This window comes from Pelobates fuscus, chromosome 4, assembly GCF_036172605.1.
Source record: "Pelobates fuscus isolate aPelFus1 chromosome 4, aPelFus1.pri, whole genome shotgun sequence".
Lineage (NCBI taxonomy): Eukaryota > Metazoa > Chordata > Amphibia > Anura > Pelobatidae > Pelobates > Pelobates fuscus.
This window is the reverse complement of record NC_086320.1, coordinates 332,394,138-332,682,495: the sequence shown is the minus strand read 5'-3', so window position 1 is coordinate 332,682,495 and position 288,358 is coordinate 332,394,138. Positions and strand designations below refer to the sequence as shown.

Here is a 288,358-nt window from a genome sequence, read left to right as displayed (position 1 = left end):
ATCACCATCACGTTCAAAGTGCCTTACCCCACGAAAGGTCGAGGAAAATGGAGACTAAACTAATCCTTATTAGACGACCCCATAAACTTGCAGAAAATAACTTCCACACTATCCCAATACTTCTCACTCAATACCACCGATGATACATCCGTTGAAACCCAATGGTTAGCCCATAAGGCAGTGATTAGAGGTGAATTTATTAAATTAGGCTTCGCCACCAAAAAGCGACGTCAGGACATGGACACGGCGCTACGGCAGGAACTCGACAATTTAGAACAATCTAATAAACGAGCCCCTTCTAAAGCTGTATCGACTCAAATCACCAAAATACAAAACAACATTCAGAAAATTCAAACTCAAATGTATACTAAACAGGTGATGAAAACCAAGCAAAAATTCTACCATATGGGCAATAAGGCAGGTAAACTACTAGCCAACCAACTAAAATCCAATTATTTACAAACCAAAATACCTTATATCACCTCCAAAAACAGCGTTAAAATATACAATCCCCACAATATAGTAGACGAACTGGCTCTCTTCTATGAAGAGCTGTATAATCTTAAAGATGACCATACAACTCACATCCCCAACAAATCGTAGATATCTGAATATCTCTCGCACATCAAACTACCGCAAACCACACAGGAACAAAATGAAATCTTAGACGCCCCGTTCACAGAAGATGAAATAACTCAGGCCATAAAATCTATCCCCAAACACAAAGCTCCGGGTCCGGATGGACTCTCTAATTACTATTATATAAAACTGGTGTCCCAAATTGCTCCTCACATAACTAAGTTGTTTAATACGATCAAACAATCTGGCATATTCCCTCGGGAAATGCTGGAAGCCTACATTATAACGTTGCCGAAACCGAACAAGTCCCCAACAATCTGCAGCAATCTAAGACCCATTTCTCTGCTCAATGCAGATGTGAAACTATATGCAAAGTTAATTGCAAACAGGCTCAAACCCCTTTTGCCCAACCTAGTCTCAGAGGAACAAGCGGGCTTTGTACAAGGAAAACAGGTGGGTGACAACACCAGATATTGTATGGATCTGGTGGATTGGGCAAATGATAGCAAACAGAGTGGTGTTCTCATGGCCTTGGATGCCGAAAAGGCATTTGATCGCCTAAATTGGGATTATATGGCGGCAACATTAACAGCCTTTGGATTCTCAATGGCTTTCATAAAGATTATCTTGGCCTTTATTCCTCACCCTCCGCTAAAGTTTTCAATACCGGGTTCACATCCAGAGGTTTTTGCATAACTAACGGTACGAGGCAAGGGTGTCCCCTGTCGCCCCTGATCTTCATTCTATGTTTGGAACCTCTGGTGAAACATATAAAAATGGACCCTTCACTTCCCGGCTTGCACACTCCTGCAGGGGAAAAGAAAATCGCATTGTTTGCAGATGATATTATAGTTTTTCTGGCCAACCCTAATGCCACTATCCCACGGTTAATCCAGGCCCTGTCTTCCTTCGGATCTATATCCTATTACAAGAACAATATTAGTAAGACCCAAATACTTCCTATTAATCTACCCTCACAACTAGTAGGCACCTTGAAAAACAACTACCCGTTCGACTGGAAATCCACGTCAATATCCTATCTCGGCGTTAAAATTACCCTCTCCAACTCACTTATTATCAAAGAAAACCATGAAACGGTATTATCCGCGCTGACTAAACAGATGAGTTCTTGGGATAAACTTCATATGTCATGGCTTGGGAAAATCAATTCTGTGAAAATGATGATCCTACCCCATATTTTATATCTCTTCAGAACACTTCCAATTGCTCTCCCTAATAAACTTATAAAACGTTTCCAATCTGCTATCAATGCCCATATTTGGAAAAAAAAGCCCCCAAGGGTATCCTTGCAATCAATGTGGCGCCCATTAACTAAGGGAGGCCTTAGTATACCAAATATCCAACACTATTATAGAGCAACGATACTGGCACAATGCATAGATATATTGACAGGCAGAACGAACCCTCTATGGCTCAACCTTGAGTCAGCGTGCAGCCAAACCCCTTCCCTGGCTAATATGTTATGGATATCATCCACCCCCCCCACGGTCTGCTACGTTACCAGCTACAAACTTCCTTCTAAACTCTTGGCAGACCTGGAATAAAGCAGTATGGCCTCCTGAGGAACTTTTATACCTTGCACCTTTCTCCGCCCTCTCGCTGCTCTCTCCTGATCTGCCCACACAAAGGTGGACTGATCTGGGTATCACACACGTCCATTATATGTTCAATAAAAATGGCATTCGTTCCTTTCCAGAGTTGCAGACTTCGTTCCAATTACCCTCTCGTGATCTATTCTTATATCTAAGAGTCAAACATATTTTGATCTCCAAATCGATATCTTTCATACACCCCCTATCATTCAGCAAGCTAGGCCAAAAATGGTACACAGCAAAGAAATTCCACACATCGTGGAAATTTCTTTCACCCTGCTACACAGCACAGGCAGGCCCTAAGGCTACAAACAAATTGCCATATATGCTTAAATGGGAAATCAATTTAGGAATGGAATATACTTTGGAGGAGTGGGAAATGGCTATTAAGTACACTAAACAATCTTCGAACTGTGTTACACTATGGGAAGCCTATTTTAAGATTCTCATGCGCTGGTACATGGTCCCGTCAAGACTACACAAAATATATACTAATTTATCCCCACTATGTTGGAGATGCAATAAGGACTCAGGATCTCTAGAACACATCTTTTGGGAGTGTACATACTTACAAGCATTTTGGCATTCTGTACAGAGTTCGATATTTTCGCTATGTAAGCTCTCACTCCCTCTTACACCGGGAAACTATATCCTACACATCATACCCAACCTGAATGATATTCCAGCTAGGGATGCGGTACTCAATATTTTGGTGGTTGCTAAGACCCGCATCGCAGCACACTGGAAAAGCACCCATTGTCCCGATATATTAGAAGTGCTTTCTAAAGTTGATTCCACATACAACCACGAAAAGGAATGGGCAAAAAAGGGTAGCGTACCTAAATTCCTCACTAACTGGCACAACTGGGAATCTTTTTATGAATCCTACTCTAAATGAGCAAACAGAGAGGTTGCATATCCCATAGGTCTAATGAGAAGATGTAGTAGTATACCCATACGTCCACATACATTAATGGTCTGGACCAATCACCTCTACGGTTTCCTTCATTGCCCCCCCCCCCCCTCCCTACCAGGTTTCCCCCTTTTTTTTCTTCATACGAATCATGGATAGAGGCTACAAACCAATACAATAAGTGTACATCCAATAGTTTGTAATCATTCATAGTATTCAGGTAAACTGTTTCCTCGCAAATCTGTACAACTACAGCGTAGTTTTTCCTTTTGAGCCTTATGCTGAATCGATCATATTTACTACTAGGTACACGATTAGAGCAAGCTCGCTCACTTACACGCAACCTGTAACATGGGAGGTCAGAGGGTGATTTGTATGTTGCATTGTTGATATATTAATATATACACTGTGGCTTGTTAAAGCCAATGTAAATGGCATGTTACATACTGTGAATGTTTGTGCTTTATGCTGACTTACGCAATGATGTTTAATTCATGTCGCAACTTCATGTATCTAAAAAAATCTGGATGTACTCCTATGTTTTATCCTTTTTTCTTTTTTCTGTTATTTCCTGTTTTTTTACTTAACAAAATCAATAAAAAAGTATACATTGAAAAAAAAAAAGTAGTACTATTCCTATCAGTTTAATCCCTGTTATGTGCCTTTTTTTTGGTTTGTTTTTAGAAGCCACAGTGCAGCACCAGAGGCCCGAAAAATTAGGCATGTACACATGCCTAAAAAATTAGGTATTGTTGCAGCCGCTGCAGAAAGTGCCCTAAAACATTGCGGCTTGAACCCTAGTTGGTGGCGGTTAAGTCACGCAAGTCAACTGGCATTCAGAGCTAAAATACAGCAGCGTGTGGACCATTTTTAGCCCAAGGCAGCTCATCTCATCAGCTTTTTTTTAGTCGAATGTATCGACTACTGTCAGTCCCTTCGGGATCCATCCCTCATTCATCTTAATAAAGGTGAGGTAATCTAGACTTTTTTGACCTAGGCGACTTCTCTTCTCAGTGACAATACCTGATGCTGCACTGAAGGTCCTTTCTGACAGGACACTTGAAGCGGGGCAGGCCAGAAGTTCTATCGCAAATTGGGATAGCTCAGGCCACAGGTCAAGCCTGCACACCCAGTAGTCAAGGGGTTCATCACTCCTCAGAGTGTCGATATCTGCAGTTAAGACGAGGTAGTCTGCTACCTGTCGGTCGAGTCGCTCTCTGAGGGTGGATCCCGAAGGGCTGTGGCGATGCGTAGGACTTAAAAAGCTCTGCATGTCCTCCATCAACAACACGTCTGTAAAGCGTCCTGTCCTTGCCGGCGTGGTCGTGGGAGGAGGAGGATTACTTTCACCTCTTCCCCTGTTAGATTCCCGTTGTGCTGTAACATCACCCTTATATGCTGTATAAAGCATACTTTTTAATTTATTTTGCAAATGCTGCATCCTTTCCGACTTGTTGTAATTTGGTAACATTTCAGCCACTTTCTGCTTATACCGGGGGTCTAGTAGCGTAGACACCCAGTACAGGTCGTTCTCCTTCAGCCTTTTTATACGAGGGTCCCTCAACAGGCACGACAGCATGAAAGACCCCATTTGCACAAGGTTGGATGCCGAGCTACTCATTTCCCATTCCTCTTCCTCAGTGATCTCAATGAAGGTATGTTCTTCCCCCCAGCCACGTACAACACCACGGGTACCAGATAGGTGACAATGAGCACCCTGGGATACCTGTTGTGGTTGGTCTTCCTCCTCCTCCTCAAAGCCACATTCCTCCTCTGACTCCTCTTCCTCACAATCCTCTTCCAGCGTTGCCGCAGGTCCAGCAAGCAATGCTTATAAGGCTGTTTCTGGTGGTGATGGTGACCTCTTCCTCTTCACGCTCATCTACGGCCTGATCGAGCACTCTTCGCAGGGCGCGCTCCAGGAAGAAAACAAATGGTATAATGTCGCTGATGGTGCCTTCGGTGCGACTGACTAGGTTTGTCAGCTCCTCAAAAGGACGCATGAGCCTACAGGCATTGCGCATGAGCGTCCAGTAACGTGGCAAAATAATTCCCAGCTCCCCAGAGGCTGTCCTAGCACCCCGGTCATACAAATATTCATAACGTCTTTTTCTTGTTGGAGCAGGCTGTCGAACATTAGTAGTGTTGAATTCCAACGTGTCAGGCTGTCGCAAATCAAGCGCCTCACTGGCATGTTGTTTCGCCGCTGGATATCTGCAAAGTGTGCCATGGCCATGTAGGAACGCCTGAAATGGCCACACACCTTCCTGGCCTGCTTCAGGACGTCCTGTAAGCCTGTGTACTTATGCACAAAGCGTTGTACGATCAGATTACACACATGTGCCATGCGCGGCACATGTGTCAACTTGCCCAACTTCAATGCCGCTAACAAATTTGTTCCATTGTCACAAACCACTTTGCCGATCTCCAGTTGCTGCAGAGTCAGCCACTTTTCCACCTGTGCGTTCAGGGCGGACAGGAGTGCTGGTCTAGTGTGACTCTCTGCTTTCAAGCAAGTCAAACCCAAGACGGCGTGACCCTGCCGTTTCCGGGATGTGGATTAGTACCTGGGGAGCTGGGGGGGGTGCCGTTGATGTGGAGCAAGACACAGCAGCAGAAGAGGACTCAGCCGAGGAGGTTATGGAAGAGGATGGAGTAGGAGGAGTAGAGGAGGTGGCAGCAGGCCTGCCTGCAAGTCGTAGCGGTGTCACCAACTCCTCTGCAGTGCCACGCATTCCATGCTTGGCAGCTGTCAGCAGGTTTACCCAATGTGCAGTGTAGGTGATATACCTGCCCTGACCATGCTTTGCAGACCAGGTATCAGTGGTCAGATGGACCCTTGCCCCAACACTGTGAGACAGACATGCCATTACTTCCTTTTGCACAATCGAGTACAGGTTGTGGATTGCCTTTTGTGAAAAGAAATTTCGTCCGGGTACCTTCCACTGCGGTGTCCCAATAGCTACAAGTTTTTTGAACACCTCAGACTCCACCAGCTTATATGGTAAAAGCTGGTGGGCTAATAGTTCAGACAAGCCAGCTGTCAGACGCCAGGCAACGGGGTGACTTTCTGACATTGGCTTCTTGCGCTCAAACATGTCCTTGACAGACACCTGACTGTGGGCAGATGAGCGGGAACTGCTCAAGGCGAGAGACGGAGTGGCGGATGGTTGAGAGGGGGCAAGGAGGACAGCAGTGGTTGATGTGGCTGAAGATGCTGGACCAGGAGAAGGATGGCGGCTTTGAGTTTGTGTGCTGCTTGTACTCATGTGTTGATCCCATAGGCGTGTGTGATGTGCGATCATGTGCCTACGCAAAGCAGTTGTACCTAGGTGGGTGTTGGACTTCCCACGACTAAGTTTCTTTTGGCACAGGTTGCAAATGGCATCACTGTTGTCAGAGGCAGACACACAAAAAAAATTCCACACTGTTGAGCTCTGCATTGACGGCATTCTGGTGGTGGACACCGCATGCGTTGATTGGCGTGCTGTCGGGCTGACAACTCAGCAAAGGAAGCAGCAGCGGGTACAACATCATCATCATCACACCGTACGTCCATGTGTGTAATGCTGCCTGACTGAGACATATCCCTGTTATCTACATCCTCTGGCAATAATGGTTGCGCATCACTCATTTCTTCAAACGGATGTGTAAATAACTCCTCTGACAGATAAAGTGAAGCGGCTGTGGTGCTACTGTTGGTGGTGGCGGCAGGCGGGTGAGTGGTATCTTGAGAGGTGCCCGAAGCTAAGATGGAGGAGGATGGTGCGTCAAGGTTCCGAGCGGAAGCTGTAGAAGATTGGGTGTCTTGTGTTAGCCAGTCAACTATGTCCTCAGAACTTTTCAAGTTCAGGGTACGTGGCCTCTGAAAACTGAGCATTATTCTAGGGCAAAAGGGAATCACAGCACCATGACCACGAGGGCCCCTGCGTGGTGGACTGCCTCTGCCTGTAAATTTTTTTTGGATTAGTGGTACTATGCGTGCAAGCTACTGTGACACCAGATATGAGTGGCACTGTGCAGTGGCAGAGGTTGGCAGAGTACACGCTGTAGGCCTGACACATACGCTTGAAGTCAACTAACTGCTATTCAATCTATAACAGTGTCAAACATTTTTGGGGTTTTAAATGCATGCTATTGTGACACCAGATATGAGTGGCAATGTGAACTAGCAGAGGTTGGCAGAGTACACGCTGTAGGCCTGACACACCCGCTTGAAGACAACTAACTGCTATTCGATCTATAACAGTGAAAAAAGTTTTTTGGTTTTTAAATGCATGCTATTGTGACACCAGATAAGAGTGGCAATGTGCACTGGCAGAGGTTGGCAGAGTAGACACTGTAGGCCTGACACACCCGCTTGAAGACAACTAACTGCTATTCAATCTATAACAGTGAAAAAAGTTTTTTGGTTTTTAAATGCATGCTATTGTGACACCAGATATGAGTGGCACTGTGCACTGGCAGAGGTTGGCAGAGTACACGCTGTAGGCCTGACACACACTTATGAAGGACACTGACTGCTATTATATTACAGTCAAAAACTTTTTTGATTTTAAATGCAAGCTATTGTGACACCAGATATGAGTGGCACTGTGAACTGGCAGAGGTTGGCAGAGTACACGCTGTAGGCCTGACACACATTTATGAAGGACACTGACTGCTATTAGATTACATTCAAAAACTTTTTTTGTTTTTAAATGCAAGCTATTGTGACACCAGATATGAGTGGCACTGTGCACTGGCAGAGGTTGGCAGAGTACACGCTGTAGGCCTGACACACACTTATGAAGGACACTGACTGCTATTATATTACAGTCAAAAACTTTTTTGTTTTTAAATGCAAGCTATTGTGACACCATATATGAGTGGCACTGTGCACTGGCAGAGGTTGGCAGAGTACACGCTGTAGGCCTGACACCCGCTTGAAGGACACTGACTGCTATTAGATTACAGTCAAAAAGTTTTTTGTTTTAAATGCAAGCTATTGTGACACCAGATATGAGTGGCACTGTGCACTGGCAGAGGTTGGCAGGGTACACGCTGTAGGCCTGACACAAACTTATGAAGGACACTGACTGCTATTAGAGTACAGTCAAGCTATCCATTTCCCTATCAAATCAGCAGCAGCTACACTTTCCCTCCTCTCACTAAGAATGCAGCTTCAGAATGAATCTAAAATGGATGCTGTACAGGAGGTTGGAGGGTCTGGAAGGGAGGGTCTGCTGCTGATTGGCTGGAATGTGTCTGCTGACTGTGAGGCACAGGGTCAACGTTTACTCAATGATGACGAATAGGGGGCGGATCGAACCGCGCATATGTTCGCCCGCCATGGCGAACGCGAACACGCTATGTTCGCCAGGAACAGTTCGCCAGCGAACCGTTCGGTACATCACTATTTCTAACATCTTTAGCTGTGAGATACGCATCAAATAAGTGACATTTCTTTGTGTCTGTCTGTGTGTTCAATTGAACAGCAGCAGGAAAGCCAGAGAATGAACACGCAATATCAGTACTTGCTGTTGTGAAAGAAACAGTTCAATAAAAATATAAATAAACAAAAACAATTCTAGGAAAATGCAAGAATCCCAACATAGAAGTGTGTGAAAAAAGGGAAAAAATAACATCTCAGCATTCTGTAGGCATCCACACACCATACAAATTTGAATTATGTATGCTTTATTAATTATAATATTGGTTGTGTTATATATACTATGGATATAGATAACCTAAGGCCAGGTTTCATTACTTGAACATTTTGGTGATGTTGAAAGCTTACATTTATGGAGTTGGTTTGTCACTTTAAAAGGCACACTCACCCTGATGATATGACCTCACTTTGATGATGTGTGATATGTAGCTATTTTAAGTTTATAGGTCTATTAAATCAATAGGAAACACATTTTTACTTTTTAACCCCTTAAGGACCAAACTTCTGGAATAAAAGGGAATCATGACATGTCACACATTTCTCCCAGAATATAATTGTTATACATAATAAAATGTATTTACTTAAAGGAACACTATAGGGTCAGGTACACAAACATGTATTCCTGACGATATAGTGTTAAACTAACTTTTTAGCCCCCCTGTCCCCTCTTACAGATCGTGAAATCTTACCTTATTTCAAGCGCCGCATGGGTCCACTGGCACTGGCTCCACCTCCGATTCACCTCCATGACTGACATAATCAGAAATGATTATCTCAGCCAATCACAATTCTTTCCCATAGATAACATTAGATTGGCTGAGATTGTCAATTCTGATTATCTCACCCAAGGAGGCAGGCTGGGGGCAAAGCAAAATTCTTCCCTGGGCAATCAGCATCTCCTCATAGGGATGCATTGAATGAATGCATCTCAATGGGGGAAGTTCAGTGTCTCTATGCAGGGCATCCCCAAGGTACCATTCCACCTGAGGAGTGGCCACTAGAGGTGTTCCTAGGCTGCAATGTAAACACTGCCTTTTCTCTGAAAAGACAGTGTTTACTGCAAAAAAGCCTGCACGAACTGACTATACTCACCAGAACAGATGGTGACTACAGTGTCGATGTAATTTTAATTTATATGAAAAAATAATATTACAGTAAAAGATACAAAGCATAACTGTATTATGTACAAAAAAGATTTACACTACAGGCCATTTTAGAAAAAATTATACTACATACGGCCTGACAACTCATAAAGAAAAACTATGGCTGACAAGAGAAGGGATGGCAACCTTTGACATGGAGACAATATCAACTAAATGGACAAATTTCCAATTGCTCTTGAACACCACAACATTTTCTGTCATGTTTTGCTTTCTAGATGAGGATTTGCATGTCAAAAATGATTAAATAATTAATATCTGAAATGGCCACCTAGCAAACATGTATATAAGTATGGAACATTTTGAAAAAGCCTGTGTGAAGATGAAACCCGTTAGTGTTTTATTGGTGTTTTATACTATACTTTTGGTTTTATTCTTTTGGTTATAAATAAAACTAGTTTTTATCTTATGTGGACCTTCCTTTTCTTATCTCTGAATATTTTCACCTGGATGATTTATACTTTGGTTTCCTAGGTGAGAAAGATACCACCTATGCTATATGGGATGGAGCATAACTTTACGGTGCCCTCCGTTTGTGAGTATACTTCATATTATTATTTTATAAAAAAATTTAGCTACACAAAGAGCATTATCTTCTCTTTTTTTCTTTTCATTTTATATGCTGGTGAACTCTCACTGCAATGATATGGCATATTGAAAGAGACCATTTCCATGAAGATGACCACCACTCGCTGCTGACCAGCCTAAGGATACCTTTCCACATAAGATCAAGACCGAGGCCAAGATCTGCACATCCACAGACGGGAATTGGGCGCACATATCTGGAGCTGATTTAAAGCTCCAGAAGATTGTAAGTGCATTGCCTTTCTTTTATTTATAATCACCAGCATCAAAAATACTACACCACTAACAATGATATTGCTCGATGTACGTAATGTGATCCCCCATTACCCCTATCTTTATTTCTGTACCCCGTTTACCCTATGAAAAAATTGTCAAATGAAAAAAAAAAAAATACTACACCACTATATATGGCTCTATCTCTATTTGAGTTGAGGACACTTGTGAAGGCGCTGCTTCCCTGCATTCCCTTTCTATGTATTTAAGTATACTGATCTCATTATTGATGATGATCTACGTAAGATAACATAACAGGTAAGGGTCACAAACAGAAATGTATGTACATAACTAGAATACAGTGGCTGAGATAATGAACTAGGAGTTATTAAGTTAAAAGAGTTAATGTCATAGTGGCGAATAGAAAACGTATAACACTGATAGAATAATAATAATAAACTCAGGGATAAAATAAACACCAAAAACAGTGGGAGAGGGGGGTCATCAATTAGTCTTAGTGCCACAAAACAGTAAAAGGGAAATACTACTGAATGGAAAATATAGGAAAGGTCGACACAGGCATGAATGAAAATAGGCTCATCAAGTTAGTACTGGAGGTAATAATGCCACTCTCCTACCATATACAACTACAGCCTATAGCTATTATTGATATATAATAAGACTGTGTCCAAACCTATGGTACTCATACCATATATGTGTATTTTCATGATGTCTTAAAGGAACACTGTATATATCTGAATTCCTAACGCTACAGTCTCGGTGCCCCTTATCATTTATCCCCTCCCACCGCCCATCTGTACAAAAAGTAAAATGAAAAAATAAATAAATAAACAAATTTACCTTGGCACTGCCGCAACCTCTTGGGCCATCCTGGAGGTGTACCTCCAGGATGACTGGCCAATCCAATGCTACTCAAAGAGAATGCAGCAATGAATGAATAAAATGATTTTCTATGGCCGACTGCGGTCACAGTATGTTACAGTATGACAGCCGGGCTGGAGGGCTTGGTGGTGTGGCTAGATGCCACGTTTTCAAATTAGTTTAATATTCGGTTTTGGGTGGTAGGACAGGAGAGGCAGGACTGCAGGCACAAAAACATATTCAATAAGATGAAGTTGTTAAAGTGTCTACAATGTCTCTTTAATGTAAAGCAAAATTACGGGGCAATGAGTTATAAAGGTTTTTTTTAGATAGGATATGGAAATTGTTACGAGAGCATGATCACAGCATCATAATTTTGAAACTGTAGAACTGAAAGGTTTGATAATTTCAAAGAGGCTATTGCAATCGTAGTTGGCATATCTTTCTGTCCCTGCACTTTTAATCAAGGTATTATTTCTTAATTCCAGTTCCAGGTTGAGTCTTAATGTTTTGTCAGTGGGTCCCCAATGGAACAGCAAATATATATTGAAAAATCTGGTCTTATTCTTATTCTTATTCTCAGATCAGATCCAGCTCTTAAAAATATTATAGGGGAAAAAATAACTATAGTGTATAGAGGTGCAACAAATCTAAAGCAACACTTAACCACCATCTTTATTAGAGATAAAATGAATAAGACCAGATTTTTCAATAAAGAACAGGGTTTTTATCTCTGTAAATCATGTGTTGCCTGTAAAAAAACTCTTTTTAAAAAACAAAAAAACTCCTCTTTCACTTCTTACCATAATCACCGTACTTTCTCCATTCGCCAAGTTTTGACTTGCCAATCTACAAATGTCATATACCTCCTCTGGTGCCCATGTGGTCTGCATTATATTGGAATGACCACAAGAGCTTTAAAGACCAGGGTTGCGGAACACATGGGTAATATCCAGAGGGGCTATATGAAACATAGTGTTTCGGCACATTTTGCCGATAAACATAGGAGTGATCCATATGTATTATCTTTTATGGCTGTTTTTAAAAAAGAAAAAAATTGGAGAGGTGAAAACAATGTTAAAGAGCTTTTTTGAAAAAATTAAATTTGAATATATACTGGTTTTGTAGTTTTTTTTATTTTTATATTTATGTATTTATGTGTATATATTTTTTATTATTTCTATTGCTCTTTCTAACTTTGCCAGCTCTTACCTCCCCCTTTTTTCCTTGCATATATATTTAACATATATATGTGAAATAAAGCATACTGCATATGCAAGAAAAAAAGGGGGAGGTAAGTGCTGGCAAAGTTAGAAAGAGCAATAGAAATATAGTATGCTTTATTTCACATATATATGTTAAATATATGCGTTATATACCGTATTTATCGGCGTATAACACGCACTTTTTCTCCCTGAAAATAGGGGGAAAATGATGGGTGCGTGTTATACACCGATATCCCATATTTACTTACCTGTCTTGAAGCGTGTGCACACTTCCTTTCAGTCCCGCCATAAACCGGAACCTGAAATTGAAGTTCCAGTACTGCGGTGCACGCTGTGAAGCCGGCCCACGCTTCAAGACAGGTAAGTAATTATGGGACAAGAGGGAAAGTGCACTAGGGGACACTATGGGAAGGGGGGGGGCACTATGGGAAGGGGGGGGGCACTATGGGAGGAGGGGGAAGAATACTTTGGAAAGGGGGGGGACACTATGGGATGAGGGGGGAACACAATGGGAGGGGGTGGAGAATACTATGGGAGGGGGGGGGAAATACTATGGAAAGGGGGGGAACACTATGGGAGGGGGTGGAGAATACTATGGGGGGGAAGAATACTATGGAAAGGGGAGGGAACACTATGGGATGAGGGGGGGAACACTATGGGAGGGGGAGAGAACACTATGGGAGGGGGAGAGAACACTATGGGAGGGGGGGAGAACACTATGGGAGGGGGGAGAATACTATGGGAGGGGGGGAGAATACTATGGAAAGGGGAGGGAACACTATGGGATGAGGGGGGAACACTATGGGAGGGGGGGAGAATACTATGGGAGGGGGGGAGAATACTATGGGAGGGGGGGAGAATACTATGGGAGGGGGTGGAGAATACTATGGAAAGGGGGGGCACTATGGGATGAGGGGGGGGAATACTATGTGAGAGGGGGAAATTTCCTGGAATTTCCTTCTGAAAATGAGGTGCGTGTTATATGCCGGTGCATGTTATACGCCGATAAATACGGTATATGAATTTTTGGGTTATCCATTGTGTATAAAAACTTATTGTGTACTTTTACATATTCATTTTTGCTCATATTTACTATACTGTTCTCTCCCATTCTATTGAGCATCATCACTTATATATATAAGAACTTTTCTCCGGCCACCTAATATGGTAGAACGCTGTTTGCGTTCCATTGTGCGTTCCAATTGACGAAGATCGGAAGTGAAATCACTTAATAACACTGGAAGTGATGCATATGGACGGAAACTACACACAGGTGAATTGAGATGCCTTTCGAGCCAAAACGCGTTTGCTGCTATCACTTGCTTGTTATTATATTGTATTTTTATATTACTCTCTCGGTTACTTTGTTTAGGGTAAGTGGAAATCCCTTTTTTCTATGTTCTGCTATAGGGTTCCACTCCCATAGTACCTTGAGTTTGTGAATTACTTTATCCTCAATAAAATCATTTTTTACAAACTGCGAAAGCTTCTCCATCTACTCTCTGGAAATTCGCTAGCCTGTATTGGCACCCTTGAGCCTGCTATATAGAGCCTGGTACAGCTCTGTTAAATGTGAGTGTTAGTCTTTTTTGCATTATATTTATTTTTTTGTGTTACAGTTTACACTATGTTGTCTTACGTATTTATTTTTTAGATTGTATCTTGCTACCCCTCAATTTTCAGGTTGTATTTTTATTTTATGTTTGTTTGTACTACCACTTCACTTTTGGGGTTTTCTCCTAAAATGTGGTTTTGATATATACTCTCAATTTACTTTCATTCCAGTTTACTAGACCGGCTTGTTCCAGCATTCATGGTTCCAGCATTCATATGCACCAGTCTCGACTTGTACCTTATGCTGATCTTGCACTGTGCTAATTTTCATTTGTACCAATGTTTATTGTTCCTGCTCTCAGTGATAGTCATCATTACTTGTACCTTGGCCTGAAATTATGGTTAATATTAGTGCTGATCCTGTTAGATCCTGACATTAAATCTGGCCATTCTAAGGTCCAGTAAGATGCCAATCTATAATTTCCTACTTTGCTCTTAGGTTAAGTTGCTAACTTATACCTTGCTGAGGATCAACTAGCAGCCTGACACTACCTTCTCTAGTGTGTTGAAAACTCTCTTTCATAATTTAGAAAACAATTTGTAAGGAGTTAGACTCGTTGATTTGAATTTAGGTTGATCAAGTGATTGGTCGGATTTCTGAAATCTGACCTGAAATGCACCAGAGTCCCAAACCAAACGAGTAGACATGTGCAATTTGTTTCGTTCAGAATGTCCGAATTACCGAATTTCTGAAGTGCCGAACAGAATCAAATTGTCGAAGTGCCGAATTTCAGAAGTGCCGGAGTGCTTCAGATTTCTGAAAAGTGGCAAAACAAGAGAAGGAGGGAAAATTACAGGATGACAGGCATCTGTCATGGTACCTGCTACTCAGACCTCATTCTCCTCCAGCGATTTCGGCACTTTGGACGCCGGCCGTGATAGCCCCTCCCCCTTTTATGATGCAGCGCTATGCCGCCGACATCATGACGTCAATGACGTCACGACCCGCCGAAAATCTCAAACTAGGACACTGCATGTTGGATCCCTGTCTTGATCCTGACATTACGACAGGGCCAATGGATCCTGCAGGTACTAGTTCCCAGGTCTCCTCTTAGGACTCTAGATTTGAAGTTTTGGGGGCGTGGTCATCAATTAAAGAAGCAGGGTATAAAAGGTATTCACTTACAGTGAGTCATTGCCCTGTCGTGGTTTCAGCTTGTCTGTTCTCTCAGTGCGTTTATGTTGAGTGTTTCTTCAGTTATTCACTTGGCTTGTATCCTGACTTTGCTTACCTCTCCTATCCTTGATCTCGGCTTGGCTTTCACTTACCTGTCTTCTCGTTCCCTCGACCTCGTCTCGCCCCTGCCCGTTCTCTGTTTGCTTGACGTTAGTCCGGCCACTCTTAGGTCTGGTACACGTCTTTATAGTTTTTAGTACACTGCATGTTGGATCCCTGTCTTGATCCTGACATTACGACAGGGCCAATGGATCCTGCAGGTACTAGTTCCCAGGTCTCCTCTCAGGACTCTAGATTTGAAGCCATGGATCATAGAATGGACCAAATGGCTATGGCCTTACAGTTACTATTATCTCGGCCGAATCTGCAGCCTGAGGAGGTTCGTACTCCCTTTATTGCGCCTGTAAACACAGGACTAGAGGTAGCTACGGTAGGGGCCTCCTCCCGGGTTATTTCACCACTACGCTATGGAGGTTCACCAGACACTTGTCGAGGTTTTCTGAACCAGATTAGTATCCACTTTGAACTACAACCCCGGGCCTATCCTACTGATAGAGCCAAGGTCGGATTTATCAACACTTTGCTGATAGACAAGGCACTTAGATGGGCTAATCCTTTATGGGAAAATGATAACCCGCTAGTGTATAATTATAACGCTTTTGTGGAAGCATTTAGGAGAACATTCGATCCTCCAGGAAGAAAAGCCAACGCCGCTAAGGCATTACTACGTCTCAGGCAAGGAAATAGTACTCTGGTAAATTATGCTTTAGAATTCAGATCTCTGGCTTCAGAGGTAAAATGGAACGAACAAGCCTTCACAGATGTTTTTCTAAATGGCTTATCTGAGGAAATTCTAGATGAGGTAGCCACTAGAGAACTTCCTGAAAGTTTGGAAGATCTGATCTCGTTTATTTCTCGCATAGACGAACGTATGAGACAAAGGCAAAACACTAGAGATAGAATCCGTAGACCGTCTATCAGATTGGCTCCCTCATAACTGAATCCCGATTCTATGGCTCTAGCACTACCTGAGCCAATGCAATTAGGGACTACTCGTCTAACTGAGCAGGAGAGACAATACAGGAGAAGGGAAGGTCTTTGTTTATATTGTGGACAAAGGGGTCACCTACGCCTTACCTGCCCCACTAGGCCGGGAAACGCTCGCACCTAAGTACCTCTAGAGGACAGGCCTTGGGTGATGCAATCTCGTCCTCTATAAATAAACAAAAAGACCATAGGCTTCTAATTCCTATCTCTTTGATCTGGGAGAAGAGTTATGTTAATACCTTTGCCTTAATAGATTCTGGAGCAGCAGAAAGCTTTATGGATCTAACTTTTGCGAAAAAAAAACTCCTTCCTTCTCAACTAAGAGAGACACCCTTGGCCGTTGAGGCCATAGATGGTAGACCATTATCAGAGCCCGTTATTTCTCATGAGACCATACCAATCAAAGCTACTATTGGCGTGTTACACAAGGAAATTATTTCTCTATTGTTAATTTCTTCTCCTTCATTTCCTGTAGTTCTGGGGTATCCATGGTTAAGAAAACATAATCCTGTCATAGACTGGGAATTAGGAGAAATAGTGTCATGGGGTTTGGGCTGTACTGGCAGATGCTTGCAACGGATCACACCAGCTCCCTTAGCAGACATACCTACCCACTGTTCCCAGGTTTCTGACTTACTGATACCTCCACAATACCAGGATCTTAAGACAGTCTTTGATAAAGGGAGAGCCGACACCTTACCTCCTCATAGGTCATTTGACTGTACCATTAAGCTTCTGCCTGGCACAATGCCTCCCAGGGGTACTATGTACCCATTATCTACTAAGGAGAATCTAGTACTAGAAGCATATATAAAGAAAAATTTGGACAAGGGCTTTATCAGAAGGTCTACATCTCCAGCGGGGGCTGGATTTTTCTTTGTCACTAAGAAGGATGGCACTCTCAGGCCATGCATAGATTACCGGGGTTTTAATAAAATAACCATTAAAAATGTGTATCCTATTCCTCTGATCACCGAGTTGTTCGATAGACTCAAGGGTTCCAAAATTTTTACCAAGTTAGACTTACGAGGAGCTTATAACTTGGTTAGAATCCGACAAGGTGATGAGTGAAAAACCGCATTCAATACCCATTACGGTCACTATGAATATACAGTAATGCCATTCAGACTATGTAATGCCCCAGCTGTCTTTCAGGAACTAATCAATGAGGTCTTGAGAGAATTTCAAGAGGAATGCGTAATAGTATACCTGGACGATATACTAATACATTCCAGAGACAAGGAAATTCACCACAGACAAGTGAGAAGTGTGTTACGTAGGTTTGTACTGCAAATTGGAGAAATGTAGTTTTTTTTTTTTTTTAATTCTTTATTTTTGGTGCAAATAGAATTAACAAACATTCCTGTGGTGCCACGACAGCAGGCACAGGTGGAATAATGCATACAAAGTCATGACGGTAGACAGTTGCACATTTTTTGTTATGAAATAGTTGGTATACATACCAGTGGGCGTTGCGAGTGGAATAGTTACATCGGCAATTTTAGTAAAGAGTGATTAAAATATAGATTGTATTTTTTGCCGTGAAAATAATAACATGCTTGGGAACCTATGCTAAAAATATTTCGAACAAATATATCTCAAAACTTTCCTAGGAACAATCTGATTGAACAATATAACTGAGGTTCAGGAGGTCAACAACATTCAGCTGCTAATGATCTGTCTAGCACTGTAGTGTACAAACAGTTAGGGTCATTCTGTGTGACATATTTCTCAACAATACATTCTAGGTTGCAGAGGATAAAATTGCTCACGTTGGAGCTAAAAAACATTGCGCTCTCGTTTTAAACTGTTTAGGACGGGCCCTAGAGCCCTTTAAACTGCAGCCTATCACTTGCAGTACCATATTATGTGGTAGGGGTAGTCTATTACATCAAAAGTAAAAACAAAACATAATATAATAATAACAATAACAGGTGCTGGCATGGGAGCCTAAACTGTGGGTTATGGATTAGATCCCTGTATCTGGGCGTCTAGGAGGTGTGAGAGTTCAGGATAGTCCAGGTTGAAAATAGCCTTATGAAGCGATGTGGCTGGTGGTTCGGCCTATACCTGACGCTTGTGAGTCCCGTGTGCCAGTGCTGATAGCTGAAAATAAAAATGAAGTGCAGTGCAGTCCCGACCTTGTATATCAGGTTGAGATGAGATCGGCGAGGGCCCATGAGGGTGCCCTCCGGCAGATCGGGTCGACTCCTTTCCTCAGCCGATGCCCTGTCTCTGGGGCGGTCGTTGGTCCTGTGGGGGCCAGCAGGCTTCTAGCCGCGATCTACCGCGTGTGGGAGTGCAAGGCTGTTCTGCCGCTGGGTGCCGGTCGTTGGATGTTAGGACCGCAGAGTGGTAGGGAGGTCGGGTCCTGTTCTGTGGCTGGAGGTCTTGTGCTTCGTCGTAGGAGGGGCCCGGTACCGTTTCCCGCCTTTTTGGATGTCGACTCTGTTCCAGACTGGATGCTACTCTGGATTTGCGAGGTGGATTCAGCTGCAGGTTGCGCCGGATAGCTGGATGGATCCAGGCTGCCACCTCTCTCATCTGCAGCCTGTAAAGCTGTCTCTGGGCCTGGAGCTTTGCCCATAGGTAGGTGCGCAGCTGGTCAATGTACTCCAGTGCGTGCTTTGGTGGTTCAGTGAGTGTTTGTCTGTCCCTAAGCTGTTTCTGAGTCGCCATCTTGGCTGGGCCCTGTAGGTCTCGCCTGGTTGAGGGTCCTGTCGCCGTCCCTGCCGCCATTTTGGCTGGGACTTGTACTTCACGTGTGGTTGACAGCTTATTCGTCCCCATGTGGGGTCTGCTAGTGTGCTTGTCGCTTGGTCGGTCGCTTGTTTGTGCCGGGATATCCCTCACCGGCAGGGGGGGGGAGTGATCAGGGTCTCAAGCTTTGCAGTCAATTCCCGCTGGTCCGTCGGCGGGGAGGTCGGCCGCCTCTCCCACGCCAGTGCGCATATGTAGGCCGCAAATCAGCGTCTGCATCAGAGTGCCTCCCTAAGTCCGGAGGTCCGGCCAGGTAAGTCCCCGGGTGACTCCGCTGCTCTGCCGTGCCTAGTTAGAGGGCTCGGTGTGAGTTAGAGATTCAAAGTCGCTTGTTAGCAGGGTTTTCTCCCGGAGCTCCTGTTCAGTGCGGCCATTCCGCTCAGCGGTCAGGCCCCGCCCCCCGGAGAAATGTAGTTTTGACCAAACCCAGATAGATTTCCTGGGTTATGTCATTTCCGATGAGGGTTTCAAGATGGACCCTATTAAACTCATCTATAATAGCACCCATTACTAACATGACTAAGTAGGGTGCTAATACCAAAGTTTGGACTAAGGAGGCTTTGACTGCCTTCAAGACCCTCAAGGAGACTTTTGCCTCTGCCCCGATTTTGGTTCACCCTGACACTTCTTTACCTTTCCTACTGGAAGTTGATGCTTCTGAGACTGGTATAGGGGCTGTACTTTCTCAAAGACAGGGGTTGGATAAACCGCTGCATCCGTGTGGTTTCTTCTCTAAAAAATTGAATGACACAGAGAGAAGGTATGACATTGGAGACAGAGAACTGTTGGCTGTGATATTGGCTTTAAAGGAATGGCGGCATCTATTAGAAGGGACTTTACAACCAGTTACTATTTTGACTGACCAAAAGAATTTATCTTTCATTGGAGAGGTCAAAAGATTGTCTGCTAGGCAACCTCGCTGGTCCCTGTTCCTTGCCCATTTTAATTACATACTTAACTACAGACCGGGCTCCAAGAATACTAAGGCAGACGCTCTCTCACGCCAACATGAACCTGCCACTTTCGCAGAGGTCCCTATGTCTTCTATAATCCCCAAACAGTATATTGTAGCCAATACCAGCCTTAAAGTACACTCTCCTCTACTGCTTGATATTGAAAAGGTTCAAAGCAGGGCGCCTGTACTTAATCCTGAAGGAAAATATTTCGTTCCTCCCAACCTTCAGGATGAATTACTCACATGCTTCCATGACAGTAAAATTGCCGGACATCCTGGCGTTCATAAGACTCACTCTCTGATTTCCCAAAATTTTTGGTGGCCTACCTTACATAAGGATGTTAGAGAATATGTCATGGCATGTGTTGTTTGTGCTAAGAATAAACAGCCTCACACCCTTCCATGTGGTTTACTTCAACCTTTAGAAATTCCTAAGACACCATGGTCCAGTAAAGCTATGGATTTTATTGTTGATTTACCGGTTTCTAACAACCAAACAGTGATTCTCATGGTTGTTGACAGATTTACTAAAATGTCTCATTTTATCCCCTTACCTAAGCTACCTACTGCACCCGAATTGGCTGAAATTTTTGCGAGGGAAGTCTTTCGCTTGCATGGAATTCCTATGGATATTGTCTCGGATATAGGTCCCCAGTTTGTTTCTCGTTTCTGGAGATCCTTCTGTTCCCAGTTGGGTATCAAATTAAATTTCTCCTCGGCCTACCATCCCCAGTCTAATGGGGCTGCCGAATGTACCAACCAAAAGATCGAACAATATCTGCGTTTTGTATCTGAATATCAAGATAATTGGGTCGATTTGATTCCTTGGGTGGAGTTTGCGCACAACAATTTGGTTTGCGAGTCTACTCATAATAGCCCCTTCTTCATGAATTATGGCTTTCATCCTACCATTCTGCCGTTGGTGTCCTCCTCTCAGGGTATGGTTGATGATCATGTCGCCAGTCTGAGGAAGTTGTGGGATCAGATTCACCGTGTTCTTGTTCACACTTTTCACACTTTGGCTTTATTTAAACAGCAAGCGGATAAACGCAGAGGGCCTGCTCTTATTTTTCACCCGGGGGATAAGGTGTGGCTAAGTACCAGACACATTCGTTTGAAAGCTCCTTCCATGAAATTCGCACCTCGTTACATTGGACCTTACAAAGTCTTACGGAAAATCAACCCAGTTGCTTATCAGCTTGTTCTTCCCCCTGGTCTGCGCATTCCTGATTCTTTTCATGTTTCACTCCTGAAACCTCTCGTTTGTAATAGGTAAACCTCGGCTTCGGCTCCTCCCTCTTCTGTTCAGGTTGAGGGTTCATTCTTGATTCCCGCATCTTTCGGAGGAAATTGCAGTATCTTGTTGACTGGAAGGGATATGGTCCTGAGGAAAGATCCTGGGTGTCTCATGCAGATGTTCATGCTCCTCGCCTTCTTCGGGCATTTCATGCCCGCTTTCCCTGGCTCTTTTCAACCTAGGGGCGTTCCTAAGAGGGGGGGTACTGTCATGGTACCTGCTACTCAGACCTCATTCTCCTCCAGCAATTCTGGCACTTTGGACGCCGGCCGCGATAGCCCCGCCCCCTTTTATGACGCGGCGCTATGCCGCCGACGTCATGACGTCAATGACGTCATGACCCGCCGAAAATCTCAAACTAGGACGTTTTGGGGGCGTGGTCATCAATTAAAGAAGCAGGGTATAAAAGGTACTCACTTACAGTGAGTCATTGCCCTGTCGTGGTTTCAGCTTGTCTGTTCTCTCAGTGCGTTTATATTGATTGTTTCTTCGGTTATTGACTTGGCTTGTATCCTGACTTTGCTTACCTCTTCTATCATTGATCTCGGCTTGGTTTTCGCTTACCTGTCTTCTTGTTCCCTTGACCTCGGCTCGCCCCTGCCCGTTCTCTGTTTGCTTGACGTTAGTCCGGCCACTCTAAGGTCTGGTACATGTCTTTATTGTTTTTAGTACACTGCGTGTTGGATCCCTGTCTTGATCCTGACAGCATCAAACCCTAACCCTGCCTCTACCTGTACCCCATACCCCTATCCCTATCCCTACCCCTAATCCTACCCCTACACCTAACCTCTAACCCCTAACCTTTCCCCTAACCCTGCCCCTAGCCCTACTTCTACCCCTACCCTAACCCTACCCCTAACCCTAGATGTGTAAGTGGTTGTGGTGATTAGGGTTAAGGGTAGGGGTAGGGTTAGGGTTGGGGGTAGAGTTAGAGGTAGGGTTAGGGAATTGCCGAAATCCTGAATTACTGAAGTCCCGAAGTGCTGAATTGCCGAAGTTCCGAATTGCTGAAGTCCCGAATTGCCGAAGTCCCAAATTTCGCAAGTGCTGAACCGAAGTGCCGAAGTGCCGAATTGTGGTGGGAAAATGCTTCTATCAGTGTACTTCAAAATATATACATAATATTATATGCGCAGGCTTCAAAGTGACCATAGCAAAACGTTATACTTTTTAAAGTGCATTTAATGCTTTAATACATTTAAGAAATGAAAATGCCAGTCCTATATTTACTTTTTCTTATTTATTTTTTGAAAAATATCCCTCTCCTGATGCTCAAGTAAGAAAGGTAAATAGTCAGTGTAGGACCCACCTATGAGGTTTGCCTTGACGTGGCTGGTGGGCGTCCATCTAATGGCCCTTGAAGTTACTTAATGATCTCCATTTATTTAAATATGCATAGGGATTTGGGAGGAGCCCATGTACTTTTTTTCTTTGGTTTTTACTGTACGTATTGGGGCTGATGTATACTATAATATTTTTCTAAAATAGTATTTTATGTTACTTTCCTTTTACACATTTTTTACGAAATAGCTTTTCTTGTACCTAAACATTACTTTACATATTTAGTATTCCAAATTTGGCTTTTTTTTTTCTTCCAATATAATAGGTTTATAGTAAACATTAGGTGCTCTAGTTGTCAATACAAAAGCTTCTCTGAATTTTTTATTAAGATTTTATTGGCAGCTTATCATCACATTAACTAATCCAAAATTGTAGGATCCGATGCTTGACTGTTTTTATTTCCAGTGTTTTAATGGTTTAGAGGAAACAATGGGTAACCTAGTCTTTCACACAAAAGCTTCCTTGACACAATGTATTAACTTTTTCAGTTTCCCTTCCTAACAATACATGCCACTTGCAGAGCATACAAAACTGCTTTTTATCTTTTTCGAGTTTGTACTCTCAGGAGCTCTGCAGCCATAATTAGAATAATTACTCTTCATTTGTTCATATCTGTTCAATTGTAAAACGCATGAAATATCAACTTAGGAATTGGAAGCCACTGAGAAGAATAGTTCACACGAAAGAGCAATTTATCCTTTGCTAATCCTCACTGTAAGTACAGTCGTATAAGCTCCTGCTTTTGCATAATTTCATGTTGTGAAGAAGAGATAAATTAGCATGGTTCAGGGAACTTGGAACATCACTCCATCACGTTAGCAAAGTCACTAAGACCTTGAATGACCTGCTGTGTAAATGCCAATCATCACCCTAATGCCTGGTGCTTAAACTGCAATTTTCCATGGCTCTGAATTCTGCTTTATATAGAGTTTGAAATTTGCATTGCTCGAAAAAAAAGAATGGAATGGAACATTGTTAATGTTATTTACCCAGCCAGGTGTAAGAATAGAGAGACGAGAAGAACCAAAAGCTTGGAAAGACAATGAGCTTTGGAACTGCTTTTCTAATGGCCTTTTAGAAACATCGGCTGGATGTTTTCATTTTACTGTACCTTGCCTCATATTTAGATATTGCTATCAGAATGATATAACAATAAGCAGAATTTTGAAGACTCACTGAGAGTGGTATAAACTATGACTCTTAAACCACAGCATGAAGAAATTCACAAACACCTGAATCCTTTATTGCCCAAGAATAAACTGTGGAAAGAGTGTATACAAAGAGAATTTTCTAAAATGCTGTATACTTTGACAGCATATAGAACCCTAGTCTGTCACCAATTATTCTCGTTGTTTTGGATGTTTGCAATGTCTGTTTAATTACTCCAATGGTCAGAATTGTCTTTTATTTTTTTTTTGAAGAATCTTTTATTTGGTGAGAAATTCAGTATGCGTTCACGAATATAACAATATTGTGGACTCGCAGGTCCTAGAGCATTTATGAACATCAAGTATGATTACAAAATCACAGGCATGCATTGGTGTGGTATTTCAATCTTTGCACCAATCGATCTGACACGTGTTTGTGGCACAATTAGTAAAGCGGTGGGGTGATGCTATTATATATGATCACAGGTCCTAGTGGCATTAGTTTGTGTTCTGGACATGCATGCTACCTCCGGGGAACCTGTACCCTGTCCGTCAAAGGTTTCGGTTGAATCTGTCTCATTGGGGTTGGGGTTTATCATCTGATGCCTCACCCCAGTTGTCCGTCCGGGTTTCACCACTACCCACCCCGGGTTGGGGTGTAGAGGCTTGGTGCGTCTGCGGCATTAATGGACTTCAGTGCTGTAGAGGTAGCGTCGTCGGTCAGCACGATTATGGGGGTTTACCATCTTTGTGCCTCATGTTCCAGAGCAGGGTTAAGTGTGTTATGATGTTTGAGGTTGTCGGATAGGGCCATGTGTGTGTTCCCCGTCTGGGTGTGTCATCCCCTTGAGTCTGTAAATATAAGCTAGTGGTGTAGGAACACGTCGTTGGTGGTTTTCGGTTATGTGATCCCACTGAGGTGGGCCATTTTGGGTTCCTGTGGCTTAGTGGGTGTCAGTCGGTACGTCCTGGGCTGTAGTGAGGTGAGTTGCCGGTCCCGGCGTGGTTCACCAGTGTTAGAATTGTCTTTTATTATCCTGATCATCATCATCAAGGTTAGGGACCAGTGACAGCTTGGGGGCTACTTCATCCTATTTCACAGGATGTCCTACAGCATAGATATGGCCTCACTTCCTATGATGGTTAGATAATGATACATTAGTAGAGCATCTATGTATTCTGTACCTGGTGTGTACGGCTTAGCACTGGTAAGAGCTTGGAGCCTGGTAAGTAGAGTTGGCGTATCTTCAAGCTCAGTAGTGTGCAGTAGTGTAATTCTGTTTGTAGCTGTAAAACTCTACAGCTGCTCCTTGCACATTAAATAAAATTAAATTCTTATTCGCATACATGACTAGCAAAATGTATTCTCTGAAATTAGTTAAACTGAGAATACCATCATTGTCAAAGTTATTTGTACCTAGAGATAACATATCCCTTGGTACACTGACTCATTTATTTAATAATAAAAGCAAAATAATTGGCCAATTTTAATTTCACTCTCTGTGATGTCTTCTCACTGTGACTGCAGTAGGTGCAGCACGTTCTCATTCACGTTCAATAAAGAATACCGTTAGCAAAAGCTTTGGTTTGACAGAGTTCTGGAACTGAAACATTATGGGAGTTACGTATAAAACATTGTTGCATTCGCCTGTTCTGTGAGCATGTGCCATTTTCTTATATATAAAACTGTTACTCCACCTTCTTACATTAATAATATTTTTTCTTCCTTTTCCATAATGGGCAAAAATAATAAATTTTTCTAATGCTTTTTATTCCTCTTTTTTCTCCTTTTTTTCTTCTGATGATTTTAGAATTGAATACGGTACATAAACAAAATAAGACAGATGCATATATAACTAAGAAAAAAAGTTATTCACAGTTTGAAGGAGTTTTACGCCCTAAACTGAATGGAAAACCCTTTTTTTTTCCAGAAAATGTTGTTGGAATAAAGGTGTACTCTAACACCTCTTTGTTATACATTGGATGTGATGCATTGGTGAACTGAAAAAAGAACCAAAATGGAAAAGGAAAGGAAAGAGTTGCAGAAAGAAGCATTTTTGGTGCAAATGAGGTAATAAATAGGTGTAATAGGAAAATGCCAGAAAACTGGCTAAAATTGACACTTTTTATACATAACTATATTTTATATATGTTTCATATATATTTTCATTCTCCAATAAATCTGCCTTAAAAGTTTACCAAACCAAAATAAAAACATTTTAAAAACATGACCAAGTTTACTTTTAAGGGATTACTTCAACCAAAAACAGTTTTTTTAAAAAAAACACTGTATTCAGATGGAGTAACCATTGCATGAACCTTCCTCATGTCAAAATAAAGAAATTAAGCCCATGTTATGATATACTTGCATTGCGTTTGCTGATGGGTTGGTAGAGAGTGGTAGATATGCTGCCTAGGTGGAGAGGAGGCCTGTAGTGGTGAATGTTTTTGGAGTTTGCTTCTGGGATTGCTTACATGTAGAGAGAGCTGTTTGTTGTGTACTTTGTATGGCTGGGGGATGTAGTGTGTGTGCATATGTGCTGTAGAAATGTGTATATGGCTAGCGGTTGTAGAATACGCATGTGTGTGTGTATAGGGAATGTAGAGTGTGTGCTTTATCAAGGGGCTGCAGTATGGGTGTATATGTTTATGTGGGTTGCATTGTGTGTGTATTAGGAGCTCTAGTGTGTGTGTGTGTGTGTGTATAGGAACTATAGTGTGCATGTGCATGTATAGGGGTTGTAGTTTTTTGTGTAATGGGGTACAGTGTGCATGTATAGCAAGTGTAGTGTGCGTGCATGGGGGTATTGTGTGTGTGTTTAGTGGTTTTAGTGTGTGTGGTGAGTGTAGGAAATACAGGGGTGCATTGTGTACATGTAACAGGTATGTTTGAGTATACGGAATTAGATGAGAATACATATAGGTGTGCACTCTGTGTATAGAGGTGTACTGTATATTTAGAAGGTATAGTGGGTGTATAGGGGGTATAGTATGTGTATGGTGGGGTGGTTGTGTTGGTAAATGGTTGGGATAGGGGCTTCATTAAATTAATCATTATAATTGTAATAATTATAAATATACAATATATATATATTCCCTTCTCCCTCATTGGATCCCTGGTGGTCTAGTGGCTAACATATTCAGTCTGCATTAATAACTTTCTTGTGAGCATCGGCACTTACAGTGTCAGATCATTTTCATGGTAACCCGCAGCAACGTTCTGATTGGAAGGTGCACACCACAGGCTGCTGGATCATCATGCGATCAGTTAAAAACAATTCTATGCCTTACATTAAGCACTAGTGTTGTCGCGAACCCGAAATTTTCGGTTTGCGAACGGCGAACGCGAACTTCCGCCATTGACTTCAATGGGCAGGCGAATTTTAAAAACAACAGGGACTCTTTCTGGCCAAAATAGTGATGGAAAAGTTGTTTCAAGGGGACTAACACCTGGACTGTGGCATGCCAGAGGGGGATCCATGGCAAAGCTCCCATGGAAAATTGCACAGTTGATGCAGAGTCTGCTTTTAATCCATAAAGGGCAGAAATCACCTAACATTGACACCTGTCCTCAAAGCCCAGCCCTGATACACACTGACACAGAGCAGAATAGAGACTGTTCCCCCTACATAGGGTCACTTGGCAGATATGGATTGACACCTGTCCTCAAAACCCCTGATACACACTGACACAGAGCAGAATAGGGACTGTTCCCCTTACATAGGGTCACTTGGCAGATATGGATTGACACCTGTCCTCAAAACCCCTGATACACACTGACACAGAGCAGAATAGAGACTGTTCCCTGTCCACAGAGACCATGATACACACTGACACAGAGCAGAATAGGGACTGTTACCCCTACATAGGGTCACTTGGCAGATATGGATTGACACCTGTCCTCAAAACCCCTGATACACACTGACACAGAGCAGAATAGGGACTGTTCCCTGTCCACAGAGACCATGATACACACTGACACAGAGCATAATAGGGACTGTTCCCTGTCCACAGAGACCATGATACACACTGACACAGAGCAGAATAGAGACTGTTCCCCGTCCACAGAGACCATGATACACACTGACACAGAGCAGAATAGAGACTGTCGCAAATCAAGCGCCTCACTGGCATGTTGTTTCGCCGCTGGATATCGGCAAAGTGAGCCATGGCCGTGTAGGAACGCCTGAAATGGCCACACACCTTCCTGGCCTGCTTCAGGACGTCCTGTAAGCCTGTGTACTTATGCACAAAGCATTGTACGATCAGATTACACACATGTGCCATGCACGGCACATGTGTCAACTTGCCCAACTTCAATGCCGCTATCAAATTTTTTCCGTTGTCACACACCACTTTGCCGATATCCAGTTGCTGCGGAGTCAGCCACTTTTCCACCTGTGCGTTCAGGGCGGACAGGAGTGCTTGTCCGGTGTGACTCTCTGCTTTCAAGCAAGTCAAACCCAAGACGGCGTGACACTGCCGTATCCGGGATGTGGAATAGTACCTGGGGAGCTGGGGGGGTGCCGTTGATGTGGGGCAAGAAGCAGCGGCACAAGAGGACTCAGCCGAGGAGGTTATGGAAGAGGATGGAGTAGGAGGAGTAGAGGAGGTGGCAGCAGGACTGCCTGCAATTCGTGGCGGTGTCACCAACTCCTCTGCAATGCCACGCATTCCTTGCTTGTCAGCCGTCAGCAGGTTTACCCAATGCGCAGTGTAGGTGATATACCTGCCCTGACCATGCTTTGCAGACCAGGTATCAGTGGTCAGATGGACCCTTGCCCCAACACTGTGTGCCAGACATGCCATGACTTCCTTTTGCACAATCGAGTACAAGTTGGGGATTGCCTTTTGTGAAAAGAAATTCCGGCCGGGTACCTTCCACTGCGGTGTCCCAATAGCTACAAATTTTTTGAACGCCTCAGACTCAACCAGATTGTATGGTAAAAGCTGGCGGGCTAATAGTTTGGACAAGCCAGCTGTCAGACGCTGGGCAAGGGGGTGACTTGGTGACATTGGCTTCTTACGCTCAAACATGTCCTTGACAGACACATGACTGTGGGCAGATGAGCGGGAACTGCTCAAGGCGGGAGACGGAGTGGCGGATGGTTGAGAGGGGGCAAGAAGGACAGCAGTGGTTGACGTGGCTGAAGATGCTGGACCAGGAGGAGGATGGCGGCTTAGAGTAGGTGTGCTGCTTGTACTCATGTGTTGATCCCATAGGCGTTTGTGATGTGAGATCATGTGCCTACGCAAAGCAGTTGTACCTAGGTGGGTGTTGGACCTCCCACGACTCAGTTTCCTTTGGCACAGGTTGCAAATGGCATCGCTGTTGTCAGAGGCAGACACACAAAAAAAATGCCACACTGCTGAGCACTGCAATGACGGCATTCTGGTGGTGGACACAGCATGCGTTGATTGGCGTTATCCCTGTTATCTACATCCTCTAGCAATAATGGTTGCGCATCACTCATTTCTTCAAACGGGTGTGTGAATAACTCCTCTGACATACCAAGTAAAGCGGCTGTGGTGCTAGTTTTGGTGGTGGCGGCAGGCGGGTGAGTGCTATCTTGAGAGGTGCCTGAAGCTAAGCTGGAGGAGGATGGTGCGTCAAGGTTCCGAGCGGAGGCTGTACAAGATTGGGTGTCCTGTGTTAGCCAGTCAACTAAGTCCTCAGAACTTTTCAAGTTCAGGGTACGTGGCTTCTGAAAACTGGGCATTATTCTAGGGCAAAAGGGAATCACAGCACCACGACCACGACGGCCCCTGCGGGGTGGCCTGCCTCTGCCTTTCATTTTTGGGGGGATTAGTGGTACTATGCGTGCAAGCTACTGTGAGACCAGATATGATTGGCAATGTGAACTGTAACAGTTCTGCAGAGCACACACTGTAGGCCTGAGACACCCGCTTGAAGACAAGTAACTGCTATTCAATCTATAACAGTGAAAAATAAATTTTGGTTTTAAAAGCACGCTATAGAGACACCAGATATGATTGGCAATGTGCACTGGAACAGTTCTGCAGAGCACACGCTGAAGGAAGGACTGACAGAGCCGCTTGAAGACAAGTAACTGCTATTCAATCTATAACAGTGAAAAACAAATTTTGGTTTTAAACGCACGCTATAGAGACACCAGATATGATTGGCAATGTGCACTGGAACAGTTCTGCAGAGCACACGCTGAAGGAAGGACTGACAGAGCCGCTTGAAGACAAGTAACTGCTATTCAATCTATAACAGTGAAAAACAAATTTTGGTTTTAAAAGCACGCTATAGAGACACCAAATATGATTGGCAACTGTCAAAGCACGCTGGAACAGGTCTACAGAGCACACGCTGAAGTAGGCCTGACACCCAGACGCTTGCAGACAACTAACTGATCTTCTATTACAGTGAAAAAAAATGATTTCTTTAAAATCTAAAGCTTAAGCTATTGTTAAAACAGATATGAGTGGTGGCACTGACTGTGCAAATGGGCAAGGCATCCAACCTGACACAGAAGCTGGCAGGGAGGCAACTGCTCTTCTATTACAGTGAAAAAAAAATATTTATTTTAAATGTAAAGCTTAACCAATTGTTAAAACAGATATGAGTGGTGGCACTGGGCAAGTAGGCACAGTATCCAATGTGAACCTCACACAGAAGCTGGCAGGCAGGCAACTGCTCTTCTATTACAGTGGAAACAAAATTTTGGTTGTAAAAGCACGCTATAGAGACACCAGATATGAGTGGCAACTGTCAAAGTACGCTGGCAGGGTTGTGCAGGGCACACGCTGAAGGAAGGCCTGACAGAGCCGCTTGAAGGACACTGACTATCTGCTATTAGCTTACACTGGAAACCTTTTTTCTTTGTAAAAGCACACTAAAGAGACACCAGATATGATTGGCAACTGTCAAAGCACGCTGGCACAGGTCTGCAGAGCACACGCTGAAGTAGGCCTGACACCCAGACGCTTGCAGACAACTAACTGATCTTCTATTACAGTGAAAAAAAATGATTTCTTTAAAATCTAAAGCTTAAGCTATTGTTAAAACAGATATGAGTGGTGGCACTGGGCAAGTGGGCACAGTATCCAATGTGAACCTCACACAGAAGCTGGCAGGCAGGCAACTGCTCTTCTGTTACAGTGAAAAAAAAATATTTATTTTAAATGTAAAGCTTAACCAATTGTTAAAACAGATATGAGTGGTGGCACTGGGCAAGTAGGCACAGTATCCAATGTGAACCTCACACAGAAGCTGGCAGGCAGGCAACTGCTCTTCTATTACAGTGGAAACAAAATTTTGGTTGTAAAAGCACGCTATAGAGACACCAGATATGAGTGGCAACTGTCAAAGTACGCTGGCAGGGTTGTGCAGGGCACACGCTGAAGGAAGGCCTGACAGAGCCGCTTGAAGGACACTGACTATCTGCTATTAGCTTACACTGGAAACCTTTTTTCTTTGTAAAAGCACACTAAAGAGACACCAGATATGATTGGCAACTGTCAAAGCACGCTGGCACAGGTCTGCAGAGCACACGCTGAAGTAGGCCTGACACCCAGACGCTTGCAGACAACTAACTGATCTTCTATTACAGTGAAAAAAAATGATTTCTTTAAAATCTAAAGCTTAAGCTATTGTTAAAACAGATATGAGTGGTGGCACTGGGCAAGTGGGCACAGTATCCAATGTGAACCTCACACAGAAGCTGGCAGGCAGGCAACTGCTCTTCTGTTACAGTGAAAAAAAAATATTTATTTTAAATGTAAAGCTTAACCAATTGTTAAAACAGATATGAGTGGTGGCACTGGGCAAGTAGGCACAGTATCCAATGTGAACCTCACACAGAAGCTGGCAGGCAGGCAACTGCTCTTCTATTACAGTGGAAACAAAATTTTGGTTGTAAAAGCACGCTATAGAGACACCAGATATGAGTGGCAACTGTCAAAGTACGCTGGCAGGGGTGTGCAGGCCACACGCTGAAGGAAGGCCTGACAGAGCCGCTTGAAGGACACTGACTGGCTGCTATTAGCTTACACTGGAAACCTTTTTTCTTTGTAAAAGCACGCTAAAGAGACACCAGATATGATTGGCAACTGTCAAAGCACGCTGGCACAGGTCTGCAGAGCACACGCTGAAGTAGGCCTGACACCCAGACGCTTGCAGACAACTAACTGATCTTCTATTACAGTGAAAAAAAAATGATTTCTTTAAAATCTAAAGCTTAAGCTATTGTTAAAACAGATATGAGTGGTGGCACTGGGCAAGTGGGCACAGTATCCAATGTGAACCTCACACAGAAGCTGGCAGGCAGGCAACTGCTCTTCTATTACAGTGAAAAAAAATTATTTATTTTAAATGTAAAGCTTAACCAATTGTTAAAACAGATATGAGTGGTGGCACTGGGCAAGTAGGCACAGTATCCAATGTGAACCTCACACAGAAGCTGGCAGGCAGGCAACTGCTCTTCTATTACAGTGGAAACAAAATTTTGGTTGTAAAAGCACGCTATAGAGACACCAGATATGAGTGGCAACTGTCAAAGTACGCTGGCAGGGTTGTGCAGGGCACACGCTGAAGGAAGGCCTGACAGAGCCGCTTGAAGGACACTGACTGTCTGCTATTAGCTTACACTGGAAACCTTTTTTCTTTGTAAAAGCACGCTAAAGAGACACCAGATATGACTGGCAACTGTTAAAGCACGCTGGCACAGGTCTGCAGAGCACACGCTGAAGTAGGCCTGACACCCAGACGCTTGCAGACAACTAACTGATCTTCTATTACAGTGAAAAAAATGATTTCTTTAAAATCTAAAGCTTAAAGGGCCACTCTAGTGCCAGGAAAACATACTTGTTTTCCTGGCACTAGAGTGCCCTGAGGGTGCCCCCACCCTCAGGGTCCCCCTCCCGCCCGGCTCTGGAAAGGGGAAAGGGGTAAAAACTTACCTTTTTCCAGCGCTGGGCGGGGAGCTCTCTGCCTCCGATCCTCCTCTTCTCCTCCCCGTCGGCTGAATGCGCACGCGCGGCACAAGCTGCGCGCGCATTCAGCCGGTCACATAGGAAAGCATTCATAATGCTTTCCTATGGACGCTTGCGTGCTCTCACTGTGATTTTCACAGTGAGAATCACGCAAGCGCCTCTAGCGGCTGTCAGTGAGACAGCCACTAGAGGAAATAGGGGAAGGCTTAACCCATTCACAAACATAGCAGTTTCTCTGAAACTGCTATGTTTATGAAAAAATGGGTTAACCCTAGCTGGACCTGGCACCCAGACCACTTCATTAAGCTGAAGTGGTCTGGGTGCCTAGAGTGGTCCTTTAAGCTATTGTTAAAACAGATATGAGTGGTGGCACTGACTGTGCAAATGGGCAAGGCATCCAACCTGACACAGAAGCTGGCAGGCAGGCAACTGCTCTTCTATTACAGTGAAAAAAAAATATTTATTTTAAATGTAAAGCTTAACCAATTGTTAAAACAGATATGAGTGGTGGCACTGGGCAAATGGGCACAGTATCCAATGTGAACCTCACACAGAAGCTGGCAGGCAGGCAACTGCTCTTCTATTACAGTGAAAAAAATTATTTATTTAAAATCTAAAGCTTAACCAATTGTTAAAACAGATATGAGTGGTGGCACTGACTGTGCAAATGGGCAAGGCATCCAACCTGACACAGAAGCTGGCAGGCAGGCAACTGCTCTTCTATTACAGTGAAAACAAATTATTTATTTTAAATCTAAAGCTTAACCAAGTGTTAAAACAGATATGAGTGGTGGCACTGGGCAAGTGGGCACAGTATCCAATGTGAACCTCACACAGAAGCTGGCAGGCAGGCAACTGCTCTTCTATTACAGTGAAAAAAAAATATTTATTTTAAATGTAAAGCTTAACCAATTGTTAAAACAGATATGAGTGGTGGCACTGGGCAAGTAGGCACAGTATCCAATGTGAACCTCACACAGAAGCTGGCAGGCAGGCAACTGCTCTTCTATTACAGTGGAAACAAAATTTTGGTTGTAAAAGCACGCTATAGAGACACCAGATATGAGTGGCAACTGTCAAAGTACGCTGGCAGGGTTGTGCAGGGCACACGCTGAAGGAAGGCCTGACAGAGCCGCTTGAAGGACACTGACTGTCTGCTATTAGCTTACACTGGAAACCTTTTTTCTTTGTAAAAGCACGCTAAAGAGACACCAGATATGATTGGCAACTGTCAAAGCACGCTGGCACAGGTCTGCAGAGCACACGCTGAAGTAGGCCTGACACCCAGACGCTTGCAGACAACTAACTGATCTTCTATTACAGTGAAAAAAAAATGATTTCTTTAAAATCTAAAGCTTAAGCTATTGTTAAAACAGATATGAGTGGTGGCACTGGGCAAGTGGGCACAGTATCCAATGTGAACCTCACACAGAAGCTGGCAGGCAGGCAACTGCTCTTCTATTACAGTGAAAAAAAAATATTTATTTTAAATGTAAAGCTTAACCAATTGTTAAAACAGATATGAGTGGTGGCACTGGGCAAGTAGGCACAGTATCCAATGTGAACCTCACACAGAAGCTGGCAGGCAGGCAACTGCTCTTCTATTACAGTGGAAACAAAATTTTGGTTGTAAAAGCACGCTATAGAGACACCAGATATGAGTGGCAACTGTCAAAGTACGCTGGCAGGGTTGTGCAGGGCACACGCTGAAGGAAGGCCTGACAGAGCCGCTTGAAGGACACTGACTGTCTGCTATTAGCTTACACTGGAAACCTTTTTTCTTTGTAAAAGCACGCTAAAGAGACACCAGATATGATTGGCAACTGTCAAAGCACGCTGGCACAGATCTGCAGAGCACACGCTGAAGTAGGCCTGACACCCAGACGCTTGCAGACAACTAACTGATCTTCTATTACAGTGAAAAAAAATGATTTCTTTAAAATCTAAAGCTTAAGCTATTGTTAAAACAGATATGAGTGGTGGCACTGGGCAAGTGGGCACAGTATCCAATGTGAACCTCACACAGAAGCTGGCAGGCAGGCAACTGCTCTTCTATTACAGTGAAAAAAAATTATTTATTTTAAATGTAAAGCTTAACCAATTGTTAAAACAGATATGAGTGGTGGCACTGGGCAAGTAGGCACAGTATCCAATGTGAACCTCACACAGAAGCTGGCAGGCAGGCAACTGCTCTTCTATTACAGTGGAAACAAAATTTTGGTTGTAAAAGCACGCTATAGAGACACCAGATATGAGTGGCAACTGTCAAAGTACGCTGGCAGGGTTGTGCAGGGCACACGCTGAAGGAAGGCCTGACAGAGCCGCTTGAAGGACACTGACTGGCTGCTATTAGCTTACACTGGAAACCTTTTTTCTTTGTAAAAGCACGCTAAAGAGACACCAGATATGATTGGCAACTGTCAAAGCACGCTGGCACAGGTCTGCAGAGCACACGCTGAAGTAGGCCTGACACCCAGACGCTTGCAGACAACTAACTGATCTTCTATTACAGTGAAAAAAAAATGATTTCTTTAAAATCTAAAGCTTAAGCTATTGTTAAAACAGATATGAGTGGTGGCACTGGGCAAGTGGGCACAGTATCCAATGTGAACCTCACACAGAAGCTGGCAGGCAGGCAACTGCTCTTCTATTACAGTGGAAACAAAATTTTGGTTGTAAAAGCACGCTATAGAGACACCAGATATGAGTGGCAACTGTCAAAGTACGCTGGCAGGGTTGTGCAGGGCACACGCTGAAGGAAGGCCTGACAGAGCCGCTTGAAGGACACTGACTGTCTGCTATTAGCTTACACTGGAAACCTTTTTTCTTTGTAAAAGCACGCTAAAGAGACACCAGATATGATTGGCAACTGTCAAAGCACGCTGGCACAGATCTGCAGAGCACACGCTGAAGTAGGCCTGACACCCAGACGCTTGCAGACAACTAACTGATCTTCTATTACAGTGAAAAAAAATGATTTCTTTAAAATCTAAAGCTTAAGCTATTGTTAAAACAGATATGAGTGGTGGCACTGGGCAAGTGGGCACAGTATCCAATGTGAACCTCACACAGAAGCTGGCAGGCAGGCAACTGCTCTTCTATTACAGTGAAATGTTTTTATTTATTTTAAATGTAAAGCTTAACCAATTGTTAAAACAGATATGAGTGGTGGCACTGGGCAAGTAGGCACAGTATCCAATGTGAACCTCACACAGAAGCTGGCAGGCAGGCAACTGCTCTTCTATTACAGTGGAAACAAAATTTTGGTTGTAAAAGCACGCTATAGAGACACCAGATATGAGTGGCAACTGTCAAAGTACGCTGGCAGGGTTGTGCAGGGCACACGCTGAAGGAAGGCCTGACAGAGCCGCTTGAAGGACACTGACTGGCTGCTATTAGCTTACACTGGAAACCTTTTTTCTTTGTAAAAGCACGCTAAAGAGACACCAGATATGACTGGCAACTGTCAAAGCACGCTGGCACAGGTCTGCAGAGCACACGCTGAAGTAGGCCTGACACCCAGACGCTTGCAGACAACTAACTGATCTTCTATTACAGTGATAAAAAATGATTTCTTTAAAATCTAAAGCTTAAAGGACCACTCTAGTGCCAGGAAAACATACTTGTTTTCCTGGCACTAGAGTGCCCTGAGGGTGCCCCCACCCTCAGGGTCCCCCTCCCGCCCGGCTCTGGAAAGGGGAAAGGGGTAAAAACTTACCTTTTTCCAGCGCTGGGCGGGGAGCTCTCTGCCTCCGATCCTCCTCTTCTCCTCCCCGTCGGCTGAATGCGCACGCGCGGCACAAGCTGCGCGCGCATTCAGCCGGTCACATAGGAAAGCATTCATAATGCTTTCCTATGGACGCTTGCGTGCTCTCACTGTGATTTTCACAGTGAGAATCACGCAAGCGCCTCTAGCGGCTGTCAGTGAGACAGCCACTAGAGGAAATAGGGGAAGGCTTAACCCATTCACAAACATAGCAGTTTCTCTGAAACTGCTATGTTTATGAAAAAATGGGTTAACCCTAGCTGGACCTGGCACCCAGACCACTTCATTAAGCTGAAGTGGTCTGGGTGCCTAGAGTGGTCCTTTAAGCTATTGTTAAAACAGATATGAGTGGTGGCACTGACTGTGCAAATGGGCAAGGCATCCAACCTGACACAGAAGCTGGCAGGCAGGCAACTGCTCTTCTATTACAGTGAAAACAAATTATTTATTTTAAATCTAAAGCTTAACCAATTGTTAAAACAGATATGAGTGGTGGCACTGGGCAAGTGGGCACAGTATCCAATGTGAACCTCACACAGAAGCTGGCAGGCAGGCAACTGCTCTTCTATTACAGTGAAAAAAATTATTTATTTAAAATCTAAAGCTTAACCAATTGTTAAAACAGATATGAGTGGTGGCACTGACTGTGCAAATGGGCAAGGCATCCAACCTGACACAGAAGCTGGCAGGCAGGCAACTGCTCTTCTATTACAGTGAAAACAAATTATTTACTTTAAATCTAAAGCTTAACCAAGTGTTAAAACAGATATGAGTGGTGGCACTGGGCAAGTGGGCACAGTATCCAATGTGAACCTCACACAGAAGCTGGCAGGCAGGCAACTGCTCTTCTATTACAGTGAAAAAAAAATATTTATTTTAAATGTAAAGCTTAACCTATTGTTAAAACAGATATGAGTGGTGGCACTGGGCAAGTAGGCACAGTATCCAATGTGAACCTCACACAGAAGCTGGCAGGCAGGCACCTGCAATTACATTACACAGGGAAAAAAAAAAAAAGCAGCCTGATGTTATAGCCCTAAAAAGGGCTTTTTGGGGTGCTGTCCTTACAGCAGAGATCAGATGAGTCCTTCAGGATTGTAGTGGACACTGAATACCCTAGCCTAGCTATCAATTTCCCTATCTAATCAGCAGCAGCTAAACTTTCCCTCCTCTCACTAAGCATGCATCTTCCGAATGAATCGAAAATGGATGCTGGGAGGGAGGTTGGAGGGTGTGGAAGGGAGGGAGTGCTGCTGATTGGCTGGAATGTGTCTGCTGACCGAGAGGCACAGGGTCAAAGTTTGCCCAATGATGACGAATAGGGGGCGGATCGAACTGCGCATGTGTCCGCCCGCCGTGGCGAACGCGAACACGAACACGCTAAGTTCACCGGGAACTGTTCGCCGGCGGACAGTTCGGTACATCACTATTAAGCACTCAAATGTCAGTGATCATAATCCTACTGAAGAGAGGTTATTGGCATTTTAACTGGACCCTTGGAACTTTTTCAACACCTAAAAAGACTTGAAAGCACTTTACCTCCAAATATTGTAACTTTTTGAGCATAACGAAGACATACAACCCAAGCATTAACCATGGCTTGTACAGCACAATGGTAAAATACCAACTGGTGAAACTGCCCAATGTCAGGGGAAGCATTGATTGCACCCAGGTGGCTTTCAGAAACCGGAGAACAGCATTTATATAGAAATAGCAAACAATGCCACACTAGTTGTTTAAGATTATCAAATGTGCATGCAGCATGTCAATGCATGCTAGCATAAATATCATATAGTGTTATCACATGTTAAAGAAATGTATTCTGCTAACAGTAAAGAAGACAACAAACAAATTGTTGGTTCCCAAAAATATATTAAAGTTGAAAACTTTTGCAATTTCACTCAAATGAAAACTTGACACATTTATTAAAGAAAATGCTTCATATAAACAATATTATCATAAAATGAATCTTTCTTACATGAGAACAAATTACTAGCACAAACGTACATTCATTAATTATTGTACACTCCATTGTGGATTCCAAAAGAAAGCAGTTACGATGATCTGCCATAAACAATTTTGTAGTGATAATTTACACCTTTAATTAAATATTTACAGAAGTATGCCATCATTAATATTTGTATTTTAAATGGAAATATTTAGGTATCATCCATATTAACTTTGTGCCAGAAGCATTTTATTTTGAGGAGTACTGACTCTACAAACTGTTCAGACTGTGAGTAGTTTCACTGTACACACTGCCATACATTAATCCATTGAATCTGAGGTTCTGACAAACTCCTCTAGGGAGCCAAATGACAGGATAGAAAATTAGTCTCTGCAGGGTTTGTGTGTGGAGAGGCTCAGAAAAATGTCTGTTCAGATTGTTTGATAAATTGGCTATCCTGCTTTGCGATGCAGCCTGTGTAAGCTCTTATTCTTGTTAAATAGTTGTTGTAGTCTTCCATTGTACTTCTGTAGATTATTTATGATGTCCTCAAAATATGACCTTCTGCTTGAATTCTTGTTTTCTTACATTACCTGATTCCATACCCTTATTGCCTTTGTAGGGTCAGAGTCCTCAGGTGCTCGTATATACCAATTATTGTAGAGGTTTAAACTAAGGTTGCTCAGGAAACAGCACTGAAAGATGGTGGAACCTTAGTTTCTACAAACCAGAAGAAAAAAAAAAAGAATCCACCAACAACAATAAAAATATCAATACAGTGGCTGACCAGAATCCCAGTGAAAAAAAAATATGTTAAAAAAAAAAAAAAGTATGTTTTTGGGTTCTATCACTTTTTTAGCGGTGAGATTTTAATTTTTGTATTGTGTCAAGAAGAAGCTATTGCTGTCCAGTTGTACAAATATCTATTTCTTTTATGAAAAAAAAATGCAAATGTGTACAAGCCTCTGTTTTACCAATCTACCACAAGAAAACAAAACAAAAAAAAGCCACTTAACTGCATATACAATATACCCAGCATAATAAATGGACCTTTCATTCAGTTTCTGCAGATAAAACAGAAGCAAACAGAAAACATTTATCTTACATTAAAAAGGAATTACCGGTATATTTAATTACGTAAGTAGATAAATACAAGTGAGATTGTAAATCAAATTCACAGTTGCTTAAAAAGCTTTCAAATGAAATTTGAATTGGATTGCAATAAAGGCTTTATATCTGTCAGAACCCACTTGACCTCACTTCAGCACCTTTTTGAAGAGGACCTGTTTGAATATTTATAGGTGGCCTTTTTTGGGATGACTGGCCGTACGCCGGATTAGAGTGGAACTGTACAATCCTTCATTCAGTAAACACCATTAAAGCCTAAGAAGTTAAATATGAAGCAAATTTACCTCTACAGGCCTTGCATTTGCATAATTGCCACATAATTCTTTGGTCATTCTCTTACTCGTACTCGGGAGTCTACTGAGATATTTCATAGAAGTGCATGGATGTCACTTTGGATTCTTCCAAAGTGGCATAAGCATCCATGTGCCAACATAGTATTCACATGGCACCTTGGGATATAATTCTGTAACATAAAATGATCTGGAAGCCAGGTATACAATGTAAATTCTTAAAGAAAAGCTAGAAAAAAAATATTTATTCTTGAAGAAGTCAAACACCATTGATGAAACGTGTTGGGAGGAAACGGGAAGAAACCTTATAATGGCTGCGGTGAGTACCTGTCAAAGACTCATGAAGGACTGTTGATACTATCATGCTGTTTTTTCTGTTTAGTTAACACTTTATAAGCTTAAGTACCTTCTAAAAAGTGTGAGTGCATTTTAATAATAGCACACAATAGTAATAGCACACAATTTACCTGTTCTTTGCTTTGTTATATGCCCACTGGTAAACTATAAAGACTTTGCTGTATAAAGTCTGTGGTCATTACCTGGTTGTTTAACCCCTTAAGGACCAAACTTCTGGAATAAAATGGAATCATGACGTGTCACACACGTCATGTGTCCTTAAGGGGTTAAAATGGAACTTCCCATAAGTGTGCCTCCATTTTGACTGCTGTCTCCGGGTGCACATTGAAGAGAGATTTTTTTTAAATTCTGTAAAAGTCAAATATATGTGTTTTGTGTTTGTTTGGTGTCACTAGTTTTTGTAATATAATTATTTTTATAGTTGTTTAATAGATTGCATTAAAAACCCCACAAATATCAATCCTTCCTTAAAACGTGTCTTAAAATAAAACATACATTCATATACTTCTGATGCCTTACCATCTGCTATGCTGATACCTTACCATCTGTACTTTTTTTCCAACAAAAGAAAAGGACCACCAACCAAACAGAGTTATCATATCTAACATATCACATACAGGGCCGTTTGAAGGAATTTGGGGGCCCCAAGCAAAATGGACAAGGAGGCCCCCCTAATCCCCCTCCCCGCACGCACGCAAAGCCTACAGGAACCACAGCATAGCCATACAGTTTAAGTTCACCCACACTTTATATAAATAAAAAGGTTTTACAGTGCAAATACTGCTGTTGCATATACTGTGCATAAATAAAAAATGTTTACAGTGCAAATACTGCTGTTGCATATAATGTGCATAAAATTTGAACATTTTCAACAATTGAATATTTGCAAAAAAACACCACTGTACCATAAAATCAAATATACATTAAAAAAGTGCACAATAACTAAATCCAACATATTTAAAACACACACACAGTGGTGTATCCTGGTTTTGTGCTGCCCTAGCAGACATAACAGATACACACCCACTAACAGACGCACACACTAACAGACACACACTAACAGACGCACAAAGACACACACTCACATTAACAAACTCACTTTTTTTTTTTAATTTCTCCCTCTCCCTGGGGTCTAGTGGGGCTGCTGGGCGGTCGGTCGGGCTGCGCTGGCGAGGGAGCACTTTCCCCTGAGCGCTCTGCTCAGCTCCCTTGCGCGCCGCATATCACACATTACAGCCTTATCTCAGAGACAGGCAATTCCATCCTGCAACCCATCACAGCTTTCTCTGTCAAAAACTGACAGTATTCAATGCTACTCCTGGAGATCATGTCAAATGTGGACTAATTTACCTGTTTCATATGAGGTCCATATAATGCTGTGTATCTACTTCACTAATAGCCTTTGCTTTTGCTAATTGGCAATAAATCTAATATGAATTATCTTTGGAAATGTCAACGTTCAATTGTGGGGGAGGAGGGAGGGTTCACATGACCCTTGCAAAACTTACTATTAGTAAACATTAGGTTCTCTAATTTCTTCTTATTTTCTTATTTTCTCCATATCTCCATAATCCATATCCACCCCTCCTATGAATCATACCTCCTCAACAACTATCATATTCCATTATTTCAGCCTTTTTATATTATGCAATTTCATTACAAGTGCATTAAAGAGAAAAAAAAACCATTGTAATCATATTAAATCAATCTAGAACAGGGGTAGGTAACCTTCAACAATCCAGATGGTGTTGACCACCCCCCCCCCCCCCCCCTCTAATGCTCTTAGAGCCATAATGCTGGAAAAGCATCAGATGAGATGTAGACCACAACATCTGGATTTTTTATGGTTGCCTACCCCTGATCTAGAAGAAAGATTGTCATCTGCTGGAATGAGATGTAAATTACACTGATAGAGACCAGAGCAATCTTTAGAAAATGGTGATAAAATAAAAACACAAAGATAACACTCCGCTAGAATATCTTGACAAATAGGTTAGTGTAACAAAAGTAAAAATAACAAACATGAAGGATTGAAGCACAAGGGGACATTTCACACGGGAAGGGGGAAAACCCAGATTCAAAACCCTAATGAACACTAAAAAATTATTTGGACACGATAATAGTATCCAATAAGTAAGAACACAATCCTAATACTATGTTATACTGATCATCAATGTGTTTACATCATATGATTTGTGTTTGGAAAATAGATACATAAGTCAATATATTATTTCAAACATATTAATATGAAATTCAGCATATTGATACTAGCAATATATATATTTGTTGCAGAATTACGGTTAATAAAGTTAACATAACACATTAATTAACACATTAATTTAGCACATTGTGCAAATTGTAGTTGATATACAAGTTTTTTTTTTTCTTTAAATGTAACCTAGTATTAAAGCATGTTTGACACAGTTCTACATTAAAGTAATTTTTATGGTGGTAAGTCTTACTCTGGAGTCCTAAACATAATTCACTTTATCATTACAATGACCACTTTCAATAGTCCGGCTGAGGTACAATTTATTCTTCGTAATAATGAGTAGCAAGATACCAAACCAGGTTGACAAGATATTCAATAAATTGGTCATGTGGATACGTATGATTGATGATGTCTAGAAAATGTGCAGCCACAAAAGATTCAACTCCTTGACAATAGATGGCATGTCCAATTTATTTGACAAGCAGTGCCGTCTCATCTGTGCAAAACCTACATACTGCTCAGATTTGTATATACTTACTACAATAATGTGTTTTAACGGCTATTCATAGACCTTTTTTGAAAAGCTGTTGAGGGGAATGTTCTAAAGAGATTGATATGTCTAAAGTGGAGATCCGTTGTTATCTCTATTTTGGAATAATTATATTTTTATACTTCTGGAAAAGCTTCTCCACTAAAGCTCAATTGTAAATCTGGGGCTTTAGAATTTAGTTTTTTTTTTTTTTACTTTAATCCCAAGAGTGATGTATTAGTCAAGACATGCAATTAGTCACTGTCATTGTGCTTTAGTTTAAATTGAAATCTGTATGTGTTGCTGACTCGTAAATAAACTGGACTAGATTTCTGACAATCACATTTGTCCTCAAATGTCAGAAATAATAACCTTTGACCTGGTCTCTCTATTGATAACCCCATAGATCATTCTAGTGGCAAATTACTGAAGTGTGGTGAAAGGTATCAGATTGTTGACAAAAAAAAAAACAAAGGACGTCAAGCACATTATGTGGACACCAATGCTAGGTCTTGCTGTCTAGAGCTGTTGTACATGTTTATTGTTAACATTATACTACAATACACTAAAGCCATGATGTGTTGGTGGTAATGCTATATCTCCTCCTAGTGGCTCTTTTTATTTCTGCGTTATGTAATTCAGTTCATTATTTCCAAGGTACCAATGACTTGATAAGTGACAAGTAAAATTCAGTGAACATTTTTTTTATACTATTAGACCAAGGATGGTGAGATAAGATTGACAGAAACTCAGTTATCCTACTTTTATTATTTATATTTAGTATATTTATGGTTTTCTGCTAAAAATTCTAGCATAACTTTTTTTTTTTTTTTTTTTTCCTGTTAAACTTTCACAGAGACAGAAAATGACCCAATATGCATAAGTACATATGGCTTATTTGTTTACACATGGTATTAAATTGTGTTAATGAGACACAATGTACCACTCATAAATATCATATTTCCCTAAATGTTAATGATAATGATTACTTTTTATCTGAGGTCTTTCTTTGAATGAAATCTTGACTGATCAGATTTCCATTTCTCTTATAACAACCAATTTACTATATATTTTATTTCCATACGTCACGGTAAATGATGTGCATTATAAACCATGCATGGTAGAGAAAACTAAACCAACACCGTTCCACACATGATTAATTGGAATGATGCTCTAGGGCAGTAGGTGCTACGTGCAGCTGCCTCCATTAATTCAGCTTCTCTACCGATAACGATATGCTGCCAGAGGAGCTGAGGAGAGCTCCTCTCTAGGGATGTATTATCATATAGAGGGATGAATTAAGGACAGAAGAAGTGCGATCTACATTGACCTTGGATTCTTGAATTTGGATGTGTTGGTTTGAGCACCTCAGAAACTGCTGATCGTCATTTTTTTCTATCATGATCTCTAGAGTTCATGGAGAATAATCTATAAAAAAAAGAAAATATTCAGTAAACTGGCTGTGAGGATACGTATCCTTACGCTGCGCCACTCACCTGGTGCCCCTATCTCCACAAGTAGGCACTACATAATTTTCGCACCCTCAGACATCTTCTCCAGTGTATCTGATGCCTATTTGGATAATTAAAAGCCAGATATTATAGTTATGACATAATTAAGCCACACCCACTTCACAATACCATCTCGTCATTGCTGGCGCCCACTCACATTTTGGGGGTGTGGCTATCAAGGAAAAACTCCAGGACATACATACTTTTTTTCAGGTTCCTGTTGTGGTTTCCCTTCTGGTTATCCAAAAGCACGTTTTTTATGTATTACTGATTACTGGTTTATTGATCTTGTCTTGTTTCAACTATTTTCAATTCTGTATCCTGGACCTTGGCTAGTTTATTGATTCTATGAGGGGGTGTGAGTTAGGTAATCTCGACCTGCATATGGAATATGCTTTCTCCTTGTTCACTTTTGGTCAAACTGTTGGTCTGTGACTGGCCCTCTTTGAACCCAACCGGATTTCTTGGGAAGATTCATGAGAAAGATACAGCAAGTTGTTCTGCTATAAAGAAAGAGGGAAAAGTATGTTGTATCGGTAACAAAGGGTTGTGATCTTAAGCATGCGAGACAAAGAAATTTGTGAGGTGATAGGAGATTAATCAGAAAAGTTTTAGAGGCAGAGGTAGAGAATTTGATCAAAGGGTCTAACTTTTGTAGAGGTGGCAACTTCAGCACTGTTTTAATTGTGGATAGCAGGGGTTCACCCCAAGGTGTTGTAGTGAACCCCGGTTCTCCCGGTCAAGCTGACCCCACTGGTACTCCTGGTATTGCTGGTGCCCCTGGCTTCCCTGGTGCCTGTGGTGCTCCTGGACCTCAAGGCCCAGGAGGTTCCCCTGGACCTAAGGGTAACAATGGTGAACCTGGTGCTCAGGGAAACAAAGGAGAACCTGGTGCTAAGGGAGAACCTGGCCCAGCTGGCGTTCAAGGACCCACCCTGGCAGGTTCCTCAATACCAACCACAGCTTCCAACCTATACCCACACCCAACAACCTCAGCCTAATACACAGATGGTTCATGTTCTAAATATTTTATATATAGATAAAACAATATTAATGCTGGCTCTTAGAGGATGTACAAACTGAAGTTGAGATGTAGACATTGTTTCCATAGGCTGCGCATTGTGAAATAACTAAAATAAAATAGGATAATAATAAGTATGCTTAGTCAATTTGTAACGTGGTATCATAGAGGCATCTGCAATAAAATAAGTGAGTTTCCAAGACCTGACAAGTGAGGGCAACTTAATATAACATATGTCTACAGTTTGCTGCCCCTTCCTTATCAGAGGCCACTTGCAACCTTAGCAAAGCAAGACAACTCTGTATTAAACAAAGCACTTTGGAACAACAGTAATTCATTTTGTTTCTCCTATTTCATTCCTAGTTGTTCTGGAAAAAAATATTGTTTAAGTGGGATAACTGTATGGAGGTTCCACCATATATTAAACATGATCACACACATACAGAACTGGTGGCTTTTTGGACATCGGGATCTATAAAAGGTTTCGGTTTCAATAAAATGTTATCGGGGTCCACAATATTTTTGACAGAATTCAGCATTCCAATTCTATTAAAGTAATTAATCGGGATTATCAAATTAAGGTTCAAAGTTTAAGAACAGTTTTTTATTGGGAATTATTCCAATACGTATATGTTAGTGTTTTAGTACTCAACAAGCATTTATATAGAATGAGTGCTTCTCTCATCCATGCAAAGACATTCTAAAGGGAAATTATGTATTAAAATTGTATAAAGGACAATGCAATGAAATATAAGCAACACTGAGAGAAGTACATGTTACACAAGTTAAGGATTTAACTTTAGTCTCTAATTTGAGTTTAGCCTAGATAATGAATTTATTGATGTCGTACTGATCCTTGTGTTTGTATGATTATAGAGACCATACTGGAGTATTTGTGCCGCCTGATATTTGGGACTACACACCAATCTCTCTGGCTCACCTACCTGCCTACCTACCTTTTTTTGCAATTTAATCTGTTTTGGTCAAAATCCATGCTGGCCGAAGAAACTGAGATGCTTACTACATAAACTAACTTGGAAAGTCCTGAAGGTGCAGAGCTGTCTAATGCCGCTATTTCTGTATTACCCTTTCAACAATTGGGGTGTTGCACAGAGCATTGTGGTGAACATCCAGCAAACAGAAGAATTAAGAACTATGTGGAAGCTGACATTGTCTTGTTGTCAGCCATATTGCTACCCTTAGCTATGTTATGGTGTCTAAGATTATGGAACAAAGTTTATGGTGTCTAACATTCTTTATTCTCCTTGAAAGACTTATTAAATTTTTCTGGACTATGCTGGACTATTGAACTATTTTGTTATTTTTATTTTTGTAGAGTTAGCCGGAGAGAGAAGTGTTAGCTTACTCAGGCATGGATGTACTATGTGTGTCATTGAAGTATGTTGAGTGTACCAAGGATGGATTCGCATTTACATGGGCGTAGGAACCCCCAAAAATCTGGGGGGGATAGCATTTTTACTCGCCGGGTATATTCTTATTCAGTAAACTAGGAGTTGTTTATCCCATTGTACAGCGCTACGGAATTTGCAGTCGCTATATAAATGATTAAATAATAACATTAAAGGGTCACTACAGGGAAGGGGTTTTACTTACCCGGATACAGCGCCGGGATCCTCCTGATTAGAACCACCACCCTTCCCATGAATATTAGAACCACCCCTACCCCTTCCATGCACAAAAGAACCCCACCTACCCCTTCCACGCATATTAACCCCCTATCCCTTCCATGCATATTAGTACCCCCCTAACCCCTTCCATGCATATTAGTACCCCCTAACCCCTTCCATGCATATTAGAACCCACCCTACCCCTTCCATTCATATTAGTACTCCCCTAACCCCTTCCAATAATTTTTCTACCTCCCCCCTCCTCCCATCCATATTAGTAGCCCCCCTAAACCCTTTCAATTATTTTTCTACCTACCCCTCTCCCCCTATCCTTATTAGTAGCCCCCCTAACCCTTTCCAATTATTTGTCTGCCATGTTAACTAACGCCAGTGCTGGAGTGCCGCCGTGTTTACATTAAAAGGCCTGCAGGGACAGGCTATAGACACCAGAACCACTACATTAAGCTGCAGTGGTTCTGGGGACTATAGTGTTTATTTAATGTGAGGTAAATTAGAGATTAGTGCCACAAATAATATGCTAGATTGCCTACTTACAACCAGATGAGGATGATGATGGGCTCTAGCTGCAGTCTGGCTCCACTGGTCTGGTGTAGAACAGGCTCTCTGGAGGCTGTTTGTAACTGTGGTCACAAAAATCAATGTTCTAGGAGAACGGGAAGCAGCTCAATTTTTTGGGGCCCTTTACACAGCTCAAGGTCTGCGTCCCAGGTTCCACCTTCATGTTCCACCAATGAGTTTGTTCACAGGGGGTGGAGTGTGTAGGGGATGTCCTGATATGTGTGTAAGGAATGCATTGTGTGAATCTTTGTTTGTATGTGTAAGGGCTGCAAGGTGTGTTTCTGTGTATGTACAGGATGCAGTGTGTGCGTCTGTAAGGGGTGCATTGAGTGTGTGTAAGGAATGCATTGTGTGTATCTGTGTGTGTAAGGGTTGTGTGATTGTGTGTGTGTGATGGATGTCGATCTCTCTCCCTCCCTTGTCACTCTCTTTCTCCCCCTCCCTCCCTTGTCACTCTCTTTCTCCCTCCCTTGTCACTCTCTTTCTCCCTCCCTTGTCACTCTCTTTCTCCCCCTCCCTCCCTTGTCACTCTCTTTCTCCCCCTCCCTCCCTTGTCACTCTCTTTCTCCCCCTCCCTCCCTCCCTCCCCACTCTCTCCCCCTCCCTCCCTCCCTTGTCACTCTCTTTCTCCCCCTCCCTCCCTCCCTCCCAGGTCCCTTTCTTTCTCCCCCTCCCTCCCTCCCTTGTCACTTTCTTTCTCCCCCTCCCTCCCTTGTCACTTTCTTTCTCCCCCTCCCTCCCTTGTCACTTTCTTTCTCCCCCTCCCTCCCTTGTCACTTTCTTTCTCCCCATCCCTCCCTGGTCACTCTCTTTCTCCCCTTCCCTCCCTTGTCACTCTTTCTCCCCCTCCCTCCCTCCCTTGTCACTCTTTCTCCCCCTCCCTCCCTCCCTTGTCACTCTTTCTCCCCCTCCCTTGTCACTCTCTCCCCCTCCCTCCCTTGTCACTTTCTTTCTCCCCCTCCCTCCCTTTTCACTCTCTTTCTCCCCCTCCGTCCCTCCCTTGTCACTCTCTTTCTCCCCCTCCGTCCCCCTTGTCACTCTCTTTCTCCCTCCCTTGTCACTCTCTTTCTCCCTCCCTTGTCATTCTCTTTCTTCCTCCCTTGTCACTCTCTTTCTCCCTCCCTTGTCACTCTCTTTCTCCCCCTCCCTCCCTTGTCACTCTTTCTCCCCCTCCCTCCCTTGTCCCTTTCTTTCTCCCCCTCCCTCCCTCCCTTGTCACTTTCTTTCTCCCCCTCCCTCCCTCCCTTGTCACTTTCTTTCTCCCCCTCCCTCCCTCCCTCCCTCCCTTGTCACTTTCTTTCTCCCCCTCCCTCCCTCCCTCCCTCCCTTGTCACTTTCTTTCTCCCCCTCCCTCCCTCCCTCCCTCTCTCCCTTTTCACTTTCTTTCTCCCCCTCCCTCCCTCCCTCCCTCTCTCCCTTTTCACTTTCTTTCTCCCCCTCCCTCCCTTGTCACTCTCTTTCTCCCCCTCTCTCCCTTGTCACTCGCTTTCTCCCCCTCCCTCCCTTGTCACTCTTTCTCCCCCTCCCTCATCACTCTTTCTCCCCCTCCCTCATCACTCTTTCTCCCCCTCCCTCCCTCCCTTGTCACTCTTTCTCCCCCTCCCTCCCTCCCTTGTCACTCTTTCTCCCCCTCCCTTGTCACTCTCTCCTCCTCCCTCCCTTGTCACTCTCTTTCTCCCCCTCCGTCCCCCCGTCACTCTCTTTCTCCCTCCCTTGTAACTCTCTTTCTCCCCATCCCTCCCCACTCTTTCTCCCCCTCCCTCCCTCCCCACTCTCTTTCTCCCCCTCCCTCCCTCCCCACTCTCTTTCTCCCCCTCCCTCCCCACTCTCTTTCTTCCCCTCCCTCCCTCCCCACTCTCTTTCTCCCCCTCCCTCCCTTGTCACTCTCTTTCTCCCCCTCCCTCCCTTGTCACTCTTTCTCCCCCTCCCTCCCTTGTCACTCTTTCTCCCCCTCCCTCCCTTGTCACTCTTTCTCCCCCTCCCTCCATTGTCACTCTTTCTCCCCTTCCCTTGTCACTCTTTCTCCCCTTCCCTTGTCACTCTCTCCCCCTCCCTCCCTCCCTTGTCACTCTCTTTCTCCCCCTCCCTCCCTTGTCACTCTTTCTCCCCCTCCCTCATCACTCTTTCTCCCCCTCCCTCCCTTGTCACTATTTCTCCCCCTTACCTCCCTCCCTTGTCACTCTTTCTCCCCCTCCCTTGTCACTCTCTCCCCCTCCCTCCCTTTTCACTTTCTTTCTCCCCCTCCCTCCCTTTTCACTCTCTTTCTCCTCCTCCCTCCCTTGTCACTCTCTTTCTCCCCATCCGTCCCCCCGTCACTCTCTGTCTCCCTCCCTTGTCACTCTCTTTCTCCCCATCCCTCCCCACTCTTTCTCCCCCTCCCTCCCCACTTTCTTTCTCCCCCCCCCTCCCTCCCTCCCCACTCTCTTTCTCCCCCCCTCCCTCCCCACTCTCTTTCTTCCCCTCCCTCCCTCCCCACTCTCTTTCTCCCCCTCCCTCCCTTGTCACTCTCTTTCTCCCCCTCCCTCGTCACTCTTTCTCTCCCTCCCTCCCTCCCTCCCTTGTCACTCTTTCTCCCCCTCCCTCCCTTGTCACTCTTTCTCCCCCTCCCTCCCTTGTCACTCTTTCTCCCCCTCCCTCCATTGTCACTCTTTCTCCCCTTCCCTTGTCACTCTTTCTCCCCTTCCCTTGTCACTCTCTCCCCCTCCCTCCCTCCCTTGTCACTCTCTTTCTCCCCCTCCCTCCCTCGTCACTTTCTTTCTCCCCCTCCCTCCCTCCCTTGTCACTTTCTTTCTCCCCCTCCCTCCCTCCCTTGTCACTTTCTCTCCCTCCCTCCCTCCCTCCCTCCCTTGTCACTTTCTTTCTCTCCCTCCCTCCCTCCCTTGTCACTTTCTTTCTCTCCCTCCCTCCCTTGTCACTTTCTTTCTCCCCCTCCCTCCCTTGTCACTTTCTTTCTCCCCCTCCCTCCCTTGTCACTCTCTTTCTCCCCCTCCTTCCCTCCCTCCCTTGTCACTCTCCTTCTCCCCCTCCCTCCCTTCCTCGTCACTCTTTCTCCCCCTCCCTCCCTCCCATGTCACTTTTTCTCCCCCTCCCTCCCTCCCTTGTCACTCTTTCTCCCCTCCCTCCCTTGTCACTCTTTCTCCCCCTCCCTTGTCACTCTCTCCCCCTCCCTCCCTTGTCACTTTCTTTCTCCCCCTCTGTAACGGACCGTTTCACTTACAAGAGGATAAAACCCAGTTTAGGCGATAATCCCCTTTCCAGATGCACAGACAGCTACTGCAAACACCATTCTCCCGACTGGAACCACACGAACACTGGAGCAGCTGAACAAGAAAAGCAGACATCGGCTTACACTCTTGGCAGTCAGCATACAATCCCATTCCCCCAAAGACCGAGACGACACATCGCTTTGAGGGTTAAGCAAGAACTCTAGACTGGGACACCCAGTCTGGCTTTTATTTCCAACTCACACATACAGGCCACACCCAGGGGGAGGCATAAAATAACCAATGACATAGATGTTACCTCCCACACATCCCCTCCCCTTAGTGTGACACATAATCCCATTATGCATACAGTTTAAAATATACTTTTACACAACTTCCATAACTTTAAAACCATACATCACATTCACATAAAAATACATATCCACAATCAATCCATTCAGGGGAACAACATATTAAAAAATGGCATGAATCCGACCAGGGGTTTAAAAGTTACTAAAAGTATCTTTTGGGCCTGGGCTTGCAGCATGGCACAATCTGGCTCAAACAGAAGTAAAACATCCCCCACAATGCATCCCGGCTTCCTCCCTTCTGCCCTGGAGATAATTGGAGAAGTAATTCAATTATCTAGGACTAGAGTCAGACTCCATTAACCACATGGTTGCAAAAGACAGTAAAAGACATAAAATTACCTACTGATACATTTAACACATAAAACACACATTTCTACATATCCCCAGTTTAACTGAACACATAAATACCTACATAATATTTAAGACAGTATTACTGTGATATGTTACAAAGTCTTAAAGGGACATTAGTCCCAAAAGTCCCAATATGTCCATCGCTGATTTTAAAGGGCCAGTAGCAGCAATATAAATTATTACATGCCCAAATATAGTGTTTATAGAGCAATATGTCCATGGGCCGTAGTCGCAGGGCAGGAGGCTAGCAGCCAGGCCTCTCCAGTTCACAGTGGCGAAGCTGGTTTCGCCACATTTCTCCCCTTTGCCAATTAGACTAACAGGGTACCTGACTTTCTGCCGGTCAGTGCCCTGGTTAGTCCAGCAACCCACCCACGAAACAGAAATAACAGAGCAGCCCACCCACACTAACCGGTTACTACATCTGGGTGAGGAAGGATTTTGTCCAAGTTCTGGTGTTTCACCACTGCTGGGTGGGAGACGGGTAGGCTGCCTTGGTGGGTTGCTGAGGGGGCAGAGACCAGCGGTACCCTGTCCTGTTGCCAGCACTACCACGGGAGTAGTCTGGTGGGCGCCTGGTTGCTGGAGACTGGCTGTCTCCCCTTTAGGTGCACAGCTCGACTGCCGGAGGGGGAGACCGACTGTCTCCCCTTTGGATCCATCACACTGAGGCTGGGGAACAGGACCGACCGTCCCTATCCCTTGTGCTGTAAGTGCAGAGACTACGGTCCCATCTGCACAGTTGTGGGGCTTAACATCTCCCCTTGGTGGGTTAGGTTGCCGTGGGAGAGAGGGTGTAACAAGTTCCTCTCTCTGGATGGCAAACTGCCGCTGGGGAGAAAGGATGGCACCTTCTGCTCCCTGGGGTACACACTGCTGCTGGGGAGGAAGGATTGCACCTTCTGCTCCCTGAGGTACACACTGCCGCTGGGGAGGGAGGACGCTGCTCTCCTCTCCCTTCACCTCACACTGCCTTCCTGGCACATCACTTTGTTGCTGGGGGGCAGGAACAACAACCTCTGCCCCCTGTAACTCAGCCTGCCGCTGGGGAGGATGGACGACACCATCAGCTCCCGGAGACACACACTGCCGCTGGGGAGGAAGGACTGCACCTTCTGCTCCCTGGGGCACACACTGCCGCTGGGGAGGGAGGACGCTGCTCTCCTCTCCCTTCCCTTCACACTGCCTTCTTGGCATATCACTTTGCTGCTGGGGGGCAGGAACAACAACCTCTGCCCCCTGTAACTCAGCCTGCCGCTGGGGAGGAAGGACAACACCTTCATCTCCCTGGGACACACACTGCCGCTGGGGAGGAAGGACGGCACCTTCAACTCCCTGAGATACAATCTGCCGCTGGGGAGGAAGGACGACACCTTTAGCTCCCTGGGACTTACTCTGCCGCTGGGGAGGATGGACGACACCATCAGCTCCCTGGGTTACACACTGCTGCTGGGGATCTGGGCCGACTGCCCAGCATCCCTGTAGGGCCGGTAGAGAGACCTCGGTCCCATCTCCACCTGCCTGTTGTGGTTCCTCACAGGACCAATCTATGAGGACCCCTACTTTGGGTTCTTCCTGCCGCCTCGGGGGGGGGCGGCTAACCTCCTCGGATGCAGCCTCTACTCTGCTGCTGTACCACTCTTCCTGCTCATCATACTCTTCGTCCATCTTTGAGTTTTGCTCAGCCATGACCTGGTTCCAGATCCCCTGGAATGTGTCCATGGATATATAACCCCCATACTGGGCCACTTGCTGCCTCACCTTGGCCATAAAATCATCTTCAGCGTCAGAGCCTTCCATACTTGTCTGCTCCAAGTCGCTGGATACCTCTGCTGCCAGGGGCGCTGCACGAATGCTAACGTTGCCCTCAATTTGTAACTCCAAGGAATTGGTGTTCTGTAGCTGTCCTTCTGGCTGTAGGAACGATCCCGCAGCTTGTTGGTTTCTCTGCGTCGTTCGCAGCATGAGGTAAGCCTGTACATCGTTGTAGACCCGGTCTGCCATCTGCTCCGCTCGGGCTGGTGAGAATAGAGCCATCCTGCTCCTATATTCCCTGGCAAACTCGGATTCCTCCTCCTCCCTCGGAGGTGCTGCAGCAGCTGCGACTCTGTCTCCTTCCATTTTCCTGATTTCCTTTGTAGATAGGGTCGCTGTACGGATACTAGCGTTGCCCTCAATTTGTAATCCAGAAATGGTGTTGTCTGTAGCTGTCCCTCTGGTTGTAGGAACGATCCCGCCGCTTGCCACCAATTGTAACGGACCGTTTCACTTACAAGAGGATAAAACCCAGTTTAGGCGATAATCCCCTTTCCAGATGCACAGACAGCTACTGCAAACACCATTCTCCCGACTGGAACCACACGAACACTGGAGCAGCTGAACAAGAAAAGCAGACATCGGCTTACACTCTTGGCAGTCAGCATACAATCCCATTCCCCCAAAGACCGAGACGACACATCGCTTTGAGGGTTAAGCAAGAACTCTAGACTGGGACACCCAGTCTGGCTTTTATTTCCAACTCACACATACAGGCCACACCCAGGGGGAGGCATAAAATAACCAATGACATAGATGTTACCTCCCACACATCCCCTCCCCTTAGTGTGACACATAATCCCATTATGCATACAGTTTAAAATATACTTTTACACAACTTCCATAACTTTAAAACCATACATCACATTCACATAAAAATACATATCCACAATCAATCCATTCAGGGGAACAACATATTAAAAAATGGCATGAATCCGACCAGGGGTTTAAAAGTTACTAAAAGTATATTTTGGGCCTGGGCTTGCAGCATGGCACAATCTGGCTCAAACAGAAGTAAAACATCCCCCACAATGCATCCCGGCTTCCTCCCTTCTGCCCTGGAGATAATTGGAGAAGTAATTCAATTATCTAGGACTAGAGTCAGACTCCATTAACCACATGGTTGCAAAAGACAGTAAAAGACATAAAATTACCTACTGATACATTTAACACATAAAACACACATTTCTACATATCCCCAGTTTAACTGAACACATAAATACCTACATAATATTTAAGACAGTATTACTGTGATATGTTACAAAGTCTTAAAGGGACATTAGTCCCAAAAGTCCCAATATGTCCATCGCTGATTTTAAAGGGCCAGTAGCAGCAATATAAATTATTACATGCCCAAATATAGTGTTTATAGAGCAATATGTCCATGGGCCGTAGTCGCAGGGCAGGAGGCTAGCAGCCAGGCCTCTCCAGTTCACAGTGGCGAAGCTGGTTTCGCCACACCCTCCCTCCCTTGTCACTCTCTTTCTCCCCCTCCCTCCCTTGTCACTCTCTTTCTCCCCCTCCGTCCCCCCTTGTCACTCTCTTTCTCCCTCCCTTGTCACTCTCTTTCTCCCTCCCTTGTCACTCTCTTTCTCCCCTTCCCTCCCTTGTCACTCTTTCTCCCCCTCCGTCCCCATCACTCTCTTTCTCCCTCCCTTGTCACTCTCTTTCTCCCCATCCCTCCCCACTCTCTTTCTCCCGCTCCCTCCCTCCCCACTCTCTTTCTCCCCCTCCCTCCCTCCCACTCTCTTTCTCCCCCTCCCTCCCTCCCTCCCTTGTCACTCTCTTTCTCCCCCTCCCTCCCTCGTCACTCTTTCTCCCCCTCCCTTGTCACTCTCTCCCCCTCCCTCCCTTTTCACTCTTTCTCCCCCTCCCTCCCTCGTCACTCTTTCTCCCCCTCCCTCCCTTGTCACTCTTTCTCCCCCTCCCTCCATTGTCACTCTTTCTCCCCTTCCCTTGTCACTCTCTCTCCCTCCCTCCCTTGTCACTTTCTTTCTCCCCCTCCCTCCCTTGTCACTTTCTTTCTCCCCCTCCATCCCTCCCTTGTCACTCTCTTTCTCCCCCTCCCTCCCTCCCCACTTTCTTTCTCCCCCTCCCTCCCTCCCTCCCTCCCCACTCTCTTTCTCCCCCTCCCTCCCTCTCTCCCTACTCTCTTTCTCCCCCTCCCTCCCTTGACTCTCTTTCTCCCCCTCCCTCCCTTGTCACTCTATTTCTCCCCCTCCCTCCCTCCCTCCCCACTCTCTTTCTCCCCCTCCCTCCCTCCCCACTCTCTTTCTCCCCCTCCCTCCCTCCCTTGTCACTCTCTTTCTCCCCCTCCCTCCCTCCCTTGTCACTCTCTTTCTCCCCCTCCCTCCCTCCCTCCCTTGTCACTCTCTTTTTTTCTCCCCCTCCCTCCCTTGTCACTCTCTTTTTTTATCCCCCTCCCTCCCTCCCTTGTCACTCTCTCCCCCTCCCTCCCTCCCTCCCTTGTCACTCTTTTTTTATCCCCCTCCCTCCCTCCCTTGTCACTCTCTCCCCCTCCCTCCCTCCCTTGTCACTCTCTTTTTTTCTACCCACTCCCTCCCTCCCTCCCTACTCTCTTCCTCCCCCCCCTCCCCTACCTCTGTTGTAGCATGGCCGAGCCCTGTATGGTCCGCGGGTACAGGGAGCTTTTGTTTCCTGTACCCGGCTGGACTAAAAGGAAGTGCACACTCAGTGTGCACTTCCTGTTAGTCCGGCTGGGTACAGGAGACAGATGCTCCCTGTACCCGCGGACCATACAGGGCTCGGCCACGCTACAGTGAGGGAGTGACAGGAGGGAGCGCTGAGCGCTTACCTCCTGTCAGCCCCTCTCCTCATGCTTCGCCCGGGCGGTGCACCCTCATGGACACACCAGCCCGGGCAAAGCTGCAGCCGCCTGAGGATCTCTACAGAGCATTCGGGCGGCTGCAGCATGAGGGGGGCCGGCGGAGCTGGGGGGGATTTCTCCATAACCTGTCCCCCCCGCATGATTTGCTGGGGGGGATGCGTCCCCCCCATCCCCCCACCCCCCCTGGTTCCTACGCCCATGCCCGTTTATTAAGTTTGAATATGACTGGACCATTGAAATAGGGATGTGATTAGGAGGCATAGGACGCAAGGTCATGATTTTGATTATTGTTAGAATTACAAACTGATTATAAGTTATCTCATGATTTAATATGTAAATGGACCTTTTTAAACTAATCAAGAAGTGTTTCCCAATACCGATACCCAAGCTATTTACTTACAAGTGCGGGTTTTATAAGTCACTAATGCTGTCAACGTGAGGGGATGACATGTCTACACAGTCATGGCCCTCACTCAGAGTTTTACCAGATGTGCTTTTTTTCCTCAAATATGAGTTCTTGCCACTGGGTTTTTTGACCTGGCCCCAGATCACCGTCTGGACCCTGGTCCAAAGAGGGGGATAGATATTATTCCCGTTTTGACTATATGAGCTTACATTATGAATTATAATAATATTCCCATTGTTGGGAATAATACACTTTGCCTGTATTGACCCAAGGCTCAAGCTTCCAATAACATGATGTTCAGTCTGTTTAAAAATGGTTAACATGTCAGCTGTTTCAAATATTTAACTTGTACACTTAAAATATGTATTCAACAGATAATTTAAAAAGCAGAAATCAACAGCTCGAACTCCTCTTAAAGGGAAAACCTACGGCACAGAGCAAATGGGGAAATCGAGGTGAAGAAATAACAAAAGTCCCGCAGACGTGATTAGCACGTCTGAATATACCTTTTTTCGTTTCTCTGCCGCAGGCCTCCCATGGATTTTTTCCGTAAGGTAGATCATGATATGATCTAAGAGTGGAATTGTAGATGCAAATATCCACTTTGCTATCTATTCTAGCTGTTCATATAAGGGTTCATTTGAACCAAGAATAAATTTGGCATTTTATCTCCTATTCTCGGAAATAGGATTTATATAAAGTCCTAGTTACGGGAAAAGTACTGATTTCGAAATAACTTGTTAATTGTCCAAGATATCGGTATTTGTAAATATCTGGTTTTAATCAAATGTGTAATGCGTTATATAACGAAAGATTATAACTAGAAACAGCTGTTTATAACTTGTGAAAAACAAATTACGTAATTAATGCTCATGACCCCCACCGACATGAAAATGGGGTATAAATGCAACTGACGTATAATTCAAATTTGAATTGGTTATTGAACACGTCTCTGCTATTCATTTCCAATTTCCAGAGCTCTGAATGAGTTGGCAAATATCCATCATCCACAAAGGGCCCGGGCTGATTTTATTCCCTACATGTATCCCTGACCTTGGCAAGTTTATCGATTCTATGTACAATGATAGTCCTTGACCTCGGCTTGTTTTGTGACATTCATATTTCTTGCCCGTTCAGCACGGCCATTCTAAGATCCGGCAATACATATCTCCTACCTAATGTTCTCCTTGTCCTGTGTGGTTTTATTCTGTGTGTTGGTTTATACCTACCTGACAATGGTGAAAATACCTTGTTATTGAGAGCAGTCGGGGAGAATGGCCAGATTTACTCAACCTTAGAGGAAGGAAGCACTAACTGAAATAATTATTACTTTTTGAATAAAAAGATGCGTTTAACCCCTTAAGGACACATGACATGTGTGACATGTCATGATTCCCTTTTATTCCAGAAGTTTGGTCCTTAACGGGTTAAAGATTGAACTTGATTGACTTCCTTCAATCCTATATTACTGTGTAACTATCTGTTATGAAAGTACTATGTAGCACATCTCTGAATGCAGAAGACATCAAACTTGGAACTGAAGGAGGTACAGCAGAAGAAAACCACACAAGTTCCAAACTGCATAGCTGAGAACAGGAAGCTTTGGCGATACTGTCCACATGTACAACAAAAGAGGATATAAGAAGATTGAATGTTTGCCTGGTCTGACAAATCTCGATGTCTCCTGTGACATGCAGTTGAGTCTGAATTTGGCTTAAGCAACATGTTCCTATGTATCTCTTAGACTTGTGCATCGTGGAAAAATTTGGATCGGCTAAACCGTTTAAACTGAAAAAATATTTTGATTGGTCGATACCTTGATGAAGGCTCAGAGAGACATGGAAACGTTGTCTCCACTTCCTTGCTTCAAATAAAAAATACTGTTATGTATCTGCTTTGCTATGTATCTATGATTACCATGCTATTGCTGTCGTGGCATAGCTGGAAAGCTTGTTATTATGTGCACACAATACTAAAGAAAGTATGAAAAAAAATTATCGAAAACTTGCTTCTTAAGGAAATCATACCAATTAAATTGTTAAGAACTTTCCCTCCCTGCACCCTGATTCCTACTTTTATTCTCTAGCCTTACCTTTTGTGTCACTATACCCCACTCCCATTAGTATGTAAGATCACTGAGCAGAGCCCTCAATCCCTCTGTTCCTGTGCGTGCAACTCGCCTGGTTACAAATACATGTATGTTCATCGTCCCATTGCAGAATTTGTTTGCGCTTTATAAATAATAATAATCAGTTGTCCACTGACATTTTCCTTTAATTTTTGAAAAATCCCATTATTTTCTTGAATGTTTTCTTTGGGAGTATATGACGAAATAGCTTGCAAAAGCTGTAGACCTGCTGTCTGCAGACTTTGCAAGACCTTTCCTTTATCCCAGGCCCATACTTTCAAACTCCGATGGAATTGAGCAGCCAGAAGCTTCATGCCTGCACTTGATCTTGACTTTCCAATACATCTTAATGTTGTACAGCTCATTGAGAAAAGGCAAAGGCAAGTGCACAGTGTATTGTTTAGGTTTAGGGTGGCTGGGCATGGTGGGTATAGTAAGAGACATGCATGTGTAACAGAGTGGTTTGTTGCTGTTTGTAGGTAGCTGTGACTGATGTGTGCTACTGTGTGGGTATCTATGAGTGTAGTCTATGGGCAGGTGTTTCTGTATGCAGGTAGCTGTGACTGATGTGTGCTACTGTGTGGGTATCTATTAGTGAAGTCTGTGGGCAGCTGTTTCTTTATGTGGGTAGCTGTGATTGATGTGTGTGGGTAGCTGGTGCTGATGTGTATTGCTATCTGTGAATACCTGTGAGTGATGTCTGCTTTTATGTGTGGGTAGCTAGTGCTGATATGTGGGTAGTTGTGAGTGATGCATGTCTAATGTGTGTGTAGATGTGAATGCTTTGTAGCTGTGATTGTGTGGCTGTGTGTGGTTAGATCGTTGTGTGCATGTGGACGGGTGTGTTTGTTCCAGCCTCACCCTAATTTACAGTTTATGTAAAATAATAAAATCTCCTTCCCGTGCTTACCTTTTCCCTGGTAACCCAGTGGATCGGTGCCTGGTCCCTGGTGGTCCAGTGGGAGAAACTTGTGGTCTGCACCTTTGGTGGAGGCAGATCACTCTAAATGCTACATTTGATCTGCCACCTATGGTGATCTGCAGCTGCCCAAGGTGCAGACCACAAGCTCCCTAATAGCAATGAGGGAGCACAGAGCTGATCAAAGAGATCTTTTGATTTCCCTGCCAGCTTGTGCCGCAGCTGAGATGCCCTCTAAGAGCCAGTGCCCCAGCTTCATTAGGGTGTATGTGTAAACTATTTTAATGCATTGCAAATGCTGTCAGAGGAGTTCTTTACAGGAGCATGCCAAGTCTGCTGTAGTGGTTATGGTGTCAGGATTGCCATCCCTGAGTAATTTATCAAATTGTTCTAGAAACTGTGTTTCAGATTCTTGCTGCAGTATAATTTTGCAGCTCCACTGAGTCAGCGCTAGTGAGTTTTCTCTGTCAATAAGCGCTGTTTTGCATTAGACCTGTTCCTGCTCAATAAAGATGCAGGTGCCCAGATAACCCAGGTATGTTGTTGGAGCAAGGGTAAATTATGTGGTGGCTGGCCGGCTGTTGCTTGCTAGCTATATCATTAATTTAATTACAAAATTTTAAAAACTATGGGACGCTGGATAAAAGAGAGTGGACCAGTGAAGCAAATGTCATCACTGGTGCCACCCAAAGAGGGCGCACAAATGCACAACAAGGATGACTGCCAATATTCCATGCTAGCGCACTACGGTGCGCCATGCAGAGAGCACTGCATGACCTAGTTCCTTAAAGGCCACTAGAGGCACCAAAACAGCTTTAGCTTAATGAAGCAGTTTTGGTGTATAGATCATGCCCCCACAGTCTCACTGTTCAATTCTCAGCCATCTAGCAGTTAAATTACTTTGTTTGTACATCCCTAGTCACACTTCTCGCTTGTGACTTGCACAGCCTTCCTAATCACCACCTGTAAAGAGACATCTAATCAGGAAAACAGGACAGTTGGAAGGCCTGAGTGGGGGATATTTATCAAAGTGTTCTGTTCTAAAAATAATTCTAGAGTGCAAGCATGGCAAAGGTAAGTAACTTTCTGCCTGACGTACAGGTAACGATTTTTTTATGTGTCTTATGGACTCAGGGAGGTGAGGTTAGGGTGGAGCGCAGGCAGCCATACAATAGCATTCCAGCTGCCTGACGGACAACTATAGACTGCTATCTTAAAGGTCCAGTGATTTATGCAAATTGATGCAGTTGCTCTCAGAGCTGATAGCAGTGCAGATACCTCTCTAAGTTTTGCAATGGGCAGTCACTCTTTATAAACACACATATAGAAATCCAAATTCTATGTAGTTAGTGAGAGCGCACAATAGAGATATAATGTATATTACCATTTTCAAAGTCTTGATTATAGTATACTGCTGGGCCTATATGTAGCAGGCTCAGTCATTCAGTATTCCTCTGTGTTGCCTTTAAGATGCTCTGGATTCTAATCCCAATCAGCTCAGTTCCAAGGTCTACCAAGGTTCACAGCAACCAAGATCCAGGAAAGACTAGTAGTACCAAGAATGGCTTTATTAATATGGATAAAAGTAAAATACAAAAAAAAAAAAAAAAATAACATTAAAAAGGCAATATAAAAAGCAATTTAAAAACATATCCATCACACTGACGCGTTTCGACCATTAAACGGTCTTCATCAAAATGCATAATCATATTCTTCATGCACTTTGATAAAGATTGCTAGACGATCAAAATGCATCAGTGTGGTGAAGGTGTTTTTACATTGCCTTTTATATTGCCTATTTATGTAATTTTGATGTTTTTTGGATTCTAATGTTTCCCATATAAATAAAACCATTCTTGGTAATACTATTCTCCTTTGCAATGATGCATAGCCATTATGGTGCATATGGTGCTTAGAGTGACCCTTTATCCTTTATCAAGAAAATATGTTATAAAATTATTAGGGCTCAGGTGCAAATTCAAAGTGTAGCTACTATCAAAATACTTAAATGTGCAATCACAGAATAAAGTGCAATTCCAAGTGCAACAATAGGCCAATTTAGCATGTGCAGCAATCAACAAAGTATGTGACACAAATTAACCCAACAGAAAATGTGCACTGTGGTCCACAAAAACCTGTTAAAAATACTTATGCTATCAATAAATATATATATATATAGTGCTGATCAACAAAATTGAGCAAAAATAATAATATAAATGACACCCTAGAGGAATGTCACTCATTGTCACATTACCTTATGTTGCCCAGGCTGTAACACAGCCTGGGGAGATCCAGGAAGAGGAGAGAGACCCTTTCCATGGTCCCTCTCATGACTCCAGTGGCTCTGACGTCGGCCTCTATAACTCTGCCCCTTTTAATGAAGTGCCACATGTGCGCCGACGTCATGACACTGATGACGTCACGGCCCGTCAAAGCGTTCAAAATTGAGCGTTTTAGGGGCGTGGCTATAAATTAAAGGCATAGGGTATAAAAAAAACACTCAGGGAATTGATCATTGCCCCATTGTGGTTTCTGTTTACAGTTCCCAAGAGTGCGTTATATTCTGTGTCTTTTCTGGTATTTTGATCTCGGCTTCCTTCTTACTATTCTCCGTAATGTTCTCCTGTGACTCCGCTATCGTTTTTTTCACTTCACTGATTTCTGGCTTCCCTGACTCAGCTTGTCCCTGACCATTCTTTTTCTAACAAAGTATAACCCCGACCTAAGAACCGGTAGACGTTGCCTAAACTATTATAATATATACACTGCGTGTTGGTTCACTGGGTATCGTGACACTCATAGGGAGAGAGTGGTATTTAGTCAACACTCTAGAAACCTGGGAGGATCAGATCTATAGTGTACAACATTCATCCACACAGAAGGATAGTCACTGGTCTATTTAGGCAGGTAAGACTATTTATCAAGGCATATATGCTGGAACAATTAAAAACAGAAATAGAAATAGTGTAAAATTAGCCATAACAGTCAAAACCTTGGGTCCTGGTTGCAATGCTCAAGTGCCACTTGCTTCAACGTTCCTGCCCTTCTGGCTTTATAACGTCACAAACAATGCGTTTCTCTCCAATTCCTGGGGCTTTCTCAAGCATCTAAATCACTTCTTCACTTTCCAATTCTTTTAGACACTGTCTTTTCTACATGCATTGGTGCTAAAAGTAATAATGTTCATTTATGTTGTCCTGTATTCACACATAACTTGATACACTATTCAGTGAGTAACTAAGTGGTGCTATTAAAAAGGATACAAAATATACAATAAGAAATATAATACAAATGTCACAACACTGTATCATATCTCAGAATATTTAGTACATAAAGCAAATGGAATCAAACATTGAAGAAAAAAACAAGATAGTCAAATGCATATCATGCACCTGAATGTTCATTTAGATTTATGTAGGCAAACTCCTAAATGGCAAAGAATTGAGCAGTGAGACTGCTGGGGCATGATTGATACAGAAAAACTGCTTCATAAAACTAGGGATGTTTTGATGCCCATAGTGTCCCTTTAAGACTAAACAGGGAAAAGAAATGTTTGTATTAAACAGAGAATCATTGAGAACTAACAATAATTCCAATTTTAGAATACAGTTCAAGTGTAGAATGTGTGGAATCCTGTTACTTTTCATCTTGGTTATTTTGACTTAATACTTGCAAATCTTTTTAGGTTTCTAGTACCCCCTATTAACTGAATAAAGCAGAGTGTGTTTAATTGAATTTTGTTTGCAGCCTTCTATTAGTGGTTTAAACATTCCTGGGCAAACCCTACAAATTAAGGGTGCCTATTATTCCTGAAAGACACACACACTCATTCTAGCTTTCAGTAACAATGTATCCCCTTTGCATACAAATAATTTGTGAAGTTGACAAACATATACAGCAGTGCAGATTTGTTTTAAAAATGTATAGGGGTTATACAAACTACACAGTAAGGTAATAAACAAATTCCAAATTTTAAAGAAATACTCCATCTCCAGCTTGTATACAGACCTCTTATCAGGACATAAAAATGTACATTGATGTTATAGTGCTTCGCATGCCCTTGTGTAAAATACTGTCAACATGTATGCATAAGATATCAGGGCCTGCTGGACCCATGTGATGTTATTATTATGATGTACACAAAAATAAAGAATAATAAAAAATAAAAAAAATTCACATAAAATACGAGTGACTCATGATAATATTAAATGTATGCTTACTAATACAATTAATGAGGAAAATGTGGAAGCTTTGTGGGAAGATATTATATCGGAGCCCTAGTCCTAACAGGGACTTTCCTCCACTGGATAAACAAGAATAGAATCAGGAACAAGAAAATGCCAAGTAAATACACAGAGTTCTGGAAGTACAACTGACTTTATTCTGCCACACATGGCTTTTATGCATTGCCCCTAGCATGCATAGCCTTTGTGTTTGAGAGATAATTGAGCTAAATTTAAGATAATTCAATTATCTCTCAAATACAGAAACTTTCATACAATTTTAACATACCCCAAAAATACATGAAAGGAATACAGGAACTCCACAAAAATATTCCCGAATAGCCCCGATCTGAGTGCACAGCATATCCAAAAAGCACTCAGATCAGTTTGGTAGAACAAAAGTTATGGTCGAATAAGGTTTTGACTGGCCGGCCACGAGGGGATAGCCCAAAACATTTCCAGAGGATTGGGCAATATGGCCGGTCGGCTTTTTGAGGTTCCTGTGTGAACACCGACGAATGCTCCCCTTGGCTGCTGTGGAGCAAATGCTCCCCCTGTTCGGTAGATCATATCTCCCGAATGTCGTTTGTTTAGATGGTCGGGAAGTTGAACGGGCATCGGTACGAACTCAGCCCGAGTTTCCGAAGACGCAAGGCTGAAAATAGTTCCAGGCATTCGACGACCAAGTACCGCTGCCTGCGTTCGGGAGACAAAATGCACTGGACAGGGGGGCGGGGCCTGACCTCGAAGCAGAAAGGACACAAATCCTAGCAGCTCCTGCTAAATACAGCAATTATAGCGAATTTTAAGGGCCACAACAGCTAATAAGCGAGACAGAAAGGCTACCCAGAGTGTGGGGACATCGAAGTGCACAGGTAGACACCAAACAAGCGACGAACAAAACCCTGTACACCCAGCACAATGGTGAGGCCTACAAGCATGGCGGGCGCAGGAGGGACGGCCGCTTTCCTGCAGCCATGGCCGGCCAAGAATCAGACCTTGGGCCCTCATTCCCCCCCTCTGGACCGGCGGGGGTCATCCCGGTCTACCCCCTCATGATACCCCTACAAAGCCGTGAACAAACGACCACGATACAGAGACCCGCACCTACCATCGCAAGGGCCTCCAAAATGGCGGATGCCGTCCATACAGCCTACCCACAAGATGTGTGGCTGACAACAGAGCTCCGGCTAAACCTCATCTTTTCCTCCTTCTGGAAACAATTGAAGGCTCGCATGCGAACTCCGAAACACAAGCCACTGACGGCATGCACTGCACCACGAGGTACCCGACGGAGTGAAGCAGAAGCTCCCCCTAACCCTGTACCCGCAACAGTCCATATCGGCCAAGGGACCACCTCGGGACCACACCTGAGCACCAGGGTGGGCAGCAACAAAACGGGGCCCGGAGCCCTGGGGATACCCAAGAGAGGACCCCCACGGCACCCTCATCGAAGACCTGCACCGAGACTCAAGCCTCAATGGGGCAAGACCGGCCCGACACAGCGAATGAAACGGAGGGGCAAAAAACTCAGGGAGGAGAACGCGCTGAGAACGTACACAGGGAGCTGTCACAGCCCAAGACAAGTGAACCCAGCCCGGCACACAGATTGGAAGGCACTATACTCACCAGCCAACACACCCCCACATGGCTCAGGGGCTCTAAGCTGCCTCGCACAGGGGGGACTACACAAGCTGCAACTATCAACACTGGGGGCATGCATCCAGCCCCGACTAGGCATCGGCTGACCCCAACGGGACTTGGAATCCAAGTCAGGCAAAATGCCCATCGTCACTCAGTTTCCTATGCCCCAACTGAATTTCCACGTATGTCGGCTGGCATCTCTATTTTATGTATGACTTTGTTTTTTGGACTGCTCGCACAGGGGATCACAGGGGGGTATTATCCGTAGTCCATCGATTAAACGCTAAGTATACCTATGCTTAGACTAGCCCATGTTCAAGCAAGTATTATACTCTTATGTTATATCATTTTTATTTTAGTGCAATCTTATCAATATGCTCTTTAGCAGTTAGGTTTCCAGTGTTATAATTAATCTCTTCCCCACAAGCACTGCTAGAGCACTGTTACAGTCTTGATCATAGAATGATTGCATTTGTCATGTTTCACCACTGTCACTATGTCACTCCTCTGAATAATCTTCTCTAACATGACCATACGTTTTACCAGCATGAATACTCTAATGTTAAATGGAAATCTTTAAAAAAAAAAAAGAAAAAAAGTGCTGTGAAGCTGACATATTATGTACGCTATTAGATAATCTTTTGTGATGCCCAGCGCAATGTCTCAGTGTGTATATCCTGCAAAGCACTACAAAAATGAAGAATTAAAAAAAAAAAATGCACTGGACAAAATACACTGGACCATGTGCATTCGGTTACACGAATGGCGGCCACCCAGGGAAAGCACTCAAGCAAAGGTGTCAAGCTGTTAATTTGTGGTTAACAGCCAGAGGAGGTCGGTGTTCACTGGGGCATAACAAGGGGACCACACACCAGTCATTCGGGAGATGAACAAGGGGGTATGGACAACCGAACATAAGGGAATGGGGTCTGCTACAGATATCTGCTTAGTTCAAAAGAAGGGAAATCAATTATTGGTTGGGATATGTTATAAACCACCTAATGTTAATATTGATGAGGAAGAACAGCTGTTTGAGTAAATTAGGAAAGCTGCAAATCTGGGTAACACATATATTATTGGAGATTTTAATTACACGGACATAAATTGGGACAGAGGGACTAGTAGTTCAGCAAGGGGAATTAGATTTTTTAACTTGTTAAATGACACCTTCATGTCACAACTTGTCTGGTCCTGGTTCTAACAAACAATGTTGATCTTTTGACCAACATTCAAGTAGGTAAGCACTTGGGAAATAGTGAACACAGTGTAGTGTCCTTTGAAATAAACTCAAAAAAACAAAAGCACATGTAATATACTAAAACATATAATTAAAAAAAAACAATTTAAATAAGATAAGGGAAGCTTTACAATATATTGACTGGCATAAACTCTTTAGTGAAACAAAACACTGAGGTTAAATGGAATATATTCAAACAAATATTGCAATAAATGTAAAAGAAACAAATTTTAACCAATGTGGGAAAGTGAATCAAGAAATTAAAAATAAGAAAAGGGCATTTAAAGCATTTAAATTGGACAAATCAGAGACATCCTATAAAAGGTATACGGAAGCCAATGATGCTTGCAGAAAGGCGATTAAATTTGCTACACTAAAAAATGAGGAAGTGATGGCCAAAGAGAGCAAAACCAACCCCAAAGCATTTTTTAAGTACACACATTCTAAAAAAAACTAAAAATGAAAGTGTAGGTACACTGGAAACCGGGATGGGGATGCAAATGAAGACCAGGAAAAGGCAGACATTTTAAATAACTATTTCTTCTCAGTATATATTAAGGAACAGCCTATGAATATAGATATGCAAATGATTGCTGCAAAAAACTTGCAGAAAAATTGTAATTGGATGATTAAAGACAAGATGCTGCAGCAACTAAAGAAAGTTAATATAAACAAAGCTCCAGGGCCTGACTGTATTTATCCACGAGTACTTAAGGAACTAAGTGTGGAAATAAGTGAACCTCTGTTTTTAATATTTCAAGATTCTTCTCTTTTAGGAATTGTACCGGAAGATTGGAGGAAGGCAGATGTGGTTCCTTTGACGCCGAGAAGGCCTTTGATCGTGTTATCTGGAAATATCTGGAAGAGGTTCTGAGGGCCTTTGGCAAAGATGGCGTTTTTAAGGAGTGTACAATGGCATTATATAAGGATCCCCAAGCCAGGGTCTCCGGATTTATGTTTCAATCAAAATGGTTTCCAATTAGAAATGGGACGTGACAGGGTTGCGGTTTGGCACCCCTTCTATACATCCTTTCTATAGAGCCTTTGGTAGCCGCTATTAGACAGAGTGAGGATATTAGTGGGCTAAAGGTGAATACTCTGGAGAATAAAATAACACTTTATGCAGATGATGTTCTCCTGTCTCTTACGGACCCTATCAGATCTATTCCAGCAGTATTTTGTCTTATTAAGGAATATGGTAAATTTTCAGGCAATAAAGTAAATATAAAGAAAACACAAATTCTGACAAAGGGCCTAAATGGGCCTAGGGAAAAAAATGCTTAAAGAGGAATTTAAGTGTGATTGGGAGGCTTGGAATATAAAATATCTAGGGGTAATCCTATCTTTGGAATATAGGGAAATCGGAGTACTTAATTATTTAGATATAGCCACCCAATTTAGGAGAACTCTTAAAACTTGGAGGGGTGTAGAACTGTCATGGATGGGAAGAATTGAGGCAGTTAATTCCTATTTACTTCCCAAATTGAAATTTTTATTCAGGAATCTCCCACTGATGGTGGACTCCCAGACGATACGCGGTCTTCAAAAACAGATTTCAGACTATATTTGGCAGGACAGGCGACCCAGAGTGTCATTGGAAATTCTACAGAGAGATTGGAGGGAGGAGGGAGGGGGGAGTTTCCTTTGCGGATGAGCTGATGGAGGGCTTCTTTATGATGCCCATCAGCATATTCAATGCCCAGAATCTTTTAAATTCTGGCACATCGATGGGGGCCCATTGCTGCTTTGCCAAAAAAGAGTCTGGATTTGTAGCTCGGAATTGATGGGCATATAAATTAGTTTGGGCGACAATGTTCCCCAATACATCATCGCCCAGAAACACCTCCATAAACTGCTGAGGGCTAAATCCTGTGACATCCAAATTAATGCCAGGATTTGCAGTAAAGGAGTACTCCTCAGCAGTTCTGCCAGCTGGAGCAGCATGTCTCCTTCTGGCAGGGGGACTAGCAGGCACAGATACAACATCACCAGATACATCACTAGCAGTAGACACTGTATCTAGTGATGATGTATCTGAGCACCTGGCAGGGTAAAAAAAAACATAGACGCGTCAGACTCTAGCGCAAGGGTGGCATATGACTGCTCAGCGCGGGTTGACTTCCGTGACCCATGTGACATGATCACAATCACTTTACTTAGTGACCTGTCACAAAAAAAAAAAATAACCCCTGAAAAAATGAACAGACAGCAAAATAAGTGATGCTGTGCAAGAGCCTGTGATCTGTATAGTGATCACTGGCAGGACAGGGGTTAATCGTTCTGAAAAGAGCTTTTGGGTCTCAAAAAAGAAAAAAAGATCACAAAAAAATGAACCCCTAAAAAAAAAGGCACAAACAGCAGAAAAGTGCTGCTGTGCAAGAGCCAGTGATTATAGTGATCACTGGCAAGACAGGGGTTATAATGGCTCTGAAAAGAGCCTTTGGGTCTCAAGATTTTACAAATCCCTACCTATAAATACCTAAATCTCTCTAGCTAAACCACAGATCTCTCTCCCTCTCTCACTAAAACACAAGTGAAGAGAGGGAGGCAGATCCACACTAATCAGAGAAATGGGGAACACACTTGGGATGAAATTTCTAATGGGGCAAGCTGTGATTGTATGACCCCAATACAACTTTAGAAAAAATAGGATATACCTAAACCTATAAAACAAAAGAAAATGCGCTCATAGGGGATTAACGTCAAAACATAAATTGCCCCTTGTTAATATGTTTCACTCACAAGATTGAAGTGGTTTTCAGGCACATCAGATAAGTAAATCTTCACGGCTTTCTCACAGTTGGAATGATGAGTGTGTCATGAAAAAGATAAAAAATTGCATAGTATAGCACTGTATTTAAATATAAACTGGCTTTTAATGTTTGCACTTACAATATAAAAGGTATAAAAAGGCCCATCAGTACAAATCTGTTTGTCCCATCGCTGTGGAGTATGGTAACCCTCAAGGAAATATCCAGCAGGAGAAAAACAGGTATATAGTAAAATAAAATAAATAAAATACAGTGACAAATAAACAGCTCACTCTACGCGTTTCGTCTGTCTTCCAGACTTCCTCAGGAGTGAGTGAAACATATTAACAAGGGGCAATTTATGTTTTGACGTTAATCCCCTATGAGCGCATTTTCTTTTGTTTTATAGGTTTAGGTATATCCTATTTTTTCTAAAGTTGTATTGAGGATTAAGAGGAATCCTTTGCTATACCTTCACCTAACAAAAAGGAAGTAATTGTTTTATTTACTTTGTATACTGCACCTGGGTGGTCTAAACTTGTATTTTCGTATTGTATGACCCCAGCCTGCCCCTTATGATGCGGCATGCTAGGGACGCCCCCAGAAGCCCCATGATTCACTGCCTTTAGAAAAAAGGGGGGAGGGGAGTTAATATTGATCATTTTATTTATTTTATATTTATTTTTTTATATATATTATTATATATGCACTGAGTGCCAGGACCCCTCAAGGCACTCATCACATGCAGAGTATCACTGCTATACTATCAGAGCTTTTTAGAGCTCAAAATAGATGCAGACGTACCAGGTACGTCCAAGGTCATTATGGACTGTTTTCTGCCAGATGTACCTGATACGTCCGCGGTCGGGAAGGGGTTAAGTGTATCTGCATGCACTGGAGGCACACCGTGGTCGCAGCCCTGCAACCAGGTGCCTGCCGCCATGTGTAGCGGCACCGGCCCAGCAGAGTAAGTGCACGCGGTGGGGAGGGAGGAGCCCAAGGATCAATCTTCTCACCGGGATCCCATGGATCTTGTGTACGCCACTGGTGAGCACTTCTCTTTTGCCGAGAAAATCCATCCACCTCACAGGTGTGGCATATCAAGATGCTGCTTAGACAGGATGCGTATTGCAAAGGTGTGCCTTAGGCTGGCCACAATAAAAGGCTACTCTAAAATGTGCAATTTTACTGTATTGGGGGGGTCCAAAAACCAGTCAGTATCTGGTGTGACCACCATTTGCCTCACACAGTGCAACACATCTCCTTCGCATAGAGTTTATCAGGTTGTTGATTGTGGCCTGTGGAATGTTGGTCCACTCCTCTTCAATGGCTGTGCAATGGTGAATCCTGTCTTGAAAGCAGTGGCGTACTAAGCAGGGAGCTTGGGGCGGTCCACCCTGGGTGCTAGTCATCATGGGGGTGCCTGATGATCCGGTGACTGGCAGGAGGGGAGCGCACTCTATGAAGCGTAGCAGGCGGACTGTGGTAGAGGAGCCTCTGTTCCCCTAACTGGTCCGTCAGGAAGTGTCACACAAACCACATCTGCAGTGTGACTGTGTCAGATTTTAATGCAGTTCCAATCATCCTATTAACATTGGAACTGCTGTTGTGGGATAAACCACATATCCCATATATGCCCACTAGGCAGCTATGTTTTAGGCTAAGCTCAGTCTCCATAGACCAGAACGAGAGCTTCACACACAAAGGGACTAAATAACTTTTTTTTATTTATATTTTAATATGTTTAAAAAGTTATCTACAGAATGCATTAAAAATAAATATGGGATCAGTTATTACTTTATGCTTTTAATTGCTTTATCACCGAGTATAAACATCAAGTCTATGCTATGAATGCTCTCACAGCTCTTTTTTTGGCTGACCTCCTACACTTGTTTTTGTTCTAATTAATCACCGGATACACAGTAAGCAAGTGGAGCGCTCGCGCAATGCGATTAAGTTTGCCCCTAGACAGCTTCCCGTAGGGGGGGTCGTGACGTCACGCGCACGTGACCGGACCCTAGCCGAATCATTGGCTGCTCTTTAGCCTTGCCCGTAAACAGACAGCAAGGAGGCTCACACAGAACACCCACCGTGATAGCGAGCAGGAGCTTAGTGTCAGCTGACTGCACCTGGCCGGGTAACGTGAGAGCGGGCCGACTGCCAGAGACAGGTATGGCGGACACTCCAAATGCCCCATTCACTAGCTCGCCCTGTTATGAGTCTGTCACACCCAGGTTACCAGCAGCTCAGTGTTTGGGTATTTATTTAACACCTTTATTGCTGTAAAATAGCTTGTAGAATTACAACTTCCTGGCAAAGCATCATAGGAGTTGTAGTTCTGCACCAGCTGGTTATCTGCCATTTGGCTGTGTCTTTGTATGTGTGATAAGCTGTGTCTGTGTGATAAGCTGTGTCTTTGTATGTGTGATAAGCTGTGTCTGTGTGATAAGCCTTGTCTTTGTATGTGTGATAAGCTGTGTCTGTGTGATAAGCTGTGACTTTGTATGTGTGATGAGCTGTGTGTGTGTGATGAGCTGTGTCTGTGTGTGTGTGTGATGAGCTGTGTCTGTGTGTGTGTGTGATGAGCTGTGTCTGTGTGTGTGTGTGATGAGCTGTGTCTGTGTGTGTGTGTGATGAGCTGTGTCTGTGTGTGTGTGTGATGAGCTGTGTCTGTGTGTGTGTGATGAGCTGTGTCTGTGTGTGTGTGTGATGAGCTGTGTCTGTGTGTGTGTGTGATGAGCTGTGTCTGTGTGTGTGTGTGTGTGTGTGATGAGCTGTGTCTGTGTGTGTGTGTGTGTGTGTGATGAGCTGTGTCTGTGTGTGTGTGTGTGTGTGATGAGCTGTGTCTGTGTGTGTGTGTGTGTGTGATGAGCTGTGTCTGTGTGTGTGTGTGTGTGTGATGAGCTGTGTCTGTGTGTGTGTGTGTGTGTGATGAGCTGTGTCTGTGTGTGTGTGTGTGTGTGATGAGCTGTGTCTGTGTGTGTGTGATGAGCTGTGTCTGTGTGTGTGTGTGATGAGCTGTGTCTGTGTGTGTGTGTGATGAGCTGTGTCTGTGTGTGTGTGTGTGTGTGATGAGCTGTGTCTGTGTGTGTGTGTGTGTGTGATGAGCTGTGTCTGTGTGTGTGTGTGTGTGTGATGAGCTGTGTCTGTGTGTGTGTGTGATGAGCTGTGTCTGTGTGTGTGTGATGAGCTGTGTCTGTGTGTGTGTGATGAGCTGTGTCTGTGTGTGTGTGTGTGTGTGATGAGCTGTGTCTGTGTGTGTGTGATGAGCTGTGTCTGTGTGTGTGTGTGTGTGTGATGAGCTGTGTCTGTGTGTGTGTGATGAGCTGTGTCTGTGTGTGTGTGATGAGCTGTGTCTGTGTGTGTGTGATGAGCTGTGTCTGTGTGTGTGTGATGAGCTGTGTCTGTGTGTGTGTGATGAGCTGTGTCTGTGTGTGTGTGATGAGCTGTGTCTGTGTGTGTGTGATGAGCTGTGTCTGTGTGTGTGTGATGAGCTGTGTCTGTGTGTGTGTGATGAGCTGTGTGTGTGTGTGTGTGATGAGCTGTGTCTGTGTGTGTGTGTGTGTGTGATGAGCTGTGTCTGTGTGTGTGTGTGTGTGTGATGAGCTGTGTCTGTGTGTGTGTGTGTGTGTGTGTGTGATGAGCTGTGTCTGTGTGTGTGTGTGTGTGTGTGATGAGCTGTGTCTGTGTGTGTGTGATGAGCTGTGTCTGTGTGTGTGTGTGTGATGAGCTGTGTGTGTGTATGAATATTGCACTGGAATGAATGTCTTACAGTATGTATTCCTATTCTTTTATTGTGTTTGTTGTTAATATAGCAATAGAGATGTAATATTCTACCACTCATGTGGCAGACTGTGATACCAGGCCTCCAGTAATGTTTGTTGCAATTAAATTCAATATTCTGCTACAAATAAGTTGTCATGGTGCCAGGAGTGCCCTGGCGCTTACTCACCTTGTAGGGGTTAAACCGCTCTCAAACGGTTTAACGCCAAAGTCTGTCAATGATTCGTGAAAATAGATTTGCTTTTACCTTCCGTTTAAAGGGACACTTTAGTCACCATAACAATGGCAGCTTGATATAGTTGTTCTGGTGTGTATAGTATGTTCCTGCAGGCTTTTTAATGTAAAAAAAAATCGGAAAACACCTCTGGTAGCAGTCACTCAGGTGGCCAGTAGGGGTGCTTCCTGGATCAGTGCTGCATAATGTGTAGCACTGACGTTAGTGTCTACACGCTCTCAAAAAGGTGCTTAACATTCCTTGGAGATGCATTGATTCAATGCATCTCTATGAGGAGATGTTGATTGGCACGGCACGGCACAGCATTGTGCCACACATGCACAATGGCGTCCTAATGTTTTGTATTGACTGAGATCACTAAGTTTGATCTTTGCCAAGGAGGCGGAACCAGCTGCGAGGAGACCCACGCAATGCTGGAAAAGGTTGAGTTAAAACACCATTTACTTTCCTGACACTGGAGCTGGGGACCAATACATTGCTTTTCTCAGCTATAGTGACGGGAATACATATTTGTACTCTTGTCACTATAGTGTTCCTTTAAGACGCAACGCTATTTGTAGTTCTATTGCATATTGAAAAAAACTGATGGATTTTTCACCAAACTGGAAAGGATAGTGGAGAATGGACAAGGACTTTGTATGTTTTAGCTTACATAGCTGAGCTAATAAAAAAAAAAAAAGTGTTTTTTTGAGTCTGCACTTTTTGCCTAAAAGTTACAACCCTGTCATCATTTCTTCCCTGTTAAAGATTAGAAACTAACCTTATGAGAAAAGTTCGTGAGAAATTAGTCATTTCAAACAAGGCAAAGTGCAACAAAACAAACACATTGGAAGAGCTGTGTATGACTTTTTAATGAAATGGCTTTGTGAGTTCTTCGTGAGATTTTATATGGTTATATTTCACAGTGTGACATGCTAATTCACTGTGTTCCTTTTCTTTATGACCCTCCCATGGTTAAATTAGAATAGTATAAATGTGGATTGCGTAAAGAGGAAACCACAAATTAAAGGGACACTGTGCCTTGCGCTGCATTCTGCAAATCATTTATTGTATGCAAAAAACTATAAAGATTTAAGCATGCTAAAATATAGCATACTGACCATGCCAAAACCTATTAAATGCATTAAAGTATTATTGGGACCCAGAGTGTCCTTTTAACTTAATTTTAGCACTGTTACTGGTTCATAGATTAACAACTTGCTGTTGTTTGTATCAAGATGCCAACTCATCATTACCAGCACTGAAAATCGTGATTGTCTCCATGTCATTACCTCCATTTCAGTTTTGTTATAAAGGGATATTCTAAGCACCAAAGCCACTACCTCTTATTGTAATCATTTTGGTTTGTAGACCCAGTCTCTGTAGTCTTGACAGATGTAAACTTTTTACTGGTTTTGAGAAATTTCAGTGTTATATTTCTCAGACAAAGGTTGGGCACTCTTTTAGCATTAAAGGGACACTATAGTCACCAGTGCAACTACATGTATTCCTGACCCTATAGTGTTAACACGCCCATCTAGCCCCCCTGGGCCCCTCATGCCTCCATAAATACAGTAAAAATCTTACTGCATTCAAGCCAGAAGCTGTAAATCTGCATGCTGTTTGACTCAGGAAAACAAGCAGTCTGCTGACATGTGATAGCCTGATCCAATCACAGTGCTTCCCCATAGGATTGGCTGAGACTGACAAGGAGGTAAATCAGGGGCAGAGCCAGCATGATTCAAACACAGCCCTGGCCAATCAGCATCTCCTCATAGAGATGAATTGAATCAATGAATCTCTATGAGGAAAGTTCAGTGTTTGCATGCAGAGGGTGGGGACACTGAATCACAGGATGCTCCTGCACAGCAGATCTGGGTGGATGGAGGCATATTATGCCTCCATCAACTCAGAAGTCCCTCTGGTTCACTCTGAGTGACTGCAACTGGAGGTGTTCCTAGCTTTCAAAGTAAACACTGTATTTTCTCAGAAAATACAGTGTTTACATGAGAGGCTGCAGGGAGCTATAGTTCTCACCTGAACAACCTAATTAAGCTGAAGTTGTTCAGATGACTATAGTGTCCCTTTAATACATGTTTATCACTGAAAGGATGGACTCTAGAAATTATAAATATTTAATTGAGATAAAACTGTTGCAGTGCTTACATTGTCCCTTTAAGCTTAAAAGTGGCAAATATTTTTTTATTCTCTTTTGCTAAAGACACCTATAGGAAAACATATACACTGATCAGCCACCGCAATTAAACCACCTGCCTAATATCATGTAGGTCCCCTTCGTGCTGCCAAAACAGGCTTCTGCCATTGAGGCCTATGAACATGCCCTGTGGTATGTAGCACAAAGACATTAGCAGCAGATCCTTTAAGTTCAAGTTGCTGATACCGGAGAAACTGACGGAAGCCGATCACAGAGAGATGGACACAGGTTTCTTCAGGAAGGAAGAGATCTTTATTCGATTCACCGACCGGGACTCAGAGGGACTAATGTCACCAAAAAACAGCAAAATCTGAGCCCCGAACATACAGTGTAGGTCCCTTTATATAGGCATATAACTCCTCCCATAATCAGCTCCACCCACACGTACTCTTACCCAATCAACAGAACAAAGACTAACTTCCTGTTTGACCACATGGCTTGCCCAGCACAATGGAGGAGGGGAATTCTATATCCTGTATTCCTGCACATGCTCCGTACACTACTGATTGTATCTTTTCCACGTGCAACCAACCGACCGATACATCAGTATATGCACGTGCACATACCACGTGGCAATCTCGGCCTACTAAATTTATTTTTACCGAGATTCCACCACATTGCGAGGTGCATCATATTTGCTGTTCCATTTGTTTCCACAGATGCTCAATCAGATTGAGTTCTGTGAAATTTGGAGGCCAAAGCAACACCTTGAACTCTTCGTCATGTGCCTCAAACCATTCCTGAATAATGTTTGCAGTGTGGCACAATGCATTATCCTACTGAAAGAGGCCACTGCCATCAGGGAAGACCATTGCTATGAATGGGTGTATGTGGTCTGCGACAATCTCTAGGAAAGGTGGTATATGTTAAAGTAAAATTAATATGAATTCTCTCAATGAGTCTTATACACCCTAGACTCTCACGCCAGTTCACTGGTTGTCCTTCCATCCCACAAGATGGCATTTTTAGAGATTCTGTGACCCAGCTGTCTAGCCATCATTATTAAGCCCTTGTCAAAGTCATTCAGATCTTTTCGCTTGCCCATTTTTCCTGTTCCCAACACATGAAATTCAAGAACTGACTGTTCATTTGCTGTCTAATCTATCCCACCCATTGACAAGTGTCAGTGTAAGGATTTAGTCAATGTTATTCACTTCACCTGTTGTGGCTGATCAGTGTACATATCTAAGAGATTGTAGCATCAGTGGCTAATGTTCTTAGACATTGTATGATATTCAGAGTTGCACAACATTGATCTTACTTATGCTGTAATATGAACTTCAACTTTTGCATATCAATACAGACCGAAAGGACTCCTGGCTCCTATCAGAACCAAGTGTTGACAAACTGTTTGTAAACGGTTTGACAGCTTATCTGTCACTGTAAAGATATTGCAGTGGTTATAGTGCTTAGAATGCCCTTTTAAGTGTTCAGATGGCCTCTATGTTCACAGAAAGTCATGTTTGTTGTGTTCAGCATTTGATAATTACTTCCAGGTTGATTATATACAATTATATGCTAATTGGCCAAAAAAGGAATTATTTACTCCAGTGCATGAATCTTCCAGATTAACTTCATAAAACATATCATTGGTTTAAATTTCTATAAATTACTGATTTCTTTAACATCAAAATAGAATTCATTATTAAATTGCCATCATTGAAAGGACACATATGACTGAAGCTGACGTCACCTTTTTAAATTTTTGTTTTACATTATAGAGGTGGGATAATTGTTTGTACTTATTTATCTTTGTATTCCGTTAGTGTCTATCATGGGGAAGTCTTTTTCTCGCACGCCACCTCAAAATTTAAAGGAGGAGCATTGTGACATCAATTCACAATCGGATGATCGAAATAGGTTGATGAGCCCAGAAAACCAAGAGGAAAACAAGAATGGTGATGTGTCTCATTTCCCTTATGTGGAGTTTACTGGAAAAGACAGTGTAACTTGTGCCACATGCCAAGGAACAGGTCGCATTCCAAGAGGTGAGAATACTTACTATATCTCTTTGTAACAGTATCTACATTTCTTTTTTATTTATTCTGTTTGGTTGTTTTTTTTGTTTTTTGTTTTTTGTATGTAATTACAACCATTAGTATTTTCATAAAATTTATAAGGTTTGGGGGTAACCACTGCCAGAGCCAATAACAATGTCAAAACACTAACAATCTCACCATTCTGCCACCATATTTATCATTCTAGATGGCAGAAAATGTTATGGTTTGGTCCTTGAAGATGGTTTGTAATAAGCAGTCCATAATATCCCCATTTTACAATGCCTTTCACCTCTGCTCTCTTATACTTTTCCTTTCTAACGAACATCACTGGTAATGATCTTCTTTGTCTTAAATACATTCCTTAGTACCCACTGCTCCCAACTTTGACCTTATTTGACTCTGTCTTCCCCTTTTGAGAAGAAAAATGTATTCAATAAGTCCAATGGTCTATTGTTAATTTTTATTTTTTGTCTTTCGTACAAAACTTTATACAATATTTCTCCACCCTACCCACCTCTTACATTTCCCTGTGCTTCTTCATCCTGGTTTCTGATTGTACTTGCCCCAGTTGTACAACCACCCAGCCTGATTTACACGGTTTTATAGTTCATTTAGTGTGTGTGTCTAACAGATGCAATTTTGAGTGCTAAATGTTAAGTGGCATTCTTTTGGTTTCTGTGGTGATTAGTCTCTCAGGCATAGCACCTGTTTGTGCCTTGATAAATTTCCCTGTTTTTATGTTAATTTGAGCGTGTCGTAACAGGTTAACTTCAGCTACCAGAAAGTGTTTTGGTGTGCCGTTAAATAGCAAATCTAATGGGGTACCCTGGCTAGATCTACTTTGTAGTTTGACATATAATTTTTTTATTTTGCGACTGATACAAGCTTGCTTTTACTGTGTGCTTGTGATACTACAAGTCCACTAACTTCTAGATGATTGTAATGAGATCTCCCAATTATTGTAGGTAGCTGAAATGTTATCTAAGTGCACTGCTTTCATCTAGCATGGTAATTTCCACTGTGCATTTATTCTTTTATATGGAAATGTTCTGGGAATGCAGATTACATAAGGCCGCCTTAGGGCGCCAGAGCAGGCCGGGCGCAAAAATCAGAATCCCCTGCTTCTAGCTGGGGACTCGGATTTTTAAACTCGCCTCGCAGCCAGCACACAGGAGCAGGTCAGTGAAGTCAGACAGCCTCTTCTGATGATTTCAGAATGGGGTGGGACTTCAACTGCGCTCAGACTCCCCAGTGGTCCTGACTCCCCTCCCTGGCCCAAGGTAAGCCTTCGGGAGGTGGAAGACCTTTTTAGTATGTTTGTTTTTGTATTTTTTTTTTATTAAAAAGTGTTTTTTTTGTGTTTTTAGCAGCCCCTCTCTACTGCCCCTTCTACAGCCCCTGCCCCACCATACTGCCCCTGTCCCCACCATACTGCCACTGCCGCCCCCCTACTGCCACTGCCGCCCCCCTACTTCCCCTGTGCCCCCTCTACAGCCCCTTCCCCCACCATACCCTGCGGAAAATGTAATCTTGCCTGTGTAGCCAAAAATCCTTGCACCGCCCCTGAAATTACTTCTTTTTTTTTTCCATTCCCAGAATCCTTAGGTTTGCTGTGACCTTTCCCTGTTGAATTGTCTGTTTTCAGACCTTCATTTGGAAACCGTGTTCTTTCAGTGCCTATTTGAGTTCTGTGTAGTTTAGTTTAATCACTCTAGTGGGAAAGGACATTCATTGTTTTGTCACCTCCCCCCCCCCCCCCCCCCCCCACTACAGTGACATTGTTTTTGTCCAAATGTGCAGAGGTTAAGCCCCAGCCTAATAGAGGAATGTACAGTGTTTAATATTGTTGCAGATTGATGCTGATATGTGGATTTGAACCAGTGTTCATTTTGTAAACTAACCATTAGTCAAAAGACTGACTAAAACTAAATTGACATTTGCTGCCAATATTAACACTGATTTGAACACATTTCTTTTATTAATGCATTATAAGAGCAGTCTATTTGAAAAAGGAAAAAAAAAAAGTATGTTATTACATGCATTAGAATGCAGTACTCTTCCATTTTTATAAAGTCTATGAAGTTTATTTAGGAACAACCAGAACAAAAATGAACAGCGAATTGTCCTAGTTTTGAATTTTTTTAAAGACAAAAGGATGGTTCTGCTCACCTTGACTTCTGGCCATGTATAATAACAACACAACTATAACACCCCTGTGTTTAAGCATATACAAAGGTCATAGATATGACCTGAGAAATGTTTAGCAGATTATAAATCACTAAAGATATGGAAGTACCACTGACCGGTCACATGTAGTTATTTACACCATTTGCATAAGAAATGCCAGTATGAACACACAACTTACGGTAATTTATGGTGTCATATTTGTCTTTCCATACATCTACCCTATATTAAATAAAAAAAAAAAAAGCAATTTAACAAATCATAAAGTTTTAAATGTTTCTAGTTTATATCATGCAACTCAGCACAAGCAAAACCCTATTTTGAGTAATTTGGTATATCATAACTGGAAAGAGTTAAATATGCATGGCTGGGTTGTGAAAAAGATATTAATAAAGTAATTCTAACCTGATATGTTACTACCTTAAAATAAACATTCTTGGCACAATCACAACTTGAAGGGACATGCATCAGTTTGAGACAACTGTCTCATTTAAAAGCTGAATGGGACAGTTGGTTCACTCTGCAGGCTGAAAAAGGCACCGATATCACATTTTGGGCAGCCTTAATGTGATTCTCTTCTGTCAGACATATTAAGCCAGACCGGTTCCAACGTTGTTAGATGCTTGTATAATGTTCAGAGCCATGAGTGCTATTTCTGCCCTCAGCATTTTGGATATGGCTAACAACAAAAAGTAAAATAATGCATATTAATTATAGTGTATTTTTTTTTTTAACTTTTTGTTGTTCGCCATAATTAGTCAGAAATGGGGTTTAAAGGGACACTCTACTGCGCAAAAAAATAAAAATATATATATAATATAATATAATGTGTATGTATGTGTTTGCCTTTTAGTAGATCTATCTCAAATTAAAACAAGCATCCATTTAATAATGCATCTTTCCATTGGGGATATATCTAAAGCTGCTTTTTTCTTGTTACCATGAAGTAACAGGACCGGCTGTCTACTTGGCTAATTTATAAATGGTCTACTAGGCTGATTTATAAAAGTGGTCATTTTTAGAAAATCTGTACCTTTTGTCAAATGAAAAGAGGGTACACACTCTTTTTTATAAATTTCGCAATTTCTGTTTCATTTTCAACTACTCACCTCATACCACTAACATGAATCCAAATATAACCATACTGTTATTCTTAATAACCCTTTTCTCAATCCAATTTTGTTCACACCACTACCAGCATAAGCACACACCTCAAACTGGAACACAAATTATCATACACCATGGCATGCTCTGTTCCTGTAACTTATCTGCTGAGTGCTGGTGGAGAGTTATAAAAAATAGCCCTCCTACCCCCACCTCGCAAAATTATAAAGTATCCCATTCACTATATGCCCAAACAAAAATGATGTCCAAATTCCTATTCCTTATGTTACTTGCCCTTGCAAATGATGTGGAGTCTAACCCTGGTCCCCCAGCTAATTCTAGTCCTAATCTCCCCACTAAAAAAGGCCTCTCTTTTGTGCACAGCAACATCCGTAGCTTACTCCCTAAACTGGATGCACTGCAAGCCTGGTGTTCCCATTCCAAACCAAAAATCATTGTGCTCTCAGAATCTTGGTTAACGACTAAAATACCAGACACCGCCATTGCAATACAGGGGTATTCATGTCTTAGAAATGACAGAGCAAAGAGAGGAGGAGGCATTGTTATTTATGTTGACAATTCCATAAAGTTTACCCCTTTACAAAACCTTAGTCCTCCTGCCACCTTTGATTTCCTTTCTGGCACAATTGAGATCCCGTGCAGTAAATCAATCATTGTTGCAGGAATCTACCGCCCACCTAGATCCCCTGTGCATTCAGTTTTTGACATAACCCATCTCCTTAGTGAAATCATAGCTCAAAACCCAAAAAGTGAACTGTTGGTCTTTGGGGATTTTAATATTGATTGTCTGTCTGAATCTTAAAAATAATAGTTCTTGCACGCTGTTTAAGACTTTGCAGATAACGCAATTATTCTCCTCCCCCAACTCGCATAAACATTAAAAGCCATAACCATACCCTGCTAGATTGGATTCTCTCCACTTCTCCTGATAGAATCCAGGAGGCTGGTGTTCTCCCAAACACTTTCAGTGATCACTGTTTAGTGTACTGTGTGCGCAAAATAAAGGCTATTAAATCCTCTCCCAAGGTTAAAATAACTAGGTCCTTCAAAAAAATGTAATCTTGAATCCTTTCTAAAGGACATCAAGAACCTCCCATGGCACAGATTAACCCCTTACGGACCAAACTTCTGTAATAAAAGGGAATCATGACATGTCACACATGTCTTGTGTCCTAAAGGGGTTAAACATTATCCCAGATCTAGACTGTGCTGTTGAATTCTTTCAATCTGAACTCCTACAAATTTGGAATTTGCATGCCGCGCTGCGTAAGGTGAGGGTAAAAGGAGCACATATGAACTGGATCACAGCTGACCTCATCCAAATGTACCAGTTTCGGTATTCTTTGTGGTCAAAGTTTAAGCGTACTGGCTCTATGAATCAATGTGCATATAGACAATGGCGAAATATATGCACAAAATTGGCCAAGGCCCAATATTTCTATGAAAATCTGAACAATAACATCTTAAACCCTAGTAACTTTTGGAAAGTCATACATAAACTACAAACTCCCCCAATCCACTCCCAACCCTCCACTGTCAAAGTGGATAACCAAAACCTGCAACTTCCCTTAGATGTAGCAAATGCTTTTAACAATTATTTTGTCGGATGCTCTACTGCCCTGATTGCCAAGCTAATAAATGTCATGCATCCTGAAACTACAAATGTGGATCAGGTCCCACTAAATTTGCAAAAGCCCAATATAGACAAGTTCATATTTAGACCTACAAAATGAGATAGTGATGGCTCTGATTCAGAGGTCAGAAAAGTGACCAATGAATAAGTGCCAAGAGCCCTAGAGATTACTCTCCCAGAATAGGGAATAACCCTCAAATATTATAAAAATCTTATCTCATATTTAGACCTGTACCTGTTAGTGTCCTTAAAAAACATCTTAATAATCTAAAAATGAAAAACCAGTCTGGACCTGATCAAATCCCAGCAATGCTGTTGAAGCTCAGTGTAGCGGCAATTGCTAAACCCATCGCAACTCTAATTAATGAATCCTTAGTGTCTGGATACATACCCAAACTTTGGAAGGCTGCGAGAGTAGTGCCTATCCATAAAAGTGGTGACACTACTTTGGTTTCTAACTATCGCCCAATATTATTGCTCCCGGTATTGTCAAAAATCTTAGAAAAATGTGTCCATACGCAACTGAGTACTACCAACCATCAAACTATCATCTTACCCCTGATCAATCGGGCTTTCGCCAGAATCACTCCACTACAACTGCCCTCTTAAAAGTTTGCAATGACATCCAAACTGGCATGGAACAAGGAGACCTAACTGGAGCTATTTTCCTTGATTTTCCTAAGGCCTTTGACGCAGTAGCCCACGACATTCTATTGCACAAACTCAAACTCCGGTATTGGTGATCATTCGCTAACCTGGTTTCGATCGTGTGTATTGGGTCGCTCGCAATATGTGTCCATTTCTGACAGCGACTCCCTCTCTCCCAGTCCCCAAGGTTCCATTCTCGGCCCCCTACTATTTACATTATTTATAAATGATCTGCCTAATGTCTGCAAATCCTCAAATGTACACATGTACGCAGATGACACAGTAATCTATGTGAGCAATTCCGATCTACCGCAGCTTGAGGCTGTGCTCCAAGACCAGTTTACAGAGGTAGAAAAGTGGATCGCAAAAAAACACTCTTCCTGAACATTGACAAAACTGTCACAATGATCTTTGGAACAGTACCCAAATTACACAATTCCCACCTATCCATCAAAACAAATTAAAATGGCACACTGACCGCAGTCCACTCTTTCAAATACTTGGGTACGATGTTAGACCCCAATCTATCTTTTGGCCTGCACATAGAAAAGCTTGCATCTAAACTTTATCCAAAACTAGGTGCCCTGTACAGAAACAAATCCTGCCTAAGCCCTACAGTAAAGGAAAAGATTGTACAGCAAATGCTGATGCCAATCATTGATTATGGGGATGTAGTATATGCATCTGCATCGCAATCCCACATTAACAAACTCAACACATTGTATAACTCGTTCTGCCGATTTGTGTTACAATGTAATTACAGGACTCACCATTGTGACATGCTAAAAGAACTAAACTGGCTGTCGCTGGAATCCAGACACACCCTTCATCTTTCCAGCCTTGTGTTTAAAAGCTTTTCTGGGAAACTCCCACCCTACCTGAACAAAATGCTTTCCCCAGCTGTTCCCACTTCCTATAACCTCCGATCCAGTACCAACACTTTACTTAATCTACCTCAATACAAAAAGAAAGCAGCCCGATCCTCCTTCTCCTACAGAGCACCTCAATTTTAGAACCACCTTCCGCACAATTTAAAATCTTCCCTAAGCCTAAAGTCCTTTAAGAGATCCCTCTCTACATACCTCAAAACATAATGCACATGTCGTGGTTGATTATATATTTCCTACCTGTTCTATGTTAAATTTTGTATTTATTGTGTATTAATATTGTTTTTGTATTTTATTGTACCCTAATGTAACAATGCAATGATTTGTGGACCCAGGACATACTTGAAAACGAGAGAAATCTCAATATATCTTTCCTGGTAAATAATTTTATAAATAAATAAAGCATTTCAGCAAGCTAAAGTGATGTACGCGTCCAGAGTGTCCCTTTAACTTTACCAAGTTAACTATATAATTCAAAGTAAAATATTTATTTAAGTGGGGAATAGTTATTTTGCATATGGTGCTTTAGTGCACCATCTCAAATAGACCAAATAATTGTAATTATCTAAATACATTTGCTCGTGAATCTTGCCACAATGTACAGATGTATTTAATATCCTGAATATATATGCATTTAGTATTACTTGCTGATTCAAAGTGTGTAATCTCTTAATAATGAAATCCACTTCTGACATCTTTACCACGTGAACTTGTGTTGCATTTAAGAAAGCGACATGCTGTGAAGATTGTTTTTAATGAAAATAAAATGATTAGAAATGGCTAACTTGATTTCAGCAGTTTCATGCAGCGTAAAAACATACTGGTCAAGCTGCTAATCTGATATGATTTGTGGTTAGAGAGGCATGCTTTCAGATTTCATGGCCGTATCCAAGTCATGCTGAGATTTCATATCTTAAATCGCAAATTGAATAATTGTTGGACATTCCGGCAGTTGACATTTTTATATCTTCCTGTTTTTGTTATACACGAGTAACCTCTGATTTGAAACGTCAACCATAATTCATTGGTTGACATCCCAAACCAGACCAATCGTGTAGGTTAAAATGCTAGCAAGAACTAGTATTGTGGTCTTTAATGAAATTGCACAGCACACAAAGAAGGCTCCATATGTAGCATTCATAGAATGCTGTAATATCTAAAGGCATTTTGGGGGGGGAAAAAGTGTGTTTTTTTTTGTTTTTTGTTTTTTTTTGTTCTCTCTCTCTTTATGTAGTTAATTGAGCTATTATATTATATTATGGAGGATCCTTAAGTCTTGGTCCAATCATTTTGGAAGTGGTCCCTAGCAGACAGCCTCCTTCTACTGCTGTCTATTGGTTACCCTTGCCTTTTGCATAGCACTAATCTGGCACAGTGAGTTAAAACATAGTGAGTTTATAATTATTATGGACGTACACTAGGTGGAGTTCTCACTTCAATTCTTATGGAAATGCATTCAATAGGTACATAGAGTATATGCTCAAAGGTAGAGCCAGTATGTACTAGGCTGAATGTATAAGCAGAAATAGAAAACAAAAAATCACAGACTCCTAAGGTGAATGGGTGGTGTCTACCAGATATCCAAAATAGGGGGTAACCCTGGTAAACTTGAAAAAAGAAAAAAAGATGTACTAGGGTTCTAACAAGTAGACCCTAGAACATAACTTGGATATCTGTAAAGATTGGTCTAAATACGATCTAATGAAAATAAAAAATGGCTTTATTGAATAAACAGACTCCCAACTACCAATTCAAACACAAAAAGGTGAATCTCAGAGGGGAACTATAAAAAGCTCAAATTGCCAAAATAAACATATTGAGCACAAGGTGTTTGAGAGCTACTAAGAAGCCACTCAGAGGTCGTGTATGGCCTGGAGAGGTGAATTCCTCACTCTTCAGCAGGGGTCGACTGGGCGGCCGGGCCCTCTTATGTGACGCCTGACCGGGTGAGTGTTCTTGAGGAATAGGGGACCAGGGAGCACCTATTTAATTTTTAACATTCTGTGTATAGGACGACCCCCCAAACTTAAACTTTAAAAACTTGGAGGAAAATATAATCTTATACACGGAAAAATACGGTAACTTAGAAAAAGTGAGTGACCGCTTATGCATGCTGCAATATAGCTGCATGATAATTATGCAGGCCATTGTTCGGTGTATTTATTTGTTTGGAGGCTTTTCTCTGTTTATTTCTTATTCTAGAAAGGTGACATTGGGTTCCATCTTTTCCGTACTTGGTGGACATTTTTTTTTTCTTCAAGTTGCACATCTTCTCTCTGCCCTCAGATTAATTTCTCAATGAGGCATGGCCTGCTTAAGATTTTCCTGCTGACCTTTTGATACTGGTGCCAATCTCACTTTGTATTTAGTGGCACTGTTCAAGCCTTGCAGGTGCTGTAGGATTGTAAGAGTTTTGTGACTTTCCTGCTCCTATTATACTGCAGTGTATGTGTGTTTTGATTTAAATATTTCTAAATGTCCTTCATTGATATATTGGTCCTTAGTTGCCAATATATTTGATGCTACCTGGTAGACCGCCACTAAAGGGGGGTTTAACCCTAGCAGGTAATTATTGCAGTTTCTCAGAAACTGCAATAATACCACTGTAGGGTTAAAGGGACACTCCAGGCACCCAGACCACTTCTGCTCATTGGAGTGGTCTGGGTGCCAACTCCCACTACCCTTAACCCTGCAAGTGTAATTATTGCAGTTTTTTATAAACTGCAATAATTACCTTGCAGGGTTAAGTCCTCCCCTAGTGGCTGTCTACTAGAGGCAACTTCCTGGTCCCTAGCACAGATTATCTGTGCTAGAGCGTCGCTGGACGTCCTCACGCGGTGTGAGGACCTCCAGCGTCGCTCTATTCCCCATAGGGAAGCATTGAAATTCATTTTCAATGCTTTTCCTATGGGGTGCGCCAATGCGCATGCGCATTAGGTCTCCTCGGCTGGTGGGCGGGATCAGTCTCGCCCACTGGCCGACGGAGGAAGAAGGTGGAGCGGCGGGGGAGGAGCAGGCAGCGACGTGGGACATGTCGCTGCCTGAGGTAAGTGACTGAAGGGGTTTTCACCCCTTCAGCAACTGGGGATTGGGGGGTGGGAGGGAGAGGTAACCTCCAGTGCCAGGAAAACTGATTGTTTTCCTGGCACTGGAGTTTCCCTTTAAGGGACATGGGACAGTGCACCCAGACCACTTCAATGAGCTGAAGTGGTCTGGGTCCCTAGAGTGTCCCTTTAAGTTTAAATATCCACTCTCTGCTGTAGAAAACCTTAGAGCTGAACTGAACCAGATTTATTTTTTTTCTCTGTTAAAATATTAAGGATCATTTCTATATATTGTATTGTGTTGTATGCAGTTGAATCATAAATATATTTGATTATTGTGCTACATTTTTGTAGGTCGAGAAAACCAGCTTGTAGCATTGATTCCATACAGTGATCAGAGATTGCGCCCCAGACGAACGTAAGTAATAGAATATTTGAATAAACAAATTTTGTTTTAAACAGAAGATTTTTACAAATATATTATCTAAAAAGGGAATTGCCTGATATGCAATTTAATACAGTAAAGTTAAAAAAAAAAAAATCCTCTCTGTTGAGTTGAATCTTTTACTTGTTTAAATGGACCAGGGGTAATATTGAGCATGCTTTTTCTTGATGCATATTCTGTATGAACATTTAAAAAAAGAGTGCATTTAATAGAAGTTGCAAACATTTATTGTATATTACTCCCTGACCACACTTTTTGTTTTTTGTTTTTCCTTTTATCAAGTTGGCGTGGTAGATATCTAAAAAAAAAAAAAAAAACTTTGTTTACATGTATCCAAATGAGATCTGAATTGGAACCATTAGAAAATGCTCTTCTTCCAAATAAAAAAAAAAAAAAAAGGTTGTTCCACGGCATGAAATTATTAAGTAATTACAAATTGCATTTAAGTGTCATTGGATATTGCTGTACACAAAATACTGTAATAATAAAGTTATTTAGCTTTTTTGGGGGGGTTCATTAAAAATAAAATAGAGGAGCAGTGCTTGGGCGATACAAGTCAATTGGCCACATTACAAGGAATTTAACTTATTTCAAGCCCGGTAGGACGCTTGCTTATAAACAAAAAACAGGTATTTCATGTGCCGCAGCATCTTATGTGGGACAGCCTGCTTGATATGTGACACCAATCTCTGTAGTCTCGTAGGCCATCTGGATATGGCCTAGAATTATAGTAAAAAGAGCATCACTTACGACAGGAATTGTTACCATTGTTTTGGTTGGGGTTTGATTTAATAAAAAAAAAATAAGTTTAATACATTGTTTGTGTTTTTTTTTTCTCACAGAAAACTGTATGTCATGGTATCTATTGTGGTTTGTTTACTTCTTTGCGGCCTGGGTGTCTTTTTTCTGTTTCCTCGTTCTGTTGATATACAGTATGTTGGAGTGAAATCCGTCTATGTTGGTTACGACGAAGGTGGCTCCGTGGTATATTTGAACATCACTGTAAGTATTTTCAAATTCTGACAAGTAAAGTTAATGGTGAAAATGGAATGCTTAAATTGTTTTGGAAAATATTTTTCAATGGGAGATTGCACGTACTTTGTTTTAATTTATAAGTGGAGTGTTATTTTATCGGGTGTGTGTATATATGTCTATTATAATATGTTTATGTATTATCAGCGAGGATGAAAGCAAAGGAGTAAAGATTTTAATTGTCTTTTGCATCATGAAAATTCTAAAAGCAAATTATTACATCCTCACAAATCTCAATTCTCTAACAAAAGCACAAGAAGCGTTCTAATGTAGTGGCTCATGTCTCTTTAACTTTTCTAATTCTGCTCTTTGAGTTGATGATGATTTTTTAGTAGACCAGGCTAAACAGCTGGAGTACCAGTGGTTGAGAAACTTTGCCATGTACGTAGTAAAGATATTCTATGTTTATAATAGTTCAGTGCCGAAAAAAAAAATATAAGCTTATCATAATCTATTTTATATTCATGTTCCTATTTTTTCAAAGCTCTTCTATCTTTCATTTTTCAGAACACCCTGAATATAACAAACAACAACTATTACCCTATTGGTGTGGATAGTATTACTGGACAAGTTCAGTATTTCAAAACTGTCATTGGGAAAGCAAAAGTAACTAACATTACCAGCATTGGCCCTCTCGATAGGAAACAGGTAAATAATGCCATTTGTCGAAGAAATTTGCTGCCGGTGAGCATTATGTTGGCTGTAAAATAGGTCTGACCATTACGTGAGTTCTCCAGAGGTGAATGAGGCAAGTGTGCATTGTGAGCAGAAAGAATAATTAAGTGTTTGAAGGGGTACAATCTTAAATATATGGTCAGCAAACAGAAATCACAAGAATATTAACCGACGATGCACATATTTTATTTATAATTTTGTTGGCTTCACAAAGTTGGATTTATGATAGAGCTGATCTTCAGACAAACCACAATATGTATGGATTTAAATTACCTGATGTATGAAGGTCAATACTTTGATCTGATCAGTCAACTTTCACCCTATATTCTGCACCCGTGTGCATATGCAGAACAAAGCCACACATTGTGTTTTGGCCACTGTGGAGAATCCATTGTGCGTAAGTGCAAGACACTAGTTTAGATGAGGGCACTACATGGTGTTAAATTGGCCCAGGTATATTAGGTAATTTAAAAAGTATTTGGCTGTCCTCCTTTATGAAATGGTTTCAAACCCTTTGCCAAATTAGCTCACGGTTAGTTTCATGAACACTACAAATCATTTCTGTGCCACCACATCTAAACATTATTGAAGGTTTTATGAAAAGTTCTGATGTGCAAAATTGACTTCCAACTTTCTTCCCTCGAATAATTGAATAATGTTCTTCGTTTAACCCCTTAAGGACACATGACATGTGTGACATGTCATAATTCCCTTTTATTCCAGAAGTTTGGTCCTTAAGGGGTTAAAGAATAGTGCATATTGATAAACCATTGTAGGCAGTCCAGTTCTTTTATGGCTGCTTTTCAAAAAGGATCAAAGCTGTTCTAAACGCAAAGTGTGTTACTACTCCTTAATAGGTCTTTGACATTAATACATTGTTTGATGTCTTCATTATTTTGTGACCCATGTGTGAGATGCTATATTTATATATTTCATGTGCGTGTGTATTTTTATTATTATTAGGTTTGTTTTTCACCTTTTTTGATATTTAATATATGTTCTTTCTTCTTCACAGATTGACTATACCGTGCCTGCTAAAATAGGGAAAGAGTTCGACTATATGTAGTAAGTAATTTAATATAACTGTATTGCAAAATTTCATAACGGGTTAATACAGTAATTGTGTGAATAATTTTCTAAAAATGTTTTATTATATTTTGGTCTGTGTTTCCCCATAATTTTAGAATGAGAAAACAAATGCAGTTTTATATAACGCATGCATCTAAATATTTGTGCATATATGCAATGTGTGAATATTCTTCATATTATTATGACTACTATATGAAGTTGTGAAATCGACACGTATTTCACAGCATTACATTAACCTACATTTTTAATTAAAACTCTGTGTAAATACAAAAAATAACTCTTACGAAAGTTAATATGATTTTCACTCTTCTGTGCCATTTTCAACATTTATTGTCCATGGAAGTTTGGGGGTTTACATTTGTGTATTCTCTTCTGTGGAATTAATTGTCTATGACATCTTGAATTTTAGCTGAGGTGCAGCTTTGATTTCGAATCTGTGAGCTATGTTTAGTGTTTTTCTCTTATTTCTTTGAATATTTTCTCTGGAACGCAGGGCGAAAACCCCACAGAAAAATTTATATTTAGGTTATCTGAATATGCTTTAATGTAAAAATCACTTGTATTAAACATTTAATTATATAATTCATGCTAATTATACAATTCTATATTTTTTTCTTTATTTACAGCACTTACTGTACTCTTCCCAGTATAAAGGTGCATAACATAGTGGTGAACATGCAGTAAGTATTCGCATTAATGTCTACTGATTGTCTACACAAGTACGCAAAAATGAACTTTCTCAACATATATGTATTAGAGATGTCAGTAGTCTGGCAAATGGATACCAACGTAGCCTCGACCAAAAATATCAATGTTTCTAGCTCCTAACTGAATCGAATTCATGAAGAATTCAGACTATGATAGAAAAATGAACTCCTGATAAAGGGGTTTCTGGTTAAGTAACATAGGAGGAAGGAAGGTGTGCTTTTGTTTGTAATCTATTGACCAATGACCAGATGTGAACCATGGACTCTACAGTTTTGAACGTTTGATGTTTTTCTGTCATCATGCTCTAAAACAGGGGTTCTCAACCCAGTCCTCAAGGACCCCCTACCAGTCCAGGGTTTAGGGATTACTTGGGTGTGTCTAAGGTGTTTAGAAAAAGAAAAAAAAACACCTCAGACACACCCAGGTAATCCCTAAATCCTGGACTGGTAGGGGGTCCTTGAGGACTGGGTTGAGAACCCCTGCTCTAAAATTATAAATGAGTTGTTCGTTTAGAATTGCTAATCACCCCCTAGCAATCGGCATTCAGCAGTAAAAAGCTGAGTTAAAAGCAGGCCTGCTGAACTAGCAATGCTCTTAAGTCTGGCTGTGTTGTGGCTCCATGTGCTGCCGGTACAATGCCGCAATGTGAGGTTCCTAGCGCTTGTTAGATCTGGCTATGGCTGCTGGTACTTCTCTTCTGTCTCTTCTGTCTGGCAGTAACTAGGTATAGGTCAGGAAAGGGTACAGGGAAGCAGCGCCTTCTGGGTGTCCTCAAACTCGTATGGTGGTACGTATGGAAAATATGAGGACAAAAAAACTAAATATAGTGTAGTATATTCTATATGTGGTGAGGTAAAATAAGAGAAATGCCACTTACAGTTTTCTAGAGCTTATGTTCAGCTCCAGATATACGCGCCTAGGCGGTATGATCCCCACCTGTGGATATGTCGCTCAGCTTGTTTCTTTGTATATGGTAGGTCAGGATCAAGCGTCAGTGTCTAGCGTTCATGGGTATTTCCCTCTAAATTGCAGTGTCACAGATATGCACCGGTCTCTGCATTAGTTAAATGTTAAATTGGTGTTTAGTAATTTTTTTATTTTATTTTTTTTGCAGAGTCACTGTGTCAATTTCCTATTTGGGACATCCAGAGCAGTTATCTCAAGAAGATTACGAATATGTAGACTGTGGAGCAAATGTAACACGAGCTCTTGGCAAGTCAGGTCTCCTGGTGAAATGGTGATTTGCACTTTTCCAAGCCAACATTTGCATTTTGCTTAGTTGTGAAAAAACATGTACTTTGAAAGCTGACACTCTCTTTTAATCAAAGGTATTGATACGACCAGACTATGTTCTAATTCTGTGTTCTAGAGATCAAAAAATTCAAGGCACAAAAGCAAATTTATGGGGCTTGTCACACATCCTTAATTAGAGAATCTGTAAATACGCCTGTAAATATGTCTCTCTATATGCTTGGATATGCCGTTGATATATTCTGAGTAACATATTTTATGAAGGATAGGTATTTTCCTTTGTTTTTAACAAGTTATTAAAGACACAACTAGTGTACTTTTATGTTTAACCTTTTTTTTACTGTGTTGCTTTGGTTTGTTTTCTTTACCCATAATTGTGCTAATAATTATTTACCAATTACTAATTATTGTTCTGGCATTTTCCTTGTGTACAGTAAAAAAGTTTAAACATGATTCACGTTTATGTAATGTAAAATTAATTTAGTTTGGCGGTGGGAAAACCATTTAATTCAGTTTGTTTAGTGGGGGTGCATTTAAGAGAGAGAGTTGAGGGGGAGGTCGGATCATGAAAGGCACATACTACTAATAGACATACGTTTCTGAACTTGTGAGGAAATTAGATATTGGTCAGGTCAAATCAAGGGCATTGTTGGTGTCAATTAATACTGTTTTTAGCATCTGATGTTGTCTTTTCAGCAATTGGGTAATTATGGAGAGAGTTGTTATCCCCTAATCAGTGATAAGCTCCCCTTTACAAATGTTCAAATCCAAGACACGTCTGAGGCCAACTTGGCTCATTTCTTCATTAATCAATGTGTTATTTAATGCAAAAAAAAAAGATAAAGTTCAAAAGCATATCCAATATTTTTGTCATTAAATATATTTGCTATCCAAAAATAGCATTAATACATGTCTGCAATTAATTTGACATCTTGTTAAATTGTGTACTATCGGTTTTACTTAATCATCTAAAAACAATGCTGCCCATTAAGGGGCTCACCAATAGCTTTTAATTAATTCTAAGTTACTATTATGGTCACTTAAGTTAGAAGGAAAATCTTTATAATTTGAAAAGAATGTTAATGTTTTTTTTAAAAATGTGAAATTTTAATTTCTTTGCTTTATCTTTAAACGTAGTTGTATGCTTTTGTCCAACATAAAGCTGTTCATTAAGTCAAAGCACGGTCATTAAATAATATGGATTACCCTGTGTAATAAACTACCTAGCAGTCCCTATATTGTCTCTAGAACTAAAATGCAGCCTCACCCTGCTTTTCAGTATTGAGTACAAATATCTGGATTTGTTTATATTGTAATAGATGTATCTGGATCTGGATGCTACAGACCACAATATCCAGCATTATCAGCAATCCATTGAATGGTGTAGAATAGATTCTGCACATACCTCTGTGTACATGCGTAGATTGACAATTCCTGGTACTCAAAGCGTCTGATGATTTACCTTCTTAACTCGCAAGGAAGCATAGGCCAAGATGTTCTGTAGTTCTTCACATTCATCAGTAATGCGCAACTTTGCAAACCCAAGTCCTGTGTACTATAACCTCTATAGGCTCAAAGGTTACGGTCATACATGTGTAATGTGGTTTGTGCAGTGCAGAACATGGTTCTATTGAAGGGGCAACCTCTTGCTACAGTTGAAGAGCAGATACTAATTCAGTTGAAATAATTTATTCACAATGCTCCATAGTTGATATCTGGGCTGCACAGAGCCAGAATGATTGAATAACAGGGCAGCGCCCGCAGATGGTAAGCAGGCTTCCATCATCCACTCTACAGCGCCAATGGATAGCTGGGAGTGTTGGAAATCGTTTATGCAGAGTAATAGGAGTATAATACCAATGTGTCAACGCTTGCATCTTGGCATTAGGGAAGAGCATCTGTTTGTCCTAGCCTCTGTCCGTGAATGAGACATGCTAGTGTTTACTCCCATTTTGCCATAAGTGGACGGGGGAAGTGGATAATTTTTTAAATTGTATTTATACCCAGCATATTATACAACAGTGATTCTCCTGTGCTTGGGTACTTATCGCCACAGCAGAGTTCTTCTAAGCTTCTCAGCACTCACTTTAGACAAGACTTCTAGGGATTAACCCCTTAAGGACACATGACATGTGTGACATGTCATGATTCCCTTTTATTCCAGAAGTTTGGTCCTTAAGGGGTTAAAAGATCTGTACTCTGAGGTTTGGTATCAGGCTGAAATAATATATGCAACTCCTCTGGTAGTAATCTCTTGAAAATGTCACATTATTCTTTTACTCATCACAAATCTTGACTTTTTTTTTACTCAGATCATGAGGAAACCAATCATCCCGTGATTTCCATGTATTTATATGTGTCTTTTTGTATAGGTCATCATTTATGTTGTTGCTGATCTTTAAATGGATCATTCCAGGCTGGAATTGACTCTTTTTGTGTGTGTGTGTGTGTGTGTGTGTGTGCATTAAAAATATGTCCTAGAAGGAGTATTACCTATACAAGAATATGATCAACCATTGAGGATTAAGAAATAACTTTTCTATTCGGCTTTCAAAATTAATGGAATCCTTGTATAGCAGTGCTTTATGGTCTGATGACTGGTTTCTTGAAGTTCCTGTTGCGATATTGGCCTTTTACTTTATGAAAGCTGTTAAAGGGACACTCCGGGCATCGATAAATGTTTTTCAGAATGCTGCACCATAGTCCTGCCTCTTTACCCACACCCATCACTCCAGAAAAAGACCTCCCTATCAAATGTGTGTACATACCTCAACCACTGATGGTACTGAATGATTTGAACAACAAAATAACCTGCATTAGAAGGACAGGACACCCACGGAGACACATAATAATGATATTACTACCTGTTTGTAGTTTCTCTTACTTTCTGCAGCCAGGTTGGCAATTAAAAGCAGTTTGGGCTGAAATTGTGTGCACGTACAGATAAGGAAGTCTTTCTGGCATTAAGGGGCGTGGTAAGCTTTTGTTGCTGAATGAATTCTGCAAAACATTTATTGGTATACAAACAAAAACAACAATATATGTGAAACACAACCCCAGTGAGAAATGTATAAATTTGGAGCAAACCGGGACTTCCCCTGAATTTTGGGTGAAGTGTCCTGGATGAATCCCCGAAGACTTCCTCTTGTCTTCAATAGATATATGCAAATAGGATAGGGGAAAATCTGCTAAACACAAGCAAAATAAAGAAACATAGCGTATAACTGTGTGGGGACTGGTATTAATGTGTAATCACAATTGGACACTCACAAGTTATTGGAGTTTTAAGTTATTGGAGTTTGCTTGTGTTTAGCAGATTTTCCCCTTTCCTATTTGCAAACATTTATTGGTGCCAGGAGTGTCCCTTTAAGTGAATTACAACTCCTACAAACGTTGTGTGTTTCCCGGTTAGATGACTAACTATGTTATTAGAAGGAGAGCACATTAGAAAAGCGGGTCAGAGTGTTGGTGGGATTGTAGAGCTCTGACATCACATACGGAGGTACAGTACCCAGAATGAAGGAAATATTAGTTTATGTGCACTGAATTTTTATTTTTATATAACAATTGTAATGGCACTTTAAATTTGTATCCTCCTTTTTGTCAGTCTCAGGGCATGGTGACACACTTGTGTTCTGATGAAAGGTGAACAGCAGTTAGTGCCACACTCTAGAAGGGGGTTTCATTCATGGGGGGGGGGGGGGGGGGGGGTAATGCAATTTAATTGAAGTAACTATGCTTAAAGCACTACCAATAAAAGGTGAGGACTAGGTAGAGCTTAACCATTCCTTGTTAAGGAATTTTATACAGTATGAGTGCTCATAATTTTTGCTGCAAATTAGATCTAAATAATATATCTAGCATTAAAGTATATCAACCCTTGAATGCAACTTGTTATTGAATTTTGTATACTTGAATTTGTCCAATTGAAGTTTATATTCTTTGGTAAAGGGAGTTGTTTAGCCCTGCCCAGCAGATTTTGCATCTATGGAAAGATATTTTTATTTTTTTATTTTGCCTTTGGTTTTATTTTGACACATCCTGTTCTGCATTAGCAACCTGCTTACACCTCTGCTATACACTCCTTAACACAGGTTTTACATGCTCATGTGTCTCTTGTACTCTGAATCATTTTCATGCTCTGTAAACATTCTTAACTGCACACCTGATAATACTGCTAAGGGTGGATTAAAAATCTAAACCTGAGTGCCAATGAGAAAAGGGACACTCCACTGCCCAATTACAAAATAAATAATCCTATTTAATAATGCATTTTCTCATTCGAGATATATCTAAAAAAAACGCTTGCAGCAGAAACTGTAGTTATCTTGTCTGCTGCCTTTGCAAGCCCTACTCTTTTAACCCTGCCCAGACTTGACTGCACAATCACAAACGTGCTCTGGGCAATTGCTGCCTCTTGAGTTCAGTACAAATAAGGTAACCAAACCAGGACGTAACATGACCTGTTTTCTGCTTAAATGGTCAGGGGGAGGATCCAGTATTATTTACAAAAGTGTAAATTTCTATTGAAATCAGCACATTCTCCAAAATGAAAAAATAGGACACACTCTTCACACACAAAGCTTTTCAGAAAGCTTAACTGCTTTAGGGGTCTGGAGTGTCTCTTTAAGAATTGCACACACAAGTTTTTAGCGTTCATTACTCACTTTCCATGGACTAGGCCTGCTCCCATGCTGTGTCCTCTATTATTGGTGTAAGCTAAAGTTTTAAACAAAAGAGGCACAGTTCAATGCGTTGTCTCACACTCCACTAAATACCAAGAGGGAAGCTATGCCCATTTGCAAAGCTGGTTAAATAGGTTTTGGCCTTATGATTGTTTTTGCAACGGGGGTGAGGGTAAATTGAGCAGGGGGTAGGGGTAAAATACATAATGCATTAACAAACTATGGAACTCCACAGTAAAGTCACAGATATCTATGTTTATGCATGTACTGACATTCAATAATACATTACATTGTAAGCCAAGAATATAATAGTGCATGTGCGCATGTAAGGTGGTGAAACACTTTTAGGCCTAGCTAGTTTCAGAGAACTTTAAATCGTGAACTCTGTCAGGGCATAACATTTGTTACTTGCAAGGCTTTAAAAGTTACTCCCCACTAAAAAGCCATAGCATACTCACCAGAGGTGAATTTCTACAGGCCCAGGCTATATTCTCACTCGACCGCTCGCCTCTGGCGGGTGAAAATTTGTAACTTTGCAGTGATATTATAACTGTTAGACATTATAATTTATACCAATGCTTTTCTGTTGCAAAGGCTACATTTTATTTTAATTAAAATCTTTTATATTTAAATCTTTGCATTAATATGTCCTTTACATAATTGCGGTAAGAAAATGAATTGCCATGAGTTAAGATTTGTTATGCATTTTCCATTTTAGAATATTAAATCTTGAAGTTATATCCACCACTTCAATCTATATTTTATTGCAGATGTAATATTTCATAGGCTGCGTTTATGTATAGACTTAAAAATTTTCCAGTGGAATCCCTAATATGAAATTATGAGCAACTAGAATTGGCTTTTGAGATGTTGGCACAATTTTCATAACCACATTATGCTATTTCCAACCAGCATCACAAGTCTATGGAATCTTGTTGGGAGTGTGCATAGTCGGCTATGGAGTATCCAAGGGCCATTCCATAGACCCTACTATTTTGTGTTTTTGTTTTTAAATCAACCATTAAAAACCATTACAAGGCGTGCAGTAGAAGCCTTCATGCTCTGTTTTATGCTTTATATTTTTACAACCTTTTTGAAAAGCTTAAATATTTTCGGCATTCAATCCAACATAGGGTGGGAAAACAATAATAGATCATATTTTATAGAGCTTCTGCATAGTAACACAAGGAACAGATCCTTCATTGTAATATGTACATGGCTAGCATTAACCTCTGATGATTAGGATGGTTGTCCAGGACTCTAGGATCTGTAAACCAGTATATCCACAACAAAAGTGATCATAGGAGTGCTAGACCATTTATTTGTGTTCAGACAAAGATGCTCATCACCTTTAGGTTATCAGACGCAAACATATTATTGTATGGGAGAGTGTTTTGACATACTTGTACTTCACCAACTTATTTGTTTGAAAACATGAAAGTATTTCTTTTTCATTATCGTATCAAAGGGAATCTAATTACAGTATGCTTAGTATTTATATGAACTTCTTGTGATTTGTAAGCCTGATTATTTATACTTACAAATAAACCACTCACTTTTTACCTAAAATAGAAAATTGGTAGAAAATGTAGCTGCTATTAATGACCTGTACACTGTATAGAGAGTTTAGAATATGATTCAAAGATGTATAGTTATGCTAAAATGTTATACTTATTTTCATGTTTCAATTATTTTTATAATGAATTAATTCAATTGATCTTACCTGTGATCTTATTAAAACATTGTACAATCTGTAGTGTGCAAAAACTGGTTATTGATATTTGTCCTTAAGTAACATTTTGTGTTTAATCACATTTAACGCACGTATGTATTTTTGTGTGGTTTGTTTAAAGGTTAATCTTTACATCACTTATAAGCTTATGTATTTCTGCATTTGTGGTATAAGTTTATATGCAGTTAACCACATTAAAGTTTGTTTCAAACTACAGTAATCTTGTCTACTTTATGTGTTTTAAACATTAACTGGTTTTGTTCTGTAAAATATGTTTGATATTGTTTGAACATAATGTGTTTGTCTGCAGACCTGCTTTCCAATAGATTTCCTTGACACATATTGTTTTTCCTGCATCTAAGGATTCTGGATAGACTCACCTTTTGGCCAATGTTGGTATTGGAGATCTCAGTGGAGTCAGAAGCAATTTTGGATTACTGGAGTGAGTTGGTGTAAAAAAAAAAAAAAGTGTACTGACTCCAACTAAATGTACAATATTTGGCCTCAGATAAGCGGCAATCTCTATTGCACATTTTCAAAATATCTCCTTTGGTTAGATTTTCTAAAAAGTGTAGCCTTGTTCTCACCCTTATTTTACATCGCTTTAAGTTACACTGCTTACCTAGTTATCCAGGAATAGAAAAATCTTTGACCAACAAATCCGTGAACAACAAAAACGCAATTGGCCAACTTGATAACATTCACATATGTCCTTTTAATGTGCTCTGAAATATGTAAATTAGTGCTTCCTAAAACTAACATCTTATTGGTTCAATGATGTGTCTGGCTCTCAGAACAATCAGTCTTATTTGTCAATTTTGAGTTAAGGAAATCTGCTTCATGTTAGATAAAAGACAAACTACCACAACAAGAGGACATAGTCTTAAATTAGAAGGGCAAAGGTTTAAAAATATCAGGAAGTATTACTTTACTGAGAGGGTAGTGGATGCATGGAATAGTCTTCCAGCTGAAGTGGTAGAGGTTAACACCGTAAAGGAGTTTAAGCATGCGTGGGATAGGCATACGGCTATCCTAACTATAAGATAAGGCCAGGGACTAATGAAAGTATTTAGAAAATTGGGCAGACTAGATGGGCTGAATGGTTCTTATCTGCCATCACATTCTAGGTTTCTAAGCCAGTTATGTAATTTTCTGGTAATTGTTTCTGATCTCTGCCTATAACGTTTGATAGAATAAAAATAATTCAACACATTTGTTGAGTTACATTTCACTTTATTGGTACTTACTGCATTGTTCTGGGGCTACTAAATGTACACGAAGGCTCAATTTTCACATGTTTACTAGCTGTTGGTGAGTAGAAATTCACTCCTGGTGAGTGTGTCATGGACCCTCTGAGTGTGGCGAGTAACTGGCATGCCTTGTCTAGTAGTGTAGGAATTTACATTTTGAGCAGTGTGTGTGTGTGTTATATCACCAACCAAATCTAACCCCCTTCCCTCCCCTCAACTGATACAAGTGTCACTTGATCTTATAGTTAATAATTATGATAATGACTGTATAGGTACTATATTTAACTTGGATGCCATCTGAGTATTATACGTGACACCTGGTAACATGAAGCATGAGTCAGACTCCTGCTGCCAGACCAATTATGTCAAACCATGAACTTGTAACTTTTACCCTCTTCAATAGAAACTCTCCCTCCCCCATCATAGCAGATGCACAGTGATATTTTAACAGAATATGAATGCATGACTTTTTATTGTGCCGATACATTTCCGATGTATAAAGGATAAGCTTACAAAAAACGCTGTCTTCTGTTCAATATTAAAACCTATAACCACAATAAAATCACCAAATAACACCTATCCACACAATACACTCACAGTAAACAAAAACAAATAAAAAGGTGCTGGTGCAAGATAAAACAGTCTCTTGAAATTAAAGGGACCGTATAATCACCAGAACAACTACAGCTTATTGTATATGTTCTGGTGAGTATAATCATTCTCTTCAGACTTTTTGCAGTAGTCAGTTTTTTTTCCTCTTTCTTTCAGAGAAAAGGCAATGTTTGCATTACAGCCTAGGGATACATCCACTGGTCACTCCTCATATGGCTATTAGAGGTGCCATTCAGTGTCTCCACCCTCTGCGTGCAGACACTGAACTTTCCTCATAGAGTTGCATTGATTCAATGCATCTCCATGAGAAGATGCTGATTGGCCAGGGTTCTGTTTGACTTGTGCTGGCTCTGACCCTGATCTGCCTCCTTGACAGTCCAGCCAATCCTATAGGGAAGCATTGTGATTGGCTCAGGCCACCATTTCTGATGCTGTTAGCAGGCAGATTAGAGGCAGACGAGCAGAGCCAGCAGCTGTAGACTTGAATACAAGTAATATTTAAGTATATTTAGGGAGGCAAGTGGGAGGTGGAGAGTCAGGGGGGCTATATGGTGGTTTTAACATTATAGAGTCATGAATAAATATTTGTGTTCCTGACCCTATAGTGTTCTTTTAAAGTTATGTGCTGGAACTCAATGTATGTCATGGACTGAGGGAGAAACTGGACAGAACAACACAGGGAAAATCTGCTAAATCAAGAATAACTAATCTGAGGTCTAAATAAGACCTATTTGTGCATTGTTTGGAATAGAGAGCAAACTTTTTATATCACAAGTAAGATCCATGAGTGACCATGTTTTCTCTTATGTGATATAGATATTTATTATATGACATTGCCCTTTTTTCCAGGCAGAAAAGGTTCATAAACGTATATGGAAAACAAATACCACGTGTTTGTAGAGGAAAGTTGAGGGTTGAATTAAGAACACTTCCCTGTGTCTACTGTTTATTTTCAGTGATTACTACTGTTGAGTATTGGTGGTGCCCAGCAGTTAAGACACCTGCAAAAAGGACTGGGGTCCACCCCCTTTGCATGTCTGGATCTCCGACCAACATCACCACTCTTCCTCTACCTTGTGTCACATAGGAAGGCATAATGACATGCGTGGGATGAGCCTCCAAATACCGTACACGTTGACAGATGGGCCTAGCAGTTGGAACATTGCCTGACCTGCTGATCACTTGTGCCATGAGTAGGAGGAGGGAGTGTGCATGGTAGGTAAACTGCACCAGGGGAACACTGTGACAATAACTTGAGAACTTTGCATATTGCAAATTCTGCAGACAGGTGAGATGTTTTGTGTTTATTATTGTCTTCCACACCCCTCATACATTTTTGGTTATAAGTTTCTGTATGTTTTCTGATATGCTTGGGGCATTTTATTGAGTTTATCACAGCAAGGTTGATGTAACAAACATATGGGCTAGTCCCAAGTAAATTTAAAACATTGCATGTAAGTTCTTTTTGGAACAGTGTCCTGTGTGGATTTTGACCTGTTGGCTGGCTGCATGATGATCCCTCTAGCCCTGGGATAAATCAAGAGAGCTAGGCCAGAGAGCCACAAGTGCCTTTGTAAAGGCAATAGCAAACCCTGTAAGCAGGGCTGCAGTGAAATAGACAGAGAGGATGATACCTGCCTGGAAGCAGGGCTGCAGTGCAATAGGCAGAGAGGACGATACCTGCCTAGGAGAGCTGCAGCCTAGTCGGATGGAAAAGCTGCAGAAGGACCCCAGTCCAGCGGCGGCAACTGGGGGAAAAAGCGATTTCAGATTTCCCAGTTCCAGCTAGGAAGTGAGCTTGGTGAAGGTACCCAGCCTGGGGTACAGGGAGCTCCGTCAAAGGTCTCTAAACTAATTACATGTAAAGCATGGGATACAGTCTGTATCGACAGGAGTCCGGCTGTGTCCCAATTGGCCACCTGACTTCTTCCTGCAGATATGGCGTATTGCACTGATGGCAACTCATAGCACCAAAGAGTAACATAAGATTGCAAATGTAAAAAAAAGTAATATATGATTATAGCGCAATAACAAAACCATATTTTCTTTTATGTCATAACAAAAGAAAACATGGTCACTCACTGGTCTTATTTACGATATAAAGGTTTACTCTTTATTCCAAACAATGTGCATGAATGTTTATTTTAGACCACCTCTGGTCCTTTTGTCAACACATTTATTGTAGTTTCTCAAGGACTGGAGGACTTGTACATTGTTTGGAATAAAGAGTACACTTTTGATATCACAAATTTATGACCAGTGAGTTCCTGTTTTTGCTTTTGTTTTGTTTTATAACTGGAACACCAGGTGACAAGACTGGAAATTTTACAAATCTCTAAGCATGTGACATTGCACCCTGAGTTTGTTTTATATTATATACATACACACTACTGTTATGCATCATGTGCACTTCTCAGGTTGGACCCAAGAAGGACTCAACAGTCTAACTTGAGATATATGCAAGTGATGCATAACTTTTTTTTTTTTTTTTTTCTGTATTTGCACTGTGGGGAGTTGTAATGCGTTTGTCCTCACCACAATCCTCTTGGTACCAGCTATGGTTTATATATATATATATATTTGTATTCAGGGCCATCTCAGTATAGTATGAAATAGCTAGTTAATATACTTATTATAATAATTAAAAGTCGGTAGAGGTGTGCCAGGCCTGTAAATAAGAGGGCCCACCTTAAATAGTATTTGAATAGAGGAAGTGGAGGGTAGGCCAAATGAGCATCTGGACCAGACAGTAATGAGGTAGGAGGGGGAGTCCCTTTTAAGGGGATATAGCCCCTCCCACAACTTCAGGCCCCGCCTTCCAATATATTATTATTATTTTTATAGCTGCTCTCGGTCCTTAGAGGTTTAGAGGTCATTTTTATCAGCTTCCTTCATGTGAGCATTACTTTTCAAACTTTTTTATTGAACAGTATTTATAAAAAAAACCAAAAAAAAACATTTCACATTAATTTGATATATAAAGAAATCAATATCTAATAATAGAAACGAGTAGAAATAAGAAGGGAAGGGGAAAAAATAATAACCAAAAAGAAACACAAAAAGGGAAGGGACGGGTACTATCCAAATGTATAATAATAAAATAGTGCATTTGTTCCTGTCAAAATATAATACAGAGAGTAATGTAACCAATTGTATATTGATATGTAACGGTGTGTGGAATTGTCTACAGGAGAAACTCTTTAATTACATCATTTTCCCAGGCGTCCCAATGAAACTGCAAACTCACTTTTTGAGTTGAGGGTTGTCGCAACGCCAGTTCATACCTTTTGTTATTGAGCACTAAAATCAGTGCTTCGTTAATTGATGTTAAAGTAGTAGACTTCCAATAACAAGGTATGATCGAAGTGGCCTACCATGAGACTTTCTAATTTACTTGATGTCTTAGGGAGTTTTTTTTTTTTTTTAATAAACCCACCTCTGGAGAGAATGTTATAATTGACGGATTTATCTTTTTAATCAGTGAATGTATTCCCTGCCAGAACGGTTGCAATTTTGCACAGTGCCACCGTATATGTGAAAGAGTCCCAAGGCCTCCACAACCCCTCCAACACCTATCTGAATATTTTATGTTCTCCCACAATAAATACAGGCCTATAAGGTCATGTGACCTTACACCAGCAAAGCCATAAGACTTGGGGGGGGGGGCAGAGCCATGACTATTGTGTACAGTGTATACCAGTTGCTAGGATACTGGGCCCGAATGGAAGCTCTGATGATCAAAGCAAAAGATCCAAATGGGAAGCGAGGGCTAGCCTGCATCAAATGACACTCACTGAAAATGTGCTGAATTACTGCAGAGAGAATATAGCCGTGTGGAGTGCAGGATGGCTGCCAGGCGATGAAGACACCACACCAATACAGTATGGACATATACAGTGAATAAAAAAAATGAACATGAGCATTAATGGCTCAAATATAGAGTGCTTTATGAAATATGCAGTGTATGCGAAATCTGTTATCCTGTTTTAAAAAAAAAACATGGGTTCTTAAGCTTTGTGAGCTTTATTTGGAATGTAGTTTATTAGCATAAGTGATGACCAAAAGGCTTTCATTAACTTCCCTAGTAGTTGCATTCATGCATTTTTTTCCTAAACCATGCCTGGTGAGTGGTGACTATGAAAGTAATTTATGTGCCCATTGTTTTTACAGCTAAAGCACAAGGTTGCAAACACATATTTTATTTAAATTATATCATACTTATTTACATTTGAAATGGGCAAAGAAGGACACCTTGAAAATTTAGGTGGGTTGGGTCTACTGGGTTGGGTCTACTCTGCCAAGTTTTAGGTGACTTACTAATTACAATTTATACAACTAAAATTAAATTTAGAACAAGAACAATGTCTATTATTTACACAGACTGAGATATATATATATATTTGTGTACGGGATTATGGAAGGGGCGCACATTAAAGTGTGTGTAGTTTTATATAAATAAGAGTCGGTTGAGGTGTGCCGAAACCGACGCGAGGTTAGGCCTGCAAAAGAGGGCCCACCCAGATATAATGATATATAAAGAGGGTGTGGTGGGAGGGAATTTCCGAATTCGTCGAAGACAGGTAAGTAAGGGGTTTGCTGGGTTTAAATAGGCTTAAAATCCCTCCCACAACTTCAGGCATACGCCTTCTATTTGTGTACGGGATTATGGAAGGGGTGCACATTAAAGTGTGTGTAGTTTTATATAAATAAGAGTCGGTTGAGGTGTGCCGAAACCGACGCGAGGTTAGGCCTGCAAAAGAGGGCCAAAAAGTATGTAACATTTATTTATAATAACAACATCATTTAGACATATTATAGAAAGCGAGCCTGATTTCCTTCTCTGGATTTGGAATGTACCGGTTGCATGCTGAGGATTTCCAGCGTCCCATCCTCTGCATCACATGAGTTGGAACTTGACATCTTGAGGCTGCAGTGGCAGCCCCAATACGGAATGAATGTCCCGAGAAGGAAATTGGATTGAGGCCAAGACTACTTAACAAGGAGCGAATGTATAGCATGAATAGTTTGAGAGATGTGGCAAAAATTGTACAAGCAACCATTTACATTGGAACGCACATATTAACTTGAACCATATACAATACTTACCCGTATCGTAAGCTGTAGAGTACGTTTGCTTAGTATTAGTAGACAAATCTTACCTGCGGAAAACACCTACTCAAGGCATGATTTAGACCTTTTTTGACCTGTAGAGGATTTCAGGACTGCGTGTTCCTTTGGCTTAACCGTTACGAGTAAGCAAGGTCCGACTTCAGGACTCCGGAAGTGGCTAAGGTGGGGGGTACTGCAGGAGACTTGAGATGACAGGGTTAGTGTTAAATAAAGATAGTACGTTACCTGGAGCTATTTCTTGTAGCATGCTGTGAGGAGGGAGGAAACGTAATATGTTTTAATTATGCAAACTCATATGCCCATTGAATATCTCGTGTGGTAGAGCTGCTAGCCAACGGGAACTAATAAGCGAAGATAAGGACTATCCCATAAGTGTTGAGGCCGTGCCATTAGCCCTGTGTTTGAGAGAGGCCATACCTATGATTTGGGCCATGTGGACCTGTACTAACTACGCGCAGCAGGGTGTTAACCTCTCGTGGATGAGTGTTAACCCTACACTTGTGATTAACTGCAATGAGCCACAGCGAAAAAGGACTGTAACAGGCACCAAATGAAACTAACTGTTGTGATGCGAACCAAATAATAGAATGCAAAGCCGTGAGTCACTGTAGGGAAATGAGGGCACAAGAGAGGAACCTGAAAGGAGCTTTGATTGGAGTTTGAATTTAAAGATGATATGTGTTTGAATAGTAAGTACCCCATAATAGTTACTTGGTAGGCTTGGAATCGTAAATGTTTGTATTATATGACGCTTATGGTGTTACTTCGTAAACCGAAACATGTAGCATGACCGAAAGTAAGTCCTGATGGACTTCTTGAACTTAAATAAAGTGAAACGAGTGCAACGTCAAATGCGTGATAAATGAATTGAATGCGTATGGAGGACCCTGTGAACGTCAAGCGTGCAGACAAGTCCCTATTAGTTGTTTAAGGATTTGAATGGTATTCGTTTGGTCGTAATGAAGGCAGAGTGATGCCTCGATGTTTGATATGAAACCAGTGGGAATTCTGTTTACCCGGACTTATTAGATTGCTAATGCTTATCCTGCATTGTTTGTATAACTGACGTCGACGTGATAATAAGTGATAGTATGAGTCAACATGGTAATTTAGAACTCCACGTACTAAATGCCCCCCAATGGGTTGCAATGTAACAAATAGTATATCTGTAATGCATGAATCTGGAAGCAGTCACTGTATGTATGTAAGTGTCTTGCGGACCTGACGATGGTCCAAAACAAGGCCTAACCTGTACAACACGAAACGTAAAAAAGGTAACGTGAGACCCAACATACGTATTTAACTGAATATATGTAAGACAAAATGCCTGAAACAAATTGTTGGAGGAACCACTGGCCTCGGTTTCTACTAGCTTGAACTGGGCACGTAGTATATGTGGTATGATAGGATCACCAGCGAGTGACAAGTTGGGGTAATATATATTTGGGTATCTTGTACTGCTATATCTAAGTATCTAGCAGACCCTAAGCCCGTAAATGATGACGTATTGAAAGCTTAGGATTAGCCCTGTATGATAGGTCTGCCATACTGTTTGTATAACTGTAAGAGTATTTAACTCACAATCGAAACTAAAGCGGGAAATAAAGCGCTAGGATACCTGATTTGGTTATTGGATCTAAAACATAGTGATTGTAGCGGCACCCCGGTGTAGTAGGGGTTTACGCCGCTGAGAAGGTGTCCTTTCCCCCAAGAATGAAGTCAGCTAAAGCATAACAGGTTCCCAATAATTACGAATCCAAGTAATAGCCATCCCCTCCAAGCACGAGACGAGACTCTGTGTTGAGGGTCAAAATAGGAATAATGTTTATTCTGCAACTCGGGCTTTTATGCCGTACAACAACTCCTCCCCGTATCCGGAGGAGATAATACATTTACAGTGGGAGTCACTCCCACTGTACCGGGCAGAATATTTCACAAATATTACAGGTTTAATAACACACACAATATATAACGAAAATGCAATGTGCTACGTGTATTAGGGAACGGAGATCTAAGGGAACAATATACGTGAAAATCCCCTAGATCGGTTGGGCCGTTCGCTAGATACACGTTTGCACCATTTGCTCAGGAACCATGTAACATAAACAAAAACTCTCTCTTGGATCCCGTGTCTCTATTTCGGTACTTTGGATCCGTCGGGCGTACGTTACCGGTAAGGTTGAAATTCGTCGTGTGGAAAGTTCGTGAGTGTTCGGTCATTAGTCCATGCGGTCAAAATGGCCGCGACCCATTGTTCTTTCCACGTGGCGGTGTGTACCGTACGGATCCACAAGTACCCGAAATCCACAATAATCCAAATACAACGGCAATTCTCCGAGATGGTATCTGTCACTCCAAAAGGGGTCTGTCACAGTGATTATGCGTGATGGGTCTGTAGTATGCCGCCCCTCCCCCAGCTTACTAGGAGTGCGAGTGTGAGTGTGTGTGTGTGTGTGTGCTGGCTGACTAGCTAGTGCCGCAATGCAGCGAAACGATTACTCTAGGTTGGTGACAGGTGAGGCCCTGCTATTTGCCAAGCGGCTTGAGAGGCTCTATCTATGCGTTGGCGCGAGGGGGTAGCGTGGCCACTGAACGTTGTGGCGGTGTGTCGGCCTCTCGGTGAAAGTTAAACATAAGATAGAATGGGAGTGACAGATGAGGCCCTGTCTATGCCACAATGCGAGGCGGCTAGCTATGATTTGGCCCGAGGGGCGTAGTACCTCCAAGTATGAGGGTGGGTGTTGGCCTCGCGGGACCACTAACCTATGGCAAAGAAGCCAGGGGTAATAATAACTAGTGGACACATAGGAACCTGACAGCCAGCTGTTGCTAACTAAGAGGGAAGGTCAGTTAGTGAAAGAGGACATACCACGGAACGAAACGTGGGTGGTAATGAGTTAGGATCATACAGCTTGACCGAAACTGGAGTGCCCTGTGAGCATGTCGGGGTCCAGATGGTCGGGACGTATGAACTAGAATGTGTGTATGGCCCTCGGGGCTCGTGGTGCCATATCGTGGCCGTGTTTTGTAACGTAAAACGAGTTTTTTTTTTTTTGTTTTTTTTTGCGAATAGTAATGACCTGATGTTTCTGTGATACAGCTTAGGAAGAGGAGACGCACAACTAATATAAAACGCCGTACATTCGGATGAAGTGAAACATTGTTATAACGAGAGAGAGAGAGAGAGAGAGAGAGAGAGAGAGAGAGAGAGAGAGAGAGAGAGAAACGGATACACGGATCGAGTGAAATCCCTGGCCATGTAGCCATTATTTATCATGCAGTATACCTATATACTGGCCGTTTTAATTATATTGGACGGAACATTGTAAACAGCATACAATGAAATAGAATGAACATTAACTGGTTAATGAAGCTTTAAGAAATAATAAAAAGCGTACTTGACAAATAACCATGTACGAGTGCTAGTTGTACCTATCATGTAATGCATAAAACCTGGTACTTGAACAGCGGTAAAGAATGAGACCTAGCCTGAAATATCTATACTCACGTCCTTTGTAGAAAGAAATTTACTAACCAGATTGAAACGGGAACACAACGTAATTGTAGCAATGTATGTCGATGACCATTTATCTCCTTATGTCTGACAATTTAAAAAACGAAATAGACTGACTAACACTAAAATAGTTATGTAGCTTTAAGAAACACAATGACCGTACACTTGACGAATTCCTCTGCCATCAAGAAAAAGGGGAAAAGAAAATTGTAAAGTATAAACATGTGGAACAAAATAAACGCCCTTCAGGATATAAGATGTGAGCAATGAGCAGAATTTAAATAAAACAGTCTTGATTTCCATGTTCTGCGTGACACATTGTTTTATTACGTAGGTAAGAGAGAAAAAAAAGCCACTTCATTATTGTAAACTGTAGCAGTTCTGGATCATTGAGTTATTTTGTTTGGATGCAGTCATTCCGGTGTGAATGAGATGAGATAGCCACGCTCAAAGTCTATTCTGTTACAACACTGTGCGCATATAACAGCAAGGAAAACTGAATTTGAAATAAAAGTACGGTATGTTCTACTTATCAGAAAAACGTTTACTGCTCTAAACAGCTGCTTTACAACAGAGGTCCGGTGTGAACATGGGCAGGAGTAAGTATAAGTCACACAAAAGTAATGAAGTTAAAAGAAGCACTTAGAATAATCAAGCTAACGCTTTACTAAAGAATTCAACAACCCCAACTGACAGCTGTGAAAGGATTCCAAGACTTTGGGGGACTGGAATTGGCTCAGAGAAAACAAACAATAGGAAAGTGATGGGAACGGAAACTGCAAAATGCATTATATAAGCCAAACCAGCCTGCGGGCTTCATAGCAATGCATGAAATATTCTTCAATTGTTTCTACAAATAAAAAAGAAGCGAGTACTGATAGGCTTTGCTGCGGAAAATACGGAGGTGTGGGTTTGTATGTGTTGACAGCTATGAAGGGGAGAACAAAGTCTCGGTGATACCCTAACTTCAGCTCAAACCAGAAATGTATATGTAAAAGGAATGTAAATGGGTAAGATACAACATATGGCACCATTTTCCACCGTAGTAGTATGTACCAGGTTACAGCTGAACTCTTCTAAATCACTTTCCCCGAAGCGTGAAAGTAAACGTCTATGCGAAAACCGAACTGCGTTTGCCGAAAGTACTCACGATTGGAAACTTGCTGAACGCTGGCGAACGAGTAACTCGTGTCGAGGCGGAAATGACGTCAGAGGTCTGCGCTACCCGGAAGAGGAATTTCCGAAATCGTCGAAGACAGGTAAGTAAGGGGTTTGCTGGGTTTAAATAGGCTTAAAATCCCTCCCACAACTTCAGGCATACGCCTTCTATATATATATATATATATATATATATATATATATATATATATATATAATCTTTATTTAAGATGAGCAGTCATATAAGATTACAGTGGACAAGATAATTGTCAATTTGAAATATTACATTAAATATAATAGATAAATAGTACACCATGGACAATGGAAAAATTAAGATTAATGTTAACAATTAAATATGTATAATATATTTTGCATTTGAGTTAAGAGTATCTAAGATATAAAGTAAACTCCCTCTTTTTATTGTGTCTTCTGAAATAATACATGTTATATTATCAATATCTGTTCTGCTCTTATTTAAAAGAAAATAACAGAAATAGTGAAAAGAAAAAGAATGGGACGAAGAAGATGGGGAGGAGGATATTCCACTAATCTTATCCCATTAAATATGTCAGTCATAAAAAATTTAAATTCTCTCCAGGAATTCCAGACTTTTGAAAATGTATCCTGTGAATGTTTAACTTTAGAGGTCAATTCGTCCATAACCGCATTATCTTCAATTTTTGTGATAACATCCTGTATTCTTGGGGGATCCATTTTGAGCCAGCCTGCTGCAATGATTCTACGAGCTGTTAATGGGATTAAATTGAAACGTTTTTGATTATGTTTGGGATTTGGGAAGTTCCTCAATCATGCGATATAAAAGGAAGGTCCAAGGAGACAAATCAATTGGTCTCTGTAAAAAACCTGCTTAATATGTCCATTATGCTTATCCAAAAGTTATGTAGTTTTGGGGCATTCCCACCACATGTGTAGGTATGTACTTGTATGACCACATTGTCGCCAACATAGGTCAATCAGATTTTTTACCTATTTTATGAAATCAGACTTGGGTTACATGCGATCTGAATAAACTTGTATACAGTTGCTCCTGAGTCAGGACGCACACCCAAATGTTTGCAGTTGCCTCCAAAATTCCCTCCCATTCTCCTCCCTCAGGAGAAACAGACTGATTTCTAAACACATTTATTGCAATTTAAAGGCACAATACTGAGAGTATTATTACTGTGAAGCTCTGTTATACACTCACACATCAACAATATGGACCTCCTAGAAAAGAGGGACATTAGGATAGAACAGATGAACAGAGTGATTTGGGCCCAAAGCAGAGATTGTCCCTCCTAAATAGGGACACTCGGGAGGTATGGTGATATAATTTGTATTTTTTAACATCATGATCCTGCTGCCTACTTCTCAATAATTTGTTTGCATCCACGTAACTTACACTTGACTACTGAACTTTATTTGTAGCGATTACTGATTTTCCCTCCATAAATCTCATCCATAATTATAACTGCCCTGCAATTGCCATTATTCCCATTCCAAATGAGAAAGATAACTACAAACGTATCTTTAAAACTAGACAATTTATATCGGTTAATTTTATTTTTGTCCAAGACATTACAAAAACCTTCCATCAACCAGTAAGGTAAATCTTTGATATTTCATTACCCATCCTGTTAGAATGTAAAATTGAATTCTGATGTCGGTCAAAAGCAAAATATCCTGTTAAGCAAAGAAAAAACACAGCTGCAGGAAATGAAACCTTCATAGCCTACTTTAATATGACTGCCAAAAATAATTTGCATGTTTATGCTTCTGTGTGATTATTTAGCCAGGCCATTTGTTTGTATATATGATTTACTAACAGCATATGCAGATAATTCTTATTGTGTATCAGATTTATAATCTATGGTAATTGAGAGCCGCTGGAAAACAGACTCCCTTTAAATAGATGAATGAAGTATAGACTCCTAATATTCTGAAGAGAGACCTCCGGAAATCCAATATTATCAGCATAACTAATGTTGTTATAAATCCGCATTTCATCTTTGATACTTCATTACCATAGCTAGACTGAGCTCCTCTGGAAACATATTTGCTCCAGGTGCAAGCTAAATGAAACCCGGAGAAAGGATATTGCTCTGTGCATTACTGATGTTGTTTTTCAAAGAACTGAGCCATTGACAATGTTATTTCAATCCTATCAGGCTCATTCACTAAATTCAGAATTTTGTAAACTTAAATCTGAATAGCAAAACTAAGACTAAAATGACAAAAAAATCCCCCCCCCCAACTCAGTTTTAGACAAAATGACACAAGATCTCGAGAATACATTGCAGATGAGTTGTTTCCATACCCAAGATGCATTGAGAGACAAGGGGGGAGGGTGCTTGGGATTTCCATTGCCAGGCAAGGGCACAGTTCTCTTAGGGCCCTAAAGTTATAGAACTGCAATATTTAATGTAGGACTGACGTTTTTTTTTTTTTTTTTTAATCTCTCTCTTTGTAGTATTGAAGACTTTTGTCTATCGGAAACATTGGGGTATATCACCTAAATGGCAATTTGTAATTATTAATATTATTAGTGGCATTTATATAGCCCCAACTTATTCCGCAGCACTTACAATATTATAAAGGGAGAAATTTAACAATTAATTACACATATGTCTAAATGTTACAAGAACAATAGATTGATGAGGACCATGCTTAAATAAAATTACAATCTTTTCATTTTGTGCCCAGGATCCACTTAATGCTAATGCGATAGTAATCTGATGACAACTCTGCTACACTAGTTAAGTGATCCTCATTAACTGGCTTTGTGAACTAAAGTCTTCTTTGTTTTGGTTGGTTATTCTGACCCATTTATGTGACAATTTCCAAAAGTCAGACAGCTTATTTTAGTAGTCTGTTCTGCCTAGATAGAGATATAGCTGTTGAACATGATAAGAAAACTACTTGTACACTAATCCATGACTTTGAATTAGACCCCATACAATGTTTCACATACAAGTTTAAGAAGTCTGCATTAGAAATCTTTAACCCCTTAAGGACCAAACTTCTGGAATAAAAGGGAATCATGACATGTCACACATGTCATGTGTCCTCAAGGGGTTAAAGTACTACGAAAACAGATGTTGAAAAATGTTTTTGGACAAAGCAAACTGTAATAACTAACTATATAAAATCAATCATTTTTGTAGAGTAAAAATCATTATGGACATATGGTTTGCAGATTATCCACACAAGAGACAGTCCTGTCTGTGCAGCAGAATAATTGTAAACAGTCACTAAATATAAAATAGATTAACATCTAAACATTGCACTTCTTACACATTTCCTGTTTCCATTCCCTGTAGCTAGAACGGCCCAATTAGACATTGTGTCATTGTGTTATTACAAGTCATCTGGTAACACTGGTAGCTAACAAAATAGTTTACAATGCGTCTTTCAAGCAGTTATATAAGCGAGTGAACAAAACAATTATCTTTAATTTTGAGTGTGCCATTAACATTACAATAAACATCATAAATTAACATATTTGGATATAATTACAAAAATGTAAAAAATTAACAAAAATACAATGGTCTAACTAATGCATATAGAACATATATTGCGTTGTCACTTGCATTCTTCTACTTTCTATTTGTTTCTATCTTTCTCCATAGTTTCTAAGGCCTGAAATGTTCTATGTCCTATAACTGACTATAAGCACTTTATGAAGCAGTCAAATCTAGGAGTGAAATGTTTTACTTCAATTTTTATTGTTTTAAATCATAAACTGTGTATTATTTGTATTATTTCTTAAATATCATGTTACTAATTCAAAATTCTCAATTGATGGATTTAGTTTTATTAGCACGAATCACTGGTATATTAATTATATCATATTCATCTTACGTCCATCATGCCTATTGATGAACTTTCAGGTTCCTAAAGCAAAGCTAGACTGGTATGTAAGGTATGTCAACCAACCATGGCTGGGCTCAGTGACTAAGCCCCTCGTCCATAGATCTGACAAAGAAGTCTAAGTCGACCAGTAGGTCATCTATCATTACCCGAGTGCCTGCCACTGCAGAAGCGCGCTAATTTATAGCGCCGCCCCTGAAAACATCATTCATGATGTAAACATGAGTGCGTTGTCACGTTTTTGACGCACACGCATATTCTGTGGTCATAGGACATATTTGAACCAATAAGCAGAGTTTAAGGGTTATTTAAACCCAAATCCGTTTGTATTCAGAGCCCTATTATGGTTTCCACTAGCTGGTTATCCGATAGCGCCTACTGTTAGTTTATCTGTTTTTTTGATCTTAGTTTGTTCCTGACTATCTGTATTTCTGATATCCTTGACCTTCTGGCCTAGTTTATTCGTTTATGCTTCTGTCTGTGTCCCTGGCCTCGGTTTGCTACTGACTGTTCTTTCTATGTTAAATCTGGCCATTCTAATGCCCAGTAATACATCTATTTTAGTCTATAATTCGTGTTTAACTTGGTTCTGCCTGTTGGGTCACAGCCTCATCCTGACACTTTATTGTCAACCATCCTACTACACAAATCTTATGTATGCATCTGGGAACAAGATTTGGGGTCTGCAGAGGAACCAAATAACAGACCCAGTATTCAGGATGCGGCTACATAACTTACCATCTGTGATCCATAAACAACATAAGACCCCTAAGGCTATTCAAAATGTTTAAAAAAAAGTCACATTTGTGTTGTAAATTCAGCAGCAAAAGGAGCACATGTATTGCTGATGGGGATACCTTGTGTTTAAACCATTATGGTTAGCTACCCTAGCTCTGATTTCCTGCCTACTACTGCCTTGCCGCTAGATTGTTTGGCTCTATTACTAGTGAAACCACTTAAGCTATTGACAACGTTGGTAGCTTAATTAGCCCTCGCAATGTACAAGACCACTGCTATAGCCACGTCCCCAATTTGGACACAGTTATCCATAAGTCTGCAGAGTCTATGGAGTTAGATGTAATCAGGGCAGGACTCGAAAATAAATTCGGCCCAGGCATTTTTTAATCACAGCGGCCCACTGAGAGGGGGAGGGGGCTATATAGGTTTGTTTTGTCATCACCAATGACAAGCACTCCCCATCTTAAAGTGAACATGTTGGTTCAATGCTGGTTGGCAATATAACCCTCCCTCCCATTTTGCCTGGGAGGGAGGACTGTGCAATCATCCCTGGTGATCCTTGTGGTGAGTGAACTCTAGCCTTCACTCTTGCCAGATCCTGAGCATTGTTATGGCAAAATTCCGAATCTCGCGAGAGGAACCCGGCAGAGCTAAAAAATTAGAGCTCCTCTGAGTCCTCTCCTGGCTTCCTCCTCAGCCGGCGGCCGCTTGCTAGTGCTAGTGGGCCGTGAGGAAGATCTTTGATCTCCCCACCTGCCCATGAAGGCACACAGCAGGGCCGGCGCGCGGATAGCGCTGCCCCTGCATGGACCGGAGAGGGAGATCTTGTGACCTCCCCTGCTGGCCTCGGCCCATGGCCATTGCGGCCCACGGGGCATTTGTCCGGTGTGCACGATAGCCAGTCCGGGCCTGGATGTAATGATCATTACTTTACTAAAACTGTGGTGGACAAACTCTGACTGTTAGATTGGGCACACACAAGGTCTCACAATGAAACTGTATTGATAGAAACCCATGCACTTACAAAGACAATGCACAAAATTATAGTGGGAAAAAATATTTTTATTTTCATAAATACAACTACTGGACTCTAAACAGATACAACATTCATCAAGAAAAAGAAACCTCAGAAAAAATACAAATACAGTATATTTCAGAATTTTTCACCTAAATGGAAACTTGAGTTCCATCCAAAGAACGTGATATGCTAAGAATTCCTAAAGGACTGAATGGTTCTCACAGACGTCAAAGGATATGGAAGAACTGAACAAAAGCTAAAATCCCAGAAACATATTATATTTTTTTTATAAACATCACACTGAATTGGTTTCTTATTTACTGCACAATTGAATTACAATTGGAATCCAGATGGAGGAGGCTTTATATATTCTAAATATAACTTGAATGCAATTAACAGTGAAATATGAAAACAACGAAGATAACACGTTTCCGCTTTTTTGTTTTATCTGTTGTAAATGTAGCTTTAATGTGACAGAAAATGTCCTTCAATTTAACGGATCATTGGGTATAGATAAATTTTGTCTGGTTTTGTTATTATTTTTAAATTACACGTTTTATATTTGTGAAGACAGTAACAATGAAAATAACAAATGAAAAGAATTTGCCTAAGCCCAAATATAAAGTAAAAAAAACAAAATACCAATATATAGATCCTCCCAAAAAGACAAACTAATTTAAATCCAAAGTAATAATATTCATATTACAATAAAAATGTGTTCCACAAAGCAATACACAAATTATTTTCAGTAAACTGTAAATTGGCAGAAAGTGAATTCTTCTGGCTGAATAATAAAGCAGCAAATTAAGTCATGTTCAAAAAAATATGTATGCCAATTGCAGTCATTAAAGGGACACTACAGTCTCCAAAACAACGTTAGCTTAATGAAGCAGTTTTTTGTTTATAGATCATGCCCCTGCTCAATCCACTGCCATTTAGGAGTTAAATTACTTTTGTTTCTGTGTATGTAGCCCTAGCTACACCTCCCCTGGCTGTGACAGACACGGCCTGCATGAAAACAAAATGGTTTCATTTTCAATCAGATGTTAACTTACTTTAAAAGTTATCTCCTGCTCTGTAAATTGAACTTTATTCACGCACAGGAGGCTACTGCAGTGTCTAGCAAGCTATTAACAGAGCAGGAGATATGAATTTCTAAATTAAACAGAATTTGCAATACAGGAAGTGTAAACATTACATAACTCTTTACAGGAAATGTTTATAAAGGCAGTGTAATTCACATGCATGGAGGTGTGACTAGGGCTGCATCACCAAAGTAATTTAACTTCTAAAAGGCAGGAAATGTAAAAGCGAGAATGCAAGGGCATCATCTATACACCACAACTACTTAATTAAGCTAAAGTTGTTTTGGTGACTATAGTGTTGATTTAAATAAGGTTTTCTGTGGAATGAAGTGCACTCTGCCTATCTTGTTTGGTCCTATTTTATGCTATGTATATATATATATATATATATATATATATATATATATATATATAATTAAAATTAAAAAGGTGTGTTTTTAATTGTAAAAATAAAATTCACACTAGTTATGTATAAGTGTATAAGATACTCAAAATGGTTGACGTTTCCGTCCCTGATCAGGACTTTTCTCAGTCCCTGCTCAGGACTTATCCCGAGGACAATCCCAATCGGGGACTAAAATGTTGACCATTCTGAGCATTTTATGTACTTTAACTAATGTGAATGTTATTGTTATGAGGAAATAAACGCTATGTTTTAAAGAAGTGCGTGAGTGCAGACTATCCCTTTTTGGTTTTTACATATTTGTGGCTACAGTCTACCACCCAGTATTATTACAAAGACTACTTGTGAGCAAGAGTTCAAGGAATGTATGTGGTATATATATAATGAGTACCTTGTAACACCTGAAATTTGTTTTTACGACTATACAACTATTACATTTTCCTTTCTCTTTCTTTATTTTGAATATCCAATATCTCTATGAAATCGTGAAATCCTGTACGTAGCTCCTATAATTGAGAACATTATCCTGCATCATCTTCCAAGTAAAACTAATTTTGACAGGGAATTCTGCCTGACCCACTCAGCATTAGGAAAAGCAATCGAAACACTTTTTAGTGACACGTATATATCTACTTTCCTACTACATTATTAATTAAAGAAAAAAAAACCTACATATATACAGAATTAGTATCAATAGTAAATGCACTGTTAATCAATACAGCCCCAGTAAGAGCTACATATAATCCTACAATTCAATGAGAAAAACAATGTCATTTTACACATGAAATATGTGTACCAATCTATACATATGTGGCATGCTATTTGTTTTGGGGGGGGGGGGGGGTTAGGTATTTTTTTTTTCTTCTAGTTTATAAAACAATTTTATCTCAGCATCCAAAGCATCTGCCAAAATAATGTATGTTTTAAATAGAATATCTAGAAAAAATATAGATACCTATATTTTATAAAATATAATAACACTTTGGATATTTTTCTTTTTCGTTAATATGTATTTATTTCTACTGGCACTTTTGTCATCTCAACTGTTAATTAGTACGAACCAAAATATAGAAGAACAGCAGTTTATTTACTGTAATTGAGGGTCTTTAATTCTTTGTTTAATTGATAAATTGTTTACCCCGTTATTGAAATGTTTACCAGAAGCTCATGTACATCTTTGTTATCATTTAATATAGTTTGCAAGTCGTATTTATATTATTGCATAGACTACATTGGGGTTAAGACCCTTGAGACCCCTGGAGTCTCGATTTGGTACTCTAGATAGCTGGACACACCTGGACGCTGTCCCTCTGTTATAGCGGTACAGGTGTTACCTGCTACCTTCTTTCTTGTTTGTCTTCATTTTATTTATATTATTGAATATCACTAACTGTAGGAGAGAATTATTGTAACAAGTGGATGGGGACAGATATTTTCATTATTTCTTTCATGGTTTGCATCATTCAATTTATTTTTATTTTTGGTAAAATGGAATTTAATATTAATTATATATATATATATATATATATATAATTTTTTTTTTTTTTTTTTTTTACTAGAATCCGTTAATAAGCCTGTTAAAATAGTTCTTGGGAAATTAGAAGCCACTGATGGAATTAATGATGTAACTTGGGTAAAATTAGGGGAAAATTATATAAATAATAAAATAAAATCCTGAGTCCTCGTCACACAGCAATGTGACAGAAATGATTTTAAAAATAAATCAAAACCTGGATGTATTATGTAAATGAAGAGGTGATCCACGTATAAATGAACAGTTTCCTGTGTGTGAATAAATCCTACGGAACTGGCCTTTTTTCTTTACTGAAAAAAAAATTGGCCAATATTGACTTTGTTTTGCTCCAGTACTCCTAATGCTCAAAGAACGTGCTTGTAAATTTGATGTTATTTTTCTTTATGCATTTGTTTAGCAAAATTATTGAAAAGTCCATACGTTCATTTTTACCCATGGAGTCCCTGTAAAAAAATAAACACAAATTAAAATATTACACAATATTACTATGCAAAATTCCAGTACCTAATAGTTATTTTTATTTTAGAGGGGCAATACAAGATACAACCTAACTATCTTTTGTTTCGTGATATAAATATATAATGCGTTACAAAGTGAAAAAATTAAATACATTTGTTAAAAAAACAAAACATTCAATACTAACATTTACAGTTCTCTGTAAACCATGTAGTGCTCTCATAGCTTTCTTTTGCCTCAATTTAGTATTATATATTAGGGATCTGCATGGGCAAAAAATGTAGGAACTCCTGGTAATTAAAAAAAATTGTCTGCTTCAGCAATTCGGACCAATGGCATTCGATTCGGTTTGGCACTTCCAAAATTCAACACTTTGGCAATTAGGAACTTCTGCAATTTGGACCCTAACCCCTAAACCTAACCCCTAACCCCTTGTTTTGCCACTTTTCTGAAATCCAAAGCAGTTCGGAACTTCAGCAATTCGGCACATTGGACATTCGTAAGCATCCAAATTTCCAATTTGCATGAAATTCGTCCAAATGTTCATTCAGAACGAAACTAATTGCACATGTCTATTATATATAAGCTTTTCGAATTATTTAATATTTTTTTAATACATCTTTAAAGTGATTTTTGTCAACTTATTATAATATAAAAAATCTATCATATATAAAAAAACATATTGCTATATCAAAAATTTGTACAATTGTAAAAGTTTATCTATTATTATTATTGGATTTATATAGCGCCGACAGATTCTGTAGAACTTCACACTATATTATAAGAGGGGGGATTTAACTATAAACATAGGCGTGCGCAGCCTATTGCATTAGGGTGTGCACCCTAAAGCACAAACACACGCCGCATGTGTATATATATATATATATATATATATATACATATACACATACACGGCTGTGTGTGTGTGTGCTGCTAGTGTGCTGTGTGAGGGTGGCGTGAGGGTGCTGTTAGTGTGTGTGTGAGGGTGCTGTTATTGTGATGTGTGTGAGGGTGCTGGTAGTGTGCTATGTGGGTGAGGGTGTTTGTGTGGGTGCTGTTTGTGTGTGAGGGTGCTGGTAGTGTGCTGTGTGTGAGGGTGTTTGTGTGTTTGTTAGGGTCCTGTTACTGTGCTGTGTGAGGGTGCTGTGTGTGTGAGGGTGCTGTTTGTGTGATGTGTGTGGGTGTCGTGTATTTGTGAGGGTGCTGTTTGTGTGTGTGTGTGTTTCTGAGGGTGCTGTTAGTGTGCTGTGTGTGAGGGTGTTGTGTGTTTGTAAAGGTGCTGTGTGTGTTTGTGAGGGTGCGGTTAGTGTACTGTGTGTGTGAGCGTGCTGTATGTGTCTAGGTGCTGTGTGTGTGTGGGCTGTATGTTTGGAGGGATTGTGGAGGTGGGGGCAGATTAGTAAATATCCCCCCTCCCTACCTTATGTAGGGAGGGGGGATCCTTGCTGCCATGCGCCATCCCTTGTGGTCCAGTGGAGAGTGAACTCTAGCCTGCGGAGCTAGAGTTAACTCTCGCAAGATCTGAGTGTTGCCGTGGCAATGCTCAGATCTTGTGAGAGGAACCTGGCAGAGCTGCTGTCTAGAGCTCCCCGGGTCCTCTCCTGACTCCCTCCATGTTGCTGTGGGTTAGTGAGGTAGATCTCCCCGCCAGCCCATGGAGGCTAAGAGCAGAGCCCGCACTCAGATAGTGCCGTCTCTGCGTGAGCCGACAGGGGAGATCCGGAGATCTCCGGAGAAGTCCTGGGGAATAAAGTGTGGGAACTCTTTTCCCACCCCCCAAAAAATAATATACACGTGTGTGTGTATATATATATATATATATATATATATATATATACACTGACACACATACACAGACACACACATATATGTACACGCGTGCACACACATACTCCCACACACTCACAGACACACACATACAGACACACACACATTCACAGACACACACACACTCAGACAGGCAGACACACTTACAGACACACACACATACACTCACAGACACACACACTCAGACAGACAGACACACTTACAGACACACACACATACATTCACAGACACATACACACTCAGACAGACAGACACACTTACAGACACACACACATACATTCACAGACACATACACACTCAGACAGACAGACACACTTACAGACACACACACATACATTCACAGACACATACACACTCAGACAGACAGACACACTTACAGACACACACACACACACACTCAGACAGACAGACACTTACAGACACACACACTCAGACAGACACACTTACAATCACACACACATACATTCACAGACACACACACACTCAGACAGACAGACACACTTACAGACACAAACACATACATTCACAGGCACACTTACAGACACACACATACAAATTATTTTTCTTTTAATAAAAAAATGTCCACCCAGCCTCCCTACCTGGAGTGCTGGCGTGGACTTGTCCCTGGGGTCCAGTGGGTCGGGTGCCTGTCTTCATCTCAGCCGCGGCGAGGGAGCGGTGTGTGCTGTCTGCTTCCTCTCACCGCACGGGCTGTCTGCTGTAGCTGGGAGCCGGAATATGACGTCATATTCCGGCTCCGGCATCAGCAAACGGCGCGCGGCGAGAGGAAGCAGACAGAACACACAGCTCCCTCGCCGCGGCTGAGATGAAGACAGGCACCCGACGGGGGGGGGGTCGATCACCTCTTGCCCCCCCCCCCCCTTGACAGGGGGAACATGGGTCCGGAAGGGGGCATTTGGGGGGCACTAAGTGCCTGCAGGAACAGCGTTCCTGCTCAAATAAAAGTGCAGGAACGCTGTTCCTGCAGGACTCAATACATAGTGCGTGCCATGGGGATTAGGGTGTGCCCAGGCACACCCGGCACACCCCGTGCGCACGCCTATGACTATAAATAGGACAGTTACAAGTAAACTTACAGGAGCAATAGGTAGAAGAGGACCTTGCTCAAACAAGCTTACAGTCTGTAGGTATAGTCTATATCTAACAATATGAAATCATTTGTAAACCTTATCTAACAATATTAAATCAAGGCGTTATGCATATCTCATGTTCAGCTTTAATTGACGTTATTCATGAAAACCATGAATTAAACTATATGAGTAAGGTAATAGAAGTTATATTGCTTTTCTAGCTTGTGTATAGTTTCATTCACACTGTTTATAATTTAAACTTCTTTCATGCATGCATGTTCTCTACAAGCTTTCTCAATCAAAACTACAATGATAGTACAGTTATAATTAATAATGTCATGTACAACTACAATAATGCGGTAGAATGCATCACAAGGCAATTAAAGAGGGAGAGAGGGATGGACAAAAAAAGGTATAAAAATTATGTATTTTGTATTTATACATAAACTATTTTACCAGGAAGGATACAACTCAAGCCTTTTTAATTGAAGGTAGATTAAAGTATGTACTACTAATAAGTATGTACTATAAATATTAGCATTAGTATATTTATTAAAATAGAATATGTAGAAGGTGATATAGCACTACGTTAGCTTATAACTAAAAACATATTTGCTAATTTTACCTTTATTCTGTGACTACACGTCAGCCCATTGTATCCAGAACGACAGGAGCATAAATTAGGAGATGTGCATCGCCCTCCATATAAACATTTGAAATTGCAAACAGCTGAAAGAAACAAGATCTGAATAGTTAAAAGGGACAGCTTATTCTTTAATAAGTGTAAATAAAAAGACCAAGGATTGGGAAAACTAGTGAGACAAAGCATTTAACTTACGTGTTTGGCATTGACTTCCCTCCCACTCTGGAGGGCAATGACACGTGTCAGGACCTATACATTCACCACCGTTCTTGCACGTCTGAAAACATATTGCTGTTGAATTGAAATAAATACATACATAAATAAAATAGACCACCAAATTGTCATCAGCACTGAAGCGCAAAAAAATATATATTTTTGTGCTATTAGAATTTGTTTTTGTTTTCTTATGTTACCAGTGCGTATTATGTTATTTTTGTATGTCTACAATACAATGACTTTCAAGGATATCTCTATAGCAGGGAAATTCTCTATTTTATTGTGTATACATGTATTTTTTACTTTCAGTGCTCTTCCAGAAAGATGAACAAGCTTGCTTCCATTTTGTTTAAAAATGGCCAATGGCAAGGTCTCGTACAGCGCTACGGGATTTTGCTGGCGCTATATAAAAATAATAAAATAATAATAAATAATAATAATTAAATAGTCTCAATGGCATTTATTTAAACTTCTAAAACATTCACTAAAAATTAACTCTTGCTCTCCAGTTATAACATTGATAATCATTTATAGTGTATATGGATATATGTGTATTTTAATAAAATGTTGATATGTCATTTTCATTATGATCCCTTCTTTCTAAATACATGTGTGATCTATCAATGTAAAATGAATGTGTTTAATGTGACTCTAATCATACTCTGCATATTAGTATATAACCAAATTCTGGTGCTGAAATATCACCCTTGGGTAAGTCAACTCTCTAATACTGAAAAACTACTACGGGCAGTTGTGGCTTTTGAAATGGGTTTACTGATTAATTCTCACAATGCCTCCATTGTATATATATATATATATATATATATATATGCTATATTATGTTGTTTGTCCTTAGATACTTATAGAGAATTTTCAGTAAGAAATGTACTAATCTCAGTACCATTTTACCACATGGACACTATGTATATATAATTTTATTTGTGGCGATGAAGGTATCAGTGTGATCATATCCAAGTATTCTTCAACTTTCCAAGGTTATTTTCACTATAAGTTGTAGGGCAGGTGTAGACATCTTACATCATTCTGTTACAGCCAAAATGATGGCAAAGCATAAGAGGAGATGTAGTCAACAACATCTGAAGTGCCAAAGGTTGCCTACCCCTATTTTTAGGCAAACTCTACCATTGTTGGATGGAATGTGTCCACTATATGTAGCAGATCATGCAGTTAGTTTTCCCTCTAAGGTAATTAATATACACAAATATTCACGCACGTAGCAAGATATTAAATACTTCCAAACAGCAAAGACTTGTTGATTCCTGTTTAACACATGGCTATGGTTCAAAGATATGCCCCTTACGTGTATTGCATCGTTTTCCTTTCCATCCTGATGGACAAGAACAAATGTTGGGTCCCACGCATTTCCCTCCATTCATGCACATTGGATCACAAACACCTACAGAATGTAAAAACAAAAAGTATACTTTGAGTGAAAAATTTAAATTAAATTCATGGGAATTTTAGATCTGCTCTCTGACTTGGTTTGTAATTTGACAACCAATGTATTGCTTCTGCATTAAACATTTCTAAGCAATAAAAACAAAATGTGCAAAACCAGTGCTAAAAAGTGAAGAAAGTGCAGCTATATTCACTGTGAAATTAATCACTACAATTTCACCATATCAATACAAACAAAAAATGGATAAAGTTATCAGAGCAAATATAAAAACCACAACAAACACTTAAAATCCTTAACGTGCACAGTAAATAAAGTGATTATATATAAAGCATGTACACCATGTGTATAAAAGTGGTACAAAATGGGATATATAAATATATACCCTTATAGGAGGTAATGAGTCTCTGGATAGAAAGAGAAAACAAAAGAGAACTCTCGTAGGGTAATATAGCATCCATTGAAATAGTAAATATGAATAGTGATGTCCCGAACTGTTCTCTGGCGAATAGTTCCTGGCGAACATCGCTTGTTCGCGTTCGCCACGGATGGCGAACACATGCGCTGTTCGGTCTGCCCCCTATTCGTCATCATTGAGTAAACTGTGACCCTGTACCTCACAGTCAGCAGACACATTCCAGTCAATCAGCAGCAGACCCTCCCCCCCAGACCCTCCCACCTCCTGGACAGCATCCATTTTACATTCATTGTGAAGCTGCATTCTTAGTGAGAGGAGGGACAGTGTAGCTGCTGCTGATTTGATAGGGAAATTGATAGCTAGGCTAGTGTATTCAGTGTCCACTACAGTCCTGAAGGACTCATCTGATCTCTGCTGTAAGGAGAGCACCCCAAAAAGCCCTTTTTAGGGCTAGAACGTCAGTCTGCTTTTTTTTGTGTAATGTAATTGCAGTTGCCTGCCTGCCAGCCTGTGTGTCAGGCTCACAGCATATACTGTGCCCACTTGCCCAGTGCCACCACTCACTCACTGGTGTCACAATAGCTTGCATTAAAAAAAAAAAAAAACTTTTTTGACTGTAATATAATAGCAGTCAGTTTCCTTCACTAGTGTGCGTTTCAGGGCCTGCCCAGTGCCACCACTCACTCACTGGTGTTGTCACAATAGCTTGCATTTAAAAAAAAACAAAACTTTTTTGACTGTAACATAATAGCAGTCAGTTTCATTCACTAGTGTGCGTTTCAGGGCCTGCCCAGTGCCACCACTCACTCATATCTGGTGTCACAATAGCTTGCATTTAAAAAAAACTAAACTTTTTTGACTGTAATATAATAGCAGTCAGTTTCCTTCACGCGTGTGTGTTTCAGGGCCTGCCAGGGCACAGTGTCACACCAGTGCAACTCATATCTGGTGTAACAGTAGTGTACATTAAAAAAAAAATTGACTGTAATAGATTGAATAGCAGTTAGTTGTCTGCCAGCGTGTGTGTCAGGCTCACAGCGTATACTGTGCCCACTTGCCCAGTGCCACCACTCATATCTGGTGTCACAATAGCTTGCATTTAACAAAAAAAAAAACTTTTTGGACTGTAATATAATAGCAGTCAGTTTCCTTCACAAGTGTGCGTTTCAGAGCCTGCCCAGTGCCACCACTCACTCACTGGTGTCCCAATAGCTTGCATTTAAAAAAAAAAAACTTTTTGGACTCTAATATAATAGCAGTCAGTTTCCTTCACGAGTGTGCATTTCAGGGCCTGCCCAGTGTCACCACTCACTCATATCTGGTGTCCCAATAGCTTGCATTTAAAAAAAACTAAACGTTTTTGACTGTAATATAATAGCAGTCAGTTTCCTTCACGAGTGTGCATTTCAGGGCCTGCCAGGGCACAGTGTCACACCAGTGCCACTCATATCTGTTGTCACAGTAGCTTGCACGCATAGTACCACTAATCGAAAAAAAAATGACAGGCAGAGGCAGACCACCCCGCAGGGGCCATCGTGGTCGTGGTGCTGTGATTCCCTTGATTCCCTTGTGATTCCATTCTGACAACTCAGCAAAGGAAGCAGCAGCGGGTACAACATCATCATCATCACACCGTACATGTGTAATGCTGCCTAACTGAGACATATCCCTGTTATCTACATCCTCTGGCAATAATGGTTGCGCATCACTCATTTCTTCCAACTGATGTGTAAATAACTCCTCTGACAGATCAAGTGAAGCGGCTGTGGTGCTAGTGTTGGTGGTAGCGGCAGGCAGGCGAGTGGTAACTTGAGAGGTGCCCGAAGCTAAGCTGGAGGAGGATGGTGCGTCAAGGTTCCGAGCGGAAGCTGTAGAAGATTGGGTATCCTGTGTTAGCCAGTCAACTATGTCCTCAGAACTTTTCAAGTTCAGGGTACGTGGCCTGCTGCCACCTCCTCTACTCCTCCTACTCCATCCTCTTCCATAACCTCCTCGGTTGAGTCCTCTTCTGCTGCTGCGTCTTGCTACACATCAACGGCACCCCCCCAGCTCCCCAGGTATTGTTCCACATCCCGGATACGGCAGTGTCACGCCGTCTTGGGGTTGACTTGCCTGAAAGCAGAGAGTCACACCGGACCAGCACTCCTGTCCGCCCTGAACGCACAGGTGGATCAGTGGCTGACTCCGCACCAAATGGAGATCGGCAAAGTGGTTTGTGACAACGGAAGAAATTTGTTGGCGGCATTGCATTTGGGCAAGTTGACACATGTGCCGTGCATGGCACATGTGTGTAATCTGATCGTACAACGCTTTGTGCATCAGTACCCAGGCTTACAGGATGTCCTTAAGCAAGCCAGGAAGGTTTGTGGCCATTTCAGGCGTTCCTACACTGCCATGGCGCACTTTTCCGATATCCAGCAGCGAAACAACATGCCAGTGAGGCGCTTGATTTGCGACAGCCCGACATGTTGGAATTCAACACTCCTAATGTTCGACCGCCTGCTCCAACAAGAAAAAGCCATTAACGAGTATTTGTATGACCGGGGTGCTAGGACAGCCTCTGCGGAGCTGGGAATTTTTTTGCCACGTTACTGGACGCTCATGCGCAATGCCTGTAGGCTCATGCGTCCTTTTGAGGAGGTGACAAACCTAGTCAGTCGCACCGAAGGCACCATCAGCGACATCATACCATTTGTTTTCTTCCTGGAGAGTGCCCTGCGTAGAGTGCTGGATCAGGGTGTAGATGAGCATGAAGAGGAAGAGTTGTGGTCACCATCACCACCAGAAACAGCCTTATCAGCATCGCTAGCTTGACCTGCGGCAACGCTGGAAGAGGATTGTTAGGAAGAGGAGTCAGAGGAGGAATGTGGCTTTGAGGAGGAGGAGGAAGACCAACCACAACAGGCATCCCAGGGTGCTCGTTGTCACCTATCTGGTACCCGTGGTGTTGTACGTGGCTGGGGGGAAGAACATACCTTCAGAGAGATCACTGAGGACGAGGAACAGGACATGAGTAGCTCGGCATCCAACCTTGTGCAAATGGGGTCTTTCATGCTCTCGTGCCTGTTGAGGGACCCTCGTATAAAAAGGCTGAAGGAGAACGACCTGTACTGGGTGTCCACGCTACTAGACCCCCGGTATAAGCAGAAAGTGCCTGAAATGTTACCGAATTACGGCAAGTCGGAAAGGATGCAGCAGTTCCAAAATAAATTAAAAAGTATGCTTTACACAGCGTATAAGGGTGATGTCAACGGGAATCTAAAAGGGGAAGAGGTAAAAGTAATCCTCCTCCTCCCACGACCACGCCGGCAAGGACAGGACGCTTTACAGATGTGTTGTTGATGGAGGACATGCAGAGGTTTTTAAGTCCTACGCATCGCCACAGCCCTTCGGGGTCCACCTTCAGAGAATGACTCGACCGACAGGTGGCAGACTACCTCGCCTTAACTGCAGATATCGACACTCTGAGGAGAGATGAACCCCTTGACTACTGGGTGTGCAGGCTTGACCTGTGGCCTGAGCTATCCCAATTTGGGATAGAACTTCTGGCCTGCCCCGCTTCAAGTGTCCTGTTAGAAAGGACCTTCAGTGCAGCAGGAGGTATTGTCACTGAGAAGAGAAGTCGCCTAGGTCAAAAAAGTCTAGATTACCTCACCTTTATTAAGATGAATGAGGGATGGATCCTGAAGGGACTGACAGTGGGCGATACATTCGACTAAAAAAGGCCTCATGAGGGGGACGTAATAGAGTGTCGCGGCTGCCGGCCCGCCGCGTGATATTTAAATCCCTAGCTCACCCCAGTACCTTGCCCTGTCGTGGTTTCCTGTTCCTGGTTTCCTGAGAGTGCTTTATCATTGTGAATCTGATTTCCTGGTATCCTGATCTTGGCTTTTCCCTGGTTATTCTGAATTCTGGTTTCCCTGACTTGGCTTGTGTAAACGGTATTGTGTATTTTCTGGCTTCCTTGACCTCGGCTTTCCCTTTGACCATTCTCTGTCTCTAGCGTATTAGTCCGGCCATTCTAAGGTCCGGTTTACGCTCTGTCCTTTTATTTTCCTTTTCTTGCCTATGTATATGTGTACATAGTTTCTGCGTGCTGGACCACACTAGTAGTTGTGACATTGGGATTAAACTGATAAGAATAGTACTACTTAACACACCACTCCTATCTGGTGGCACATTAGATTGCTCGCGCAGTGCCCCAAATTTGAAGTAGGAGGACCGACCAAGCATGTTTTTCCATCTCCCGGTTCCTAAAATCGATGCCTTATATACACGTCCCCTGATAGGGGACGTAACAGGGATTAAACTGATAGGAATAGTACTACTTAACACACCACTCCTATCTGGTGGCACATTACATGGCACACGCATTGCCCCAAATTTGAAGTAGGAGGACCGACCAAGCATCTTCTTCCATCTCCCGGTTCCTAAAATCGATGCCTTATATACACGTCCCCTGATAGGGGACGTAACAGGGATTAAACTGATAAGAATAGTACTACTTAATACACCACTCCTATCTGGTGGCACATTAGATTGCACGCGCAGTGCCCCAAATTTGAAGTAGGAGGACCGACCAAGCATCTTTTTCCATCTCCCGGTTCGTAAAATCGATGCCTTATATACACGTCCCCTGATAGGGGACGTAACAGGGAATAAACTGATAACAATAGTACTACTTAACACACCACTCCTATCTGGTGGCACATTAGATTGCACGCGCAGTGCCCCAAATTTGAAGTAGGAGGACCGACCAAGCATCTTTTTCCATCTCCCGGTTCCTAAAATTAATGCCTTATATACACATCCCCTGATAGGGGACGTAACAGGGATTAAACTGATAAGAATAGTACTACTTAACACACCACTCCTATCTGGTGGCACATTAGATTGCACGCGCAGTGCCCACATTTGAAGTAGGAGGACCGACCAAGCATCTTTTTCCATCTCCCGGTTCCTAAAATTAATGCCTTATATACACATCCCCTGATAGGGGACGTAACAGGGATTAAACTGATAAGAATAGTACTACTTAACACACCACTCCTATCTGGTGCCACATTAGATTGCACGCGCAGTGCCCCAAATTTGAAGTAGGAGGACCGACCAAGCATCTTTTTCCATCTACCGGTTCATAAAATCGATGCCTTATATACACGTCCCCTGATAGGGGACATAACAGGGATTAAACTGATAGGAATAGTACTACTTAACACACCTTATAATAATGCAGAGAGAGGCAACGCAGAGAGAGGAGTCTGAAGAAGAGGAGTCAGAGGCAGTGGCGTCTCTAGGATTCATTTTTAGTGGGGGCACATGGTGGGCCAGGGACAAAAGTAGGGGGGCACATTTAACCCCGCCCTCACTGCAGTTTGACCCCGCCCCCACCGCATGTTAAGCCCCACCCCCGACACAATGTGTTGTTGTTGTGTTTTTTTTTTTAATAATCCCTGGTGGAGAATTCATTATTTTCCACCAAGGATTATTAAAAACCAAACACATTTCCCTTGATACAGTCCATACACACACACACACACAGACTGCTGAGTCCTTAAACACACAGAGAGACAGACTGCTGACCATACTCACACACAGACTGCCAAGTCCATAAACACACACAGACTGCTGAGTCCATACACACATACAGACTGCTGAGTCCATACACACATACAGACTGCCGAGTCCATACACACATACAGACTGCTGAGTCCATACACACACACAGACTGCCGAGTCCATACACACCCACACAGACTGTCGAGTCCATACACACCCACACAGACTGCTGAGTCCATACACACTGCTGAGTCCATACACACACACAGACTGTCGAGTCCATACACACACACAGACTGTCGAGTCCATACACACATACACACTGCTGAGTCCATACACACTGCTGAGTTCATACACACATACAGTCTGCTGAGTCCATACACACACAGACTGCTGAGTCCATACACACAGACTTCTGAGTCCATACACACTGCTGAGTCCATACACACTGCCGAGTCCAAAAACACTGCTGAGTCCATACACACATACAGACTGCCAAGTCCATACACGCATACAGACTGCTGAATCCATACACACTGCTGAGTCCATACACACATACAGACTTCTGAGTTCATACACACATACAGACTGCTGAGTTCATACACACATACAGTCTGCTGAGTCCATACACACATACAGATTGCCGAGTCCATACACACACAGACTGCAGAGTCCCTACACACATACAGACTGCCTAGTCCATACACACATACAGACTGCCTAGTCCATACACACATACAGACTGCTGAATCCATACACACATACAGACTGCCGAATCCATACACACATACAGACTGCCAAGTCCATACACACATACAGACTGCTGAGCCATACACACTGCTGAGTCCATACACACATACAGACTGCTGAGTCCATACACACAGTCTGCTGAGTCCATACACACACACACTGCTGAGTCCATATACACACACTGCTGAGTCCATACACACACACAGACTGTCGAGTCCATACACACACACAGACTGTCGAGTCCATACACACATACACACTGCTGAGTCCATACACACTGCTGAGTCCATACACACATACAGACTGCTGAGTCCATACACACTGCTGAGTCCATACACACATACAGACTGCTGAGTCCATACACACATACAGACTGCTGAGTTCATACACACATACAGTCTGCTGAGTCCATACACACACAGACTGCTGAGTCCATACACACTGCTGAGTCCATACACACTGCTGAGTCCATACACACACACAGACTGCTGAGTCCATACACACACACAGACTGCTGAATCCAAACACACACACAGACTGCCGAGTCCAAACACACACACAGACTGTCGAGTCCAAACACACACACAGACTGCCGAGTCCATATACACACAGACTGCCGAGTCCATACACACATACAGACTGCTGAGTCCATACACACATACAGACTGCTGAGTCCATACACACATACAGACTGCCGAGTCCATACACACATACAGACTGCCGAGTCCATACACACATACAGACTGCCGAGTCCATACACACATACAGACTGCCGAGTCCATACACACATACAGACTGCCGAGTCCATACACACATACAGACTGCCGAGTCCATACACACATACAGACTGCTGAGTCCATACACACATACAGACTGCCGAGTCCAGACACACACAGACTGCTGAGTCCATACACACACAGACTGCTGAGTCCATACACACTGCCGAGTCCATACACACATACAGACTGCAGAGTCCATACACACACAGACTGCCGAGTCCATACACACATACAGACTGCCGAGTCCATACACACATACAGACTGCCGAGTCCATACACACACAGACTGCTGAGTCCATACACACACAGACTGCTGAGTCCATACACACACAGACTGCTGAGTCCATACACACACAGACTGCTGAGTCCATACACACACAGACTGCTGAGTCCATACACACTGCCGAGTCCATACACACACACAGACTGCCGAGTCCATACACACACACAGACTGCCGAGTCCATACACACATACAGACTGCCGAGTCCATACACACACACAGACTGCCGAGTCCAGACACACACAGACTGCTGAGTCCATACACACACAGACTGCTGAGTCCATACACACACAGACTGCTGAGTCCATACACACACAGACTGCTGAGTCCATACACACTGCCGAGTCCATACACACATACAGACTGCCGAGTCCATACACACACAGACTGCCGAGTCCATACACACACACAGACTGCTGAGTCCATACACACTGCTGAGTTCATACACACATACAGTCTGCTGAGTCCATACACACACAGACTGCTGAGTCCATACACACAGACTTCTGAGTCCATACACACTGCTGAGTCCATACACACTGCCGAGTCCAAAAACACTGCTGAGTCCATACACACATACAGACTGCCAAGTCCATACACGCATACAGACTGCTGAATCCATACACACTGCTGAGTCCATACACACATACAGACTTCTGAGTTCATACACACATACAGACTGCTGAGTTCATACACACATACAGTCTGCTGAGTCCATACACACATACAGATTGCCGAGTCCATACACACACAGACTGCAGAGTCCCTACACACATACAAACTGCCTAGTCCATACACACATACAGACTGCCTAGTCCATACACACATACAGACTGCTGAATCCATACACACATACAGACTGCCGAATCCATACACACATACAGACTGCCAAGTCCATACACACATACAGACTGCTGAGTCCATACACACTGCTGAGTCCATACACACATACAGACTGCTGAGTCCATACACACAGTCTGCTGAGTCCATACACACACACACTGCTGAGTCCATATACACACACTGCTGAGTCCATACACACACACAGACTGTCGAGTCCATACACACACACAGACTGTCGAGTCCATACACACATACACACTGCTGAGTCCATACACACTGCTGAGTCCATACACACATACAGACTGCTGAGTCCATACACACTGCTGAGTCCATACACACATACAGACTGCTGAGTCCATACACACTGCTGAGTCCATACACACATACAGACTGCTGAGTCCATACACACATACAGACTGCTGAGTTCATACACACATACAGTCTGCTGAGTCCATACACACACAGACTGCTGAGTCCATACACACTGCTGAGTCCATACACACTGCTGAGTCCATACACACACACAGACTGCTGAGTCCATACACACACACAGACTGCTGAATCCAAACACACACACAGACTGCCGAGTCCAAACACACACACAGACTGTCGAGTCCAAACACACACACAGACTGCCGAGTCCGTATACACACAGACTGCCGAGTCCATACACACATACAGACTGCTGAGTCCATACACACATACAGACTGCTGAGTCCATACACACATACAGACTGCCGAGTCCATACACACATACAGACTGCCGAGTCCATACACACATACAGACTGCCGAGTCCATACACACATACAGACTGCCGAGTCCATACACACATACAGACTGCCGAGTCCATACACACATACAGACTGCCGAGTCCATACACACATACAGACTGCTGAGTCCATACACACATACAGACTGCCGAGTCCAGACACACACAGACTGCTGAGTCCATACACACACAGACTGCTGAGTCCATACACACTGCCGAGTCCATACACACATACAGACTGCAGAGTCCATACACACACAGACTGCCGAGTCCATACACACATACAGACTGCCGAGTCCATACACACATACAGACTGCCGAGTCCATACACACACAGACTGCTGAGTCCATACACACACAGACTGCTGAGTCCATACACACACAGACTGCTGAGTCCATACACACACAGACTGCTGAGTCCATACACACACAGACTGCTGAGTCCATACACACTGCCGAGTCCATACACACACACAGACTGCCGAGTCCATACACACACACAGACTGCCGAGTCCATACACACATACAGACTGCCGAGTCCATACACACACACAGACTGCCGAGTCCAGACACACACAGACTGCTGAGTCCATACACACACAGACTGCTGAGTCCATACACACACAGACTGCTGAGTCCATACACACACAGACTGCTGAGTCCATACACACTGCCGAGTCCATACACACATACAGACTGCCGAGTCCATACACACACAGACTGCCGAGTCCATACACACACACAGACTGCCGAGTCCATACACACATACAGACTGCCGAGTCCATACACACATACAGACTGCCGAGTTCATACACACACACAGACTGCCGAGTCCATACACACATACAGACTGCTGAGTCCATACACACATACAGAGTCCATACACACACACACACACACACAAGCTTCCTCACTAGCAGACAGACAGACAGACAGACAAACAAACACACACAAGCACATTAAGCCTACCTGTCACTGGAGCCTGATGCTGGGAGTCAGGCAGCCATCTTCTATCCTTTCCAGCAGCAGCATGGGCTGCTGCTTAACCGCGGGGGCGGGGCTTATGTGCGGGAGGCGGGGCTTTATTTATGGGGCGGGGCCTGTGCCGGGGAAGCTGCTGGGTGCTGAAAACACCCAGCACAGTTCCAGCTGCTCTGCCTTGCATTCCCTCGGCTGTCACACACTGTTACAGCCCGAGGGAATAGAATGTAAGGACATGGCCAGCAAGTTGCTGGCATTTGGGGGGGCACAAGGGGGGGGCACAGCATGATGTAGGGGGGGCATGGCCCCCTCTGCCCCTCCCCCCTAGCGACGCCACTGGTCAGAGGAGGAAGGTGGCTTTGAGGAGGTGAAAGACCAAACACAGCAGGCGGCACCTTGTCACCTTTCGTGGACCCTTGGTGTTGTACGTGGCTGGGTGGAGGAAGAGAGACCTTCAATGACATCAGTGAGGACAAGGAACGGGACATGGCTAGCTTGGTATCCAACCTTCTGCAAATGGGGAGTTTGCAGTTGTGCAAATGGACTGTTTGCGGTTGTTTGCGGTGCGTTAAACGGGGAGTTTGGTCTGTCACTGTGAAGCGGGCGTAACCCTTACACTACCTGATCGATACAACATTATACCTGATGTTTTAAAGCACGTTATTCCAAACAATTTAGGAATGTTAGGTGATTTATGCCCTTTATGGATTAAAACCAGACTCTGCATAATAATAAAATAGGTCTGGGCAGCGAGAGAACAGGTATGCTTCCACTGTACCATCAACAAAAGTGGAGAGGTATTTTGAGATTATGGGCACTTTTTTATGCCTCTGACTTATTTGCCTCTGACTTATTTGCAGCTGGTGTCTGCCAGGGGATTTAGCACAAACGGAAGGACACAGACAAGGGCAGCAAAATCACACCGCTTTGATGTGCCACCTCCATCCAATGGACTCTCTTCTACCCCAATCAGGCTAGAAGTGTCAGAAGTTAAACTACATTTCACAATAACTCAAAGAAAATGATGGAAATATAGCCCAGCCATTAATGTAGTCAATAGCGGAATGTGTAATGCTGCTAAACAACTGTAATAAACATTAAAAAAGGGGAAGGTGTAAAAAATAAACAATCAGAGAAAAATATATTTTATTTGTTTTAGAGTAAACTATAAAAAGATAAATAATCACTTACTTTTTTGGCATATTTTTCCGGTGTAGCCCTCTGGGCAGGTACATACATTATTTCGTATGCATTGACCACCATTCTTGCAAGGAGGACTGCAAACAGCTAAAACATGAATAAAACATAAATATATAAATCTGATAAAATACTTGTTGCAACTGATGTTGATAAGGCTAATAGAATATAGGTTGCCACTACAGAAAAAGTTGGTTGCCCTCCTAACCGTAACGGCAACCAATCAAGTTTCCTTTTGTTAGTAATTAATAGAGCTAAAATCTGTTTCACCCTTTATACAAACAATGTGCTCTGTACAGTGTGTGCACTAGACCCAAATAACTCAATTAGAACATTTAAAAAAAAAATCTTTATTAAAGAAATTAATCTTACCATTTTGGCACTGTGCACCAAAGAATCCATTTGGGCAAAGGCATGTATTGGACTTCATACAAGTACCACCATTGAGACACACTGGGTGACAGACAGCTAGTAAAAAAAAAACACATTAAACACCATACTGAATCTTAAAAATACAAATACATTATATAGTGTAGAGAAATTCAACACAGTTTAAATAAGAAGATTAATTAATCGTATAAAATCACTCTAAAATATATGTTAGAACACCAATGCTCATATAATAAATTATATACTGTTTGATGCCTGGCACCAAATATAAAAATCCTAAAAAAAGCCTCAATTTAATTATTTTGGATAACCATTTCTTTAATGCTCCCAATCTGTTAGAAAAAACTTTTTTAATCTGCAAAAATCCCAAATAGAATTTATTGGTGACTTCTGTAGATACATAATCTGAAAAGTTTTTCAAACAGATTGTGATAATTTAAAAAGCTTACCAAAATGAATTCAATTATGGCCTTAAATAGAGGCATGTGGACATTTATAAAATACTGAAATGGCCCAAATATGAGTTGAATTTAGAGGAGGTCATTAGAATATTAAAAGGTGATTCACTAAACCTTTATTAAACAGGACAGTCACTGCAATATACCTCCTCCCCCATCATCTCAACCCATAGGCTGCAGTTTGAGGGTTAATATTCCCATGCTGTGAGATGTGAGCTCATAAAATAAATGTTGAGGTCCACCACATGTAAAAAAAATGAGACAGTTTCCCACAAGGCTGCACAATTTACAGCCTTGGGGCAGCAGGCAAGAGAGAGAGTGTATCCCTCATGTACCAGTCCATTTGGCTACTGTGAGGGGCCCATGGATTATGGTCTGCACCCCAAGAGGAGCTCACCAGAAAATTTTCCAGTAAGCCTTTTGGTAACTTATGCCACAGAATGGTTGGTAACTTATGCCACAGAATGTTCCTGCAAAAGGTAATCAGTAATGGGGACTTTGGAGTGTATAAAGAGTAGCAGCAGGCCAATCTGCTCCGCACAATACATCCACATATGAAGTGGGCTGGTTGACTTTACGGGTCCTTTAACTTATTAACCAGGAAGAGTTATCTATGGCAGGAAATTAATCTTGAGAGTTACTTAAAGGACCACTCTAGGCACCCAGACCACTTCAGCTTAATGAAGTGGTCTGGGTGCCAGGTCCTGCTAGGGTTAACCCATTTTTTTTATAAAACCCATTTTTTTTTTCAGAGAAACTGCTATGTTTTGGCTGTCTCATTGACAGCCGCTAGAGGCGCTTGCGTGATTCTCACTGTGAAAATCACAGTTAGAGCACGCAAGCGTCCATAGGAAAGCATTGATAATGCTTTCCTATGAGACCGGCTGAATGCGCGCGCAGCTCTTGCCGCGCGTGCGCATTCAGCCGAATGGGAGGAGAGGAGGAGGATCGGAGGAGAAGAGCTCCCCGCCCGGCGCTGGAGAAAGGTAAGTTTTAACCCCTTTCCTCTCCCCAGAGCCCGGCGGGAGGGGGTCCCTGAGGGTGGGGGCACCCTCAGGGCACTATAGTGCCAGGAAAACAAGTATGTTTTCCTGGCACTATAGTGGTCCTTTAACTATGATATCTCACTTGCTGGTAACGTATTTTTTGTTCATTAAATCTACAGTTTCAGTTTGTCGAATAATGTTTGATACATTTTTAAAATGATCAATGCTAAATAAATCTCTTGTGTAATGGCTCAATTGGATGCACACATAAAATCTGGGAGCCAAAGTCTGCCGTACACTTTCCCCATAGTATTCAGAAAAAGTTTGGTGACAAGAGCCATCTGTGTCTGATCTCACACTCAGAGTAGAACACCCTGGAATTACTCAAGCTATCCCACTCCGTTACAAGCGGAATGCAAAATAACAATTTGTAGTACCACAATAAGGCAGTAGGGGTCCCCATACTTTAACAAATGTGGTTATTTCTGACTGTTAAAAGTCCACTTCTCATAGTTTTGTGATTAGTGTGGCAAAGGTAGATCATAGTATAGTGGGAGAGCATGGAGATCAATGTATGGGTGCCACAGATCCCGCACTGTTGCTTCATTTATTCTTCCTATTTATTGTATGTTCATAGGCATATCATGCATTTGTAATTTGTAGTTCAGGCTGAAAATGGAGTAGTAGAACTAAGAAATCTGATCACCATACATCTGAAATAGTTATCCATGACCATGATAAGTCACTTAGGAGTCTGTTGTGTCTCCTGCAGTCAGTACAATCATACTAATAATTATTTGAAGTTGCACAGAAGTAGCCATTAAATATTATTTAAATAAATTGCTCATTCGTAGAATTATCCAGTAAGCTTGAACAGGTAAAAAAACAAAACATTAAATACCTGTGTTACATGTGGGCCCCTGCCAACCAGGCTTGCACTTGCAAACATCTGGAGAAACGCATTCTCCACCATTTTCACAATGTCGGTTACAAACCACTGTACCAAGGATAGAAGACAAAGTAAATAAATAACTAATTGCCATAACAACACAGCATAAAGTACACTGCTACATCACATGTGCACTTGGTATATAATAATGTCCTAGACAATAAAAAAAAAAACTATTCTACTGCCCTTGGTTTTTCTACATTGCCATTAGTTACTTCCATGTATTTTGCATGACATTTAGACCATAAAGCTTCACTCACCCTCCTTTATCCTCTAGGAATGATTACAAGCTGGTAGAGGAATACATTTCTCTGCCAGAGGCCACTGGTCACAGATTTAATTCCTGCATTAAGTGTGCTGAAAATGTTTGCTCACCAAAAAGCTCTAGCGTAATAGGCGTACAGCGGTATAATCCCCATTTATCGAATATGCAGCAAATGTCCACCTCAGGAGCGATATCCAAAACTCAGGAAAGGGATAGAAAGACAACTAATAGTGCTCTCAATATAAAAATATAAATAGATACAATGAATAAAAATGTACTTACAAGGATAGAGCAGGCTAACTGCTCTATGGTATCAGCATTGGTGGTATGATCCCCACCTATGGTTGCTTGGAGTACAGGATAAGTGAAATGCAGGATGTAAAATCAGTGTAAAAGAAAAGAGATAATTGGCACAGGGTAGTGAAAAAAAAAAAAAAAAGATTCTATATTGCCATTAGTTTAGTACACTTGAAGAAGCCCTAGGCGAAACGCATTTGGATATAATATTGTGCATCAATTAAAGGTTTTTTGGTCACTAGCCTGTGCAAATTATCTATTTTCTTTTACACTTATTTTGCATCCTGGCATTTTACGTTTCCTGCACTCCAAGCAATCCTAGGTGGGGATGATACCACCAATGATGACACCATAGAGCAGTTAGCCTGCTCTGTCCTTGAAAGTACATTTTTATTTATTTTATCTATTTAAATTTTTATATTCAGAGCACTATTCGTTGTCTTTCTATCCCTTTCCTGAGTTTTAGATAATGTTCCTGAGGTGGACACTTGCTGCATATCCTATAAGAGGGGATTATACCACTGTACGCCTATTACGCTAGAGCTGGCTATACCTCGCATAAATGTGAGTATACTACCATTATTAAACAAAACATTTATGACCTTAAAAGAAAGCGACAAATAGTATATGTGGGAGCACTTAAGGATAAACCCTTTCTTTATGATGGAACAAACACGTTCTAGTTTTGTAACTGGGGATTGCAATATTACAAATATTATCACCTTTATGCCCATTGTATTGTATATATAGTCATTATATTGTTTTTGTAGTATATTTGTTCTTATATATTGTAATTGGCCATTACAATTTTAGATCTTATACTTAATAAATATTTTTTGAAGTCATTTGGGCTATTGGTTCCTGCTCTAGAGGAGTGTAGTCCTTAACTACACATCGTGCTGAAATTGAGCCTAATAAGTGGCTCCTTATTTGTGAGTATAATACCTATACTTCTTTTTTATGGAATATTGGTAACAGACTATACTGTACTATATACTTTTTGCTTGAGCTCTAGCTACATCGTGAGAAAAGATTGAAGAAGGGGAAAAGGTTGCCTTTACGGACCTGAAAGCGTGTACTCCTGAGCTTGGCTATAAGCTCAACAATATGTGAGTGGTTCTATACACAAATTTCACATTTATATATTGAATCACAGAGTTACACTATGAAGATTTAATTTCTTTTTCAGAACACTTTAAATAATATCATCCACCCTGTGACCAGTTGGGAAGTGAACACTTCTAAGAGTGTGGACTCATTTGATTATTGTATGTAGCACTACACCTTCCTTTTTTGACGTTCTAGTTTTTGTTTAGTTTCAGAAGTTGGATAATAGCCTTTGCCCTTAAAGTGCTAAACCATGTCCTATATTAATAGCAGTAATAAAGACAGGTGGCACTTAGATTAGTGGAAGAAGGCACCGACAAGTACATTCCATGTTTCAATCCTTTCCTTATGTTTCCAAGCACTGTAAATATCTGTAAACGATCAAATATTGTTTCATTTTTACTGCAATCTAATGATTTGTTGTTATATATCTTTATATTTTCTATATTACACAATTATTAAAAAATAAATCAAATAAAAGGCATGCTTACTTGTTTCACATCGTGGCCCGACATAACCAAATGGACATGTGCAGATATTTCTCGCCTGGCAAACACCTCCATGTTCACACGGTGGATCACAATAAGCTGCAAATAAGGACTCATATTACAGAAAGACACAACTGTCATGGTGGTGGTCCCTGGGTGTTTAACTGCCATCTGTGAGAGCTTTGCCTCGTTAAACTTATCTTACAACATTTTAAGTAGATTGTGTCTTCACTTTCCCAAAAACTAAAATGTTTTGGAGACGTTATACTTATTATTTGGGCCTACTTTACATCTGCAAAACCTATTCCTTCTGCTATTGTGTCCCTTTGAATTATTATGGCTATTTATTGTCACCGTGCAGAAGTCTACGAATTGTTCATTCACCCACTGATGGCCAGTCTTCCTTTCTACTCATGTCTGAAGTTGAATAAAGTATTGTTTTTGGAAAATTACACAAGTCATATCAAGAGGTTTACGTTCAATGATCTGAGCGTTAGGGATGGTGACAGGACCAGGTTAAACTGTTATATGTATTTAGTACAAAGGAAACATGTCTTGAAAATACGTTACTGTATCTTGTTGTGGAATTATAGAGTCTTGTCATTTAAGAAAGCATACTGCCCTGCGCTCCTCTAGTACAAAATTAGTTTTTATTCCCTTGAAAGAGTGGTCAATTATCAATCAGTCTGATTGTCAACTACTGGAGTGACAAAATGTGCAATCTCTCTATTATACTGATCTGTAACCCCTGCATTTGTAACCATTATGTTTCTACAGGAGCCCGCCATACATCTTTTTCTTGTGAAATGACCGCAGTCAGGTGCTTTCTGACAGTATTTATGGTGACGTTGATGATATAAGTTGTTTGCAGCAGTTAGACAGGGGTCAGAATATGTTTTAGCAGTTATACCTTCTTTATATTTTCTACTTTATACAACGTACCACACTTCATGTAACTGATTTTAAAGATAACAAATACTGTAAATAAAGCTTGAGCTCAAAACGTTAACCCGGTAGTCTTGTTTTTTAAATAAGTTACCACGGAGTGGACCCAAATAGACTTTTAATAGTGTCCTCTACATAACTGTTTTTATTTGTCCTGTTCTACATATATCCTAAATTTACTTCAGAAAAGACCAAAGAATACATTATTGCTGTTTGAACTACTGAAGTTAATGGCATGCAACATTGACTGTTGGTTTTGTGTTTAGTGTTAGGTTAGAATATTTAAGGTGCTTGGCTGAAATCACATTTTACTAATAAGTGTCATGTAGTAAAGCTGGTTGATATTTTCTTGATCCCAAAGTAAAACAATTCTTTTTGCATCTAAAATCTTTTAATAATGACCAAATTTGACATTATCACTCTGAATCCACTGGATTGCCAAAAAATAATATAAACAGTCAATCGGTGAATTTATAAGGCACTCTCTCTAGGCAGAGAATTCCATAAATTTATTGTTTAAATAATAAAAAAGCTTTTCTACTCTTATAATAAAATATACTCTAAATGAGGCAAAAAAGAGGTGGTTTACGTGGCATATACTCTAGATACAGTGGCTGTACAATCCACAAGTGAACTGCCAAGAGCAAGAGCCCATTCACAAATATATACAGTTTTGGTGACAGAAATTAATTAACTGAACACAAGATCAAGAACTGTGTTTATGTGTAGCTTAATTAAAACAGCTCATAATATAAATGGCATTGTCATTATCAAACTCTTATCACCTTCATCACAGTTGGTACCACCATAACCTGGAGCACATTCACAGACATTGGGTTTAACACACTTCCCACGATTCCTGCAATCCGGACGACACACAGCTGTGAAAGATCAAGTCTAATTATTAGGAGGAAAATTATTTCCAGCTGTAAACATTGAGGCAGACAAATTATTACTGTGTAGGAGTGCTTACCAGTCTGACAGTTATATCCAGAAAAGCCAGTCTTGCATTTGCAAACATTTGGTGCTGCACATTCCATATTTTGTCTGCATGGGTGCCGGCAAATTGCTACATCAAAGGAGGACAATTATTGTAAATTTTAAAGGTACATTGACAGAAAAAAATAAAGAAATATCTGACGAGAACACAGACATTCTGTATCTACACAACCATTTTCTAGGTCTCTGTAAATCACATATAAATTCCAAAAGCCATCAGGTGGTGCATGAAAAATATGCCAGGCATTAATTAATTAATCATGCAATAGTTCCCATAGCAACCATTAATATTTGCCAGTTAGTTTCCCTTAACCAGGATATTAGTGCTACAGAGTATCAAATAGCACTTTTAATGTGGTGCCCTGCACTAATACCTATATGCAGTGCTGGAAAATGGGCAGTTTGTCAATTGACAGTTTTCGACCCTATCCAATTCATACACTATTATACGTGAAAATAAAATGCCAAGTGTTATGTAATAATTTCTAATGGATAATCATCTGAATTTAGTCAAAGAAAATAAATTTTCAAATCAAACTAATTTTACACCAAATACCCTTCACCTGGTCTCTAATTCACAAAGCAGCAATCTTGTGCACGTTGATCATATATTCCCACTTTAGCGAGGAAGAATATTTGGAAACTAATCCTGGCGCATTTAATAAACAAAAGTTCACCTTCACCTTCCCCCAAGAATATGGAAAACTGGCCACCCCAAGGCATAGTTTAACACATTGGTTACAAAGAGGGTATCTACTCTGTAACTCTAACTGGTAAAAATACTTTTCCTAAATGAGTACGTAGAAAGAATACATTTTTTTACTAAATGTCACAAATTTAATCCATTAATATATTAGACTAATTAATATTGGCTTTTGTGAGTACTACCAAGCCAACAACTGTAAGCGATACATCTCTCTAAGGGATTTATTGAGGCATGCTTACCATAAAGTTCCGACTGCTGAGTTACATTTTTACCATGATGAAGTGACAGAGACAAGGAGGTATTATAAAGACCACAACAGCTGGTGTGCCAAAAGATATTAATCAACGAGTAACGTGACCGGACATTGTACTCAAATGCGAAGCAATTACAGTTGCAAGAAAAAGTAGGTGAACCCTTTGGAATGATATGGATTTCTGCACAAATTGGTCATAAAATGTGATCTGATCATCATCTAAGTCACAACAATAGACAATCACAGTCTGCTTAAACTAATAACACACAAAGAATGAAATGTTGCCATGTTTTTATTGAACACACCATGTAAACATCCACAGTGCAGGTGGAAAAAGTATGTGAACCCCTAGACTAATGACATCTCCAAGAGCTAATTGGAGTGAGATGTCAGCCACCTGGAGTCCAATCAATGAGATGAAATTGGAGGTGTTGGTTACAGCTGCCCTGCCCTATAAAAAACACACACCAGTTCTGGGTTTGCTTTTCACAAGAAGCATTGCCTGATGTGAATGATGCCTCGCACAAAAGAGCTCTCAGAAGACCTACGATTAAGAATTGTTGACTTGCATAAAGCTGGAAAGGGTTATAAAAGTATCTCCAAAAGCATTGCTGTTCATCAGTCCACGGTAAGACAAATTGTCTCTAAGTGGAGAAAGTTCAGCACTGCTGCTACTCTCCCTAGGAGTGGCCGTCCTGTAAAGATGTCTGCAAGAGCACAGCGCAGACTGCTCAATGAGGTGAAGAAGAATCCTAGAGTGTCAGCTAAAAACTTACAAAAGTCACTGGCAAATGCTAACATCCCTGTTAGCGAATCTACAATACGTAAAACACTAAACAAGAATGGATTTCATGGGAGGATACCACAGAGGAAGCCACTTCTGTCCAAACAAAACATTGCTGCACGTTTACAGTTTGCACAAGAGCACCTGGATGTTCCACAGCAGTACTGGCAAAATGTTCTGTGGACAGATGAAACCAAAGTTGAGTTGTTTGGAAGAAACACACAACACTATGTGTGGCAAAAAAGAGGCACAGCACACCAACATCTAAACCTCATCCCAACTGTGAAGTATGGTGGTGGGGGCAGCATGGTTTGGGGCTGCTTTGCTGCATCAGGGCCTGGACGGATTGCTATCATCGAAGGAAAAATTAATTCCCAAGTTTATCAAGACATTTTGCAGGAGAACTTAAGGCCATCTGTCTACCAGCTGAAGCTCAACAGAAGATGGGTGTTGCAACAGGACAATGACCCAACAACAGAAGATGGGTGTTGCAACAGGACAATGACTCAACAACAGAATGGCTTAAACAGAAGAAAATACGCCTTCTGAAGTGGCCCAGTCAGAGTCCTGACCTCAACCCGATTGAGATGCTGTGGCATGACCTCAAGAAAGCGATGCACACCAGACATCCCAAGAATATTGCTGAACTGAAACAGTTCTGTAAAGAGGAATGGTCAAGAATTACTCCTGACCGTTGTGCACGTCTGATCTGCAACTACGGGAAACATTTGGTTGATGTTATTGCTGCCAAAGGAGGTTCAACCAGTTATTAAATCCAAGGGTTCACATACTTTTTCCACCTGCACTGTGAATGTTTACATGGTGTGTTCAAAAAAAACATGGCAACATTTCATTCTTTGTGTGTTATTAGTTTAAGCAGACTGTGATTGTCTATTGTTGTGACTTAGATGATGATCAGATCACATTTTATGACCAATTTGTGCAGAAATCCATATCATTCCAAAGGGTTCACATATTTTTTCTTGCAACTGTATATGAATGCATGTCTTATTATATTGTATTATCTTATTGTGTATATTTCTCCTTTTACACATTTTTTTATATTGGCTTCAAGGTAAACTTTGCATGTCATATAAATCTCTACCATGAAAATTAGACCGTGTTTTTTATCTATACATTTGCAATCTACTCAAAGTATTACATTTTGATCACACTATACCTTTGCAGGTAACTCCATCTCCATAGTAGCCATAAGGACATCTTCCGCACTTAAAGCCTCCATCTTGACTCGGTTCACAAGTAACTCCAAGGAAACAGGGAGAATCAGCACAAGTTAACCTTGCAGGAGCCACTGTATATGCACTTTTCAACTCGCCTTTGTGGTTTGTTCTGTTTAAGGTGTTGTAAAAATCTTCCTTAAGTGCTGTAAAAGGTGATTTGGAATTGGTAACTATATTCTGATCAATGAGTTCTTCGCTTTTCTTACTTAAAGCATCCTTTGCTGTCCTTCCTGTCAGTGTGGATATGTGTTTGGAGTTGCTGGTCCTAATCGGTGGAGAAGGGTATATGTTTGAGTTGCTTCCTCTGTGAGTTGATCTTAGTAGATGATTTGTAAGCCAGGCCGTATGAGCTTGTTTTGAAGTTGTTCGGCGACCATTCAGTAATGTTGACAAAGTTCTTTTGGAGGCATTAACTGTTAGAACTGATGGACCATTCCAAGTTGTTTTTACGGTGATGCTTTCTGTCCTAACAGCGACAGTTGGAATAGAATCACCAAAAGTGATCATTGGCTGGTTAGTAGGCTTTGTTGAAGATCCTGAGTTGTGTACAAACAAAAATTGGAAAACTTTATTGGTACAACCAATTACTGGTAATTACTGCCAATTAAGAAAGTACGGAGACAGTTGAACATACTTTATATTACTTTGGTGACTGCAGATGCAAATTATGCAAATTTTTTGTCAATTTACTCATTTAGATCTTTTTGTTCAATCAAAACATATAAATGATAGAAAGCAGAGAGAGTATGTTCATAGTTGTTACTATTAATCAACATGTCATTAGTTGACCAGCATGAATACTGGGATGGCACAATAATATATTGCCTTTTTCAGCCTGCCCTGCTAGACTACTTTTGCCTACTTGTTCTTTTGGATCTCATTATGCACATTCCAAGCATTTTTTTTAAATCTTCATAAGAATATATCATGTAGGGTACACACTTGAGTAGGAAGTGTATACAAATTACTGCAAATTACTGCATTGTATATATCCTTCAGAAAACCAAACAAAAGTTCTGCCTGTGTGTATATTTTTCAGAAAGGGTATAAAGGCATAGGTGACAAGGACACTTATTACAAATAAGAGACAAGATCACTTTGCACATGGCTTTTAAAGACTCTCTAGGAAGATTTAGAAGTCAGGGTGAGAATTAGAAAGAAATCTCCAGGGGATTTCTTTTGAATACTTGTTTGGGTAGATTTTGCAGACATTCACTGTTTAAACTACATCCCCGCAATGTGTATTTTTCACTAACTATTATGAGCGCCCCTCATGAAACCTGCATATGGCAAACATTGCTATTTTTCTAATTTGCTCTGCTCTAAACTGATAGTATGGAACTGTTTTCATTGACTTCAAAGAGATCACTAAAATATTCTTCTGTCCTAATACTGTGATAATCCTCTTTGAAGATTAGCCATACCTTTGATCAAAACAGGATCACAACCCATGATATCATCTGAACTGCTTACAATTTATTAAAGGGACACTAGGGCTACTAAAACTATTTTAATGCAGTTGAGGTTTTTGCCTCATCAATATGCTGTATTGTTTGTGCTTACTCAAACAGGGATAGTATTTTGGGTTGGTTTTTTTGCAAAAAAATAACCAAAAAATGTTTTTCAGTTTGCTGTGCAGCCTGTCAGAAAAAAATGGAAAGACAAATAAATGTATAATTTCATTTTATCCTGATGTCTTCCTTTTAAACATAGCGAGAAACCTAAGTAAGGTTTGCATTAGAGTTTTACAGGATACACAACAGCTAAAAATGACATTAACTTACAAGGCACGTAAAATAGGGTTTCATCAGATTCATTATTGTTGACTCTTGTCAATGGCGATGATGTACAAAGAAGTGATGTTGTAGCATAATAGACATGAGGCCGATAGAATACATTGCTGTGTTCTATTTGTGGTGGAACATGTAGTGAAACGTATAATTCCATATAAACAGATGTAGCCAGCATTAAATCAAATATAGTACAATATATGTCAAATATGTTGTAAAATTATCAGTACTCTATGCACAAACAAGAATAACCCGAACAGCTGTTTTCATTATATAATATTAGACATGTGTTGCTCAGGAACATCAATGTTCCATATAATGTCAAATTGAGCTTTCATAACTCCACACATGGAGCTCTGTTGTGCTTGAGCAAGCTTGGCAGAGAGCATACAGTCTGGAGAAATATAATACATATTTGAATGTAAACATAAAGGAAAACTATAGGGTCAGGAACACAAACATGTATTCCTGACCCTATATTGTTAAAAACACCATCTAGTCGTCCCCTCTCCCCTCCCCCCTCCCCTTTTGCCCCTGTTATTATAGTAAGATCATAGTTTTTTCCACTCTGCTGCTGGTTCTGCCCTGATCTACCTATTTGGCTGAAATGATCAGAAATGGAGAGCTGAGGCAATCACAATCATTTTATATAGGCCTGTCAAGGAGGCAGATCATGGGCAGATCCAGCACAGGTCAAACACAGCCCTGGCAAATCAGCATCTCCTCATAGAGATGAATTGAATCAATACATCTCTATGAGGAATATTCAGTGTCTCCATGCAGAGGGTGGAGATACTGAATGGCAGTGCTGTAGAGTGTGCAGCACTGCCCCAGGAAGCACCTCTAGTACCCACTGGAGGTATCCCTATGGAGCAATGTAAACACTGCATTTTCTCTGAAAAAGTCTGAAGGGACTGATTATACTCACCAGAACAAATTCAATAAACTGTAGTTGTTCTGGTGACTACAGTGTCCCTTTAACTGGACTTGTAGCTTCACAAAAAGCATCCACAACAATGTGGACTTTCCAGTAGGAGACATCATTTTGTGGAGTCCACATACCCACAGATTTGACACATAAGCCAAAGTGAAACAGAGCAAAGTAAGATGAAGCACCATGGAATCCAATACTTCCAATTCTGACAGTACTGACACAATCGACAAGCTGCACATGTGCAAAATATGCAAAACAAAAACCCACTACTGCTGCATCAGTGTAAAAGTAAAAAAAAAAATAAGCTAACGAGGTCCAATTATTATCTATTTGGACAGTATTACTCTTATGCTGCAATTAAGTATTTTTTCATCCTTTAAATGTTTGCTGACTGACACCTGTATGAGGTCATTGAGCAATGTAATTACACTTCCTGCAATTTACCCAGCACTCACACATTGAAGATGTGGTTAATACTATATTCATACTAATTAGGTAATTTTCCATATACAAAGGTTTTAGTTTGTTTTCTTTAGAATAAAAAACATGGTATCATTAAGTTTTCTTTAAACTTTGGAATGTTGGAGGACATAAAAAAAACCCTAGAGAATTATCATTATGATGTTCATTATTGTGCTTTAAATAATACTCACCTGATAAAGTTTTAAAAACATCCTTATTATATTTGTCATGCCCTCCAAACCTTCTGGCATTGTCTTCATAATCCTCTGTAAAGGCCTCAGGAAGTAAAGCTGGTGGCATCTGAGTGGTCAAAAATATTTGGACTGCATAAAATAAAAGTAAAATAATTAAAATAGTTTGGGAATTATATACTAAAATCAGGTTTACATAATGACATTTCTTAATTCTAAAAGCAACACTCCAATAAAAAAAAATATATATTTTTTTTAATTGGAGGGTTTCTACCTGTATTTATAATAAAAGCATTGAAAGGGTTTAATATCAAGTAAGTTCGCTCTAACACTGGGATAGTCTTCTCAATGCAGCTCTTATCTGCCTGTGAAGTCATCATTGCGAATTTGCGTCCACACAGAGAAGCTTTGGGACCCATAGCGCAAATTGTCATAATTCGTCAACCATGTTTTTCAAAGTAAAACACTGAAACCACTGAGAAGCATTTACTTGGAATTTGAACACCTAGAGAACTTCAGCAAGTTGATGGGCTTTAGAGGACTGCAATGTCCCTTTAGGTACTCTCTTCATGGTTTTTTTTCTCTGTAACTGTGCCCTTTCTGTTATACATAACAACAACAGGACCATGAAGAAAATCATAAAGAATCCCTCCTCTATGTGCTCTGTGTTACGTCATTGGATAAAACAATGAATGACTCTCCACTACCTGGTGTACAGAAGGCTACTACATGTGTCCCAAGCAGTCAGACAGGTCAACTGCTGTCTGTGGAAAAAAATTAACTTATACTGGAAAGAGGAGGATTGACAAGAACCAAAAAACAGATATATGACGACTGGAATGGCAATGACCACAACAACTTTTACAGGTAACTTATATTCCTCATGCTGAAGATATTTCTACATTCCCAAAAATTAACAACACTGCAAAACACGTTGCACATAATGACAGTTTTATGTTATGTATTCTAAGTGTACTTTATTTTGTATTTTAGAGGGACCGTAAAATCTGTCCCTGCAGGCTGAGCATTGTCTTTTCTGAGAAAGGCAGTGTTTACACTACTGCCTATGGCCTCTTCTAGGGCTTAGCTCAGACAGAAAGAAGTGGCTAAACTGTTTAAAGTGTAAAAAAAAAAGAATCTTGCAAGATAATTAAAATACACAGTTAGAGTGCAGCTTAGACTGTAGTTTCAGATAGAACCTCTCTCTCACCAGGAAGAAACTCAACCAATCAGTAACATCTCATTCCATTTGATGGGATCTGATCTCATCCAATAAATGACCATCCATAAGGACTTTATTAATAAGTAGTTTATTCACCAGCAGTAGTTGTATTTATCACACCGGATGGTAAGGTGGAGTCACTCTATAAACTGGTAGCAGCCATACTACTGTAGTATTCATATACAGCCCTGTCAGATTTGTCTTGTGTGTTATTTCCTAAAATTCTATGACTCAGTAGTAGTATTACGATAACAAGCTTATATGCAGTTATGCAGATTTTAAATAGTTGTTCTACTACATTTAGATAATATAGTTACCACATGTGATCCCATCTCCTTCATAGCCTTTTGGACACTGGCTGCATGTATATGAACCAAAGGTATTAGTACAAGTTACTCCTGGAAAACAAGGACTGGTCGAGCACTCATTAACATCTTCTTGACATGTTACTCCTAAAAGGCAAATATTGGTATACTAATGAATGAAAGAAAAAAAAAAACCTCAATACTCTTATTACCATCATGGAATACAACTATACACGAGCTTGTTATTTCAATGGCCAGATCATTCTTTTAGAATTCCGTACATCAACACTAACCTTTCAAATCCAATCTAAATCCTATATTAATATTATCCTAGGCTAATATTATCATGTAACATGAAAGATACAAAATGCAAAGCATGTTTTGGGGCAAAATAATGGCATTTCAGGATTAAGAATTTATTCACGAATCACTCAATCTTCAATTTTGATGTCTCTAGACACTGTTTTCTCATAAAACAGGGTTCTTTATTATGAATCCTGGATCACTATGTTTTATACTAAAAGTGAATCAGTGACAATCAATGACAACACAAAAGAGAAGTGTCTATGTCAGAACACCTGTTCTAATCGTGGTTTTGTTTGTGATTGTTATTCATTTAATATACTGTTTGTTTAAACTATTGCAACTTCAAGCTAGAAGTGGTTTAACATTTGCATAAATACAATTTTCATGTTTTTTTATTCAGTAAATGCTATATGCTATAGTTCTATGTAATATTAATTTACTACAGTGGGATGGGGTTTCCATATACAGGTGATACTCAAAAAATTAGAATATCGTGCAAAAGTTCATTTATTTCAGTAATGCAACGTAAAAGGAGAAACTAATATATGAGTTAGGCGCATTACATGCAAAGCAAGATAGTTCAAGCCGTGATTTGTCATAAGTGCGATGATTATGGCTTACAGCTCATGAAAACCCCAAATCCACAATCTCAGTAAATTAGAATATTACATGCAATCAATAAAACAAGGAGTGTACATAGAACAATATCGGACCTCTGAAAAGTATAAGCATGCATATGGACTCAGTACTTGGTTTGGGCCCCTTTTGCAGCAATTACTGCCTCAATGCGGCGTGGCATGGAAGCTATCAGCCTGTGGCACTACTGAGGTGTTATGGAAGACCAGGATGCTTCAATAGCAGCCTTCAGCTCTTCTGCATTGTTCGGTCTCATGTCTCTCATCTTTCTCTTGACAATGCCCCTTAGATTCTCTATAGGTTCAGGTCAGGCGAGTTTGCTGACCAATTAAGCACAGTAATCCCACGGTCAGGGCCGGACTGGGAAAAAAATTCGGCCCAGGCATTTTTTTACCACAGAGGCCCACTAAGAAGGGGGCGGGACAGAGAGGGTGTGTTTTGTCATCACTAATGACAAACACGTGGTTCAATGCTCTTCCAGGGCAGACCATGCGCAGAACTCTGCTAAAGAGCTCTAGCATGAGAAAAAAGCCCTGTATTTGTTCTGCACAGCGCAAGCAAATTTAGAGACAAGTTTCCTTGCAACTTGTCTCTGGTGTCTCTATAATTGGATACCAGGAGACAAAAATGCCAGGAAAGAGTATTGTGCATGTGTTTGGAGCCTGCTTGTGGTATTGTGTGTGTGCAGATTGAGCTGATTGTGGTGTGGTATTGTGTTATAAGGTTGGTTTTAGGCGTGTTGTGTTTGTGGTGTAATGTAATGCATATGTGGCTAGGGGCTGTAGAGAATGTGTGTATAGGGGATGTAGCAAGAGTGTGCATGCAGGCTATAGTGTGTGTGTATAAGTGATGTAGTGTTTGTAGAGATTGTGTGTTTAGGAGTGTAGTATGTGTTTGCTTACAAGGAATCTAGTGTGTGTGTATATATATATATATATATATATATATGTTTGGAAGTATTGTGTATGTGTGTGGTGCAGTGTGTCGGGGGGATTCTGTGTGTATGTGAGGGGTGCAGTATGTGTGTGTGAGGTGTGATGTGTGTGAGGGTGCTGTGTGTGATTGATTTGTGTGAGGGTGCTGTGTGATGTGTGTGTGGGTGCTGTGGGTGATTTGTGTGTGTGGGTGCTGTGGATGATGTGTGTGTGAGAGTGATGTGTGTGATGTGTGTGTGAGAGGGTGCTGTGTGTGATGTGTGTGTGAGAGTGCTGTGTGTGAGAGTGCTGAGTGTGAGAGTGCTGTGTGTGAGAGTGCTGAGTGTGATGTGTGTGAGAGTGCTGAGTGTGATAGTGCTGTGGATGATGTGTGTGAGAGTGCTCTGTATACATGTTAGAAGGGATTGTGTGTGTTTGGGGGGGTAAATAAAAACAAAAAAAAATAAGTAATGTATGTCCCCCCCTCCCTTCTTACCTTTTAGCCTGGGAGGGGGGGTCCGGCACGCTGGTGAGTGGGAGGGGGGTTCAAGCACTCTGCCATCCATCCCTGGTGGTCCAGCGGTAAGTGACCTCTAGCCTGCGGGCTAGGGTTCACTCTCGCGAGATCCGGTCATTGCCATGGCAAGGCTCCGGATCTCACGAGAGGAACCCAGCGGAGCTGCAAGATAGAGCTCCGCCGGGTTCCTCTGCTGGCAGGCTGGCTCCCTCCCTCTCTCCCTGCCGGCGTCCGCCTTTGACAGCATGTGGGCCGGTGAGGGAGATCTTTGATCTCCCCACCGGCCCTCCATGGAATACAGCGGGGCCAGTGCTAGGATAGTGCCGGCCCTGCAGGGGCCGGCCGGGGAGATCCTGTGATCTCCCTGCCGGCCTCGGCCCACGGCCACCGCGGCCCACCGGGCATTTGCCCGGTGTGCCCAATGGCCAGTCCGGGCCTGCCTACGGTCATTGAACCAGGCTTTGGTGCTTTTGGCAGTGTTGGCAGGTGCCAAGTCCTGCTGGAAAATTAAGTCTTATCCCCATAAAGCTCGTCTGCGGAAGGAAGCAGGAAGTGCTCCAAAATCTCCTGGTAGACGGCTGCGTTGACCCTGGACTTAATGAAGCACAGTGGACCAACACCAGATTACATGGCTCCCCAAATCAATACAGACTGTGGAAACTTCACACTGGACTTCAAGCAACTTGCAGTGTGTGCCTCTCCATACTTCCTCCAGACTCTGGGTCCTTGGTTTCCAAATGAGAAGCAAACTTTGTTCTCATCAGAAAAGAGGACTTTGGACCACTGAGCAACAGACCAGGTCTGTTTTTCTTTAGCCCAGGTAAGACGCTTCTGACGTTGTTTTTTGTTCAGGAGCGGCTTGTCAAGAGGAATACGACATCTGAAGCCCATGTCCAGGATTCGTCTGTGTGTGGTGGCTCTTGATGCACTGACTCCAGCCTCAGTCCACTCCTTGTGAAAGTCCACAACACTTTTGAATAGCCTTTTCCTGACAATCCTCTCCAGGCTGCGGTCATCCCTGCTGCTTGTGCACCTTTTTCTTCCACACTTTTCCCTTCCACATAACTTTCTATTAACCCCTTAACGCCGTTACGGCGTTCTATGCCGTCGCGGCTTTAAAGGGCTTTAAAGCCGTTGCGGCGGCATAGAACGCCGTAACGGCTTGCAGCCCCTGGAGGTCTGGCGTACTCACCTCTGCCGCGATCCTCTTCTGGGGGGCTGCCTGAGAGCCCAGGCAGCCCCCCTCCGGCAAATGAGGCCCCCGGGGGCCATGTGATCGCTCTCAAAGAGCGATCACATGGCCCCCTATAGCTGGCTATGGATCTGCCAGCAGGGGGGTGTTTAAAATATTAGACAGTCCCTCTGCTGGTAGGTAGTGTAAAAAAATAAATAATTAACATGTTATAAAATAAATTAAATACCTTTTTATATATATAATATATGTATATATATTATATATATAATATATATACATATTATATATATGTAACGTCATACGTAATGTATTTTAATATTAATATTAGTATATATATTAGTATTAAAATACACTTAGAATGACGTTACATATATTTAATATGTATATATAGTATATATATAATAGATCTACATATATATATATTATATATATATACACGTATAATTACAATAATAAATACATAAAATAATTAAATAAATAAATAAAATATTGAAACAAAATTTAAAATAAATTATATATTCATATGTAATTTCATTCTAACTGTATTTTGTTATTAATATATATATATTGGAAATTGAATACACTTAGAATGACATTCTATATATATCTATCTATATATAAAATACAAATAACCGCAAATATATATATAGAGATAAATACATATAATTACATAAAAGATTACATTAGTATACACGTAGAATTTAAATACCTATAAATGCATATATATTAAAATTCTACGTGTATATTTAAGTAATTTTTAAACATAATTATGTCATTTGATTAATTAAAATTTGATTGACATGCCTGACAACACAGGGAGAAAGTGCAGAGAATTTAATTCGCAAGCATTATATTTGACCCTGTAACTCTCCAAGACACCATAAAACCTGTATATAGGGGGTACTGTTTTACTTGGGAGACTTTGCTGAACTCAAATATTAGTGTTTAAAACTGGTAAATTGTATTACAACGATGATATTTTAAGTAAAAGTTATGTTTTTTGCATTTTTTTACAAACAAACGGCACTTTTATGGACTATATTATTGTTGTAATATGTTTTACTGTTTTAAAACACTAATATTTGTGTTTAGTGAAATCTCCCGAGAATAACAGTACCCCCCATGTACAGGTTTTATGGTGTTTTGGAAAGTTAGAGAGTCACATATAAGGCTTGCATTTCATTTTTTTGACATTGAAATTTGCCAGATTAGTTGCCTTTGAGACCGTATGGTAGCCCAGGAATAAGAATTACCCCCATGATGGCATACCATTTGCAAAAATAGACAACCCAAGGTATTGCAAATGTGGTATGTCCAGTCATTTTTAGTAGCCACTTAGTCACAAACACTGGCCAAATATTAGTTTTTTGCTTTTTTCACACAAACACAAATATGAACGCTAACTTTGGCCAGTGTTTGTGACTAAGTGGCTACTAAAAAGACTAAACATACCCCACGTTCAATACCTTGGGTTGTCTACTTTTTCAAATGGTATGCCATTATGGGGGTAATTCTCATTCCTGGGCTACCACACCGTCTCAAAGGTAACATTACTAATCTGGCAAATTTCAATTTGAAAATGGAACGTTCTATATTTGACCCTGTAACTTTCCAAAACACCATAAAACCTGTTAATGGGGGGTACTGTTGTACTCGTGAGACATCGCTGATTACAAATATGTGCATTTTGTTGCAGTAAAACCTAACAGTATTATGACATTTACAGCTAAAATATGAGGCGGAACTACAAATTAAAAAAAAAAAAAAAATTCTCCGTTTTTTTTCATTTTATTCATAATAAATTGTTTCATATATAAATATTTTATATGAAATGAAAGCCCTGTTTCTCCTGAACAAAATGATATATAATAAGTGTGGGTGCATTTAATATGAAAGAGGTGAATTACGGTTGAACAGACATATAGCGCAAATTCCAGTTTTTGTTTACGTTTTGTTTTGATCAGAACGTGTACAATTGACTCCGTCCTGAAGGGGTTAATGTGCTTTGATACAGCACTTTGGAACATCCAACTTCCTTCGCAATTACCTTTTGAGGCTTTCCCTCCTTATGGAGGGTGTCAATAATGATTTTCTGCACAACTGTCAGGTCAGTTCCCCATGATTGTGATTCCTACTGAACCAGACTGAGAGACCATTTAAAGGCTCAGAAACCGTTTGAAGGTGTTATGGCCAGTGGCGGATCCAGAAGCTAATCTCGGGAGGGGCACTGGCAGATTATTTTAAGAAACAATCCAGGCACAATAACCACTACAGCTCTCTGTAGTGGTTTTGGTGCCAGGAGTTGCTGTGGCGCCCTCCCAGAGTAAGTAGTCAAACTGTTTAAAAAAATGTTTGATAACTTACCCATGTCTGCCGGGATAGGGGTTGTAGTGTGTATGTGTGTGAGGGGTGCAGTGTGTGTGAGGGTCGCAGTATGTGTATGAAGGGGTAGTGCGTGTGTGAGAGGGGTGCAGTGTATGTATGGGGTAGCAATATGTATATTGGGAGCAGTGTGTTTGTGTGTAAATGGTGCAGTGTGTGTATTGGGAGCAGTGTGTTTGTGCGTGAGTGGCGCAGTGTGTTTTTGTGTGAGGGGTGCTGTGTGTGTGTATGGGGGGCAGTGAGTGTATTGGGGGCTATGTGTAAGGGGGGCTGTGTGTGTGTGTGTAAGGGGGGCTATGTATGTAAGGGGGGGCTGTGTGTGTAAGAGGGGGGCTGTGTGTGTAAGGGGGGGCTGTGTGTGTAAGGGGGGGCTGTGTGTGTAAGGGGGGGCTGTGTGTGTAAGGGGGGGCTGTGTGTGTAAGGGGGAGCTGTGTGTGTAAGGGGGGGCTGTGTGTGTAAGGGGGGGCTGTGTGTGTAAGGGGGGGCTGTGTGTGTAAGGGGGGCTGTGTGTGTAAGGGGGGCTGTGTGTGTAAGAGGGGGCTGTGTATGTAAGGGGGGTGTGGGTAAGGGGGGGGGGACTGTTTATGTAAGGGGGGACTGTTTATGTAAGGGGGGGCTGTGTATGTAAGAGGGGGGCTGTGTAGGTAAGAGGGGGGGGCTGTGTAGGTAAGGGGGGGCTGTGTAGGTAAGGGGGGGGCTGTGTAGGTAAGGGGGGGGCTGTGTAGGTAAGGGGAGGGCTGTGTAGGTAAGGGGGGGCTGTGTAGGTAAGGGGGGCTGTGTATGTAAGAGGGGGGCTGTGTATGTAAGAGGGGGGCTGTGTAGGTAAGGGGGGGCTGTGTAGGTAAGGGGGGGCTGTGTATGTAAGAGGGGGCTGTGTAGGTAAGGGGGGCTGTGTAGGTAAGGGGGGGCTGTGTAGGTAAGGGGGGGGGCTGTGTAGGTAAGGGGGGGCTGTGTATGTAAGGGGGGGGCTGTGTATGTAAGAGGGGGGCTGTGTAGGTAAGGGGGGGCTGTGTAGGTAAGGGGGGGCTGTGTAGGTAAGGGGGGGCTGTGTATGTAAGGGGGGGGCTGTGTAGGTAAGGGGGGGCTGTGTAGGTAAGGGGGGCTGTGTAGGTAAGGGGGGGCTGTGTAGGTAAGGGGGGGCTGTGTAGGTAAGGGGGGGCTGTGTAGGTAAGAGGGGGGGTTGTGTAGGTAAGGGGGGGCTGTGTAGGTAAGGGGGGGGCTGTGTATGTAAGGGGGGCTGTGCAGGTAAGGGGGGCTGTGTGGTGCAGTGTGTGAGGGGATAGGGGGGCAGATAAAATATATATTTTTTTGTTTTCATTATTAAATAATAATTAAATAAATAAAGCTAATGTCCCCCCTCCCTTCTTACCTGTGCTGAGGGAGGGGGAGACATTGCTTTCTCTTCCATTCCCTGGTGGTTCTAGTGGGGGAGTGAACTCTAACCTGCAGCTCAGGCTAGAGTTCACTCTCGCGAGAACGGAGCGTTGCCATGGTAACGCTCCGTGCTCGCGAGAGGAGAACCCGGCGGAGCTGCAGGTAAGAGCTCCCCCGGGTTCTCTCTCTCACTCCCTCCCCTGCCGGCCGCCCAGCAATCTGCCTGTGTGGGCCGGGGAGGGAGATCACTGATCTCCGGTCGGTCCGTGCAGGCAATCAGCAGGACTGGTGCTTGGATAGCACCAGCCCTACGTGGGCCGGCAGGGGAGAGCCTCAGGCAGCAATATTTTCTCGGGGGGGGCAATTGCCCCGTTGCCCCCCCCCCTGGATCCGCCAATGGTTATGGCTTACTTAGCTGATTAGAGTGGGACACTGTGAGCCTAGAATATTGCACCTTTTCACAATATTCTAATTTACTGAGATTGTGGATTTGGGGTTTTCATGAGCTGTAAGCCATAATCATCGCACTTATGACAAATCACAGCTTGAACTATCTTGCTTTGCATGTAATGAGTCTCTCATATATTAGTTTCCCCTTTTACGTTGCATTACTGAAATAAATGAACTTTTGCACGATATTCTAATTTTTCAAGTATCACCTGTATGGTAACAAACACAGAAAAAGAATACACACATTTACATGAAATAGAATACAAAGTATTTAAGCTATGAGTTCTCACCTTTTAGACCAAGAGGACATTCACAATGGTAACTATTTATTTCATCCACACATATCCCGCGACCACAAGGATTCGACTGGCAATCATCAATATCAACTTGGCAATATTCACCCTCGTAGCCAGGTGGGCATACGCAAAGATATTCCCCCTTTCCAGGAGGGAAGTTAATATTGGCTACACATGATCCACCATTCAAGCACCCGCAGGGCTTAACAATAACCTAAAGACAAACAAACCAAAGAATTGACATTTAATTGAAACATTAATATATATAATAAGTAATGTACAAAATTTACATATGATCATGTAAATAAAATGATTATAATGTCTATATACAGTAGTATGCGAGTTGTACTGGGTGACCAGTTGGAAGTACGTTTCATTACGTACGTAGCATATTAAGGTACAGGTGAAGTGCAACGTGAACTTTTCATTCCTCCTTTTGTTTTCCTTTTATGGTTTTGTAGTATATTGGAGAGCCATGGGAATGAACTGACACTGACCGCCTTTCAGAGCCAGTCTGCTTGGTATTACTTTCATGTTTATACTGCTTTGGAGGTGTCAGTTGCTTACAGTCAGTAAATATTCTGAACATCTTCTCTCTATACCAGCAAACCTATATAATCCAACCCATACCTCAGTTTTTCCTTCAGGGTCCATTATATCATCTATCTTTATCTCAGTTTATGATTCTTATATGTTGCTCACAAACACTCCTTGTTCCCTACTATAGACTGCTCTTTGTTCCTGTTTTCCTCTCGAAATTATCTTATGAATTTAGCCTAAGCTTGTCCTTATTTTGGTGCCCAGTTTCCCATGTAATAAATCATTAACTAGCATCCCAGTTCCTACTTGCCTGTTAATTTTCCAGTTCTTGTGTTCCTCTGTCTGTGACCTTGACCGATGCATATAGAATGGTATTGGCAGATTGGAAACCCTTAGTAATTATAGACACCAGATGTGATCATCCAAGGGCATTGCCCTAACCCCACAAGGATAATTATTTTACCTGATCTTTAATAGGACCTATACCCTTTTAGAAAACAATTATCCTCAAATATCAGAGTTTGCAAAAAGCATGTACATACTTAGAGCTTTTATTTATACTTTACAAAACAAATTCTAACTACTAAATTAGCTTGGATGAAAAAAATGTTAGACCCACTTTGTAAAACTCTGTAAAACTAGTCATCGCCAAATATATTTTTTTACTCTTTGTTATCCTTCTGTTAATAAAGTATGTGTCTGTATCCAGGAAAAAAACTTCAGTATATGCAGTTCAGCATACTCCATGAACTTAAAATAATCAATCGAATTATAAACAGCATAATCCACCTAATGAGAAGAGAGCTTAAATTACCTTTCTACTTCTGACCCTCTGGGATCACACTGATTGGCTACACACACACACACATGCTAAGGCACCTGCAGAAATATGGGTTGGAATCTAAAAACAGACTCGTCTGTGCTCATTTGCATTTTTTGACACATCATGTGCAAATCATCTGTAACATTTGTGTAAAATGTGTTTTTTCAAAGCTGGCGAGTTTAAGGCAGGGCTTATTATATTTAAGTGTTGTGCAAAATTTGATTTTTGAATACATATATTTTAAATAAAGGATTTGTATTTGTGGACCAAAATTGTACTTATACTTATACGTATAATTGATATCATAAAGAGATGCTTGGTTGCACCTAAAAACTTAGTGTGGGAATTTGTTCATTAAATCTCAGTTTATCTTCTACACCTTACCTGAACTAATGAAAAATATTTTGGCCTGTTTCCATTACTAAAAACTGCCTCTTCTGATTACGAGTTTTGCTTCAAGACTTTTTCTACATTTCCTTTCCGACAAAGATAAGTCTCTTAAGGGCAATTTTGTGTAATAAATATTGCTTTTTTTCATCTTTTTCTCCCATCTTTTAAAGGATGCATTAAAATTTATAACTACCATTGCCAATTGCCAAGCACTTATCTTAAGTGTCTGGCCTTTGATGTGCAGGAAATGTCACAAGAAATAGCTTGTACAGTAGATGACTCATGTAAAATACCACCTTCAAACATCTTCCTCTTCTTGTGGAGTGTTCACAGCTGAGGTCAAAAATAACATGCCACAGGATGAATTTAAGCCCCGAAGCTTTTATGTATTTGGCAAGCTAATGAAAGGTCCTTCAGACAATTAAGTGAATGAGGAACAAAAAAATGACTCTAAATGTGCTGATTTATTACATTGCACATGGAAAACATACCTCCACTGTTACGTTGGTCTTGGCATTGCAATCATCGGCTACAAAAAATAAAACTTTCTGTGTACTCTGCAGCATAACTTTCCATATCAACAGCCCTGCCGGTGATAAGCTGGCACCTTCTGGACCAGATTCCAGTGTAAAAAGAATGGCAGAGCCTTCTGGATCAGACCCCATAAACTGGTAGACAAAGTTTTCACTGTAAAAAGTCAGCAATCTGTTGGGCAAGGAATGAATCACCGGAGCCTGGTTGTCTGAAACAAGAAACAGGGACATAAGTATAAAGAGTTGCACAGTGATAAAGTGTTAGTAAGTAACCATTCATTTCCAACATTAGAGAAGAAGATAATTCTAAGATGTGTATCAGAGACCGAGTCTGGCAGGGATATTCACTAAATTGTAAATTGTTGGGAATTCAAAAATAATTCAAACAATTTTAAGTCAATTCTATTTTTCAAAATAGCAAGGAAAGCTTCAAGTCAACTGTGTTTTCTTTTATGGTATTTTGGCCGAAAAGTTTAAATTCACTTTGAATTCCCAACAAAATACATTTTAGTGAATTATCCTGTTACGCCCTATTATCTCCGATGGCTACTCATTAAAATAATAATTTATTTTAAGACAGGTATGTTGACCTTAAACAAACAACAAGCCTATACATTTAATTTTTTTATTCTTAACGGTGCTCCGCAAAGCTTTGTTAGTGCTCCATTAAAAAGTTTAGCTTTTTTATATAAAAACATAACATGTAACAACAAAAGTATCTATGTGTGTAAATATGTCAGTGTATGTTTCCGCGCATGCAAGTATTTAAAGCATGTATCTGCGTGAGTGTTAATGCAACTGTATATATCTGTGTGTGTAAATATGTCAGTGTATGTGTCTGTGCATGTGTACGTCTGTGTGTGTGTGTATCTGTGTGTGAGTAAATATGTTAATGCATGTATCTATATGGGTGACTGCATATACTATAGTATGTATGTGTGTGGCTAATGCAAGTATGAGTGTATATATATCTGTGTGTGAGGGTTTGCATCACAGTTTTCCTAAGAGAAAGAGACTCTAAGGAGGGGGCATGATTTGGATACAAAATTAATTTTTGCCTACGGTGGAAAAAATCCCTGTTCCAGCCCTGGATATAAATTGGCTAATAAATGACAAACACATTAAGGGAAATAGAAAAAAAAAAAAAAAGTGAAAAAAGAGCTTACTCATAAATAGTGATTGGTTATAGTAAAACAACGCTGCAAAGTGTATCGTGTGTCTGCAGGGATTTAGAATCCGATGATTAGCTCTCAGCTTTCCCATGTTCAGGGAAGCAGCTCTTTGTTCTGCCTGATGATGCAAGGAAAAGGCTGTTTTTTCAGTACCTCATGACAGAGCAAAGACAGTTCATGATGACAGAGCCAATACAAAAGCTGCCTAGTGCATAGTGATTCGGATAACGATTTTACCCAGCTGTGTTCAGAGAGAACACAATTTGTATCCAAGTTGCATGAAAGTCTCTTGGAAACCCTAATTTGGGACCCAACAACCCAAGGAACCATCACATCTATATACTTACGACTTGATTTTATATTGCTGGGTAAGCTTTTGAAAGGATTGAACATTTTTGTATAAACTTTCAAAATTTTGTAATATAATGAAAAATAATAAAATTTTCTAATATTTTGCTGTTTCATATGCATTGACACATTTTTATTTATGATTTTTTATATATATATATATATATATATATTGTAGCAGAGCTCCCTGTACCCCGGCTGGGTATCTCCGCCCAGGATCGCTTCCTAGCTAGAACCAGGGAAAAAACGCCGTACTTCTGCCCCAGTCGCCATGACTGGGGTCTTTCTGGAGCTTTTCCACCCGACCAGGCTGCTACTCTTCTTCTAGACAGGTATCGTCCCCTATGCCTATTCCGCTGCAGCTCTTCTTCCAGACAGGTATCGTCCCCTCTGCCTATTCCGCTGCAGCCCTTCTTCCAGGCAGGTATCCACCTCTGCCTGCAATGTGATTTCTATTGCCTTTACAAAGGCACTTGCATCTCTCAGGCCTAGCTCTCTTGATTTATCCCAGGGCTAGAGAGATCATGCAACCAGCCAACATGTGCAACAACTCTGTGGCTGGGATCTCTAAAAATCCACACAGGACACCGTTCCAAATGGAACTAACATACAATATTTGACTTGGGACTAGCCCATATGCTCATTACAACATCATTGCTGTGACAAACATAATAAAATGAAAATTACCAAAACATGTCACAAAACACACAGGGCATTATAATAGTAGAATAACATTAATAACATTAATAAAAGCAGTACAGTCTCCAAACGCGTTCCATTAATAAAGCCTATATGATGAAACGCGTTTGGATATTGTACTGCTTTTAATTATTGTTAATAAATAGATTTTGGTCCTTTTTACTCTTTTGTACCATCATCTTTTATTCACATTTGTATTTAATTTTTTTACTACTACCTGGCTTTTTATATTTATTTTTATTTTATTTTAAGTTTTAATATACTCCAAAGAATCCCAGGGGATCATACCACCTATGCCCTTGCCACAGAGCAGTTAGCCTGCCCTATATACTGTGAGTATATTTTACTATATTTTATATACCATAAATATTTTATTGAGAGCACTATTGCTGTTTTATTATCTTCTCTCTGAGCTCCTGATACCATCTCTAAGAACACTCATCATATATCCCAGAGGCAGGGATCATACCGCTGTATGCCTACTACACTAGAGCTAGTATAAGCTCTACCCAATGTGAGTGTATCCATTATATTTTAACATCTTTTATTCATTTTTTGGAACATACTGTACCATTATTGTTTCCATTTTTATCTTTCCCCTGGTCGTCTGTCACTGCACTGAAGAGGATACCCACCTCCTACAAGCGGGGATTATACCGCTGCAAGCTATCCACACCAGAGCTGGATTAAGCTCTACAAATTGTATGTAAGACCTCTTCTATTTATTTTTTACACCTCTTGGATCACCCTGCACCATCATCCTTTTCATCATTCATCGCCCTCTCCTATATATATATATACACACACACACACACACACACACACAGAGATGATGCACACCCTGGCACACACAAACTCAGAAACACCCTGACACACACACTCATACTCACTCACACACTTACACATACACACACATACATACACTCATACTCACACTCATACTCACATACAATCAAACTCATACACACTCACACACATACAAGTGATCTTTTTTTATATCTCCAACCACCCTCCTGTCAGCTTACCTTATGTGCCAGAAGGGTGGCTTGGAGTCCTGCTGCTGGTGGGTGTGAGGGGTCTGGAGCTCTCTGTGCTCCTCTCCCCTCACACTGTGGCTGCCTCCTCCCATGCTGCCTCCCTGCAGGATGCTGGGAGGAAGTGACAGGCTGTCATTTTCTCCCAGTTGGTCGAGATTACAGAGGTCCGGCCACGGCACCTGACCTGGCCCCTGTTCAGCAGTAATGTTTCCCCGGTGCTATAACCATAGCACCGTGGAAACATTCCGCGGCACCCCTGAGGCGCTGTGGCACACAGTTTGGGAACCGCTGTTATATACACTCTGTTCCAAATTATTATGCAAATTCTATTTAAGTGCCACAAAGATTAAATATTTTGTTTTTCAGTTTAACTCATGGATGGCATTGTGTCTCAGGGCTCTTTTGATCACTGAAAACAATCTCGGACACCTGTGATAATTAGATTGCCAGGTGAGCCCAATTTAAGGAAAAACTACTAAAGGAGGGTGTTCCCCATTATTAAGCAGAGCACCATTTTCATGCAATATGGGGAAGAAAAGGGATCTCTCTGCTGCCGAAAAGAGGGAAATAGTTCAATGCTTTGGACGAGGTATAAAAACATTAGATATTTCACAAAAACTTAAGCGTGATCATCTCACTTTTAAAAGATTTGTGGCTGATTCAGAGCACAGACGGGTTTGTGCAGATAAAGGCACATTGAGGAAGATTTCTGCCAGATCCATTCATCGGATCAAGAGATCAGCTGCTAAAATACCATTACATAACAGCAATCAGATATTTGAAGCTGCTGGTGCCTCTGGAGTCCTATGGACATCAAGGTGTAGAGTCCTCCAGAGTCTTGCAACTGTGCATAAACCTTCTATTCGGCCACCACTAACCAATGCTCACAAGTCCTGTTCACTGATGAGTGCCGTGCAACCCTGGATGGTCCAGATGGATGGGGTAGTGGATGGTTGGTGGACGGCCACCCTGTTCCAACAAGGCTGCGACGTCAGCAAGGCGATGGTGGAGTCATGTTTTGGGCTGGAATCATGGGAAGAGAGCTGGTCGGCCCCTTTAGGGTCCCCGAAGGTGTAAAGATGACCTCTGCAAAATATGTGGAGTTTCTGACTGACCACTTTCTTCCCTGGTACAGAAGGAAGAACTATGCTTTCCGTAATAAAATCATCTTTATGCATGACAATGCACCATCTCATGCTGCAAAGAATACCTCTGCATCAATGGCTGCTATGGGGATAAAAGGAGAGAAAGTCCTGGTGTGGCCTCCATCCTCCCCTGACCTCAATCCTATTGAGAACCTTTGGAGCATCCTCAAGCAAAAGATATATGAGGGTGGGAGGCAGTTTACATCCAAACAGCAGCTCTGGGAGGCTATTCTGACATCTTGCAAACAAATTAAAGCAGAAACTGTCCAAAAACTCACAAGTTCAATGGATGCAAGACTTGTGAAGCTGCTATAAAATAAGGGGTCCTATGTTAAAATGTAACGTGACCTGTTAAAATGTTTAAAAAGTTAAAATGTTGTTATAAGTTTGATTGAAATAGCTTTTGATTTCAGTAAATATGCTGCAAACACAACAAATGACAATTTTCAGTTCTTTACAACCTATAAAGTGTTTTGAAACTTACTGTGCGTAATAATTTGGAACAGTGCATTGTAAGTTTTTTATGTTTTAAAAAAAATACTGTTATCATTAGGAGGTTTGTTCAATAAAATTTGAATTGTATCCTTAATAGTTGATAACATGGAGGGGCGGGGCTAAGCAACCAAGCAGCCCAGACGTGTCCAGCGAGAGCTCCCACGTCTAGGGACAAAAACCGGGGATTTCTGCCCATAAATCACGGCTGACAGCCTGCAAACCACAACGACTGCAACTAGGAGAGGCTGCTGCATCGATCGGTGCCTCTCCCAAGCTCCGGCACAATCCAACGGACATGCCGAGGCTTGCGGCCTGCCAGGGATTGAGCCACGGGGAGACGGCCGCTCTCCGGGCACAGACACGGCGACTGCGACCTCGTCTACACACCTCCCCCCCCCGGCCCAGTGGGGGTTATCCTGGACCATATAGCGACTGCCTAAACAAGTGACAAGGCACCTACCTCCAAACCTGCAACGGGGCCTAACCAAGCATAGAGCTTCGAACCAAGATGGCGACTGCGACCTGGCCGAGTGGGACGGCTCACGAGCAGCGCACAGCAGCCCTCAGCTCTGTAGACCGTGTACTGCAGCGGTTGAATGAGCATTTTCGAAAGCTCTGGGAAACCCTGGAGAGCTACCAGCTCACAGTGCCGATCCAACACAGAGTGGAGGGGCGGAGGGGCGAGGGCCGGAGAGCGGGGAGGACCCCCTCGGGCCTAGCACTAGTTGACAAGCCTGCACCTCATGGGACCGGCCTACCTTGGCCGAGAGACACCAGGGCCATGCCCCAAAGACACCGCCTACACAGAAGGAGGGACGGCCACCACAGACGACGGCTAAACACCATGTCCCCCCGCCACCCCCGCTCCGGAAGAGTCTCGGGCCACAAAGGAGACTGGGTCCGTGGACTAAAGGTGACAACCCTCATACAGACCTGGGGCGGGAGGGTGAACCTACCTCGCCCTCGACGAGCCGTCGCCTCTGCGTCCTACCCTGTATTCACGGACGCAGGCTGCACACGGAGATCGGACCGAAGCCGCGCTACTCACTGCCGCGACATACAAGCATGGGTACAAGGCACTGGAGCACGGCAGGAAAGCCTCATAGATGTTCATCCCAGAGCTGCAGGCAAGACCCCCAGACTGGGCATCGGCTAGGCGCATATGGACTGGCATGCAGGACTTCTCACACTCTTTGCCCACTTACATGCCAAGTGAACTTTACAAATGACTATCAGCAGGTTTATAATTAAGGCACAGCAACGCCAACACTGTGTCAGGTTAGGGTGGTTACACACTAACATAATTGCTTTACTAGCCCTAGATTACCCCTAATAGGCTTACAAAGCTCACCAAATAACTATACGAACAGCTTAATAACACAGTTTAACCTGTTTAGCCACGTAGCTGACCTGATGGGTGCCTGTCATTTAAAGCGAAATCACTCTATATGTTTTTATTTTATTTTTTTTATTATTTTTTTTTTTACCCTGAGCTTCTACTTATAAATAAGCTGTAATAACTTGCATACACTTAGCCTAAACGTAGAAGGGCGCAAACCGCATAATATACACGCGCAGTCTACTCTGAGGTTAACTTGCGGGATATATCTCAGCCCGTAGACCAATGTAGTGACGATGTATTATACCGCATGCTACTAGCACTCTGACAGTCACGGTTATTAAGCGTATTGGTATTTACCTTGGTTAAATATGTAATGTTCTTGGGAATTAAGACGAGCCTACCTAGTTCACGACTATTGTCTATTCACAAAGCTCTAGTTCACTTACATGATGTATATATTGTACCAGCATAATTTAGAGCATTCACAGCTAAGTTACTGTTCATACATTATAACTACGCTAACATAGCTAACCTGTCAAGCACCGATCAATTTATTTTATTTACTATCACTTTGACATACATGGCTTATAACTTGTGCCCTAGTATATGTTTACTGTTAACAGCCCAAACAAAGCAAGCGTAACTCACTCTAATGTAAGAGATACCAGCTAAGGAATAGCCAGTATCACTCACTCTAAATGTTTATATGACCTGAAACATCAACAGACTAGCTAATATGCTGACTAAGCCTAATCATAGTTTAAACTTACTCTTCAAAGTCAATTACTTAAGCTGAGTTTTAACGTTGAACCACTATTTACTTAAAAATGTGCAAGTCTTCTTCATGCCATACTCGTGTTATATTATGTCTCTGTACTCGCGCTTGAGATTGCTGTTGTGGCACTCCAAGCCCTGTTGTATTCAATTGCACGACAAAAATAAAGAATTAAAAAAAAAAAAGTTGATAACATGAGAATTATGTTGACTGTTATTTACATCAATTATTTAGGTAAATGAGAAAAATATAATTTGCATAATAATTTGGAACAGGGTGTACAACAAACTATGCAACAATGTACAATGTCAATCAGCAGTGGCTAAGGCCAGTAAGGTATTGTCATGCATGAAAAAGGGCATTAATTCTCAGGATGAGAATATAATTTTGCCTCTATAAAATGCTGGTAAGACCACATCTTGAATATGCTGTGCAATTGTGGGCAACTGTTCTAAAGAACAATATTATGACACTAGAAAGAGTGCATAGGAGTGCTACGAAATTAATAAAAGGAATGGAACATTTTAGCTATGAAGAAAGGTTAACAAATTAAAACCTCTTTAGTTTAAAAAAACGTCACCTCGGGGTATATGATAACACTGTACAAATATATTCGTGGACAATACAAACCATTGTGTGGAAATCTATTCACAAACAGGACTTTACATAGGACACAAGGTCATGCGTTTAGACTGAAAGAAAGAAGATAGTCTAAGGCAAAGGAAAGGTTTTTTTTACCGTAACAACAATAAGGATATGGAATTTTCTACCTGAAGAAGTGGTTTTATCAGAGTCCATACCTATGTTTAAACAGCAACTAGATGCATACTTGCAAAAACAGAATATTCAAGGATAATTTTTCACTGCAGGTTAAATGCTTCTCGATCCAAGGATTAATCTGACTGCCATTCTGGGGTCAAGAGGAAATTATTTTTCCTAGTTTGTTGCAAAATTGGAAGTGCTTCAAACTGGGTTTTTTTTGCCTTCTTTTGGATCAACATCAAAAAACAAATATGAGGAATGCTGAACTTGATTGACACATGTCTCTTTTCAGCCTATGTAGCTATGTAACTATGTAACTATCTAAATCATTTGGAAAGCATATCCAATAATATTAAATATTAAAGATATATACTAGAAAAGATTAAGGTTTTAATAATTGTTAATAATAACTGTTATTCCAATAATTTGTATGATTGATATTCTGCAAATTTCATAATACAGAAAAGATGGCAGCATAATACAATGAGCTCTCTCACTTATCAAACCTATAACTTTAAATAAATGAATATAATAAAAATATGTAAATTATGACTTGTGTCATGTGTGCTTAAGAGTTCATGTGTAACTGTGTGTCAGTCTGTATCTCTATGTGTGTGTGTGAATCTGTGTGCGATGCAGTGTATGTGTACATGTACATACATTTCAGCATTCAAACGCCAACACGACATACAAATACACCCTTGCAATCAAAGAGCAACACCACACACAAACACACCCCTTTATTCAAATGCCAAAACTGCATGCAAACACAGAACTGCATTGAAATGCCAACACTACACACAAATATACTGCTCTATTCAAACATCAATAAATACCTACATTCACAAATCTACTTCATACAAAAACATGCCTAAATACAAACACACACACGCTGCTTACAAATATAGCCCTGCAAGTATAGGCAAATGATAAATCCCCAGTCGGAACAGCAAAATTGTTGTTGTATGACAATTTAGGATTTTTGCCACCCTTGTGCTTTAGGGGCCCCTAGAAATTTATTGTACCGGACCCTCTCTGTATTATTTCTGCCATTGTCAATCAGATCAAAGTTGTTACATCGACATGTGGGGCGTTATTAACTTCTTATTAACTTCTTACCTATCTTTACATTTCTACACATATATATAGATGTTTCTTCCTTGGGGGTATGTCTAAAAGAGCTTGCAAAAGGTCTCATGTCTGAAGCCTTTGCAAGCTCTCTCCTTCTAACCAAGCCTAGACTTTCTGTGGCTGTCCAATCACAGACTTCTCAATTCAGCTCAATTATATGGCAGGTGCTCTGGGCAATTGCTGCCTCTTGAGTTTAGCTCCACTGGGCTAACCTAACCAGAAAGTAACAGGACTGGTTGTCGGATTGACATCCAGGAGGGTGTAACAAGATTAATTTATAAAAGTACAGATTTCTTGTCAAATCTACACTTTTTGTAAAGTAAAAAAAAAAAAAAAAAAAAATCATCACACATAAAGTATCTCAGGAAGCTGAAGTGCTTAAGGGGTCTGGAGTGTCTTTTTAACCTGGAATCCTTGACCTCTCCTTCCAACGTCACCTCAGAAAGAATGTCCGGGAGGCTACACAAATTCTGTAACACCTCACCATGTCTCTCACCGAAAAGGAAATTATATATAGATCGTGCAACTCATTTTAACATGAGCAACCATTCAGGAATATTTTTCGAAGTAAATGGTAATATTTTATAAGCAGCAGGAAATTAAAGTGAACATGCATTACTAACATATCTTACATTCTTTAACATGGTTTAACATGGTTACTTTATTTTAGTATATAAAACGAATGGAATGCACATATCTGAAACAGTTTTATGCCCATAACATTTGGTCATAAATATTTATGTAATGTTTTGCATCTTTTTTTTAATTATACCTCGTTGTTCTGTTTCATTGCATGATTTGTAATGCTTATGTTACTGCTGATTTTTTAGTATGCATTGAAAATTCTATGGATTTACAATTAATGTATAAAAAAATATGAATATATCTGGTTAAACACTGCAAGGAATATGTAACTTCATTACTCAAAAACGTTTATGTGATGATCAGCTATATCTCAAGTAACTGAAAATGTTTCATAAACATTAATGTATGTGGACTCGATATTCTTTCATTCCTTTTCAAAACTCTCAGTCTCCGAATATAATAAAATTAGATTATTCAAGGATAATTGTGTTTCACATATAGATTAGCAACTATTACAGTACAATTTTTGTCAGACTCACTTTTTCTTTGGTTGCCAAAGTGAGCAAAATACATTTGTAGTTGTTGCACTAGCAAACTCCACTACGTCCAAAGAAAAATGACTTTGATGAAAGCATACCCAAAGCAGAATTCTATGTTGGGTATCGTTATTTGGGAGTTTTCCTCTGGTTTGTTTTGATAAATTCATAATGAACTATAACCGCTAAGCAGCTGTGCATGTGACACTGTATTAAACAAAAGTGGTAATTGCTCACGTTTAGAGACAAAATGTTGCTTATGTGATCAATTTTCATGCATGTTGTACAGAAATAACAACAATCAGTTGGTAATTTTCCTTTAACTAAAAGTACAATTTAGGCCCCAGTGTGGTTTTGCTCTCTCTTACACTTTTGTGTTGTGCTTTTGTTTCCAGATGTTATGGTAAGTCAGACATTTTTCATTTTCTAGTGTCCCAATTTTGGCTTATTTTTACAGACCAATGGCTTGTTTACTTTTGTCTTACCCTGTCATCCCCAGACTTTGGTCTGTCCCTGCTTTACAATATTCTTTCACTTACTACTTGCGGTCCTGTTTTCTCTTTGACCAGCCCTATAAACTGTAAGATGCTTAAAGGGACACTATAGTCACCCAGACCACTTCAGCTTAATGAAGTGGTCTGGGTGCCAGGTCCCTCAGGTTTTAACCCTTCACATGTAAACATAGCAGTTTCAGAGAGAAACTGCTATGTTTAAATAGCAGGGTTAATCCAACCTCTAGTGTCTTCCTGACAGCTGCTAGAGGCGCATCTGCGACGCTGGATGCGAAATTCGCATCCTGCGTGCAGAGCATCCATAGGAAAGCATTGAGAAATGCATTCCTATGGACTGTTGGAATGCGCACGGCTCTTGCCGCGCATGCGCATTTCGCTCCACTCGGGAGCTGATGTCGGTGGGTGAGGAGAGGTCACCAGCGCCGAGGGAACCCGGCGCTGGATTAAGGTAAGCTGCTGAAGGGGTTTTAACCCTTTCAGTGCCAAGGGAGAGGGACCCTGAGGGTGAGGGTCCCCCAAGGATGATATAGTGACAGAAAAACGGGTTTGTTTTCCTGACACTATAGTGATCCTTTAATATATTTCACTTTCACATTTGCTCTTTCCCAACATATTCATATGATGAGTTTCCATATCCAGGTTTATTTGAACCAATTAGCACTACAAACGTTGGTTCCTCATGACTAAGTACTTCCTTGTCAGACTCAGAGCGCCACCATTGGGTTAGGTTGTCTGTTCTCTAATTCAAAGTGATCTAAACCTATTGGAGATGCTTACTAAATGTTCTACCCCAGCAGACAACATCATATCATACTCAACTCCCAGACCAAATGATAAGCAAGTACTTAACTATTGGTAACAAGCAATGCATATGGAACACATCTTACTTTCTGCTATTGACCATGTCAGCTTTGAGATGTCAGGTTTGCAGATTAAGCATGGGCTTGTGGGATTGGGATCACTCTCACCATGGCAGAACCCATCAATGTTGCATGTTTTCTCCTGAAACAAAAAATCCCAAGGAAACAAAAGCGATAAATAATCCAAAAGAGACAGCAGTAAATAAAAAAGGTTAAAAAAAGTGTGTGGATGTCGGGCTAGGGTGAGAAAAGCTATCACTACAGGGCACCCTTAAATCAGGTATCACCAAGTCACCAAGACAATTTCTTGTATTTTCCTTTTAAAAACTGATATTTGTTTAAAAGAATTGCGTGGATGAAGCAAAAAAAATATGCAATACAAAAAAAAGGAAAAAAAAAAAAGGCATTGTAGAAATCCTTACTAATGACCCGTAATTTGCAGTTTCATGTACAGTAGTTAGTTCTGTCTAAAATAGGAGGAATCTGAAATCTGTCAGTCAATCCTAGCTTTCCTGTTGTTTTCAGTGGGGATGCTGACTACATCTAAGACACCTGCTCAAAGTGGATCCACAACTGAAGGAGCAATAGGTTTCCTAAGACCAGTCAAGGTTCAGTCATATTAACGACCCAAACCGAGAATGCAGCATTCAGTGGCTTTTTACCTAAATACGTTTTAAATAATTATTGTGTGGGATGGGTGATTAAAGATTCCTCTCCTGAAACTGTCATCAAAACAAAACACTAAGTCCTCAGTGAATACTATCCTAGCAACCTACTTTTCTACCCTATCCTTACCATTTGTGTCACTATACCCCACTCTCTCTAGCATGTAAGCTCATTGAGCAGGGCCCTCAATTCCTCTGTTCCTGTGCGTCCAACTTGTCTGGTTACAAATACGTGTCTGTTAGTCCACCCATTGTACAGCGCTATGGAACTTGTTGGCGCTTTATAAATACTAATACTAATAATAATTAATAGGTGACCTAATCAGATTAATCATCCCATACTCTGGGTTTAAACATATTATTGTGGTTAGGGATTATTTATCGTTATTTGGGTCCAAAGTGCAATCAATATAACCCTATTTTTTAAATGTATTATTAACTTCAGATGTTGCGAATGGGATACTAAAAGAGTACACAAGAAACTCTCCATTTTGTACATATTATGGGAAGGCTCTGTAAGCACAAATATTTAATGGGTTTCAATGCGGCCTATTTTTTTTTTTAAATCTATTTTCATACAGACACTAGTGTCAAACCTGGGTACTATAAAAAATGAAATCAAAGTGTCAAAAAATCATTGCCAATTTCATATTAATACGAGGTACCTTTACTGTGCATAGTCCATCTGACAGCGGATCGCAGGTCTGGCATGCTCCATCATACACCGTTATGGTTTTAAAATTACTAAAGATGTAGCCATCATTAGACACCTATAGATTAATTAGAGTACAGAATAAAAATTAATTGGCTGACAAGCATCCATATCCAGCTTTATGCACATGAAGGAAGCACAACTTGTTTTAGGGATTTAATTTTTCATTTTCTGTTAAGAGATGTTATGAAAGCAGATGGTATTAGTTTCAATATGTGCAGGTTCTCTGTCACTTGTGATCAAAATAATAGCCTAACTTATACCAATTGTAGCCATGGACAGCTCTGCAGAATGAGTTGGCATTTTATAAATAAAATATAATAATAATAATAATAATAATAATAATAATAACCTTAACAGTCCCTGACAAAAGGCAAATCCCACTTAGAAATCTCTCTCATATGATTCAGCTCACCATGGATGATATGGTTCCATGACTGTACGAGAATGGCCATAATATAAAGGCCATCCAAATCCAAACGAGAGGCAAGACTTTCCTGCACATGAAACAGACTACCAAGGCAACAACTAGGCATTTTCAATATATTTGATGAACTCTAGGAATACAAGATAGTACCTTAACTTGCCACTTTGCAATTGGTTTGTCATCCACTAGACCAATGCCATCAGCCTGATGGGCATCGACTGGCACCTGACAATCAACAGACCTAGTATTCCTGAATGAGGCATCCGTCACAACTGGGTCAGCAAGGATCCATTTGCCACCACTGTACTGGGAGCAGGGGAATATATAACAAACATATAACAACAGTTTAGTTATAAAGAATAAATAAAGAAATATTAAAATGTTTGCAATAAAAAATTATAAGGGATGCAATTAATACAGCTGCAGTCTAACTACTCATTTTTAAATTAATGTTTCTTTTTATTTCTGATTTCTTTGCCGGAAATGGCCACATTGCAAAGTATAGACTTTTTTCAATAATTTTTAGTTATTGTCCTGTTTATTTTAATTAATAAATTAGCAATTCTGTTTAAATAAAAGATTATGTTCCTGATATTAAGTGATAATGGTCCCTAAATAGTTAAATTGTATGCTGATCTGAAGTTCATGTCTTTTAATACAGTCCCTGGGTAACCTGTCAAACCATTTTAGAGAACCCAAGTTTCTTCTGGTCTTCTCAAGCAACAGAAGCTGGATACCGATGTAGGTGCTCTTCATTAACTGACAGCATAAGCTGAGGGTTCTCAGCCAATTAATAAGTTGAATGAGCACTTATATTGAATAATATTGATATACGGCATCTCCAGTTCTAAAATGGCAGGAAGCAGCGTGGGCACCTGGCAGGACCCAGGTAAGTGTCAAACCATGGTAAAATGGTTTGACCGATTATGCTACTATGATACTGGTACTTTGAATAGTCATATAAAATTTTTCATTATTTTAAAGTTTTTAACTCCTAAAAAACAAATAAATAAATGGTTACTCCAACATCCATTGCTACTTCTACTTTCAGAAGTGGTCATGGTGGTTGGAAATGCTGCACAGACAGATATATCTGCAGTCTTTTGCCTAGAACTAGTTGCACCCTCGCCACACGTTCTGCCTAATGTTACTTCTATGTAAAAATGACGTTGATGCACAATGGAGACAGATATTACCAGCTTCTTCTTGTATATTCCCTTCCTCCTTGTGTGCTCACTTCCAATCCTCTCTGCCTCCCACCATTCAGCATTATTCATTTTTTCCTAGGCCCCTCTCTCTCTGTCCACCCCATACTTCCCTCCCTGGCTTAGAGTGCTCACATGGGCTCTAAGCCTGAAGATCAGTCCAATCCAATGCTTCTCTGAGAAGTATTTGATTGGGCCATGAAGAGGAAAGGCATTACATTGGATGGGGAATTGAGAGCAGCACATGACGCTTTACTTGGTACTGGATTTTAGGTAAGTCTAATCTTGTGCTATAGATTTATTAGTGCCCAAAATAGTATTGCCCAATAAGACAATTTTCCTATTGTCCTAGCACAAGTAACGTTTATGAATTCAGAATACATTAAAGAATGGAATTGAATAGAATAGAACAGATTATAACATTAGAGATCTTTCATTGGTGAACTCATGACAAAGTAACATACTTTGAAACACTTGTACAATGATATACCTGCTGTTTTGTGAATTCACACTTAAGGTTAAGTGCTTCCTTAAAACCAAGGCCATACACTCTCACAGATGTACAATCATATGTCCGAATATCACATAGTCCATCATTTTCAAGTTCTGATATCGCAGGCACCTGGTCTTCACAAGAGTTGAAGCACAGACAACATATTAACAAACTTTATTATTACAGGAAAATCTGTTTCTATTTACTACCACTATATTGTAATCTTACATAGGTACTTACCTGTCAAAATGCTGCAGTCGTAGGAACTGAAACCTTGAAAGCAAGCACAACCCCAATCCATACACTCTCCATTGCCACTACAGTGATTTGGACATTTTAAGGCCAGAAGGATATGATCTACTGGACCTTTCAAATTTTTGGGATCATTGTATCCTAATTCCAAAAGTTTTCTTTCACATTCATTTTCCAGTAGTGCCACACCACCTTCTGCCCAACTCAAGTCATCCTTTAACAGTATATCTGTAACACACATGTCAACTACATCCTTCAGGCGTGTTTCAAGAAAATCAATACACAACTTGCCAATGCTTGAGTTAAAAATAGACTGCCCACAAAATCCTGAAACATATGACTGGGTCAAGCCAGATGGGGTGGGCCAAGAAGGCAGAAACTCCCTTGTTATATCTGTAGAGTGATCTTCAGGGAAGAAGTAGCTAAACCCTTCCAAGTCAGTTTGGCTAAGACTTTGGTAAGGAAATGTTGAAAGATATTCATAATAATTCTGACGTTTCATTCTGTTTCTTACAACTTTTTCTCTAGGAATAGGGCTGTTCCTCATGTTTATTGATTGAGGTATTTTCCTCCGAGATATGGAATTTTTCTTTGAGTTGTATATTTGGCTTGTAGCATTATCCTTAGTAGTAAACATGCCTGTCTTTTGAGGATGATCTGCAATAGAACGTTTGCTAAGGCTTCGTGTTGCATCTGGTGGACTTATGTACTCCATAGTAACATCCAGTCCTGGTATCAGTGTTGGGAACAGGACTTCATTGTTGTCTTTACAATGTGTTGTGTCCCTCTGCAAAGTGGAATCAAGTGTATCAGGGGACTGATATAACTCATTCGTGTGTGTGCATTTACAATATTTTATGGTTTTTGGTAACTGTAGTGAAGATGGTGTTTTATCAAAAAAACTTTCTCCAGCAGAAATCCTGTAAGAAAAAAAAAACAGAGATGGTCAATTTAATAAGAAACTGACACACCAAATTACTTTAGCTACTGAGAATATACTACAACATATATAATGATATTACATATATTTAATGATGTGACACTATAATGAAGGATGTCATTTTAAATGTCCAGGAATCAAAGATCCATCACTTTTTCAGATACTATCTAGCATTCTACTTGGTGATAACATTTTGTGAAATGCATGCTTGTATTAGGAATATGGACCTCAAAGAGTAAGGGTTCCTCTACTAATTCTTGAATTTGTTGAATGCGTTGATACCTTAAATATTTCATTTTAATTACAAACTTATAAAAACTTAAATGTTAACTCTTTTTAGAAAATCTTGCAGGATTTTTTTTTATGTGTTGGATCATGAAACACATCTGACATCACAGATTAGTTTTTTACTATATTGGACATCAATCACAGTTTTCACAGAAGACACTTTATCAAAAATGTCACTGACGGGGGCGTGGCTTAGCGAGCAACGCGGATGGTCGCACTGTTCTGAGCTCCGCTCAACGCTAGCCCAGAAAGCTACGAAAAAGCATATCCAACGGGACAAAACCGGTATCTACGACCAGCAACAATATGTCTCAATCCAAGCAGAAGAAACAGGCGGACAAACCCGACAGATCGGGGTTTTTTACTACCCGATCGTCGACGCCAAAAGCTGCAGGCCTGACAGACCAGGACCAAGATGGCGACGGCGGGAATGATACACTGCCGCTGCAGATCTCCCCTGGCTCACATAACCTGCCAGTTACACAAGACTTCCTTCAGAACTGCCTGGAGGATATGTCCAGCAAAATCCTGGCGTCCATCCATGGCACTCTGAGGGAGATCCAGAAGGACATGCAGGAGCTGGGAGACAGGACCGCGCGAGTGGAACAGCGCGTGGAGGAGCAAGCATCCGCTCACAACGAAATGGCGGATCAAATGCAAAACCTGCAGCAACAACTGGACCAAACACAACGCAAAGTCATGGATCTGGAAGACCGTTCAAGGAGACAGAACTTGAGACTCCGGGGCATCCCGGAGGAGGTGAAACAACCTGATATACATGCCTTCCTAATTGAATATTTCCAGGCGCTGGTCCCAGATCTCCCGGCGGAGGTTCTGATCCTGGACAGGTACCACAGGGTCCAAAAACCATCGTTCCTGCCACAGGACACACCTAGGGACATACTCACCCACCTACACTATTTTCACGTGAAGGAGGCGATCCTTCAGGCAACAAGGGCGGGCAGAGAATTGCCTCAGAAATTCCGGCAAATAAAAATCTTCACTGATCTGTCGGCAGCCACACTACAAAAAAGAAAAGAATTTAAAGACACCACGGAAACCCTGCGCAATAACAGCATCCAGTACCGCTGGGGATACCCAATACGTCTGTTGGTCAGGAGGAATGGCACGATCACGGTAGTCAACACCCCAGAGGAAGGCCGCAAACTGCTACACAACTGGGGCATCCAAAATACACAGGAGGGAAAGACGGCGACGGCCCAATACAGACTGTCCCCGGAATGGAAAAGAACCAAAAAATGAACTGTGCTGTGGACTTAATGTTTGAGTTGTGAAAGGCAGAGACCCCAACGGAGTGGAGCGAGCTCGAGCTGCAAGCATACCAGACACATACACTGCACCTGCACGCAGACACACAAGCAGACAACAACACGCACACTAACTACACAAATGGCATATGATCATGCCTTGCAATCCGAGACCCACATGCAGGGAGACAAACGCACCATAAGGGAACTACTAACATATTTACAAAAAAAAAAAAACACAAAAAAAAAAAAAACACAAAAAAAAAAAAAAAAAAAAAAAAGGGGGCGACCACAATAAACTGCTCACTTCACACGGGTTCGCATCATCATTCACCACAGCCGTTACACTCCGGCATATAGACGCACACAAAATCACCCACAACGAGACAAGGGCTTAGCGTGCTCACTTAGTTATGATCTACATAATAACAGAGTTTACCACGCACCCACTGGCACCGAGTAATAGGTGCCTTACCCTTCAGTGGGGAATGTTCAATTGTATTGCTGATATCATAGTTGTCATATTTGTTATGTTGTTGGCTCTTCAAGTTATATACCTTGAAGGCGCAAATGTTTTTTGTTTACCCTTACACCCCCCTCCCCCACCCTATCACCCGAAGCAGGTACGGTCTAGCGAGGGAAACCTCATAGATGGGGTATTTGAGTATCAGGACAGGCTGGCACATCGCCAGGAGAAACCAAGCGATGTGAGTCGAAAAAAAACAGGGCACACAAGCAGAAAATCGAGATTCACAGACTGTGAGGTAGACATGTTCGTCCCCCCAAAAGCAAAACCCAAATATAATGCCATAAAGTATGAAAATATATTGTCATAATGTAAAGGGTCTAAACACCCTGGTAAAGCGATATTGCGTCACAAGAGACTTGCGCAGGGGGCATCCTGATGTAGTGTGTCTGCAGGAAACCCACTTCAAAAAGGTGACTACTTTAGCGCAGGCGCAATACACCACGCAATTCCATAGCACCTCGGCATCCAAAACCAAAGGGGTCTCTATTCTCATTAGCAAGGATGTGTCCTTCAACCTGATATACGAATCCGTAGACATAGAGGGAAGATATATAATATTAGTATGCGAAATCAATAATGTGGAACACACGATAGTCAACATCTACGCACCAAACACAAACCAGAGGAATTTCTTGCACAAAATAGTCACACTGCTTCAACCAGTCCAGAGGGGCGTCACACTCATATGCGGGGACCTAAACCACATACTAGACCCCCAGTGGGACACTACGGTACAACCAAACACTCCCAGATCAGCTACCCTAAAGAGGGAATGCAAACCCCTGACGCGACTACTGGGGGAATATAACTTCTACGACGCTTGGAGAGTGCTGCACCCGGGAGAGAGGGATTATACCTTCTTCTCTCAGGTGCACGACTCATACTCGCGGATAGACGGGTTCTACTTAAACGGGACATCCCTAAACCAACTCCTAACATGCACCATCGGTAACATAACGTGGTCGGACCACGCACCGACCACACTAGAACTACGGGATGCGTACGACTACAAACACCGTAGCCCGTGGAGACTTAACGAGTCTCTGCTCTCAGATCCCCTATTTAATACTAAACTTAAAGATGACATGAACCACTATTTCACCGCTAACCAAACTCCTGACATCTCTCCGGAAACACTATGGCAGGCCCACAAGCCGGTAATCAGGGGAATAATTATAGGGAAAGCCAGCGCTCAAAAACGGGCAACCCAAACTAAGATGAAAGATTGCCTAACAACTCTGTACAATCTAAATAGACAGAACCAACTGACACCAACCCCACAACTTAAAGAACAAATTAGAGCAGTAATGGAAGAAATTAAAAAGCACGACTTAGTGAAGGTGGGATTTGCTATGCGGAAGCTGAACGCAACGCAATACGCCCAAGGGAATAGAGCAAGCAAATTACTAGCAAGAAGACTATCTCATAGGAACGCACAATCAAAAATCCCATTCATTATAAATTCAAAAGGAGAAAAAAAAGTCACGCCCAAGGACATCAGCGACGTCTTCGCTGAGTACTACGAGACGTTGTATAACTTAGGTAAAGACCCGGCCACCCCCCAACCGTCACGATTATCTATAGAACAATACCTAGAGGGTGTAAATTTGCCTTGCTTAGACGAGACGCAGATAGGGAGCCTACAAGCCCCCATCACGAAGGAAGAAGTCCTACAAGCCATTGCGCACCTCCCGAACGGGAAGGCGCCAGGACCGGACGGGTTCACCAACATATACTACAAACAATTTGCGGCTATACTCGCACCACACCTAGCAAATCTATTTAACTCCATAACCCACACAGCAGAAGCTCCGGCAGATATGCTGGGGGCCCACATAATAACGCTTCCCAAACCAGGGAAACCTCCCACATGCAGTCCAAATTTCAGGCCAATATCGCTGCTCAACACTGACACGAAACTATATGCTAAGATTCAGGCGACTAGGCTAAAACATATCATACCCACATTGATACATGATGACCAGGTGGGCTTCACCACAGGTAGACAGGGGTCGGACAACACAAGAAAGGTGTTAGACCTCATGCACAGTCTACGCAGGGGACGGGTAGAGGGGGTCCTGCTGTCTTTGGACGCGGAAAAGGCCTTTGATCGCCTCAACTGGCCTTTTCTAGAAACAGTACTCCAGAAATACAAATTCCCCTGGCAATTCACAAATGCAGTGAGAGCATTATACTCCCGCCCAACGGCGAAAGTACTTAACGCGGGGTTCGTATCCGAACAGATCATGATAACAAACGGTTCTAGGCAGGGATGCCCCTTATCCCCACTACTGTATATTCTGGCACTGGAGCCGCTGGCGGCATCCATCCGCGCAGAACCAGCTATTCATGGCATCACCATAGGCGGTAGAGAGTATAAGCTTAACCTCTTCGCCGATGACATTCTGATCACATTAACACAACCCATGATATCCCTACCAAACCTGATGGCGCACGTGCACGCATATGGAGCGGTCTCCTACTACAAGCTAAATGTAACTAAGACGCAAGCGTTGGGGATGCACATTGCGGGAGACTTGATGACGAGACTAACCACAGCGTTCCCTCTGGACTGGAGACACGACTACCTGACATTCTTGGGCCTTAAACTTACAAAAACACAATCCCAACTATTTCACCATAATTACGAACGCCTACACAGGGAATTCACGGACTCCATGCAGGCATGGAAGGGGAAGTTCCTATCGTGGACTGGCCGAATAGCAGCGGTGAAAATGTCTCTTATCCCCAAAATCCAATACCTTTTCCGTACACTACAAATACCCATCCCGAAACAATTTCTTAAAAATATGCAACATGCCATTAACACCTTCATATGGGAAGGTAAAAAAGCTAGAGTGGCAATGGGAACCCTACAACAGAAAGTACAGAAGGGAGGGCTGGGCCTCCCGAACCTGACAGCCTACTACAGGGCAGCGTATCTCCACAATATAGCGCAAATAAACCACCACACGACAGCACCACAGTGGGTAGCTATTGAATCTCATTGGGCCCCAAAAACAGACCTGAGAGCAGTCCTATGGCAAGGGAAATGCCCTAGACGTACACACGACAAACTACTGCCTAGCACTCAGACCCTACTACAAGTGTGGAATAAAATGAGAAATGAGATGGTGTCAAGACAATCACTCCCCCTAGCCACACCATTACAGACAATAGGGTTGGAAATACCAACCTTCCCATGGGAGACGTGGGTACGGGGGGGGATAAGCCATCTATACCAGGTTATAGATAGGGGGCGCTTGAAAACACTCCCGGAAATACGGATGGAGTACACATTACCTAGCAATACCACGTTCTCGTACCTACAACTAAAGTCATACGTGGCAGACAAATTGGGGGAAAGAAAAAATATAGAGGACACAGGGACAATGACTAAGTTTGAGCAACATTGTGTGGGCACTACAAACCTCAAGAAAACACTATCCTGGGGCTACCAGGAGCTAATCAGCGTACAATCACATTCATTACACAGGATAAAAAAAGCTTGGCACTTGGAGTTGGGAGTGATAATCCCGGACGACGCATGGGAGGCCGCATATACAACACATAAGGGGCTGACAGCATGTAACTCACACTTGGAGCTACAACGCAAAATAATGTACCGCTGGTACCTAGTGCCAGATAAACTCCACAACATATGGCCAAACTCAAGTAACAAATGTTGGAGATGTGGGAGTGCGGTGGGAACGATGTTACACATGTGGTGGTCGTGCACAATACTTGACAAATTCTGGAAGGGGGTAGCCCAACTAATAAGTAAGGTTTTACCAACACCAAGACTGGACAACCCACAAACTTGTGTTCTATTCATGATACTGAGTGGCGCACCGAAACACATTAAAACAATAATATACCACACCATTGTATCAGCAAACTTACTGATATCTAGAATGTGGAAAAAAACAACACCTCCCTCGGTGGAGGGTTTAGTTAAACAGATAGACCAAAACTGGGAGTACGAACTTATGGCGGTGCAGCAATTCGGAGTACGCACACATATTCACAAGGCACATGAAACGTGGATTACATGTGTCAAACCCAGAGTTTAGGAACAAAAAGACGCTAGGAGGAATGTAAGATAGAGGATACGCCACCAGAAAAAGGATACCGTGAGTGGTATCGACAGTAACACCCAGGTGTGAGGGTAAATACACCAGTTAGGGAGGTACACAAAATGAAAAGAGACGAGGTAATAGAAGTGTATAACCCTAGAGAAAAGCAAGGGAAACCATGAAAACCACATAGCCATAAATGTAAACCCAACGCAGCCAGTTAAAAGGGACTTATGTGTTAATCTGTACAGAGTTGTAATCTTCTGAGTTCTGAACGTTGTAGACCTTGAGTCAACAGAAAAACGTGTAAACTAATGGAAAGAGTACCTTGTAGCATACGTACAACTGTGTTCGCCTGTAATTTGTCCTTTCCCATCCCACCCCACCCCTTTTCTTATTTCTGTACCCCAATTCCATAATGTTAATTCTACCTGATTTTGGAAAAAACAAATAAACTTTGAATTACAAAAAAAAAAAAATGTCACTGACACTTGAACGTCTAATTTCTCAGTGAAATTTATTAAATCTGCCAGTTTTATCTATCTGTTGCTTCTTTTGCACCATAACCATCATTTTTGAATATCCACTATATTTTTTAGTGACACAATGGACTGATCAATCTTTTAGCCACTTTTTTTTTTTTTGCACTGTGTGAAGTCTGCTATGAAAGAGGACTGCAAAAAATATCTTTCAAACTAGCACCATGGATTTTAAAGGAATACTCTAAATATATATATATATATATATATATATATATATATATATATATATATATATATATATATTTAACATACATAAATATAATAATTAAATATATGTGTTTTTAATGTTAGTATGTTTTTTACCTATTACATAGTGCCCTCAAAAAACACAGAATTTTTACTTACTGGTAATATAGCACTGGACAGTCCCATTCCAGTAGCCATTCCTCTTTTTTTTTTAAGATCATCCATGTGGATGATCTCTGGTTCAATCCAATGCTTCTGATAGAGAAGCATGGTGGATATACACGTGACAACATTTGCCTCGCTCAGCCAATGGGATTCTTCTTTTAGAGAAGCATTTAAACTAATTCTTCTCTATGAGAAACATTTATAGCATTTAGTAGCATCAGGCTATGCATAGTGATGCCAAATGTGAACACCTTTAATAACAATGTCTACCATGAGAAAGTGCCTCTAGTAGTCTAGTAGGTTGCAACTAATGGTGTTTCAAACAGGAAAAAAATGACTGTGCTGGAAATTAAACATTTTAATAAAATACTGAAAAACAATTGTAGCATTGTAACTAATGTTTAAATTGTAATTTGTGCTAACTGTCTTGAATTGTTTCCTTTTATCTTCAATAAAAGCTTATTGAGGTTTTACTTTTTTGATTGTGTGAAATGAATCGTACAGGGTATTAGAAAAAGACAAGAAAGAAAAAGACAAAAAAATGCATGTAGACATATGCGTATAGACTGGTGAAATACACAAACACCTCATAGAATACATAAAGATGGGTTGCTTGGTTACAATATAAGTGCCTTGTTTACCTGGCACCATGGATGTCAAGACATATGTTGCGTCAAAGCCAGATCCACCCTCTCACAGCCATATATATTGTACAGAGAGAACAGTCACAGAATGCAGAGGAAGTAGTCATTGGAAAGATATAGGAAGAGATAGGGAGAGAGAATGAGAGAGAAGATAAAGAAAAATCGTTTTGTTTTTTTAAAAAAATGAGCAGTAACAATGCTATGGTGCGTAGGCGGCAGGTTCACCCCCTTCCCCCCTGCAGACCGACCCTCTCGGCAATTCAAATTGTTTTCTTTAAATATATATTATACATTTAGCATTGTTTTTATTTCTCCTACTCAATGTATTGTGTTCCCTTGTGTTCATTGATTATCTCGGCCTCTGGGAAGATAGTTTTTAAGTACAAAAAGGACAGATGTTATAACAATGGTAGATTGGAGTGAGGGTGGTAAATAGAGATATGAAGTTTTAGGAAAGTAGTTCATTTAATGTTGTGTGGATTTCTACAAGTCATTTTATTTTTCAGATGATACAAACACATATTTGTAAAACATAGGTGATAAGTAAATATAATATTACTCATTCTTGGAACAGTTCCCTTTTAACACTCTGTGTCTAAATTCCAGATGCATCATTCAAAACAAGTTGGGACATAAGTAACATATGTAGCAGCCATTGCTATAAAATGTATTATTATATAAAAAAAATATATATATATATTGTAGCTAAGTAAGCTGTCTTACTTCCACTCGTTGATAAAATGGAGCCGGTTCTGTGATGTATCGTCGAGTGGAACTCCTTTACTGTTGTGAAAATCATTGTCTGAGTTTCCGTCAAATGTGCCACAAAGTCCTAATGTGTTCTTAAAGTCTGAGCTAGGTGCTCGGAGAGTTAGGCTCATGCCCCAGTCACTCACATCAGCCCGGATAAAAGCCCCAGATAAGAATGCGATCTGAAAAAGAAATGTAGCATTATGAATGTGTTGGCCAATAAATACATCTATCTATTTTTATTTAACTACTTCAAAGTCATTCATAACAAGCAGAGCAGGATTAACTATAAGGTGACGCTAGGCTGCTGCATAGGGCCCAGAGTTTAGACAGGGCCCCCAGAACCATGAATATGCTTTGTCCTATTAGAAGAATGATGGTGGGGACCCAAACTGGAAACCTGCCTAGAGTCCCATGGGATCTTAATCCTTCCCTGATATCAAGCATGAATTAAAGGTTTAATAGTGAAAGTGGCTGAGAAACTGTAACTGATTTACTGTAACATTCAGTGCATTATGAAAGTAGAAACTAAGTACTTGAGATGGGCTGCCCAACTGTGGTCTAATTTTTGTTGGATTAAAACTCCCATGATCCTTAGTGAGCCCTGAGAACCCGACATGCAGACAAAAAAAGCAAATAACATTTTATTTGTATAATTAAAATATTAGTCCTCTTTAACATTAGTAATGGCCAAACAGCTGAACAAAGTGTTTCTCACATCACTGATCTTAAAAACTCACAACTTCATGTTGTTGACCTAAAAGAACACTGATGACCAAACTTAGTATGGCACGTTTGCTGTGTACATTTCCACAATGCATTCTGGGAAATGTAACATCAGAATCATCTGCAATGAAAACGTTAGCCATCACAGGAACATAATCTCGGTAATTGATTTTTCTCTTTTATAGAGTAAATGTGGTGCAGCACTCATGTAAAATGACTTCTACCTTAAGCTAGACTGACTGAAATCGAGATGCAAATATATGACCAATAGATCGACAAATAAGTAACTTAACGCTACTTAGAACACTCTACAGCACAATTAAAGTTCTCCTGATACCATAGGTAATGATGATAGATATACTGTGCACCAAAGTATTTACTATATAAAATGAAAAAAAATTCTCCACAGAACTGCAACTATAACCACAATATAAGTCTAAATTGCAAAGCAGAGTTTATCCTGAATTAATTTTGTTTAGCTGGGAAAAAAATATCGTATTTATTCACAACAAACAATGGTTTGTCATTTGTTTACCTTATTTTACACACAGATGGTTTATTTTACATTAAAGCATAGGACGGTACTTGCAATAAGAGCTGGTTTAGTGATTAATGGCAGACAATTGGTTGGATGTGACACAATAAAAGATTAAAAGCCACATTTCGAAATACCCCTTATTTGTTACGATGTGACAAATGTGCATTTGCTGAAACATATATTTGCTTATTTCATGTAACCATGGGCCCTCTTGAGAAGCTTCCAGGAAGGCTCTCCACGGTGACATGCTGAACACATCTGTTTTTTGGCAGTTGGATTAATACTTTCCCACAGGCTATTAAATTAACCCCTTAATAGGTGGAAGTCATGCGTTACATTACAGGGAGCTGCAGGCCCCTCCAGCACTGTACACTGGTAATAAATCACTTGTGGTTACTGCTGAGCTTTATTATATGAAAGTCTTCCTTTTTAATAGCGTACACATTGTTTCTGAGGTCTATTTAGCCTTGGCAGTGGTATATAAACCAGGTTGCACTTGGGCGACTACTGAATTAAATATCCAAGTCAGACAATTTTTTTGGAAAACAGATTTTTACACCCATTTCTTTTTTACATCTTTATTTGTAGTGTGTCCATGACTTAAAAAGCCAGATACACATTATAACAAATGCAAATATGTATATATATTTTTTTCTAAATTTTCAACCAATACTATGCACAACTAGAATGTTTTAATCCTACCGAACCAATAAATGGCTCAACTGCAGAAATGTATGGAATTACGGTACATTTAAAGCCACTGAAACAACGTGTTGAGTACTGACAAATTCTATTGACTGTAATAGTGTGTAAAATGATGTCAGGTTCTATCAATTTCAACAATGTGTTGAATGACTCCTGTTTTTTTTTTTAATCTATTTTAGAAAGCCATGAAATTATTCCAGCCTCTATAAATTGCAACTATGGGTGAAATAAATATATGATCTATTATGTGTAAAAATGGACAGTCCTGATTGGATCTGTGCTGAATTCTGTATCAAAGTATAACATATTTCTTTACTGTTCTATTAATATATTGGTGATATTATAAGCTGCATGGTTTTAAATCTCTGAGTATAAATGATGTAAACCTTGGCATAGGACAAAGAATATAATTAAATCTATGTTTATCATAAACTATTGACATCAGATCTGATGTCATTCTAAGAATTACCAGCTGGTGGCACTGTAGAATTATACTCCTGCTTCATTTAATTAGGGTTAATGAACAGTAACCTACCTAAACCTAGTATATATGTACTATTTCTGTCCATGCATGTGTGCTTATAAATGATGATGTCTACGCATTGGGTATTTATCACTGCATACATGTATATATACTATAAGTAAGTATTTTTTATTTATTTTCTCTATTTCTGAAAATATACATGTGTGGCCTGAAAAGTGGAAATATCTTATATTTAAAAAAAAATGGAAAGGTTATAGTCCTTAAAATAATAAAAATATGAACATTTGAATTTCATGATTTATTCCATCAATATTTTAGTTGTGCATAGCACAACATCAATTAGATTATTGTCCCTTTATGTTGTAATATATATATATATATATATATATATATATATATATATATATATATATATATATATATATACATATATATATATGTATATACATATATATATGTATATATATATATATATATATATATATATATATATATATATATATATATATATATATATATATATATATACAATTACAATAAGAGCACCAGAAGTTTGTAATGAGTTTAAAATAAATAAATAATAATATGGTTCTCCTCACATTTGTCAGAGTCCTTGTCCTGGCTCTGATGTAGATAATACTCATAACATTAATATTCCATCTATATTCATTAATTGATGGTTTCTATAACAAATCAAATATGATAAATACATACAGTGATCTTTCTCCCCAGATAATGTTCAATGATTCTAAAATTGGTGGTTGTTGAATCCTGGGTTTTTACTGACAGATGAGGTTGGGATTCGTGGAGTTGTCCACTACACATATCAAATGTAATGATGTCATCTCCTTCTTTGGCAACAAAGCCACAGTTACAAGAGGCAGGTTGGTGTATGCTTCCACAGTCCCACTGCCGGACATGTACCTCAAAATCACGAGACATACTCTTGTACAGGACAAAGGTCCCCGTGTTGAAATTGTCATAGACTCTGCAGAAGCACAAGATTAAAATTGGGAAAAAATATCTAATTATTTTCTTTACAAGATATCTATATTGGCATAGAGCAGCATGTGTGAGATTAGCCAGACAAGCACATCACAATACCACTACCTAATGCTCAAATGCAATAAACAATACGTAATATAAATGTATATTTGAAATATTACCTTCCATCAAATGTGATTAGATGAGGATCAGTAAAGGAATAGCAGTAGGCAGCAGGGATATCCTTCACTGTAATCTAAGCAAAAAATAACTCAAAATACATAAAATCTTAATTATTACTCAAATTGTCAATCATATCAATTACACGTATTGAACAATAAATAAGATATTAGTACAAAATACTATGCTCATTGCCTCTTAATTAATTCAATGTGTCTACAAAAACAAAAATGTAATAATAGAATTTACTAATAATTGGTCATGTTTGTTTTTCATTTTAGTTTTGAATTCTATTTTTCTACTTTTATTTTGAATACTCTAATATTTCACCAAATCTGAATACAGCTCTGAATTTCTACTAGGCCAATTCATTTTTTGTTTAATTATTTGAGATAACAAGAATTGTCAATATAGGCAGAGGGATTCAGGAAGCAAGCAATCTTGGCATTGCAAGAGGTCCTTAATTTTTCCTTTTGTTGGGATACCCTGTTCGATATGGCATTAAGGCATAAAGACAGAAGCAGGAATTCACCACAAGAAGAACGTGACAAGGGACAAGGGAAAACCAACCATAGGGGCAGTAGGAGTCATGTGGTGGACAGAAAAATCCACAATATAACTAGAACCACATAAGGACAGAAGAGGCCACACGAGGGATTGGAGAAAGTCAAATTGTCACGATGGTTAAGAAAACTGAAAAAAATAAAATAAAGAACAGAAGGAAAAGAAATATCAGAATGAAAAGAGGCACTGAGAGTGAAGAATCAGACATTAAAATACAAACACAAAATACCAGTTTGTACAAAAAGTACATAGGAATAGGGACATCAATTAGCTAAAGCCCTGGGAAAACTCTAGAACAGAGGTAGGCAACATTTGGCACTCCAGATATTGTGGACTACAACTCCCATAATGCTCTTGCAGTCATGTAGTCAACAAATCATCAGGGGAAATGTAGTCTTCTGGAGTGTCACAGGTTGCCTATCCCCGTTCTAAAATATCCCCAAAAATAATATTGGACAAACCACTTTTGTGTTTTACCACAAATTATCTTGACAAGTTACACGGCAATGCAATTGAGAATTGTGAGTAAAAAACTAATAAATCTCAGTTTTTACATTCACTATATAAAGATGACTAGCAGAAATGCAGAACAATTAAATAATAGGATGACTAATTCACATTTGGATCTTTGACATGCTGAAGATTGTGAGAGCTCTCCGTGTAAATAAGGTAAACAAATGGTTACTAAGTTATGTATACAAACATATGTACTAAAAGCCGGATCTCAAAAAATAGTTTCCAATGATTTTTGTTCTGCATTTCTCTTGCTCTGGGGATGAAATACATGTATGTATTACATTTATGATACTAACTGATTCACCTGTACAGATTGTGGAGAGTAACCATTCCATAGAAAGTTTGTGCTAACTATTGGATCGACCGAAATGCTGGTAAATTTATCTCCATCAGCTTCGAAATCCATGACAGCAGTGTAGTAAAGCACAGCTTGGCTGCATTTTCCATTTTGGCAGGGGGAATGCCGAAGATCCACTTGACAAGAGGAGAATGCCAAATCTGAGTCATGTTTTTCTTCAGCTGTTGAAAAGAAAATATAAACATGATGTGTTTACTCTAGTTCATATGTTCGAGATAACTGATGTCATGTATACACGAGGGGTAGACACGCTTTCCCACTCCTTTTACTGGGGGACATTATCTCCCATGATGCTCTGCCTATCTCCCATGAAGCTTTGCCAGCATGAAATGAACCACAGATAGTTTCCTATCACTAATAGACCAAATATAATAGAATACCATACCATGTAAAATATCAAAAGTAAATAAATCAGAATGCTTATATAGGTGGCACACAAGGTTCCTTATATTGCAACAGTTATTGCTGTCAGTGGTCAAATAGTTCTGATTTTTTAAAGTCCAGAATTTAAGCATTCGGGCTCAGATTATAGCTGTCCAGCTATGTTTGGTCCTGCTAAAATTTAGATCAAAATCAGGTCCATTCGGGCAAAATCTGGACACTGCAGTTGGAATGCCCATGTATGCAGCCGAATGGTTTTGTCCAATTCGATAAGGGGCCATTCAAATTTTAGTGAAAAACCCCTTGAATATAAATTTTAGCCTTTTCAATGCTATCATTAAGAATTACAAACAAACAAAAAACCATATGAGGTAATTTAGGAAATGATAGCGCATTCCAAAAACACTGTCAGATATGTGAGTTTTAATAAACTACTAAATACATTACATTCCTGAATGCAAGAAAATGGATCAGAATCTCATACCATCACTGATAGCGTGGAACTTCAGTGTGATTTTACAGTCATTCTGCAGTTCACTGGCATCTGTGCAGGAGACTGGCACTGTGCTCTCTACTGTCAAACGGTAGCCTCTTCCATCTTCTAATATGGTGAGAGCTTCAGGATTGAGCTAGGGTAAAAAGACATGCAATATCTCATGATAATTTATCAACATATATATTGTAAAATAGCTAACCTGCAGTAAGCTTATTATTCTAGACTCTTGGGAGATCTGTTCCAGTGGGTCTAAATCATGGCTAGGCAAGTCACATTTTCTTCTCAAACACTCTCAATTTCAATAAATAATCATTTTAGTGTATTATTAATAGATTGTGCACAACAACAACAACAAAAATGTTTCAGCCGAACCACTGTGGGGATGACCAAATTTAGACTATATCACAGTTCAAATTTCTCATCTCAATTTCATTAATGAAAAAAAGATCTGGGAAAACAAACCAGATAGACCAAAAGAGTGTGAAAATGGGCCAATCCGTGTACTGAAAAATATATACGTAATATATATATATGTATTTACAGTATTTTGCAGTACACTGCCATTTAGTTCACAGATCAAGTGGGAAAAAGCAACAAATGTAGGGAAAAAGGAGGAGTAGTAATACAAATTATATTATATATTATATTTGTTTAACATATAATATATAAATATAGGTTTTAATCTTACTGCTCCTTATTCTTTCACTCTAATGGGCAGAATTGTGTTGAACTGGCAACTAAACTGAAACCTTAAAGGACCACTCTAGGCACCCAGACCACTTCAGCTTAATGAAGTGGTCTGGGTGCCAGGTCCCTCTAGGATTAACCTTTTTTTTTATAAACATAGCAGTTTCAGAGAAACTGCTATGTTTATAATAGGGTTAATCCAGCCTCCAAATCCTCTAGTGGCTGTCTCACTGACAGCCGCTAGAGGTGCTTGCGTGATTCTCACTGTGAAAATCACAGTGAGAGCACGCAAGCGTCCATAGGAAAGCATTGTAAATGCTTTCCTATGAGACCGGCTGAATGCGCGCGCAGCTCTTGCCGCGCATGTGCATTCAGCCGAAAGGGAGGATCGGAGGCGGAGAGGAGGAGGAGAGCTCCCCGCCCGGCGCTGGAATAAAGGTAAGTTTTAACCCCTTCCTCACCATCCAGCCCGGCGGGAGGGGGTCCCTGAGGGTGGGGGCACCCTGAGGCCACTATAGTGCCAGGAAAACGAGTATGTTTGCACTATAGTGGTCCTTTAAGGCACTCACAGGCAAGCTGGAAAATACAATCTAATTTGCTATCTTGGTTTATTTTTTATAATTTAAGGGATTATTTACTAAACACCAAAATGAAGATAGCTGAAATCGAGTTGTGCAATCTTGGTTTAGCTATTTTTCCCTGAATTTTGAAATTCCGATATAAAAAATAAATTGGTGTCAAATGTATCTCCTTGTTTGTGAATTCATCACAATTTCCAAGTTAGTGACTAAAACCCTTAAACCTGCATTTGCAGGGACCACTGTTACAGCGCTGTAGTGGCTGCGCACTGTATATCTTGGCAATTCTCCATGCAAAAGGAATGCATCTTTAACTAGGTCATAACTCAAGTACAAAGGCTGTATTCAAAAACGTGTCGTTTAGTAATAATAGGCTGTAAAAGTTTATTCAACAATGTACCTTAATGCCAGCGAAAAATTCCTTGCTTTCTAATGTACGGCTGTGAACATCTGGTTGCTCGAGGAAAAAGCTGGAAACTTGACAGAATATCTGTTCGATAAAATAAATGTACATGCATATTCATAGGCATTCTTTTAGGGCATTATACATTCATTATACCCTAGTCTTACCTGGAAAAGCATAGCATATTGCCAGGAGAATGTACTTGCTACTCAGAAATGTGTTAAGTGGATCTGTCATAAAACGTACTGAACAGCTAACAATTAAATTGTAAAATAATGTGCTGGCAGAATTTCAAGTTAGTTTGCTGTTTCGTTTTAAAAGACTTGGAAAATCAAAGATTTCTATTAAATAATATCCCTTCCCACCTGCTCATCATACACAGTTCTGCGTACGATATTGCCGTGTTTGCTGTGGATTTATTAAGATAGAATTCTTCTATAGGTAGTTCTCTTGTCAACCTTTCCAGCAAATACATGGACTGCAGTTGTTGTTATCATAACTGACTTGTGGTCTGTCAGAGGAAGATCTGCAATATATTTCTGAATGAATATGGTTGCCGAAAATTAAGTTTGAGAAAATATTTGGGTATTTTGTCAAATGATGTGAAACATTCTCCCATCAACTGAACATAGGCAGTGACACCAATGACTTGTAGACCTGTGTACAGACAGACAATTCAGCTCATCCCAACCACTTTTTCCTAAATTAAAAAACATTTCCAGAGAGACAAAGTTCGGTCATGCTCTGGCTTAGTTTGCCTTTGCTGATTTCATTTTTAACAGCCCTCTCCCCCACTTTCATTAAGGTGGGGAGTTGGCATGTTTTCTTTTTTTTTTTTTTTTTTTAATTGGGGTAGCTTGGGGAATGGCTTAGACAGAAGAAAATACGCCTTCTGAAGTGGCCCAGTCAGAGTCCTGACCTCAACCCGATTGAGATGCTGTGGCATGACCTCAAGAAAGCGATTCACACCAGACATCCCAAGAATATTGCTGAACTGAAACAGTTCTGTAAAGAGGAATGGTCAAGAATTACTCCTGACCGTTGTGCACGTCTGATCTGCAACTACAGGAAACGTTTGGTTGAAGTTATTGCTGCCAAAGGAGGTTCAACCAGTTATTAAATCCGAGGGTTCACATACTTTTTCCACCTGCACTGTGAATGTTTACATGTTGTGTTCAATAAAAACATGGCAACATTTCATTCTTTGTGTGTTATTAGTTTAAGCAGACTGTGATTGTCTATTGTTGTGACTTAGATGATGACCAGATCACATTTTATGACCAATTTGTGCAGAAATCCATATCATTCCAAAGGGTTCACATACTTTTTCTTGCAACTGTATATCATATTGTACGTTTTTACGTCCATATGCCCCGACATGACATTTGAATTCTGACTGCATTTCGTATTAGTAAATCTATAAATAGCCAATCTATAAATAGCCAACATTCGTGTTTAGTCAATAACCCTGAATTTCCCACCCTATTTAATAGAGCCCCATGGTGACTCTGGGGACACTATGTTTCCTAATTGATAGCTCCACTATGGGGATACAGAGCTGTGGACAGTATTCTGTCCAACTCCAGTTCTTTAAACAGAAGAAAACACTCAGTGCCTTAATTAATTGTGACTGGGTAGCAATAGCTGCATAGCTGCTAGTCTTTTAATACACCGAGCAGTCACTGTCTGCTTGCTGGTTAGCAGACATGCCACCACTTGCAGCATGGTGAGTGGGGGCTCGGGGGAGATAATAAAACTTCCTTGTACTAATGTAGGGGTCATAGTGACCCCTAGAGACAGTTTTTAACTATTCTCATGCTGCTGCTAGTCCATTGGCCATTTCAGTTGAGTCTTGATTAGGTCATATGTATGCTTGGTGTATAGATTTTTGGCTGATTTGCTGATCTCTCAAAATTCAGATGAATCAAGATTCTTACGAAAATAAATCTCCAAGTCTAATGGCACATTGATGTATTATGAACACACGCAACTGTTGTTAATAACAGTCAACTTACAATTACATAACCTGACTCATAATATTTAGGAATCTGTGAGCAACAATTCAACATAACCAGATGTTCATTTGTATTTCAATGGAAATGCATCATAGACATTCTGTGATGTGATTTTTGGCCACCCCTGTCCTGGAAAGAAACACAAATGTGGCAAGCTTTAGAGGCATTCTCATCAAAGGCTGAACTAGCATTCAGCTGTTGTGTTGTCTTCCAGATTAACTTATTTCTCCAAAGATTAATAACTAAATGACAATGCAATTGTAAGTTAAAATCCAATCTATTATAATATATCAAGAAAATGCTGTGTAGCATGACCTCACTGAAGGGTGTGTATCCTAAAAACTGTCATCATGCATAATCTCAAATTTACTTTTTACGATAAAAAAAGTTTGAAATCTGAATTATACAGTGCACATTTTGAGATCTTACAAAATATAGTTGCATGGCTTACCCGGTCTCCCAGTCTCACATTAATTCCATCTAATTCTATCAAAGAATATGTCTGAACTAATGCTTCCTGTCTCAGTTCCAGCTTGTCTCCTTTAGATGAAAATCTAGACCATTTAATTACATATCCCAATGAGAGGTTTGTAGCAGGAGCATCAAAGGAACACTTCAGGTTAACACTGGTTCCATCCATCTCAGACACAATTTCCAGGTTTCCTGGTGGCTCTGGTAATAACGTATCTGTGTTTAATTTATCTGAAATTAAAAAAAACAACACAAATAAATAACTATTTTTTTTTCATCAGAACTTCCATCTGTAACCATAAAAGCTAATGTATCCCCAATATTGTGCATACTAGAAACATTGTACAATAAAATGTTATCATAGTAATTTGTATACTTTTTACTTTTTATGGACATAATGTGTATCTAATTTTCATTATCTGCAGTACTGTGCGTGGCATGTTATATACAAACATGCTGATTTGCAGACATTATCAGTATGATGAGAGACGATAAGTAAAATAAATGTCAAACTATAACATATGTAAAAACAGTGCTCTTCTTAAAGGTAGGGCAGAGTTGGGTTATGACGATGATTGCCATGGTAGGGTCTGCATGGTTTTCACCCACACAAATGTGTTCTAGGGATACCAATGGTCTGTGGGGGTATGGTAAAAGTAATGCTTTGTAATATTAGTACAGTTAGTGAATCAATCCTTAATTTTTTTTCATTTTGTTATACTCTTATTTTAGAGATTTTAACAGCACCAAATCAAGCAATGATATAAATATCCAATGAATTATAGCTTTAACAAACTTATTAACACTAAGGCAACATTGCTTATTAAACATGCAATTTGCGTAAGAAACATGCTTTTTAGAGTAACACTTGTATTCAGATATAATATAAGATATAAGATCTTTAACACTTACTTATGCACACTCCATTAATATCAGTTTCCTCTGGACCACATTTTGACCGAGCAGTGGTACTGGAAACAACTATAACAAAAACAGCAAAATTGAATGTCCATGCTATAAAAAATATCAACAAACTTCCAGTCATTGACACCCAGGAATGTCTAGTGAAGAAATCTGTTTAAGAAAGTATACGACAAGTTTCATATACGAAGTTCATGTGGTTGAAGTTACATTAACAAACAATACATTGTCAAAAAGTGTAATTCTTTTATTTGTTTTATAAATAGTATAAAGACACTTGACCTAAGAAATATCTGACCAAGGTTGACCTTGCGGAATTTTAATGAACTTCAGTTTTTAGAATGTTAAGATTATGGCATAATATATAACACCAGTGTGAGAGGTTAAAAGGGTCAAAGAAGATTGGTCAGACTCTTTGAAACAGATGGAAAAACACAGTTACAGTTATGATTGGATTTATGTTTTCTGATAGGATCAGAATTTAGAGTAAACTACATGAAATTATACATGTATACTTTTGTATATCGGCAGAACAATTTGGTGGCATAATGACACAAAAATTCTTCCTTTTTTTTTTTTTTTTTTTTTTAGCCCCAATCAATGCAATTTGTGCATCACTGCTGTTAACCATTTGTATTCCCTTACAGTCACAGTCTTCCTATTTTTAAAATGGTACTTCATGTGGGACTGCAAGGCAAGTCACATGGCATGCTACATCTAAACCTGGACCCACAAATGCAACAACTTCACTTTTTTTTTAAATAATCTGTACAGTTCTCAGATTCCTATTCAATGGCGTTATAAATTGGGAGATTCACAGATTTAAGCCATTGTTAGATGTTTCTACCGTCATTAGTAAATGCTTGTGGCAAATAATTCAGGCAATTTTGGTGGTTATGTATGTGGATGGATGGATGCACATCCTAATTTTAGGGTTGGGGTGAATAAAATCTTAATTCTTTTTAGATTATAATCCATTTAGCGGATTAGAAGCATGCATTTTTAGTTTTGTTGTACTGATTGCTCTGACTACTTCTGCTCCATAAAAGTTCTAATAAGATTCACAGCATGGCTTGGGTGGGAGCTCTAGGGTCAGTACATATAGATTCTATGTGATTGGTTGATGTTGTGACTCTGAATTGGCTTCATTTCGCGCATGCTGTTATGCTCACATGACACTTGTGTTATGCTCACATGACAATTGTGTTATGCTTACATAACAATTGTGTTTTTTCTTAAATGCCTTATGTCTGTGCATGAGAGTGTCACAGGTTTTCCAGATAGACAACACAGTTGACTTGACATTAAAATGATCAATATTGATTAATGTAAGCATAACACAATTGTCATGTGAGCATAACATAAGTGTCATGTGAGCATAACACAAGTGTCATGTGAGCATAACAGCATGCGCGAAATGTTTAAATAATTTATAAATAGAAAATTTCAGTGTAAATTGCTTAGATATAGCTTTACTTTGTTCAATTTTCTTTGTGCAAACACATGCATAGCAACAAATGTAAAAGGATTTAATGGATTCAGCGGATTCACTTTCAGTGGTAAAATAAAAACAAAACAAAAAAAACTGACACATAAAAATAGATCTTTACCTTCTGCACAATAACCCATGCATCCTTGGGTAGGTTGCAATAGATAAACAAAGAAATCTCCACAATTTCGGACTGTGACAGGAATGCGAAACAGGCAACAATCCTTTGTACTGCTGAAGAAAAATTGCCATGTGGCACAAGCTGTGAGATGTCTTATCTCCCCAGGTGGAGGAAGAGATTCCGAATCTCTTAAGGACAACCAAACTGGAGCTTGTGTTCCACAGTGATTCATCTATGACAAAGAAAATAAAAACAGTTACATTTCACTTCACTAGTCCTTATATTTGGCTAATGATACTTTTTTCGCCTTTGCTTAAAACCACATAAAGTTAATAAAATATGTATTTTCTACAATTTAACTTCTCACTTATAAATGCTCACTTATATTTACATTTGTTTAACCCCTTTATGATAGAGTCAATAGTACATGTTCTGATCAAAACAAAATGTAAACAAAAACTGGAATTTGCGCTATATGTCTGTCCAACCGTAAGTCACCTCTTTCATATTAAGTGCACCCACACTTATTATATATCATTTTGTTCAGGAGAAACAGGGCTTTAATTTCTTATGAACTATTCATATATGAAACATAATTTATTATGAAAAACATCTGTGAGAAATTAAGATTTAAAAAAAAGAATTGTAGTTCCGCCTGACATTTTAGCTGTAAATTCAAAATACTGTTAGCTTTTACTGCAATAAAATTCACATATTTGTATTCAGCAATGTCTCACGAGTAAAAAAGTACACACCATAAACAGGTTGTATAGTGTTTTGGAAAGTTACAGGGTGAAATATGGCATCATTTCACTTTTCAGTTTTTTCACATTGAAATTTACCAGACTAGTAATGTTACCTTTGAGACCGTATGGTAGCCCAGGAATGAGAATTACCCCCATGATGGCATACCATTTGCAAAAGTAGACAACCCAAGGTATTGCAAGTGGGGTATGTCCAGTCTTTTTTAGTAGTCACTTGCTCAAAAACACTGTCCATTCTCTGTTTGTCTAGAACTTACCAACAATACTCCTATGTGGTCTTCTTGAAAACACCATCTACTTCAAGACTCTTTTAGTAGTGTTACCCCAAGAGGGCACATCTGATTGCTGGTCACAAAGCTGACAGGCGGGTTATTTTTACATTTCATTAAGATTCTGTATCTATGTGATAACACTTGCATCTATGTTAGGTTTAGTAAATAATGTTGAGAAATGTAGATACATTTATTTGAGGATTACTGTAAGGAATATGTCCTTACATACTTTCAAAAAAAAGTTAAATAATGCCTACATCTGTTTGTATAAAAGTATAAATTGCATGCTGAAATGTGTATGCCTAGAAAACAATATAACAATATACTGAGCATTTCATCTAAGTTATTATTTAGTAAATTAACAATATTTACTGTTCATCGGTACAAACCAGAAGCTGCTTGCTTACACACAGCAACACATTCTGCATTGACTATCAGTGTGTTCTCAATGCCACCCTCTGTAAGTATTTCATTGTGTATTTTTTATTTTTATATTTTGCTTTTTTTTATAGAGCATGAGCACAGAATCAAATCAAAACTATTCTAAATTGTCGTGACAAAGAAAAATGTGTAAATGGTTATTTAAAGTATCATTATCAGCATTTATATAACGGTAATACTGGTTAACAGTTTTTCTACAGAGGTATAAAACAGGAGACAACTGAACAAATTATAAAAAGAACTAAGAACCAGAGTGGGCCCTTTTCTCATGAGCTTACAGTCTACTCTAGACAATGAAAGACAACTATCAGGAATTACATCACAAACAATTTCAAGTAGTAAATATGGTAAAAAAAAAAAGGGGGGGGGGGGTGGGGAGAAAAAGAAGAATAGAACCGATGGCAGAAAAGAAAAGCTAAAATTAGCACACCAGAATGTTTTTTTTTTTTTTAAGGGAATTCTAAGTTTAATTAATGATGGGTGAGATTAAAGCCACATCTCCTGAAAGAAAATGGGGGAAGGTACTGAGTATGTCAGCCTTTTAACCTTATATAAACAGTAAAAGATAAGACAATGACAGGGTCACAAGACATACTGTGTGTTATTGTTGCTTTTGTGCGTAGATACTTTTTGAGTATGAAACAGGGTACTGTTTATTTAAATGCTATTAGGATTCAAAACTAATTTGCCTGGGTTTTCTACATGACTACCAACAGGATTCTATTCAACTGGTTTTACCACTGTATCTTCTGCAGTTCTGTTCATCCAAAATAGAGTTCTAACTATGAGGTTCTGAAGAATTTGCATGGATGTCAATAGGTTTGCTAATTTATGCATAGGTTTATTGACATATTCAGTTATGGGACACACAGTAATTCATAACCACAGCTGCTTTTTGTAGTGCAAAGGATCATGAGTGCCATTTAGATATTTATTTGAAAACAGGGTTCTCCCGGCAACCAAGGTTCTGTCCCCAACTGCCACTCAGATGATAAGTAGAATTTCAGCATAATCTACTATTATCCATCCATCTAGTTTTGGGAGGAAATAATAACCTGATAGCACTGCGAAAGAGGTGGGTTGGGGTGTTAGTGATTGTAGAAGATCTTGGTGAAAAAAAGATGGATGTATAGTCACGCTGGAGCATAGTGGGAGAAAAAAGAATGGGGGAGATACATGAGGAAGGATTTGGAGAGAGTGAGACACGTGTTGGAAGAAGCTGAATTGGGGCAAAATATTGAGGGTATCGGGAAAAAAACATGAGTGCAAGGGAAAAGAGAGAGGCATAAGGATAGAAATAAAACAAAGCGGGAAAAGTGGAAGAACAAGGGAAGGGTTATGGAGAAAGACACAGAAGAAGACAAATTGTAGAGAGAAATAATTGGATACTGGAGATAAAAGTGAGGTAATATTTGCAATTATGTTCTGACATGGATTGGAAGAGAATAATAAAAATGAGATAGAAGCTAAGGAGAAACCAGGTGTGCGTGCGGGGGGAACGTCATATACCCTATAAAATCATACTAGTCTCTTTATTTGTGACAATAGTATCACTAACACATTACTTCCTAGACTTCAAGGGATACTGAAGCACTACAAGCCCATGGTCTATATTGCTACACAGCATTCTGCATCCTAACCTTGGGAACTGGAACAATTAGATCATAAAGGTTCCAGCTGATAGGACGAAGGTACTTCATCCTCATGTAAAAAGGGCTATTTTTCTAATACAATATCACCCAAAAATGGACTTCCAATGTTTAAATGCCATGTTCTCTCTGACAGCTTCGGTAAAATATATTTCTTTAGAGATGGAATACCAAAACTTAGTACAGAAGTGATCTCTATTGAAAGAAAAAAAGAGGCAGCCCTTTACTTGGCATGGAGCCAAATGTACATGGGAACCTCTCTAAAGAACAGAGTTAAAACGGATATCAAAGGCTTATTTCTCTATTTACATACACAGTTCTCTCCCTTTGTTAAATGTAATTATTGCAGGAATCATCCTTATCGTACATTGAAACATTCCTAAATAGGGATTGCATTACGATTCACTGTATTTAAATCCATCAGTTAATCCATTGATATAAATGAATTAATAGTTTGTGCCTTTGATCTGCAGAATCCCTTGTATGTGCGTAAGTTATAAGTGAATAGGTTGGAAAAAGACAGCAAGGCCATTAAGTCCAATATTGCTACTGCTACTGATCTAAAAGACATAAAAAAGAAACGTGATTGATTCAACTTTCAATGAGACTTCTGAGAGGGGTAGTACATCTTTTTAATTCAAACAACTGGACAAACAAGCTACTGTTAGCAATAATGTGTAAATGAATAAAGGAATCAATTTTAATTTATTTTTTAATGTATTTTTTGGATCTAGCTGCCCAAGGTATTTTGGTACTGGGATTTCCTTCCTACATGAAACGTACCTTACTTACCTGTGTTCATAGGACAACCTTCCTCATTCATTTATCATTTTTTTCTATTTATTCAGACTTTAAAGAAGTAAGACACAGATAAGATTAAAAATTATAAAGAGATACAAAAAGTGGGAGACAGAATAGAAGATTCATCAGCAAGTAGTTCCAGGTGGGGGAGAAGAAAAATAAATATGGGGTGTGAGCAAAAGGGGGAATAAAGAGATATAGGGATGGACTGTGACAGGGAGGGAAGACGAAAAGATTTAATAGAGTAATTATCTAAAAATCTTATCAGAGTGTTTCCGACACTTTTTTTTTTTAAATTCTTTATTTTATTTGTGCATGGAAATTCACATATAGCACACCGTGCCACAATAGTCAGGGTATGCAGAGTTGAACAAAGGTTTACATCAATTAGGCATGGAAAAACTTTGCACATTTTAACATTTTTAATGCTTAACATCGAGTTATATCTAGGCTGACTGTTAATAAAAGTAAAAAACTGAATTAGTGTAATACAGGTTATAATGGTAATAGAGAACATTGCAGGCTAGTTGTTCAAGCTGATGTTACTATGTAATAGACATGCTAGTGATTAGCTGTATCTGGCTAAACATGCTGAATAGATCAATCTAAGCTTAAATATGCGATATATGCTAGTATCTGAGTTTCACGGGCTAAGAAGCACAATTTTATAATGTGGTCAGGCTTGGATCACTAAAGCGTTAGCAGGAAAAGTTAAATTTGCATGCAAGCAAGCGGAATTACACATAGTAACTGCCAGTATTAAAAGTGAGTTTCTGGTTTATACAGGCTTATGTGGTTGTGTCATGTTATCAGGAATATTTCACTGTGGATATTAGGTGTTAGCACTGTTTTGTCAGGTATGTTATGAGTGAGGTTTTGGGGTCAGAGCTGTGCCTATGTCAGGTTGTTATAGCCACTGGGTGTGTAGAAAGAGTGTTGGCAGAGGGTAGTGTGGGTTGTCAGGGTGGTCGCAGCAACATAATGTATGGGAGAGTGGTATAAAAACATGTTAGTAATCATGGAAACAGAACGAAAGTCATTTTGATTTTTGTATGCTATTGGTTCTGTTGTGTTGCCGCGGAAGTTCGTGGGTCCCTTAGCCAATTCCCGTTGTGGGGAAGTTCCATGCTGGGTCATTGAGCCGATGTTTCTTCGGGGCTGCAAGTTGCACCTCTTCCAGGGTGTTCCGCTGCCTGAATGTCCCTCCATCGCTAATCCGTGAGGTGGACCTCCATGTCATGCTTCTGTTAGTTGTAGAAGCTGCAGAGTGTGGAGGTACGCCTTGCTAGCCCCAGGTTCTATAGGTGTATATGTTTGTTGGGTTTGCTTGACGCTCCATCTCCTGTGTGTTTGGTATTGAGTGTCGGCACCCATGCCATGCGGTTCCCCCGCCCGCCTCTGTGGTCGCTGGTGCCTGTTGTGCTGGGCGGCATTTTTGTGGATTCGAGGTAGGGGCCCATAGCAGCAGTGCCGGGTTACCGGGTGAATCCATGTGGCCACCGTTTTCACCGCTTGTCTTCGGGTTAGGCCCTGGGTGCAGAGTATCGTCCAGAAGCTCTGGCACTGCTGATCAAAAGCCTCCAGGGGCCCTGGTGCTTGCTTGTTGCTTGTGCCCATTGCTGTGGGTTGATGCTGGGCCGCCATCTTGGGTGCGTGCTTTAGTTCCCAGATAGGCTCCGGGTTTCCGGCCAGCGGGGACCGGGATGACCCCCACCGGTCCAAGGGGGGGGGGGGCAGGAACAGTGTGGGTCTGCTGGACGTGCCGGTCAGCAGGGAAGTCGGCCGCTCCTCCCCCTCCTAGCCGTCTACAGGCCCCAACGTGTAGCCGCGGTTTTCGGTGCCATGGGCCTTCGGGAAAGGTATCTGCCATGGCGTCGTAGTGTCCCCGGTTAATTTTAGCCTAGTGTGGCGTCAGTCGCTTGGAAATTCCCGGGGTTATTCCCCAAAAGGCTAGTCCCTCGAGCGGGAGCTCATGCAGCGCACGTCCGCTCAGCTCCGAGTTCAAGCTCCGCCCCCTAAACAGAATATAATTTAAAGATTGTTTGGTCCCAAAGTACCTTGAGGAGAACAGAAACCCATACTTCACTGCAGATGAGAGAAATCTTCTGTTATTATTCAAATGTGCCAGATTTCAAGTTTCTGATCTTTGGGAGAGCTGGAGAGGATCCTTTCTCTAGGTCCCATTGGGGATTCTGTTATTGGGGGTCGTGTGACTGCGGTCATCTTCATGCCCTTCTGTACACGCTGTTTAGTGATGCTGGGTGCTGGAGTGACATCACAACCTGGCTCTTGGCATCATCGCAGGTGGCATGCTTGATATATTCCTCAGGATCAAAAGATGCTCAGCAGCCACAATCCAAACCCCAAAGGAAAAAGCAGTGTGTCCCCCCCCCAAATAAACGAAAACAGTCTGCTCGTGTGGACGGCGCCATCTTGTGTTAGAAAATGTTGCCGACACTTTTACGCCTAATTTGGGGCGAATGCTTGGTGCCATTTATTAATGGTCAGACTTTTGTTTTATCTTGTCGCTTATTTCATGACCAAACCATTGATAAAAGATAAATAGAAACATAGAAACATAGAATGTGACGGCAGATAAGAACCATTCGGCCCATCTAGTCTGCCCAATTTTCTAAATACTTTCATTAGTCCCTGCCCTAAGCTTATAGCTAGGATAGCCTTATGCCTATCCCACGCATGCTTAAACTCCTTTACTGTGTTAACCTCTACCACTTCAGCTGGAAGGCTATTCCATGCATCCACTACCCTCTCAGTAAAGTAATACTTCCTGATATTATTTTTAAACCTTTGTCCCTCTAATTTAAGACTATGTCCTTTTGTTGTGGTAGTTTTTCTTCTTTTAAATATAGTCTCCTCCTTTACTGTGTTGAATATATATATAAAAATGGGACAGCATTAATCTGCATGGGATGGTTATTTATTGTTCTTACCATAAGAATCTTTACTGACTAACATCGTGATTCATTTTCCCTTCTCTAAATTGTAAATTAACGAGTGCAAACAGCACAAAAACATAGGACTGATAGACTAATAAACATCAATGGCTGTATTCTCTAAGAAGCATTCGGGTTTACTCCACTCACATCAATATCTATTCCTCCATTGATGTCTATGGGAATTTACTATTGAGTAAGCAGGGCGATTTCTTTCTCTGCTAAGAGAATCAAGCCCTAAATTTGCAGGATCTACATGTCCATCCTAAGCTCATAAGTTTACTAAGTTTACTAAGTGCCTGAAGATATTGTTCCATGGAAATTTAATAGATAAAAATTACAAGACAAGCTGGTTTTATTGTGCAAAAATCTAAAATTACATGTGAGGTGTAAAGTTGTGGGATTAAGGGGGTATATTGGGTTGGCGTCCAATATTGCTGGCATAATAGAGATTTCTATGAATTTGTTTTCCATTGTTTCCCCCTTAAACCTGACCTTTATCCCCATATTATATTATGTTTCTCTTTCTCTTGCACTCAAATAATATAATGTTTACAAATGATGGGCTAGATTCCAGAACAAGATTATCTCTGGTAACTGAACAGCTGCTTTCCCATAGATGTCAATGAAATAACTAGTATTTAGTTACCAGCGTTAAGTTTATCTCTTCTAGTAGAATTTAGACCTATAGTGTTATTACACCTAGCAATCCATTTGATATATAATCTACAATAACATATTTACATTTTTACACCATGACATTTTGTTTGGAAGTGTTTTTAAACAGGACATTCACTACCTCTTGCTTAGGTAATTAAAGCTTGTCCTTTTGAATGTACTCTTACGTCTAAACCACATGGAATATATTGATGCTTTATATATAATAATATAAATGTAAGCTTTTTTTTAAATAACACATTTAAACAAAATGTCTTTGGAAAACCAAGTGCTAATATTTAGAATCAAAATCAATTGCACCAATACCTCCACGCACTTGGTAGGCATCTCAGCTGGTTTATCAAATATCATAAAGCGGTACCATCCTGGAGCCAAGGAGTGGTCACAAATCAAATCGTGAATGGCAGATTGCTGAAGTTTCATGGAATCAAAGTCTAGACTTCGGTATGGATTCTGCAGAATCTGGTGTCCACTCGAAGAGCACTCTGGAGCTGTCAAGACAAATAACATGTTGGAATTACTAGCTGAGGTCTTAGTCTGAAAACAGAAGCTTAATAGAATATGAAAGAATATCAAAATAATTAAATCATTTAAATACAAAAATGCCACTGCGACCTCTTGATATCTATTATGCGTTTACTATTTCTGTTTTTGTTGAGTGCTCCTGCCTTATCTTGCTGTTTGCTTGGAAACCTTTGTGTCTTGGTTTATTCACAACATGATCGGGACCTGCAAGTCCCACCATATACATTTTTTTTAAACGTTTTCTATCAATAAATAAGATATTTACAAAAAACATTTCACTGCAAACACATTCAAGTGTACATATTATTTTTATACTCATCAACGGCTGCAATTATGGGTAATTAATGACCATGTTATGCAAATTCACAAGTTACTGAAGTTGTACGCATTATATGTCTGTAAGATAAGATGAAACTTTAATGTTGCATCTCCACTCCTTGTGAGCTCCTGTTCTTTTTTAATGTTCAGTTGCAAGATGTTAATAAAGATTGTGAGGACAGCATTCTCTATCCAGGTTCTTAAGACTTGTACTAGTTTAAGGCTGGAGGTACATATATCTGTATTATTATTACAAATATTATTTTTAAGTTAGTGCTATACAATGGCTAAATTATTGTCATCACATAATGCATATCAGAGCGCAATAAGAATCCCCACATTTAATTTCCCTTTGTGCTACTTCATTGGAACCAATGTGCTTTGTCCATACTGTTCCCCTAATCCTGATGAATGGTTTTACCTTCACAGTTTATGTTACCTTGTTCTTTTGTTTTCTTCTTATGCTCTGCTCTCGTGTACTGTACAATCCTGTAGATCTGACCTTGGTTATGTACTTCTCTCTAATTCCCTAACATTTAGCCAGTTTACAAAATCCAGCCCATATGGCCAATGCAAACTGAGGGCTCAACCTCAGGGACAGATGGTTGCCCAGTGCTGGGTTCCTGAGAGGCCCTGTGCATCACAGACTCCTATCCGTTCTTGGCAATTTTTAGACTCGGATTTTGAGGTATCTTTGAGTAATAGTGATAATATAAAACTAATTAGATATGAATACAAAACACAATCATCAAGCGAAGGATAATTAGAGAAATAAAACTAAAAAATACTAAAGAAAATTAAGAAACAGCAGTCATGGGTCAATGACATTAAATACCATATCTATCAACTATTTGCTGGAAGAGATAAATCAATACAAATTATTGAACCTGAAGAAGCAGAAAGAAACAAAGATACAATAAAAATGGCTGAGTGACTAAGACTCAAAGAGGATGGTGTGGTACACAAATAGTTTTCAGAGTGCTTAGAATGGGTCCTCAATTGATTTTATAACATTATCATTAGTTAAATAGGTTCTTACCCACTTTCAGACACGTATAAATGATCAGCAAGGCCATCCCATGACAAAAGATGAATATCTCTCATCAAGGCACAGTAATCAATAATTAATATTAAGTGGCTAATAATTTGTTTCCAGTTCAACATACAGATGTTTCATTTTAAACAATAAATCAATACGATACTTGAGAACACAGCTGGACTTTTACCTTTGGAAACTTTGACAGGTCAATATATCACTTTCTTGTTTCACACAATCTTTGTACTTCCAACATTTGTCAAGAAGATCAATGATTTATAAATAATAATAATAATAATAATAATACTAAACATGTCAATCTTAGTCTAGAGATTATAGTCATTATTTCCCACCAGGTGAGTCCATTTTCCATATGAATTTGAAGTCCCTTATTTGTTGGATTTTATTTTACTATAACTGTTTTTCTTTTTTTCCTTCCTACCTCTTTTTCTCACTTTTGTTTTGTAAGCCATTCATCTTTTTTGATTGAAATGGGTATATGTCAAGTTGACATGCTGTGCCTTGTTTAACATTGCCAAATAAAATGCAAATTACCGAAAATATATATATTTTTATTATAAGGTAGGTAGTATAAAATTATGACTACTGTTTGTTGAACATCCATTACTTATTAAAAGCAAATGTAAATGTGAATGTGATTTAGCTTTATAAATGTTATTTTGAAATGTTTGTTAATTTCATTATAAACATGACAATGCAGAATTCAAAAATTTTAGCTCTCAATCTCTTTGATACATTTGCAACTCAACTATATAGCATAAAAATAAATCAGACCTGATATACAATGAGTTTTGAAACATAGTGCATATCATCTCCTTGCACAATTATAATAGCAGATAAGAGAATTGACACTGCTTTCTATAATTTTCAAATCTGAATCAGATCATATAACCTATGTGTTGTCTTTGCACGTTGTTACATGCATACATCACGTGAGAGACACCATGTGTATTCCTTCAATACTCACCCTACATTTAACACAGTTTTTTTTACTAATGTGAGAAGTTTTAAAAAATCAAAGTGAAATTGAAGCACAGCTAAATTGGAGAAAATTTCCATTTCAACTACTTTGAATTTAGAGTTTTAAAATGTGTATGGAATCCAGCCTCAACTGTTGATTATACCTGGTTTAACCAATTAAAGGAACACGCTAGTGGCAGAGCATATAAAGGAACACTATGGGCTAACTCCAACCCCCATAACAATTTCAAACCTGAAACCTGTGTCTTTAGACTTTTAATAGATTAACCTCCTTTCCCTTCAAACTGTGTAAAATAGTAAGCTGGTCTTTCTAAAATAAAATACAACGTCCGTGGAGGACGCACACGGAGATTATTATGTAAACACAAGCCAACAGTTGCAATAACATTGGACACATTTTTAAACTGAAGTATGACAATTATACAGTAAAGTAATAGAAGATATCCCTTAAGATTTACCATTATGTCCAACTATTTATCTCAACGGAATGTAAGAGCACAAAGAAAACACAGAAGACATGGAGCCAATAAAACACAAGATAGTATACACAAAACCAGTAAATAAACAGTCCAGAAGACAGTGCACAGATGTACAATCATAAACAGGCACTAACAAACTATTTGTAATTTCTGGACTCTGAAAAAGTCAAATAATACTTGTTATATGAAAGTATTCCTATGGTGAATCTGCAAATGCCAAAACAGTGCTGGTTTGGGGTTTTCATGGGCCTGTAGTTCAACATTTGATGGGTTTAATGAGAGAAGTTAAACCTACAATTCCATCATCATATTAGTTATGGACTAGATGTGTGACATATAGTAATCATACCACAGGTCCACAGACCTCTGGACTCTTCCTTTTGTGTGATTTTAATGTTTTTATATGCAGCTTTGAGGTAACCACATGAAATCCAGTCTATGTGCAAATTACATGTAAAAAAAAATGTAGTTAGTAAAAAAAAAAAAACTAATAATATTATTAACACTTAGTGAGTGCAATCTAACCCTGGTTCCATCATCCAGTAAATAGTAACAATCCAAAACAAGAATTTATAGTCCAGCATATCCCTTTTGGTGAAAAGCCCTCAATGTTATTGAGCTTCCACAGCAAGCAACAATATTTCAGCATTAGTGTAGGCCTTTATCAAGCATCTACACTAAGGTCAAAATGTTGCTCCATGCTCATTACAAGTCAATAAGAGTAGTTGCAGCAGTCTATTTCATAATAAATTAACAAAAAGGGAGACACGAGCTTCCCCTTGCAAGCTCTGCAGGCAAGCGAGAAGCAGCACACGTTGCTCTATGTTTATTGAAAGTGCACACTGACAAAAGATTTAAAATATGCACAGATTTTACATTAGGCAGTCCAGAACAGAGTTCTGGGCTGCCCACTTCATATGTGCCAGGAGAGTAAACAGCCCAACATCCTCATGCAAATTAACTTACATTTTTGAATAGGAAATGGGATAGCAGGGAACAAAAACCTGATTATTATTTCCAGGACTACGGGTTCTCTTTAAATATTTTCCATGATAAAATGTGTTATCTGAAATCAATGGAAATGCCATAGCTTTATAACTATGCTGGGAAGTTTGTCAAATTTAGAAATAATTAATAGTTTTGTTACAATAATTTTATTTTTTTTAACTTTTTGTTCACATGTACTTCACAGAGCTCTTGTCACTTTAACAATTCATTCTATATTCATCCTAATAAACACATCTAAAGTGAAACTTTGTTAAACCAGTACCATGAATACTTTTTGTCCAACATAAAAAAGAGAGAGAAAAAGCCTATATCCAACACTGTTTAACAAACAACTGAACATCAGAATGCTTTAGCCACTGTTTGAACGTAGTGATGTCCCGAACGGTTCGCTGGAGAATAGTTCCTGGCGAACATAGCGTGTTCGCGTTCGCCACGGATGGCGAACATATGCGGTGTTCGGTCTGCCCCCTATTCGTCATCATTGAGTAAACTTTGACCCTGTACCTCACAGTCAGCAGACACATTCCAGCCAATCAGCAGCAGACCCTCCCTCCCAGTCCCTCCCACCTCCTAGACAACATAAAATTTAGATTAATTCTGAAGCTGCATACATTTTTTTATTATTTGTATTATTATTATTATTTTTTTTGTGTTTGTGTTTATTATACATTATCCCCCATAGCCAGTAACCTGTGTTTATTATACATTATCCCCCCATAGCCAGTAACCTGTGTTTATTATACATTATCCCCCCGTAGCCAGTAACCTGTGTTTATTATACATTTTCCCCCCATAGCCAGTAACCTGTGTTTATTATTCATTATCCCCATAGCCAGTAACCTGTGTTTATTATACATTATCCCCCCATAGCCAGTAACCTGTGTTTAATATACATTATCCCCCAATAGCCAGTAACCTGTGTTTATTATACATTATCCCCTATAGCCAGTAACCTGTGTTTATTATACATTATCCTCCCCATAGCCAGTAACCTGTGCATATTATACATTATCTCCCCCATAGCCAGTAACCTGTGTTTATTATACATTATCCCCCACAACCAGTAACCTGTGTTTATTATACATTATCCCCCCATAGCCAGTAACCTGTGTTTATTATACATTATCCCCCCGTAGCCAGTAACCTGTGTTTATTATACATTTTCCCCCCATAGCCAGTAACCTGTGTTTATTATTCATTATCCCCATAGCCAGTAGCCTGTGTTTATTATACATTATCCCCTCATAGCCAGTAACCCGTGTTTATTATACATTACCTTTCCACAACCAGTAACCTGTGTTTATTATACATTATCCCCCCATAGCCAGTAACCTGTGCTTATTATACATTATCTTCCCCATAGCCAGTAACCTGAGTTTATTATACATTATCCCCCCACAACCAGTAACCTGTGTTTATTATACATTATCCCCCCATAGCCAGTAACCTGTGTTTATTATACATTATCCCTCCCATAGCCAGTAACCTGTGTTTATTATACATTATCCTCCCATAGCCAGTAACCTGTGTTTATTATACATTATCCCTCCTATAGCCAGTAACCTGTGTTTTTTATACATTATCTGGTGTAACAGTAGTGTACATTTAAAAAAGAAAAATACAGGGGGCTTGTTGTCACCTTTCCGGGACCCTTGGTGTTGTACGTGGCTGGGTGGAGGAAGAGACCTTCAATGGCATCAGTGAGGACAAGGAATGGGACATGGCTAGCTTGGTATCCAACATTGTGCAAATGGCGAGTTTGCGGTTGTGCAAATGGACTGTTTGCGGTTGTTTGCGGTGCGTTAAACGGGGAGTTTGGTCTGTCATTGTGAAGCGGGCGTAACCCTTACACTACCTGATCGATACATCATACCTGATGTTTTAAAACACATTATTCCAAACAATTTAGGAATGTTAGGTGATTTATGCCCTTTATGGATTAAAACCAGGCTCTGCACCAACTATGTAATTTTCCATGGGAGTTTTGCCATGGATCCCCCTCCGGCATGCCACAGTCCAGGTGTTAGTCCCCTTGAAACAACTTTTCCATCACTATTGTGGCCAGAAAGAGTCCCTGTGGGTTTTAAAATTCGCCTGCCTATTGACGTCTATGACGGTTCGCTGGGTTCGCCCGTTCGCGAACATTTGCGGAAGTTCGCGTTCGCCGTTCGCGAACAGAAAATTTCATGTTCGCGACATCACTATTTGAACGTGGTAATGTCAAAGTCGTAAAACCAGGTTCAAATCCTGATAAGACCATCTTGCCAGTAAGTGGACAAGGACAACTCACAATATATAGCTACCTACCTCAAATACTCATAGATTGAGAGCTTGTTTTGACAGGGACAATATCCCCTTTCTATAATTGTAAAAAGCTGTGGAATATGATGGCTCTATATAAATGCCAATAATAGAAATCTGGGCATGGTGCACATTGAATCTACACTGTCCAAAGTGTTTAATTACATGCACATTGTCTGTTCTTAATGAGACAATTGAAGAAGTGTTTTATATGTGCTCAAACCAGTGAGCAATGGCCACCTTCAGTTCCGTATGTTTTATGTTTTAGAACTGTGAGAGACGGAGTTATTTATTGAAATAAGAATTGAACAGGAACTTAGAGTGGATTTAAATTGAATTTCTAATTTAAGGCAAAGATAGCTGAACTGGAAAAATTATCCAAGTCAGCTTCCAGTTTGGCTATTTTGGAGTATGATTTGAAATTCACTCTCACTCCCTGACAATTCTCACTTTGGCAAATAACCTTGTAAATGTCTGTAGTATACATTAATATGGTTGTAAAAGCAGTTCCACATCACTAACCATGATACACTGTTCTAAACATGTTTGACACTGTTGCACATAGAAGGCTTATCAATAAATTGCAATCTTTAAGTTTGGATTCCAATATTGTTGAATGGGTAAGGCAGTGGCTGGGTGACAGGCAACAGAGGGTTGTAGTCAATGGAGTATATTGGGCTTGTCACCAGTGTGGGGTAACTCAGGGATCTGTACTTGGACCCATTCTCTTTAATATTCTTATTAGTGATATTGCATAAGGTCTTGATGATAAGGTATATCTTTTTGCTGATGATACTAAGATATGTAGCAGGGTTGATGTTCCAGGAAGGATAAGCCAAATAGCAAATGATTTAGGTAAACTAGAAAAATGGTCAGAGTTCTAGTCCCATCTGGCAGACATGCTACAGAGAAAGCGATCATCTACTCAGGGTCACCAACAGGAGGTGGATCAGCAGGCCTCTACAGCGCTGAGTGTTCCTATTGGGGGGGTACTCACCAGGTCTACAGGCATGCAGACAGCTCTACCAACCTGGCTCAAGCGGGCTGATGATAACCTCACATACCTTACAGAGGTAGGGGGATAGGAATCGGGCCTGGGCCCAGAAACTTATGGATCTCTCTGACATTGCCACCCAAGATGACGCCTGCAACATACGTGAAACTTCATGAATAGTCTACTAGGCCTACTGGAGCTTGTTTGGACATTCACCCTGGGACCTTGCAGATGAACGCAGGATGCAAACTTGCAGCTTGGGAGTCGGATGACTGCATGAAGGGCTCCGTACCAGCCTCACTCAATTTGTTTTAATCTTGGAGTCTCTTTTCAGGGTGTCTCCTGTTTTATAATCTTTTATACTCACTTCTACACTCATAACCTCATTTAAACTAAGTCTCTTCTAACTTTTCTCATTGTACAAGCCCTCCACTGATCATCTTGTTTTATTTTGTTTTATTGAAAAGAAAAAGTACAGTTTTTTTTTCTATGTGATGAATCTGTTTAATGCTATTTCTAAAAATGAATGTGCCTGTGATGCAACCTTTGTTTTTACTATGCACATCAAAAATAAAGAATTACATTTTTTTAAATGCTAATATTAATAGGTGTATGCTACCTACTAATTCTTTATTTATTTAGCTAAGAGGTTCTCCAGACATCTTTTGATCTCTAAGAGATTTCTCAAAAGAGAAAATAAAAGACATTCATTTCAAATACAACACATAACAGTATGCTTACACTACTAGAAATAAATATTTTGAAAATGAGCAGATATAAGTAAAATTTTTTATAAACTATCCATTTTATTTAATTTAATAGAATATATTTTATCTAAAAGTAAAATAAACAAATACAATTAATAACTGTAGATAGATAGATAGATAGATAGTTAGATAGGAGAGCGACAGAAATAAAGAGGACATTAGGAAAGTTTACTTCCTGTGAAATTAATATTATGTTTACAATCCTCCAAATTTAACTAACTTTGGCTATTTTGACCTTAAATTTGAAATTAACTTTGACTCATCTTAAATTCTCACTTTAGTGAATAGCTCTTTAAATATTGCTATTGGCTCACTGTCAATCTTTGCAAACAAACAGCATAGCCATAGAGAACACAGAGAGAGGAGGAGAGAAATAGCACCGTTTGCCCTGACTCTGCCGTACCTGAACTCTATCATGAGGTAATTTACTGACAGGTAACGTAGTGTAAGTACGAGTGATGGGCCTATTTTGTGTGTTTGAGGGTTATACACTAAAGCGAGAATTCAAAGTGAATTTAACATTTAGAATAGCCAAACTGGAAGCGTAGATTATTATTCATTATTATTATGATATTAAATAGCACCAATTTATTTTACAATGATTTACAATGACACAGGAACAATAGATTGGTGAGGACCCTGCTCAGACGAGCTTGCCGTATAGGGGCCTTTTTTCCCCCCAATTCAGTTAATTTAACCTTAAATTTGAAATCTAATTTGGATTTACATTGAAGTCTCATGTTAGTGAATAACCCTGTAAATATTTAATATTAATTTAAAGAAACCAGAACATCACATTCACATGAAATAAAGGTTAACATACGTATAAGTGAATTTCAGTGTTTATTCAATTGTATAAATTCCAGACAAGTAGCAGTTCCCCTTTAATTTCCATGGTATAGACACATATTAGTGTAAGTAATGCACTGTGTACATTACCCTTTAACAGTATCATAGCCATGGAATATAACAAACGATTAAGCAGATGTGAAGTTACTGGGCCAAAAGTGAATTTAATGCAGCAGCTAAGTAACAGGCAAAGCTTTGCTCCTCTACTTGACATTTCTTGATCCACAAGATAGATAACAAAAAAAACATCTGTCCTTTTACTGTTAGATTAGTCACTTTGACTCATGTTTAGCAGGCTCTGTATCATTTATTTTCCATTGTTGATAAATCCATGTTACAATAAAATGAACATTCCCTCTTTAAAAATGAATTACAATGGGGGGCGGAGTTAACTGCCGAGCAGGAAAGTCGCACAGCACATGGGCTCCCGCTACACTAGCCAAAAAACTATAAAAAATAGCTGTTTTCCGCCTCTAAACCGGCAACCTCTTCGGCTCAGGAGAGAGACAGGCAATTCGCCATCAAGATGGGGCGCAAAACGAAGAAGCCCAGACCGGATAAACCGAGACAGGGCCCCAACATTGCGGAACTCTTGCGGCAAACTCAAGGGGCATCTGGGCCCAAAATGGCCGCCTACCCTGAAACCTTCTCTGAATTCTCGGATGACTTCTCCTCTGGGGAGGAAACGCCAGACCTACCCCAGATGGCGGCACCTCAGCCGACTGTCCGGGTAGCAGACACCTCACCGGTAACAACGGAGGTCCTTAAGTCCCTATTGGCCGACCTTCAAAAAACTCTCCAAACGGACATGGCGTCCCTCCGGGCCGACATCCAAGGCCTAACGGGAAGAATCGGAACTCTGGAGGCAACTACGACTACCCACACAACACAGATCGCTGCACTACAGCGAGAGGTGCAAGACCTCAAAAGCCAGAACGCAAAGCATGAGTGCCAGTTCGCAGCCATAGAGGACGCACGGCGGGCCCAAAACTTAAAAATCAGAGGCATCCCGGAAGACATTCAGGCCGCGGAGATCCCGCATATGCTAAGGCGGCTACTAACAGCTCTGTTACCGCCGCGACAAGCCAAAGCAGCTCAGCTGGACGGCTTCTTCCGAGCTCCGGAACCGGCAAAGGCACCTACCATGGCACCCCGAGACCTCATCATCCGCTTCCAGCACCACAGAGACAAGATGGCGGTCGTCGCAGCAACCAGGGAATGCTCCCCTTACAAGTTTGAATCGATGTCCCTCTCGTTCTACGCTGATCTCACCGGAAGTACACTCGCTTGGCGCCGGTCTTTCAAGCCATTTACAAAGCTGCTACAACAGCAAGAAATGCCATACAGATGGCTGAAGACACGTGCCATATGGCTCCAGAAGGGTGAGACCAACTACACTATAAGATCTCTGGAAGACGCGACAGCTCTACTACCCACCCTGGGCCTGCCTACAGACTCTCTTCAACCTACGGAGAACCTGAAAGAACCTACTCCGACTCACCAGTGGAACCCTGACCGAGTAAAACCCTTTGTCCCACGCAGAGCGGAACGGAACCGAACGGAGGCTACAGCAACCTGAAGCAATCCAGCCCTGATGTGGACTCTTTGTTAACCCATTGGACTATCTTCATTTTGTTATTTTGCTATGCATTATTGTGTTTCCTTTTTTATCGTTAGCTCCTCCATATAATGTTACTAACTGGACGAGACACTACACCCTACATCCACTGACTGACTGACACTTAGCCAAGATCCATCCTCTCCCCCCCCCGCCTGATAGGAGAACGACAGGATACGAGCGACAACATAAGGCCAGGCGTAACACACACAGCGAGATAGAACAGGGCAGGACCCTATGGTGTAGGGCACCTACCCCATGCAATCTACTCACATTAAGGTACGGCCCGCATTGCTCCACACACAAACCCCGACCCGAACAGGGACCCACCGCCACGACTGACCTCAGACTAGCTAAAGGCTCTAACGGGCCGAGGAACCCAACCGAGTAGGCGAGTCCCCAGCACGGAACCGGGCACTCACCCCTAGCCACGAGATAACACGTACGTGACCGAGACAAAAATATAAAAAGTGCGAGTATTACCTGGCCACATAAATGTAAATTGATATTGTTGAATTAATCTCAGGCACAAGCTGTTGTGGCTGTGCTATGCTGTATGTTCCTCTTTGCACAATCAAAATAAAGAATTTAAAAAAAAAAAAAAAAAATGAATTACAATGTGTCTGTATTCGTTGGAACACATATTCAGCTTCTTTAAAGTTACTGGTTCTAATCCTTAAAGGGTTACTCCAACCACCATGATCACTTCAGTGAATTGAAGTGGTCATGATTTTAAAAATCTGTTTGTGCAAAGCTGCACTTGTGTGTTGGTGTATACTTACACCCTTAGTACATGTAACTATGGCAGCCTGGAATCCGGCCTGCCTAATATCAACTATGTGCATTAAATAGATCCATCTTCAGAGCATGCCAGCAACGGGCGTATTTAGCTTCCATTTGCAGGCAGAGCCTGCAAGGGGAAACCTGAATACCCTCTCCCTTTTTCCTTAAATGTTCTAAACCCTCCCGCCTCCTTGTCTCCTCTCGCCACTCCTTCCCTGTCTCCTCTCACCATCTTAGCATGTGCTCTGAGCTGTGAAACGTTCCAATCACAAGCTTCTCTATGTGAAGCCTGTGATTGGACCACGTCAGGATGTCGGGATTCCAGGTAAGTAAAAATTATTTGTTGCAGGTTTACTGCAAAATGTGTGTGTGTGTGTATTGGTATTTATCTCTGATAAAAGATCTTATAATAGGAGGTAAGTTCCAACTCTATAACTAATATCATGCAGCTCTCCCATGTGTAGATTTGTGTTAATATTCCCAAATAACAGAAAGAATCCCTAAGGGCACATGAGAAGAGACTAAAGACTATAAGCGATTAAAAAACAGACTTTCCAGATGGACATTTCTGTTATCTGCTATCAAGGAAGCAGTGAGTCAGAGTCAAAGTAAAAGATAGTAAAATTATAGTAAGGCAGCTAAGGTCTCTGTGGGAATATGAGAGCCAAGGATTAGGGATCATTCCGTGTTATGATCAGTAGAGTGGGTTAAGTTAGACCTCTGGAGAAGCTGCGTACAGCCAGTTAAAGGGACACTACAGGCATCAAAACAACGTAAGCTTAATGAAGCAGTTTTGGTGTATAGATCATGCCCCTGCAGTCTAACTGCTCAATTATCTGACATTTAGGAGTTAAATCACTTTGTTTATGAAGTCACACCTCCATGCATGGGAATTCCTAAACGCTTTCTGTAAAGTGAGACCAAATGTCTTAAACTTCCTTTATTACACAGTCTGTTTAATTTAGAATTTCTTAGCTCATGTTCTGATAATAGCCTTCTAGACCCCGTAGGAGCCTCCTGTTAGTAGTTAAAGCCTAATTCATAGAGCAGGAGATAAAAACTTCTAAACTAAGTTAGCTTCTGATTGAAATTAACCCTTTTTTGCTATGTAGGCTGTGTCATTCACAGTCAGGGTAGGTGTGTTTAGGAATGCTTGCTGACTTAAACAAAAAAAAGTGATTTTTGATGGCAGATAAATGAGCATTGAGACTGCAGGGACATGGTCTATACGCCAAAACTGCTTCATTAAGCTTAAGTTTAAGTTTGGTCTGATGCCTATATTATCCGTTTAAGTCTCATCAAAACTTCTAGTCCTTTGAAAGATAATTTGTGACAATGCCAGAAAGGTCAATTACAGATTATGAAAAAAAGATTATAAGGATTCTGAGTGGTTTAAAACAAAAAGCAGAAGACTCCTTTGAGTGCAACGAGATATGTATTGACTGATAGAAAGTAAATTATCACATTGCCTGAATTTCAAAGATTCCCTGCAATGTGTCCAGTATACATTGGATGTCTTGATGTGTTCAATGTTTACTTACATGCATCCAACCAACCTTGAATGAAATGACAAACTGTGAGCCCTTGTTGCACTCAGTCAATCACTGTTGCTTAGGACTGGGCAGATTTAGAAGGATAATGTGAAAGTTAAACTTACACGTTATAATGTCTATGGATGAGTAGGCCACAAGAGCATCCGTTTAAGCTGCTTTCTTTAATCCCTTAAGGACACATGACATGTGTGACATGTCTTGATTCCCTTTTATTCCAGAAGTTTGGTCCTTAAGGGTTTAAAGGATACCCTCCTTGTCCCCCTCTGTCCCCCATCCCCCTTTACTATAATTAAATATAGTAAAATTTTACTTTTATTCCAATCTGGAACTGCTGGCTCTGCCCTCGATCTGCCTGCTTGCCTGACATCATCAGAAGTTATGATCTGAACCAATCATAATGCTTTCCCATTGGATTGGCTGATAGTGCCAAAGAGGAAGATCAAGGGCAGAGCCAGCACAAGCCAAACACACCTCTGGCCAATCAGCATCTCCTAAGGCATCTATTGGCTGTAATGTAAACACTGCCTTTTCTCTGAAAAAACTGTGTTTACTACAAAGAGTGTAAATGGAAAGATTATATTCATTAGAACAAAAACAATAAGCTGTAGTTCTTTTGGTGACTATAGTGTCCCTTTAACTACTAATAAGCTGCAGTGTTATTTTTTTTAAGTTAAGTGCATGTATGCAATAATGTATGTGATACACCATTGGTATGTGGCTGGTGAGGAGTAATGGCACACATCATAAAAAGTCAATACCACAAAGCAACATGAAAAAGTATAGATAATTGCTTTACGTTCTATAAGTGTCACATTGTTCTTCTTGTCAGTCCACTTATGGAAGCCATGTGGTTTCTATGTTATGGGTGTAATGCTGGTGATATGTTTTTGGTGTTTTGCTTGTGGGTATGTGGTACGGTGTCAGGTGGGTACAGTAAGTGTAGCATTGGCTGTTATGGGGTCACTGCTCGTATTGTGGGTGCTATGTTATGGCTGCAATGTAGTGCCATATGTACTATGGATCAAATGGAGGCTGGATGCTCTGAATAGTGTATGTGATGAAGGTGTGTATGTAGTATGTGGGACCATGCCCACAAATTATATGTTTTGTCTGGATGCCATGTGCCAAATGGTGTATGGCTCTTGTTGAACCACATCAGACATCAAGCATCAACAATTATTTACTAAAGTTAGAATTGTTGGGAAATTCAAAGTGAACTTCAAATGTAACATTTGAAATGTAATATGTTTTTAAATTCAACCTTATATTGTACCATATAATGTATGCAACTGTCTACAAACCTGTTACATATACATGTATATAAAGGGAGGAGTTCCCTCAAGCTCATCACTACAAATTTCTTAGTCCAATAAAAAAGGTAGCAAAAGGAATTCTTCATTATTCTGCATCTACGTACACCACGGCAAATTAACACTCTCTAAAAGAGTGCTATTCAGTAAACTCAGAATGTTAGCAAAGAAAATCAGAACTGGAGCGAAAATATCTGATCAGTAAAAACTCAGCAACAGTCACCGCTTGGCTATTTTAGGCTCAATCTTGTAGTTTGGATTTATTTAGCTAAAATTTGTAGTTTTGTGAATAAATGTTGAAACATTTTTTACATTTTGTAAAATTCTGTAATGCATGTTTTTAGCAGCAGTCTGACACAAGAGACACATGTGTTGGACTGAAAAACATCAATAGTCACATATGGTGAATCGCACATTGCACAAAGTAAAATGTTATTCATACATTAACTCTCAGTAACACTATAAAGGATGCATGTTTATTAGTTACAAATAACAATGCCAGTGTGTGTGAGGTGCACTGGGGTAAGTGTGTTAGAACCCTTTACATGCCAAGTGTGTGCCAAACACATTATTTAGAACTCAAACAATTAGTGCTTTGCACTTTTTAACCCATTTTTTTTTCAGCAACATGTTTTATTGGGCCTGAATAATCCTGAAACTACAGGGATTCAATTTTAACCCCATAGGTACCAAACCTTTATTAGTACACCCACTGTGCAACAAGATCTTTGAAAAACCAAAAATGTGTGCTGCTCACTTTAATCGAGTAACTGGGTTCATCAACAGTACTGGAAACTGTCATCTATTTAATAAACACAAGTTCACTTTTTAACCCGTTGTACTCTCTGACTGCCACTTCCAGTTCTCAAAAGTTAATCAGCAATTCTTAAACTTGTGTAGAGAATACTTTGATGATAAGAAGTGTCAGTCAATATTTGTTGTGTATTAGTGGATGATTCACAGAGCTACTTTAGAACCTCTTCAGACCTTAGAAACCTTAGATTAGAACCTCTTCAGACCTTAGAAACAAAAATATGCAAATTCACCAAGTCTGTAACAAGAAGGCTTCGAAGTGTTAAGATACACGATGAGATAAGAGTACAGCACAGAACATACAGACAAAATAGCAGCCACTTACATCATGCACAACCAGCCATATAAACGGTACAGTGTATTTCTCCTTATAGTATCAATATAGAGTATCACTATAGCTCAAGTTACCAGTAAGTATCACCTTGTTTGACAGAATCAAAGCAAGACAGTAACATACGACACACGATGTGAATAGTTTTACCTACCATAACATAACAATTATTGACCCTAATTTTATATTAATTACATTGAAAGCTCCTACTGATTAGCAGGTAGGCAAGCCACAATTTATAAGATGTAAAAAAGAAATTAGTACTGAATAACGTTTTCTAGAGATCAGTAAGCCACAATTTATCTAGATGTAAAAAAAAAAAAAAAAAATAGTACTGAATAAAGTTTTCCAGAGATCAGTAAACCACAATTTATCTAGATGTAAAAAAGAAATTAGTACTGAATAAAGTTTTCTAGAGAGCAGTAAGCCACAGTGTATTAGATGTAAATAAATCAGAACTGAATAACGTTTTCTAGAGATCAGCATGAATCATTTCATACTTAATTTCAAACTTAAAGAGAAAGGATTAATATTGTGAACAATGCAAGCATCAAAAACATGACACATTTGTATTAACATGTTCAATGCTAAAAAGTCATAAAATAATCATTTTGTTTATAAATTGCTGAAGAATTAAGTCCTTTGCCATTCTTACCTTGTTGGCTGCTTGCCATGTGCAGGATTATACCCAAAATAAAAAATGTGGGGCATCCTTGTAGTGATGATGTCTTTGCCATTGTCAAACCCATCAAAGATAAAAAAAAATTATTGGAAAAAAAAAATTGAAAAGAAACCAAATGCTTTTTTTTGTGTGTGTCAAGTTTTGTACTTTATGTTTCAAAAGAAACTCCAGTTTGTTTGCAGATGTTGAGCAGAGTAACTTGTGCCAGATAAGATGAACGTTACCATTTCTCAAGGTCAGAATTCACAGTCCTGTAGTCAGTAAGCACACTCCAAGCACTGACCCAGAGTGTAGTGAAGTCAGAATTCTAGATTGTGTCCACCTCTGTAACATTAGCCAGGCACGCCTCCACTAGTCTGTCACAGAAAGAATCACAAGGATCCTGGAAGATCTGAGATGGATTGCATGTGTTCAGAAACTCTCTGGCATCACTTTTTGCAAACACACATGTCTAATGAACACCATTTCCTTTAATGCTCCTTACATTCCATTAAGTTTAAAGAAGTTTGTAAAATCTTGTCTAGTAAACAGAAAAATAATTAAAACTAATAGATGAGCCACTTTATTCGTTTTATTTTGTCTGTTTTCTGTAATGTTCACTAACAATTCCTATTTAAAAATAACACCTTTCAAACTGTTTTAAATGAGCTAGTTGAGTTAAATGAAAAAAAAACATTTAATTGAAATTTAGGAGAAGCAGCCTGAATTGGTCCTACACCATCATCTATGCAAAGTTTATTAACATTACAGAAACTAGTAACCTAAATGTCAGGAGGTCTTATATACAGGATCTCAGGGCTTGAACCCCAGGTGCAACAAAGAGAAGATCATTTCCTTAAATTCTCTCTTTCCAGTGGATAATATGAAATTATGGGCTTATCTCTTAGAGACTCCTAAGCCCCATCTAAACAGTTAACCTACCAACAAGGTGGGCAATTTCTACAAGATACAAGTAAATGTGGCTTCTCCGAGACCACAACATTAAACCATACTTTTGTTGTTCTTTCTGGTTCTGAAGACTCATTCTATTATTTATCATCTGATACTCTCCCACAAGTTGGATGCTAAACTCCCATATGTGTAGAAATGGGAAACTGATCCCAGTGATACTTTGTTTTTATAGCAATTGCAGATCATCATTGCCATACCAAGTCAGTGGCACCCTCTGTTCTTAGAAAAAGAAAATGTCTTAACGGTTCTTTCTATACGGGACTCTTCTGCAGCATTCTTTAGGGCAGTGGTAGGAAACCTTCGACACCCCAAAAGTTGTAGACTATATCACCCCGAGGCTTTGCCAGCATTAAGGCTGTAAGACCATCTTGGCAGATGTAGTCCCCAACATCTAACATATAGAGTTATACAGGTTGTCTACCCCTGGTTTAGGAGTTGTGCCTGCCTAGAGTCCTTCCTACATCTATTCTGTGAATCTCCCACCGAGGACTAGTTTGTATGACGTGATTGTTGTATCTTTTGTGCTCACATCAAACATTAAATAAAAATCAAATCTTATTGAGCACTTAAACATAAGGGTGCTATGTCTATCCAGTTCTGCTAAAACTGATAATAGTTAACAAAAGGAAAGATAAGGTCCAGCTCTCCTGAAAATAATATAGCTCAGATTTGCTTTTTTAAACTGGTGATTTGTGAAGTTTAAAGCAAAGACCAGGTATAGGATTTTGACCAAGTTCATTTTCATCTTTTTCTTCCTAAATTTCACAAGTTCATATTACTTTTCTGGAGGTTGGTTAGCCTTTAATGTTGTTTAGGTATTGTCTCTACTACCTTCCCCCCTTTGCCCAATATGTGTAGCAGCAGACCTCTAGGCCAGCTGCAAACATATAGCCCAACTTGAGGTCAAAACAGCACATTGGTACATCACACACCACTTCCTTTATTCATTGTATAATAAATGTTTTATACTAACACTACTCCATACGTGGAGTACAACAATACTAATATAAAATAGTTACATAATATATTTAGCATTGTTCTGTAAGGCAGCAGCACACAAACCTCTGTATGCTAGTGACAAAGGGGTCAAAATCCTCTGTATCTCCCCCTTTCAAGCTCTACCCTGGCATACAGCAATTTTGAGTATGTTGGGTTGGAAGATTGCTTTCACTTGTCCAACTAAAAGGATTATTCATATTTGATTACATATTTGAGGCCAAAGCAGCCAACTAAATGCATAGCTGACATTGAAATATTTTCTAATTCAGCAATTTTTTCCTTAAATTTGAAATTCTATTTTAATTCACTTTAAATAAATTGGTTAGTGTTCATACCTGGGATGCCACATGTGGTACGTATAAGCAAAGGAGGAACTGCACTTATGGTTCCTGTCAAATATCCAAAAATTGAAGGGTAGGTACCCACAACATCACATTATGTCAACTGAAGATCCAGGAACTTATTAATTGATCTAAAGGTACAAACCTTTACTGGAAACAACAAGCAGCAAATTACAACATTTTGGCCAGTTATGGCCTTTGTCACGTCGACACACAGAGTACTACTAGCAATTTTCTTTTACAAGGATCACAAAGCAATCTATTTTTTATGCATATAGAACTATGTAAGTATTTTCATTTTCTGAGTTAATGTTCCATGGCTAAATCCTCTGGGTGTGCATGGTTTTGTTGCATGACAAAACAGTACCTCTCAATAGGATACAATTTTCCAAAATTATGGAAACTAGGTCACCCCCGTCAAATAGACAGATAAATATTATTAACTTCTGCTAATTTTGTCCCTGATTTTTTTATTAGTTTAAAATGAGAATTGTGTGATATATATTTTAGCAAATGTTTGTCAATTATATGTTTATACTAAAGATGCACATTTTAGTACCAACTAAATTTTTTACATATTAAATCTTAAATGTAAACATTTATAATGTTCAAAAATATGCTATATGCAGTCAAAAGCCACAAGACGGATTAAGTATTGTGAGCAGTTTTTCTGTCCAATATAATGATTTATGATTGTACAAAGATTTGCTAACAGATATTTAAGGAGGGGATCTTTTGTTTGTCCTGTTTTCCTGTGATCATGTCATACAGCAAATTACAAAGGAGATGCTAATGATCCCACAATAAAAAATGCCTATAATGTTCTGGTCACTGTGACCCCTGATGAGTTTTGCAGGATTCTTCGCTTCATTAAGGTTTTATCTACCCCCCTCTGGTAGACTGTAATCTGAGCATACCAGACACAACCATCTGCAGCAACTAGACCCAATGCCTTTTCTATTCTAGATCTTTTATTATAGAGCGTGCATTTCTCATCCTAGCTACAGAAGTTGATGTAGTCAAAATGTCACTAAAAGTTAAATTCACTAAATACAGAATTTTAGTGAATTAGAAAGCAAATGTGAAATTTATGCCAAAACAGCTGCTTTCAAAAAATTCTCTTAATGAATTGTTTTTCCAGCATGGCTATTTTAACTTCACTGTTTTTAATGATTCAAGTCCGAAGTCTAATGTTTTATAGATTCTTTGCATGTTTATATTTTGCAAAAAATTCACACACTGTATCACTTGAAAACAAAAGGCAGCATGCATTTGTAAGCATTTAATAACTTAAAGGGACTCTCCAGCCAAGCCTCTTTACTCACCTGGTTCCAGCGCCGGGAGCCTCGTGAAGCCGCGCCCCCTATTTAGTCAAAATGACGAAATAGGCAGGCCCGAGCAGGGAGCAATCAGACGCTTCCATTTGGAAGCGTCATTGCTCCCTTGTGCGCATGCGCGGTTTTGCCGCACATGCGCACATACTTCAGAGGGCATGCGCGCGGTGTGCGCGGGCGCGAGCTGAGCTGACTGACAGCTCAGCTCGCGGTCTTTGCCCGCCCCCTCTCCTTTCTGACAGGCTGGAGAGAGAAGGCGCGCACACAGTGCATTCTCTCTCCTGCACAGGAGACGTGTACAGGGCCTTTTTAGGGCCCTGCATGATAGGAAGTCCCTCTGGTGGCCGTCTGACGGCCACTGGAGGTATTCCTATCAATCAATGTAAATACATTGCTTATATTAGATTGCCTGCAGGGAGTTATAGATCATACCTGAACAACTACATTAAGCTGTAGTTGTTCAGGTGACTATAGTGTCCCTTTAACCTATTTTGTAAAACATATGTACATACATGTACATACTAGTTACAAAGCAATCCAAAATGCAATTTATACCTTTGATCCAGCTCTTGTTTTAACACTGAAAAGAAACATTTTCCCTGCCAAGTCTCTATTCTGTTTCAGTGCTTCTCTGTATTATGTAACCTCTCTCTTTTTTTTGTATTACAGCAAATGTTGTAGATCAAACTTTATGGCTAGATCCTAACAGCCAAGGGAGAGGAGAGAGGAGTCTAAACAGACAGTTCCTTTTCTGTGCAGGCTGTCCTATATACCGTATCCATGTAGAGTGAGGTAGCTGTAGTTATACTCTATATAGACATACTGATGGTATTATTTATATACTAGTGCAGTGGTGGAACTAATGCAGAGCAGGCCCTGGTACAAGAAATTTATTAGGCACCCTCTTGCATAAGTTTGGCCAAAAGGTAGATCCCTATCTGCTGAACTCCCATAATGCTATGCCAGCTGGGGATTTACCATGTGTCAGTCCTTGCAGGATTGTATTTGTGAACAGTTTTTGTGTGTTTGAACATGTTTTGTATAGAGTATATGTGTGTGCATGTAGGAGTGTATTCCATCTCTGTAATGCTGCCATTGGAATGCAGTGGTAATTTGTGTGTAGTGTTGGTGTTTTAATCAAGATATGTTTGTATAAAATTTAAGTGTTTACATACAGGGGTGTGTTTGTATGTAAATGTTGTGTTTGACTGAAGGGGTGTGCTTGTATGTAGTTCTGACTTTTAAATGTAGGAGTACATTTGTGTGCAGTATTGGTGTTTGGCTTAATGGGTGTGTTTGTATATTATTTTGGAGTTTCAATGCTAGGGTGTGTTTGTATGTAATGTTTGTGTTTGATTGTGTTTGATTTGATTGCTGAGATGTATGCACACATACACATGCACTTCCACATACATACATACTTACACAGATATGCATACACAAAAACACACACAGATACACACTGACACATACACACATAGATACACACACACTGATATATACACACACCCTGATACAGAGATACACACTGACACATACAAAGACCCTGACACACAAACACACTGTCAGGGTACCTGAAGTCTCTGCCTCCGAGAGAGGCAGAGACTTAGACGTCTATCCCTCCGGACGGGCTGTTTCCTCTGTTCCTCGCGGTCCTCCCGGTCACGTAAACGCCGGCCGCGAGGGAGTCACTTCCTCTTGTAGCAGGACGTCCGGAAACCGACGTCATGACGCCAGCCCGGAACGATCTGTCACTCAATCCTTTAGAGACTAATCAGATCTCGTCGGAGGCGTGTCTCTCTCTCCGAGCCAGGGTATTTAAACTTGCTTCTCCATTTGCTCATTGCCCTGTCGTGGTTCTAGCCTGTCTAGTCACACAGTGCTCTGGTATTTTCTGTTATCCCTTTGGTTCCGACCCGGCTTGTTTGACTTACTCTGTTTACCTCTGTTATCCTTGACCCGGCTTGTTCCTCGCTTACCTGTCCTCTCGTTCCCTCGACCTCGGCTTGTCTCTGACCATTCTCTATTCTCTCCGTACGTTAGTCCGGCCATTCTAAGGTCCGGTATACGTATCCTGTACTGGTTTGTACTCTGCGTGTTGGATCCCTGTCCCGATCCTGACACACACACACTGATACACACATACTCACAAACTCAGGTACACACACCTTGGCACTCAGATAAACACTGACACATACACACCTTGATGAAAATACACACACTGATACATAGGCACACTGACACATACACACATAGGTAGACACACACATACATGTCAGACTTTATATTTGTAGCCACCAACCTGTTAACATACCTTTTGTATGCAGAATGCTGGCTTCCTTGGAGTCCTTCTGATACTTTCTCAGGCTGATGGGAGGGTGAATCAGTATCTGGCTCTCCTTTCTCCTCCCCACTCCCGTGCCTCCTCTTTGCCTACTGTATGGCACCCTCTGATGGTCACTTCCTCCCACCATTGCCAATACCACAGGGACCAGGTCTCTTAAAGGGCCCAATGTTCAGCATTACCCATTGGATGGCCCTAAGTGCACCCAATAGGGCCCCTGACTGTGGGGGATCCGTTGCAGCCATACCGGCTGCATTGGCAGTAATTCTGTCCCTGTACTAGTAGCATTTTAGGAAGTTGCATTCCTAACAAAGTACTCCCGTCAGGACATTCCTCCCCTGCAGCAAGGACGAGTGATGGTAAGTTATTTATTTATTTATTTTGGCTTACTCCACCCGAAAACAGCAATTTAAAAAAATAATATTTTTAGCTTGGAGAGACCCTTTAACCTTGTTTTTTCATTACTCAAATAGCTCTAATCGCGTGTACTATTAACAAACTGCAATCAAAATCAAAAGATATTCTCTTTAAGAGACATTTTCATGCAAAATATATCACAGTCTATTTTCAGTTCACCTATGTATTGTGCAGATATACAAAAAAAAAATGCATAGATATGGAGTAATTGTGAGTTCCTTCTTTTTTCAAGTCTAAAATGCTTTATGGTGAGCAAGACTCATCCTGCCATAACTAGCCCCCAAAATATATACAAACTAACGTGGTAAGCTATTACTTTTTTTTTTTTTTGCTATTCAAATTTCTAGTGCATTTAAAATATCTTCGTTATAGTAAGAAGTGAATATCTATTACAATGTGCAGCTTGTATCAGGTCAGTGTAATTGGCAATGCTGCTCTGGGACACCTGCTGTGGAACTGCTTACTGTTTTGTTTTTTTTATATTGAGTGATCACTTGTTAAAGAATTGGCTATGCATTCCATGGAAAACTTGGGCAAACAGTTGTTAGAGTTAATCAACTCAGAGAAGTCATGGTTTGCTATAATTTACTTTTGTGCCTCCATTTCTTTAAATTGCTTTCAAATAAAGTTAGTCTTTAAAACAAACTCTCTCTCTCTCTCTCTCTCTCTCTCTCTCTCTCTCTCTCTCTCTCTCTCTCTCTCTCTCTCTCTCTCTCTCTCTCCATCTATTAATCTGTCAGGGTTCCCCCATATTTTTTTCTCTCTGATCAGCATTTACCCATATGACTTCTGGGTTCTCGCCCATGCATCTGACATCACACGCTTCCCTGTCAAAAGGAAGCCGCGGCCGCACTCACAGGTCTCAATTAATTTGTTGCCTACTTCTTCTTAATTGCCGACGGAGCTCCTTCTATTGATTACCCGAACCTCTCTTACCTGATCCTGACTACACTGACTGCTCCACTCCCAGACTCGGAACAGACTTGACTACAATTTCCTCTAATGCTCAATATACTGCAGGGATCCTCAATCCTCATTATTATATTGGAAAGGACTTCCATTCTCATCATCCACAGGAACAAAATTAAGTTCTCCAGTTACTAGGATTAATAATTGGATCATACCTTAACGTTATTTGAAGGATAAAGGGAATACATATGTCTTCCCTCTGGGCTTCTATTACCTCTTATTTTCTCTATTGAAAGTTCTATTACAGCTGATAGCTTGTTCCTAATTGTTTCATTTATTATTTGTTGCAGTCTAAAAGGACTATAACTACTATCCGAATCAGGATCTTCTTTATTTTCTACATTTCACTATTGAAACCTAAAGGACCCTGTCACATTCCTAAAACAGGAATTGCCTTTCTGCTATACATTATTCGAAGTCTAATGGACTGTATTATATATTCCTAATCAAGGAGTTACCTTATTTAATTGTTGGCACTGAATGCTATTTTCTGTGAAGCAATCCTAAGCAAAATTACCATTGCTAGATGTAATATTATTTTCAGTTTATATTGTTATAGAAGATTGTTAAAGTGAAAATACCTTATTTCAATAAATCAAACTTTCTTAAAGTGACAGTATCAAATTTATTCTTTCACCTACAGTTGAGTTCCAAATGAAGTTTTTCTAAACGTATTACATATTGATTGAGCCTAAAAAATGGAACCAGCAGAACTTAATGCTCAAATGTTCTCAAAGAGTTGAATTCCTAACACAAGGATTGCAAGATCTACAAACTACTAATGAAAGGCTCCTTAATTATATAAGGGAGATTCAAAATCAAATTGTTACAACCCCACCCTATATCTCTACTCATCAAGACTCATTTGAAGCTATTGTTTGCCACCCTGAAAATGTTTTGGGAGATCGTTCCAAATACAGAGAATTTTATAATTCATGCAATTTACTATTTGCTCTAAAACCAAGATCCAATCCTAATGACAAAATAAAGGTTTATACAGTAATTTCCTTTCTTAGGGCTGAACCAACTCCTCGTTGTGTTGTCTCTATCATTTTACCATGGGATCTAGAAAGGATTCAAAGCTATTATCGATTCCGGTGCTGCTGGAACATTTATTGATTCAACTCTCGTTTCAAAGAATAAAATTCCTTCCATTCAAAAAAATCCCTTTGTCTCCATTAGAGTGGTCGATGGTTCTACCATTCCATCTGGTCTTATTAAATATGAAATCATCCCTCTAAAAATGACTACTGAAATTAATCACAATGAATATTTCAAATTTGACATTGTAAAATCACCTTTATTCCCCGTCATACTTGGCATGAACTGGTTACAACTTCACAACCCTCATATTCAATAGTCTCCTATCTCCTATATTTTCCTATATGTACAATTCAAATCAAAATTTTGTAATGATAATTGTTTTCCTCATCTTCCTCTACTTCAAATTACTGATGAAGTAAAGATACCTGAACACTTTAATGAATTCGAATATGTCTTTAATAAGATGTCTTTACCTCCCTATAGGATATATGACTGCCCTATTGATCTTCTTCCTGGAGCTGCTTTTGGGCATATCTATCCACTTTCTGATGCTGAACTCAAGATTCTTTAAGAATGCCTAGAAGAAAATCTTTGCAAAGGATTTATTAGACCATCTACTTCTCCCGCTGCATCTGCTATATTTTTTTTGTCAAAATCAAGGATGAAACTATTCGTCCCATCATTGATTACCGTGTGCTAAATAAAATAACTATAAAAATAGATTTCCTCTTCCATTAATTCCTGAACTGATTGAACGACTGAAAACAGCAACTATTTACACAAAACTTGACCTCCGCGGAGCATACATTTTAATCAGAATAAAAGATGGAGATGAATGGAAAACTGCTTTTCATACAAGGTACGGATTGTATGAATATCTAGTAATGCCATTTGAACTTTGTGACGCTCCTGCCACTTTTCAACACTTTATTAAAGTTAGATATCATGACCTCTTGGACATATATGTCATAATTCATCTCGATGGCATACTCATTTATTTCAATAACCTTCATGACCACAGAAAACATGTAAAATGGGTTCTTTCAAGATTACGTGCACACCATTTATATGCTAAACAAGATAAATGTATTGGGGGATAGGATGGCTAGAAGGTTGGAGGAGATTTTAAACTAGTAGTAGGGGGAGGGTCATAGAAATCTACAAAATGGAGATAGGACAGAAAGGAGATGGGCTTTAGCTCAGTATAAGGGGGATGGAGATGGGGGGAGGGGCAAGCTCAGAACAGAGAAGGTATTTAATGTTAAAAATTTACAAAAAAAGTACAAGTGACTCATGATAATATTAAATGTATGCTTACTAATGCAAGGAGCCTAAATGACAAAATGGGGGAACTAGAGGCAATAGCATACACTAAACAATATGACATATTAGGCATAACTGAAACATGGTGGGATGAAACATATGACTGGGCAGTTAACTTAAATGGGTACACACTGTTTAGGAAAAAACAACAGGAAAGGTGGTGGGGTATGTTTGTTTCTCAACCATGAGTTAGAGCCAAATCTTAAGCAAGTGGAATGTGATGAGGAAGATGTGGAAGCTTTATGGGTAAATATCTGCTTGGGGCAAAAGATGGGAAATCAACTATTGGTTGGGATATGTTATAAACCACCTAATGTTAATATTGACGAGGAACAACAGCTGTTTGAGCAAATTGTGAAAGCTGCAAATCTGGGTAACACGTTAATTATTGGAGATTTTAAATACCTGGGCATAAATTGGGACAGAGGGACTAGTAGTTCAGCAAAGGGAATTAGGTTTTTGAACTTGTTAAATGGCACCTTCATGTCACAACTTGTACAAGCACCAACTAGAAAGGACACTTGTCTGGACCTGGTTCTAACAAACAACGTTGATCTTTTGACCAACATTCAAGTAGGTGAGCACTTGGGAAATATTCATAACAATATAGTGTCCTTTGAAAAAAACCCTCAAAAAAACAAAAGTATATGGGGTATATATTAAAACACATCATTTTAAAAAGACCATTTTCTATAAGTTAAGAGCAGCTTTACAATATATTGACTGGCATGAACTCTTTAGTGAAAAGAACACTGAGGATAAATGGAACATCTTCCAACAAATATTAGAAAGGTACATTTCTCAGTTTGTCCCATTGGGTAATACATATAAAATAAACAAATTGAAACCAATGTGTCTTACTAGAGAAGTAAAACAAGAGATTAAAAATAAGAAAATGGCATTTAAAGCATTTAAATCAGACAAATCAGAGGCATCCTATCAAAGATATAAAGAAGCCAATAATGTGTGCAAAACGACAATTAGATTTGCTAAACTTCAGAATGAAAAAATGAAAGCCAAAGAGAGCAAAAGGAACCCCAAAGCATTCTTTAGGTACATAAATAAAAAAATAAATAAAAAAAATGAAAGTGTAGGTACACTAAAACCTGGGATGGTGGTGTTAGTTAATGAAGACCAGGAAAAGGCAGAAATTTTAAATAACTATTTCTCCTCTGTATATATTAAGGAAGAACCCATGGCAATAGGTATGCAAATGTTGCTGCTAAAAACCTGCAGAAAAATTGTAATGGGTTAACTCAAGACAAGGTGCTGCAGCAACTAAAGAAAATTAATATAATTAAAGCTCCAGGCCCTGACTGTATTCATCCACGAGTACTTAAGGTACTAAGTGTAGAAATAAGTGAACCTGTAGAAATAAGTGACAAAATGGGGGAACTAGAGGCAATAGCATACACTAAACAATATGACATATTAGGCATAACTGAAACATGGTGGGATGAAACATATGACTGGGCAGTTAACTTAAATGGGTACACACTGTTTAGGAAAAAACAACAGGAAAGGTGGTGGGGTATGTTTGTTTCTCAACCATGAGATAGAGCCAAATCTTAAGCAAGTGGAATGTGATGAGGAAGATGTGGAAGCTTTATGGGTAAATATCTGCTTGGGGCAAAAGATGGGAAATCAACTATTGGTTGGGATATGTTATAAACCACCTAATGTTAATATTGACGAGGAACAACAGCTGTTTGAGCAAATTGTGAAAGCTGCAAATCTGGGTAACACGTTAATTATTGGAGATTTTAAATACCTGGGCATAAATTGGGACAGAGGGACTAGTAGTTCAGCAAAGGGAATTAGGTTTTTGAACTTGTTAAATGGCACCTTCATGTCACAACTTGTACAAGCACCAACTAGAAAGGACACTTGTCTGGACCTGGTTCTAACAAACAACGTTGATCTTTTGACCAACATTCAAGTAGGTGAGCACTTGGGAAATATTCATAACAATATAGTGTCCTTTGAAAAAACCCCTCAAAAAAACAAAAGTATATGGGGTATATATTAAAACACATCATTTTAAAAAAGACCATTTTCTATAAGTTAAGAGCAGCTTTACAATATATTGACTGGCATGAACTCTTTAGTGAAAAGAACACTGAGGATAAATGGAACATCTTCCAACAAATATTAGAAAGGTACATTTCTCAGTTTGTCCCATTGGGTAATACATATAAAATAAACAAATTGAAACCAATGTGTCTTACTAGAGAAGTAAAACAAGAGATTAAAAATAAGAAAATGGCATTTAAAGCATTTAAATCAGACAAATCAGAGGCATCCTATCAAAGATATAAAGAAGCCAATAATGTGTGCAAAACGACAATTAGATTTGCTAAACTTCAGAATGAAAAAATGAAAGCCAAAGAGAGCAAAAGGAACCCCAAAGCATTCTTTAGGTACATAAATAAAATAAAAAAATAAAAAAAATGAAAGTGTAGGTACACTAAAACCTGGGATGGTGGTGTTAGTTAATGAAGACCAGGAAAAGGCAGAAATTTTAAATAACTATTTCTCCTCTGTATATATTAAGGAAGAACCCATGGCAATAGGTATGCAAATGTTGCTGCTAAAAACCTGCAGAAAAATTGTAATGGGTTAACTCAAGACAAGGTGCTGCAGCAACTAAAGAAAATTAATATAATTAAAGCTCCAGGCCCTGACTGTATTCATCCACGAGTACTTAAGGTACTAAGTGTAGAAATAAGTGAACCTGTAGAAATAAGTGACAAAATGGGGGAACTAGAGGCAATAGCATACACTAAACAATATGACATATTAGGCATAACTGAAACATGGTGGGATGAAACATATGACTGGGCAGTTAACTTAAATGGGTACACACTGTTTAGGAAAAAACAACAGGAAAGGTGGTGGGGTATGTTTGTTTCTCAACCATGAGATAGAGCCAAATCTTAAGCAAGTGGAATGTGATGAGGAAGATGTGGAAGCTTTATGGGTAAATATCTGCTTGGGGCAAAAGATGGGAAATCAACTATTGGTTGGGATATGTTATAAACCACCTAATGTTAATATTGACGAGGAACAACAGCTGTTTGAGCAAATTGTGAAAGCTGCAAATCTGGGTAACACGTTAATTATTGGAGATTTTAAATACCTGGGCATAAATTGGGACAGAGGGACTAGTAGTTCAGCAAAGGGAATTAGGTTTTTGAACTTGTTAAATGGCACCTTCATGTCACAACTTGTACAACCACCAACTAGAAAGGACACTTGTCTGGACCTGGTTCTAACAAACAACGTTGATCTTTTGACCAACATTCAAGTAGGTGAGCACTTGGGAAATATTCATAACAATATAGTGTCCTTTGAAAAAAACCTCAAAAAAACAAAAGTATATGGGGTATATATTAAAACACATCATTTTAAAAAGACCATTTTCTATAAGTTAAGAGCAGCTTTACAATATATTGACTGGCATGAACTCTTTAGTGAAAAGAACACTGAGGATAAATGGAACATCTTCCAACAAATATTAGAAAGGTACATTTCTCAGTTTGTCAAATTGGGTAATACATATAAAATAAACAAATTGAAACCAATGTGTCTTACTAGAGAAGTAAAACAAGAGATTAAAAATAAGAAAATGGCATTTAAAGCATTTAAATCAGACAAATCAGAGGCATCCTATCAAAGATATAAAGAAGCCAATAATGTGTGCAAAACGACAATTAGATTTGCTAAACTTCAGAATGAAAAAATGAAAGCCAAAGAGAGCAAAAGGAACCCCAAAGCATTCTTTAGGTACATAAATTAAAAAAAAAAAAATGAAAGTGTAGGTACACTAAAACCTGGGATGGTGGTGTTAGTTCATGAAGACCAGGAAAAGGCAGAAATTTTAAATAACTATTTCTCCTCTGTATATATTAAGGAAGAACCCATGGCAATAGGTATGCAAATGTTGCTGCTAAAAACCTGCAGAAAAATTGTAATGGGTTAACTCAAGACAAGGTGCTGCAGCAACTAAAGAAAATTAATATAATTAAAGCTCCAGGCCCTGACTGTATTCATCCACGAGTACTTAAGGTACTAGGTGTAGAAATAAGTGAACCTCTGTTTTTAATCTTTCAAGATTCTTTTCTTTCAGGAAGTGTTCCGGAGGATTGGAGGAAGGCAGACGTAGTACCTATATTCAAAAAGGGTTCAACATCCTTGCCTGGAAATTATAGACCTGCTGTGAGCTTAATTTCTGTGGCTGGAAAAGTATTTGAAAGATTATTAAAGGATAATATTGAAGAATTCCTTGAGAAGAACATGGTTATCAGCACAAATCAGCATGGTTTTATGAAGCACAGGTCATGTCAAACTAACATTCTATGAAAGAGTAGGTAGAAGTATAGATCAGGGTGTTGCAGTGGACGTGATCTATTTGGATTTTGCCAAGGCATTTGATACAGTTCCACACAATAGATTAGTGTTCAAACTCAAATAAATCGGTCTAGATGAAAATTCTTGTTCTTGGGTAGAACATTGGCTTAAAGGGACACTCCAGGCACCCAGACCACTTCTGCCCATTGGAGAGGTCTGGGTGCCAACTCCCACTACTCTTAACCCTGCAACTGTAATTATTGCAGTTTTTTATAAACTGCAATAATTACATTGCAGGGTTAACTCCACCTCTAGTGGCTGTCTACTAGACAGCCACTAGAGGGAACTTCCTGATTTATAGCAAAGATTTTCTTTGCTAGAGCGGCTAATGAGCAAGCGCGGCATTGCATTAGGTCTCCTTGGGCGGGATCAGTCTCGCCCACCGGCTGACGGAGTCAGTAGGAGGAGCAGCACGGAGGAGGAGGCAGTAACGAGGGACATCGTCGCTGCCTCAGGTAAGTGACTGAAGGTGTTTTCACCCCTTCAGCAACTGGGGATTGGGGGGTGGGAGGGAGAGGGAACCTGCAGTGCCAGGAAAATGGATTGTTTTCCTGGCACTGGAGTTTTCCTTTAACAATAGAGTACAAAGAGTTGTCATTAATGGTACATTTTCAAGATGGACAGAGGTGGCAAGTGGTGTCCCTCAGGGTTCTGTTCTGGGACCCCTTCTATTTAACATGTTTATAAATGATCTTGAAAAAGCATTAAAAGTCATGTTTCAGTGTTTGCAGATGACACAAAACTCTGTAAATTAATACAATGTGAGCAAGAAATTACTTTGCTGCAGAGGGATTTCGATAGACTGGGGTACTGGGCACTCAAATGGCAGATGAAATTTAATTTTGAAAAATGCAAAGGTATGCACTTCGGCGTAAAAAATGCAACGTATACCCTTAAAGGGACACTCCAGGCACCCCGACCACTTCTGCCCATTGGAGTGGTCTGGGTGCCAACTCCCACTACCCTTAACCCTGCAACTGTAAATATTGCAGTTTTCATAAACTGCAATAATCACATTGCAGGGTTAACTCCTCCTCTAGTGGCTGTCTACTAGACAGCAACTAGAGGGCACTTCCGGGTTTATAGCACAGATTTTCTGTGCTGGACGTCCTCACGCTATGTTAGGACCTCCAGCGTCACTGAAATCCCCATAGGAAAGCATTTAAAGCATTTTCCAATGCTTTCCTATGGGGAGGTCTAATGGGGTGTGTGGCATTGCAGCGCATGCGCATTAGGTCTACCCCGCCGCCGGCCGCACATTAGGTCTCCCCCGCCGGATGATAAAAGTAAGGTAAAAGTAAGTAATTGAAGGGGTTTTAATCCCTTCAGCAACATGGGGTGGGGTGGGAGGGAAATGGGACCTGCAGTGCCAGGAAAATGGTTTGTTTTCCTGGCACTGGAGAGTCCCTTTAACGGAAGCAAATTAGAGATAACAACACATGAAAAGGACTTGGGAATTGTTATAGACAACAATCTATGCAACAATGTGCAATGTCAATCAGCAGTGGCTAAGGGCAGTAAGGTTTTGTCATGCATGAAAAAGGGCATTAATTTTTGGGATGAGAATATCATTTTGCCCCTTTATAAATCACTGGTTAGACCACATCTTGAATATGCTGTGCAATTTTGGGCACCTGTTTTAAAGAAGGATATTGTGGCACTAGAAAAAGTGCAGAGGCGGGCTACAAAATTAGTAAAAGAAATGGAACATATCATCTTGGAAGAAAGGTTAACAAATTTAAACCTCTTTAGTTTAGAAAAACGTCACCTCGGGAGGAGGCGGGGGGGTATGATAACATTATACAAACCATTGTGTGGAAATCTATTCACAAACCAGACTTTACATAGGATACAAGGTCATGCGTTTAGACTGGAAGAAAGAAGATTTCATCTAAGGCAAAGGAAAGGTCTTTTTACTGTAAGAACAATACGGATGTGGAATTCTCTGCCTGAAGAAGTGGTTTTATCAGAGTCCATACAGATGTTTAACCCCTTAAGGACACATGACATGCCTGTCATGTCATGATTCCCTTTTATTCCAGAAGTTTGGTCCTTAAGGGGTTAAACAGCAACTTGATACATACTTGCAAAAACTAAATATTCAAGGATATAATTTTTCAATGCAAGGTAATAGCTTCTTGATTAAAATGATTAATCTCACTGCCATTCTGGGGTCAAGAATTAATTTTTTTCCTAATTTGTTGCAAAATTGGAAGTGTTTCAAACTGTTTGGTTTTTTTTGCCTTCTTTTGAATCAACAGCAAAAACCAAATGTGAGGAGGGCTGAACTTGATGGACGCAAGTCTCTTTTCAGCTATATAACTATGTATTTTTGAAGTATCCGAAATTTAATTTCTTGGATATGTTATTACACCCCAAGGCATAAAGGTGGATGATTCCAAAATACAGTGTATCCTCAATTGACCTATCCCCACTACAGTAAAAAAAGTTAAAAGTTTCTTGGGATTTTCTAATTTTTTATCATAAATTTATAAAACATTCCTCAGAAATTGTTCAACCCCTTACTCCGCTTACCCGCAAGAAGATTCCTTTGAATTGGAATCTTGACACTCAAATGGCTTTTGACTATCTTAAACAGTGTTTTACATCTGCACCTATATTCAAGATGCCCAATTCCTCTTTTTTCCTTCATCTTGGAAGTAGATGCATAAGATAACGCCATAGGAGCTGTTCTCTCCCAGCAAATAAACCCTCAAGATCCTTTACATCCTGTTGCATTTTTTTCTCATACTCGGTCTCCAGCAGAAAAAAAAAAATGCAATTAGAAAAAAATAATTATTAGGAATAAAAGCTTCTTTTGAAATCTGTTTTTTCAAAGAGTCAATTTTCACATAGTGTATAGACCTGGTTCAAAGAATAAAAAGGCCGATTCTCTATCACGTATGCATCCTCAGGATGATAACTCAAATGAACCTACTTCGATCATATAACCTTCTAAGTATATTGAAATAACTTCTCAATTTATAAACAAAATAAAACAAATTGCTAAAGAAGAACTTCAAATTCCTATCCCTTCCAGTCTAACTGAAAAATAAGGTGTCTATTTCAAAGGGGATAAGTTGTATATTCGGGGGGCGGAGCCAACACCGGTCCTGAATGGACGCGTTCTAAAACAGCTCTATCCGCAAGAGACACAAATCCAACTCCGTCGGCCCCCCCAAAATAATGATAGGACACCCTAAACAATCCACCGCCTCCCAACAAGCCTCAGGCAAGACTGGCGCTTTAACCAAATATTCCCGCGACAATGCGGACAGCAATGCGGGCATTGCAGGGTCCATTATGGTGCCGGACTCACCTCACTCCAGCTTGCCTCCATCTAGCCCGGTGGGCTCCAAAGGTTCGGGCCCTCCATCAGAAGGGGAATTTAAGTACTATTCTCTGGAATTTGCCATCAAAGCAAGATATTGCCACCATGTTGGGCAAGTTAGAAGCCTCAATTCAGGCCAAAATGGATGCGATAAACTCTGACATCCTTCAGGTAAAAGACAGAGTTGAAACATTTTAAGATGATCGAAATGCAATGCAGACTCAACTGAGTGCTTTGCAGGAATCCATGGAACATCACAAAACGTGATTCCTTATTCATTTGGACCTTTTCCTATAGGGAAAATTATCAATAAAGTTGCTGTCAAATTAACTTTGCCTTCCACGGTAAAACTCCATCTTGTTTTCCACGTGTCTTTTCTAAAACCCTACGTTCCAGATCCATTTCCAAGAGATAAACAACAACCTGCAGACCCAGAAGAAATTGAATATGAAGTCCATAGGATCTTGGATTCTCGACTTCATCATGGAAAACTCAGATACTTAATTAATTGGAAAGGGTATGGCCCTGAAGATGAGACATGGAAAGACAAGGAAACAGTACATGCGTCTCGATTAATTGCCTCATTCCATAAAAAATATCCTGAAAAACCTCAATAATAGCAATCGGAGTGTGCTCCTTAGTAATGGGGTACTGTCAGGATTCACCCATATTATTTTCTCTCTGATCGGCATTTACCCGTATGACTTCCAGGTTCTAGACGATCCAACTTCGCCCATGCATCTGATGTCACGCGCTTCCCTGTCAAAAGAAAGCTACGGCTGCATTCACAGATCTCAATCAACTTGTTGCTAATTGCCAACAGAGGTCCTTCTATTGATCACTCGTGTACCGAACCTCTCTTACCTAATCCTGACTACGCTGACTTCTCCATTCCCAGACTTGGAACAGACTTGATTACAATTTCCTCTAATCCTCAATATATTACAGGGATCCTCAATCCTCATTATTGTACTGGAAAGGACTTCCATTCTCATCATCCAAAGGATCATAGTTAAGTTCTTCAGTTACTAGGTATACAAGATGTATACTGATATAGTCATATATTTCTCAAAAACATCACAAACCCAGACTAGAGATTTAACCAGGTGACAGAGAGGACAATTTGTCCCGGCATTAGGTTGTGTAGGGCACATCTGTCACATCTGGCACACCCCTTGCACGTGCCTATGAGTCTTCATATTATATAAATCATAATAAGAAAAGTTTAATTAGTTTAAATTTACTGCAAAGTTGTCCCTGGAACTGTCACCTCATGCACCACTATTGCCTTTACATGACTCATAGAAGCCTTGCTTGCCATGCGTTATACCACAGCCAATGAGAATTGAGCAAAAGTTAGTTTAGAATGGTTCGTCCTAATCTAATCCCTTTTAACCCACACCCATTTACCTATGGAGTCTTATTCATTGGAAATGCATTAATTTGGTTCAACCGTCCAAAACAAAATCTTGCACAACACAGGAAAACAGAAAAGGGTTCCATGGAATAGATTAGCATGTATGGCGCATAACTCAAGAAGATACCTATGATGTGAGCAGTGATTGATTGACGGCTAACAAAAAGGGGCGGGATTGTGATGGAGCATGCTAGTTTAGCCATGTAATGCCAATGAAACCTATTATGCTTAAAATAATCTAGTTCTTACTCATTTTTAACTATAACTTTCTTTCATATGAAACAGTATGCTAACACAATTCTAAAGCAAGCAATAGGAAATACCATCATTAAAAACTGTCAAGTGGTACATCTGATTTAATAGATACAAAACAAGATAAAGTAATAGAAATGATAAAAATAAAAAGAAAAATCACAGTTATGTTAAAGTGTAATATTCACCCTTTTTTTTTTTTAGATATATAGTAATTTGTGAAAACATATGTGTAGTTAGTTGATAACATAATTCATTGTGTCCGTATCATTGGGTCTCAAAATGACTTATCTTCTAGCAGTCAACATAATAAGAAAAGAATTGGGCCTTTGGGGTATATGCAGGAATGTTGCTTTAATATATGGATATTTTTAAATGCCTGCTCGGAACATGGCTATTTTCACATCACATTCTCACTAAATACCTTTCTGAAACAATTCATAGTTTAAATTCTCCATAAAACACATTATCAAATCCCAGAGCAACCCTAAGGCGAAATGGGAGAGAGAATTTGAACATTACCAACATGTCAGATTTCTGTGTTCTGTGGCGAAATGAAATGTCATTATCACATCTCTGGAATTTACCACAGTTTAACTCTGGATAATTTTACGTCTTTGTGAGAGGTCAAAGTTGCTTTAGTTTATTGTACCGTCTGGAACCTGAGTATGTCTTTTCTCAGTGATGTATGTTTCTGTAAATCCTTTTATTATAGACTTGTATAGGTAGTTTTTATTGTTTGAATGGGTTACAGTATGACATGGAATTTAGTTTAATAAGCATATAGGCATTTCTATCAGGATGTTAAGCTTTCATTTATTTCACATGCAACTGTGTCATCTCAGCTATGGTGACACAAACTTTAAATGCTGCGTTTTATGTTGTAGGTTATAAACATATATCACTTAAAGGGGAACTGTTACTTTCATTGAATTTACACTATTGAAAAAAACTTTGAAAATATAACTTGCGTTAACTTGTTTTTTTTTTTATGATATGCTTTGTTTTTAACTACATTAATATTAAAGATATAGCAGATTACATGATTATCCAGTTCAGGCATGGCAAAGCTACGACAAACATTGCAAATAAAAAAAAATAATGCATTAATGAATTTAAAGCATTGTTTAATTTCTATTCTTCTCTCTATTCTCTCTATATTCTTTCTCAATGCCAACTGACAGGTGCCAAGCATACCATTTTATTTAACATTCCTCACAAGAATGTTTATGTAGAGAAATAAGAAAGCAAAATCTTAAAATTCTTGGGAATTGAAAGGTCCCCTTTAAGACACAGGCTCAAACTGACATCATAATTCCTGACTCTTCTAGACCATATTAAATTCTTCTCCCACCATCTTGGCTTTGTTTCTGGTGTCCCCAGATTCAGGATATGTCCCCAATCAGTGCAGAACAAGCTCATAATGATATGTGTACAAATGGTCAAGCGCTAAGGAATAAACTGGTGAGGTGACATAAACAGCAGAACAACCTGGAATAAGGAATAGGGGAGTGCACTTGCACCTTTCAGAGCTGTATATGATTGAGCGGTATTATCCCTGCTTTTGCTCCAAATGTGATCCACCTTGGTCTCTGCTCTGCCCGTGACCTTCTCCGCTGCACGCACCTGTACGGCCTACTCATGCTTGCAGGACTTCTCGCGGGTGGCTCCCTTCCAATGGAACAGCCTCGCTACCGCCATCAGACTCTCCCCTAGTCTTCAATCATTTAAGGAGTGACTTAAAACCCATCTCTTTAGGAAAGCTTATAGCCTCCCAGAGTAACCTCTACCTCACATACCTGTCTCTTGCTCTCTCCTAAAGGGCAGCACTCTACTCTCTCCTCCAGCACTGCTTCACTCCCACCTTATTTGATTAATATTTCCTGTCCTATTGTGTTTTACACCCCACCTCCTATAGACTGTAAGCTCGTTTGAGCATGGTCCTCTTCAACCTGTCGTTCCTGTAAGTTTTCCCTGTAATTGTCCTATTTATAGTTAAATCCCTTCTCTTATAATATTGTAAAGTGCTACGGAATCTGTTGGTGCTATATAAATGGCAATAATAATAATACTATATAGCAAACCAGAGAGAGGGAGAGACAACATGGTGTAGTATATTGCATTTATGGATATACACTCACATATACTTGAACCCATAATGTCTCCTAATAATCAGTGTGATGTGGTACAATCCCCATTCAGGGATATATGGGAGATTGTATCCTCACCATAGATATTATCACGGGAGATGGGACTCCTCATACGTGTTCCCTTAATTATACTTTGTATTGTCTGATGTTTCCCTGCATTCTAATGGAAATGTTCCCCTCTTTTCGGCTACCGAACAGATTCTGTGGGGTCCCCTTGTTCGAAAATCATGTTTATGCTTGATTGGAAGATTGTGCTTGTCTCATTCTAAATATGATAAAAATGTGGCCTGAGTATTAATCTGTGGATAGGTATTAATGTCACTTTTGGATATGACATTGGAACACAAGGCTTGTTCATATCAAAGGACTCCTTATCTAAGAGGGAATCAAGGCATGGCAAATGAGAGAGTTAGTTTATACTGAAACCAGACCTCCAGGCCACTTATGTGTGACTTCTCACACCTTACAGAGTATCTCTGCTGGGGTTCCAGCTTCAAAGATGAATTTAGGTTGTAAGCTCTGACCTCCCATACAATCAAATTAACCCCTTTTGAAATTGACAATACCACCTCTACCAGGTAGCCAGTTCATATATGCACGAACATAAGTTTTGTTTTACTGAACCGATCTGAGCGCTTTTTGGATATGTTGTGCATTCGGGAATATAATTTTTGTGGGGTTACGATGCTGTTGTCATGTATTTTTGTGGGGTTACGATGCTGTTGTCATGTATTTTTGTGATATGTAAAAATTGTATGTAAGTTTTCCTATTTAAGAGATAATTTGATTAGCTTAATTGGAGCTCAATTATCTCTCAAACACAATGGCTTGTGGGAAAGAAACCCCTGTGATTTTGTATTAGAAACCTCATGCTAGGGGCACTGTATAAAAAGCAGTGTGTGGCCTAATAAAGTCAAATTGCTGCTTTTACCCAATACGACTAGTTGCGTCCATTATATTGGGGAAATTCTACACAAAGGGTATACTTTCACTATATTCAGCACATTTTGCCTCGTTCACATTTTGCTGTTTTTTACTCTCATACTCAAGGACATCTAAGGTGCCACTCATGACTTAAGTCATAATGAGATGCACTGCTATCCCCAGAGCTCTAAGTATGGGCTGCCCTGATTGTAGTCAGCCAGACAAGCTGAGTAAGTCCACTGATTGTTGCCATCCCTCCTTTCCAGACACCTGTCCGTACCACCTCAATATCTCCAAATGATGGGAGGTATGTGATATCATGTAAACTACATATTTGCACACTTCCCAAATTTGCTGTAGGGGTCATCTCAAATGACGCAACTAGATTGGCAGACCACCCATCAAGCCTACCAGGCTGACAGACAGCCACCATGTCAATATTCAAAGTAAAAGACCATTCTGCACACCCTGGAAGCATATCTGGGGACACCAGGGAACAAAATGAAAACACCACCTATAATCGGCATGTTCATTTCCAGCAACCTACTGGGGGGGGCATGGGAACTTGTCAAGGCTGTATTTAATCCAGTCACTCAATCTCCTACCTTGTCCCTGTGTTGTATTGGCATAAGACACTGAGAGAGAATTAGAAGCTTAACCAGGATCTCTTTATTTTCAGGCTTCCCGGTACAACTGAACTATAACCCGTCACCTATTTCCTGTTCCGGGTTACATGACAAGATTTAAAGTGAACCAACACATTAACTATTTAAGGTATAAAAGTGCAGTAAAATAATTAACATTAGAGATGTTACCAACAAAATGACACATCATCACAGTCCCAAGCCAACATCCACATCCATGCTCCCTCATTCCAGTGCCAGTCACAAATGCCCCCTCTGTCCTTGGTGGTCCAGTGCTGCCCTACATGTCCCCTGGTGATCTGGTGGTTAAAAGCATAGTATTTTGGGTCAGTTCATAATATCCTCTTCAAAATGCAGGCTGGGAATTCTCTGAGGCACTAACTGAGCACCGGAGCTGCAAGGGAAAGAAAATTATGGTTTGACAGCTAAATTGTTTTTATTGAATATGCCTGTCTCTGCTTGTGAGCTGTGCTGGCCACTGGGCGCCCCTTTTGTCATGGTGCCCTGTGTGACCGCACAGCTACCCCAGAGGCCAGCTCTGAGGAAACCTCTAGATGTATAACATGCATTGGGAACACTTGGGTTCTTGTGGACAGAGTCCTATCTGATTTAAAGTAGTTATGATGCTTGGATTTACCATTTTATTGTGACTTAGGAATGCAGAGGGCAGTGCTCACAAAATCTGTATACATTCCTGGAATAAAATAGTTAATCTTGACCCTCTTAAGAGCTTTGGTACCATTACCTATTTTTCCTCTTGTCTTGGTATGTTAAAAATGTTGCCCAGGGCAATACTGAACCTCTGACTTCTACACAGAGGTCCTGAAAATCAGATTTCCTTTTAATCTCGATAGTGCAAAGGATGAGTCTGACAAATTATTCTCCTTTATATGTTGTGTCGGGTGAATGTCATACTTTTTCTATGCTTTTTTCCCTAATATTGGTGGCATGGGAGGACTTTATTATTAATATTATCATTTATGTAGCACCAACATATTCTCCAGTGCTTTACAGTTATAGATCGGGAATATTTGACAACAAGTAATTAACATAAAAATTATTAACAGAGACAATAAGTGAAGAAGGCCCTGCTCAAATCAGCTTACAATCTATGAGGAAGGGGTAAAGTCACTCAACAGAAATGACAACATGTCAGAGGGGAGTATGTATTGATGGATTAGAACCCTGTGTAAAAATAAGCCAGTAAAAGTGGTGTATAAAAAAAACAAAAAAAGAGTCAATGGAAGCAAGGGAACCGAGGAGGGCAATAAACATCACCCAGGAAGATGGTAGGTATGAAAAGCTGTGTTTTCTATGACTTTATAAAGCACTGGAGGCCAGAAGAGAGTCTGATGGCACTGGGAAGCAAGTTTGATAGGAAATGGGCAGTCCCTGGAGTTAAAATGAAAAGTAATTGGAAATTGAATTATTCAGTGCATCGTAGGTTATGGTTAGCAGTTTCAATTGGATTCCATAGGTTACAGGAAGCCAAAGTGAAGTTGACAAATGAGTTAGGTGTGTGGGTGTAGCAGTGAGTTAGGAGTATGAGTTTGGTGGCAGCATTCATTGCAAACTAAAGAGGGGCAATGCAGGTATTTTGAAGGCCAATGAGTATTGAGTTGCAATATTTAGGTCACTAAATAATGAGTGCATGAACAAGTGCCTTAGTTGTATCTTAATTTTGAAAAGGGTGAATGCAGGCAATATTTTTAAGGTAGAAGTTGGAGGAATTGGCTAGAGACTGGATGTGAAGAGAAGAGGTAAGTCCTGAGTCAAAAGTATCTCCAAGGTACCGAGGTTCAGGGGTTGGGGTAATAGATGGTGTGCAGGGAGATAGATGGAGATGGACTATTTGAGGAGCAAATGATGAGTTCAGTTTTAGAAAGATTCAGTTTTACAAAATAAAAGGTTTTAGAAAGACATTCAGTTAGAGAGACAGTTTGTTGCATGTAACAGTAGGGGAGAAGAGAGGTGTGACGAAGTGCCCTTCGACACTTTGTCCTGGAGAGGCCTGCTTGCCTGCCTCCTTCCCTGCGACTATGGCCCCGGGACATATTGCACTTTAAACACTATATTTGGGCATATGGATTTGTATTAGGCTGACTCTAGCCCTTTAACTATGCTGTAGGTCTGGACTGCTAATATAACCGAACAGCTGGGGGATTTATACGAATATATATTGCATGGAAATACCATTACTGGAGAATGCAGCCGTTCGTATGATTTCACACGAATTCTTTGTGCTCGGAATAGGTGGCCGCCATTTCGGGACTTTACACGTGTTCGCGGACATCTTGCGCACGAACAGCGGTGTTTGCCTGTAACCGCATGGAACTAAAAATGGATAAGCAAACAGGCGAACACCGCTGAGTCCTCCAGACCGCCATAAATTCGTACTGTAACTACCGAACATCCCACCGTTCGGTAGTTATACTTAATCGTCTATGGGGATTTCAGCGAACACTGAGATTCGAATGGATGGCTAGATTTTCGTGTCTTTTCACCGTGCGAACGGAGACCGACTGCAAGGCCAAAACTCATGGAACTATTTTCGGCTAGTTGGTCTGTGCGGTCGGTCAAAACTTTGGAACTCTGTATCTCCCGAACCATTTGTCCGAATTGACTGATTTTCGGATATGTTACTCCCCTGAACAAGGGCGATTTAAAGGTGTACCCCCTGTTTTTAGGGTACATCCAGAACTTGACTAAAAATGTGTGCCGTATAATTATGTTATGTGTTTATCTGAGGGGAGGAGACATGGGGGTGTTACCATGCATGTGATTGGTTAATTTCATCCTCCCCCTGGGAGTGTCCTGTGTGTACCTTTTTGTAATAAAAAGCAGGCTGGGTGTCCCAGTCCTCAGTTCTTCTTGACCCTTCAAAACGTAGCCTTGTCTCGTTATTGGAGGGAATTGCTGTATCACACTGGGGATTGCTATGCTCTGCATATTCCCCTGAGCTTAATCACTTAGCTCTTTTAAGAGCTTGTTCCTGCTTCGTTCTGAAGGGAGATAGCTGCAGCCTGCGGTGCTTATGGTGTCTGGTGGAGTGCTTGGAGTCCTCTGGAAGCGCTAGGAGCATCCATCAACGGAGGGTACTCGGTCGGGGTGCCAGGCGATCCGTTACAAGAGGTCAGGAGAGGAGAGCTTGATCTGAGTACAGGCAAGACAGGCAGTTGCCTAGGGCGCCAGCCTCTGGGGGGGCGCCATTCAAGGCTGTGTGTAGGAAGAGACAATCTCTCTCCCCAAAGTCTGCTGTCAGTCAAGATCCAGTGCTCTGCCCTGTGTTAGCCATAGAGGAAGAAAAGGAAATGCAAGCACCGCAGGAAATAGAATGTAGGAGGTGGTATGGGATCCAGGATGGCAGCCAGGCAAAGCTGGTAGGTTAAACGTTTCTGATCACTGATTAGCTTCCTCCCTGACAGTGCGCAGGGGCAGGAGGTTATCAGGCTGCAGACAGCAGGATCGGAAGATGTCCACCCTCTCCCTGTGTGTACATGGCTCTAAGTGCTCCGCTCTGCAACTAAGAGAGGGACCCAGTCAGCACCATTACAGTATTACTACATATCTATAATATGTTAACCATTTACCTGCTCTATGCATATGTGATCTGAACCTGTGTGTATATTTATAGGTGTATTTTATAACATCTTAGCTATTCCCTGCAGTGTATGTGTCTAAATCACTTGCCTGTGGGGTTTGATTATTTTGACGAGTTACCTGTACTGTGTTTGACCCCTTTTCTGCCGTGTATAGATTTGTCTGTTGCCTCTTTCCTACAGTGTGGATGTGTGTCTTTGATCTCTTCACTTGCTGTGTGAATGTTTGTTGAATTATTTATTTTCACTGTGTATGTTTATGCTGTGCTTATTATGTATGTGTTATGAGCTCTTTACTTGCACTGTGTATTTAGCTGTATAATAAAAATATTAAAGGGACACTCCACTGCCCAAAAAAACACAAAAAAACCCCACTGTTTAGTAGATATAATTACAATGAAAGCGTCTGTATTTATTTATGTATTGTTTCATTGGGGTTATATCTAAAAAAAAACATTGCAAAAGCTGCAGATCTCTTGTCTGCAGCCATTGCAAATCCCATTGAGACCTCCTGTGGATGTCCAATCACAGACATTCAATGCAGCACAATTATTTGCAAGATAGGTGCATATATGTTAATTCCTCTGCCTGTAATATGTGTTTTAATTGCTAATCATTTTCCATATCCATGGAGATTGTGAGTTTGTAGGATATGTGGTCCAGTAGTGTGAAGTAGTGCAGCATCTATTACTTTAGCAATAGCCCCATTTAAGTTTTTTTTCTTCTTTCTTTTAATTAATCTGGCTAAACCTGGCAGCTACACAATTTGCACCAATTGAAATATTTGACGAAGGCTAAAGGAGGTGAGAATTTGTTTTATGTTCATTGCAAGACACTATTGAAACAGGTGAGGTGAATATTGCAGTGATTTGTGCATATTGCTTCAGCATCTAAGCTCAGGTAGACCATGATGGGACCTATTTGCACCTTAACCTATGCAAATGTTTTACGTTCATTAATTGTGGAAGGGGGCGACAAAGTACATTTTTGCTCAGGGTATCAAAAATCCTTGCACTTGCCCTGTCTGGCTATCATCAGCCTATCGATGGCATTGGAATCCCAAAGAGTTAATACGGTTAATGAGAGATTTACAATAGATAGAGAGTAAAACAACAGAATTTTGTGGAACAGAAACAAACTAAGATGGACAGTGGGGAAGAGGTAGCATCAATGAAGTAGACACTAAAAGAGCATTGAGAAAGAGAGATGGAAAACCAGGAAAGTACAGTCATGGAGTTCAAGGTTGTGAATGGTTTGTAGAAAGAGAGAGTACTCAAAAGTATCCAAAGCAGCAAAGAGGTCTAGAAAAAGTATGTGATTATAATAATTTTTAGATTTAGCAGAGATTAAGTCATTAGTTACTTTGGTAAGTGCAGTTTTCATAGAGTGGATGGAGTGGAAGCCAGATTGAAGAGGGTTAAAGAGGGAGTTAATACTGAAAAAGTGAGTTAGATTGATGAACACAAGAAACTTAGAAGTGAAGGGGAGAAGTGCAGTGGGACGGTAGTTAGAAAGAGAAGTAGAGTCAAAAGATGGATTTTTTTTAAGATGGGAGTAATAATTGCATGCTTGAGGGAAGAAGGGAAAATGCCAGTATACAGACAGAGGTTGTAAATATACATGACGTGACTTTGGTTATTGCGCAATGATACACAACAAGAAAGACTGTAACAATACAGAGACTTCTTGGCTCTCAGTAACAGTCTAGTTGCATAATGGCACACAGAATCGCTCCATGAAAAGAATGACGTCTCTTGGCTTAAATGGGGCCCTTTTCACTTGTATTGGAGCTTCATATTATTGCTATAAAGCCTCTGGGCCCTGGAGCAAGAATGAAAGAAGGGCCCCCTTGTTGCCCCTACTTGTTCCCCCCTCCCACACTAAGCAATGCACCCGATTGGAATGTGTGTAGTGGCTAAGTGTGATTGCTTGTGGGGCTTGACTGTGTGTGAGTGTGACTGTAGTGGATGATTGAGTATGATAGGTATGTGTGGAGTAGACTGAGTGTAATTGTGATTGTGTGTGGAGTTAGGTGATTGACATATGTGTGATTCTGAGTGAAGTTGGCTGAGTGGGATATGTGTTAGGGCTGGCTGATTGTGTTTGAGGGTGGGGTTGACTAAGTGTGATTATGTGTCGGACTAGCTGAGTGTGATCATATGTAGAGTTGTCTGTGTGTGACAGTGTGTGGGGTTGGATGATTATATATGTGTGATATGTCTGTGTAACATAAAAAAAGGGTTTGTTTTTTCCCCTACTCCTGCTTACTTTTCAGCAGGGAGAGTAGTATGTTCCCTGGAGGTTCCAGGTTGCTGCTGACCACATACCAAGTGGAGCATGTGGTCTGCACCTCTAGTTGGTGCAGACCACAGTGAACACTCTTCCTGCCTCGTGCTCATGTGCCAGAGCCTTGCCATAGTAATTGAACATTGGGACATTTAGCAGTTATTTAATATATTGCCAGAATGGCAATATGCTAAATAATGATTGTGCAAGGGGGCCACTGCTGATAGTTCTGCTATTGCCCAGTTGTGATCTTTTAACTGCTAGTGGAAGGAAAGAAGGAAAATGTCTTATTGAATCTGTATGAGTTGGGTGATATCCGTAAAGGCAGAAGGAAAGAAGGAGAGAAGGAAAATGTCTTATTGTATCTGTATGAGTTGGGTGATATCCGTAAAGGCAGAATGATACACAGGGCCGGACTGGGAAGAAAATTCGGCCCGGGCCTTTTTTAATTACAGCGGCCCACTAAAAATGGGGCAGGGCCAGATAGGGTGTGTTTTGTCATCACCAATGACAAGCACGCCCCATCACAAAGTGAGCATGTTGGTTCAATGCTCTTCCAGGGTAGACCATGCGCAGAGCTCTGCTGAAGAGCTCTAGCATGAGAAAAAGGCCCTGTATTTGTTCTGCAAGCAAATTTAATAACATGTTGCACTGTGTTTGCTTAAAATTTGTCTCTGGTGTCTCCTCCATAGATTGGATACCAGTAGACAACAATGCTAGGAAAGCGTATTGTGCAGTGTGTGTGTGAGGGTGCTGTGTGTGTGTAAGGGGTGTAGTGTGTGCAAGAGAGGTGCAGTGAATGTGTGTGAGGGTTGTAGTGTGCGTGCGTGATGGGTGCTGTGTTTGCGTGAGGATGCTATGTGGGTAAGGGTGCTGTGTGTGTGATGGGTGCAGTGTGTGTGCTGTGTGTGAGTGATGGGTGCTGTGTTTGCGTGAGGGTGCTATGTGCATGTGAGGAAGCTGTGTGGAAGGGTGCTGGGAGTGTCAGGGGTGCAGTGTGTGTGAGTGATGGTGCTGTGAGGGGTGCAGTGTGTGAGTGAGGGTGCTGTGAGTGTCAGGGGTGCAGTGTGTGTGAGTGAGGGTGCTGAGAGCGTTTAAGGGGTGCAGAGTGTGTGTGTGTTAGGGTGCTGTGAGTGTCAGGGGTGCAGTGTGTGTGTGAGTGAGGGTGCTGTGAGTGTCAGGGGTGCAGTGTGTGTGAGTGAGGGTGCTGTGAGTGTTTAAGGGGTGCAGAGTGTGTGTGTCAGGGTGCTGTCAGTGTCACAGGTGCAGTGTGTGTGTGTGAGGGTGCTGTGAATGTTACGGGTGCAGTGTGTGAGGGTGCTATCAGTGTCAGGGGTACAGTGTGTGTGTGTGTGTGTGTGTGTGTGTGTGAGGGTGCCATCAGTGTCAGGGGTGCAGTGTGTGTGTGAGGGTGTTGTCAGTGTCAGGGGTGCAGTGTGTATGAGTGAGGGTGCTGTGAATGTCAGGGGTGCAGTGTGTGTGTGTGAGTGAGGGTGCTGTCAGTGTCAAGGGTGCAGTGTGTGTGTGTCTGTGAGGGTGCTGTCAGTGTCAGGGGTGCAGTGTGTGTGTGAGGGTGCTGTCAGTGTCAGGGGTGCAGTGTGTGTGAGTGAGGGTGCTGTGAATGTCAGGGGTGCAGTGTGTGTGTGTGCGTGAGAGTGAGGGTGCTGTCAGTATCAGGGATGCAGTGTGTGTGAGTGAGGGTGCTGTGAGTGCCATGGGTGCAGTGTGTGTGTGTAAGTGAGTGAGGTTGCTGTGACCTGAGTGATTATATCCCACCTCCCTGCTTACCTGAGAGGGGCGATCCTGCTGCTGGCATCCATCCCTGGTGGTCCTAGTGGTGAGTGAACTCTACATGATGAGATGACAGCATGATGCACTATGGGAAGAAGACAGGCCTGTGGAGAAAGTTCTATGCTCTGGGCAATGTTCTGCTGGGAATCCTTGCATCTTTCCATTTATGTGGCTGTTACTTTGACAAGTACCACCTGCCTGGAGATTGTTGCAGACCACGTACTCCTTAACATGTCAATGGTATTCCCTGATGACAGTGGCCTCTTTCAGCAGAATAATGCACCCTGTCACACTGCAAATTTACTCAGGAATGGTTTGAGGAACATGACAAAGAGCTCAAGGTGTTGCCTTGGCCTCCAAGTTCCTGCAGATTTTAATCGTATTGAGCATCTGTGGGATGTGCCCATGTTATTCTTCTACAACTGAATACATATTGATGTATGTATTCATTTTTTCATTACATTCAATATTTTTAATCAGTAAGCATTGTTTGCTTCAGTGAACTATTTTGCATGTGAACGCAAAACTGCATTGAACAAATGATCTTATTAGTTTATTATTTCTTGGTGTATAACTCATTATAATCCACATTACATTTTTATGGTTTCCACTATAGAGTGGCAAACACTTAATACCCTAAAGGATGATAACTCAATAGTTATTAAGCCCGCCGATAAGGGTGGGGCATTGGTAATCATGGATAGGGATTACTATATCAAAGAAATTAGGTCACAATTACATGATATAACGAGTTATCAACAAATAGATGGAAATCCCATTCACCGCTTACAGACCACTCTAAGTGTACTTAACAAGGATGCCCTGGAGAGAGGCATTATTTCTGAGGGAGAGTTTAGGTATATGAACAAGAAATACCCTACTATTCCAGTCTTTTATACTCTCCCGAAAATCCATAAAAACTTAGAAGCCCCGCCAGGAAGACCCATAGTCAGTGGAACAAATTCAGTCTTACAACCGCCAGCGGTAATCCTTGATAAATATCTGATCAAATATGTACCTCAACAGAAGTCGTATATTAAAGATACGAACGAATTTCTGAAATTGATAGATAATCTCATACTGGAGGAACATACAGAGGTCTGGCTAGTCACACTAGATGTCCAGTCGCTATATACTTCAATTACTCATGCCGATGGCATAAGGGCAGTGGAGTGGACACTAGACCAAGATGATACATTAACAATACACTCTGATACAAAGAGATACATCTTGGAATTATTACAATTTGTCCTTACTGAAAATTACTTCCTATTCGAGGATAAGTTTTATAGACAAATAAAAGGGACCGCCATGGGCTCGAATGTAGCCCCTACCTATGCGAATATGTATATGAATAGGCTGGAGGAATTGTGCATATATACTACTCCACTATTCAAAAAGTGCATTACATGGAAGAGATTTATAGATGACGTGTTTGTTTGTTGGGGCGGGACAAAGACACAACTAGATACATTTTTTGACACTTTAAACGTGTTAGACCCCAACATTAAATTTACAATAACCTGTGATACAGGATCCGTACCATTCCTCGACACCCGGGTACATTTACTGGATAACAAACTATATACCAACATTTATACCAAACCCACGGATAGGAACAATCTTCTCGAATATTCGAGTTACCATCCCCAACACCTTAAAAACGGTTTACCGTACAGTCAACTCTTAAGGGTTAGGAGAATAATTTCACAAGAGAGTCAAGTTGAACCAGGACTAGATGTGATCTGTAAAAAATTTGTGAATAGAGGTTATCCACCAGATTTAGTTAACAAGCACAAAGAAAAGGTTCAACTCATGAATAGGAATGAAATACTTAACCCCACTAGAACCGTAAAGAAAATTGAGAGAATACCCTTCATATCCCCGTACACACCCTATAGTAGGGACATTAAAAATATTATTCTAAAACACTGGAATATCTTTGAAGGAGACATTAATCTTCCCATTGAGTTTGCAAATCCTCCACTGTTCTCCTATCGTAGGGCACAGAATTTGAAGGACAAACTAGTTCATTCGGACATTGGAAGTAGTAAAAAACAACGGAGATTTTTCTCCGAACCAAAAAAAGGCACCTTCCCATGTTTAAACTGCAGACATTGTAATAGTATCATCAGGGGTGAATACTTTGCCCACCCTCTATCGGGTAAACAATTTAAAATTTCAGATTACTTTACATGTAACTCAGATTATGTGGTGTACATATTGAAGTGTCCCTGTGGTTTTCTTTATGTTGGAGAAACTATAAGACCAGTCAAGGAGCGCATTGGAGAACATAAGAGAGACATTAGAGCTGCCATACAAAAGGGTACATGTGTTAAACCGGTGCCGAGACATTTTATACAACACGGTCACAGCGTTAATCAATTACGCTTTCAAGTGATCGATACCGTCAAACCCTTACGTAGGGGAGGTGATAGACAAAAGGCACTCTTGTGTAAAGAGACCAAGTGGATCAGTATCTTGGAAACATTACATCCACAAGGCTTAAATGAGGACTATGATCTTAAACATTTCCTATAATAATCGTTGAATCAATATGCTCTTCGTGGAGCATGGATTATCCGTTATAACATTTTTATTTTTTATATTTCTTCATATCAGACTATAACCAGGATTGGTCCGCCTGGCTCCCTGATTCTCTTTATGGCTCTGACATTATTGACCAATGTTGGTCCGCAACCCGATCAGAAAAACAAGGGGTCCACATTCAGAATAACCGCGGATATATTTCATGAGTTACACCACTGGTGAGTATGTCTCTTTGTTTAAGAAGTGGCGGACAGTTCATCTCTGAGGGACTGTTACAGTGGTGCAGTACATTACAAAATAAAGGAACACATGCTGGTATTCTAATCTAGGTACTTCCATATAATAATAATCTCGTCTCACAAAAAGCATAATTGAAGTATCTCTTTGAGACATACTACCAGGCATCAGTGTCTTTAAAATTAAATACCATTGTACTTGTATATTCTTTGCCCTATGATGTATATATTTCCCTCTGTGTAACCCAGGGAAGCATTTTCCTTACATGAGAATCTCAACAATTATCTACTATTGCACTTACAAGGTATTAGATTCCTTAAATTAAAACATTACATACTGGGTTACTACCACACTCAGTCAGAGAGGTAGTACATAGGTAGTACATAGAAATTAGATTTATCTAAGGGACTGTCTCTTTAGATACAGCGGACAATGGTTTTATTACCTGATCGCTATATGGATATATATTCCCTTCCAATAACTAACTACACACTAAACATACTATTCATCATAATCCTTGTTTTTATTTTTCCACTAATGTTTTTAAAGTTCGTTATGTCTGTGTCAATAAAGTTGGGATGAAGTGTAGGCTCACAATTGTATCAATAAAGTTGTTTCAAGGACTTTGTGCAATGCAGCACATTCATGCCGAGCCAGTTGTGACGTCATATTAGTGCGACCCGCGAGAGAAGACGGGCGCACTTTATGGATTTAAAAGGCACCTCACACCTTCTCCCTACAGGGCCATTGAAGGGAACGTAGGATCCCGAGCGCGCAGCCCAGCACCCCACCGACGACGTAGTGAGACCCCCTGCCTCATCCAACAGCACAAGAGGACTGTCTGGAGGTTTCTTCAATTGCTGCAAACTAAAAAGAAAAAACGCTTACCTTTGGGTTTTTCCAATCGTCAAAGACAGGATTTCTGCATTCAAGATTTGGTGAGATCTAACCATAAATCATAAAGCATTGAAGAGACACCTATATACTATCATCAGTGTGTACACACTTGGACTGTAAATACATTTTTTCTTTTTTCTTTTTTCTTTTTCTCTTTTTCTTTTTTTATTCTTTTTTTGCCTTTTTTATATTTTTGAACATATCTATTTTTTTCTAATATACACATTTTTCAACATTATTTTGCTGATGGACTTTTGTATATATTGTGTACAGCAGGTAGAGGGCTCTCTACCATACAGTGCCTTGTGGCACGCTTTCAACTGACGGATTGTATTGGGGTTTTTTTGGTATTGTTTAGTATATTCATTTTAAGGTACTCATGGTGAGATTTGATATACTTCATTCACTATAGGATACTATTTTTTGAGATATTTACTATCTCCACAAATTCAATAAATTAATATTTGCTAGTATCTGCCTTACATTACTCATTCTTATTCTTATTATAGAGTGCGGTATCAATTATTGTTATATAAATGATCTTATTAGTTTATTATTTCTTGGTGTATAACTCATTATAATCCACATTACATTTTTATGGTTTCCACTATAGAGTTTGAAATATTACAGATAAGAACAATTTTGGACTTTTTCAAATGTTCTGTCCTAAGGTGTTAACAGTATTTGCTTAGTGAATTACAGATGTATTTCTGCTTAGTTTTGACATTTCTTTCGACCACAGTTTCCTTGTTAAGTTGACAAAACCCAATGCATGTCAGCATGAGTTAGATATAAGATAATTGAATACAGATCATGGTAAAATAAATAGGTCAATATCTGTACAGTATGAAAGACACACACAACAATATGTATATATTTTTTTAATTACAAGGTTTATTGTCAATAACAAAATACAAATGGGAGAATTATGCAGCCAATTTATGACAAGCCAAATACTATAAACATGACAAGTCTACTTTTACGATGACTATGGTTTGATAACTTTGTTCTCAAAGCATCCTACATTAAAATAAGGCGCAATACTCATCAAACTATGCATTTGTTATATTTATTTTGTAAACTGCACTATGTAATATTGCATTTAGGCTTCCAAATGACACTTCACAGTGAGCTTGATGATGCTATTTAACTGTCCACCATTCCATTAAAGGAACGTAAAGGAACATAAAGGAATTTATTGCTCATTTATTTAAAGTTAAATGTTCACTATTTGCCTTGGCCTTATTAAATTTTCACTGTGACATATTTTGTATCTCCCACTTCAAATTGTGAATAGTCTTGGTTATATGAGCAGTTTTACTTATAACTATAATCTTATCTTTATAAAATATATTCCTTGTGTCTTTATGGGTCTTTTTCTCTAAGTGCTATATAATTAATTATTCACACATCTTCCTTAAGCTTATCCATCTCTTTTGCAGGGTTCTACTTAATTGGTTCCACTTAAAATTCTTTGTGACATACACCATTAAAATATGGTGGAAAATCCATTCTCCATTATAATACAAAGGAAATCCATTCGCCTCCCGATTGGGGACCACCCCAATGAACCACTTAGAACATTAATTAGAACGTTCACACTTCTCAACATGGTGTCAAACCACAAGAGAAGCCATCGGCGCGTGCTGCCCCTGGCTGGCCGCCATTTCATTTCAACCAGGGGGTGCATTCATGAATTGTGTCTCACCTCGTTTCGTTCCCGAACAAGGACCTCCCCGGTACCCATTGGAATGTTCACGTCAATCAATTAGAACGTTAACAACTCTCAACATAAGTGTGAAACCGCAAGGGAAGTAATTAATGAGTGCTTCCCTGGGTGGCTGCCGTTCGTATAAACGAACGCCATCCAGGGGGAGCATTCAATTCCCGCGCTGTGACTCCCAGGTACAGAGGGTCCTGGGAAAAAGACCCCCTGTCACGGGAAGTGGAAGACAATACATTTGGGTGGTGGGAACAGGGGACAAAGGGGATCCTGGGAAGAAGACCTCCTGTCAACAGAAGTGGGAAGCTCCACTGTTGGGTGGCGGAAACAGGGGACAAAGTGACTGTAGTTCCGTTTCTGCAATACAACCCCTGGGAGGGGATGGACCCTGGGAGGGGACACCATCGTTGTGTGGTGTACACCCCTTGCAGGGGGTTTTGCAGAAAAGCAGAGTGTGGCAAATAAAGTGTTCTTGTACCTCCAGGACTGTGTCTCGTCCAGGTACTGGGCGAAAATGAGTCTCTTCATAGTCTAAAACAGTGGTAGGCAACCTTTTAGCAGCACTGTGCTGAAATAAGATTGTAATGGCCCATAGTGTGCCAGTCCTCAAAGAATAAGGCAAAGCCCACACTGCCTGAGGAACGATGGGCAGGAGAAAGGTCCCATGAGAGTCAGGCAACCCCTACCCAAAAACACAAACTACCCTACGACGTCTTCACGGAGTTCAAAGAGGCAGAAGTGGGGATAGATGACTTCTTGCAGGACTTTGAACGGCAGTGCATCCTGCAAGAAGTTGCTTCTACTGACTGGATCGCCATCCTAGCCAGACAACTAACAGGGAAGGCGGCAGAAGCCTATGGGGACATGCCCGAGGATCAACTCGGGGAGTACTCCTTTGTGAAGAGGGTCGTGCTGGCCAGGTATGCCGTCACTCCAGAGGCATATCGCCAGAAATTCAGGGAGACCAAGAAAGAGGAGAAGGACTCCAAAACTGGATGAACTCCGAGCAGGCAAAATCCCCTGAAGAGATCCTCCAGCTGTTTATGCTGGAGCACTTCTACAACGGTCTCCCTGCCGAAGTACAAGAATGGGTGAGAGACTGGCAACTCAGGACTTTAACCGAGACAGCCCAGGGGGCCCATGAGCATGTAGAAACCCGGTGGTCCCAATGCCCCACTATGTCTCTCAGCCTTTGTCCACCCCAGCACCCGGCAGTCCCAACTTACCCACCCCCACAAAACCTACAAACCCCGGGCCATACCTGAGGGGACCACCGCAGGTGGCCTGGAGTGCCATCACTGCCACCAACCCGGCCACTTCAAGAGGGACTACTCCCAGATCCGAAACCGACCCCAGGTTGTTTGGCCATGGCCCGTCCATGCCCCATGAGCCGCAGCCTACTGCTGTCAGGCTGCTCCCTCGTACCCACCGATCCCCAGTGCAGACGCCGTGCTCATCCTGCATGAGGCGAACCCCCTCCAAGCTGCCCACAACAATAGGGCTCATCACAGGCAACCCGGTCAGCTGAACGGGCACACTGTTCAGGGGCTATTGGACTCTGGGTCCACCCTGATTCTGTTGTACCTCCAGGACTGTGTCTCATCCAGTTACTGTGAGAAAATGAGTCTCTTCATGGTCTAAAAGGTTCCTGTTCGGCTGAAGGAAGGGAATTAGCGGAGGTAATCGGTGGGGTTACTAGGTCATTATCATATTTCCTGAAGACAGCATATTTATTTAGTATTTGTATATTAATTTACATTTTTTTTTATTTTGCATCCAACAAAAAACAGACCTTCTTCACTCTTGCTGTTTTGTTAAAGTTTTTCAAGATGTTCCCACAAAAGTTTTAAACTTGAGTACTTATACAGAGTGGGTAAAAGTTCCTGCAAAGGCATAGTTTCAATAGTCACACTGTGCAGTCTGGAGTACTTGCTGATAATAGAGATTGCAATTTCAAGCATCTGTTGTTAATCAAGAATTTGTATCTTGGAGTAAAAAGAGGAAATGCACAGGGTCGGATGATAACATTACATCTTTAGAAATTATTGGTATACCTCAGTTTGAATATGCAGTATACCTTCAGTCACCAGTTCAAAAGAATATTACATTGAACTGTAAAGATGTCAAGGGTAAGTCAAAAGTGGATTAAGCAAATTGACCATTTCTGCTATGAAGACCAGCTTTCCATGTTTGGTTTCACTCTGTAAAACAGAAAACCAAAAGAGTGTATGATTGTCACAAAAAGAGGAAACTCGATGGGAACTCTCCATACATGGAATGAATTCTATTACATGAGATAAAGTTCTCTAGATCGAGTTAGGGGGAATAGCCTTACAAACACCAGTGATATATCTTACAATAGAATCTAGCCCAAAGCTGGGAATAATGTTGTTGGTTGATTTATTTATTTTTGTAAAATCCCCAGAGCCATCCAAAAAACAAGACATATTCATTTAATCTTTGTTGCCTTTATGAGCGAATTAGACCTTGATTTTTGGATATGTTTTTGAAATAATTTATTATGTTAGATACATTTTCAAAATCATTTATTATTAATAATTAATAAATTAATTACTAATAAATGATTAATATTATTTGACATATTGAAGTATTTTTTTTTATATTTTAACATTTTGCTAAATAAAATTAAAAACAATAATCCAAAAATACTGAATCTTTTTAAAAAGTTTATCAAAAAATATTAATTCGGGGGCGGAGCCTGACAGCGAGACGGGCTAGACGCCATTCCTGGGAGCTCCTTCCCGGCGTCTAAAATCACACGAATATCGCCCATAAAAAGACCCCATCCAACCCTGACTGCAGCAGGTACGGGTCCGTGACATCCCGCGGCATCGACAGATGCCTTTCCAATACACCCCGAGGCAGACCAAGCCGAGACGAAAAACCGGGGCCTACCACGCGCCGACGCTTGCCGACCTCGAGGAACTCTTCGGCGGAACGGGCGCACACAAAGCAGGGGACATCCCCACTTACCCCCCTGCAACTGCTCACAGCCCCTTCCCAGCAATGGGGCGCCGCTCCCAGAGACCCCAATCCACCTCAGCAACGGATCAGCGTGATATCGGCACTCTCCTGCAGCGACAGGTACCATCCAAAATGGCGGCCGCCAGCGGCCCTGACACCCACACGTCCCCTGACTCACCAAACCAGACACACACCGCAATCCCAGCAACACAAGGGGATCCAAACTCCATGACTGGGGATATCCCTGGAGGCACAGCCCCTGCCACTAAGCAGGATCTTCACAACATGCAGAATACACTGCTGGAAATACAGAAGCTCCTAACTGCAGACATGGCCTCCATAAAATCTAATATGCAGCAGCTCAATGACAGGACAACACACACTGAAGGGGACATTGGGAAGCTTCACAATGAAGTAGCTGAACTGAAAACAGCAATGGTCCACTTAAAAACTACACAGCAGGCCATGTCACTTCAAATGACTGCACAAGAAGATAGGCACCGCCGCAACCACCTTAAAATCCGCGGGGTCCCCGCTGAGATCGACGCAGAGGAATTACCTCACTATATAAGACGGCTAATTGCCTCTCTATTACCACCAACGCTTGCCAAGAAATTCACTATAAATGGACTGTACCGACTGCCCACCATCACTAAAACGGCAGCCCCAATCACCGGTGACGTAATCCTCCGATGCTGTACACCACAAGAAAAGGGCCAGATTATGGCAGCAGTGAGGGGAAAGACCCCATTACCATTCGAAGAATCACACCTAACCTTTTACCAAGATCTCACTAAAACTACACTTCAATGGCGTAAATCACTGCAGCCCCTCACCAGCCACCTGCGTTCAGCGGGGATAACGTACCGTTGGGGCACGCCAAGATCCCTACTAATCACACACAATGGGACGACCTACAAGCTCACAACTGAATCAGAAGCACCTGAAATACTCCACAAGCTGGGCCTTACAGAAGTGGCAACCACAACTCCTGCTCCCCGGGTCGAACACACCTGGGACCCCGAGTCAACAATCCCATTCGTACCGAGAGCCACACCAAATACCTGACTGAACAAGAAGAGGGCGCAGCTACCTCACACTGAGGAACGAACTTTGACACATCACCAATGTTTTTGCTTTATACTATGCGCTATACTAACCTCTGTTCAGATCTCTCCCATCTCAATGGTTACCCTACTCTTACCCCTCATATACACCAAACGACCTACTACTACCCGTTCTACATACTAACAAACCCAGAGAGGGACAGTCCCAGACCCGTCTCGCACACACATATGAGATACACCCACAAGAGGTGTACAAACACCCCCCCCCCCCGTTGCCCCCTTGGTTAGGGGTATCTACCCATTAGGGTAACCGAAACAAACCTCAGATTAACACCACTCACACCTTGGTTACCCACACGCTTCCCTTATCAGCGCTCTCATGATCTAACGCACAACTACAACATAACCTACTGGTAACCTCATGTACGAATTTCAACCCACTCATGAATACCCAGTATACTAACACTTAGCCTCCACGAACCCTCTAAAACATAGTATACTTCCCTACCCGGACTAGAGGGAGGAAAACCTACACTAAGGAAACCATACATATCATCCCCTCCATCCCACCGGGAGCTAACACCTCACAAATAATAAAAAATGTGCGAAATGTTTATTATGATGCCTTGACTACTAACCAATATCTAACATTATTACCCTGCATTACGGATACAGTACCAGTCCTGGCTGTTGTGGCCGGATGTGTTTATGTTAAACTGAAAACGCACCAAAATAAAGAATTTATAAAAAAAAAAATATTAATTCAAGGCCATAGTTTAAACTAATAATAAATGGCCATGGCTGTTTAATTTAAACTAAAAATTTAATTATTTTTATTATTCAGTAAAATATCGTTAAAAGTACATTACAGACTGCAACACTGGTTTTGCCAGACCAAGAGTAAGAAGTGTGATCATCTTTTTGCTGTGAGAGACACAAACTTGGAAATGAATTACTCTATTTAAGATGAGAAGGCACTAATCACACATTTACTTCCATAGCTTTGTTCTCTGTCTCTGATGTGATCACATCTGATTTCAGTTTAATGGTCTTTCTATGTGGTTTAGAGAGATAGTTAGACAAACAGAGTGTTTCTCCTGTCTCTGATAATTAGTGGGAAAAAACATGATTGTGGTCCTTAAGGCATTAGTTTCATAGCTTGTTTCTGTCTTTACAAATTTAGCACAATTGTCTTTTTAAATATTTCAACTTAATTGGGTGACTTGGTTTGTAAATTAATAGGGCTAACAATATAATGACTCCTAAATAAGCAGGTAGTAATTATATATAAGGAAAGAAATAGATCAAACAAAAAAAACACACATTTTGTAAAAAAAAAAAAAAAGAAGAAAAACAGCTTGTCAAATTTAAATTGAATTGTAACTCAAAATACACCAAATATTTACATTTTAGACAAATAAGATAATGCACATATAAGGAATTCATTTTGATTCATCATTTTCAATATGATTGCAAAAATGTACAATTAATGTTTGATATTTTTTCTTCACGTTGATAAAAAAAATTATTTTATTGAATTCTATTTATTATCATTTTAGGTCAATGATAGTTTATTATCTGTCAACTAGTAGTGTTTATGTTTATATGTATTTAATAAGGTTATATGTATTTAATAAGGTTGCATGTTAGATTGCATTTCATTTAAGTGCTGTAAATTAGACACATGCATAATTAAATGTATTTATTTAATTTTATTCGTTCAGAAAACAGTTGGGTTTATTAACCAAACATCGAATAGTGGTGAACTGAAAATCAGATCTAAATTAAGGCTTCAGTATCCAATAGAGATATTACCACTAACTTGTAATGTCTTGTAACTAATAATGTATAACATATGAAGATATTCCGTTCTTTTGATTTCATAACAAAAAGATGTAAGCAAGTGCTCATCACATTCTAGCTGCTCTGCTGTTGAAAAAAAAACGTGTTGAAGTAAAAAAGTAATTGACTCACAACTGACCTTTTTGACTTATGTCTAATAAATATTTACAGTGAATCAGAATAGTGAGAAAGAAATGGGTGATTGAAAGTTGAATTAATAAAAAAGGTAAATTAATAAAAACACACAAAGAAATAAATTGATAAGTTTTGGTATTCAGTGTAACTCATTAAAAACACACATTGACCACTAGCAGTTCCAGTAGGTGACCAAACATAGCTTTTAATCCTGCTGTGGAACTCAAAAGTGAGGGGAAAGGGGTGCAATGAGTCATTTACACTTAACACCAGTCCATGGTCACACTACATTTTCCAGAGAAGTGGCTGTGCGCTACATTTATGACCTAGGTCATTGGTTCTCAACCTTTTCCTGACCAAGACAAACTTCAATGAAACAGACATTTCCAAGACACACCTACTTTTGTCCTTTAATTGACTACTTATAAATCCTGACAGTTGTCACCTGCAGGGAAATGAGGTCTGTCAATCAAGACATCAAGGGCAGTGAATCATGGTAACAACTAACCTTTGGCATTCCAGCTAATTTGGAAGTATGCAAATCATGGGAAACATGTTCCACAACAGCTGGTTTACCAGAGTATATCCATTACTGTAAGACATCTCAGGATAGCCATGGCTCTCTGTGGTCTGCTGGAAGTAGAGCTGGAGCTTAGGGATGGGGTGATCAACCTATGTAGTCTGGTCATGATTTTAAAAATCCACAGAGAAAAAAAGGGATCAGATGGCACACACAATCGGATGGCACACACACAATTTGCATTAATTAGTAGTGGTGTCACACAAAATGAATATTATAGGAACAGTGACCCACAATCTACATTTTTAAATCCGAGAAAGGTGATTTTAGAGTGTCTTGTAAGAGTGTCTAAGCCAGCATAGCAGCAAATCGTAATAAACTGTAAAACATAGGAATTCCTGCCACTTTCAAAAATATTAACTGTATTACTGACAAAACAAACTGAAAAATGCAATTATTTACAACTTGCAAAAATCTCATAATTACATACCAGTTCAATCATTATAATAACTGAGTCAAAGGAAGAAAATGGGTCCGAGATGAGAATAATTGTCTTCTGTTCGGTGGATAGAGTTTAGTGCAGCTGTTTTAATGCATTCTACATATAGCAAGATTTGGTAATAATTTTTTATATGTCTCCAGCCATTCATATAGCATTTATGCTGCTATATTCTGTCTGTAAAATGGCTGTGTGCCAGTATAGACAGAACATCTGTCTGTCCGGGGATGCATGTCATGTTTAAACCTAACATACCCTGTATTTAAACATTTACAGTGTGATACAGGTGTCGAGAATCAAAATGCAAACAGATATAAGAGAAAAATACGCTGGTTGGTCTCTGAGAATAATATTAATGATATAAAAATGTATTATTTAAAGGAACGCTTTAAGCAACGTACAATGTTAAACAGATCAAGAGTCCGTGGGGCGTCCGTGGCCTGGCCTATCGCTCGGAATATTGCTGTTTCGCAAGTTACATTTCTGCATTAGCGATATCAGTGTAGTCCACGTGTAGGCGTGTAATCATTGGGTGAGTATGTCAGCCATTTAACGCCATCAAATAAAAGAAATGTGTGGCTCTGTCTGGCTAGAAATCATTAGCGTTACTACTCTCAGTTTATTGAAGGTAAGTATTAATGAACCTCATTTCCTACTTAATCAAAGACACACCACCTTACCATAAGCCCCCAAACCTAACTATTTTGCCTCTTAACTCTTACTCACCCCCCTCTATTTTATAGGACCACTCTACACTTGAAAAAAAAAACATAAAACCCCTCACAGTTAAGTGGATATATCCCCCAATGAATAAATGCATGTATATTTTTATGTATGTATTCATTGGGGGTACAGTCTAAAACAGCTTGCAAAAGCTGCAGTTCTTATGGTTGCAGCCTCTGTAATCCCTCCCCTTTTTCACAGGAAGTAACTTTCAGCCACTTCACAGAGAATTGTCCAATCAGAGGCTTCTCATAGAGAAGCCGCTGTATCTCCTCCCCCCAAACCCACCTTGTGTCTCATCCCCCCTCCTCTCCCTGTGTCAGAACCCCTTCCCCTCTCTGTGTCAAAGCCTCCCTCCCCTCTCTGTGTCAAAGCCTACCTCCCAACCTGTGTCAGAGCTTCCCTCCCCTCCTCTCCTTGTGTCAGACCCTCCCTACTCCCTCCCCTCCCTGTGTCAGAGTCTCTATCCTCCCTCCCCTCCCCCCTGTGTCAGAGCCTCTATCCTGCCTACCCTCTCCCCATGTCAGAGCCTCCCTCCTCCCTTCCCTCATCAGAGCCTGCTTCCCCTCCTCTTCCTGTGTCAGAGGCTCCCTCCCCTCCCTGTGTCAGAGCCTCCCTCCTCCCTTCCCTCCCTGTGTCAGACCCTCGGTTCCCTCCTCTCCCTGTGGCAAATATATTACTTACCTGTTCACCGCCGTTCCCCTGCCGGCGATCAGTGTTGCTCCCGAAATAGTAATAAGTAAATAAAAATGAAGAAAAAAATAATAAAAATAATAAAACAAATTTAAAATAATTATATATATGTATATATGTAATTTTAGTCTAACTGTATTTTGATATTTATATATATATATATATATATATATATATATATATATAAAAAAGTAATTCGAAATATATATATATATATATCCATATACATAATTACATAAATAATTTCATAAATATACACGTAGACCTCAAATATATAAATATGTATATATATATATATATATATATATATATATATATATTCTACTAATGTAATATAATTAAGTAATTTTATTGATAGCAATTTGATGGACCTGCCTGACAACCCAGGCCGAAAGTCCAGAGAATTTAATTAGTTAGCACTGTGTTTAACCCTGTAACTTACCATAACACCCTAAAACCTGTACATGGGGGTACTGTTTTACTTGGGAGGCTTCGCTGAACACAAATATTCATGTTTCAAAACAGTAAAACATATCACAGCGATGATATTGTCAGTGAAAGTGAAGTTTTTTTGCATTTTTCACACACAAACGTCACTTTCACTGGTGATATTATTGTTGTGATAAGTTTTACTGTTTTGAAACACTAATATTTGTATTCAGCAAATTCTCCCAAGTATAACAGTACCCCCCATGTACAGGTTTTTATAGTGTTTTTGAAAGTTACAGGGTCAAATATAAGGCTTGATTTTCCATTTTTTCACATTTATAATTTGCCAGATTAGTTATGTTGCCTTTGAGAGCGTATGGTAGCCCAGGAATGAGAATTACCCCCATGATGGCATACCATTTGCAAAAGAAGACAGAAGGTATTGCAAATCGGGTATGTTCAGTCTTTTTTAGAAGCCACTTAGTCACAAACACTGGCCAAAGTTAGCGTTCATAATTGTTTTTTGCATTTCTAACACACAAACATGAATGCTATATATAAAAATATAAAAAAGTGTTTGTGACTAAGTGGCTTCTTAAAAAGACTGGACATACCCCATATTGAATACCCTGGGTTGTCTACTTTAAAAAATATGTACATTTGAGGTGTGATTCAGAGATTTATGACAGATAACAGTGTTACAATGTCACTATTGATATATTTTAAAATGATATATTTTGAAACAGCAATGTCCTACATGTACTTATAGCCCTATAAAAAACGGGGGGGAAGGGCTGCGCTAAAAAAGTTAAATACAGTGAAATACAGTGTATACCAGACCAAATGGTCACAATCCGATAGTGACGGAAAACATAAGTCTCTAGAACCAAGTATCTATGAAAAAATATCTTTGAAGAGAGTCTTTGCAGATAGTAAAAAATATACAATGGAAAAATTAAAAATGAATAAAAATAGTCTCACTGATATGACTTGGTGGGATATCTGTACAGTCCTCAGGAGTTGATCCGTCCGGGTAGTAGGATAATCCGTATATGTGGAGACAAAATAGGAGACACGACAAACTGCCAATAGTGAAGAATTGCGGCTCCAAGGATAAAATGAAAAAATAATATGATTATACACTCACATTTGTAGGAGCTTTGGACCAGCTCTAGACTTATAGGCGTTGCAGCGGTATGATCCCCGCTACCAGGATATACTGGAGGGAACGTCTGTCAATCCAACCTTGGTACTCCGAAATGTATAGAAAACAACAATAGTGCTCTCAGTAGGTAAGGTATGTAGAGTAATAGTAAATAAAATATACTTACAAGTATAGAGCAGGAAATACTGCTCTATTAATAAGGCGCTGGTGGAATAATCCCCACCTAGGATTTCTTTGGCTCAGGATCCGAGTATGAGAGGTAAAAATAGTAATATGAATAGGATAAAATAATAGGATAAAATAATGTACAGATATCCCACCAAGTCATATCAGTCATATCAGTGAGACTATTTTTATTCATTTTTATTTTTAATTTTTCCATTGTATATTTTTTACTATCTGCAAAGACTCTCTTCAAAGATATTTTTTCATAGATACTTGGTTCTAGAGACTTATGTTTTCCGTCACTATCGGATTGTGACCATTTGGTCTGGTATACACTGTATTTCACTGTATTTAACTTTTTTAGCGCAGCCCTTCCCCCCCGTTTTCTCCAGTCTGTTTTATTAGGGTTTTGTGGGATTCCCTAATTAGGGTTGCAGCTTTTTCTGTTATTTAGCGCAGACTCTTCTCTTTGTTTCTCTACTTATAGCCCTATAACTTGCCAAAAAAAAACTAAGAACATGTTAACAATGAGCATTTCTAAACTGAGGACAAAATTTAGAAACTATTTAGCATGGGTGTTTTTTTGGCGGTTGTAGATGTGTAACAGATTTGGGGGGTCAAAGTTAGAAAGAGTGTGTTTTTAAAAAAAATATTTCATCATATTTTATAATTTTTTTATAGTAAATTTTATGATATAAAGAAAAAAATGGTATCTTTAGAAAGACCATTTATTGGCGAGAAAAACAATATATAATATGTGTGGGTACAGTAAATGAGTAAGAGGAAAATTACAGCTAAAAACAAACAACGCAGAAATGTAAAAACAGAACTGGTCCCAAGCGGTAAGCAAATTGAAAAACGGTCTGGTCACTAAGGGGTTAAACTTCTCCCTAACCCTATCCTTATTCTAGCGACAGGGCATGTAAACAATGCCGTGATTAATTGCACCATTGCATATAATAATGAAACAGTAGTTTAATGAATGTTTGGGTGTTAGTGCATTGCTATAACTGCACTGACATTATCAGGGTTATTTATTAAATTGAGGATTGTTGGGAATTTAAAGTGAATTCAAACTGAATGGACTTTATTGATTTTGATTTTATTGATTTTATTGCTTCTAAGGCCAAAACAACTGAACTATTGACTTGGGAAAATTTTCAGGTCCATCTGTTGTGTCCCTAAATTCAACATTCACTTTAAATTCACTTTAGTGAACAACCCTATAAAAGTCGCAGTGTAATGCCAGCATTTCCAAAACATATATGTATCTTGATAATTCCCAAGTAACAAAATAAGCATATGCTAAGTGTTATGTTTGTTTTGTTGTCGTATATGTCCAAGTGTGTCTAACACATGTGAATTTATAACCCAGTGTACCTGTAGACTACAATATTACACATCTGGATGTAATGCTCAATGTGACTCTAACTATTGTATATGACACACTGGGGTATTATTGTACGGTTTGCCTTAATCATATCGTTATATAATAGATGTGAAGTTATTGCAGTTTGTAACAATGGTATTTTACACATTGGGAATTGTGTTTTTTACAATTTGAAACCATACTACACATTTGAATTTATTACTCATCTGTCCTTAATATCTTAAACTGCTGTATCTCCCCACGATCTTTTTCCTTCAATTTCTGCTCTCCACTTATGTTATCCTGTTAAATTTGGCCAATGCTCGCTTCAGCACTGGAACAAGCATAAGGTTAATTAGACATTCATCTAGAATGCCAGTCCTAAAGGGGAAACCCGGAGCACTGCAGGTCAACATAAAGATCTAAATATTTCAGTAGGGAAAATGTAGTCTGCACCTTAACTGTGAACAGATTACTGACTAATAGCACTGGCAATGGTTCTCCTGCCCAAAACTCTGTTTTATGGAGTTTCTCATGACTAAAGAGAGCTGTATAAGTAGTACCTGCCAAAGGTGTATGTCACACACACTTCTCCCACCAGACCACCAAAAAACATGATTCTATCCCTGTTGACCTACTGTTCCCATATGTTATATGTTTTGTTAGAATTAAATATTTGTCTTGTTTCTCATTATATTATTCAATACTGAATATTTTGGCGCTATTTTAAATCATTGTAATTGTATGCAGTTAGGAAGATGGACGCTGAAACGTAAATTAAAAAAAGGGATACATGCATAGACGACTCCCCAGAACCCCACACAACACATGCGGCACCCTCACACACACGTGCAACCTATCACACACTCACCTCTCTTCAGCCACAAGCATCCTTCACATACTCATGAAGACAACTCCAGTCACATAAACTCTTCCAGACAGATTCATAATTACTTTGCAGTTCCTCATCTTTTTCAAAGAATAGTAAGGATGAGGCATCAAAACATATCCTCTCACTTCTAATGAACCGTGAACTTGGAGCTGTAAGAGAGTTATATTGGATATCTAGATCTCCCTTGGATCCAGGTCCTAGTACAGTCAGCAGGTAAATTCAACTTATCAATTGTAAGGACACATTTGAAGATGTGCATTGCTTTAATTGCAGAGAACCCTCGTCCTATCAGTGCAAGCGCTTGATTTTTTTTTTCTCTATTTCTCCATATATAAGGAAAATACTGCAATACTTATTTCCTGTGTATCTGCTTTTTATAAGATATGTTTTGTGGTATGGTTTAAATGTCCTTATTGAATTAAAAATCACAGCACTGAAGATAATTGTATGTTTGTATTCTGATGTAATTTGATTTAGCCTTAAAGTCAGCAGTTCCTCCAATTGACTTGTTCACACAATAAAAGCATTCCTTTTTTCTGGAAATGGTACAGTAAATTGTAAAGATTAGAATATAAATTAGTGGCGATTTATTTAATGTGTAAGCTCTTATAGCTCTTTGTAAGAAAGACTTCAAATAAGATGCTTCAATTTTTGCTTCAAAGCTTTTTAAACAGTTACAGTACTGATTACCATTTGTTAGTCGTACGTAAACATCTGTTTTTTAAATGCTACAAGCCAGTCACACATTCCAAACACCATCTGGATACATGCCATCACTTTTATAATGCTAATTAGAAAAGTAAATGTAACATGACTTTTTTTTTAGTTTAGGATGAATTGAAACATAGAAGGAATAGTATTAAATATTGTTTTAAAAAGTTCATTTCAAACCATTGGAGTTTTCCACAACCAATATTTTAAAACATGCAATTAAAATTTTCTGATGTATATATCAACAACAATACTAAAATAAACAAAGACACAGTAAATTAGCCAGTTTTCAGTAGACTATGTGTCAGATAATACTGATGTGTGGAGTGATGAATTTAAAGACAAGCTTGACGTACAGGAATACACGAGGCATACAATTGGCACACCATGGCAATCATTTTTAGAGGCATAAAATTGGCACATCATGGCAACTTTAGGTGCATACAATTGGCACACCACGGCAATCAGTTTTAGAAGCAAAAAATTGGCACACCATGTCAATCAGTTTTAGATGCATAAACTTGGCACATCAACGCAACTTTAGGTGCATAAAAGTGTCACACCACGGCAACCAGCTTTAGATGCATACAACTGGCATACCATGGCAGACAGTCTTAGATGCAAAAAATGTGCACACCATGGCAATCCGTTTTAAAAGCCTACAATTTTCACACCATGGCAAACAGTCTTAGATGCATAAAGTTGGCACATGGCAGCTCTAGATGCATACAATTTCAACACCATGGCAATCAGCTTTTAGATGCATACAATTGGCATATCATGGCAGTTTTATAGGCAGAAACTTGGGACATTATGGTAAAATGTTTTAGAGGCATACAACTGATTACTCACAGACTCAAAAAGAAACAATGTGTGTGTACACGCACCACAGTGTAATAAGTGCTTAATTTATATCAGCAGAAAGAAACTTTCCTGTATAGGATAAGATTTCCAATAGTATCCCAAAAGACTTGCTCTTGTCTTCCACACAGTATAAGCAAAAAAAAAGGGGATAATCTGCTGAACCAATCACAAATGAAACAACATAGCGTATAACTGTGTATAAAGGCAAATTGTAAAAGTTGCATTCACAAATGGCCACTCACACTTTTACTGAAGTTTGCAAGCCTTGAATATTTTCCTTTTCAAAATGGAAATTCCAAATCTTCTGTCTGGGTTAAAATCTCCATAGATGTGTTGGCATATATGTGCTCAAGAAAAAAGTATATATAAAAAAATTAGATGCACATTCAGAGTGAAGTACAAAAAGAGTATTTAATAACTTACATCAAGATATAAAATCATCAGTGTAGTCCCTCTATGTCACCACCAGGGGTCCTACGCGTTTCACCCAACCAAATAGGACTTCCTCAGGGACTTGTGTGGTGTGTGATCAACAGGTACAAATGAACAAACAATAAACAAAATAAATTGATTTTTGTTTGTTCATTTGTACCTGTCACACACTGACACAAAAGGACACACAGATACACATACATACAGAGACATGAGGTGAGGGTGCCAGTGTGGGAAGGAGTGTGTGTGTGCTGGTGACAGCGTGGGGGGGGGGGGGGCAGTGTGGGGGCAGGGTGATAAAGGGTTACAGTGGGCAGGCAGGGGGGGAAATGGTTACAGTGTGGGGGCATGGGGAGAAAGGGCTACAGTGGGGGGCAGGGTGAGAAAGGGTAACAATGGTGGGGCAGGGTGAGAAAGAGTAACAGTGGGGGGAACAGGGTGAGAAATGGATATAGTGGTGGGGGGCAGGGTGAGAAGGGGTTACAGTGTGGGGAGGAGGGCAGGTGAGAGGGGGTTACAGTGTGGGGAGGGAGGCAGGAAGAGGATGGGTTACAGTGTGGGGGGCAGAGAGAGAAGGGGTTACAGTGTGGGGAGGAGGGCAGGGTGAGAAGGAGTTACAGGGTGGGGAGGGGGGCAGGGAAAGAAGGGGTTACAGTATGGGGAGGGGGCAGGGAGAGGAGGGGTTACAGTGTGTGGAGGGGGGCAGGGAGAGTAGGGGTTACAGTGTGGGGAAAGGGGCAGGGAGAGAAGGGGTGACAGTGTGGGGAGGGGGGCAGGGAAAGAGGGGTTACAGTGTGTGGAGGAGGGCAGGGAGAGAAGGGGTTACAGTGTGGGGTGCAGGAGGGCAGGGAGAGAAGGGGTTACAGTATGGGGAAGGGGCAGGGAGAGAAGGGGTCACAGTGTGGGGAGGGGCAGGGAGAGAGGGGGTTACAGTGTGGGATGGAGGAGGGCAGGGAGAGAAGGGGTTACAGTGTGGGGAAAGGGGCAGGGAGAGAAGGGGTTACAGTGTGGGGAAGGGGGCAGTGAGAGAAGGGGTTACAGTGTGGGGAAGGGGGCTGGGAAAGAGGGGTTACAGTGTGGGGGGGACAGGGAGAGAAGGTGTTACAATGTGGGGGGGGAGCAGGGTGTGGGGACTGTGTCCTACCTTTATTAAATTCCCTGGTGGTCCGGTGTGTTAACTCTCTAGTCTGCAGCTCCGCCGGGTGCAGAGCTGCAGACCGTGTGATAGAAGTCTTGCGAACACCCAGTGTTGCCATGGTAACACTCTGGGTGCTCATGAGACTTCTATCACACGTTCTGCAGCTCTGTACATGGCGGAGCTGCAGACCGCAGGTCGTGGGTTCTCTTTCGGGCAGACTGATGGAGGACCGAGGTGTCGGGCTTGCGGTCACGGACCGAGGGTTCAACAATCAGTCTGCCTGCCTGTCTCCCGAGTACCCAGTGGCCCTGGAGGCGTGGGTCAGCACGACCCACTGGGAATCGCCCTGCGACCCACCAGTGGGTTACGACCCAAACTTTGTGAAACCCTAGTCTAAAGTACACAGCACCTAGTGTGGAAGGTGAGTAAAACAAGAATGTATGTTTTACTTCTCTTTGGTGTAACACTGCCACTGTGGCCCAAGTTCTTAAAGTTAGGACAATCCAAGGGCAATTACTCCATGATCGGGTTGTCATTCTGGCAGTCTTATTTTTTGTTTCGCATTTTATGTTTAATGCATTCTGACTTTACTAGAGTCTGGCAAAAAAAGCAAGAATGTGTTTTCTATTGTAGATAATTCCAACAAAGTTAAAATATATATATAACCAGTTCATGCACAAATGCATAATGTCTTACTCTCACTAGACCAGCAGATATAGATATGGTTATAGGGCAGGATAAGAGTATCCTACTCAAGCACCACCACTACAGCTGGCATTAACATTGGGCCTGTGAGTATCTCTCGGTATTATACCACCAGCCCTCTCTATTACAGTGAATCCGTGCTTTTTATTATTTATTATTATTATTTATAAAGTGCCAACAAATTCCACAACCCTGTACAATAGGTGGACAAACAGACAAGTATTTGCCTCAAGACGAGTTGGATGCACAGGAGGGTGTTGAGGGCCCTACTTAAACAAGCTTATATTCTAGAGTGCACTTATTTTTTTATTTCTCTACAGGAGGAGGCCTGACCTTCTGTTTGTCAAAGTGAATTATGTGCTACTAATGCTGAGACAGTAGCTCCTGCCATTACAACCTTCCTGTGGTCTGTAATATTACCCATCTGTTCTTATGATGAGATATTTGTGAAGGTAGATACTGTGTTGTGTTTGCTGAGCCAGTGGCTCCTGCCATTACAGTCATTCTATTGCCTGTGCCTTTTGCACATCTGCTTCTATGACAAGATGATGTAGGATGGGGACTCCTCTGCTACATCCCATGCTACTGCTACCTTGCCCTTCACTCCCTATGGGCGACTTCATAACCAGCCTCGCAGACCTGAATGATTGACATACAGGAACACAGGCAGTTCCTCTCTTTCCGTCTTCCACAGTGGGTTCTTCTGGGATGTTTCAGACACTGTCCTCATCTCGCACTTCCTATACCATACTTTCAGCAGCGATGAGAACTCTATCATCCACGGTGATTACTAGCTGTCCTGACTTCTCTAATCACAGAGACGCAAGATACTAATAGAGCTGAAATTGCCACTTTCAGAGTGGGTCTTGAAGTAACAATTGCTCAGCACACCTGTCCACATGCAGTTGCAGAGCTGGTCACCTCTCACCAAGGCTCTCTTCTTCTGAATATGAAGAGACCAGGGCTGACTTATGCAAAGACATGCTGGGAAGTTATCTAGGTGCCCCATGAGCATTAGGGCCCCAAAGGCTTGCCAACCTTTGAGTATATTATTCCAGGAGATTTATTTAGAACCTTCAAACCCTCTTTATTAAAGTGTTAAGGTGGACTAATATCCTTAGTATTAGCTGATATCTGTACATGTGATCTTGCTGTTGCGAAAACATATCTTGACCTTGATGAAAACAACATACACGTACTAATTGTACATAAGCAAGGCAAAATCAATATACTTATTTTTTTTTTAAATAATTCTCTACCCTTAACAACATGTATGCAATAATTGATTAGTTATTTACACATTAGCAAATGATGGCTCTCAGACCACTCAAAAGTCATGATGCAATTTACTTCTCCATTATTTAATCATGAGAAATGGTGTGGCGGCTTAATGAGGCTTCTCAGCAGACTGACTCTACCACCCGTTTCTTCTTCACTGAGAATATGCTTCTAGATGCCTCTCCCTCAAAGGTATCGAAGACCCACAAATTTGTTATCCATAGCCACTTCATCCAATTTGTTGCCCACAGAAAGAAACTTTTGTCTAGGCAAGTATGAGAACTGGTTGCTGAGGTTGCAGGGTTGGAGACTAAACACAAGGCCTCTCAGGCTGACTCTGTATATCCCAGCTGTTTCAAGCCAAGAGGAACCTCACTTCAACCTTATCTGAGATCTTTTGTTTCTTTATCAGCACTCAAATAAATGTTGTTGGCTCTTGGACTGAATGTTGTTCAAGGGGAAACAATTAACCCACGACAATTATCCCACAGGGTTAAATAGGATGTACTTCCTTAAATCCAGTTTTCCGAGAAGATACTCTTAGCCTTCCAGTAGTACTATATCCCCCTCTATAACCTGTCCATTGCAGGATGTCCTTCAAAACTAGCTAAACTATTTGATTACCTCAAGGGGTAGCTTCCTGCCTTAGAGTCTTCTATTACATTTAGGAACTTCAAGGAGTGATTAAGCACTTGAAAACAGTCCCTTTTCCAGATGGCCTCTGGGTTATAACAAAATATTTGCCCCCATTTTCTTAACTTACCTTGCAATGGCTTTTAGCTCTGTACTGTCTGAGAGCTCTGTCCATAAGGGATTCCCCTTTGGCCCACATTACAGCCCTCCACAAATAAATCAAACACCCAGATTTCTGTACAAGCTATAGGCCCATATGTTTACAGAATGGAGATGTGAACATCTTTGCTAAAGTGCTTGCAGAGAGGATTAAACCTCTTCTTCCCCAACTTGATCCCAGTTCTCTGGAAGAAATCCTGCCCTCCAACAATACACAAATGCATTGCAAAATTAAAGGAAATTGGGATTCTAGAAGAAGTGATGGCATCCCTAAAACAGATACAGGAACAGTTTTGTTACAATTGGTCCCCATGGCTTGAATATTTATGTAATGAACTTTTGGGTTGGGAAGGAACCGTGGGGTAGGTTGATTGTCTCCATCCCCTCCAGGTGTAAAAATAATGAATATGTTTGGTACATAACATTCTACACTGAAAACTATCTCACCGCTGTTCAGGCTGGAATCTTGAATTAATCATGTCCACTCCAGTCACACAGCAGCCAATGAGAAAGCTATACAGCATCTTAATGCTACTGCTTTGAAAAAGCTTTGTTTTTGGATGAAATTAATATAGGGGAACTAGTTTAAATTTCCTTTTTTATTTGTTATATAATCTTTTTAATTATACATTTCTAAATATGTTTTGTCAAACTTATATGTAGTTCAGAGCAATGGCGGAACTACCAGGATCACAATTGTTGCTAGTGTGACCGGTCCTTGAAGTTCCACCTCTCCAGGGGGCCCTAATTGCAAATATGTTATAAGGTATATTTCCAATTCGACGGTAAACTAAATAACTTTTAGATGCCAGAATTCCCATATTGAAGAGGAGGGGTATTGGTGTCTAGAGCATTGAATTTTTGCGTTGCTTGTTCCTATGCAGCTTCCTCATTGAGTCTTGGCTCTGGAGCAGAAGCCACATACCAGCACAGTTTATATGGAAGCTTGCCCTGCCTTGAGTTGAAGTTGGAAGAAATATTTTATTTTTATAGTGTGCCTGTTTGTGTATGCCTGTGTGATTGTCAGTGTTTGTGTGTATGCCTGTATGTGTATGTCTGTGTATGCCTTTATGTGCCTCTCTGTGTCTGTGCATATGTCTGCCTGCATATGCCTGTTTGTAGATGCCTGCCTGTGAGTGCCTGCGTGTACATGTGTACCAGTTGTAAAGCACAGGTATCCGGGCACACAAAGGATGTCCAAAATGCTGAATTTATTAGAGTGGATCTTCTAAGGAAAATGTGTGTGATGTTCCTGTTTTGTATTATGTGTGTGTCTGGATCTGTAGCTGCATCTGTGTGTGTGTTTGTCTCGTATGCCTCTGTTTACTGTATGTGTGTGTCTGTGTATGTATATATGTGCCTGTGTTTGCCTGCCTCAGTGTTTGTGCTTTCCTGTATGTACCTGTCAACATATGTGCTTACCTTGGTGTGTGTGCGCCTGTGTCTGTTTTATAATGATTAATCTATAGTAAAATTACACACACAACCCCCACACAATCACACTCATGCAAACACCACACACGCTCAGTATACTCTACACATACATTTCATACTCAGCCAGTCACCACAATCACACTTAGCCAAGTCCCACACATAATCATACTCAGACAATCCCTGCACAATCACATACAACCACCACACACATCCAAACTCAGGTCTGTTGCTTTGCACTGGGGCCCAACCTTTTTTTAAACAAACAACGATATTTGGGAGTTTACTTGTCAAAAGGGTGGTGATTTGGGAATACCACCTGAGAAGCTACATCTCATTGAAAGTTAAGTATTTATTGCTGTATTTTTATCTTTTGTTTTTTGTAGAGTTACATATTTTCTAGTTAAGCCCCTGTTTTAGAGTTATACAGAAATTTAATGTGTGCACCAATTCTTGAACAAAATCGTACTTTAATTGGACTTTAAAATACACAACAAATATTAGTTTCTGTCAGGTTTACCCCCTTAAGGACTGATCCAAATGTACACGTTGTGAACAGAACAAAACGTAAACAAAACCTGGCATTTGCGCTATATGTCTGTCTAACCGTAATTCACCTCTTTCATATTAAATGCACCCCCTTATTATATATCATTTTATTCAGGGGAAACAGGGCTTTCATTTAATATAAACTATTAAGCTATGAAACATAATTTAAAATGAAAAAAATGGGAGAAAATAAGAAATGTTGTTATTTTTTTAGTTCTACGTGACATTTTAACTGTCAATGTCATAATACTGTTTGCTTTTACTGCAATCAAATACACATATTTGTATTCAGCAAAGTCTCACGTGTAAAACAGTACCCCCTATGTACAGGTTTTATGGTGTTTTGGGAAGTTACAGGGTCAAATATAGCACGTTACATTTGAAATTGACATTCGCCAGATTGGTTACGTTGCCTTTGAGACTGTATAGTAGCGCAGGAATTAAATTTACACCCATAATTGCATACCATTTGCAATAGCAGACAACCCAAAGTATTGCAAATGGGGTATGTCCAGTCTTTTTTAGTATCCATTTGGTTACAAACACTGGCCAAAGTTAGCGTTAGTATTTGTTTGTGTGTGAAAAAAGCAAAACACGCCAATTTTGGCCAGTGTTTGTGACTAAGTGGCTACTAAAAAAGACTGGACATACCCCATTTGCAATACCTTGGGTTGTCTACTATTGCAAATGGTATGCCATCATAGGGGTAATTTTCATTCTTGGGCTACCATAGGGTCACAAAGGCAACGTAAGCAATCTGGCGAATTTTAATGTGAAAAAAATTTAACACAAGCCTTATATTTGACGCTGTAACTTTTGAAAACACCATAAAACCTGTGAATGAGGGGAACTGTTGTACTCGGGAGACTTCGCTGAACACAAATATTTGTGTTTCAAAAAAGTAAAAAGTATCACAGCAATAATATTGTCTGTGTAAGTGCTGTTTGTGCATGAAAAATGCAAAAAACGTCACTTTTACTGGCGATATCATCGTTGTAATACAATTTACTGTTTTGAAACACTAATATTTGTGTTCAGCGAAGTCTCCCGAGTAAAACAGTACCCCGCATGTACAGGTTTTATGGTGTCTTAGAAAGTTATAGGGTTAAATATAGTGCTAGCAAATTAAATTCCCTATACTTTTGGCATGGGTTGTCAGGCAGGTCCCGCTAATTGTAATTAATTAGGATACCTAATTATGTAAAAATATTACATAAATATATGTGTAGAATTAATATATGTATATATATACGTATGTGTATATATATGTATATATATATTTAATTTTTAAAAAAATATTTGTATTTATATATAGGTATATATATATATATAGTGATATACACGTATATATTTATGTATATAGATATATATATATATTATTTCGTTCTATGTGTATTTTGATATAAATATATATATATTAATATCACAATACAGTTAGAACGAAATAACACACATCTATATATTTTTTAAATTATTTATTTTTAATTATTTTTTTAATTTTATTTTTTAACGTATTTACATATATTTTTTTATATTATATATAAATATATATATATATAACAATAATTATATATATATATATATATATATAAAATCAGTATCAGTCTATGTGTAATTTGATATTAATATATATATATATATATATATATATATATATAATTATATATATATATATATTAAATATATATTAATAGTAAAGTACACCTAGACAGTGTATGTGTGTGTATGTATATGTGTATATATATACTTAGATCGTATATATATATATTATATATTAATATATATATATATATATATATATATGTATATATATATATATATATATATATATATATATATATATATAAAAAGAAAATAATACCGGCACTCTAGGTCTTCTAAATATTCGTTGGTTTATTGTAAGTCAATCCAGAGGGTCAACGTTTCAGCTCCCGTTTGGAGCTTTCATCAGGACACATAAAAATCATAACATAAAATGACAGGCTTAAATAGGACTAGGAATCATTAAACACTTAAACAACAAACCTGTGGCCAGACATTTCTTAGAAAAACAACATCAACTCTCTTCATTGAGATGTTTGGCCATAGACCATATTCCAGAAATGGCCAGAGGTGGCAACAGAGGCAAATTCTTACTACAGCGAGAGACATTCTGGACATTGGAACTCAATACGTTATCCCCTAAAGGCCTTAATGAGAAATGCTCCTTTAGCCCGTTTCTGTAAATATTGTCTCCTTTGTTATTATTTATGATTATTTAGACATAAGAGTAGTGGCATTATATACATCATGAATATTGATGCCACTACTTTCTCTTGTCTTTTGTTCTCCTCTGTATACTGTTTCTTTTAATTATATCTTGCCGTGCTAATAGTATGTACAAAGTTATCATTGGAAACTCACCTATCTAATCTTAAATAGCATTAACATGGCCTTAAGAATTATAAACTGTTAAAAACTTCACAGTTCCTTCATGTATAGCATTACACTCATGACACTTATTAATATAATTTGTTTTGACACTGTTTTACATTATGTTGTTTTGTCTAACAAAAAATTTTCACCTTATTTAAGATAGTGAGATGTATTATTAGACACTAGCACTTTAAACGTGGAGTATACTTTACACTCCACCATATACATAATATATGTCTATTTAAGACACTACAATTAGACACTATCACTTTAACCCCTTAAGGACCAAACTTCTGGAATAAAAGGGAATCATGACGTGTCAGACACGTCATGTGTCCTTAAGGGGTTAAATGTGGAGTATAATTTACACTCTACTATATATATAATATATGTCTATTTAACACAACATATGTATATATCACATCACTAGATAGAATTAGTATTACCATACACATATATGCATATATATATAGCTTCATTGGAAAGGAGCATAGCCCATATCACATTAATAGAATTGAATATTTGTTGAACTACGTTTTTTATTTGCTTTTTCTTTTTTGTTCCATGTATGCATTATGACTTTTTGCCCCCTTATGCACAACGACCTCGGCAACTAAGACTTTAAACATATTTCCAGTCCGATCTTCGGGTGATTCCTCCCCTGATAGAAGGAGTAATTTTCTCCCCCCGGCTGCAGAAACACAGGGTTGCGCCTGATCGCAGTGTTTACTGCGGTCACTATAGCAACGTGATGTAGCCGGGTCACGTGGAAGACCCCAGCTGATCCGGAACCAGGAAGTGTTTTCTAAAACAGCGCACATGCGTAATAGTGCCGACTAGACGCCGTGCATTGGAGGCAACAAGTAACAGCTGTACTTTGGTGAGTGTTTAATGATTCTTAGTCCTATTTAAGCCTGTCATTTTATGTTATGATTTTTATGTGTCCTGATGAAAGCTCCAAACGGGAGCTGAAACGTTGACCCTCTGGATTGACTTACAATAAACCAACGAATATTTAGAAGACCTAGAGTGCCGGTATTATTTTCTTTTTTCTATGTATTGTATTTTGACTGAGCACCAGGCAATATCTGCAACCATAGTTGGAGTGCTGGAATACCCAATTTTTGCATATATATATATATATACGATCTAAGTATATATATTTTTTTACACTTATTTTAATTATATTTTATATGAATTCAGCCAGTAAGGGGACTAATTGTCATTACAGTTAGTCCCCCTGCTGGCAATGCCTGAGCCAGCTAACCCGGCCATGTGATTGTGAGGTCCTCGCAAGGACCTCACTCTCACATGGCTGGGGGGCCCCCAGGAGGAAGGATGTGCCGCGGGGGGCTCTCTGGGAGTCCCCCCCAACCGCAATCGCGACCGAGTAAGTAAGAAAAAAACGGAGGGTGTACTATTACGCCCGGTGGCGTTTAGAGACGCTTAAAATAGGACGTAATAGTACGCCCTCCGGTCTTAAAGGGTTAAAACCTTCACTTATCTAGAAATAATTACCTGGTCTCCATTGTATGGCTAAATATGCTTTATTGTTAATTGCAGTAGCTTTCTAATTGTGTGCTTTGTTTGTATGTATTCTAGGCTTTTTTTTCAGATTATGGTTCTAAGTTCAAAATTCAATTACCTGTGCAGCAAGAATAAAATGTGTTTCCTCTTGTAGACAATGTGAACTGCAAACCATAATGAGGATCCTTAGACAATAATGCTCTCCAGGCCAAGTAGTTTTCAGCCCAAACTTGGGCAAACTTCAACACAAACCTGAAAATATCTCAAACACACACATGTTCAGACATCTGTACATATAGTAAATGTGTAACACGATTGAAAACCAATTACTTTTTGTCATATTAATTTAGGCAACAGAACTACTACTACAGCTTAAAGGAACAGTATAGGCAACAAGACAACTTTAGCTTGATGAAGCAGTTTCTCGATTCTCTGCCATTTAACCCCTTAAGGACACATGACATGTGTGACATGTCATGATTCCCTTTTATTCCAGACGTTTGGTCCTTAAGGGTTTAAGACTTAAATCTCATTGTTTATACAGCCCTAGTGTCATGATTCTGTTTTCTCTCATCAGTCTGGTGCAGTACCTCACAGTGCCACTAGCTATCTGTGGTGCTGTTGCAGGCTGCTGCACCCAGATTGAAAGCTCTTACTCTACTTCCAGCTGGCCCTACTAGGCAATTATTTTCTCCCTATTTAGTCTAGTCTCACCCTTTCTTGTTTATCAGTTTATTAATTTTGTTTTTGTTCTGGTCCTTGTGTGCTGTGTAACCTTCTGTGTTCCTGAGCATGCCGTTTTCTTGATTTCCTGAGCATACTGCTTTCCTGATTTCCTGAGCATGGTGATTCCCTCGCTCCTCAAAGCTTCCAGTGTTCTTGAGCAAGCTGCTTTCCTGAGTTCCCAAAACTGTTGCTTTCCTGGACAAGCTGCATTCCTGAGCTCCCTGTATCCAGAGGCCATGCTTCCTTTGCTTACACTGAGTTATCTGTTGTTTTAATTTAATTCTATTGTGTTCCTTATAAATAATAATACTTTTGTTTTTGCCTTGATTTGTGTGTATTCAGTTTTTTTTGCATTTTGGTTCTATCATTTAGAGGTTGCTGCTCTGGTCTTAACCCCTTAAGGACACATGACATCTGTGACATGTCATGATTCCCTTTTATTCCAGACGTTTGGTCCTTAAGGGGATAATCATTTCCCAACCAGACCTGTGGCACCTAGTCACACCTCCCTTCATATGACCTGCACAGCCTCCCTATGCACTTCCTGTAAAGAGAGTTCTAATGTTTAAACTTCCTTTATAGCCCAGTCTGTTTAATTTTGAACTTCATCTCTCCTGCTCTGTTGATAACCATCTAGACCCTGCAGGATCCTCCTGTGTGTTTTTAAAGTTCAATTTAAGGAGCAGGTGATAAAAACTTCTAAAGCAAGTTAACACCTGATTGAAAATTAAACCATTTGTTTTCATACAGGCTGTGTGAGTTACAGCCAGGAGGTGCTAATTGTAAAAGCATTGAATCGGCTGAAATCATCAGAATTGCAGAGGAGTGGCCACACAATGAGACCGAAGCATTGTGGGAAACAAGTTAAGTTAAAAACTTTGCTTGATAAATTCTAGGGGAGTCCTTGAACCAACCAGGGACTATAACCCTCTAGAGTTAGGAATACATGTTCATTTAATCACTGGGCATTATTTGCAGATTTGTGTTATATTTACTGCACATGCTTGTATTTTTTTTTTTTTTAAATCAGGTTTTAGGACTTGTACAAAGTGAAAAGCATCAATTGGATAAAAACAAAAATGTGCCAAAGTACCAATTTTTTTCGGTTTGTTCTTTAATGTTTGGTATTTCATCCTACACTTCTTTTGGTATTGACTTTTGGAATTGCTGAAAACTAGTACCTGTTTTGGCAATCTCTTGTACTAGTGAAAGCAAGGTTTGGAGACTTTTTTACTCTGTCTAGATTTTATTAGGAAAGGTTATATTATCGATTACAATTGAACAACTGGGGGAAATGGTAGGTACTAAGACACATCCGATGATGGTTATCACAGAATGCACTGCACACATTAAAGGGACACTCCAGGCACCCAGACCACTTCTGTCCATTGGAGTGGTCTGGGTGCCAACTCCCACTACTCTTAACCCTGCAAGTGTAATTATTGCAGTTTTTTATAAACTGCAATAATTACCTTGCAGGGTTAACTCCACCTCTAGTGGCTGTCTACTAGACAGCCACTAGAGGTCACTTCCTCCTTCATAGCACAGATTATCTGTGCTAGAGCGTCGCTGGACGTCCTCACGCTGTGTGAGGACCTCCAGCGTCGCTCAAATCCCCATAGGAAAGCATTGAAATTTGTTTTCAATGCTTTCCTATGGGGAGACCTAATGCGCATGCGCGGCATTGCCACGCATGCGCATTAGGTCTCCTCGGCCGGTGGGTGGGATCAGTCTCGCCAACCGGCCGACGGAGTAAGAAGGAGGAGCGGCATGGAGGAGGAGACAGTGACGAGGGACATCGTCGCTGCCTCAGGTAAGTGACTGAAGGGGTTTTCACCCCTTCAGTAACTGGGGATTGGGGGGTGGGAGGGGACTAGGGAACCTCCAGTGCCAGGAAAATGGATTGTTTTCCTGGCACTGGAGATTCCCTTTAACTAGTCTAAAGTCACCAATTAACCCGTACATTAGTTCTGTCTTCATTAATAAGACAGTTGCAGTTTTCGGTTGAAATAAAATGGTTAAAAACCAATCCATACTATGTGTGTTTAGCCTTTTCACTTCCAAACCTTATGTCTATTTCTTTACAACTCTGCCATTACAGTGGTACATACTGCCGCATAAGAGCACAGCATTTCTAACAGTTCCATACTGATTACTAAGCAGTGAAATATCAGTTCTATATAAAATTAGGTTTACTAATTAGGAGGAAAATTATAAGAAAAATACAATTTATAAGTTGGAAAACTAGCAGAGCTGGGAGTTTCCTGTAAAACAAAAAATGCAATTCAGTTATCAGTTCACCACAATTTGTCAGTTTAAAGAAAACAAAAACAGTTGTTAAAAGGTTAAGCGAGACAACAGGTTGTTCCAAATTCTTTAAATACCCCTAGTCGTTTCACTGTAAAAGATTAGAAAATACCAATGGTGAAACAGTTAAAATGAATAGTTCTCGAGTCGACACTAATGCACAGCCAGATTCATACACAACTTTGTTTGTGCATGCAAAGGAATTCTGCCTTACATACCGTAATTAAACATTTTACAACATTCCAGAAAGTGCTGTTTATGTTTATTAAAGGTATTCATTTTGTTACACACTGTAAAGACATGGCTGTGCATCGTAGGTTTGTGATCAGTATTGTTGCTTTGTGCTAAGCTAACTTCAAATAGTTAATTATTGCAATATTAGTATTTATTTAAATACTTCTAGAACACATTTAAAGCATAACAATTACACATTTTTTAAATAAGATTACGGCAATTTTACATTGCTGCCTAGTAACACCTCTGGTGGCAGACAATCAGACGGCCTCAGGAGGTGCTTCCTATCTCTCCATGCTAGATACTCCCAAAATCCGCTCCTAATGCTTTCCCAAGTGTATTGGCTGAGAAAATAAAGGTTGATGGAGGCGGGTCCAGCTGCGGTGAGACTGGCACAGCGAGAGAGAAAAAGTAAGTTTAATAACCTTTAAACTCCACAGAGAGGGGGGGCGGTCACCTAAATATCTATTCAAGGACTATAGTGTTAGGAATAAATGTTTGTATTTCTAACACCATAGTGTTCCCTTAAGTGCTGTTATACTTTGAATTTTTCTTTGTCTATGTATAACTGTTCGTTGTCTTTTTTTTATTTCTCTTGTTATATTTACTTATTCCCTCACTAAATATTTTCTTTAAAACACTGTGATTGATTGACTTTCAATGGACATACTACTAGAGTAGGGATGCCCAAAAGGTAGATCCCCAGATGTTTTAAAACTACAGCTTCCATGATGCTTGTGCATAGCTAGTGGGGACCGTGTAGGTAGAGACCCATTTAAACATATATTAAAGGGACTCTATAGTCACCATATAAAAGCAAGAAAGACAGGTCCCCCAGCTTTCCTTCTTGCTTTTATATGAACTTTCATTCATTAAAAAAAAAAAATCGGTGTTTTTATATTAAAAACTTACCTCCGTTCCAGCGCCGAGCTCCCCGCTAGGCCGCGCCCCCTTTTTCGTCAAAATGACGAAATCGCGGGGCCCAATGGGACGGCTTCGCGCTGGACCAATCGCGTTCTTCATAGAGCGGCATTGAATGCCGCCCTATGAAGAACCTGAGCGCTTTACCGCGCATGTGCGCGGAATGCGCGTTCGCGAGCTGAGCTGTCTGACTGACAGCTCAGCTCGCTTTCTAAAATTATCAATAATAATTTAGGGCCCCCACCCGCCCTGTGCGGCGGGTGGGGGCCCTAAAATTATCAATGAGGGGGGGACCTACTGTCCCCCCCCGGCCCCCACCCCTGTGCGGCGGGTGGGGGCCCTAAAATTATCAATGAGGGGGGGGACCTACTGTCCCCCCCCCCGGCCCCCACCCCTGTGCGGCGGGTGGGGGCCCTAAAATTATCAATGAGGGGGGGACCTACTGTCCCCCCCCGGCCCCCACCCCTGTGCGGCGGGTGGGGGCCCTAAAATTATCAATGAGGGGGGGACCTACTGCCCCCCCCCGGCCCCCACCCCTGAGCGGCGGGTGGGGGCCCTAAAACGATCAGTAAGGGGGGGGGACCTACTGTCCCCCCCCGGCCCCCACCCCTGTGCGGCGGGTGGGGGCCCTAAAATGATCAATAAGGGGGGGGACCTACTGTCCCCCCCCCGGCCCCCACCCCTGAGCGGCGGGTGGGGGCCCTAAAATGATCAATAAGGGGGGGGACCTACTGTCCCCCCCCCGGCCCCCACCCCTGTGCGGCGGGTGGGGGCCCTAAAATTATCAATAAGGGGGGGGGACCTACTGTCCCACCCCCCCCGGCCCCCACCCCTGAGCGGCGGGTGGGGGCCCTAAAATTATCAATAAGGGGGGGGGACCTACTGTCCCCCCCCCCGGCCCCCACCCCTGAGCGGCGGGTGGGGGCCCTAAAATTATCAATAAGGGGGGGGACCTATTGTCCCCCCCCGGCCCCCACCCCTGAGCGGTGGGTGGGGGCCCTAAATACAAAGGGGGGGGGGACCCTAGTTAACCCTCCCCCC

At 40.4% G+C, this 288,358-nt stretch overlaps 2 protein-coding genes across 2 annotated transcripts; one reads left to right on the top strand and one right to left on the bottom strand.

Annotated features, from left to right (window-relative positions):
* Window positions 1–71,800: 71,800 nt before the first annotated feature.
* On the top strand, window positions 71,801–96,400 carry TMEM106B (transmembrane protein 106B). The gene is made up of 8 exons (XM_063452413.1): window positions 71,801–71,936; window positions 77,745–77,966; window positions 87,854–87,917; window positions 88,787–88,946; window positions 89,484–89,624; window positions 90,667–90,716; window positions 91,367–91,420; window positions 92,563–96,400. The coding sequence occupies exons 2-8, from the start codon at window positions 77,753–77,755 to the stop codon at window positions 92,687–92,689; spliced, it is 810 nt and encodes a 269-aa protein (XP_063308483.1). The 5' UTR covers window positions 71,801–71,936; window positions 77,745–77,752; the 3' UTR covers window positions 92,690–96,400.
* Window positions 96,401–119,475: 23,075 nt separating this feature from the next.
* On the bottom strand, window positions 119,476–223,055 carry VWDE (von Willebrand factor D and EGF domains). The gene is made up of 31 exons (XM_063452412.1): window positions 222,844–223,055; window positions 206,808–206,992; window positions 198,943–199,174; window positions 197,324–197,392; window positions 196,392–196,642; window positions 193,923–194,012; window positions 192,246–192,390; window positions 191,327–191,541; window positions 189,945–190,018; window positions 189,493–189,766; window positions 186,299–186,507; window positions 176,926–177,857; window positions 176,683–176,819; window positions 175,138–175,293; window positions 174,514–174,618; window positions 173,211–173,325; window positions 161,743–161,993; window positions 159,493–159,712; window positions 151,441–151,575; window positions 149,902–150,033; window positions 146,464–147,060; window positions 143,515–143,610; window positions 143,327–143,422; window positions 141,600–141,695; window positions 139,392–139,487; window positions 137,029–137,124; window positions 136,651–136,746; window positions 124,983–125,078; window positions 123,641–123,736; window positions 123,428–123,531; window positions 119,476–119,871 (listed from the first exon to the last, which is right to left on the bottom strand). The coding sequence occupies exons 1-31, from the start codon at window positions 222,935–222,937 to the stop codon at window positions 119,857–119,859; spliced, it is 5,505 nt and encodes a 1,834-aa protein (XP_063308482.1). The 5' UTR covers window positions 222,938–223,055; the 3' UTR covers window positions 119,476–119,856.
* Between the last annotated feature and the right edge of the window lie 65,303 nt (window positions 223,056–288,358).

Coding starts and splice junctions, on each gene's coding strand:
- TMEM106B (XM_063452413.1), top strand. CDS start 77,753: ATGGGGAAGTCTTTTTCTCGCACGCCACCTCAAAATTTAAAGGAGGAG. Junction 87,918..88,786: donor AGATTGCGCCCCAGACGAAC/GTAAGTAATAGA, acceptor TTTTTCTCACAG/AAAACTGTATGTCATGGTAT. Junction 90,717..91,366: donor AAAGAGTTCGACTATATGTA/GTAAGTAATTTA, acceptor CTTTATTTACAG/CACTTACTGTACTCTTCCCA.
- VWDE (XM_063452412.1), bottom strand. CDS start 222,937: ATGGGTTTGACAATGGCAAAGACATCATCACTACAAGGATGCCCCACA. Junction 196,643..197,323: donor TATTAATGGAGTGTGCATAA/GTAAGTGTTAAA, acceptor TTTTAATTTCAG/ATAAATTAAACACAGATACG. Junction 175,294..176,682: donor GTGAATTCACAAAACAGCAG/GTATATCATTGT, acceptor CCCTGCTCCCAG/TACAGTGGTGGCAAATGGAT.